This window comes from Rhinolophus hipposideros (genome assembly GCF_964194185.1).
Source record: "Rhinolophus hipposideros genome assembly, chromosome: 3".
NCBI classification, from domain to species: Eukaryota; Metazoa; Chordata; class Mammalia; order Chiroptera; family Rhinolophidae; genus Rhinolophus; species Rhinolophus hipposideros.
In genome coordinates, this window is record NC_138049.1 from 69028124 (window position 1) to 69305532 (window position 277409).

The 277409-nt window shown below is 36.4% G+C and overlaps 3 protein-coding genes across 14 annotated transcripts; 2 read left to right on the forward strand and 1 right to left on the reverse strand.

Moving 5' to 3' along the window:
- Positions 1-6164: 6164 nt before the first annotated feature.
- On the reverse strand, positions 6165-241426 carry BCKDHB (branched chain keto acid dehydrogenase E1 subunit beta). 12 transcript variants are annotated; one of them, XR_013992525.1, is made up of 13 exons: positions 241101-241426; positions 229722-229799; positions 227944-228012; positions 199797-199930; positions 199427-199582; positions 197065-197173; positions 176045-176142; positions 174109-174219; positions 114331-114417; positions 55775-55923; positions 42560-42697; positions 42375-42473; positions 38429-38737 (listed from the first exon to the last, which is right to left on the reverse strand). XR_013992525.1 is itself a non-coding variant. In XM_081037742.1 (11 exons), exons 1-10 carry the CDS (start codon positions 241294-241296, stop codon positions 55783-55785), a joined length of 1179 nt encoding a protein of 392 aa, XP_080893868.1. In that variant the 5' UTR covers positions 241297-241426; the 3' UTR covers positions 6165-8092; positions 55775-55782. The 12 variants fall into 12 exon arrangements, 9 of the variants coding, with proteins under 9 accessions (XP_080893868.1, XP_080893864.1, XP_080893867.1 ...); XR_013992523.1 differs by lacking the exons at positions 38429-38737; positions 42560-42697 and adding an exon at positions 33673-34006; XR_013992524.1 differs by lacking the exon at positions 42560-42697.
- Positions 145029-146950, forward strand: LOC308492636 (large ribosomal subunit protein eL19). The gene has a single exon (XM_081037795.1). It carries the CDS (start codon positions 145159-145161, stop codon positions 145747-145749), a length of 591 nt encoding a protein of 196 aa, XP_080893921.1. The 5' UTR covers positions 145029-145158; the 3' UTR covers positions 145750-146950.
- Positions 241427-249905: 8479 nt separating the features above from the next.
- Positions 249906-250412, forward strand: LOC308493187 (large ribosomal subunit protein uL23-like; the record flags this gene model as incomplete). Its single annotated transcript, XM_081039066.1, has 1 exon — positions 249906-250412. The coding sequence occupies one exon, from the start codon at positions 249906-249908 to the stop codon at positions 250374-250376; it is 471 nt and encodes a 156-aa protein (XP_080895192.1). The 3' UTR covers positions 250377-250412.
- Between the last annotated feature and the right edge of the window lie 26997 nt (positions 250413-277409).

Consider the following 277409-nt stretch of genomic DNA (forward strand, 5'->3'; position numbering starts at 1 on the left):
TACTTATAATCAATGCTTGATGGAGGCAGATTAACAGACAGGTAGAATCCAGAAGGGCACCTATCTAAAGCTAGGGTGGTGGGTAGCAAACCAGAGAAGGTTCTTGAAAGAGCTGAGCTTTAAAAGATATAGAATTTGTCCACATAAAGTAGGGAAGGTAGGACATCTCTAGGGGAGGGAGTGAATCCCAGGGAGTCCTGGGCAGAGTGTTCCAGGTACAGAAAACAGCTAGAGGGGTCTGAGACTTCCTAACTGTGTGGGTTTGGACACATCACTTGATCAATCTGAGTCTCATTGTTCCCATCTTTAAAGTGGGGAAATAGTACGGTGGTGTAGGGAAGATGTGAACATGAATGAGATACTATACGAGTATGACCAACGTTATAGCATATAATTGGTGTTTAAAGGTAGTAGTTGTTTTTCTGTCAAGCATTGAAAATAGCCCAACCACTTTCTACTATTTGTGAAGAGGAACCTGAAACAAACAGCAAGATCTGAGATAAAATTTAAACATTTTTAAAAAATATATTGAAAATCAGAAAATAAGAAGCTCAAAATTCGCACAGCTTTTGATTAAAAATAATTCCTCTCTATTTTTGAAAATCCTCTTTTGCTTGCTTCATTGAGGCACATTTTCCTCTCATCTATTGGTTTCCCCCACGTCTACATCATAGGGACTACGACTTGTGTTTGAGCTTGGTTGAGGTCTACCAAGTCATAAGAATCAAACATCTTTTTCATTGCTAAAGAAAAATACATTGCCAAACCCAAACACAGCTTGAATTCAGATGAAGTATCCTTTAAATTTGGAGCTGTTTTTCAATTTGGCTAAAAAGACTAGTATCCCCTCAAAATTCAATACTTACCAACCAAAGAGAAATATCCAGCAAAGCAAGTCTCTTTTCACTTCACACATAAAGACAATGCAAAATGACTTTTTAATAACAAAACCATAATTCATACCAGATCATTCAAAATATGTTTGCACATATTTAAATCTTACAGATAAATCTAATTTAGAAAAATATGTGATTCTCAGTTCCTCACTTACTCATCCTTCTTTTTTGTTTTAATTGTGGGTGTGTGTCATTCTGAGCCCTCTGAACAGTCCTGTAGAACTCAGAAAGTTTGGCTATGCTACATGTTTGATAAGTTCCATTTCTCATGCAATGGCAGGAAGATGGAGACCTGAGAACATGTTCATGGTGACTTGTTCCCAACAAATCACAGTCTGGAGAGGACTCTGGCAGAACTATAGACAAATAATCTCAATGTTCATTTGGAAGAAGAAAACTATGGAAATATCAAGTCCTCTTGGCAGTCTGTAGCCACTGACAATCTTGATTTGATTCCCACAAACTCATGAAACATCAGCTCCAAAATTCTGGATTCCACATGAGTTCCAAAAAGCCATGGATATGGAGTTAAATATTTCCCCAGCTTTGAAAACCATGGGGCACATAATGTCTTCAAGAACAGTGAAAGATTTCTCGTTTGTTCCCTTCAAAGGGCACAACGGAGACTCCTGAAATTCTGGGCATGGACTTTGAGAGTGCAATTTTGGGCTACTGTAGCCTCAGTTCAGTTGTTAACTATCTCTTTAGCGCTCTCATGTCTAGAATGTGAGTGGAGGGTACGCTAGCTATAGAAAGCTCCCCAGAGAGCCTTATCAGATGCTTAGTTACTCCAAAATAAGACAAAATCTTTGCATCAGGCTCTTCTCCTTGAGTTAATTCTAAAACATATCTATTAAGTGCGTACCATGTACCAAATAGTTAAGAAGGCATTAGGGATACAATGTTGAAAAGATAAAGCTCCTAAACTCAAATAGCTCTGGAGGAGATAGATTAATAAATAGGCATTGAATATATGTATGTATATATATGTGTGTATATATATATATATATATAATATATATATATATATATATATATGTGGTGTAGTATATATAATATACATACTATATATACCAGGGGTGCCAAAAAATGTATACACACAATTTGTATTCATCTTTTGTTATCAGAATATATTGAGTATTACAATTTTAATATAGTTTTTTTCTTTCTTAAAATGTATACATTTTTTTTGGCACCCTCTATGTATTCTATACATATAGTAAGTGCCATGAAATGTAGATGAATCAGGTATTATAGAGGTATTAAGAAGGAGCATCTAACTCAGATATAGAATTGGAAAGAGGTTCAGGGAAAGCTTCCCGGATGAAATGCTCTCTCAGCTGAAAAAATGGGTGGGTGTGAGCCAGACAGATAAGGAAAGATTATTCTAAGCAGAGGGGGAAACGTATGCAAAGGCCCAGAGGAAAGACAGAAAATGGCCCATTCAGTAACTTCAAGCACTTCAATATGGCTGTAGTGTACAGTACAAGAGGAGTAACGTCCAGAGCTGAAGCTAGAGAGGTTAACAAATAAAGAGAGTCAGAGCATACATGATATTTTATGCTAATGTTTATAAGTTTGAACTTTATCATAACTATGATGGTAAATTTTTTGAAGGGTTCTACTCAGGCAAGAGAAATGATCAAATGTCCTCTTTGTAGCACTTTATAAAACTCCAGAGCATGTAGGAAGGAGTCAGGGAAAACCAGGTAGGAATCACAGGCTGTGATCCTGTGATTCCTAACTCAGCGATAGGAACCTGACCTGAGACGCTGGCAATGAATGTGGACAGAAATAGATAAACATGAGGAAGAGTAACTGTAGGCACAGCAGATCTTGAAGACTGATTATCTGTGAGAAATAATGGAGGCAGAGGAGTCAAAGATAGCATCTAGGTTTTTTTAATTAGGCAACTAGGTGATAGTGTTCGTTGAGAAAAGAAAAATAGGAGATGCAGGGCAGAAAATAATAAGTTCAGTTTGGACATGCTAAGAAAGAACATTCAAGTGAAAAAAATCGTAGTAAGGAGATGGCAATACAGATTTCAATCTTAGGAAATATTGGTTTTAGATTCTGCACCCAATGTGTGTACTAGGTGATGTCATAAAAGAATGATATTAAAGGGATTGTGTGTGTAGTATGAGATGTAACAAGATCATAACGAATATTAAAGGACCAATTATCAAGGGATCGACCAAGAAAGAAGAGCCATTACCAAGTAGAGTAAAGAATCTCCCTGAGAATGAAGAATCACAGAAGCCAAAGAAGAGTATTTCACAGAGGAGAGTCCAATCAGCAATGTCAAATATTATAGAGTGGTCAAGTAAGATAAAGCCTGAGAAGGGTCCATATGACTCAGTGTAATTTCAAGCCAAGAAGATGGGTCTTGGTCTAAAAGTAGTATCTCAGCAGAGTTTTGATTCTCTGTACTAGAATTTACCAACTTTTTACAATAGCAACCAATTCTTTATATTTCTTCTTATTCACAGATGAAATATACCACTACGCCACAGAGCTCCCTTCAGCTTCAATGTATTGAGGATAAACCTGAAAACTAAACTTTTCCTAAACAAAAAAAGGGCTTAGAGTACTTTTTTTCTTTTTTTTTCTCCCTCTATCAAGTAGTAAGCGAATATTTGGGCAGTCTTTACTCAGGGATGTAATACATTTATCCTGTTTCGTGTGGGATATTCCAGACAGTTTTCTTGCTAAGTGTCCTTGAAGTGAAGGTCAAATAGAGTTTATGGGAAATATAAATTAAGCAAGTGCTTCTATATTAGCATTTGATTTCTTCCAGAAATATTTTTAATTTAGAAAACTTCTCTCCAAGTTTGCTTTTAAAAGATATTAAGGGCATTTATTATTTGTTAAAATATGTGATCTTTGGTTTAGATTGTATAAGACATACTGTTATTTGTGATATCTCAATTAAAGAAATAAAATATAATTTTCCCAGAAAGTTCAAAGCTTCTTGCTATAAATATCTCCTTATCATTTAGTTAATTTTGAAGACTTAAAATGTGTAAGCAGTGAGCGTATTTCTTACATCTAACACGGAAGCCATTTGGGTAAAATCAATACTCTGTGAGAACTTAGTATGGAACAGCCCTCAAAAACTGTGGGAGCACATGAAAAACATATCTTCTGCCAATTTTTTTTAAACTTAAATCCCAGTTCTATTGACAGTACATGATCTTTATCTATTTGGGATGGTTTGGGAAATGGCTTATGGATCCAAGTTATCACAATGAATTGAAATCACTCAGATCACCAAGTAATTCCATGCAGTTACATAAACTTGAAATTCAGCCTTTGAAAGAATAGGAACACTAGTTACATATTTGGAAATAAAAGTGATGGAACAATTCTGTCTTCCACCAAGTCCTCATGTAGCCAGCTTTCCACGAGGTAAAGCATTAACAATAGGCCAATAAGAGTACACCAAACACTTCTATTTAGTTTAGCTTTGTTTTTCATGAGAGTTTGGTAATTTTTCCCTTTTCTCTGAGAGTGAACTACTCAGGAATTTAGGCCAACATTAGGAACAAATCAAAATATGGGTATCAGCCTTAACTGTCCCATCCTTCAAAGCCTGAATTTAATAAAACACCACTAATAATAAATTATTGTTTATTGGGTGTTTATTGATCATATCAGCTACCTACTTAGGCATTTGACATTAATAATCTCATTTAATTCTAACCACAACTCTATGAGGGGATTTCTATTGATAAGTGAAGCACTGAGGCTTAAAGGGGTTAAGTGACGTCACACTTATTCACTCAGCTAACATGTGGCCTTGCCAGGATTCAATCTCTGACTCCAGAGCCCAAGATTTTAACCACTGTATACACTGCCTGCATTCACTGAGCCTCTGCTGCCTCTTCCATCCACTAAACAACAGCTGGAAAATGTAGATGTCCATTCACGTATACAAATTCATTTAAAATACTCTGTTGTGTGCCCAGGTGCCTACAAATACTTATTCTTCAAAACTTCATCCTGGCTATTTGCTTGACCCAGGAGGTGAAATTAGGTTATTGCAGGCTGATTTATTATGCATTTTTTCCTATCCAAGAATAAGAGACACTTTCCTTTGATGGTGTAAAAAGTGTGTGGGAAAAATTAATATGACTGGCAAAACAGCCCTTCCTTCAACATACTTGGCTTTTCCATGGGAGTGTGCCCCATTCATTTTTTCAGCCTAGTTTCTAAAGCTGTGTTCAACCCAACCCTAAATTGGGCTCTGGAACAGTCACAAAAGAGGATGGTCGCTGGACCCCCCCCCCTTAATGAAGATAACAGCTTACCTGGGAAGATAATTAACTTACATGAAATCAATGTCCCTATACAAGTTCCAGATAATGTACTTCAAACTACATATAAGTGCCAAGGATACCAGAGGAGGGGGAAAGTGATCATATTTCCAGATATACAAGCCCTTCATTTCTCATTGGAAGACACAGATGAAAGGGGATACATTCGCCTTTGATTTCCTGACCACTGGCACTTTCATGTCTTTGGAGTATCTGAGGGTTCCGTATATAGGGAAACCGCAAGAGAGTCTCACAAATAGAAAGAGTAAGAAGCAACAGGTAGAAAGGGGGTACGGAGCTATGTCTAATGCTCTGACAGATGTGACAGATCCCAGTCTTCAGCCTCGTGGTAAAGTTTCATGCTTTTCTGCAGGATTCTACACAATTGCACATCAGTTCAAGCAACTGCATTAGCACAGGATTTCTGAGTTGTTCCAAAGAGAGAATGAGGGAGCCAATAGCTACAACTGGCAGCCAGGAAAAGGAAAATGTGCTCTGAACACTCAGTGAGTCACCCGAACAGACAGGAGGGAGTGTGTGCCAGAGCTCACACTCTCAGCAGGGTCAGGATTTGCATAGGAGGTGAGTTCTGGGGAGTCAGTCAGTAGCTGTGGGTGAATGGGTGGGGAAGATTTTTCCCACTGGTGCCAGCACTAATTCCCATGGTTCTGAGGGTCAAGGGGCTTGCTTCCAAGAAGGCATAAGGCTGAAGTCCAGCAGAGGTAGCTGGTCACTGAAGGCTCCACCCACATGTCCCAAACTCACACCAGGTGTACCATATTCACACACTTGTGGTTGCAAGCCACATTCCAGCTGAGGTTACTTCTTCCTGGCTTATTTCCTCCTGTGGTTTAAAATGCCACCAAATGTATCCATATGCTTATGTTTGCTCTCTAGCTACTTATTTGAAAGAGGAGTGTGTTGGATAAATTTACAATACAAGTTGTGTCCAGTAAATCTGTTTATGATGACTAAGTCTAATTGAATTATTCTCAGGGATAATTAAAACAGTTTACTGTGGCCAACATAGAAAAAAAATAGGAAAGTGTACAGCCTGTCAACACAGAATAACAAATCTATCCTTTCCCTCCTGGGAAGGCAGGTGAATTGTGATAGAAGAAGCACTTGTCCTAAGAAGTGAAGAATTCTTTTCTTTCCAACACACAGATGAGAAAATAATGCATTTGCATTGCAGCTTTCACACTTTTAAGCATAAGAATTCCCCCAGGGAACTTAATAAGGCAGTAAGAATCTTCATAGATTCTGAGTCAATAAGATTCTGTATTTTTAACAAGTACCCAAAGTGATTTTGATAAAAGTCTGAGAACCCACTTGGAAAAATGCTGTTTTACAATATATGGGGACACAAGATTGGTGTAAAGCTGATAACGTAAAGTCTCTAGGAGATAAAAAATGTGTGATATTCAGACAAATTGGAAATGACAATGAGAGTAACTAATTATGAGAAAGAGGCTATAAATCTCCCATGATTTATAGAAATCATAGGAGAGCGCCTGAACTTCAGTGAGGATGTGAGACTATTTTATGTTTCAGTAAATGGAGTAACCCCAGCTGAAAAGAACCTAAGATGTCCTTCAATCTCTATCTACCATTTACCTCCCACCTCCTCTATACATATAATCCTGGTCTTTAAGGATATTACTCTTGGGAGTAAGATATATCCACAATTTTAAATGCAAGATGGCCTTTTATTATGAGATAAATGGGGATGGGTGGGAGGTAGTGAGAGCTCTAGTATATGTGTAGGTAATAGAAGAAATGAGAGGTAAGACACCTTCCGGTCTGAGCAAGAGTAATTAGGAAGGATTCATGGACAACATGAGGTCTGAACTCAATCCTGAAAAACAATTAGGATCAGGATGGTCTTTTGAAATTGAGGGGATAATGTATGAGCAAGGCAGGAATGCTCAAACCACAAAGGAGGGACATTACAAGGACCATTTGCACTCAAACGAGAAAGGACAAGCCAGGGCCAGATTGCAGAACGAATTTCAAATGCCTCTGAAAAATATGGAAAGATTTAAATCAACCTTGAAGGCCCTGGCTAGACAAAGCTGGAGAAGTGCAAAGTGGGGCTGCTGACACAGTGTGTGGTCTTGCAAACAAATCCACATACACACTCCAAGGGTCTTCAGGGTCTTAAACCCTCAGGGCTCTTTGGGGGAAAAAATTGTCATGCCTCCAAGGTCTTGCATTCAAGGTATTACAAACAATACTCAGGCCTGTCCAGATCTCTATGGAAGATGAGAGGCTGCGAGGTCTGCAGTTTCTACTTCTATTATTTAAGAGACTTACCAACACTCAGCCTATTATCCCACAAATGTTTCATGCCAGAGATTCCCACAACCTCATTGCTTTAGTAAACTAAGTGTAGATTCTCAAGAGTGAAGTGGGTCATGTTTGTGAACAGCAGTGCCCTCCAGCTCTGCAAATTCATGTACCACAGCAGGGTGTGGCCAATACTTCTCTCTGTTGGGCCACCAAGGAAATAGTGTGACTAACTGCAGTTTGAAAAAACAATAATCCAGAAATACCCTTTGTGGAGGACTGAGAGCAAAACCTCTCAAGAGATAGAGCATACTTCCAGTCTCCTCATGGTGTTCGGCGTCTGGGAAGCCAGGAGCTCATTAACAGGGAGGGTTTCTTCTTCTTGAATTCTCCTCTGTGCTTGCAGAACTGTTCTTTCTCCTTCCAATGCTGACAGTGTTGGCCTCTAGGACATCCCATTCACACAATTCTGATTCCAAGGCCTTTCCAAAGTTAAAGGGAAACATGTCAGGTAGAGTGTATGAAGCAAATTCCTTTAGGAGTCTATGCCGCAGAAATTCATGTTCATCTTAGAGAAGCCCAAATCCTCACCTAAAAGAGTTCAACGGGAAGAAAAGATGAAATGCTAAGCAGAACATTTCTCAGACTTCTGCTTGTGGGAAAACAAGGCAGTGGTGTGGAGCAGAGAGTGAAGAGCCAGTTGATCCTTACAGTATTGAAAGGAGAATGGAAATGTTAACAAAGAGGAATAGGAGGAGTTCAGAGCCTCTGACTCTCTAGGCAAATCAGGAAGAATCAGAAGATTTTAGGAAACACTTTAATACCCTAATGTCTTTGACACTTTGGAGGAACTTGTACCATCCCTGAGGCGGCGGGTATCCTTGGGCTGCCTCATTGCACCACTCCATGCTACTTCTTTTTTTACTGTCATATCCCATCAAACCCACCAACCCAGTGTCCATTTCCTCAGGACCTTGCATCTTTCTTCAATTAAGGTGTTCCGTATTTCCAGTGGGCCCAGACACATATGTCCTCATTGTGTTGATTATTAACACCATTCACTAAATATATCTAATTCTTCCCCCTGGATGATAAAGCATGAAAAAAAAAAAAAACCTGCAACAACATGGACGGACCTAGAGGGTATCATGCTAAGTGAAATAAGTCAGACTGAGAAAGACAAACACCATATAATCTCACTTATATGTGGAATCTAAAGAACAAAATAAACAAACGAAACAGAAACAGACTCATAAATACAGAGAACAAACTGACGATTCAGATGGGAGAGGAGTTGGGGGGCTGGGTAAGAAAAGTGAAAGGATTAAGTACAAATTAGTAGTTACAAAAAGTCATGGTGATGTAAAGTACAGTGTGGGGAATATAGTCAATATTATTGTAAAAACTATGTACAGTGGTAGGCGAGTACTAGATTTATCAGGGTGGTCACTTCATAAATTATGTAAATGTCTAATCACTATGCTGTATACCTGAAACTAATATAATTTTGAATATCAACTATAATTTTTAAAAAATAGTCATGGGGATGTACAGAATAGGGAATATAGTCACTAATATTGTAATAACTATGTTCTGTGTCAGATCGGTATTAGACTTATTGGGGTTACCATTTTGTGAGGTATATAAATGCCTAATCACAATGTTGTTTATACACCTGAAACTAGAAGAAGAAGAAGAAGGAGGAGGAGGAGGAGGAGGAGGAGGAGGAGGAGGAGGAAGAGGAGGAGGAGGAGGAGGGTGAGGAGGAGAAGGAGGAGAAAAAGAAAGAAATAAACCTGTTATTTTCATCCACCAAAATTTTGGGAGTTGTTACTGCACCATAACTTGGCCTGTCCAGACAAATATACATATGTAATATAACAGTGATTTTTCTAAAAAGAGGAACAAAATGCATGAGATTTACATGTATCAATACCTATAGGTGCATGTTTGTGTGTATGTCTGTGTGTGTGTCCTGTGGGAAAAGGAATGCACTTTGAGATAAAATAAGACAGAGCACTTGTAGTCGCACAACAGCCTAGCCAAGTGTCCCTCCATGTCTTTCCTTAAGGAAAGAAGAGTCTGTGTGATTGTGCCTTTCTGGGACTCTGTTCCATCCTTGTGTTTACACCTTATGTCTCTCTGTCTGATCCCCAAAAGATGGTTTGCAGCCAAAGACGGGTAAGATATCTCACGGGAGATACAACCTAAGCCAGGCGGAATCGAGTGGGGACCCCCCAATAAGCTGCCTTAAACAAATATGGGAAAGGGCTTTGCCTCCCCTTCTCCCTGCTTGGGAAAGTCTGTTGCCGGTTCTGACTTTTCCCTAACAGCTGTCAATTAGAAATATAATGAGGAGAACGAAGACCAGTTATCTCTAATATCTGAGAGGCTTGACTCTGAGAAGATATTTACCTTAAGTAAGATATAATGGGACCTTGTACCTCGGCTATTTAGAGACTAAGATAAATTGGCTTGGGATGTTTATGAGTCTCACAGACCGTGCCATAAAACACTGTTGCTCCCTTCCATACTAGTCAATAAAAGCCTCCAGTTGGCTTTGTTCAGGGCTCCAGTCCTCTGAGACTGAGAGACCCCTGGCCTTCTGAGAGATTTAACGGCATTAAGTCTCTGTTTCTTTCTTAAAAACTTAACCCAAACCGCCCCTTCTCGCCTCCTCACTGCCCTTGTTGCGCTGGACGCGACAAGCACTGACAGTAAAAGAGAGAGTTTGTTGTGTGCTAAGGGGTATTAAGTTGTACAAAATATTTGTCTCTAAATCATTCCAAATAGCTCTGGTTCCTGAGTTTCATTTGTACTTGATTTAGTTATTCTTATGAGTTCCTTTGCTGTTGACTGTCCCTGTATCACTGCCTTCAGAGTACTTCATGCCCACCACTATCTACAACTTTCTACTTCTAATCTGTTTCTTAGAATTCTGAGTAAGTTAAGAGTAATCGGATTTTGAATGAGGGACCAAAGGATACCTCTGTGAATAAGTTAATGTATCATGCATGAACATTCTGAAATAATAAAATTAACTTATCATAATTCTTTATAGTACATTAAGCACTTTTACATTTTTGACCACTTTCAATTCTTACATCTCCGGCATCTATTTTGACTGTTTAGAAAGTATGTTTGCATCATGCCATACTCATGGCTCTCTTTCTATTGTGAAGGTTACCAGATAATGACAATCTGTGACAGATTGTAATCTTTTCCCCCACCTATTTACACCACCCCCTTCCCTGCAAACAAAGTTTAATTCTCTGAATTTGCCATGTGGTTTGCAGTGTCCTCTATTGGAGAAATATACATCCTTACCCCATTGAAATGGGGCTTGACTATATGACATGCTTTCACCAATGGACTGTGAGCAGATGTGGTATAAACCAAATCTCGAAGATTCAACAGACTTTATCATTTTCCTCAAAATCTAGCACTGGTTCAATTCCACAACCAGATTGCACCAAATAGTGACTATTCCTGCAGGCTGGGTTCCAGAAGGAAAAGAAACATGGAGTGGAGCTGAGCAGCTGCCCAGCAGCCATAGCCAATTTGCAGCCAAAACTGTACTATGAACAAGGAGTAAATATGTGTGTTCCAATCCACTGAGATTTGGGGATTGTTTGTTATCACAGCAAAAGCTGATTAATATACATTCTAAGCAGGCTATTACTAAAGAATAATATGCTTAACTTTTAAAGTACTTTTTCATTTCACTTTAGAAAGAGCTGGAATTAATGGAAGGAGCAGGGCCTTTGGTATCAAGTAGGCCACTTTATGAGCTGCTTCACCATAGCCAGTATGAAACACCCTCGCAACATTTTTCTTTCTTCAGCTATTTCTGTCAGAGACAACTTTTCCCTTAGATCCCACTCAGATTCTTATTAACCAACTTGAACTCAAAAAGACTATTGACATCACTAGTTTGAAATATATTATTATATTAAAATCCACTAGTTCATTGTAATAACCAAAAAAAGGAAAGCCAAAAATAAACTCATTAGTCACCATTGAGATAGATTTGGCACCAACTTCTTATTGGAAACTAATGGGAAAAATAAAATGCTTAAATATTTCAATATGAACTATATGAACTGTTTTTCAGTAAAAAAACAAATAGTACTGGTTGGTGAGGGAACATTCTTCCTTACAGAAGAATTCCGGATAATAAATACTGAATAAATGACTATTTATTAATATTATACAATCACACTTTTACAACCCCTAACAACATCATGGTTTCAGAAAATGATTATCAAGAGATTGTCAGACCATTTTGTGAAAGATTGATGGGGAGCTGGATATTTGAAGGATGAAAATCATTACTGTATGGATTGATGGCTAGTTATAAAAGGGAATACAACTTTACACTGGAGAGGTCAGGCTGTCCATGTCATCATCTCTAAAAGTGAGACAACCAGACATGATGACCCCCTTGATGTGATGTAAAGTTCACATAACATCTATGAAGGATTTTTGTCAGGATAATGAACCTGAGCCTAATCAAGCCTTTAGATATAGCTAGGTTTATAGAAAATATGGATAACAGAGAACAGTAGGTTCCATTTGATATAGTCTTATCTTGTTTTTCTGTATTAATATTATTTTTATTTATTTGTTTATTTTTATTATCCATCTGTGACATATAAGCTCCAACAGCACAGGGACCTTGTGTAGCCAATTTATCACTCTATTCCCCAGGGTCTATTGCCATATTTGACACATATTCGGCATTCAGTACAAATGTATTAAACATACAAATGAATGAACAAGTAATTTTAACCTTGTCAAACTTGTTTTCAGATCTGTGAAAAGATAGGTCAGAAAAATGACTCTCACCTGGACTTTTAATGGACAGCCAACGACACCCAGAAAAACCTGGTTTTTATTCTTAAACACTGCAATAATATTCACCCAAATTTACAAGCTTCGTCACCCCTACCCAACCCTCCCACCGGGACCTGCTCATGCCTGCGTGGGAAGTGTTACGCCTGCTGATACCAGGCAGACTGCCTCTCTATATGGAGTTGGAGCTCCACATTCCAGGAGCCCAGCTGAGTGTGACCCACAGGGCCACACAGCTCTCCTGAGTGGAGCAGGTTTATTGTCCTTGCACCAATATACTGCTTCTGAGGGCCAGGCTGTAAAGTCGTGTATGTGTGCACGCATGCACACACACACACACACACACACACACACACACACACACAGTTTCAAATCTGAGCAACTGAGTCAACTTTTCACGTAGTTGTGCAGTAATGATCCATCTAAATTGCCTTAATCTGCATAGACAGAAAGTAGTCCTTTAACTTACACAGGATTTGGGGGAAATTAGTCAGTTTACTTTCTTTGATAGAGTCACTTTTTATTGTAGTAATTCCAAAGAGTCTTTTCACTCCTAGTGCCTCCTTGACTCTTTGGTGCAACCACAGCCAATAAGCCTTGAAGTAACTGAAATTCTACATAATTCAGTTTTCCAAACAAATCTCGTCCTCTGGCTCCCTGTGCACCTTACACTCCAGTTATTCTGACTACTCTGTTTCCTGAACATTCTTCTGAGCATTTCCTTCTCCAAAGCCTTGCCCCCAATGGTGGAATATGGTGGCCGGACCCTAGTATTTTCCAACCTTTGTCTTTGTTCTTTGTTATTTCATTCTCACAATGCCTCCCTGTAACCAAAAAAGTTAAGATACTGTTTTCTTTCTCTAGGCCATATCTTTCATCTTCCAAACTCCATTCTCATGGTAAAGCTTAAACAATGGTCAAAGTTATCTCCTCTACACAATCAGGGAAAAAGCTATGATATCCATCAGCCTCAGTCTTTGATGTTAGATGAGAAAAGAATTTAAAAACTCCTTATTCTCTCATACATATTACCTGTTGGCAAAATCTTATGTTGAATGTCCAAAGCTGAATATTAACTTTGATTCTTTCTGTAACGATCTATATTTCAAAATGCTATCTTATTATAATTTCATGCTCTCACCCACAGCTGTGTATCTAAGACATGTTATGTGCACATGTTCTTGCTTTTACTCCACTGTCCCTTTCCATAATTGAAGATAATCCTAGTCATCCTTTTAGACTCTTTTAAATGCCACCTCCTCTGTGAAACCACTGACAACTTAGAGGCATTTTTCTGCCTTTACTTAGGAATCCAAAGTATTTTGATAGTATTATTTATAGTACTTTCACATTATAAGTATTTGATTAATACTCTCTTTCCCTAAGAGAGAAATCTACAGTTTATATAACTTCCCCTTCCTAAATTCATGTAGGGATCCATGGATATATGTTGAACGAAGGCCTGGTAGCATGATTGCTTTTTCTAAGAATATATTTTACTTTTAATATTTGACTCTACTGGATGCTTTGGCAGAACAGTCCAGAACCACTTATGCCAGGCACTGGCGTTTTCCAGAGTAGTCTGTGGAATAACCTTTGGATGTAAGCTTCATTTTAGGGTTTTAATTATTTTAACATACACATATTATTATTAGATGAGAAAAGGAAGATTTGGGTATTATTTTATTTTACTTAGTGGTTAAGAGTATTTAAAATAATATTTGATATAACTGACCTTGAATTTCTAAACTTCTGACTCTTACTGTCTCAGAAGTTGAGACCTATCCAAGTGTTCACATTATAGCTGGCCCTGGATAAAATATTTAAAACTGCCACAAAGTTGAGTTAAAAAAAAAAAAATCCCTAAGCAGTTAAAACCATAGTACAAAGTGTTGTGCTTTAATTTTTGTTTCTGGAAATGAAGTTTCAAAGCATTATCATTAATCCTAGAGAACACTCATTTATCTGTTTTTTGAAAACCTAACCAGGGATGAGTATCCACCTCCCTTTTTGCAAGGGAGACACACTTTCAGTAAGACACATTTAAGTAAAGCCACACTTAGAGGGCTTGCCTGCTTATTGACCTGGTGTTGTATTCAACTCTCCTTGGAACAACAATCTCCCAGCTTCAGTTATACTCGTACATTCAGACTAAATGCTCACAGCCCAGAGGCTTTCTCCATTATTCCCAAATTTACCAACAGAGAAGCTGCAGTGTTGTCACAGAAAAGGCCAAAATTGCTTGAAGAGTTCCAGTGTAAGTCATATTTTCCATTTTTATTTTCATTTCATTCTGACCCGGAGTCTTCCTTTTAGATAGACTAATGTCTTTGAAGCCGTGGTTTCGAAATATTACATCCCACCACAGCATTAGCATCTGACACTCTTAAAAAGCTCCTATGGTACATAAATTTTCACCAAACACTTTAAATATTTGTGGTTCTTAATGTTATGCTATATTTGAGTAAAGGAGCCATGGGACATATTTAAAAATCAAAGAATAGAGAAATATATAGAATGGAAAAGTGATAGTTCCCCTTTGCATTCCAATCTATGCCACAAATCCCCTTTGCCTTGCCAAAAGTAACCTTGATGCATTGCTTTCCTATATTTTTCCTGTGCGACTCACAAATGTATTTATTCATGTGGATGCAGCTTTTTACACTTTGGATGATAACAGGGTGAAGCTCATTATATATGGGTCAACATCTGGATTCTATTATATGTTGGATACTGTACACAATGAAGGAGCACAAAGGCAAATCGCATTCTTATCTCAGCCTTGATATCGTTCTCTGATCACATAGCACTCAGAAACACACACATACACACGTATTTTTACCTAAGTGGTGTCATAATATGCACACTGTTCTGTGACACATTTATCTTACTATGTCCTAGTCATCTTCCCATGTCAAAACATAGGATCATTCCTCATTACTTCTGGAAGGCAGGTTTGAAAAAGTGGAATCCAAAGGTGATGTACGTTTTTGTTTCTGATAGATTCCACCAAATAGCTTCCAAAACATCATAACAACCGCATTCCATTTTTTTTTTTTGTATAGAATTCCAAGATTCCTCACACCCCTCATCAACACTGGATAATAAAAGATAAATCTTTATATTATGTATGTATGAAAAACTAAATTTATGAAAAAAGTACATTGGTGTTTGTATCTCCAATTAGAGAAGAAACATTTTCAAAGTGTATTTGTTTCTTAAATTTTAAAACCACACATAAAGTTTACATAACCAACACACATCATTTCCTGATTAAATGGAATTATAACGGTGTTAGTTATATTAACAGATGAGCTCCTCTAATACAAAACTTACAAAATACAGAAATTTCTTTCTTTCTCATGTAACAAAACTGAATTGAGTAATTTAGATGTAGGACAGATCTGCTACATGTGGTCATTCAGAGACCAGCTTCCTACCACCTTATTGCTTCTCTATCTCCTGGAACACAAAAGAAGCTCCATACCTACCACATCCAGTGAGAGTCCGGAAGAGTTTTGTCCGATGTTTTAATTTCCAGACCCAGCCACATCACTTCTGCTTATATTCTGTTAACAAAAACTTGGCCATCTAACTATAAGGGAGGTTGTGGTCTAGCTAAGAGGCGTGGACTCCACCATAATCCTATTTTCATGGCAGAAGGGGAGAACAGATTTGGTGGTATCATGAGTCTTGCTACACTTACTAAACCCCTCATATCATAGTAATGATTCAAGTAACTGAACTAAGTTAAGGAGACAGCATTTCCCAAAGTCAAATCCAAGAGAAGACAGAACTGCTATATTGAAAAGGCAATATTTTTACCTACATATGCTTTAAATTACATAGAAATTTCTTCAAATGATATTTTTAAGAACTGTTTACTGCTACTACTTGGTCCATCCTAGGCCATCTAAAGAACTAATTATTTCTCCTTATCTGAAGAAACGTCCTATAAAAACTTCAATGACTTAGAACAAAGCTCCCAGGATGCTCCACTTGTCACAGCTTTTTCTTCAATTTGTGGCAGTTTTGTCTCATGACTGTTCAATTTAGCTTATCACTTTTCAAAAAACTAAACAAAAATTAATTTGTAATAACATATTGAAAGTATATACAAATAAACCTCAGAAGAATTTGGTATCTAGAATAAAATTCACCAAATGTATGCTCTACAGCAAGAAGCCAATTCAAATGCTAAGCCTGAGACAGAGAATAGAGGAAGCCATAATCCCCTCTAGTTGGATTTAAGCCAGCACTAGAGGACATGCCTAACTCCTGTCTTGCTGGCACAATGAACACATTTAACTAAAGGCATACAAAAGGGCCTTTATTATTTTCTGGAAGATGATAAGACCGGCTGAATAGTTTAATGTCTTTTTTGGCAGGGAGAGATGGAGTCAGGGAACTTTGGCAATGCAAAGGGAGCAATAAAAAGGCCATGTTAAAAGGGCACTTTGGAAATATAGTAATGACAGTAATATAAGATGCATGTTGTGATCAAGATTTACTGCTGGACATGTTACCATAGCATATGATGTGCTGTCACTCTCTACTGAGCCCAGCAGCTTGCTGTTAGAGGAGAAGGGAGTCCATAATTAAATACGAAAAAAGGTAACTTCAGGACTTCAGCTTGCAGCCTACTTCATTCTGACCTCATAAATAAGGTATTCTGTGGAATGTATGCATGAGCCAAAGCCTGTATAAGAGGTGATACAATGACTAAGTACTCAACATAAAACAGAGGAGCAGGTAGTTTACCATTAACTTAACCAGATGGCTTCTTTAAGCACATCATAAATAATAAGTGAATGTTATATAAAAAAAAAAAATCAAAGGAAGAGAATGGATGTACAGTTCTTCGCACGTGCAATTTACAAGATTGCTAATGTTTCAAAGAAATGTTGCTCATTTTTCTGGAAAGGGTCTCACCTCAATCCTGTGCCCCTTTTAGATTATACTGATTAGTTTCATCCATGCTCATAAACATCCCATATGTCAATGTTTGTTACCTAAAGATGTATTTTATTTCTGTTTTTAGCTTGGTACATTTTCCTTTCCCAAAATGTGTCTCTTGGACTTCCCTTCATTAGTAATTATTCTCCTCTTAGTTGAATGTCAGTCACCCACGGCCAAGGACTCATTAGCTGCTTAATGGAAAGGACTATATGTAAAGAAAACTGTGCCTAGGCCAACTGCCTGCTCAAGAGCCTGCCTTTAATTTTCTTCCCATCTCAACCCCAATATTTCTTTAGGAGACCGATGATAGGATTCAGAGTGGATTCTTTGTTTGATGGCTTTTTAATAGGGAGACAGTTCCAAGAGAGAAAGGATTGAGATGGCCAATCTCATGCACACGTGTGACCCAAGTTAAATTACAGTCCAGATGGCTGGTGGTGAAAGACAACACATTAACCTGTGGTGACATCTGTTCATCTGACACACCCTTTCTTGAACTAGAAAGGTCTGTTTCCTTTGAAATATTTATGGCACTGAAACTAAAGGTCATTCAATTCTTGTCTTTAACTTCACATGATGATTAAAACTTACACTTAAACTAATGAAATCACTTTCAAAACTAGAGGGTAAACACACAAAGATGTGTCCTTTCTGCCATGAGAGAAATAAAGGAAATGTACATAGAGGGTCCTGAAAGATAAATCTTCATCCAATTTTTATGGGAGTTTTATTCAAATACCCAAATGAGAGTTTCTATGGAGCCTCTTCAATTAATCCATAGAAACCAAATTGAACACAATGCCTTATTCTATTATGTATGTGTCCTTTTGACTGTCAAACTCTGGAGCACTTGAAACAAGTGTGCAAGTAAAATTGAAAGAGGTTAATATCGCAAGAGCACCTGCCACTAATAAAGGTCCTCTGTGCTATGATTCTCAGAGACATGGTAATGGCCAATTTAATAAAAATAATTTTGTAATTGTTTTACCTGACACTTTAGATTTATCTTTTTTTAATTTAAAAGAAAAAAATAAAGCATAAAAGGAATTTGTCATTTAAAAATAAAGTTAGCAACTTAGACTTGGGTTTCTTTTCTGTTTTCTGCTTTTTACAATATTCACTCACCTGTAGGTTTAATGTCTTTTTCCATCAATCCATTGAAATTGCTGTCAACATGTATGTTAATGATTCCTTTGTTATTAAATCCAAGTGACATTTCTCAGTCTTTAACCCACTTTACCTCTTACTCATACATCCAAACAATATTTACCAAATATCTACTAAGTGCCAGGCACTGCATTAAATGGCAGGCATAAATGTTGAAGTGGAATTTTGGGGGTATAGAAGAGTTTAACATTAAACAGTTACAGAAATAGCAATTTGAATATAATAAACTAATAAAAGAACAAATACAGTATGCACTAATGGCATACAATTTGGAAAGTATAATTTAATCAGAGTTGTCAATGTTAGGAACTTTTCCCTTAAAATGACTTTTAAGTTGAAATTTAAAGTTTTATTTATTTATTCAAAAATAGATGTGCACAACTATGTATCTTACTTATCTTCCATTCAGTCAATCAAAAACAACAACTAACAAATATATTCACAGATACCACACAATGATACTTAATATTTGATAATCCTGGATGAGAAAAGAGACTTCAGTGTCTTCTGAATCATCAAAGTTGAATCATACATGGCTAATACAGTTTTAATGCTTAGTGTATTTTAACGTTCAAAACTTTTGAAAAAGAATGCAGACTATATATTTACATTATTACTAGACCACCCTATGTCTTAACCAGGTTGTATAGCAGTATAGTGAAGTACAATATGTTTTTTTGTTTAAGAGTTGTTAATATATGTGTATAGATGTGAGTGTATGTGTGTATGTATATGTGATGTGTGTGTGTGTGTGTGTGTACCATATAATTGAAGCTACATGTATAAAGAATTCAGAATAGGAAAACATTCAGAGGTCTCAAATAATTTCTATCTACAATCTGATGTGTTACTCCCTGATAATAACAATGATCTCAAAAATAGCAATTCCAAACACTTACTGAGTGTCTACTGTATGTCAGGCACTGTGCTAGGAAATTTATGCATATTACTTTTTAATCTCCACTGCAATCCTATATAGTGTACCTGTTAGCTTTTACTGCATAACAAACTATCCTAAAACAGTGGGGTCGTGTAGTGACTTAAAACAACAGACATCAATTTAACTCAATTCTGCAGGCTGACAACTTAGACTGGGCTCAAGTATGCATTTCTCCTGGTCTGAGCCCCGCTCAGTAGATCTTAGCTGGGCTCACTTAAATCAGTAAGCTGAGGCTAGAATATAGCACAGTACTTGATACATAATAGGCTGGTAGGTAGGCTGGGGCTGACTAGTTTAAATGACCTTGACTAGCAGGACTGAGGTAAGTCCTGCTTCTTTGCACTCAGCCTCTCATTCTTCAGCATGCCAGCTCAGGCCTATACACTTGGCAGGCACAGGTTTCAAGAAAGAGGGTAGAAACCTGCCAAAGTCCTTAAGATCCAGGCTCAGAATTCACACATCACTGCTACCACAGTATATACACCAAAGTGAGTCACAAGGCCAACACAGATTTAATGGGTAAAGGAAAAGAGTCTACCTCTTGACAGGAGAGGCTACATGTTCACATTGCAAGATCATGAAAAAAAAGGTGGAAGAACTTGTGGCCGTTTTGCAATCTACCACAATGAGGTAGGTGTTATTTCTCCCTATTTTATAGATGACAAAATTAGGCTGGAATATAGCACTGTGTAGCACAAAGCAGACAGTCAATAAATATTATAAAAATAAAAGAATGAAGTCATGAATAAATCGATAATTAAATCAATGCATGTTTAAATAGAGCTATGATTCAGACCTGGATTGTCTGTTTCCATAGCTTGATTCTTTCTCATCACTCTATACTGCCTCCCAAATAAAAAATCAAGTGAGAAACAAAAGGAAGAATGACATGACAAATTTTACTAGAATTAGACTGTGCCCAGCTGGAGACTCCTGTTGTTAGCCATGAGACACTACATATGAAGCAACAGCTTTAAAATATTGGATAACAACACAGGACTGTGATTCCTAAGAGGAGAGAAACACATGAGGAAAACTCTACAAGTGCTCCAACTTCTTGCCTAGAAGTTTCCAGGCTGTAGTGCAGAATGAGAAAAACTAAACAGAGCTGGCAGTCTCCCTAAGTTTGAGATTAAAGTTCAAGAAGGCCAAGGTAGCTAGAATTTGTAGAAAGAGTACTGGAGAGGAAACACTGAAAAGTGGTTTTTTCCCTGGCATTGGGTAGTTTCTTCTTTTTCATTCATAGGTCTGTACTCAGCCCGAGACTCAAGGGTATTTTTCTACAGATCTTTGGAACTTTCCCTCTGTGCAGCTGTTTCCTGAAATGGGTTTGATTGTTCTGGGGCTTCCTGAAGTCCAGAGAAGCCTCTTTGTCTCAAGCTAATTTAGCCCCACTACTAAGGCAACACCCTTTTGAGTACTCTACTCATTTTTCTGTGTATTATGGGATCTCTCTACTCTGGCTGGTAGGAATATTAACTATTCCCAGCTCTACTTGAATTCTACAAATTGGCAGCCTACTGCTCGTTTCAAGAAACTTAACTGGAACCCAGAACAAAACCAACACTAATTGAAAAACAAAACAAAACAGGATCTGACAAAAAGAATCCCAATATCAAAATCCCAATGAAAAATGACCAGCATGCAAGAATCAGGAAAATATCTACCCCATCATCAAAACAAGAAAAAAAAATCAATCAACAAAAATAGACCCATACATGACAGAAGTGATGAAATTATGAAGACTTTAAAATATCTATCATAAATATTATAAATATGTTACATGTATTGAAGAAATGGAGAAAAATACTACAATGATAAAGAGAGAAATGAAAGATATAAAAAAGACCCAAATGGAACTTCGTGAGATGAAAAAAGCAATATTTGAAATTGAAAAAATATATATATATTAGATATGATTAACAATAGATTACACAAGGCAAAAGAAAAGATCAGTGAATCCAAAACATAGGACTAAAAACTATTCAAAATAAAGTACAGAGAGGTAAAAAGAATAAAAGATACTTACCCTCCCCCACAAACACACAAAAAAGAATAGAGTATCAAGTTATCTAGCACATGTGCAGCTGTAATCTCAGATATGAAAAGGTAAGGGGAAGAGAGCAAATTTTAAAAAAATAATGGCTGAAATATTTCCAAATCTGATAAAACCTATTAACCCAGGTATCCAAGAAACTTAATGAATCCAAAGCAAAAGAAAGAAAAAGAAAACCACACAACTGTAAAGATTTCAAATTTTTCATGCAGTAACATAAAGCAATTAGAAAATCAATAGAATACAGAAAGCATGAACACAATCAACTAACTTGAACTGATATTTATATAATGCTCTCCCCAACAACAACAGAAGATATAATTCTTTTTTCAGGTGCACAGAAAACATTTACCAAATAGAGTATATTCTAGGCAATAAAATCTCAATAAATTAAGAAAGAAAAAAAAGAATTCTTATAAAATATATTCTCTGACCACAAGATATTTAAACTAGAAGTTAAAAACAGAAAGATATTTGGAAAATCCCCCAATCTTTGGAAATTTAAAACAAACAAACAAATAAACATTCTTCTAAATAACCCAAGGATCAAAGAAGACATCCCATGGAAAATTTAAAAGCATTTTGAACTAAATGAAAATTAAAATACAACATACTAAATAGTGAAAGACAGCTAAAGCAATGCTTGGAGGAAAATTTATAGCCTTTTATGATTATATAATTATGTTTTTATAATTTAAAAAGCTTAGGTCAAATCAATGACCTAAGCTTTTCCTTTAAGCTAGAAGACTAGCAAATTAAACCCAAATTAAAGAGAAGGAAGCAAATAATAAAGGTAAGATCAGAGGGAAACAGAAAAACAATAGAGAAAATAAATGAAACTAAACTAGTTTTTAAAAATGATTGCGCCCAGCCAAGAAGGCAAAATGAATTCAACAGATTATAGAATGAAGTATCAAATCACTTTCGTACAAACATTATCACTAATTACAGAGAAATCCTCAATATCTGGCAGACAACAAACTTACTGTTTTTCCATGTTACTAGGAAAAAAGTGTTTTTCCTGTTTTCCAGAAAATCTGGCACTAATTTAAGTAGCCTCTTTATTTTGCCTGATTTCAAAGTGGGGTGATTATGCATGTAGATGCTGCACTAAAATTATATTCTGTTAAATTATAACCTAGGAATAAAATAGGAGCCTGTACCAGACCCAGGTCACCAGTTAATCTTTGTTAGGAAGATCTGAAATGAAACAGAAAAGTAGGGTTTTTTTCTTAGATATAGAGTTGAAGAAAACATTTCCCTCAGCCTCTAAGTGTGCAAAGAAATCCTCTTGCTTTGAAAAACAGTTACATTTGTCTCATTTGGTTTCCAAACCAAGAGAAAGGGATTTCAACTCACAACCCTCTCCCTTTTTCCACTTATAATATGCAGTATTGCGGACATTTTTCCAGAAAAAATTACTGGAATGTGAACACCTGGAGAGTAATTGCAAGAACCTTGCAGAAGAGCATGTTAAAATGATTAGCTTTCTTAGGTTTCATTGTCATCAGCTGCTGTGGTAGCAAAGTGTCCAAAACTGTTGGTGACTTCTTAGGAATAAAATAACCTATCCACACAGACTATTTAAGTCCTTCCACTTACTACTGCTTTTGAAATGCCTATTTTAGTTTCTGACACTCCAGATGTAATCCCTTCACTGACCACACAATGGTTTACTCTGAAAAATGCTGTAAAGAGAAAATTCTTTGAATCCATATTTCCTCACTTGATATGACCAAGATGTTACAATATCACTGACATGTGACAGTTGCATCTGTAACAAGTCATAACCAGAGGAAACTCGGGCAGCTCAGTGGTTGCACAATTTACACTCAACCATTGGCGGAATTAAGGATTTTGGTCTTGAATTCCAGTGTGGCCTAAGGAATGTTAGTAGCCTCTTTTTTCCAAAGCTGTGGTACACATACAACCCAGTTAAGTCCTTATACAGAGCTTAGTCATGATTGCCTGTATATTTGGAGAATATTTTGTGTGTGGCAAATAAATGTAAATTCATCCTTGTTTGGCTTCTTCCAAGCTGTAAGTCATCAAATTCTCCATCAGTGAGTTGTTCCACTTCTTCAGTCTGGGAAAAGTCTTTTCCAGACAGTCATCTGAAATTTCGATCATTCCTCTTCTTTGCAGAAGTACAATTTAATTAGCCATAAAACACCACAGCGGGGTCTGTCCAGCTTCACTCAGAAGCTTAAAAACCAGGAAGATGAGGACAAGCTTTCCTTGAACTCATTTTCACTTTCCACCCCAGAGCCTATGGCTCTCTATACTAGAGACCCAGCCATGACATCAGCTTCTGAGTCCTCCTGATAACGTGAGAAATGCTCCCCAAATACACGTTCCTAAAGATCCTAATTGTTTCCAATAGCCCACTATCTTCATTGGACTTACTAGAAAGAGCCATATCACTTTCAATGATGATACCTCCCTGTCTGAAGGAGACTGGTGGAAGTCACAATGGAGTTTCCAGAACAAACCTTTCATACCAGCAATCAGGAAAAAAGAGACGCTCAATACTTAAAATATGGTGTTCTGGTAAATATAATCAATATTTACAGCTTGTAGATCTGTTACTCACTTACTTGCTCGCTCTGTGTAAATCTCTCCATATCTCAGGGCCTCACATCTCTAAGATCTTTCTGGCTCGCAAAGTCTATGATTCCAATGATATAAAAATTCAAGGAGTAGGGTAAGGAGAGAATTTAATTGTTTTTATTTATTTTATTTTTTAATTGGTAAACTTGACATACCATAAAATATGCCACGTTAATCATTTTAAGTGCATATTTCAATAGTATTAAGTACTCTATTGTGTAACTATCACCATCATCCACCTCCAGAACTTTTTTCATCTTCCAAAACTAACTACTCTGTATTCATTAAATAAGTCTCCATTTCTATTTACTCCTAGCCCCTTGAAACCAGCATTCTATTTTCTGTCTTTATGAATTTGATTACTCTAAGTATCTCATGTTAGCAAAATAATACAGTATTTGTCCTTTCTTCATGGTTTATTTTACTTAGCATAATATCAAGTTTCATCCATATTGTAGCATGTGTGAGAAATCTCTTCCTTTTAAAAGCTAAATGACATCCCATTTTATATAAATATTGTATTTTGTTTATCATCTATTGGTGAAAACTTAGGTTGTAAGAGAATTTATTTTTTAGTTAGCTGCTATAGTGTTAATTTACTTCCAGATTAGGTTCTTAGCTACATATCAAAATCACTTAGTATTTTTTTTTATTGGAGAGTTCATTGAGTTATAAAGATGAAATAGTTGTTTTTTGCTTTGTTTTTTAAATATTTTATTAAATTTATTGAGGTGACATTGATTAGTAAATGTATATAGGTTTCCAGTATAAACTTCTATAATTCATCATCTATATAGTGTACCACCCAAAGTCAATTCTCCTTTCATCACCATATATTTGACCTCCTTTCCCCTCTTCTTCTTCTCTGCCCTACCCCTCTGGTATCCGCTAAATTGTTGTCTGTGTCTATGAGTTTTTATTGTTTGTTTGTTTGTTGCTTTCAGTTTTCTATCCCACATGAGTGAAATCATATGGTTCTTGACTTTTTCTGTCTGACTTACTTCACTTAGCTTGATAATCTCAAGATTAATCCATGTTGTCACAAATAGCAGTAAACCGGGGGCCAAATGAGTCCAGGGCTCGTGCTGCCTGTGCCGCTCAGCCAATAGACTAACACAGGAGTTGGGCTATAGAATAAGTGTTTATTATGAGAGCACTGGTGGTCTGAGAAGGCAGCGATTAACACCTCCCAAAACTGCCTTAACATTCTCAGACCTACCTGGGGGTATTTAAGGGAAAGTCAGGGCATTCTCCCAGAGACTGCATGAAGATCCTGGAGGTCTGCTCTTTTTTCCTGATGCCCACCTTTGTCATCATGTCTTTTTGGTAGTGCCAGCAATCCTGGAACGGTGAGGGGAGTAACCTGGGGAGATGCTGCACGATACAGTTTGTGATTAGCAAGCATCTACATGATGATACTGTAAGATAAGGAGCCGGAATGGGGGCAGGGCATCCTGGAGGCATTCTGAGCACAGGGGGCCCAGCTGGGCCCTGCGTCAGCAGTACTTCATCTTTTCTTATGGCTGAGTGTTATTCCATTGTACATAGGTACCACCTCTTCTTTATCCAATTATCTAATGAAGGACACTTTGTTTCCTTGTCTGGGCCACCATGACTAATGCTGCAATAAACATAGGGGTACATACATCTTTATAAATAAATGTTCTCAGATATTTGGGGTAGATAACCAGAAGAGGGATTGCTGGATCATATGGTAATTCTATTCTTAATTTTTTGAGGAACCTCCAAAATGGTTTCCATAGTGGCTGTACCAGTTTACATTCCCATCAACAGTGCATAAGGGTTCCCTTTTCTCACGTCCTTCTGAACACTTGTTATCTCTTCTTTTTTATGATGGCCATTGTAACATGTATGAGGTAAATTCTCATTGGGTTTTGATTTATATTTCCCTAACAGCTAGGTTGAGCATCTTTTCATATATTTGTTGGCCGCTTGTATGTCTTCTTGGGAGAAGTGTCTCTTCAGATCCTCTGCCTATTTTTTAATTGGATTATTTGGGGTTTCTTTGTTATTGGGTTGTATGAGTTATATATTTTGGATATTAGCCTCTTATTGGAGGTATTGTTTGCAAATATCTACGTGCTGGGAGAATATTTACTGTACTTTTTTGGTTCATGGTATTAAGGAGCCAAATCATGGGAATAATATAGAATTGTAACTTGCTGCATCAAAGCAGCTCTATATGGATGTGACCAGATACGAAAAACCTTCCAATAACTAAGGATTCTAGAAAGAAATTCCTCCATAAAAATAAGTGTAGAGTTAGCATAGCCAAGTAAAAATCACACAGTCTGTTTTTTGACAATCCTCACTTTGTAAAATATATTATGTTTTAAAGAATAAGTAAAGCGACAAAAATTAACATGGAACTGATAAACATGAAAACACAAGGGAAAGAGAACATCATACCAAGACTCAGACAATATTCAGAGAAAATGAGAGACGCCTGGCCATTCTCCAAAGGATGTCAAAGATACAAGTTTTACAAAAGAAAGGCAAAAAACAAGCATAATGAATAAACAGGCCGTGAATATTAGTTAAGATAATACTTACTGCTATGGCAAATAAAGACTTCCCATTTCAGTGGATCAAGAAAATTAAAGTTCATTTCTCTAGAAAATGAAGTCCAAAACATATGTCCCTGATTAACCAATGGTTCTCCATTAACTGGTAATTCAGAGAACCAGGATCTTTCTACCATGTGGCTCCATCATCTTCAACCCATGGATTTTAAGTTTGTCATGGGATGAGAAATAGCATGGGAAATTGCACGTGGAAATTTTTATGGACCAGGTCTGAAAGTGGTTTGGGTCAATTCTTCACATATTATTTTGGTAAAATCCAATCATATGGATATACCTAAGTTAGAGAGGGGCCAAGAAATGTTATCTAGTGGATGTCCAGGAGAAAGGCGAAGTGGTTAGGTAAACAGCTAGTCAATCTCTAGCACCATGACGACAAAAAGCCTGCAGAATGAAATGTACATATAACAACCTCAGGAGAATAGGGGACTGGGTGAGATAAAGAAGGATGAGATGGAAATAAAAGAAATCAATGAGAGAAATAAAACCCAGTTCAGGAAGCAAAGCACCAAACTGAAATGGCAGGATATGGAACAAAATTATGATGCCTTCCCAGAACACAAAAGAAAAAGAAAAGTATCTGAAAATAATACAAGAATATGGTGGATATGGAAAGCAGAGAAATGAGAACAGAGATTTTAATCTCAGACTTGGAGATACTACAAAAGAAGAAACCAGAATAAAGAACAGATGGGAAGTAACAAAGACATAATTGAAAGAAATTTTTCAACCCAAACTGCAGCTATGAATAGCCAACCACAGTCCAGGTAAATGTAATGAAAGGAAACCCATGTTAAACTCATTATGAAAGAATTTTGGAATTAGCAGGATAAGAAGGAAAAACAAAAAAAGAAAGAAATCTACAAGCATACATATGAGCAAATAAAAAAATACAATAGATAATAAACAAAGCAAGAAAAACCAATTGGCATGATATTTTTTTATCTGCAATTTGGTATGGAAGGAGACAATGTTGCAACATCTTTTGATTCTGAGGGAAGGAGACTTGAAAGAATTCTAATTGAAGAGGCAATGTATCACGCATGTACTAAGATAATAGAAAGAAAGTTTCAGATATGCTAGAGCTCAGAAAAAAATTTGACTCAAGTACTCATTTAAAAAGAGAAAAGAAATGGAGAACAAAAAAGTTTTCATTCACTTGTATATGCTAATTAAATGGGAATAAATCAAATTAAAAACTTCAAGACGGGGGGGTCTTATGGTTAAAAAATAGTGTTGAAAAATGTTAAAACACATGAACATAGTCTAAAGTTTTATAAAATGTGTTTATCAAATTGAATGCAAGTGTTCAAAATAATTACAAAATTAAAAAATACTATAAAATAATGTAGTTACACTAATCTGGCTTATGTTACCAGAAACTAGGAAATTATTATAGGAATGAGAGGTGGGAAGAGAAAGAGTAAAATCATGCAATATTCTTTCAAATGCACCTTTCAGCCTTGATGTTACAAAGAATGTTTGAGTACTATAGGTTACAAGGATGCATTTAAAGTTTCAAGTTAATCATAAGTATAATTACAAACAGGATAAGAATTCTGGCTCAAAGGGAATCTGGGTGGCAATCCCCAATCATCATCTCTCAATTTCTCATTAAATAGCTGCTGAAAACAAATAGATGAAAATTGTCAATAGTATTTAAAATAAAGACTGAGAGACATGCACAATCTGTGAGGAATTAGCATTAGCTAAAAGGCAGTTGGTAAAGCTGTAATTTCTGACACACTCTACCTTTGCTTCATGAAACAAAATTCTTAAAAATGAGTTTCGTGTCTCTGCCACCATCCATCCATGTACTCAGAGTCCCAAGACCTATAACAATCTGGACACTGCAAATATCCAGGACACACTGAGAGATGCTCTCTCTAGAGCAAGGTATCCTTTGCCTGACTTCAGATACTGCAAACTCCTGGAAAACAATCAGGCACAAAGTAAAAGAAAATTTCTGGGTGCAGTACAGTTTGGAGATGAGCAATCCCCCTAAACTGAGTAGTCCCTATTTATCACGTATTTGAGGTACAGTGCATTCCTACAATATAATTTTTCAGATATTGTTATCAGCTCCAATGAGCAAGAAATTAATTAGTGGAGAAAGGAGGAAGGAAGGAAGGAAGGAAGGAAGGAAGGAAGGAAGGAAGGAAGGAAGGAAGGGAAGATGGAAGGAAGGAAGGAAAGATGGAAGGAAGGAAAGAAGAGGGAAGGAAGGAAAGAAAGAAGGAAGGAAGGAAAGTAGGAGGAAAAAAGGGAGGGAGGAAAACTAATCTAGAACAGTGCAGAGATAAACTCCATAAAAGCAAGCAATATAGAAACTAGTGACTAATTCAGCAGTTGTGGAGATTAACTTGCTCTAAAGTTATAAACTTGAACAGTGATGAAAAGAAAATGAGATGACTGAGTAACCCAATGGGTGTCACGAAGTCACACAATGCGGAAGGAGGAAGGCTAAGAAGAAAGTAACAGCAAAGAGCCCATGGTAAAGAACAGCAGAAGAAAAAGGACAGACATATTTGGGACGTCAAGGTCGATTGAAAATATATTTACCTTTGTTTTCTCTTGACCTCCCAGTCAAATGATTTAAAGGTATTTGAAACACACACACAAATGAAACTCGAAAGGACAAAGGGAACAAGAGAAGATAAGACTATACAAGAGATGTGACCAAAAATGTGAAAGCTGAAAAGCAGATAGAAGAGAGAAGTACCTGACACTGTAAGGGTGCTGGTATACAAGCCAGGTGGCACAAAAGACACAAGAAAGTCCTTCAGGGAACTTTCAGAGGGTAAATTCAGAGAATGTTGATTAAAAGTATGTAAAGGAAGAAGTAGATCCCTAGATCTCCTCCCAAACTATGTGAAGCCTGGCAAATATCCACTCCTATCTGGCCAAGGTGCACTTTATGTATTACCCCTGTTAACTTCTTGGGAAAAAATTACCTGTAAATATCTTCCAATTGATTAAAAGAATAAAATAAAAATTTCATGAATGATAACATTGTGATATAAAAGTATTGGCAGATAAAATATGATTTTCTAAATAATTGTTCAAATACTATATTCTTACTCAACTAAATACAGAAAAATAATCCTCTAGATAGAATATGTATAAAGAAAAAGTAACATTGTCTCTACAATAAGCCCGTATCAATTTTTTAAGATTTGGATTTAAATATAGCTGACACACAATATAATATTACTTTCAGTATACGCCATGATTATTCAACATTTACATACCTAAAGAAGTCATCACCATGGTAAGTCCAGCAACCATCTGACACTGTACCATGCTATCACAGTATTATTGACTATATTCCCTATGTTGTACATTACATCCCCATGACTTATTTGTTTTACAACTAGAAATTTGAACTTCTTATTCCCCTTCAACTTTTCCCCCTTTTTAACTTTTCAATTACAGTTGACATTCATTATTTTATATTAATTTTAGGTGTTAGCATATGGTTTGACATTTATATAATTTAAGAAGTGATCCACCTGACCAGCCTAGTACCCACCTGGCACTATACAGAGTTATTACCATATTACTGACTGTATTCCCTATGCTTTACTTTATATCCCCATGACTATTTTGCAGCTCCCAATTTGTACTTAATGCCTTCACCTTTTTCACCCTGTCCTCCAACCCCTCTTCCATCTATCATCCAGATAAATCTAGTAGCCATCTGACACCATGCATAGTTATTACAATATTATTGACTATATTCCTTATGCTACATTTCCATGACTACTATGTAACAACCAATTTGTACTTTTTAATCCCTTCTGCTTCATCACCCACTCCCACCCCTCTCCCATTTGGCAATTATCAAAATGTTCTCTGTATCTGGAAGTTTGTTTCTGTTTTGTTTGCTATGCTTTAGATTCCACATATAAGCAAAATCACATGGCATCCATCTTTCTCTGTCTGATATACTCCACTCAGCACAATACCCTCCAGGTCCATCCATGCCACCACAGATGGCAAAAACCCATTCCCTTCCACAGATGAGCAATATTCCATTGTATGTACGTACCACCTTCTCTTTATCCATTCTTCCAGCAATGGACACCCAAGCTGCCTCCACATCTTGGCCATCGTAAACAATGCTGCAATGAACATGTGGGTGCAAACATCCCCTAAAAGTAGCATTTTGGGTTTCTTTGGATAAATACCTAGAAGTATTTCCTAGGTTAATGTAATAACCTAAAGTACCTAGGTTACCTCGGTTAAAGTAATACCTAGGTTATCCAACCTAGAAGTTGGATTATTGGGTTTTTTGTTTGTCTCTTGTTATAGCCTTTGTTTTAAAGTCTGTTTTGTGGTGTAAGTATTGCTATCCTAGCTAGCTTTTTCGTTTGTTTCCATTTTCATGAAATATTTTTTTCCCATCCCTTTACTTTCAGTTTATGTGTGTCTTTCCATCTGAAGTGAGTCTTTTGTAGGCAGCATATGTAAGGGCCTTGTATCCATTGAGCCACCATATCTTTTGTTTGGAACACTTAATCCATTTATATTTAAAGTAATTGTTGATAGACATGTAGTTATTGACATTTCACTATTCATATTTTTTATCTTTTTTTTTCTGCCTTAAAGAAGTCCCCCTAAGATTCCTTGTAATACTGTTTTGATGGTGATGAACTCCTTGAACTTTTCTTGTCTGGGAAGTTCTTTATCTGTCCTTCAATTCTAAGTGATAGCATTGCTGGGTAGAGTGATCTTAGTTGTAGGTCCTTGCTTTTCATTACTTTGAATTACTTCTGGCCTGAAAATTTTCTGTTGAGAAATCAGCTAACAGTCTTATAGAAGCTCCTTTGTCAGTAACTAACTGCATTTCTCTTGCTGCTTTTAGGATTCTCTCTTTGTCTTTAACCTTTGACGTTTTAATTATGATGTGACTTATTGTAGGCCTGTTTGGGCTCATCTTGTTTGGGACTCTGCAATTCCTGAAACCCATATTATTTTATAACCTTTGAATTTTGAACCATGAAGGTACTACTTAGCCAAAAAATCATTAGAAATTTTTTAAAAGAAACAAGAAACAATGAATATTTTGAAAAAAGAATCTTCACCTCACATCATAAACACAAATTTTAGATGAATTGAATATTTAAATGTAAAATTTGAAACTATGAAACACTCTAAAGTTAGAGGTAAATTAATCTTATTATTTACAAGGTCATTTGAACAATATGGTTATTTGAAGAATGAAGTATTTATATAAACTTATAAATTGGTTATATTAAAAAATTAAGTTTTCTATGCACCTAAAACCAAATTGTTTGCAAATTGAAAAGCAAACTAGGAAAACATTTATAAAAGTTATGGAAATATTCTAATATTCTTATTATATGTCAGGAACTCATAAATTGGTAAGATAAATATCTATCATTCTTTTAAAAGACTTGGTGAAGGAAAAGAAAAAAAAACAATTCACTAAAAAAAAACTTATGGAAAATACTTGACCACATTTTAACATAAAGATATGCCTAAGTAAAAAGAAGTCCCTCTAGGAGTCCTTGTAACACTGGTTTGGTGGTGATGTCATTTTCAGCCTGTCAGGTTAGTGTAGATTATAAAATAGTGTTGTGAAATGGGTACTCTCATATACTGCTGATGAGATCATAGAGCAATTTGTCAATATCTGCTTACAGTACTTTAAAGGGTACTCTTTAGGCTGTTTTCTTTAAGTAATAAACCCTACACACCACTAGTTTAAATAGGAAATTTTTCTTACCTAGCCAGAAGCCAAAGATGAGGTAGACTCTAAATTGGTTACAATCAGTATCTCAAACACAATATGAAGCACCCAAATTCTTTTCATCTCCCTGCTCTTGTGTTCCCAGTATGTTGAGTCAGCCCTAAGGCTGTAATGGTCAAAAGATGGCTCCGCCTTTTCAAACCTAAGGGCCACAGGAGGAAAAGGGATTGTCTTTAATAGGAGTGACGAAATTTTCTCTAAAAAAAAATCCTAGATTTCTGCCCCTCATATTTCATTATCCAGAAATGGGTCTTATAAAATCAACATCCTAAAGCAAGTGCTGACAAAAGGGAATGGGATTATCACAATTGGTTTAGACCAGTGAGGATGGAGGATGGGATCTCATTCCTCTGAAGCACAAGTCTATGTGGAGGAGAAGGATAGGAAGGGGATGAATGGTGGGCATATGTGTTGGGTAGGCTTGTAACGTCTCCTGACGGTGACCTGCATTTTGGTCTTCATTCCTGGGGCTCCATCACATTATCCAGTCTTTCCAGGAGGGCAAACTCTGCACCATTTTCTCATTCCAGGCCCCAAACAGAATCTAGGGACATAGGTCCTAATAGTTAATTGGCTTAGGAGAGGCAAATAGCTAGGAATGGAGAAGGGAGAAGAAGGGAGTTCAAATCACCATGCTTCTAAATTCCCCCTCTACCAGTAGTGTATATCACTTTTTTGTAACTAATGTGATAGATTATGTTATTTTCTCCAAATTACATTCAGCCTTTTTCTTTGAGAGGATTAAACATTTCTGCCCATTGCATTTGACCTGCGGTCTTCTCTGTAAGGCAGGACTATACTTCTCCAACCCACTGGCTCAGGCCTGGCCATCTGATAACCTTTGGCCAATAAAACATGAGGTAAAGTGATGATGTACCTTTGCAACAGAAGTTGTAGGAGCCAACACACTTTTGCACTGCTCTTTTCCCCCTTGTACCAGACCAAAATAGGAACTGTTCCCCCTGCTTGAGCCCAAAATGGAAAAGATATGGAACAGAATTAAGGTTGTTCCTCAGCCTGCAAGTACATGAGAGAGAAATAATGGCTAGTCATTATAGGCCACTGTGATTCCAGTGCTTCTGTGTCCTAGAAAAAGCTGACTGATACAGTAAACATAAATGGGAAAATAATAACCGACTAAAATGGATTATGATATCAAAGAAAAGAATTTAACAGACATAAGAGGAAAATAGACAACACAAATTTATGAACAAAGAAAGTATAATATTTATTTGGCTTTATAAATAAGAATCTTTTGACTACAATTCATAGATTGGCACAGGTTCTTTGAATTTTTTTAAAGAGTCATTTCCAATTGAACTGTTTTTGTTTTTGTGTTTTATAATTTTCAAGATAGGGGAGACTTCCAGGGCAGTGGTGGAGAGGAGGGAGAATTAGGGAGGATATAATCCCCTGGAGAGTGGGATGGACACTGGGTAGAAACAGGTGGTGCAGATCAGGGCAACAGGATGAGGGCTGAACTGGAACATCTACGGAGACGCTACGCACACCCCAGGCATAAACACCTCACTGATGTCACCTGAAAGTGATTTACATAGGGATTTTCAGTGAAATGCGTGCATAGATGTTAGTAATACAAAAAATATATATTTCAAATCTAATGCAGATAACCCCTGGCTCCATACAGTTAGAATCATAAGCTCTCTAGATGAGAAGGGATTTCAAATGCCATTTGTTATCTAAATGCTATTTTAATAAATTTCTTCCTTACACAGCTTTAGCAGAATCAAAATTGATAAGCCACAATTTATGGCTTGATATTTTCAGAACCCTAAATATTATAAAATAATACTATGTCTTCTAAATCTTATTAAACAAATTTGACAGTTGAAAGGAATTTAGGAGGTACTTTTTAGCCTAGAATCCATGATGATCAAAAATGCATCATTATTCATATGCCTATGTTACTGTTACCTCAAAATATTCATTTTTCTGAAGGTAGGATTTATTTATTTTATTGCTGTTTTATAACAGTGCTAGATACATAAAAAGTTCAATTAGTTTTTTAATTGATTGATATCTTGCTTTATTGACTCTGATGTTGCAGAATGAAATGTCACAGAACTGTTCAGACTTTAAAGACTAGTATAAAATTGTTTTGGGTACTTCCAAATTAGAGGATTGCTATAATGTACCATAAATAAAATACATCTTAGCCTAGAAGTCAATTAAAAATCTCACTTTCAAATTTCACAAATAACTAGCACTTTAATTTCTGTCAGAAATACAGATTTGGATGGAGAGGCTGATGCTGGATTCTAAGTTAGCTTCATAGTTCTTGTGCCTAACAGATCTGTGGGCCACTTTTGGAAAACACATGTTATTTTGGCATTTCTTTGGATTTATTATAAAAGTAGCACACTATTTCCAGTTCCTGGGCCATCTGAAATAAGTAAAAATTCTATGCTGGTGTTGCAGGCAGTTAATGACTGGATGAGCCCCAGCTTTTCACATGCCAAACCTAAAGCAAAGATGGCTAGAAACTGACTTGAAGAGTCCCATAATAACAGAAACTGACTTGAATCTCACTTAAATATAAACCAAATACCATAAAGAGGTCTGAAATAATCCAAACTTCCTTTTTTATTAGTTCTGTTTGTCTTTTTTTGGTGGTGGTGGTGGTGGTGGTGGTGTTTTCAGTACCCTTGAAACTTTCCTGGGTTCTAGTCTCAACTGAAAGTGCCAGAAAAACAACACAAAATACTGTGATTGTATTTATGGCCTACCCAGAAGTGGGAAGAAGCACTGGAAATATCAAGACACCATAATTAAAGTCCATCCAATTACAATTCTTTCAACAAAGAATACAAATAACAAGTCAGTAGCCAATGTGGCTTTGAAAGGGACTGAGTCTGAGGCCCACTATGCTTATAAATAAGCACATCTATATAAAAATCGGAAGTAGAAAAGAAGAAATGAAACTGCTTATTTGGGACTGACTGAAAGGCAAAGTGTGAGCATATGTAAGTGATATCTGCTCCAAATCCCAGTATCCATTTTAACTATTAATATTGATGCCATTCCTGCTAAAAATTTTCAGTTAAAAGTTCAGTAAAAATGGATGGTTAAACTTCATATTAATTCCTTGCTGCTATGCAATGTCTTGAAGATACATTGTAAGAATAATTTTAAAAGTAGAAAAGAAATAAAAATATGGATCATCTACTACCTGAACAACCAACTTCTGAATGATTGAGACTGAATCTTACAATTCGTACAGATTTTCAATACAAGCAATAAATCAGTATATGTTGGACAACTACCACATTATTAGCATTCTGTAGACTGCAGAACAAGTGACTTAAAATTTTGGTTCCAGTAACTGAACCAGGGACGATCAGCTTTAGGAGGAAAATGATGGATTTTATTTTACACATGTTATGTGTTGAGTTGTATTCGGCAGGCACTTGGATATTGAGAGCCTGGGGTAAAGCTGGGAGCTAGAAACGGGTGTTAATTGACTGTAAGGTGAGTATAATCTAGAAAGAGAAGATGATGACAGAACTACACATGATACTTATATTAGGTGGACTGGGTAAAACAGAGAAACCAGAGTACAGGACCAGCTCTATGGGTGTGTGACCTGTGCAGTCTCACAAGACTCCATGTTCAAAGGCCTCCAAGACTAGTGAAATACTCCATTGTTACAGCCTTGAAGTTCTTCAAAATTTTATTTCTGAACTTGTATTTTGTAACTAATGTTGGATGGATCAATGGAGCATGTATGTGAGTAGAGGAAATATGCTCAATACGCATGTCCACCATGCCTTGCCTCCCTATACACAGATAGCGTCCATGATGTCTCCTGAGCACAGAATTCCAGTGCCCACAATGTGTGGGAGTTCAGCAAGATTCAAAGTGAACACAAGGTAAGCGTGTTCCATCTTCAACTCAGTCAGAGGGGTTGCGGAAGCCTGAAAGTCCTGAAAGGCCATGATTTCTGTTCAAACCAGTATTCGCAGGTTTAAAAGAAATCAATGGCATTCAAAGAAACATGAAATGACTAAAAACCCTCTTGTATCCTTTCTTATGTTACTTCCCTGTATTAGCCAACCACTTATACTGAAAATGATGACAGAACAAAATGGAAAGATAAGGCAACCGACAGTTCCTTTTCCTTTCAGTCCTTCCTTACTCATCAGTAGCTGATGGTAGAGTGTTGGTAGGATGTGTGCATATCAAGACGTGGCTTTCTTTTTTCCCCAAAACTATTCTTTTTTTATTATTATTAGTTTCAGGTGTACAAGACAATGTAATAATTAGACATTTATCATTTATACCCCTCACAAAATAATAACCCCCCTCCCCCAATCTACTACCCCTCTGATATCACATACAGCTGTTACATTTCCACTGTCTCTATTCCTAATTCTGTACTCCACTTCTTGTGACCATATATATATAATTATAGTTTACATTCATTATTATTCAGCTTCACCTTCAGGTGACAGAGCAATGATCAGGCATCTACATCTTCCCTGAAGTGGTCTCCCTAATAAGACAAGTGTCCATTGGATACCCTACAAAATCTTTACAACATTATTGATTATATTCCCCAAACTGACTTTCGTATCCCCGTGGCAATCTTGTTGTTACCAATTGTGCTTTCTAATCCCGTCACCTTCTCCCTCATCCCCACCCCCCGATCTAGCAACCCTCAGTTTTTCCTCTATTTCTCTGAGACTGTTTCTGATTAGTTCATTCATTTACTCTTTTCTTTAGATTCCACATATAAGTAAGATCATATGGTATTTGTCTTTCTCTGTCTGACTTATTTCACTTAGCATAATGTTCTCTAGGTCCATCTATATCGTTGCAAACAGTAAGATTTCATTCTTCTTTATGGCTGAATAATACTCCACTATATAAATGTACCACAGTTTCTTAATTCAGTCATCTACCGATGGGCATTTCGGTTGTTTCCATGTCTTGGCTATTGTGTATAGTGCTGCAATAAACATAGGGGTGCATAAATTTTTTCAAATTAGTGTTTTGGATTTCTCTGGATAGATACCTAGGAGTGGAATTGTTAAATCATAAGGTAGTTCCATTTCCAGTTTTTTGAGATACCTCCATACTGATTTCCATAGTGGCTGCACCAATCTGCAATCCCACCAACAGTGCATGAGGGATCCCTTTTCTCCACATCCGCGCCAGCACTTGTTCTTTGTTGATTTATTGATGATAGCCATTTTGACTAGAGTGAGGTAGTATCTCAATGTGGGTTTTATTTGCATTTCTCTAATGATTAGTGAGGTTGAGTATTTTTTCATATGTCCGTTTGCCATCTGTATGTCCTCTTTAGAAAAATGTCTCTTCGTGTCCTCTGCCCAATTTTTCAATTTTTGGAGTTGAGTTGAATGAGTTTTTTAAATAAACTTTGGATATTAATCCCTTATCAGATATATCATTGAAAAATATCTTCTCCTATTGAGTAGGATCCCTTTTTGTTTTATTGATGGTTTCCTTTGATGTGAAAAAACTTTTTAGTTTGACGTAATCCCATGTTTATTTTTTCTCTTCCCTTGCCCGAGAGGATATATCAGTAAAAATATTACTCCATGTAATGTCTATAAACTTGCTTCTTATATTTTCTTCTAGATGTTTTGTGGTTTCAGATCTTACATTTAAATCTTTAATCCATTTTGAATTTATTCTTAAGACATGACATTTAAAAAGTCTGTTTTGTGCAGAGATTCCACTATTCTGGTAAGAATGAAATACATGTTTGTATGAGCCAAAAAAACTGACTGTGTAATTTCAGTAATCCTACATATAAACTAAATGCTCTTATATTTGCATATAAAATTGTTGTGCAATATAAAGGTAAAATTTATACTATCAATTTAAAATTTTAATTTCACTTTACTTAGAATGACATTAAGTAGCAAAAAGAAAAACAGCACCACAAGTGAAGAGAGAAACTGGAAGACAAAGGAAAAACCTTGATATTTTAGTATCTTTAATGGTACTTTTCCTGCTTTTTGAACAAGGGAGTCCGCATTTTCATTTTGCACTGGGCCCGATGTGAGAGGATCAGTAGGATGAAGGAGAACCAAGATAATCAGAGACATGAAAGTCTGACAGAACTTCTGGTTATTTGCTCAAATACAGCCATGGAAATGTTCTCGTGCTCTGGGTGGGGAGGAGACAAGACTTTTCATGTCTACCCTCCCAGCAGGCATAGGTCCAGGGCTCCTGGGAGATGGCTCACCTCTGAAATCTGCCTTTCTTCCCTCCTGTCCCCAGGCTAGGGATTGAGAATAGACATTGAACATGGAGGTTAACTTGGTAAACTTTGAGAGAGAAATGTGGGGCAATTAGCAGAATTGAAAGCCAGATTTCAAAGGATTTAGCAGTCAGCAAAGAGAACATGATTGCAGCAAGAATACATTACACCTCAGAAAGAGTACTGGAAATCTAGATGGATGGATGGATAAATAGATAAGCTGACTTATGTACCTTCCTTTCCACTCTATAGATTAGGCACTATATTATGAAATGGAAAAATGGGAGATGTTTATAACAAAATATATGAAAAAAAGGAGCAACACTGAAAAGATTGTGTAAGACATTCTGTGTAGAACAAAATATCACTTTGAGGTCAAAGGACACTGGGTTATAAGTTAAAATTGGACTTTCATACATAGGTAACTTCATTTTTTCCTTTTTAAAAATATTTTCCTCTCACCACTAAAGGAAAATGGTGCTATGTCTATGAGCAGCATGCTAGAGTTACTCTACACAGTAGGCTATCTTTGGTTTTCCCTCCCACTTACAGGTATGGGCTATGGTACACTAAGCATCCAGACCTTTTCCTCAAGATAGAACTGTTTCCCATGATAAGCATCTGCCTGTTGTTGCCTAGAGATGGGAATTCAATCTGTGCCTTTGAAAGATGTTTCTCTCAATATGAAGCCAACTGGCTCACTTGGGACTTGGCTCTATAACGTCTGCCTCATTAACACCTAATGAGTAGAGCTCAATGCCAAACAGGGAAATTCCTGCTTTGATTATTGCAGGTTCAAGGTTATGTCATTGGTCTAGAAACTGAAAATGGCTTGCAGAGAATTGAAACACTCAGTACTTATAAAAAATACAAACTGCATAGACCATAAGACTATTTTGAGTGATTATATCTAAAGACTAATACCAATTGTAGTGAGATCGTTTGCTTTTCAAATATTTCCAAAAGTGTCATATTCTAGCCTCCTTCTCAGAATGAATTCCTGGCCCCAATGTTGCTTTCAACAGGTTCAATTATTATACAGAGAAAGCCAAAATAGGAGCAAATCTATCTTTCCATGAATTGCCAACACTTGTTCCTGTTATCATGAGTCTGTTTTAACAGTGTGAACAAGTCTGGGTTTTAATTTCAGCTGAGAGCCCCAGAATTTGAAGCTCCTGACAAAAGATTGGGTTCACTCACTTGGATGTAAGTTGCTGTAACAAAGAGGCTTGAAGAAAAAGTGAGGGAAAAGAGTCTCTCCTAACCTCCGAAATAAACTGACAAATCCCTTTTACTTGTAGAATAATACTTGTCTGAAAATTACTTTGAACACTCAGAGAGCAGGGCTGTCCTCTCACCACCGTTTCATGGCTCAGGCCCACCCACCACTCATCAAGACAGAAATAAACCCAGATCTCCTTCATCCCACTATCCATCAAACGCTTTCCTCAGGCTCAACAACAATGCCTAATCCAAGTGTCTGTGCATCTCTGCAAGCCTTGTTTGTAGCTGCCAGTAGTCCATTTCAGAGCCCTGGTCATTTGCACTGTGTCTTGAGGATGCTACCCTGTTTCCCCAAAAATAAGACCTAGCTGGATAATCAGCTCTAACACATCTTTTGAATCAAAAATTAATGTAAGACCCCTTCTTATTTTACTATAAGACCAGGTCTATAATATAATGTAATTAATATATAATATAATATAATAATATAATATAATATAATATAATATAATAATATAATATAATATAATATATTACTGGGTCTTATATTAATTTTTGTTCCAAAAGACGCTTTAGAGCTGATTGTCCGGCTAGGTCTTATTTTGGGGGAAACATGGTAGGAAGTTTTTCTTCTTTCCTTAGTTGGTCTTATTCATTTCAGGTTTGGTGTTAATTGCATGTTTGAATTCACAGTAAAAATACAAATATCTAGGTGATGAACACCCTCTAAATGCACACGACATATACACATGACTTAAGTAAGAAGCTTCAAACATCACTGGAGGACTATTATTAGTCATCCCAAACTTAGTCAGGAAGAAAGGGTATGGTGGGCTGGTTGGAAATATTTGTGAATTATCTGTAACTTTTACCTCAGTTAAAGTACTTTACAAAGTACTTTACTGCTCCAAATGTCTGTGCGCCAATGGCATAAGCAACAGGGATTCTGTTGTCCATAGTGAGTCCCCATACTCAGTATGGAGCTGTAAGACTATAAGCAAGCCTAGGGTTGTCCAAATGTTACTCACCTACAAGTCACTACACAACTGCACAACTGCCATATAGTAACATAATCTTTGTATTCTTACTCTCTTCCTATTTTTATGTAGACCTTCTCAGGTCTTAGAGAGTTAAGTTTATCTATTTTAAAAGAAAACTTCAAATGACTGCTGTACTCCTTCTGCTTAATGGGATTGTATGTTCTGGGGAGCGTGAACTTGATCCTACATTTCTTTTGTAATCTCCTTGACCCACAGCCCTGTGTTATGCTCATAATAACATAGTTTGTTCAACGATGCTCAAAAATTAGGTCAGCTTTTCTAACCTCATGGAGTTTAGTACATGAATAATTTTCTACACACAAAGCAGAGAAAATTCAAAATATTAATTTCCATGAGTGATGGAAAGGGAATGGAGAAAACAGTGCATACAAAACTCATAGGGCTTCAGACATTGATATTCTGCACAATCTTATATTTGAAGAGACAAGAAAATAAATGTATCCTAAAGATAGGCTCTTGAAAAAAAAAAGTTTCTGGTAATCAAAAACATATTAGCCCTTGGAATTATATGGTAGCCTCAGCCTTTTTAGCAATGCTTATGTCAATATGCTCAATCAGATTCTCACCAAAGAAAAGGCGAAGTGGAAAAGGCAGATAGAAGCAGAAATAAAAGTGGCCTTTTGAAACTACTTTTGTCTTCACTGTTTGTGCTCAGATTTGAAGAGCATTCACTATTTTCTTTGCTAAAAATTTTCCAAGCATCATCAAACTGAGAACTTGGGGCATCTTGTCTGGTTTTGGGTAGAGAGTAATTACCATCTGCACCCTACAAATGTGGGTAAGCTTGCACTGAAATAAACTATCCAAATCCATGATGAGCATCAAAATTGTAGGCATAAGGAGCAAAGCGGAAAATTGTAGTATGACAAAATAGCTACATTTAATTATGTAAAATTACATAGAATTTTCATCTTCTTGAGAGGTGCTTTATTTAAACATACATCCAAAGGCACATCTTTGGTTAATGTAACTTTCATTTCAAGTCAGGGAGTTGACAGAACATTTATTAAGTTTAAAATTCAAGCAGGCTGCAATTTTTTTAAGTTTTAGGGCCACTTGTTTGAGAAAGTATCCTTTAAAACTGTGAGGCCAACGATCTCCTTTTTTCACATCAAGTCTTACATGTGACCCCTCCCCCTCCATGAAGGCTTTTCTGCTCTCTTCCACAAGATAAATACCCATTTTAAGTTCCAGACTCTACTAAAAATGCTCTCCTAGGGAGCATTCCAAGAGATGATGTTCTTTTTTTTACTATTATTAAAAATTATAGGGTAAAAGGGATCAAATAGATGATGGTCTTCTAAAGGCTTGGCAGGTTCTATGACAGTTGTTTTTTTTTTTTTTTTCCTATGACAGTTTTTGATTGCCCTTACCTTTGGGACACCCCAGAGAAGCTACAACAGTGACCCAGCACTATTCCAGCACTATTCCCAGGAGGGTCACTCTGGACAGCTTGCTGGCTGGCTGGAGGACTAAAAAAAAAAAAAAAATCAATGATATCAACCTCTGACTACACTGGAAATCACTAGGCATCATCATGCCCATTATTTATCCTGACCTCTATGGCTCCATTTGGTGGAAAGCATCATTGCAACTTCTATGCAACCAGTTCTATCTTCACTATGGGAGATTGATTGAATCAGGCACTAGGGGCTCAAGAGTTCACTGAGTCAAAATGAGATCCGACTTCTCTGACCTAAGGGATTGAAGGTAAGAGAGGAAATTACCAAAGACAGCATTAAAGCAAGATTGAGTGGACCGTCATAAAGAAGAAACAGAAAGTTTCAGTACTTGGCACTTGAAGCCTGAGGAGATAAGGGCTGTTCTCCTGGCACATAACTGTCATTTAATAAATGTGGGTCCCTCCAAGTCCTGTCATGCCTTACCATCTCCCATCACCATTTTAAAAGTTCAAAATCAGCTGTAAGAAAAGGTTGGGTATTTTGTTAACTTGTCTGAGAACACAGCTAACTTTAGAGCTGACAATTGGACAGCATTCTTTTCATTCTGAGGTGAAATTTTCTTGACAAGTGTTCAGAAAAAGTGTACAGACCTCTAGTTAGACCAGTCTATGAACAACAAACGGGTACGTCTCCTCTCCTTCCTGAGTGGCATTAAAACGATAATGAAGAAAAATTTTTAAAAGTATAAATGCCAATGACAAAGAAACAGAAGAAGGGACACGAGTGCATTGTCAAAAAGATGAAACAAGTGAGAGGAAATGTGCCAGAGGAGGAAGCCCCAATCGATGGGAGGAAGGACAGTGGACAAGAACCATCCAACAGGAAGTGGCGGTGCCAAGGCCCTTGGAGGGTCTCGATGTGGCAGACGGCAGGACTGAGCAAGGGGAAGAAAACTGGAGGTTTTGTTCCCTCACCCTCAGGAGAACAAAAAGTTGTCTACCTCTCCCATGGAGACTAGAGGTTTAGCGCCTAGGGAAATTGAGAGAGGGAGCCTTTCAGATCAGGAAAACCTGATTCAGAGCAAAAATAAAATGATGCACAAGGTGGAAATCACAGAATTTAATGTTACACCCAGACCCCAGATCTAAGCAGCACTTAATAAATTAGGCTGCCACCCTTTTGGTGGGAGATTAGAATACTTTTCTTGAGAAAAAGCCTCAGAGGAAGTCCTTTTCTATACCAACAATGGTGGGCCCTCTCAAAGCAATAGCTCTTTGCCTAATCATCCAGAAATGAAGGCCACTGCTTGTCATGCCACACAAACACAACCAGATGTCACCCAGTTAGCTTTTAAAAAAAATAGTTTATTGAGGTGATATTCACAAAATTAAAACTTACCATTTTAACGTGAACAATTCAGTAGTATTTAGTACATTTATAATGTTGTGCAACTATCACTTCTACCTAGTTCTAAAACATTTCCATCATTTCAAAGAAAAACCCCTCAACCATTTCTCCCCTTTCTCCCTTTCCCCCAGCCCTTGGCAACACCAATCTACATCCTGTCTCCATGGATCGATCCATTTTGGATGTTTCATATAACTGGGTCATACAATATGTGACCTTTTAGGTCTGACGTCTTTCACTCCACATAAGGTTTTGAAGGTTCATCATGTTGCAGCATATCTCAACATTCATTTTTATGGTTGACTAATATTCCATTGCATGAATATACCACAATACAAATCAGCTGTTGATGCTTCAGTCTTGGGGAAAAAAACATTTGGCAACCACCATATATAAAACAAAAGAGAAAAACAAAATAAACAGAAAAATGAAAACTGTAGGAAACAAACCAGGCTAGCTTGGTCCCTTGGCTTGAAATAGGGTTTGGTCAATGGGAAGTACTGACAGGTCATTGGGGGGTAGGAGGAGAAACCAGGACATGTACCTTTCTTTCCCCTCATGCTGTTTCAGTAGCTGTTGCTTCTTTGTGGCCACATCTCTTGTCAGGTAGCCCCTCCTCCATGGCTGTAAATCTGACCAGGCTTCAGGACCATTCCTTCACCCCTGCTCCTTTGCACAAGAGGTAGCAATGACTTCCCACAGTTGTTGGTTCCTAGGTGCTTTACCCTCCCTTCCTGGTTCCCTACATCTACCCATACCTTTGCCTTTTATTAAACTCTAACCAATTAAAACATTTGAATGTGACATCTCTTTTCTGCTGTGACCCTAATAAACTTATAAGTCTTAACAGAAAGGGTCAAATTTTTATAAAGGCATTAGTATAGTACTGTAAAAGGTGAATTGTTTCTTTTTAAATCTTCCATTCTCAGATTACCTAACAAATCATTTGTGGTGTGTGTGTGTGTGTCTCTGTGTGTGTGTGTGTGTGTGTGTGAGAGAGAGAGAGAGAGAGAGAGAGAGAGAGAGAGAGAGAGAGAGAGAGGGAGAGAGAGAGGAAAGGGGAGAGGGGAGAGAGGGTATGGGGGAAGAAAATAGAGTTTAAGAGGGAGAAAGAAAAAACATATTTATTTCAGTTCTTGCAATAATCAGACAGACAAAAAGAGTCTTTAGTACTGGTACATAGGGACTGTGTTTTAAAGAATAGGAAGGTTATGCAATGCTTAATACTTGCTAACAATTTAGTAAAGAATATATGCAGTACTTTATTACTTTGTATAAAAAACACTCTAAAAATAAATTCTCTTTTATTATGATATATCTTATGGTCCCCTCTCTAACACTGCTGTAATGTTCTCTATTCCTGTGTAAGAAAAATCTTAATAATAGTTGTAATCATAATATACATACATTTCACATCCTGATTTTTCCAATTAATAGTATATAATGAGCATGCTTCCATGTTGCTACATAACTTTCATAATCATTGCTTACAAATTCTACTTTGTATCTAATCATATAAATGTACGGTATATCACAAACTACTGCTGTTCCATTTTCTCCTAGGCAATTTTCCCATAATCTACATGAAAATTGTTACTCAACACACAATAACATTAAAAAAATTTGATAGCCCTGAGATCTTTCCTTAAAACACTAAACCAAGTTAGGACTAAAGTCTTGCTCTAAAATTTACATTGGCCTGCAGGATTGGCAGGTGAGTCAGCCAATGGTCTGTGTGTACTGAGAAATAGAGGAGCCTTGCGGAAAAGGCATGTCAGAGAAGAGGGAGCTGGGGGCTTAGACCAATAACAATGCTTGAGCCCCGAGAGGGACAGGGGTTCTAAATATAACAGTCGGTGTGTTACCAATGAACAGCCGCATGACCTGTTTCACCAAATATCCAAGAGATATTGGGGGCACACAGCCACATTATTTGGGAACCCATGGATCTCAACGGGAGATAGAGGTTTTCCTGCTCCCAAGGAGAACACAGAGCACTGTCACTGCTCCAGGGACCCAATGGTGAACAGCATCAATAGCATCCACACCTATACTTAGTCCCTGTGGGGAGCTTTAAGGGTTGCAGGGCAGTAAGTGCCAGCTGCTGATGGCCTCTGTGGAAGCAGCATCTCCAAAGTGCCTTCCACAGCTGCTGGTAGCAGACATTTCTGTAGGTTGCTGGAGCACCATGGACTCCATGTGGGTCAAAGGACTGTTCAAAAGCAACCATCCAGCAATTCCCCCAAAATAATATGGAAACCCTATGAGGCTGTCTAGCAATTGGGATAAATTAAACACAAAATGACAACAACAACAAATGACTTGTTACTATTAATAGGGCTTTTAATTTTTCCTCTGTGTAAAAGTAACCGAGGAACGATAAATTGTACATTACAATTTTCATGTTAGGTGGAGGGCACAGACATCCACAACATTGTTTTCTTTGAAATATTTCACATAAAACATGAAATAAGGGTGAAAGCAAACATATGCTTCAACAGAAGGAGGGTAAGCATGGGGAATTTACACAAAGTAGTCCCAAAGGAAAATTTGCTATTAGACTGACAAGAAGTATATTAAACTTCTTTGAAAAAGAAAACTCCCAAGGGCTCTTTTTCAACTACATGGGGAAGTTTAACAACAGTTGTAAGGGCTCATGAATTCAGTAAAGAAATTTATATGAATACATTTCCAAACAGGAAGGCTTCTAAAAGACAGATGTAATGGAACTGCTCCTTTTCCTGCCCTAGGAGAAGGTTTCCAGCATTCAACTTTCAGGCTCAAAGACTGAATTCATTTCTTTTATGGCTAAGACACTTGATATTAACACAACAATGTCTGCAGCTAATCTGCATGTCCTAGATAAGGAAAAAAAAATCAAAGGTTCAGGTCAAAATGGCAGGGTAGGTAAACACTGTGCTGGCCTACTCCCATGATATTAAAATCATAACTGAATTATAGAACAATCAGTCTAAAGAACCATCTGAAGACTAGCTGAACAGAAGTCCTATAACTAAGGATATGAAGGAGCAGCCACATCAAGACTGGTAGGAGGGGGAAACGCGAAAATAGCTGAAAGACGTTAAACTGTCATTAACTGCAGATGACAGGACACTGTATTCAGAGAACCCTAAAGATTAAACCAAAAAACTATAAGCAATGATAAATGAATTCAGTAAAGTAGCAGGATACAAAATTAATATTCAGAAATCAGTTGCATTTTTATACACCAATAGCAAACTGTCAGAAAGAGAAGTGAAAATAATCCCATTTACGATTATATATATATAAAATATAAAATAAAATAAAAACACCTGGGAATAAATGTAACCAAGGAGGTTAAAGAACTGCTCAGAAAATTATAAGACACTGAAGAAAGAAATTGAAGAAGACCCAAATAAATGGAAGCCTATAACATGCTCATGGATAGGAAGAATTAACATTGTTAAAATGTCCATTCTACTCAAAGCAATCTAAGTATTCAATGCAATCGCTATCAAAATACCAATGGCATTTTTCACAGAATTAGAACAAATAATCCTAATATGTATATGGAATCACATAAGGTACCAAACAGGCACAGCAATCTTGAGAAAGAAGAACAAAGTTGGAGGTATCACGTTATCAAACTATACTATAAGGGTATCAAAACAGTACAGTACTGGCATGAAGACAGACACATCGATCAATGGAATAGAATAGAGAGCCCAGAAGTAAACCCACTCTATATGGTCAGTTAATCTATGACAAAGGAGCTAAGAATATACAATGGGGTAAAGGTAATCAATCATCCAATAAACGGTGCTAGGATAACTGGACAGATATATGCAAAAAAATGAAACTAGACCACCTTCTTTCATCATATACAAGAATAAACTCAAAATGAATTAAAGACCCGAAACCATAAAACTCCTAAAAGAAAACATAGCCAATAAACTCTCTGACATCACTCGTAGTAATATTTTTTCTGATATATCTCCTTGGGCAAGGGGAACAAAAGGAAAATATAAACAAATGGGACTACATCAAACTAAAAAGGTTTCACGCAGCAAAGGAAATCATCAACAAAATAAAAAGACAACCTACTGAATGGGAGCAGATATTTGCCAATGATACATGTGATAAGAGGTTAACAGCAAAAATTTATAAAGAACTCACATAGCACCCAAAAAAAACCCAAACAATCCAATTAAAAAATGGGCAGATGACCTGAATAGACATTTCTCCAAAGAGGACATACACATGGTTGACAGATATATGAAAAGATGCTCAATGTCACCAATTATCAGAGAAATACAAATTAAAACCACAATGAGATATCACCTCACACCTGACAGAATGGCTATCATCAAAAAAATCAACAAACAACAAGGGCTGATGCAAGGATGTGGAGAAAAGGGAACCCTCGTGCACTGTTGGTAGGATTGCAAATTGGTGTAGCCACTATGGAAAACAGTATGGAGGTTTCTCAAAAAATTAAAAATAGAACTATCATATGACCCAGCAATTCCATTTTTGTGTTTTCATCCATAGAAATCCAAAACACTAATTCAAAAAGATATATGCACCCCTATGTGCACTGCAGTGTTATGTACAATAGCCAAGATACAGAAGCAACCTCAGTGTGCCCATCAATAGATGACTGGATAAACAAGATGTGGTACATATACAATAGAATATTACTCAGCCATAAAAAAGAATGAAATCTTACCATTTGTGACAACATGGATGGACCTAGAGGTATTACGCTAAGTGAAATAAGTCAGAATGAAAAGACAAATACCATATAATTTCACTTATATATGGAATCCAAAGAACAAAAAAAAACAATCAAACAAAACAGAAACAAACTCACAGATACAGAGAACAAACTGATGGTTGCCAGACAGGAGGGGTGTTGGGTAGCTGGGTGAAAAAGGTGAAGGAACTAAGAAGTACAAATTGGTAGTTACAAAATAATCATGGGGATGCAAAGCATAGGGAATACAGTCAATAATATTGTAATATCTAGGTACGGAGAACTAGACTTATGTAGGAGATCACTTTGTAAATTATATAAATGTCTAACCATTATGCTGTAAACCTGAAACTAATATAAAATAATACTGAATATCAACTGTAATTGGGGAAAAAAAATTGATAATAAAAAAACCATACAAAAATCAAACACAATACATAGACCAGTTGCAAAAGTGAAGGGTTTTCCCCAAGTATATTTTAATAAAAACATGTGGACTTTCTTTTTTCAATCTGAATATATTCCAAAGCATTCAGAATAATTGAATTAGGGTGCTTTGGACTGCTTGGACTGCAAGCAACAGAAATCACACTTGAACAAAGAAAAAGGTAGTTTATTGGAAGGATCTGGGGTAATTCCAAAACAGAATGAAAGGAAGAATGGAACAGTTGGCAGAAGTGGAGCTGGCCTTGGGGTGACTGACTCCAGAGAGGGGAACCTGTACAGGAAAGATTCCATCTTGCACTGCAGCTTTCCTACTACACTGGTTCAATTCTTTTTCAGATTAAGATGGCCTTCCTCCAAAGGGAAGATGGCCATAAATACTTTCAAAATAACATATTCCCAGATGTATTTATTTGAAAAATCCTAAAGAAGGGATCTGATTGGCCCAATTTTGGTCACCTCCCATCCCTTAACCAGTCATTGTGGCCAAGGAGCTAGTGTCCTACCTCTGGCCCAGTCTTAAGTCTGCAGATTCTACCAATCAGAAGAAAAGGAAAATAGCACATAGGGGCCACTGGGAGGGTGAATTTGAGCCAGGCTGACTCTCCATTTGTGATTATTAAAAACAGAGATTAAGAAAATAAAGAAAAATTACAATCTTATCACCCTGGAATGAACACTTTTGATTGAGCATTCTATTTTGGTTTGTCCATTTGCATCTGCATACATTTTAATGTACAATTACTGTCATAGAACCACTTAAAAAATACATAGTTTTGAAATCTATCTGAAGAAACAAGCTTAAAAATACAGAAACAATGCTCATCTCTTGGGGACCCTTGGGGTCCAGCTCTCCATAGGGTATTGAATTTCTGTTCCTGAATTTCCTTAAGAAATAAAATACAAACCATGACTCTGGTGGTATAAAATATCAAATACTATCAAAAGATCACTTTAAATGTCTACATTACCCAAAGTGGGCTCTACTTAAGTTCTTTTCAGGTACCAGATCTGATTCAAGTATAGGTCTGCTTTTCCTTTCTTTTGTTTGTTCAGCAACATATACAAAGTCTCTGTAGACCTTTCTATTCTAGGCTCTGCAGAATTGGAAGGAAACAAACACACCAAACCCCCTGGCTTCTGCGGAATCAGTAAAACACTGTGGATGGAGGAAAAACAATTCCAGGATTATAAGTATGCAGATCATCCAAATGATCCAGATAACATTTTAAAAATAATTATTCTAACTCTTTATAGACACTGTATCATATGAAAATTCATAGTAAATAAAATATTTAGAGTAGCCAAGTAAGCCTCAGCAAGAAATGAAAGGAAGTTTAGCAAAACAAGACCTTGGTAACTATTTTCTTAAAATGATAGAATAAAATATCCTAATAATAAAGACCTGTGCTTATCAATACTTTGGATAAATGATTAGGTTCTGCTAAATAATTTCCTCCCCTCAAACAAAGGACCGCAATGGTTTTAGCCAATGCAAACACAGCTATTACATGGCCTTTATTTTCTAGTATCATGAGTGCATAAAAATGTAGCTCCAACCTTACAGGACACAGACATTATACAATTAAAAAAAACTTTCATTTTTATGAAAAACTACTTTTGATCTTACAGTTTTATTCTTCTCATTTGGAACTTTATGCTTTTAACTTTATTATTTTTTCATACTTCTTGTGCTTCATCCTCTTTATACTTACATTCTTGCATTTTCAGTTTCTTTCTGAAATATTTAGTCTATGAATTTTAACTCTGAGTAAAATACTGGCAGAAGCACATCGATGATCTCATGTTCTAAATACTTTGTAATTGTTTTACATTTCCTCCTTGGTTCCACAGTTACTTAGGTTTATCTCTAAATAATTGAAATACTTGTCATTAATTTGGGATGTGGTCAGAAAACATGACGCCTTTTAATACTCTTTGAGGAACTTACTGTTATTTTTCTTTGTGCCTTAGTATATGATCAATTTTTTAAACTGCTGTATATACTTTAAAAGGTGATATAGTCTCTGTTTATGGAGGCATAAAGTTTAAAATATATTTCTATTGACCTAACCCTATTACTTATTGTCTACTTCATCTATCAAATTGAAAGGTGACACAGCCTTCTTCTCAACTGTTCTCCTGTATTTATAAGTATTTACATTTTAATATTATGCATTTATAACAAAGAATTTAATTGTCATAACTTCACTGTGATATATTCCCTTTGTCAGATGTGGAACATTTGCTTTATTAATACGTAAAAAGTACATTTAAGACAATATTTTAGATGTATCTTTTTATTTAACTTGTTTTCATTCTTGCTTTCAGTCCTTTCCAATTACGATTTCCTCATCCTTGTTCTAATTTTCTCATTTTCCTGACAAATATCTCTAATTACTATATTCAGGTAGGTATCAAATATCAGCGTTTCTAAATATTTGCCTGCATGTGAATATTTTCTATTTCTTTCCAAACTGGATGGCCTTGGAGAGCATATCATAGTCTCCAAACCTCACGTCTCTATGGAAATTCCAACATGTGGGCTTTGGGTTCCTGTTCCTGATCCCTCAGCCAAGACTTTCTGCTAAAAGTATGCTGTGTGCCTAGCTGGTTAAAACCCATCATTTGTCTTCTCAGGTGTACTTGGAACAGGTAAAAGTTTGAGAACAAGTCTTTTTTAATTGAGTATCCGTTGGCAACGCTGAGGCTATGTTTTGTTTCACCAGCTACCTGACTTTCTCTTCTGAGGTTGCCGACTAGACCTGGGCTGGGGCCATCTCTGTGGCTAGTGCAGGAGGGAACTGGGGTTGGCAGACCCTTCTGAGCCACATGTGGTGGGGAGAGAGAGTTCTCTACACAAAAGGCAGTGCTGTTACTAGAAGGTGGGGGCAGAAATGCCAGGCAGCCAGAAACCACAAGTGTCTACTACAGACAAACTGATGGGAAAGGGATTTCACTAAACCAAATGGGACGCCTATGGAACTTCCCGGGATTCTCACCAAGAGTTTTTAGATTATGTGACTTAAACCTAAGGGATTGGATTGAGGTAATTTCTGGATCTTGTGCCTCATTTGGTTTTCTAATGTATACAGGTCTGTTTCTTTAGCTTGGATAATATCTATCAGTTGTATAGAACATGGATGTCATTTTTTGTTCGAATGGAATTGGGTAATTTTAACTATAAAAGAATATATTCACTTATCTATTCATTCATGTTGTCACAGGGAGCAGACTTATGCTGAGGCTGAGTAGTGGGGTGATTTTGAATTTGGTATTCGTGTAACATCTGAGTGTCTTATTATTATTTTCTTATTTTCACAATATGGAACATTTGTTTCATGTAAATAAACGTATTTAAGACAATTACTTAGATGCAGATGTATATCTTGTACGATAGATTGAGTTTAATATTAACTGTAAGTCATTTGTTTTGGAGAGGAAGGGTATTTACTGGTGGGGGCTGCAGGGCTAGCTGGAGGAGGGAAAATGCTTTCAGACCCAAGCGCTTAGTGCAAAGATTATCCTCAGAATTGTCCCCATGTTGGCTATTTCAAAAACAAAGTTAAAATAAAATTCAAATAGCTAAGGGAAAATTCTTACAATACCAAATGAGTATAAAAAAATAGTATTAAAGAGTTATAATGGCAATATAACTTAAAATAAGTAACTTCAACTAAACTTATATCAGCTAAAAAAATAAGTTCAACTAAAACAAATATGTTCAACTAGAACCCACTCTAGGCCAAGATGTGGTTGACTACCACACATTTTCTGCTCTGTTGGGCTGATCGTGCAAGTGCAGAGCTCCCAGCAACGATGCCTGGAGCCTTGGTGGAGAACCAAGACCAAAGCCAAAGTCCATACAGAGTGTTGGCGTCTTAAACTCAGAAAGTCCTGTACTGTAAGCCAGCTGGATTCCCTAAATCTTTTCCAAACTTGCTGCTGACAAGTACATCTTTCCCCATCCTATACTATACAGGTGTTGCTATTTGGAAACCAAGGATAGGGCTTTATTTTTATCCCGAACACATGCTTTGGTTCTTTATTTCAGCCCACTGCCATCGAGAATCTGTGATAAAGTGTCTTTCTTTTATGTCCAAGTTTACAAATGTCACTTCCTATATCATCCTCTAAATACCTGATTAAAAAAAATAGGACACAACTTTTTAACTTGTAGTTTTAATGCAATATATACACACTTACCATCCTAAGAAAATGTGTCCATTTTTCTCAGTATTTATAGAGAAAGGAAAATATCGTTTGACCCTGTTTCTCTGCTTTTAGGAGTGAATCTTTCTGCTGGAACTGGCAAGAAGAAACTCTTCTGGAATCTGTGGCATGGAAGAGGGTCTAACAGCACCACCTCTGAGGGCAGGGCCAGGACGAGGGGTGCTGCAAGGGGACTCCTTAGGCTGTCTAGGCCTGTTTAAACTATGGCAAAGGGTGGAAGAGGCAAAATAAGAAACAAGAGGCCCTGGCAGTTTCCTCAACAAGGAGGCTTCCTCCTGTCAGAGCCTTCCTCCTATCAGAGCCTTTTGTTGCTGCTAATAGTTTTCTTTTTAACTATGTAATAATATAAAGAACATGGAAAAAAAATATTTGCTTTGTCACATCATGGCAAAGAAAAAATGCAACTATAGCAAAAGCTTGGCACCTTTATAACTAAAGATAGGATCATGCTGTCCATCTCCCCAAATTAGGAGAGAGGCAGCAAGGATGATCCTGCCTACCACACTGGGGAAAAAAACTGCGAATGTCCATCAGTACCACTTGATGAAAGAAGAGGGAAGAAAGATGAAAAACATTCCAGAGGTTTTATCAACATACAACCACCTTTGACATAAACAACTAAACCAAATACTATAAAGTTGAAAATTCAGTATTTTTAAACATTTCATTTTTACTCAGATCTAATCAACAAGTTAATCTATTACTCTGCAACAAAAATTCTTTTTACTAATGAAAAAAAAAGGACACACAACCTGAAGACAATCTGATTTTGCTTTATTGAATATTATCCCACACCCAATATTTACAAATGTAATTAAGTGGAATTTATAAGACTATTATATGGAACATTTTAAAAAGTTAATCTGAAACACTCTTAATGGAAATCATCAATTCATGAGTTAATACAACAGCTAATTTATAATTTTTCAGACAATATTCATCATGATTCATTTCATAAAAATTATATTTTCAAGAAGAGATAAGTCTGAGGAAATATACAAAATTCAGAAAAATATTTCCGTATCTAGTCATAATCTTCCAGCTTTTCTGTAAAAGAGATCAATAACGATTATGGACATTCTGGCCATCATGCATTAAATATAGATTTTTCTCATGACTACTTTCTTTAATGCCATATTAAACGTTTAGTATAGAAAACCTCTTTTCATGATAAGTTTAAATATTTATTTATGTTTAAAAAGAATGCATATCCAAATTTAAAACCAGCACCTAAACTTTGCTTTAAAAATAACAACAAGGCATATAGCCACACGTTGTTAACCTCGATCCCCCATTATGGATGATCCATGGAAGGGGACGAGATGGACAACAAAATGAGGCAACCCCCCAACCAGTCCTAACAGCGACTTATTGTAGAAGACAGTTACTTTCATAGACATGAAGAGGACATAAGAAATACAGTATTTACCTCTGCATGTCTGAGAAAATACCAGTCACATGTGGACTAATGGCCCTAACTAACATCTGTAACAATATCCTCAGAATAGAACTACAAAAAGTGTGGGGCTCATAGTGGAAGAAAGTGGGGGTGGGTGGGTGGGCATTATTTTCTCTCTCTGCACAAATTTAAAGGTCTGTCTTTCTCTGGTTTTATGTGAGCCAGATCTTCTATCCATACACAGAATTAAGGAATATAGCACTTCTTATCTTTAAAGAAGTACAGCTGTGTTATTATTCTCTCTTTTCCTTTGAAAGACCATGGCTTTTCAAAATGTATTATTATGTTTTTTGGACAACCTAGATAATAACATGTAAAGCAATTAATCCTATCCATGCATTTTGAACCATTTCAAAAATGCCAAAAATAAAATCAGTGTGTCAGTAATAGCAACTTCTATAGCATTAAAATCCTGAAAAATAACTTAATAGTTTTTAATGGAATTCATTGTTGCTAGACTAACACTGCTGAAGGGCATAGCAGCACAACTTAGAAATAGGAATGAATAAATACAATTTATTATCCACAATTTAAAACTATTCACTTGCCAAAAAGATTCTGGAAATGGTGGTGGTGCTGGATATCTTTTTTAAGTAAAAATTTTCCTTATCCACAATTAATAGGTTTCCTGTTCAACAAACCTATTTTTCAGATACTATAAAGGCCAATTTCAGAATGTTATAGGTCACCATATAGTTGAAATCACTGGCATCTAAATTAATGGTGCTTAAAGGATCTCTTGAAATAACAAATATTATCCCTATCTAGGAGGAGTTTGAATGTACAGAAATGATGGGTGTATTTGCAATCAAACCACGGCAGAATGCATCCTCATCTAGTGCGTATTCAGTGTTAACAAATGCATGCGTCTGTTTTAGAAATTATAGCAATCAGAGAATACATATGCTTAACATGTTTCTATTAAACAAAAATATATTATAAATTTAAATGTTTTTCGGAAACCTACATTTTGTTCTGAAAGTTGCCATTTTCCAAAATACAACACACTGATGATTGTTGTTCCTTGAGTAACAGAACATTATTGTTAGGAACACACACTAGCTTTCTCAAAACGCAGTGCAGACTTACCTATGTGGTCAATAGTTGATCATTTTTCGAAGGGCATCATAGCACTTCCATTTGTCTGGGATGTAGAATGGCTCAAAAATGTGAGGAAACGGTGTATCATACCCACATACTCTTGATATAGGGGCCTCCAGGTTCAGAAAGCATTCTTCCTGCAGGAAGAGTACAGATGGTTAACTTCAAGATGTCTGTTTTTTTTTTTTTTTTTCACTGAGATTAAATAGTTCAACTTGACATACAATTGCATCTCAGGGCATTAAAATAATTAAGTATATTATAATGTGAGAAAATCAGGTTAAAAAAAGCAGGTAACAAACAGTATGCTTGGTGTGATCCCAGTTTTATTTAAAATATTTTCACATATGTATGTATGCACATTTCATGCCCACATACATATGTATCTATTGTTTAAGCCAAATTGGGATTATGCCAAACATGCTGACCTACAAATATAAATGGAAGGCATGATAAAATCATAACAAAATGTTCACAGTAAGCTCAGCAGCTTGAAATTACTGAGGGTACATGTTTTCTTTAGTTTTCTGTATTTTATATACCATAAGCATGTATTGCTTTTATAAAAATTTTTATAATTACTCTACGCAGCCAGACGAGTGTACCAGCTATGTAATTGTGTCCTGATTTCTCTCATAACCAGGCTATTTTTAGATGCCTTTGGTTCCATGGCCAGTGATTCCCCAAGCCCACTGATCTCTGCCTGACTAATCTGTACAAATCTCTCAAGTATCACCTTAGGAGTCACCTCTGCAGGCAGTCTTTCTTGACACCTCACCAACCCTGCACCACCCAGGACAAAGAAAGGGCTTCTGTCCTGAGCACCCACAACACTGCACTCAGCACACTCCACTGTAGTTGCCCAATTATCTGTCTCCCCTGAGAGACTAGGAACTCCACGAGGCTGGTGAAGGCTAGAGAACTGGTGTAAACATGTAAAATCTCAATTGCAGAAAAATCCTGTAGTAAGTTGTTTTCAGGTGGGGGAAGAAATTTTATTCAGGTGACAATTTCAATTTTGAAAATTAAATTTTTAAAGAGTTGATTTTTTTAAAAATCTAGAAAGAGAGATATGTGATTAAACTATTCATAGAAAGATGATATTAGTTTTCTCATTTACAGCTATTACCTGAAACAAAAACTTCTGGATTTTTTTATATACCCATGTTATGCATTCCCTTGCTTCATAAACAACTTGAAGAGGTTCACATTTTCTTAAATAGTTTACTAATTGTATTTTTAAATTTTCATTTGAATGGAAATGTTCACTTGAAAAAAACTTGATGCCTGATGTTCAGTCCCTATGCTCTGTGCATATATCTTCTAGTAACAAGAATATTGGGGCAGAAAGGGCCCAGGAATAGGACAGATTAGCTCCAAAGGGCACCATCTGGCCATTTATGCACCTCTCTCTGCCCCCAATAACCACTGTGACTTACAATATCTAACACCAAATAAGTGTTGGTTTTCCTACCAACAGGAAATCTTCATTAACAACTTGAGAATCTTGAATACATAAGATTTAAAGAGTCACCTAACAATTCCACTAGTAATAATCTCAAAAGATTGAGTGGATTGCAACAAATAATTTTAAAGGAGTCAATTTGAGATTAACTCAGTTTTATTACTTTAGTTGACACGGGCTTCCCTAAATACTGCATTCTTCATAAACAAGCCAACCATGGACACTACAAAATATACAATATCAAGGGCAAAATATTTCACTAAGTACCTTTGATTTTGCACTTGTTACAAAATATTTTTTCTTTAGAATTAGTACCCTAGAAAGCTGGCCTATAACAAAATGATCTGTCAGTGTGAAAATCACTCCTTTTAGCATGAATATTAAAATTATCAAACTAGTTTTCCCCCCAAATAGCAATGTTTCTAATTCCTCAAGAAAAAGAATCACTATAGGAATACATCTATATGTTAGCATGAGCATAGAAAAAGGTCTGCAAGGTCACACTTGAACTGTAAACAGTGGTCGCCCTTTGAGGCTGGAAGTGGCAACGAGGTGGGGAAGGACTCCACTTCATATTTCATAAATATTGTTGGAGTTTTTATGACACAGTATTAGTTTTATAATTAAATGGCACTGAAATAAAAGAGTAAAGTGAAGAATTATCTTTTTATATGAATAAAGGTTCCTATTTTATGTTACAAAAATTTGTGATTTTATTTTCCTTAATTTTGAAACAATTATATAAATTAAGGGGAATTATATGATTATATTGTACTGTACATAAGTATATAAAATGTATTGTAAAAATCAGGGAAGATAATTCAAGGATGTAGAAGACTATGATTCAATTTTATAATGCTATACCCTGACCAATTGAAACAGTTTGAAATTTTAACACTTTGCTAACAAGTATATTAAAGAGACAAATTATTCCTTCCACAACTTGTGTTACAAACTTCTTTTAAAGAAATTAGAAATAGATGTTTGGGTCAAGCAGCTGTATAGAGTTACTTCCCACTGAACTGCTTCATGTACAAACGATTTATGTGTGAGTATGTTTCTTTGGGCAACCATCCAAACAGGGCATTCTAGTTCTCCGTCAGTTTTCTTCATAGAGAAGCCATGTATACACACACACACACACACACACACACACACACACACACGTAGAAAAAGAAATACTTGAATCTCACGGGGATGTTTATTGATCAATGTACCATATTAATTCTCCACAAAGTATATCTGTTGCTTCTTTATATACCATATTATGACCCCATAACTATAGCAACCATATGCTCTAAATTTCCAAAACAATCCGGATTAATCATATCTACTTTTCCATTAATCACATTTTTCTTTGTATTCCATAAGCACACTCATATTTTAAAAACTATGTTTAATGATTTTTGATTCAGAAATAGTAATCCACATAAAATTAGGAAGAAACAATTACCTCGCCCACAGGGTTATTGTGTGGATTACAGGTAGCCTCCAACACAGGGGTTAAGATGTCTCTCTTTCTGGAGAGCTTGACATGGAACAATGACAGATAGGACTGTGCTTTGTGGTTCCAAAACAGATTGTAGTGTGACATGTATAAACAGGGGTAACAGAAGAGAACCCAGACAGGTGCTAAGAGAAACTTTTCTCCAGCTATTCGTGGACCAAAGATTCACTCTAGGCCCAGTGAAAAGGACTGAAAGTGAACCCTAAACCAATTATGTAGCAACGCCTACATATGTTTTGTTGCGGTATGTGCTTTCACACAATCAGGTACTTAGTGACAAGCAGATATTCCTTCTACAAGACCCTTGTGTGAAATTCTATATATGGGATTTGAATTTACTTCTAGACATGTCTTTTTGTAACTATGGGAATTTTCTTTCTAAAATATGTTAATAAGAATAGTAACAAGTACTTATGATATAGCAGGCACAGTGCTATATAAATGAGTTGTATTTCATCTCATTTAATCATTTTAACAAATCCATGAGGTAGGCATTATATTCCACTTCACAGTTGAGGAAACCAAGGTAAAGGAACTTGTCCAAGGTCAAATAGCTATATACATAGCTACATACAGGTTTGAAGTAAGGTTCAAACCTGATTACAAAACCCATGTTTTCAGTCACTCTTTTGCAGTTTTGAGGCACTACTGTTGAGGATATTAACAACAACAACAAAAATAAATAAATATAATAGGAATAAAAAAGAATGATGAAATGGAAGGCAGGGGATGAAGGTTTTACAACAAAACCTTGAGAGGCATAACAGGCTAAGTTCTGTCCAGGAAGCCCCTTTCATATATACAAGGAAGGTAGAGGCTAAGACATGTGAAGAAACTGAAAGTACACACTTGAGCATGAAAGTAACACCAGAGCAATGAACAGATGGTCCTAGGTATCAGGAACCTCTTAGGCTATCTAAATGATTCAAATGAGCATAACTCAAATTATTTATACATTAGCAATCTGGCTTGCTATGCATATTATAACCAGAAAAGGAAACAGATGATGTGAAATTACAATTCCAAGTCATAAAAATCAGACACAGGCAAAACAAATTATTTGCCTATTTTTTGTAACAAAACAAAACAAACTTAGTAGTATCTTATTGAAATTGCAGGTCACAGAGATTCTATAAATTTTCTAGCAGGTAAAAGAGGGCAAGAAAAAATAAAATGATCCATTATTGTTTTAAAATAAATAAAATATTGATAGTTTTTTTTTCAAAATTGATTAATTGTACTGTAATTATTCCTATTTTGGTGAATGTAGATTACATGTTATATGTATGTGTGTGTAAATGTATACGTATTAGGGCTTCTGTGGGATCACTCAAGATCTCTCAACACTTAACCCCATTTCCCCATTAAAGTTTTAAGTGCATCAATGATAGATTCTTCTGTCACCATGTCACAGGAATTACATCACTGAGATCAGTCTCAGGCATTCCACACTGTGGTTTCAGTCATTCTCAACAAATCTTTTTGTTGTTTTTAAGGCAAAGCCCCCAAATATAATTGAAGCAGCATGGAATTTGGAATACTGTCTGAAGGGAATCTATGTTCTACTGTGATTTAACCTCTACAAGCTTTCAATTCTGCTATCTTATCTTCCTGTCGTTTTGTAACACTATTGTGTTACCTTGCCTATTTACCTCTCTAGATTGTGCATTACCATATGAAGTATACCTAGTGCCATGCCTGACACATCATAGTGCTCAATAACTGCTAGGTTTTTGTTTTCCTCTTAAGGTTTTCCAAGTTATAATAAACACAAGGGATTTGAAATGATAGACCAAATCGTCATTAAGGACAAGATTCTGGTACAAAAAAAAAGTCAACACGGATAAATAATAATAATATCCCTTATAGCACAGGGCCTGAACAACTACCATTTGCCGGACACTTACTCAGCCTTGTAAGAAAATAGCAAAATGAAGCGCAGTTTGAGGAAGGAGGGTGGAGACCACTGAGGTTATGAAGGCCGCACTCTGGCCTCAAGGAAAGGCAGGGCTGGGTGCTGCCCCCTGGTGGGGAGCAGGGAGCCTGGCAACTCACTGCCAGTTCCTGGGATTGGAAAGACAGTTTGTATGGTTAGATAGTAAAGAGTTCAGTATATGGTTTTAAAAATTTCCACTGAAAAGAACACAATTTCCATGCAGTGCTACTACAGAAAAGTAGCCTGCCAGTCAGCTACCGGAAAGGTTACAAGTAAGAGAGCCTGGTAGATAACTGAAAATAATCAAGGCATACAAACTTCAGAAAACAGCGGAGAATAAAGAACAGCCTAAGATACTATTTGATTTATTTGTAAAGCAATCATTTTGGTTTTGTTTTTTTCAATTCAAGGCAATTCCAGGCTCAGATTTTTTTCTAAGAATAATTTTGGGATAATTTTTATTCAGGTCTTCTAGTGACAAAATGTTGACTATCGCCCACTGTGCAAGAATACGTATCATCTTGAGTTGAAAAGTTATGAAGTTTAAAGTGAGATAAGAAAAATTTAGGTCTTTTATATATGTTCCTACTTTCTTATAGCTGATATTGGCTGATGAAATCCCTTTCATTTTCCTGAAGAACTATGCAACGAATTTTTCTAAACATTGAATGGAAAGTCAGAAAAGCAGGACAGTAATGAGAAGCACATCACAAGTCAAAATTGACATACATTGCCTATACCATCATCTGATGAATCAAGATTTTATGTTCCTCCTTGGAACAATGAAAAAAAATCACTCCACAACTTACTTTCAAAATAATAATACAAAAAAAATTGACTTTTAAATTATTTTTCAAACAAAATACTCCAAGTTATATCACATAATTATTATCACGCCACCATAACACATTTAAACTATGAGAATATATTTTGCTTCAGGGGTAGTAACTTAAGCTATAAATGTAATAAGCACTGAGCAAGACATACAGATGAGTTATCATTTCTTCTCTAGGAGAAAACATTAGGAAAAAGTTTTAAATTATTTCGGAACGTAGTTTTTTAATTTTTTAATTAAAATGTATTGGGGTGACAATGGTTAGTAAAATTGCATAGGTTTCAAGAGAACAGTTCTGTAATACATCATCTATATATCACTTTGTGTTGAATGTACTTAGTTTTAAACCTGAATTCTAATACCATTTGGTCCTTGTCAATTATTATTAAGAATAAAACAATGGAGATTTTGCTTCTAAATACAATTAGTTGTCTAGAGGTCATAAGGAGCAGTGCAAGAGTTAAATTTTAAAAATATGAGAAAAACTAAACTAATGTACCAAAATGATGTATATTTGATAGCTTTAAAGTGTAGGAACGTAGAAAGTTATTTTTGATTATAAGTTGATTAGTCCTTGTTATTTATGTCAGGTTAGACTTCCCCCAGTTTCCAAATATTATCAGAGAATATTTGTTTTAAATTTGTTTTAAATCTGCCATGAACACTTGCCTGTAACTAAAACATGAGTTTGGGCACATGAGAAAAAATGATTCTGGTGTCTTAAATCATACTTTCTCGGCAAATGAATCACAGAAATCTGTGAAAGCACTACGCCAGCAACGCCAAAATTGATTTCATCCCTGAATTAAGTAAATACAACCTTACTAATGTAAAATAAACAATGTTTCATTTAAGCTAATAAATAGTATGTACCATATTTTTTAAACAGAGCTTTGTGTGTGTGTATGTGTGTATATACAAATTTTCTACATAGCACAGGTCTACGAAATTAATTCTTCAGACAACAGAGTCCCTAATCCACCCCCAAATTAACAGGAGGCTCCCCTAAACATTAGTGCTATTTTTTTTCCAATATCATGTATACAAGATGCATTCAACAAACATTTTTTGCTGTGAGGTCTCTCACTTTTAAAATGCAGTTGAAACAATATAACTAAATAAAAGAGTATATGAATAATTTAATTTTATCCAGATTTGCATAATACCTGAAACATTACAGTCAAACCCAACTATTTCAGCAAAGCTTCCATGTAAAGTGATAATCTTGACTAAATTAAAAGCTGCGATCTCTATTAATTAATTTCATTGGAAAGTCTTCAGTGTCAGCTGACTTTTAAAAAAAATTCCATTTCTTCTTCTTTAATGCAAATTACTGGCAATTTGGTACAATTTTTGTTTTCTAAGATTTTTTTCAGCTAGTTAAAGAATGAAACTGAATTCTAAATTAGTATTTTCATATAAATTCCAACTCCATTTTTGAAATGGAATTTTATTTTCTGAAGTTAGAAATACTATTTCTGATCTAAATAGGTTTCCCTAGATACAGTCTAGCTATCTAAAACAAAGTTGGAGCATGATATTAAAATATGCATAGAAATAATTCATGGCTCAAATTCATAGTCATGTCAGAATATAAACATTAATGTAAAATCATCTATGAATCTCGATATGGCAACTGTTGAAACTTAAATAGAACAAATTTCAATTATCAAAATTTAACATTAAAAGTCAAGAGTTTATTACATAATATAAATTACTTTTGTCTCAAAATTATAGTTTTGTAAATTTCACTATTTTTAAAATCATAAATAGGTGAAAGCAAGTCACTACTCATTTCTACAATTTATAATCTTGTCTAAAATAACTTTTTAAGAAAGTACAGAGTGCTCATTATGGCCCAGGGACTATACTAAATAGTTTATAAATATTAACTAATCTTAATTCTCATAAAAACGAAATAGCAATCACAAAGGTAAAACTAGCACCCCATCCAAACCACTTTGGTTTTCCAGGTAAAATCTGTAAGAGTCTGGTTCTGCTTTCAAAATTTCCTCTAGATACAGTCTTGACCTATGACCCAAAGCTGCCTCACCATTTTCACCTGAATAGCACTGTAAGAAACTATGGCTTAAACAAATCATTTCCTCGTTAAATCTTTCTGCAAAACATTCTGTTTATTTGCTGCAATCTGTCTCCAATGACGTTCTGAGGTTTTGAAAGTTCAAAGTGAAAAGTTTAAATTCGTTTTGAGTTACTCAATGTGCAAATTTTGACATTTGAAATGTACTGTGGCTACACTGCTTTTGTTAAAACAATTTATATTCGATAGAGAAAGAAGAAACAGCAATGCTCTCAAATTTCCACAGCCACTGAAGCTTCTCAAATTTTATAGTTCAAAAGTCTTCCTATAGAAGAAAGCGTCAACGGCACCAAAGTTTGCGAGTGGAATTTCTTTAGAATGTGGATGCGTAATGATAAACATAAGCGACTTGCAGCCCTGGCTCATCTCATGAACAAATCACTCTCTGTAAGGTAGGATTTTTGCTTGGTTTGGCACCAGGAAATTTAAAATACTGATGTAGAGCAACTTTTGATTATCCTACAAAGCATTCATTTTTTTCTGCTTGTTTTTCCACAAAATTCTTTATCTAAGCATTCTAATACACTGCTAAATGGTGCTCGGAAGGCAGAAATCAATTCTGACAAAAGCGACCTGATGATTCCTTTGTCTGATGACATAGAAAATATATTCTTTTAGAATTTGGGGGACTGAACCTGCATGAAAAAAGTTTCTGTTAGGATCTGTCACTCTCCCAATTTTGCAACCTGTTTTTTAAGTTTCAAGACTAATTACAAAACGAAACTACTTGAATAGACTGATTTCCCCCTACCTGGCACCATCTTTCTAAACAGTTTGAAAAGCTGGATTAAAAAAAAAAAAAATGGCTAAAATATTTGTTATTTTACAAATGGCATTCTTTTGTTATAATATAAAGGAGTTTTATTGCTTTTTCCTTCTCTTTAAAAATGTTAGATTTGTAGTTGATGTTGTAGTTTATGTTTAAAAGAATATTAAAACAACTTGCTAAATATAAAAAAGGCAAGGAAAAGGGAAAAATCAACTTTATCTACATAATGCCAGAAGAGATGTGTCTATAGTTTTACTGAAATTAAACACACTTTATTTTAAGGTTAATCTTGGGTATCATAGCAACACAATCTTTAAACTTGGTTTTGCTAAACGAATAAGTAAGACCAAGTTGTTTTTCAGCAGTTTAATTCTGGTCAATAGATCACTACAATTTTACTAAGAAAAGCACAGCAGAAATAAATTTTCCAGGCTATTATCAATTATTAGGGAGATATGGTCAATAACTTGTTAATTGGATCCCAATAGTAGTATAGCAGCACTTCCAAAGTTTAATAACTGAACAAATTAACAATGCAAACAAGTTTCAGGCAGGAATCTCTGACCTGAGTAAGAAAAGGCTTATAAATGCTCTCATTATTTAGGAGGATGACTTTTGCTAACATGATGCATTTGACCTATTCATGAAAACAAACTGACCAATTGTAATTATTGTCTTATCCAATTAAAATAAAATGCAGAATCCCAAATATGTTTTCCTCTTTACTGCACTTACATATCTATGTTTCTACTTCTGAGGTTGCTTAATATTTCCAACAAAGAAGTTTTTCAGGTTCAATGTCTATGCATTTGCATATACATATTTTTCATGTTAGAATTTCAAGAATGGAGAGCTCTTTGAGAATTAGAGGGTGAAATACACATGCTTCATTTCTTCCTCCCAATATTGGATAAACTGTATACTGATAAGAGGAACCCAAATCTGCATGTATTCTCACAAAGTCTGTATTGCATGCTCAGTGTGGACAAATTTCTAATAAGCCTGCTAAACATACAGATACACTAGTGAGTGGGTGGGTTAGTGACGGGGACCTAGTTCTACATACTTTTATAGTTAAGTATAAAAATATAATATCAGAATTGCCCAAAGGTAGTGTAGAATAATAAATTCAGATGAATTAAATTTATACAGCTCGCATAAAATGGTAATGTTCCCATAATTTATTTAGATGGACCAGAGCATTTACTTACTATTTTTAATCTACTTACTTGAGGCTGAATTAATTATATTAAGTCAATCAGGTCCCACAATTAGGAATCAGAGGCTAACACACACAGCACTGACTCCCCAAAGAAATCACAAGGGTGTCCCTATATGTCATACTCGCCTATCACACGTAATGATGCACAGAAGCAAACAGGGACACAAACAAACAATCCTGTGTTTAATCAACACATCCTGGCCAGTATCGTGAGAAATAACATGGCAGCTTACAGGAAAAGAAAGGTATTTTTCCATATGCCTATCTGTTCAGGAAAAGGAATATGTACATGCATAGAGAGAACAGAAAATCCAGACATTCACTAAATAGTAACCAAAGAGATGTTCTTATTTAGTAATAAACAAGCATAATTATTTGTATAGTCTCACTTAATCCTTTCAACAACTCTATGTGGTAGCACAAGTGAGGAGCTGAGATTGGTGAAGTTTAAGTGACGGACCAAAAGAACACAGGTACTTGCAGTTTTGTTGGAATTTACCAGATCTTTTAGTTAAGCTTGGGTGCACTGAGAAAGATCTAAAATTTCAAAGTGGACCAAAGAGTTTTTCTAGGTTACAAGGTAATATTTGTATCTAGTGCTCTCATCGTACCTGTGAAACAAAAACTAGTGGAATTGTCTACTTGTTTTTGTCAAGCCCGATCAAGATATTTTTCCAACTTTAATAAAAACGTTTTTAAAATCTGGCATATCATTGGTTTTCTTGTTTACCTTATAGGCTAGACTAGAAATAGCTTGCAGGCTCTACAAAAACTAGGGGTAGGAGGGGGGATTTGGATTTGTGTGCTAAATTTGGCCCATGGGCCAGAATTTGCTAACCCTTGCCTTAGAACAATCATATAAAAAATGACTTATTATTCTCATTTCAAAAGGGATGGACTAGGAGAACTTAAAGTAACATTGCTCTGACTATAGTTTTAGAATTAGCTATCCCTTTCTCTGTTGTGCAGGTTTCTAGGAGAGGCTGAGGTAAAAACTGCAAAAAAAGCGGGGGTTGGGGGGGATTAGCTGTTTACTGCCTTTTTGGGATGTGTTACTGGGGAGTATAGATCGGTCTTTTTAATTAGAGTTACAGTAGGTTAAGCTTGGATTTACGTTTTGTTTCTTTTAGGGACTTTCTGGGGAGAAGATGTGTAAATGAGGGGAAGGGTGGACATGAGTGGACTTTGTTTCTAGTTCATTACCAACAGCTTGCTTGAGTGTAGGTCCTGAGCTGCCATTTTGAGTTCTGAAGCTGTGAATTCTCGAGAAAAACTGGACATTAAACCTATGGTAGGCTGTAAGCGTAAGTTTCATCTACCAAGAGTAAAAAACAACACAAAACAAAAACAAAAACAAAAGCAAAATACAACAAGAAACTATTAAAGTGCTTCATTAAGAAATTAAATTTGCTTCCTTTCATTTATTTCCTTATCTATGATAGAATCTAGATAAACTTAGGTAGCTAAGCAATTTGAAAAGAACGTGACAGCTTTTTGATAAATTAGAAAAATATTTTTTCCTAGCCTTAATTTAAATGGGAAAATGAAACTTAATCCTCTCCTCATGGTAAATACTTTATCACTATTCTCCACAGTTAACTCACGTTATAAAACTCTAAAACTATAAAAGAAAACTTCTAGAGTATTTAAAGAAATGTCTTTTGCGAATAAAATTAAATTCTTTTTTGCAATTAAAACAACAGACTACAGATGCGACACTGTTATTAAATTAATCTTAAACTAAAAGGTAAATTTAAGTGTAGCACGCGATCTCTCTGTCACAGACTGTACTTGCCAGCTTCCCTTAGAGGTTATTGGCAGTCTCCACAGCTAGCACGGGGGTGTTTATTAAATAGCCGTGGGCTCTCATGTTGTAGGTGTAAAGCTAGTTGTACACACATGAGTGTCATCAAGTGGACACGGCTGTGTGAGGATGGGCCCATCCCTGTGCATAGAAGCAGACAGGTCCCAATTGCCTGGGACAAGCCTGTCAGTCATCCCTGGGAAAGTATCACTTTTAAAAGCTCGATTAAAAAATTATATGTGTGTGTAATATATCTGGGTTACAATGCATTAGAATTTCATCATTTTCAATTCCTAGTTCTCTACATGAGCATGCTTATATTTGACATAACAAATCACCAACCCACAAGGATTTTCCTTAGATTTCCTCAAATACTAATTATACACAAATCTAATTAAGTTTGCATGACTCACTTTAGCAGTAGTTACTTCAGTTACCTCGGAATTGCCAAAAGGGGTCTGAAGTGTCTATTCTCCCTCCAAAATAATCAGGCTGCGTGCCAAACTGATAACCATTAAACACAGCTGCAGAGCAAATGTGTGGTCTTGGTCCTGTAAATACAGTGTTCACACATCAAGCTGCCCTGTGAGCAACTACAGATTCAGAACTACTGATTTCAGGTTTATGTTACTATTTTATACATGACTATGAAGTCACTTGCTTTACCCAGCATGGCCTGTGCAGATTTCTATAACGCCATGAGTTTCTTCACCTGAGAACACTCATTGAAACTGAAAATTCCAAATATTGATAAATACATTTCGATCAGCATCGTGTTGAATTGGTTTTCAAACTCTATAGCTCACATGAAGAAGAGTACAGGTTGCTTTGTGTGTTTGAGAACATATTTATGGGATAATTAACATGCAATATATTTAACCTAATTCCTGAAGACAATCACATATCCTGTGTTTATTATAAATGCTTTTCTTTTCATTATAGAAGATAAGTGTGTAAAAAAAAGAAAACCTGTGGACAAATCTGAGCTACAGAAATTACACTATTTTATTTTATTTCAGTAACTCAAATAATTTCCATAAAAGGAAATTCTTTTCAGAGGGGCTCTCCAAATGGGGTGGGTTGCCGGATGCTTAAGGCCAAGACCGCATTCCCTCCAGGCTGTTAGATCGCTATGGCAACTCCCCTTTCCCTATGAGTAAGCAACAGCTATGAACACTAAAATCTGGAAGAAGAGAAAAAAAAAGGTTTCCTTTTCTGTGGCGATAATAATAGTTTCAAGACTGAAACATACCACTTTTTGTGCAAGACAAACTATATCTTTGCTAACTGAATTATTTCACGAGAATTCAACTTTATAATAAATGCAAAATTAGTGAAATCAGCCACTGTACTCCAGTTTCAAAACGAGTATCATTTGTGACATAAGTAATCTAAGGATGTTACAGCTGGAGTGGGTTATGGGTCTAGGCAGAAGAAGAAATTTGATCTCTAGGGAGCGACGACGTATCAGAAGCGAAACAGATAACAAGAAAGCAACATATGCTTCCATGCAACTCTTGGAGTTTCTTAAAAGCAGCACACATTTTCAACAGTTATATTTCTTATCTGTGGTTGTTTCCGATATATAGTATCAGTGTACAGGGTAATTCATTGCTAACCAAATTGACTGCATTTATTAAATTAAATACATCTCCCTCCTACTGAAGGCAGTAATTATTTGGCAGTATTGTTTTCACTGTCTTAAGTATTAATAGGTATATCTTTAAATTGTATCTCATTTTAGGTGTGCAAAACCAACATTGCAAAGTGTCATGCACATTGGTTTTCATAGCCTATTGTAGTAGAGGAAAAATGCCTGATGCAGACTTAATATCAGTAAATATTTGTTAATGAAACAACTCCAGTTTTGACTTATATTCTCGTTCACTCTAGGGCATTAATGGCCTTAGTCACTGATGATGCACAAAATAAGCAAGACAGGAAGTAGGATGTAGGGATTTTTACTCCTTAGCAATTTACTGCAGGCTGTCTTACTCGTCTGCCAGATGCCATACCACTGCCATTGTAATCATGTTCCCCCCCTAATTAAAAGTTTTGCCTGGCTCCCCAAAACTTATGCTTTATTTACCCCTATTTCCCTCACAGCCCAGGACAGACATACACAGGCCCACCTCCATTGCAAAGCTTATTATTTATAATACCACCTTTACAAAAAAAACCTCTCTCTTCTCAAACACTGATTTTGCTATCCCTTGCTATCCTCACAAAGTCCACTTTTCAAATTCAGCTCAAATGCCAGGAAGCTTTCAGGACCTTGAGGTTGATTTTTTTTTAATTCATTTATTCAGTCATTTGTCAATCAAATATTTCAGAACCCAGGATGTCCCTACTATCACAGAGTTTTACTAGCTAGGGGGGTATATGTATAAGGAAGTCCTAGAAAGTGAGTAGAGGCTTACAGTAGACATAGTAGCAGGGAGTTCTAAGTTGTACAGAGTGCTCAGGGAAGGGTTTTCAGAGGAGGTGGCATTTGAAAACCTTGAGGAAGCAGCTCTGCCAAGAACCTCGAAGGAGGATTCCCACCAGATGACAAAATAAGCACAAAGGCATGGAGGCAGAAAAGAACCTGGTGTAATCAGCGATGGAGAAAAAGCCCATGGGAGTACAGCAGCACAGGGAGGAGGGGGTGCATGCACACCAAAGGCGCAACAACAGAGCAACAGAAAAGGAGGGGACAACCAGATCGCCAGGTGGCTGGCTAACAGACCAGCCCTGGCAGGAAGACAGTGACAGACGGTTTTCATATTTTACATATCTGTATGTCACAGAGAACATGCAAGAGTGGCTATGGAGATTTACAAGATTCTCCAGGTAAACTCAGAGTTCATTTATAGGAAGTAAGAAATATCATTAGAGATGAATAATAGGATTGCTGATAGTCTGAATGAGACACAAAAAATATACAGCGATGAGGGTAGTAAGACCAAGTACATGATATGAGCAGTTGTTTTTCTGTGTAGTTTGGGGGAAATTATCATTTCATTCAGTACAAATGTTTTAAGGATCAACACTGAAATGCCCACATCTGAGGAAGTTAGAAAAATAAAAATAAGGGGCTTAAAATTGGAAGTACTTTACTACAGTTTGTGACTAACTGGAATTCTTTCTTGGCTAGTATTCAAATACCTTTTCTCTTCTAGTAATCTATTTATTACCATTCCAGTGTTTTGATAATAATAATACCAATTTCCCATTTACTCACACTACCAATTTCCTCTTTTAATTTCTTATCACTGCATCATTGGTTTCTCATAATTATGTAAAGAAAAAGAGCTCAAAATTGAGTAACCTAGCAACGTGCACAAAGATCATATTTTTATAAATGGTGTCTATTGTTCATTTGGCAAGGAGTAGGAATCTACTGCAGACAAAAACAAATTTTCATATGCTGTACCTAGGGGCAGCAGAGAAAAACGTGTCCCACTCATTCATGTCCTGTCTGTGTTGTCAGTCACCAAGGCTAATTATAATACAGCAAATTCTAAGCTGGTCCTATAATAATTCTGCGACCTAGCAACTTGGGGGTGATTGTGAGGTGATCTTAAAATGACAGTAAAATATAACCAGAAAATTTTCTATGTACCTAGTTATACAAAGTTCAGAAGGATATATTTGTATTTGCTTAGCATTCATTTTAATTCTGATTTGTAAAAACTGAGACTGTGTGAAAATCCGTGAAAAACTGAGACTGTGTGAAAATCCTTGGAAATGTCTTTGGTTATTAACTAGAATCTCAATGTACAGGCTAATTTCGTATGAAGTTTAAGTAAATTCCAATTATATTTTCAAGTTGTGAAAAAATGTTTCCTTTATGAAATAGTAAAGAATGACAAAACATCTTGCTTTCTTTGTGTTTCAGACTCATACTGTACTAGAAAGTAGACAACTTGGGTCCTTGTCCTGAATCTGTTATCAGCTAGGTTAGAGACAAGACAGTGAGGCTCTAGCTTTTCTACTCAATCATCCATACTGCCAGTGTACACAGATCAGCGTGATAATAAAGGAAATCAAACTCCAGTTGCTGAAAGAGTAAAATGTCCTTCCTGACTCCTTTTAATAGAAGTCATCTAAGCAGACAATGTCTGGCACACAGCAGACACTCAGTTAGTAAAGGCTGACCTGAAAAATTCCAGTTTTCATTTATCTTCACATTTCCCAGGCTAAGAGGAAGGCAAGGGCTTGTGAGTCCTTAGCCCTTCAATACTGATAACAATAGGAGCCAGCAGATTTTGAACAAAAAGAATTTCAGTCCTGAATTCTTGACAAAGCTTACACTCACTATGTCAATGTCAAACAACTATAGTGTACACCTGAAACTGACATAATGTTGCGTTAGCTATATTTTTAATAAAAATCTTTAAAAAACAAAATAAAATGACTTAATAAATATGATATGGTTAACAGATGGCTTGGTACACAGTAAATGCTGAATAAACATGGCAATTAGAAACAATTTAGAATGAAAAACAATACTCTATTGTCCCTGGATGTGTGATTGTTTATAATCAGCTGCAGTTTTCAGTTGTGTTGTTGAATTCTAGCAATATTTGAAATTATTTAAAATGTAAAATATCTTAGTAGTAAGACATACAGTGTGTGTTAATCATGGGAAGTTAATAAAATAAGTCATGTCCTTAACCATTAAAAAAATAATATGTCAGATGACTATTTTAAGACACAAATGTCAAAAAATTACAATAAAATATGGATGGCCACAGAGCCAAAAGAAACTAAACTAACAATAAGGAAAAAAAAGAAAGAAAGGAGGGAAGGAAAACAAAACAAAGAAACTCCAAGGACCTTAAGAAGCCACAAAAGCTTTTTGTTTAAGATTAATTCTGAATAAATACTAAAGGAGACTAACTTCACAGTGATGGGATAAAAAAAAAATACATGACAGTTGGCCATATTGGTGAAAATAATCTTATTACCATAAAAAAAAAAAAAAAAAAGAATGGGGAAAGAATCCCAAAGGAGAGTGTCAGAATCTCTTTAATAAGGAGAGAAGGTGGAAAAACACTATTTCTTTTGTAATGAAAACCCAGAAAGTTTGACCCCCGGGAGTTAAAGGGTAAGAACCATCTTCTCAAGGGAAGATCAGAATTTGTAAACTACATATCTGACAGATCATGTATCACTGCATATATAAATAATTCTCAAAATTCAACAGTTAAAAAAAGAAATAATCTAATTTAAAAGTAGGCAAAAGCCTGAAACAGACATTTCACCAACAGGGAATTAGATGACAAATAAGAACATGAAAAGATGTTCAACACCATTAGGTATTAGGAAAATTAAAATTAAAACCACAATGAGATATCACGACATACCTATTCGAACAGAAAAATAACAATAGTAACAACACCAAACTCTGGAGAAGGTGTGGAGAACTCACATTTATCGGTGGTGGGAATGTAAAGTGGTACAGCCACTCTGGAAAATAGTATGGCAGTTTCTCATAAAACTAAACATATATTTGCCATATGACCCAGCAATTACACTCTTGGGCATTTATACATATCCCACAGAAATGAAAACATACCCACACAAAAATGTGTACACAAATACAACAGCTTTTTCATAATAAAAACTGAAAACAATTCAAATGTCCTTCAATGGGAGAATGGTTAAAAATCTGTGGTACAGTCATACATATCATGAAAATCTAATTAGCCATAAAAAGGAACAAGCTAATGACATACACAACAACCTACATGTCATTAGCTTGGCATTATGCTTGGTGGAGAAAGTCTCAGAAAGTAACTTACTGTGTGATTCCATTTATATAAGCATTCTTGAAATGACAAAACTATAGAGACAGAGAAAAGCTTAGTGGTTGCCAGTGGATGGATATGGGGGAGGGTGCAAATATATAAGGGTGTCATGAAGAAACAGTCTGTACCTTGATTGTGGCATTGCCTATACAAAACTAGACATGGGATAAAATTGCATAGGCTTACACACACACAAATATGCAAATGTAAATATATGTTAAATAGTGAAAAGGTTTGTAGTCCAGTTAACAGTTACCGATGTCAATTTCCTGGTGTTGATATTGCACTCAAGTTATATAAAATGACATCAAGGAGGAAAGCTTGGTGAAGGGTATACAGGACTGTAAGTACTATTTTTGCAACTACCTGAGTGCCTAATATTTTAAATTTTTTAAAAGTTAAAAAAAATACTTTGCTACTGTGCATCTTTCCATAACAAAGGCGATATAGATATAAGGAGTTAGAAAGTCCTAGAATTGAGGTAATAACCAGGCTCTAGTGTAGGCTCTGTTAGTAAGCATCTCTATGACTCTAGACAAGCTTACTTAGTCTTATGAATTTTACTTTTGCTGATTTGTGCAAATGGTAGGCCTATCTCACAGGCTTCTAAAAATTAAAAGTTAATTTTAGTGAAATCCAGTACATGCCTGACATACAGTGGATATTAGTTTCCTTGTTTCTTAATCTTAAATTTATTACACTACAATGAAAAAGACCAACACAGAGCAACACAGCAGATCAAATACCAAAACAAGGGTCTAAAACACAAATGTAAGGGCACTGCAGAGAGGACGCTAAAGAACACAGGACTTCTGGCCTTAGTCAAGCAGGAGCATTGAGGTTCTGCTGCAGTTACTCTTTTCTGCAATATTTATTCCCAAATTTAAAGATAGGTTTAGATTTATAGAAAAACTGTGAAGAGAGAAGTACGAGAGTTCTCATATATCCCATGCCCAATTTCTACTATGATAAACAACTCACATTAGTACGGTAACTTTATTACAATTAACAAACTAATAGGGATACACTATTATTAACAAAAGTCCATCCTTTAGTCACATTTCTTCAGTTTTCCCCTAACGTCCTTTTTCAATTCCAGGAACCTCTCCAGGATCCCATATTGCATTAAGTCCTCTTGTTTCCTTAGGCTCTCCTTGGCTGTGACAGTTTCTTAGACTTGCATTGTTTTTAATGACCCTGACAGTTTTAATGGCTACTGGTCAGGTATTCTGTAGAATGGGATTTGTCTGATGATTTTCTTATGACTGGACTGGAGTTAATAGGGTTTTTTTCTTTTCAAGTACTTATAATACCAAACTTTAATTCTAAATCGAACAGAGGTAATTGAAGTCTGACAATCTAAACTTCCAGCAATTAGCAAGCGGGTTTTCTGTTCACTCTCCTGTTAAAAACTGCTTTGTTTTTTCTTAAGGGCATTATCATCACCATTAAATAGATGAATTCTAACATATGTCAATTACAACTATACACAAAACAGTTCTAAAACTGATAATTATGAGCTTTATCTTAGTCTTCAGACCTCTCAGGAATAACCTTTATGTATGTATATATTTATGTATGTATGTATTTATTTATTTTTAGATGGTAAGGGTGTGATTTTTTTTATTAGTTTCAGATGTACTAAGCAACGTAATAGTTAGACATTTACACCCCTCACAAAGTGATAAACATCCCCAACCTACTATCCCTCTGACATCATATATAGCTGTTAAAATACAATTGACTATATTCACTATTCTGTACTCCACATTTCGCAACTACACACACACACACACACACACACACACAAAATATATATATATATATATATATATATATTTTGTGTGTGTGTGTGTACATATTGGCACTGGGGGTGCCAATATGTGTACACATTTTGAGATGTTATCTATGCTCAAGTAGTAGTTCGCCGTAATCAGAAGTGTCTGGACACGGATGGTAACTACTCTGAACACCTCTTGTAATTGCAGAAGTCAAACGTGACTTGTATTCATCTTTTTATACATACATATATATATATATACACACACAATAAAATTATAGTTGACATTCAATATTATTCTCCCTCAGCGTCAGGCGTACAGTACAGTGGTCAGGCATTCACACAGCCCATGAAGGATTCCCCCTGATAAGTCCGGTTCCCATCTGGTACCCTACCATGAACAACCTTCTTTTATTTCAACTGCTAATTACATTCTGCAGGAGGCTCTGAGAGTCCTTTAAAGCTCATTAGCATTTGTCCCATTTTCTAGACAAAGAGCTTTCAGACTCTTAAAATGATATACCCAGGAAGTACATTTTTCTATAAAACAGTAACCAGAGGAAAGACAGCAATGCATTTGCCAGAAAATCTCCAGAACTACAATGATAGAAGGCTAGATTCTGACCCTAATGCAATGTTGTGAAGTAATGAGAGTCTTCACACACACAAAAATAGTGAGACATACAGATTGCTATACATTCAGTATTTAAGTGAAGAAAAGATTTTGATATATCAAATTATTATTTTATATGTATCATATTATATTCTAAAGCACCACAGAAAAATGACTTTTCCCTGAAATACTGGATGCTCAATGAAATGCTAGCACTATAGTATTTTCTGTATGTATGTCATTCAAAATGTCCCCATAAAAAAAGTATCAATAATTAGCATATATAAAATAATTCATTGTATTGAATCACTATGACATCTATCATGTAATAGACAGTACTGGCTATCTATGCAGCATTCATTCTCACTTTCTCCTTTTAATAGTGCCTAGATTTTCCTTTAGGTATCCACTTTTCTTCTTCTACCTTTCCCCAAAGTATTTTGAGGGAAGCTGACACTTCTCCCAGTTCAAGGGTGGGCTTCCACAGACTTAGTAAATTGGCATGTTCCATTCTCCTGACTTCAGTCACTGGCTCAGGAAATACAACCTTTATGGTCTAATCAGGGTGAATATAGACCTCTTGCTTGGAAATGCTAAAGCCATATAGCCACCATGAGGTAAGTCAGTTCTGAGAGCAAGCATCTGATACCCAGACCCCTACCACCTGACTTAAGAAGGAAAAGGACAAGGTGACCACAGGCAGGGGGAGAGGATAGAAAGAGAAGGATGGGGAGAGAAGGGGAAGAGACAGGTGTACAAAATTACACAGAAGCTTTAGTGAACTGCAAGTTTATGCTTGACCCTTAAATTGTTGATTTGCAGCTGTATGGGAGTGACCGGGACTCATTGCTATTTATGCTAACACATACTGAGGGTGCCAAAAAAACTAAACACATTTTAACAGATGCTATCTATGCTCAAGCAATCAGAAGTGTCTGCATGCTGATGGCAACCACTTGGAGCACCTCTTGTAATTGCACAAGTCAAACGTGATTTTTATTCATCTTTTGTTATCGGCATACAGCATTAAAGCTTTTCCCTTTCCTAAAATGTATATACATTTTTTGGCACTCTCTGTATATGCTAATATGTTGTTACAGATATGAGTGTGCTATATATCTTCTGCTATAGTTCCTTGAGTTACTGTCTCATCTGTCTTCTTCCTGTCACAATGAAACTTTACCAAAATGGCAGTCTACACTTCCTGTCTTGGTTCTCCCCCCAACCCACTCCCAGTCATTCCTGGAATGACATGAATCTAAGTGTGCCTTACAACACTCTTTAGAGTAAGGCTCCCACTTGATTGCACATCAAAATCATCTAAAGAGCTTTAAAAACAGATATTCTGCAATTGGATAAAGACATTGTGGTACATATATAATGGAATATTACTCGGCTATAAAAAAGAAAAAAAGAATGAAATCTTACCACTTGTGACAACATGGATGAGCCTGCAAGGCATTACACTAAGTGAAATAAGTCGGACAGAGAAGGACAAATACCACATGATCTTACTTATATGTGGAATCTGAAAAACAAAATAAATGAACAAAAAACCCAGAAACAGGCTCACAGATGCAGGGAACAAGCTCATGGTTGCCAGATCGGAGACAGGTTCGGGGGATGGGGTGAAAAGGGGAAGGGATTAAGAAGTACAAATTGGTTATTACACAGTAGTCATGGGGATGTAAAGTAAAGCATAGGGAATATAGTGAATAATATGGTAATAACTATGTATAGTGGCAGATGGGTACTAGTCAGGGAGACCACTTTGTAAATTACATGTCTAACCACAACACTGTACACCTGAAACTAATATAAAATAATATTGAATGTCAACTGTAATGGAAAAATTTAAAAAGGGGGGTGGAGGAGAAGGGGAATAAGAAGTGCAAATTTCCAGTTACAAAACAAATAAGTCATGGGGATGTAATGTACAGCTTAGGGAATACAGTCAATAATATTATATGTTTTACAGTGTCAGATGGTTGCTGAACTTATCATGGTGATCACTTCTTTAGGTTGCATAACTGTGGTATACACCTGAAACTAATATAATATTGTATATTAGCTATATTTTAATAAAAATCTTTAAAAATTAAAAACAATAAAATTTAAATAGATAAATAAATAAATAAATAAATAAATAAATAAATATAGATGTTTTGGTCACACCCTCCACCATCACCCCACCCAAAGACTCATGTATTTATTCTAGGGTATGGTCAGGACATCAGGATTTTTTAAAACCCTAGGCAATCCTAATGTACAACCAGGATTGAGAACCAATGTACTGATGAAAAGCTTCTACAAATGACCTCTGAATCACTAAAGCCAATGAATTTTTCTCAGCTGCCTTTACCTTAAGCTGAACTGGTAGGGAAAATAGTCACCGAATAAGAAAAATAATATTTTTTCTCTCTAATAGTCCCCTAATGTTGAGAAAGAGGAGTAAAATCAGTGTGCAGAACAGAGCACTAAGAATATGCAAATGAGTTATGATGGCCAAAGTGTGAAAATTTTAATGGAAATAAACACTGTTTGTTAATGTATATGTTAGGGAAATACTGAAGGAAAAAGGAGAAATTGCTATATATGAAATTTGTCAACAAATTCCTCTCTATTAAAAGAACAGTTTGGAATGGGGCTAATACACTGGAGTGTAAACCCACTTATTAAACTCTAATTTTTAAAAAGCTCTCTAATGTGTTTTAATGCCTTAAAATTTGTGTTGGGAGGTGGTGTGTGTGTTAAAGGAAACAAATCCAAGGTAACAGAATTTATCACCTTTCTGTGCAGTTTCAGAGATAAAAATGACCATTGTAAAACAGATAAAAGGTCAATTTGCATTATGTGTTCACAAGCAACACAATACTTCAAAAAGCATAAACAAAATTAGTGGAAAACAAATTAAAAAGGTGGGTTGCTGTAACTGAAATGACACTAATAATATTATTACAAATAAGTAGCTAATATCTACTGAGCATATACTCAGTGCCCATGTGAAGATTTGACTCACATTATCTCACTGATCCTCATGAACCTTATGAGAAGGAAGAATCTCCATTATCCCCATTTTAGAGATGAGGAAACTGAGGTTTATAGAGTCAGCTACTAGTCCAGTCTGCATGTGGCAAAAACAGTATCTGAAATCAACTCTGTCCAACTCCAGAGCCTAATTTCTTACTTGTTATGCTCTTTTATAAATGGTTACTGATTCATCAAAATTACTTTAAAATAAAAAAAAACCCACAGACACATTAGGTTGTATTAAAAAACAAACAACAACAAAAAATACCAGACAAATTTACAAAAAACATTCTGGGCAATGACAGGACAGCTAAAACTGAAGACAAAGGCAAGTTTAACTTGAGATGTAAAATCCAGAGCCAGTCAAGTCACCCTGGAGATTCTCCATCAATGTTTACTGGTGATGATGGAGAAATTATAATTTTGAACTATTTTTAATTTATGCTATTTTTGCAACTTTAAAGTCCTCCCCTTCAGAAAATATTTCCCACTAACTCTGCTTTTCATTTCCACACAACCACAAGTCACTAAGCCAAAGTCTCCTCTAACTGAAGGTAGCTAAGCAGATCCCAATTCCTAAGGAATCTGTTTTCTTTTAGAACACACACACACACCACAAGCTGGCTTCCATGAACTTGAAAATGTGAAATTTACAGTAAGGAAAGGAGAAATAATGGCAGTGTTCTACGTAAGTGTTTATCTCTTACCCGCTAAATAATATACATATATGTGCTCCCCATAGTGATCCAGATTGGAGCACCTCTCCTCGTAGATGAATGCTCCCTGGAGCCAGGTACAATATTCCATTCATCACTGTTTCTCTACTGCCCAGCACATGTGGGAGACTCCAAGAAAATATCTGCTGAGCGTACGTAATGTTTGATAGTCACCAAAATAGTACAATATACATGTAAGATGAGAAAATACATTTGATTTCATAACATTTTTTCCTACTGGAAATCTCAGATTTAATTATTTATATTTTACAAAATGTAGCTGGGAGGAGAGAAGAACAGAAAATCAGAAAGGGAACATTTTATGTTTTGATTACTGTTTGAATACTTTATTGCTCCCAATAAAATGTTAGATAACAGGCATTAGTTTACTGGTTCATACTAGGTAAGATGCATTAAAGATGATAAGGTAAAGAACTATTCTTCATTTAAGTGCAATCCCTTTTTTAAAATTTAGGCAAACTTGGGTTCTCTGAAAGTTTCTGAGCATTCAGTAGGTTATAGTCATGTTAAAGAAAAATACAAACATTTTAGGTTTAAAAGAGCTGCTAAGACTCAGGCACAGAGCCCTCATCAGGAAAACACATTAGGGATTTAACACCATCCTCGTCACCACATGGTCGGCACGGTATTTATGTCTGTGTACGTTAAATTGATATGACATTCCACGTGCATCCTGTCAAATAATCCTCCCTGACCAGGGGTATGAACACAGAAACAGAGTTTTCCAGGAAAGGTTATTCAACAGAATTGGGAAAGATCCCAAGTTATAAGTCAGATGATGAGTGGTCTACCGAGTTCTACGCTCCTTCCCACCCAGAAACTGAAGGGTGTGAAATGTGTGCTCCCCTCACTCCACTGCTGACACTTTGCACCCATGGCAGACATCACCAACTGATCATGGCACTGTTTCTTTCTGAGCTCAGTATCCTTTTCAATGCCCACTCTAGGAATCTCCTTCCAACAGTGACAGGAGTTACATGTGAGGTAAAAACGGTCAGCCCTAGATAAGCTATACTGTCTAATTCGTTATCTGTTAGTCTCATCACTTCCATAATGTAAGTTTGTTTAGGTCAGGATAGATTCCATCCTGGGCATACTGTCTGTCTCTGTATTTTCATTAGATTTTTACTAATTTCATACTTTAGGAAGGGGGTACATCAGAGGTATGATGAGAAAATATCTTATTTTTGTGAGATTATTGAAGGTTTAATTTAATCAGTTGGCAAAAAATATCTCTGAGAAGGACTTACATTTCTGTTTGCATTTCAAAAATGTGGTCAATATTGCATATGTGTAAAAGTTACAAGAAAATTTTGTTTAGGTACATTATAAACCAAGAAGCTGGAAGAAAATAACCTGAGGAAATATTTACTACTATTCAAATATGATATTGCAACTAATAAAACACATTTGAAAATGTAAACATACTTGATCAAATTTGGTAGAAAAAAGAACTTAATATTATTTATAAATGGTTTTATAAAAGTTGAATTCATGCTTTCTCTATTTAACAAACATGCTCACTTTGATATGACCCAGATTTCATTTTGCTCATTTGACATTAAGTAGAAAGTGCTCATTTTTAGTACATTTTAAATTTAGCTATATATACACTTAGCAATTTGAACAATATTTACTATTTCATTAAAGATTCATAAGCAAATATGAGGCTGACAATTGAAATCGTGAACTTTCCACCGTGTGCTAACATTGGCAATAGTGTACAAACGGCTCAATAAGGATTCGTAACCTCGGTATATCAGTGTCTCACAGCTGTGTTTGTGCCAATGTGAAGCAGTGTCTTGCTGAGTGGTGTTCATTATTATTGTTGCCTGTTTTTGCATGCCATCGTGAGAATTTCAGAGCTTGAATTAGAGCACGAACAAAAATTAATTTCTTGTTAAACTTGTCAACTGTGGAAGTGAAATCAGGGACATGTTAGTCCGAGTTTATAGAAATAATGCCATGAAGAAAATGGCAGTGACATGCAAAAGAATGAAACTGGACTGCTATCTGTCACCATGTACGAAAATCAATTCAAAATGAATCAAAGACTTAAGCATAAGATCTGAAACAATAAACTGCATAGAAGAAAATATAGATATTAAACTTATGGACCTTGGGTTCAAAGAGCGTTTTATGAATTTGTCTCCAAAGGCAAGGGAAGTAAAAGCTAAAATAAATGAATGGGACTATATGAAACTTAAATGCTTCTGCACAGCAAAAGAAACCACCAACAAAATAAAGAGGCAACCAAATGAATGGGAGAAGATTTTTGCAAACACTGCCTCCAATAAGGGGTTAATATCCAAAATATACAAGGAACTCTTAAAGCTCAACAACGAAAAAACAAACAACCCAATTGAAAAATGGGCAGAGGACCTGAAGAGACATTTCTCCAAAGAGGACTTACAAATGGCAAATAGACATGAAAAAATGTTCAACATCGCTAATCATCAGAGAAATGCAAATAAAAACCACAATGAGATATCACTTCACCCCAGTTAGAGAGGCCACCATCAACAAGACAAATAATAAGTGTTGGAGAGGCTATGGAGAATAAAGAACACTCATACACTGTTGGTGGGAATGCAGAGTGGTGTAACCACTATGGAAGGCAGTGTGGAGGTTCCTCAAAAAATTATGAATGGAATTACCACATGACCCAGCAATCCCATTTATCCATAAAGACATGTGTGCTCCAGTGTTCACTGCAGCTTTGTTTACGGTGGCCAAGACATGGAAACAACCAAAATGTCCTTCGATAGATGAATGGATAAAGAAGTTGTGGTATATATACACAATAGAATACTATTTGGGGGTAAGAAAAGATGAAATAGTACCATTTGTGACAACATAAATGGATCTTAGCATTAGATTATAATGCTAAGCGAAATAAGTCAGACAGAAAAAGTAGACAACCATAGGATTTCACTGATATGTCGTATATAAAACTGAAAACAACAAAGGAACAACACAAACAAATGAAGAAATAAAAACTTATAGACATAGACAATACGTCTATGAGGGTAAGGGGGGAGGGCCTATAGAAGAGGGTAAACGGGTAAACGTGGTCTAATACATGGTGATGGAAAGAGAACTGACTCTGGGTGGTGAACACACAATGTGATATATATATATAATGCATTACAGATTTGTACACCTGAAATCTATGTAACTTTACCAACAATTGTGACCCCAATAAATTTTAATTAAAAAAAACGGCAGTGTACAAACGGATTAAATGTTTTTTCTGAGGGGAAAGAACGCATCACTGATAAAGAGAGGTCAAGGAGGCCAGTAACGAGCAGAACGAACCAAACATTGCAAAAATTTGTCAAATTGTGCATCAAAATCCTCAGCTGACTGTGAGAAGCATAGCAGACCAAATAAACATTGATAGAGAAACAATTAGGAAAGTCTTTTGGTTTTTCCCCCTTCCTCCGCCTCCCCCCGCCATTCCAGTTCAAGCCATGGTTTCTCCGCCTAGCTCCCTGGCCCCTGCTGGTATTCCTCCCCCTGGCTGAGGCAGTAAGTCTCTGGTCATTGATCAGCCGCTCACGCTGGCTGCCGGCCACTCACGTGGACCGCCGGCCACTCCCGGTAGACCAGCTTCAGGGAGAGCTGTTGTTCACAATCTTAGTTGTAGAGAGCGCAGCTCACTGGCCCATGTGGGAATTAAACCGGTATCATCGGCGTTAGGAGTATGGTGCTTCCCCAACCACCTGAGCCACCGGGCCGGCCCAGTTAGGAAAATCTTAACTGAAAATCTTGGCATGAGAAAGGTGTGTGCAAAAATGGTCCCAAAGGAGCTCACAGAAGAACAAAAGCAAGAGAGAATCAAAGTTTGCCAAGACCTTTGGGAGAGGGAAGATGATGTTTTGGGCCATGTTATTACTGAGGATGAAACATAGGTGTACTAATACAACCCTGAAGCAAAGTGTCGAAGTGCACATTAGAAGGCAGCCAATTCTCCATGACCAAAAAAGTTCCATCAGTTCAAATCAAGAGTAAAAACAATGTGGCTAACCTTTTTTGATATCAGAGGGATTATTCATTACAAATTTGTACCAACTGAACAATTAAACAAGTTTACTATTTGTAAGTTCTGAAAAGGCTGCATGAAAAACGAAAGACGGAAATGATCTGAAGTTTTCAGCAACAATTCATGGCTCTTGCATCCTGACAATGCCCCAGCTCACATGGCACTGTCAGAGAGTTTTTAGCCAGTAAACAAATACTATATTGGAACACCCTCCCTACTCACGTGACCTGGCCCCCAATGACTTCTTACTTTACTCAAAGATAAAGGAAATACTGAAAAGAAGACATTTTGATGACATTCAGGACATAAAGGGTAATACAGTGACAGCTCTAATGGCCATTCCAGAAAAAGAGTTCCAAAATTGCTTTGAAGGGTGGACTAGGCACTGACATTGGTGCATAGCTTCCCAAGGAGAGGACTTTGAAAGTGACAGTAGCGATATTCAGCAATAAGGTATGTAGCACTTTTTCCTTTTTTTTTCTTTTTTTTAAAATTTATTTATTGGGGTGACAATTGTTAATGAAATTACATAATTTCAGGTGTACAATTCTGTATTACATAATCTATAAATCCCATTGTGTGTTCACCACCCAGAGTCAGTTCTCCTTCCATCACCATATATTTGATCCCCCTTACCCTCATCTCCCTCCCCCCACCCCTCTTACCCTCTGGTAACCACTAAACTATTGTCTGTGTCTATGAGTTTTTGTTTCTCATTTGTTTGTCTTGTTCTTTTGTTGTTTTTGGTTTATATACCACATATCAGTGAAATCATAGGGTTCTCTGCTTTTTCTGTCTGACTTATTTCGCTTAGCATTATACTCTCAAGATCCATCCATGTTGTCACAAATGTTCCTATATCATCTTTCCTTAACGCCGAATAGTATTCCATTGTGTATATATACCACAACTTCTTTATCCATTCATCTATCGAAGGACATTTTGGTTGTTTCCATGTCTTGGCCACCGTAAATAAAGCTGCAATGAACATTGGAGCACACATGTCTTTATGGATAAATGATTTTAAATTCTTTGGGGTAGATACCCAGGAGAGGGATTGCTGGGTCATATGGTAATTTTATTTGTAATTTCTTGAGGAACCTCCACGCTGCCTTCCATAGCGGCTGCACCAGTCTGCATTCCCACCAACAGTGTATGAGGGTTCCTTTTTCTCCACAGCCTCTCCAACACTTGTTGTAGCACTTTGTCTAGGATGAGTTTGTGAACCTGATTGTCAGAACTCATATACCATTTGGCTGTAAACCCAACATCAAAAAAAAACCTGATTCTACAAATTTGTCTAGTAATATTTTAAAAGAAGCTAGGTTGAAGGTCACTTTTATTTAAAATCATAGTTGTATAGTTTAATCAGAGTAAAAAATTACTTGTTTTAAATTATCATTCTTCATATTATCTCACCAAATTTACAAACAATACATAACTTAGAGAAAATTGAGATCATCTTCCTATTATAAATGAAGCGTTACAAATTGTCTTGTAGGAAATTGACAGTTCCTAAACCTAAATAAACACATTCCCTCATCTAGAAGTTGTATCCTCATGGCTTCACTATACACCCACTTATGCAATATGACCAGAAGACTACAAGGTTCCTTCGACAACTAGAAGCAACTCCAGAACCTTAAATAAGAGAAAGGTTGGCTAAACCAAGGCATTTGTTCCACGTAATGATGGCATAAAAGTGATGATTAATTCAAGACAGATCATGATGATAAATGGTGACAGTGATATAGTTCAATATTATTGTATGTTTTCTGTATGCTGTATGCCATTCTAAAAACTTAACATTGTTAACTCATTCAAACCTCACAACAATTCAGGGAGTTGGGCACCACTAAAGATAAAACTGAGGATAAAGAGGTAAGAAATTTGTGCAAGACCACACTCTTGGTAAGACGTCAGCCAGTACGCTGATTCCTACTGGTTCCTTCTACAAGCAAGGAGTGAGAAAGAAGAAAAATGCAGGTGTGACATGTAATTCTTTTCCACATAAAATATTCCGTAAGCACAGCTCTTTCCATAAAGCCTGAGTGAAGGCAGAAGACTTCTCTGGTGAGCATACTCATGCTATCTCCTGCTCAGCTGCTGTCGCCTTTGGACAACTTTCCCTGAATCCCTCAGGGACATCTGAGGGCTTCCCTTTCCTGTACTCCCATTATAACACACACACACACACACACACACACACACAAATATACACATCTATACACACATTTATACCCTGCACATAGCAATGATCGTACTGTGTGTCTGTCTCCCTATCAAACTATCAGCCTGAGGGGAAGGGCCATGTCTTTTTATTTGATTATCATTACATCTTGCACATTTAAATGATTAACTGATTGAATTTTTTGTCTGGTTTATGGAGTCCCAAACAGTTCTTTATAGAGAAAAGCTGCAATGAGAAGGAGTAGCGGGGCATGGGCTGGTGGATTGTTGCCTAAACACCGATAACTGGTGGGATTCTACAGCTATTTTTATAAAGTACAATGTATGCCCTGACATGGGAATTGAGGAAAGTTGCACGAAGAACACTGGCAGATTGAGGACTCAGTGGATCAAACATTGCAAAACAAGTCCGAGAACTGCTGGAGAAAAGCAGAGGGAGAGACAGCCCCAAATCCAGTCTATGCAATTGAAAGGAAGTAGTCAGGCTGAAAAGCCCTGGTCTGGAGCCAGATTCACTGGGTTTTATGCTTTTAAAATGACTGTATCCAAGGCCCACTGTGCTGAAGAAGATGGATGGGTGGTCTCCTCCAAGACCCCAGAATAATAGAAAAAATAAATCACTAAAAAAAGAGAAGGAAGGAAAAATTGCGGTAGAAAAAATAATTGCCCTGAAAAATGTCCCTGTCCTAATCCCCAGAAATTGTGAATATGTTACCTTACATGGATAAAGGGACATTGCAGAAGTGATTAAGATTAATGACCTTAAGATGGGAAAATTACCCAAGATTATCCATGTGAGGCCAATCCTATTTCGTGAAACCTTAAATTTGGAAACTTTCCCCAGCTGTGGTCAGTGAAAAGGAGATGTGACTATGGAAGAGGCAGAGAAATGCAACATTGCTGGCTATGAAGACTGAGGAAGGGCCATGAATCAAGTAAGCTGCTTCTGGAAGCTGGAAAAGTTCAGGAAGATCCCTGAGAGAATCCTCTAGAAAGGGACTCAGCCCTGTCGACACCTTTATTTTAGCCCAGTGAGACATGTGTCAGACACCAGACCTACAGAACTGTAAAATAATAAATGTACGTTGTTTTAAGCCACTAAGTTTGTGGCAATTTGTTATGGCAGCAATAGAAAATTAATACAAGGATCCTTAAAATTCTAGATCAACTCTGCCCTTTGAAGCTGGAGGGGAAAAACTGAAGTGTGTGTGTGTCTGTGTCTGTGTGTGTTTCTCCTGTTTACCACTCCCCAGCAGAGAAGAAGGCGACATCTGACCCTGATAGCTCAATGACGCTAAACAAAATGGAAGGACAAATTTTTTAAAGAATTAGAGCAAGCCCAGAGAGAATACCTAACATGAAAGGTTGATACAGTAAATCTTGTTCATCTTTGGAGAAATGCTGCCCTAATTCTAAAGCCCACCACAAGATTCTCTTCTGGAAATCCTGATTTGAGCCAACTTATAATGTATAAAATCAAACAGAATAAAAGTCACAGTGTTCAGTGCTACTAAATGGTTTCTGCCGTCCCCTGCAAGCCAAGGTCAGAGTGTGTGCATGAGACAAGGAGGCAGTCTATAAAGCATTCTGTAACAAAGCCCCTGCCCAAGCGGCAGGGGAACAATAGCTAGCCACTGAGGGATTAGCACAAATACGATCTCTTTCCTCTCATTTCTGCCAATACTTCTAAGCAAAGAAAGCAGAAGTCATAAGATCAAAGTTAGTGGTATGAAGTACTGTATTTTCAGAACACGTTGTGGGAAGCATCTTGATTTCATAATTCTCTCCATTAATTAAGAGCGAAGTTAAATTCAATGAAGAATGGACATCAGAAACACATCCGCTTATGTTGTTACCCATTCTACAGTCATAAGATATGAAACTAGTGGCTGTTGGGACAGAAAGTTCTGATGGTAAGGAGTACATTTTTACTTTAAATTAGACTAACGACCATGTATGAGGTGTGATCGAAAAATACGGTGAATGTCTAAATTTTAAAAAAATGTATTACAGTAAGACACATTGCCATTTATCCTCCTCAAAATACTCCCCCTTGCTTCAAATACACTTATCCCATGGTCCTTGCCACTTTCTGAAGCAGTTCTGGGAGTCCTCTTTCGTGAGTGTCTTTACTTCATCCTCCATAATGACAATGCTCCACGTCATATGTCGCTTCTGGTTTACGGCAATTCTGTCAAATAAAAACATTACGGTGTGTCCTCATCCACCTTATTCACCAGATCTGGCACAGTGTGACTTCTAGGCCTTCCCCCAAGCCAAAATGACCATGAAAGGAAAATGTTTTGAATCGATTCAGGATACTGAGGCAGCCACAACAGCACAACTAAAGACACTCACAAAAGAGGACTTCCAGAACTGCTTCAGAAAGTGGCAAGAATAATAGGATGCGTGTGTTTGAAGCGAGGGGGAGTATTTTGAGGGGGATTAATGGCAATGTCTCTTTTACTGTAATGCTTTTTAAAATTTAAACATTCACCATATTTTTTATCACGCCTCATATATAGAAAAAAGACTGATGCAAAATGAAAAAAAAATTTGTGTATGAGTTTCACTGAATATTTTGTTGTATAATGATACAAAACTGTAATTACTTTTCATATACAAATTAAATCATTATGATTCAAGGAAAATCTAAGAATCAAATATAGCTTCCATTCTGCAAATGATTGGATTCTCAGTGAAAAAATAGCTCATTGAGGTATGTAAATATATTAACATATGTTTTATGATTTAACTGTCAAACTAAATTATCCTAAACTTGAGACTATACTGCCTAACCACGTCTACCAGTTATTCTCACTGTTTCAAAATCTTGAAATTACAGAACATGAATGAAACCTCAGAAGTCACCCCAGTTCAACAACTTGCCTGAGAGGAATGATATCCCTGACTGATATTTTCATTTTTTTAAAAAGCTCCAGTTGGTTGCATTTTTCCTTATAGAATCTTCTACAGACGAGTTTGTGCTATAACTTGTGCAAATAGAAAAAAAAGAGAGATAGAGAGAGAGAATGAAGTGGTCAATTATTCTGCACCTGCTTTAGGTCAGCTATTGTGTGGTAGGAATAGGCAGTACATAGACAAACTAAATGGTCAACAATAGAAGAAAGTTTAAACTATTGGCATATGATGGAATTCCTTATGGCCATTAATATTTTTGAACATAATTAAGGATATGAGACAATATTCATGATATAATCCTAAATGGGCAAAAAGCAGGAAAAAAACACATACACACAAAGCATAATCCCTAACGTGTAAAAATAAAATGATATACATATACACATAGGTGCACAGGGACAAATATGGTAATAGCTACTGCTTCGTGAACCTTATAATTTTAGTGTAACCTTTTCTGTTTTTCCAATTTTGCTCATCTTACTCTATTTTATGTTATAATTAATATGTATATTTATTTTATCTCTCATTAGCCTGTTAGCATTTTGGGGCCAGGGACCATCCCTTAGTTGCAATTGTAGAGCTCTTTGCTATATTTGGCATTCAAACATTTTTGCTAAACTAAATTGAATGACGTATAAGATGGTCTATGATTCTACTTTGGGAATAGTTTCTATATCTTTAAAGTGTTTTTTTTGAAGTCACATTTACTGTGTTATGTAGTCCAAAACACATCTGGATACAATTCTATTTGACTAGATTATCTATGATTTCAGTATTTTTTTTCTCTTTAAGTGGGTCTATATCCTAATTTAAAAAAAAAAAAATTCTACTCCATTGTGAACTGTGCCCTTCATATTCTGCTGGAAGAATGAGACAAAGAGAACTAACAAACATCAATTTGGACATTTACATCATGTTCTGTATTAAAATAAAATAGGCCTAATATGAACACAAATAGTTTTTAAAATTTTAAATTATATATTTTGTAGTTCTGTTACTCTTTCATGTATAATGCTGATATTTTTCATTCAAAGACAGTTTTGTAGTCATTAATGGACATTTCTGAAGACTTAAGTTTCAATTTACTGAAAATTTAAAAGAGGTATGTCCCTTCATGGGGGATATATGTGCAGAAAATGTAAAAGAAAATCATTAGCACTGTGAAGCACAAAACACTACAGAAAGGGGGCAAGGACACTTAATATTGACAGAGTCCAATTTTAGAATATGGAAAAAAGAGAAAATAAACCATTTGCTGCATTCCTATTATGCATCTGGCAATGCAGTAGGCACTTTGTATATATTATCTCATGGAATCCCTACATGTTAGATTGGTTATCCCCATTTTACAGATAAGGAAATAGAGATTTATAAAGGAAAATAAATTTCCCAAGATAACAAAGCTATTACATAGTAGATTCTAACCCCAGTCTGTCTAATTAAACGAAGCCTTTTTCTCCCGTGCCATTATACCTCGGGAAAGATAAGTTGGTGATGAAGATTAGTTGAAGGACTGAGGAGCAAGTCTCAAAATAAGTTGCTAGTTATGTAGCTTAAATAACAAGGAGACTTGAAGACAAGGTTCTGCTTCAAGGGCAAAGAATAAGTTTCATGATCAGATCTCAGACGGGCTGCAGCGTGGCCTGATGAGGATGCATCTGGAGACTAACTTTCACCTCACTCAGTTTCACGGTAAACACCATTCAGGAATGTGTCATGATTTACTCGTACCAGGTAGACTTGGAGCTAGTCTCCAGAAGGAGAATCTCCAGTAGGCATGGAGCCAGCTCCCAGGAGGAAGGTAGAGTCAGGACAAAGGGAGAACTCATGCCAGCTATCAATCCACAGCTGCATGACTCCATGGGAAAATGCAAAGCTATACTTCCATGGGAGAGCATGCTGTGTCACCACCTGATTTATTTGTTTCCATAAGTTTCTGTATCATTTTCCATTAATGAAACTAAATTCTTTATCTGTGTCTGATGGTGTCTTTCCATCAACACATAAGCCTGTTGCCACAACATTGCAAAGGTTATTAAATAGCTTAGCCCTTTGAATGGAATTCCACTCATATCAGTCCTGGCAGGCTTATCTGCTCACATGCTGAGGGCATTTTACTCATTCTTTAGCTCTCAGAGAAAATCCTACATTCTTCATGAGTCTTCTGATTTTCTTAGGTTAATTCAGGAAACTTTTCTCCATGTTTCAATTGTATTGTACACAGATTCCCATTATACTGATATCTTAGTAATCACGTTGTTCATTCACAAATGTCTCTCTGCACTAAAATGATATTTCTGACCTGATAGTTCTTGAAACCCCAGCCTATCGTACTGTAGGTACTCAGTATTCCTTTGGTAAATAAACCTGGTCCTTGTTTTTATCATTTAAAGTATATATTGTTTGATACCAGCAATTTAACATTGTATTAAACCTAATGCAAAGTATTTTCAAAAGATGACACACAGATGAAAGCATTTTTAGAAAATAACAGTATAAAGAAATTTAAATTTACTAACAATTGTCACCCCAATAAAATTAATAAAAAAAAAAAGAAATAAAAACAGTAAAAGATTGTATATAAAACATTGAACTCCAGTAGAAATTATAAAATTGGACCTGATGCTTCTTTAAGAGAAGATACCTTACTGGTTCAATTTCTTTCACAGTCTAGGAAAATTTGAGTTTTCCTCTTTTTCTTGGGTCAACTTTAGTAATTTTAATTTTTCTAGGAAAGGCAGAACTACACAATTAATTGACATTTACAAAATTAAATTAAGATGTTTGGGGTGACATTAGAGAACAAAAATTTATAGCAAACCCACTAAATGAAATCCAGAAATCCAAAATCCCAAATGCGTCAATCGTAAAAGATATCAACAATCTTTACCCCACCAAAAGATAACAATGACAACCCAGATCTGCCAAAAACTCCTTATGAATGAAGAAACTATGAAAATATCAGAGTAATGCTAACATGTAAACTTTCTTATACTCTCTTTTCACAATTGCAACTTACGACTATTTGATCTTATTAGGATGGTAACTACTTTTGAATTAATCACTTATAGTTACCATAGCTTTCCTTGTCTCCAGCAAATTATAGACTATTTTCTAAATTTTCTAATTTTTTTTGTGTTCATATAAATCAATCTTTAGTTTGGTTCCATTTTTTACTATTCCCCAATTAAATTACTATTCCAACTTAAGGAAAATGTTGGTCAAATTCCCTGAAACTACCACACTAAATAAAATCATGCCTCAGTCTTAAATAAAACAGAGTACTAGGTTTTCCATAAATGTCAATCAGAAATAAGATCATGAATCCATAATGTGTGTGTGTGTGATCAGCTTTAGCAACACATCATTTCTTTCTTTAAATTTTTGAAAAGAGAGGTGCGGTAGAGCAAATAGATCTTGACTTGAGGAAACTTATGACTTAAAAATTTAGGCAGCACGGCTTCACGTCACCTCCAACTAACTCTCTCTACATTCAAAGTTTCACACTACAGAACTGGTCTGCTACCTTCAAGACTCATTTAGAATTTAAAAGAAAAAAATATGATTTGTTGTTTTCTAAAACAGTATAAGAAATTTCAGTATAAAACTTATATTTTCTAAAATCCTTCTAAAAGTACTCAAGTTAACATTTTTAAACAACTATAGCTGTCTTTAAAAGGAGTGGCATCAGGAAGGAAGAGCCAAAGATGGCAGAGCACAGAAACGCTGTGCTTGCTCCTCTCATGACCACATTAAAATTACAACTAAATGATAGAAGAATGAACCTGAAGAACCATCTGAAGTCTAGCTGAACAGAATTCCTATAACTAGGGATATAAAGCAGAAGCCACGTTGAGACTGGTAGGAGTGGGGGAGACACAGAATGGGCCAGACCCACACCTGAGTGTGGCAGTTGAGAATCAGATGAGCCATAAGGGAGCCAGTAGGCAGCAGCAGGTCTCAGGGTATCCTAGGCTTTTTGAAGAGCTACCCCAGGCCCAGTACTGGTGGCAGACATCCTCGGCTGGCAGCATGATCAAGACGTGGAGATGTAGCAGATCTACCTAATACATACAAACAAACACAGAGTGGCACCCAAAATGAGGAAACAAAGAAATATGTCCCAAATGAAAAAAACAGGACAAAACTACAGAGAAAGAACTAAACAAAATGCAGGCAAGCATCCTAACAGACACAGAGTTCAAAACTATGGTTATAAGAGTGCTCAGGGAACTTAGTGAGAACTTCAACAAAAAGATAACAATCATAAAAAAAGACACAGAAACCATAAAAAAAGAACCAGTCAGAAATTAAGAAAACAATCACTGAAATGAAGAATGTATCAGAAGGAATCATCAGAAAACTAATGAAGCAGAGAATAGAATCCATGATTTGGAAGACAAGGCAGCAGAAAACACGCAATCAGAAGAGCAGAAAGACAAAAAAATTGTTTTAAAGGAGGATACTTTAAGAGACCTCTGGGACAACATCAAGCATAACAACATTCATATCATAGGGTACCAGAAGGAGAAGTGAGAAAGCAAGGGATTGAGAACCTATTTGAAGAAAAAAATGCCTGAAAACTTTTTTAACTTGGAGAAGGAAATAGACATATAAGTCCAAAAAGTGCAGAGTCCCAAACACAATGAACTCAAACAGGCCCACACTAAGATACATTATAATTAAATAGCAAAGGTTAAAGAGAGAATCTTAAAAGCAGTAAGAGAAAGGCAACTATTTACTTACAAGGGAGCTCCTATAAGATTCTTAGTAGAGTTCTCAACAAAACATTGCAGACAAGGAGGGACTGGAACAAGATATTCAAAGTGATGAAAAGCAAGGACCTACAATCAAGATTACCCTATACAACAAAGCTATCATTCAGAATTGAAGGAGAGATAAACAGCTTCCCTGACAAGAAAAGCTAAAGGAGTTCATCACCACCAAACAAGTGTTACAAGAAATGTTAAACACACTTCTGATAAGAAACCAGTAGGGGAAGAACATAAATATGAATAATAAAATGGCGATAACTATGTACCTGTCAATATTCACTTTAAATGTAAATGGAGTAAGTACTCCAGTCAAAAGATAAGATAGCTGAATGGGTAAGAAATCAAGACCCATATGTATGCTGCCTATAAGAGCCATTTTGGATCAAAAGACTCACATAGACTGAAAGTAAAGGAATGGAAAAAGATATTTCTTGTGAATGGAAATAAAAAAAATAAAAGTGAGGTAACAATACTTATATCAGATAAAATAGAATTTAAAACAAAGGCTACAGTAAGAGACAAAGAGGGATATTACATAACAATAAAGAGATCAATCCAACAAAAGGATATCATGCTTGTAAACATCTATGCACCCAACATAGGAGCACCTAAATATACAAAGCAAATATTGATGGACATAAAGGGAGAGATTGATAGTAATACAATAATAATAGGGGACCTTAACACCCCATTGACAACTATAGACAGACCTTCTATAAATCAAAATAATCAAAAAAATCAAAAAAATCAAAAAACGGAAAAAGTGACAAAATCCAGCATTCATTTATGATGAAATCTCTCAGAAAAGTGGGAATAGAGGGAATATACCTCAAAATAATAAAGGCCATATATGACAAACCCACAGCTAACATAATACTCAATGAGGAAAAGCTAAAAGTATTCTCCTTAAAGTCAGGAACACGACAAGGATGTCCACTTTCACCACTTTTATTCAACATAATATTGGAAGTCCTAGCCACAGCAATCAGAAAAGAAAAAGAAATGAAAAGCATCCAAATGGGAAAGAAGTAAAACTGTCATTATTTGCAGATGACATGATACTACATACAGAGAACCCTAAAGATTCCACCAAAAAACTTAAAACTGACAGATGAATTCAGTAAATTAGCAGGATATAAAATTAATATTCAGAAATCAGTTGTATTTTTATACACTAATAACTGTCAGAAAGAGAAATTAAGAAAACATTCCCACTTACAATTTCATCAAAAAAAAAAAAAACCTAGGAATAAATTTAACCAATGAAATAAAAGACCTGTACTCAGAAAACCAGAAGACACTGAAGAAAGTGAAGAAGATACAAAAAAATGGAGGCATATACCGTGCTCAAGGATAGGAAGAATTAACATCGTTAAAATGTCCATAGTACAAAAGCAATCTATACATTTAATGCAATCCCTATCAAAATATCAATGGCATTTTTCACAGAACTGGAACCAAAAAAATCCTAAAATGTATATGGTACCACAAAAACCTGAATAGCCATAGCAATCTAGAGAAAGAAAAACAAAATTGAAGGTATCATGCTACCTGATATCAAACTATACTACAAGGCTATGGTAATCAACACAGCATGGTACTGGCCTAAAAACAGACACATAGACCAATAAAATAGAACAGAGAGGCCAGAAATAAACTCATGTCTATATAATCATTTAATCTATGATAAGGGAGTTAAGAATATAGGATGGGGTAAAGACAGTTTGTTCAATAAATGATGTTGGGAAAACTGGACAGATACACGCAGAAAAAATGAAACAGGACCACTTTCTTACACTATGTACAAGAATAAATTCAAAATGGATTCAAGACTTAAATGTAAGACCCGAAACTATAAAACTCCACAAAGAAAACACAGACATTAAACTCTCTGACGTTGCTCTTGGTAATTTTATTTTTTCCTGATCCATCTCCTTAGGCAAGGGAAGCAAAAAGAAAAAACAAATAAACAAATGGGACTACTTCAAACTAAAAAGTTTTGCACCGTAAAGGAAACCATCAACAAAATGAAAAGAGAGTCTTCTGAATGAGAGAAGATATTTGCCAATGATATATCCGATAAGAGGTTAATAACCAAAATATATAAAGAACTCATACAACTCAACACCAAAAAGACAAACAATCCAATTAAAACACAGGCAGAGGACCTGAGTAGACATTTCTCCAAAGAGGACATGCACATGGCTAATTAGATATATGAAAAGATGCTCAACATCACTAATCATCAGAGAAATGCAAATTAAATCCACAATGATACCACCTCACACTTGTTAGAATTGCTATCATTGATAAATCAAAAAACAATAAGGGCTGACGAGAAGGTGGAGAAAAAAGAACACTCATGCACTGTTGGTGGGATTGCAAATTGGCGCACCCACTATGGAGGTTCCTCAAAAAGTTAAAAATAGAACCACTGTATTACTCAGAAATTGCACTTTTGGGTATTTATCTGAAGAAATTCAAACAACTAATTCAAAACGATATATGCACCCCTATGTTCCTTGCAGCACTATTTACAATAGGCAAGATGTGGAAGTAACCCAAGTGCCTGTCAATAGAAGGCAAGATAAAGAAGAATCGGAATATTACTTGGCCATAAAACAGAATGAAATCTTACCAATTGCTACAACACGGATGGACCTAGAGGGTGTTATGCTAAGTCAGACTGAGAAAGACAAATACCATATGATTTCACTTATATGTGGAATCCAAAGAACAAAATAAAGGAACAAACAAAACAAAAACAGACTCATTGATACAGAGCAAACCCAGAGGGGAGGAGTTTGGGAGACTGGGTGAAAAATCTGAAGGGATTAAGAAATGAAAATCCGTAGTTACAAAACAGTCACAGGATGTAAAATACAGCATAGAGAATACAGTCAGTAATGTTGCAATAACTATGTACAATGCCACATGGGTACTGGACTAATCAAAGGGATCACTGCATAAATTATATAAATGTCTAACCACTATGTCTACACCTGAAACTAATATAAAATAATATTGAATGTCAATTGCAACTGATAAAAATATATATTTTTTTAAAGTGGCATATGTTTAAGATCAACATAAACTTAGTCATTGGTCACACTATGCTCCCAAACTTCTACCAAGCAACTAAGAAGTCCCAAGAATGATACTTAAATGGCCTACAAAATAATTACATTTTGAAGACATATGGAAGAAACAGTAAATGTCTAGAAGGTTGTAAGTGAGGAAAGGATTATTGAGGGGTTGGGGTAAGATCTTGAACTGGAAGTAATGAGAAAAAATAGTAAAGAAAGAATATAAAACAGTCTCAAAAACATTCACAGATGGTGTTAAACTGCATCCAATTTTTCCTGAGCTGTTAGGAAGTCATGTCCAATTTTCACACTCTGACATTTTAGATGTTCCTGCAATCTCCATCATCATAGCATAGGTTGCAAACAGGGTTGACAGATTTCCCAGCCTAGGCAAACAAAGTAATCTAAGAGCCATTATTTCCACACTTTCTTCTCTCCACTGAAATAAGTTCAATTAATAGAAAATATAAAGCTGGTATAATAACAAGAAGATTAGGGCAACGGGAAATTAAAACTAAAGCTGAAAGTGAAACAGACCTGAACTAAGGGTCTTACTACGTTCTTCCATGCCTAGAGGGAAAGTACCAGCTTCAGGATGTAACAGCATCCTTTCCTGAGGTCTCAAGTTGTAAGCTCTGCCTAACCAGCAAGCAATAACCAATCTCTAGACCTGCAAATTACCAACCCCAAAATACTACAGTGCCCAAATAAAGTGAGATGCAATTCCCCTAAAGGTTTTATGAACACCTAAATCTATTCAACAATTAATTTAAATTAAAATAATCTCTAGTAAAACTAAAAACCAGGCATATCATGAGTCCAGAGAAATCAGTACTAGAAACTACGTGTCACAGAATAGTCAGCTTTGCTTTCTAGATGCTCTTATTTTTCACCGAGAACTTTAAACTGAGTCAACTAATAATTTTTTTTTAAATCTATATTCCTTTCCAAAGTATATCATCACAATGAATCTTATGTCTAGTAGCTTTTTGTTCATATTTGTTGACAATGTAAACAATTTTTTTAAAAAGAGGTATACAATTGACTTGCTATAGATTTCATTTCTTTTATAATATATTTAATGTTGATTTTTAAATTACTACTTTTCCATTCTTCCAGAGCATAGTAAAATAAAAGTTTTAAAGGATGGTAAGATACAAAAAAAGATTCTTTCAGTTATGTTTCTACTTTTTAGGTCAGGATCTGGTCATCTGGTTATAAACCAAGGCTATTAGCCAAAGTTGGGAAACAGCATTACAAATGGAACATCAAATTGAAGATCAAAACCTTCACTCTCAAAATTCACAGTATGCAGACATATCATCTAACGATTAGTTCTTTGAAGAACCGTAAACGAACAAAGTTTACTTGCCAAATTTCTCCTATTAGTAATATGGAAGTTTATTGGTATTTGCAAACTTAGATTATATACAACCTTTCAAAATTATATAAAATATAATCTAGATCGTAAAGAACTTACATAACTAATAATTCCAGTGGCCCCAATTATTCTTAAACATTCTTACAAATAACTAAGAGAAGTGTTCTTCAACTTTTACTAGAGATACAGTATCTGTTTTTCTATCAGAGACAAATTTTAGGTAAGTTTAGTCTGGTGTCTGATGGCCAAGGTTCAAATCTACTATCTACTTTCTGTGTGATCTTGATCAAGTTGTTAAACGTCTCTGTGCCTCAGTTCCTTCATCTGTAAACTGAAGATGAAAATGGTTCCTATTTTATAGTATCATTCTTTTTTTATAGTTTTATGTTACTAGTACTATAAATTAAATAATGCAGATAAAGAGCTTAAAATGGTATCTGGTATAATAAATGGTAGCTATATGTCCTTTACTATATTTTCGCTTTTCATGTTCTCCATTTTCCTTAAACAGAAAACATACAAATCAATGACAAATGGTTAAAAAAAATGAGATACAGGGGGAAAAAAAACGCTTTAGAAATAAATGTATCCCTTTCAAATTAATTACCTAGTTTAGACTTCAATGGCCCAATATCACCTGTAATTGAATTCCTTGATTACTTTGGTACATTTTTAAAACCTTAAAATGTATAAGATTTTCTAAAAGTTACTGAAAACCTTAAAACATTCTTAGAACAATCCTTTTAGGATATGCTGTTTCTATTAATATTTTCTTGGAGATTCACCTAAGTGAACCTGTTAGTAGTATAATAAAAAGCAAAGACAAAATAGAGACTAGCTCTAAGGAACTAAAATGTGGGCATGATAATGAAAACATAGGTCTATGGCATCATTTTAGGAATTGGTACATTTTCCTATACAAAAACAAAGAAATGGGTGATGGACGTTAGGTAGACTTAGTGACAAAATCATAATGCAAAAGCCAATTAACAACATCAATTGATGAGAAAAGTGATGTGATATGAATAAAAGAAGATAAACAAAATTACGGAATAAAAGACTGACATTTCTCAGGAAGGATGTGGATTTTTGAAGAGTTTCTATTTCTATTACATAAGACAAGGGAGGGTCAGGAGAGGGGGCAAGGGAAGAGGAGAGAGACAGCACTCTTAATATTCTCATTTTTTGTGGACTAATTCTTTGAAAACGAGATTTCAGCACAGCAGAGTTGACTCTGTACCATCTTTTATTAACTTGCTCTAGGCCTTGCTAATTCTTATGCAGACACCTATGTCTGTCCTACTTGTATGCTTGTGTGGGCACACTCATGGGCATGTAAAGAAGTTTCCAGGGGATCAAGCGAGTTCAGAGCAGAGGACGTGGGAAGTTGGACTGGACATTCTTTAAGATTCTTTTTTTTTAAAAAAAAATCATGTTTTGTCCTAATTTTTAGTTTCTTTTGTCTTTCTGTCATCTATTTTTACTAGACGTAGTCAGTTATAACTCATAATCGGACTTAGCTAGTTTTAAAAATCCGTTTTCTTTTCCATCTGTCTGCTAGATTTATTACAGTAGCATCACCTCCACACTAGAGAATCTTGACATAGGATTATATAAATCCCACGAACTGAAGCCATAAGTTACAACAGAATTCTCCTTTGAGTTCAGGTAACATCATGTGAAGACTTTTCCCTGTATAATTTTTATTTCCTAGTTTTAATAAAGTTCTGTCTACATTTCTTGCAGTGTACACTGGAAATTCTACTTCTTTTTTTAGTATCACCATCCCATTCACACTAACACTCATATTTGTGAATATAAGTAGTGCTGCTACTCCGCAGATCTGAGTGTTCAAATAAAATGCTGCTTCGTTCCATATGTTCACATTGCAATATTTGTTTCACAGTACAGCTCATATTTCACTTTATTGCAGAATTCTGTTTCAGCTCAACTTCACATATTTTCCTTTATCCCTTTGCCCTGTAACTGAAGAAAACAACAAATCCAAAATATAGTTTAAAGCTAAACAAATATAAAGGCACAATTAATAATAGAATTGGTTGTTGTTTTCAAAGTCTGACTAGCTAGAAAATTCAAATTGGTTTACACTGACATATAACATACATAGTGCTAGCTAGCTGTATTTACAAAACGCTTCTATCACCTACTTCACAACATATTGGCTTTGCCAAAAAAGTCAGTATTTCAAACACCTAGTCTTCAACATGTTTCATGCTGATGATATCACGATTACAGAACTAAACATTTTGCAAAATAAAAAGGTATGTAATAAGTTTTTGGCATTCAGAAGAGATCATTTACAAAACTCAAAAATAAGTCCTCTCTGTCTCTATGACAAGCTTCCTACTCAAGTACTAAGAAACAGGAATTTGTTAAAATAGAAACAACTTTTTTTTAGCAGTTGGGCCACCAGAAATGTCTCATTTTCCTCCTCTGTACCAATTCACCTCTCCTTAGCTTGACATGAAAGCTGAAACTCTGTGGTCATGTACTGTACATATCTGAACATTTTTTCTTTAGATAAATGTATCCTAAAATAGATATTGGCTCTATTTGACATAGAGATGATCAAAGGCCATGAAAACCAATGCAAATATAAAATTACACTTAAAAAATGCTTCAATTGCATAGAGCATGAAAAGATAAGTCTTATTATGTGGTTTAAAACACAATGCATAAAGTTATTGACAGGATGCAGGGCAGGAGATTCTTCAGTAACAAACTGTAAAGGTAAGAGTAAGTTTTGATTTAATTGCCAATATAGAGTTAACCATTGACATTAACATTTTTCCCATCCAACTGGCAGATCAATCAGTCTTAAGTGGGATGGACAAGAATGGTCTTGGGACATCACCAGAAAAACACAACAAAATGCTAACCAGAAGTTACAAAGAAAGGGAGAAAAAAGGGAGGTTTGGTATGAACTCAACGCACCTTTGAATTCAAAGGAGTCTATTTCCAACTGGAAAAATATTAAGGATTGTGTGAGAGAAAGTGGGACACGTCTAGGACATAATAAAAAAAAAAAAACTTTCACTAATAAAAATCTTCCCCACTAACAATGGACTTTAGATTTTATCTATGAAATAGTCATCAATTTGAAAATGTTATAGACAGTAGAGACTGTTGGGTTCACAGTTGTAAGGCAAAAGACTTTCAACAAACTAGTATTCACCTGATAAATCCACCTATCGTGCCCAACATCTCAAGGGAAGTACCTGTTTATATCACATGAAATTCTATCCTCTCAGAAAACATATTAAGGCTAAGTGTCCCCAAGGCAAACAAATTAATTAGCTGGTAGCAAGTAAACCAAGCTTTGGTCCTTAAGTAACCTTTTTAATAGAGGTTAACACAATGAAGTTAACAACATGCTAGGGATAACTCTGTTTTAGATTATTAACTAAATGTTTCTTCACCAATGAAAAAATATTTTGTCCCAATTTTAAGTAACAAGACAAGTAGTAAGAAAAGTCACGCAAAATGAACTTTTCAGGTATTTAGCAAGTTTCTTTAAGTAGCATTACCAGCATTTCAAAATGGGACTTTTTTTTTTTTAAGGATATTTGTTCTGAAGGAAAAATATGAAAAGCAGGCTTACTCTTCAGAGAAATCATTTAAAAATATTTTATGGACCTTCCACTTGCTTTTTTTTCTTCATTCCAGATGTTGAGAAGTATATCTTTCTTAATTATGTGTCATAATGATCCCCCTTTTCAACTTTAGTAAATATCCTTTTATAGCACGATTAAAACTACTGTTAGCTATGATAGTCTTGGAAGACATTAACAACACAGAAGTTTCATATATAACACCGTATTCTAGTATACAATTTTTAAACACTAGCAGTAAAAAAGTGAATTCATATATTCTTCAGAAGGACATACACATACCCTTCTTACTAATAGATGACCCACTTTAAAAATCTTTGTCAAGTGGTGTTAAGTAATTCCATCATTTTTTTAAATATCATCTTTGATCAACCACGTGAAAAGGAAAGTATTTGCCTACATCCAATCTCACTTCTTCACCTGCTTCCAATATAACAAGGCACTTCTAATTCTTACCTACTAGGACGGAAAAGGCTTTCATAAGCAAAACTACCTAAAATAACGCTTACTTAGTCTGTCTGTGGTGAGAGAAGAATTATAGCTTTGTTGCAAAGATCAAGGCTAGCACAGACAAAACTGTCAAGAAAAGCAAAGGGAAGGGAAAAAAAAAGGGAAGGAGGCAAAAAGGAAGGAAGGAGGAAAAAAGATACTGTGGTTCCCTGAAGGGCCAAGAAGGTATCCAAGTGGCATGCCCACTAATAGGAGGACTTGGCTTCTTCCAGGTTGACTCAGTGTAAACACAGGTTAGTCCAGGTTCTAGTTTTGTAAAATACAAGAGTTTTATTAAAATGAATACTGTGTTTAACTTATTAGGTAAATTGATAGATGCATACAAAATAAAACACTCCATCATATTTTATCAACGATTGTATAGTACTTCTTTATTTTACTGTACCTGAACTATGTTTTTGGAACTGCCACAGGAAAGCTGGTTTCAATAAACTAAACTATAGGGTTGTGTCATGTTGGAATATTATTCACAAAATGCATTCAAGTTGGTCTCTATGCACACTTAGGTAGAAATCCAAGCCCAGAAAAGTTCATGGTTTGAAAAACAACGCATCCATTTATTGACAGAATGCAGAGGCAGGAGATGCTTCAGTAACAAACTGTAAAGGTAAGAGTAAGTTTTGATATCTTTAACTGCCAATATAGAGTTAACCATTGATATTTTTTAAAGACTAGTAGAATATAAAAGAGAGAAATGGTACTAGAACACTAAAAATACAAAATCTCAGGGAAAACCAAGACTCAGTCTGTTTCAGAAAGCATTTAACAATGCAGGCATGGTGAGTATTTTATACTATTTGTATTCTAAGATGGGAATTTAAAATTGATCCAGGAAAGAAACGTAGCTATGAAAAGGGCAAACAAATTCTTTCAAAAGACAGAAAATATTCAGGACTTGTTTTAAACAATGACACAACTATAATTGTGGATGATAGAAATGTGGATTTTGAAATGTTAGTCATCTTAAGGCACTTCTTAAAACATAAATATTTAGACGCTCTTAAAAAAATAGTCATAAATTATACTTTTCACCTAAATAGTTCTGATGAAGATAAATAGTCTCCTGGTGCCATCTGCAATATAGAACTAGCGTAAGAGCAAATATCATTATATGATCCTCTAAAGGACTGAAACAGAAAAGTAAAGTATCTTTCCTCAAATGAATCAAGAATTAAAATAAAGCGCCTTATTTAATATAACTTGAAAAAACTAAAATATTCAACACTTCCCTAATCAACTGCAAATTTTCAGATATTTCGGCAAATTAACACATCTTGAACACTTTCATTAATATTAAAAGATTTGAAAAAAATAAAAACAATTATAAACCGGATGATTTCTGCTCATAGCTTTCATTTTCAACTGCTTGTTTTTTCAGTAAGTGCTGATTGTAACCTGTCTTACTTTTCACAAGTATTTAGATTCAAACTGAGCAGAAAAGTCATTGAAATAGTTAATCTCTATTTTAATGTCTATTTTAAACTCAACTATGTTTGGGTGATCTGTGAACTCATTCATGAAAAGCGATGATGGTCCTGTAACAAAACAAACTAATTTGAGCTATAAATTTAAGTACTCTAAATTATCAAAATAAAATGAGCTTTCAACAACAGCAACTTTACCCACCAAAATGCATGACAAACTAGCTAAGAAATTTAATTCCGTATCCAGGAGGCCAGCCCAGCCCCTAACTGATTGTGAATACAACTCTGACAAAACATACCTCACATTTTATTACAAATTTAATATGCTTCTTCATATTTGCCTAAAATGTTGCACAAAGTGGCCAAGAAAATTGGCCAGGGCATGGATACATGCTCTGTCTCTTACTTATAAAATTTTAAATAACTTTATTATAGTTTGAAAAATTTGAAGACAAGGTTATCCATTTTAAAATATATATTTTTACATACGAGAAACTATTTCACATCAAATAAGGAAATGAAATATTTTAAATCATGTATACTAATTTTCTTTAAAACCACAAATAGGTGTTCAAGAATTACTGCTTTGAAAGGAAACTACAACTCTTCAGGTGGTAAAATACAATTTAAAGTTACCAAATAACAGAAATCACTGTAACAGGGTAAAGAAAGTAATGCTTTCATTTAGAGAGTCTATTTTACTCATTCAATAGTCTATTCATTCTATGAAACTTCACTATCTTTTTTAAACCTCATAAGTGTCTTTTTTAACCTCATTTGACAATTATGGGGCGGAGGGGGGAAGCACCACCAGATTATTCAAAAAAATAATTCTTTGGCAAAGGATATGAAGCAGAAATGTGAAGGATATAATATCAGTGCCCGTTATTGAAGTAACTTTAGGTTTACAAGGACAAAACAAATCTTTTTTTTTTTTTGTCAACAAATTGGAGTGGTGGAGTGGGCAGCAATTCAGTCTATCAGGTTTTATGACTAGGAATTTCTATAAACAACATAAATGAGCAGGAATATCCCTCTCCTTCAAAGAAATGGCTAACAACAGTGATGCTTGGGGTCCAACAATTGATTTAAATTATTCAGCGCCTTCTTAGTGACAGGCATGGATCTAGGCACTAAGGTTGCAGGCGTGAACAAGTCAGGCATGAAGGTCATGAAGTTTGCCTTCCACTGGGGGAAGGACACTAACCAAACAAAAAAGACACCTGCAGACATTTCAAGGGCTATGAAGATATTTCGAGAGAGGAATGTGATGGAAAAAGACTCTGGGGTGCAGGACCTACTGTAGATGAGACATCAGGAGAGCCTGAGGAGGCACTGTTTATTTCAGGACTGAGGTTGCTGCGGAATCTACATACTCCTGCAAAGAACTTCTATCTTGTGATAAAGGAGTACACTTTTATAGCATAACCTTTCAGCTGAGCACACTTCCTTTCAAACATTCCAGCAGAGTTCGTTTTTCCCATTCAATTGGCAGATCAGTAAGTGGGGTGCACAGAAGTGGTCTTGGGACATCATCAAAAAAACACAACAAAATGCAAACCAGAAGTTACAAAGAAAGGGAGAGAAAAAGGGAGGTTTGGTATGAATGCATGTTTGAATGCAAAGGGGACTACTTCCGGCTGGAAAAATATTAAGGACTGTGTGAGAGAAACTGGGGCACTTTATCATTGCCCAGAGAGATGGAATGTGGATGATCTTTTTAATGACTGGCTTCCGTCCAGAAAGATTTCAGAAAGAATGCTGGCCATGCATTATAAAGCTAATACCCAATGAAGGGAGGTAACATAAGCACGGGATCATTACATGCGAGTAATGTTAGTCTCAGTATCACTGACCAATTAACACAGGAAACTTAAATAATATGAACATCCCAATATAATGCTGCTTTCACTTTGATAATGAGAGCAATGAATCAAAAATGTACCATGCATGTGCGGGACAGAACTAACCTGCACAATAACCAAATCCATGCAGTGGGGTTTCACTGGTTTTAAAACCAACCCACATCACAAATTTGCGTATGTAACCATCCCTATGAATGACAATTCCCCAAAACTCACATGTACATGATTAAGAAACCATGTCAAAATAAAACATGAAATTTTAAAAATCATTTCTACGAGCAAAATGGGCTCTCTTATTTGAAAGAACTTAGGAAGACTTGCCGTGCCCTGTGAGAAATTTAGCTTTTCATTACTATAAAGTATGCTGTATGTACATAGAAAATAAAGAATTGAGAAGAAAATATAAATCTACAGTTTTATTTTGAAGTTTTTTTCCTCTACCTCGACATACGTATTTGTGTGTGTGTTTCCTTTTTACAAAATTGAGCAAGTAAAACACTTGCTCCACAGTGAGCTTTTCACTTAATAGTATATGCATGCAAATATCATATTATCAACTATTCTTTTATGATTTTAATAAATCCACATTCATAACTTATTCAACTGTATTCCTGTTGTCATTAATATCATTTCAAATATATTCCTATCAAACCATCAGCACTGAAAGGAATGCTTTTATACATTTTTGTGTGTAACTCCAAAGTGACAACTGCTAGAATTCCTGCGTCAGAGAAAGTCTTGATACACATTCCAAAACTGATTCCTGGAAGAATAAATCAATTTCTACATTCACCCTACACCATCATATCAACACTAAATATAATTCATTCTTAGGAGATAACACTCTTATGGATAACAAATGATATTAATATTTCATTTTCAAAATTCACATTTTTAGCCATAATAAGTGGCATACGGTATCATGTTTACTGGCCAATAATAATTCTAAAAAAAAAAAATCTGTGTCTGACCTTTTAAATTAAGGAGTTATTTCCTTATTGATATTTAAGAATGTTTGATGTAATATACATATTAATCTTTCATCGTGTGTTCCAACACCTTCCGTTATTCTCCTATCAATTGTACTTGTTTTTGTCACCCAAATTTTTTTCATGATATGCAGATATATTAACCTGTGACAATAAAACTAATCCTATTGCTTTTTTATTTTGTGCTAAAAATGTCTTACTCATCACAATATCAATTATTTCCTAAATTTTTCTTTCAGATTTTTGTAGTTGGGTTTTCTTTCTTTCCTCCCTCCCTCCCTCCCTCCCTCCCTCCCTCCCTCCCTCCCTCCCTCCCTCCCTCCCTCCCTTCCTTCCTTCCTTTTTTTTTTTCAGTTCCTTTAGAGTTTATTAGAGCAATAGAAAGCAAAGGGCAGATTTGAGAGATATTTAAAACCCCACTGCTAGATGGGCTTGAAGCATTGGGGTTGGATTGAGATGGGGAGGAAATGGTAAGGGACAGGGAGAAGCTAAGGAGGCTGCTGGGGAGGGATTCCAATTGAGAAAATGGCATTCCATGCTGAGCAAATACCATTTAGAGATTGAACCCTTTACTAACTACTTTATTCTTCTCCTTTCCTTAAACATCGTGTTTCTTGAAATAGTAGTTTATCTTCCTTATTTCAAATCTTCACCATTCATTCACTCACCAGCCCAAACACAATGTGGCTCCCAAGCTTTCATCAATTCCTCTGCTTTCATCAAAGTCACCAGTGTCTTTCAATTGTTGTGTTCAAGGTATAACCATCAATCTTTAGCTGACAAACTCTGGAGGATTTAATATCGTTGGCAGTATACTCCATGGTAAAACTCTACCTACTTGTCTTCGGTAATGGCTTGCTCCTACACTCTTTCTTCTCTGTGGCCACTTCTTCTCACTCTCCTTTACATCTCTTCTTCTTCTCTTTCTCTTAAATATGAATATACCTAGGTACTTCTTCAGAAACTTCCGATCTAAAGACTATCCGTTTCCTGTGTGAGAATACCAGCCCCCATGACCTCAGTCATCACCACAAGATGATGATTCCTTAATCTTTTCCTACACCTTAGATTCTCTCCTGAGCTGCAAGACACATTTTCATCCCCATTTCAAATATTACAAGTCTAAACTGAATTCATCATCTTCTATAAAATATGTGCATATGCCTGTTTTCTAATATTCCCCCAGCTTAGTGAAACTGCACCTCCATTCAAAAATCATCCAACCTAGAAACCAATCTAAGCCTTATTCTTGACTCCTGCCCATCTCTCTCATCTGCTTCAGTCCCTGCCCCATTCCCATCTAATCAGTCAGCAAGTATTTCTTTCAGATTCTCCCTCTCACTCTCTCTAAAATTCACCTTTCTCTCCAGCCCCATTCCCGTGTCCTCAGTTTAGAACACCCTTAAGTCTCTTACTTGATTTACTCATATAGTTTCTTAATTAGTCTCTTGACTTCTTGCCTCACCCCTCCCAATGCACTCTCAACATAAGTGCCAGAGTTTTTTCTAAATTATAAATCTTTTGATGTTAATCTCATGCTTAAAATCCTTTAATGACACCCATTTGCCTTATAATAATATAGTTTATGATAATAATTGTGAACTTTTTTTTTTAGTTCCTACTGCTTCCTATTTGCCAGAAACTTTATAAAGTGTATTTGAAATACATTCTATGGAAGAATCTGAATTTATATCTCTGTGAGCTGGCTCTACTCTGTCATGTCTATTTCCTCCACATAACACATGCAAAATAATTCCTCAGTATTACATATAAGATTCTTTAGGATTTAATTCCTACTGACTTGCTGACCCTTACTTTGTGCTGCAAGCTTCATGTGCTACTCTCCAATTGTACCAAAACCACCTTAATCCTTAGAATATCAAATCTTTTTCCTGTCTCCTTATTCCTATTGTTCTTTCTAACTGGAATCCCCACCCACCTTCACTCCCAGGGTCATACTCATCCTCTAAGAGTTGACTCAGCTGTCACATCTGGGATAGATGATAAGTACTTTATAATTCCATAATCTTCTGAATACTTCTCTATCCTAGCATGTGCCATAGTATACTCATCTGTTTAGCATCTACTTCTTCTACTAAACATTTAAGTGTGTCTAAAACAACAATTTTATTTCTTGAATAAAATGACCAAATTAAAGATGTGCCCAGAGCACTCAATAAAGGTTGGTTGCAAAATTAACTAACTCTCAGGAAATGGGCAATGGGTCAGTGCGATCAACCTATTGGAGTCAAAAAGGGAAGTGAGCACTAATACTGGACACACTGGTTTGGGCAGATAAGGATCTTGAATACCGACATAAAGATCTATTTCTATAGCCAAAGACAATCTACTAAAGGTTTTCAAAAGAAAATTAACAAAAATTTGATGTGTGTTTTAAGAAAATAATGAAGAGTAATGTGATAAAACATGAGAAACTAAAGAAGACAATTTAAAAGGTCCAGAAAAAGTTGAGAAATAGAGTTCATTTTGATACAAGCTGACTTCTAGACACTGGCAGATTTCCATGTGCCTTATCTACCTTTTGTTTCATGTTAAAATCCTTCCACATAAACCATTTTATCATACACATTTTTTATCACTACCAAATTAACATGAAATTGAAATTTTGAATCTAACACTCAAGAGCCAACCTTGAAAGTTTTCAATTTGAAAATTTCAAGAATAGCCATGCAAATGGTAGAGCCTGCCCAAGAAAAAATGGGGAGAATTAGAGGACTGATGGTGGAACCTTGGCCACATTTACACTAATAAGAAAAGGAGAAAGAGACATTGATGGAGATAAGGTGTGGTCAGGGCAAAAAGGAGGACCAAAGGTGTATACCATGGGTTTACCTACAGTGATGTAGCAGCCCCATCCATGATGCGTCCCTGCAAGATTTAGTCTTTGGTTCCTATCAACGGCTGTGGAAACTGCTTAGTGAGCATTCAATAGGCGTTAGGGCAAGAGGCCATTTTAAAAAGGCCATCCTATAACTGAACACTCTACATTAAACTGCTGTTTCTGATGCTCTGCCTTCATCTAAATAGAGTTTAGTATAGAAGTACATTTTTCCTAATTGCAATATCTGTTGTTGTTGGCAAATATTATGCAACATGGGTTTAAAAAAAAAGTAAGATGATAAAATTGCACAAAACTAGTCATCAAATTGCTACTGGGGTAGTTTGATGACTCTTACTTTATAAGCATAGTAACTTTAATGAAACATATTTCCATGATGTTAAAAAACTCAAGACCACTTAGAACCTTTTTCCCCTCTTCTTCAGATTGATGCTTTAATAGAGTGCTTGTAAATACAGTAGTAATAATAAGTTCATCAGAAAAAAATCCTTCTGTATAATCCTAACATGAAACAGTAAGAAAAGCAAAATTCCTTTACTTTAACTTATAAAAGTTCCCTTTTACACAATGATTTGTGTAAACCCTATAAAAATCCTCTCAAACTATTACAATATGATTACCTTAAAAATTGTATGTCGGTATGCACAACTTCTGAGTTCTTATTCTAGGAAAAGGGACCGCACAGAAAGGATGGAACAATGGTATGGAAACTTACCATTCTCTCCAATTGGACTCTTTATTACAGACTTATTGGTTCCATGTGTTAAAAAAAAAAAAGAAATTCAAACCTTTAAGCCAACCCCAGTCCCTAAAATTTTTGGAACTCTTATTAAATATTAAATCCAGAAGAAAAAAAAAAAACACCATTTTTTTTATTATCACAAGCCTATCAGAGTCAAGATTTATTTCATCATTATGGGAATGTGTTCGAAATTAATAAAGGTTGGTTTCTAAAAGGCTTAAAGTATGCTGTTAAAAGCTGCTAAAATACCACAAATTACTTGATCTCAATATTTAAATAAATAATGCCTATTTTGAATATTTTGTTCTGAAACATATAATATAAATTCATTTGGGGGAATACTGAAATGGTTGAGGTTAACACTTTTTTTGCACGGTAAAGATTTATTTTTAAAGCTGTGGTTATATAAAGCCGAGGACTACAAACATCACATAAAATTAATTCATATAATTTTCTGAAACAAAATCTTTGCTCAAACTATACAATGAGGTCAATGAATTACCTAAACTCTGTTGTCTTTGTACTTTTCTACAAATCGGGCTACACAATGGGAATGCGTAACTCCCTAAAAGAAGTACATCTCCAAGTTTTGGTGTGTGTGTCAAATGAAAGAAGGAAAAAGTTCCCTCGCCCCAAAGTGAGAACAGATGGGAATGTAAAATTAGATGGGAAAAGACAGGGAAGCTTTGGATGACTGACCAAGAAATCTCCCCGAGGGGAGCCAAATATACCAGACCTCAGCTTGTTCTGCTTCCCAGTTAACTTCCAAATTAAATCCAATAGGAATGCAAAGCAGTCCTTAGATTCGATATATTAGTTTTGATTTTTGTAAGCATTTATATAAAAAGTGAAGAAACTATGGATAAATATAAGTTAAAAAATTAATATTCAATCAATATAGTGTGCTAAACACTTTTGTGAGTTTAACATTACTTCAAACTTAATGTTCGCACTGAAATTTTTAAAAATAATTAATGGCTTTATAAACAAAAGGCAACAGGCATGAACAAACTTGCATACACTGAACTCTTTGTATGATGAAAGAACTGTCTGGCATAAATTGAAAGTTTATGTAAATAAAATATGAATATGTTTCATAGTCATTCTTTTCATATTTTATCTATATAACTAAAAATAATCTTAATGGTAATGACAGCAGCAATTCCTACACATAGCAAAAAAGTACCTTTTTTTGATACCCAGTTTTATATAGCATGATACAATTTTTCTATCTAAAAATACCAACTATAATCTTAAAAGAATACTCTTTTTAGTGCTATATTCTCTTCAATATTTTTTATTTTTAATATGGGTGATACTTTAGAATTTGAGGAAAACAGAAAATGATGCGTTCAGATTTGAATGTATTTAAAAACAGTAGTTTATTTTTAATAATCATTCGCTTAAAATATTGTAAGGTTAAGAGCAATTTTGTAAGATTAACCATGAACTTTTAAAAAGCTACCAGATTATCTTCACAACATAGTGCTTATGGAGTGAGCTGATTATTTTGTGCATGCTCTCTTTCACATAAAATTTATATTCGTTGATAAAAAGAGAATAACTCTTTGTTTTTCAATAAATTGTTCTAATCAATAGTGTTCAAAATTATAGATCATTCTCATCCACAATTTCAAACTTCTTTTCCAAGGCAATAATGAAAAGTTCTGTGTACCTTTTCCCTGCCATCCCAAAAAATTGGCTTTCAATGTCTTAACCCTGTTTTATCTTTTTTAACATCACTAAGTATACACAACAAAAGTAAATATAGAAGAAATATGACTCCTTCCAAGTGGTGAAAGCAACTGCATCTCACACTTAAGTGATTTCAGTTTAAACAACCCAAGGCCCTGATAATTTCATACGGCCTTCACTTTTAATAGGGAATGAGGCCTTTCAAAGAAGATGCTTAATAAATACTACATTGCATTTAGTTGAATATGTGCATGAAATAATTACTGAAAAGTAGATTTTATTGTTCAGCATACTCTAAGTCATATGCAATCACTATTACTAAAAAAGAAGAAAATCTCTCAAGGTGTCTAGCTTTCTCTCTCTCTCTCTCTCTCTCTCTCTCTCTCTCTCTCTCTCTCTCTAATCTCTCTTATGAATACATAAAAGCCACAACAGGCAAGCTTTTGGGGATACTATGTTGATTATATTTTATTAAAATTCATTTTCAACACTTTCCATCTATGCAAATAAAATTTGAATCAAGCAAAAACTATTAACATTTTCAACTGCATCCTCATATTAATAAACCAAATTCTAATTCCCCAAAAAATATCAAATGCAGATCCCTCTACAAATTTACACTCTTGCCTTCATTCATTTTCTTGTTAGTTGGTTGAATGATTTTAACATGTAAAACAGAACATTTTATAATGAGGCCAAAACTGCTCGATATTCTTCTGCTGGGTGGGGAAGGAGGCTTTGAATACAGAAGGCACATGCACACACACAACGTTTACTCAATATTCCTGTCCAAGTCTCAGATCTTCCACTGTCTTTTTAAACTGGGTAAGCCGCAAGCACTTAGGATGACAAAAATTTACTATGAAAGGAATATGATTTGCTTAGGTCAGGATTTCTCAGACAGCAGACACCTGAGGATCTCTGGCCATATTCTTAGGTGTCTGAAAGTGGTATAAAGTGTCTTCTTCTGGTGTCTTCATATTATGATATAAATATAATTATATTCTAGATAATCTCACTCACAACTTTTAGCACCTATTATTACAATTTCAGGATCTGATTTTGATACAGTGTACAGTGTTTATGATCTTGTTGGTAGTAGCTTGTGGTGACTATGTTTAACTCATCATATGGTGTTCCTCAAACTAGAATTCATAAGATGTATTCTTGGGACAAGAGAGATATTTTTCTGTCAACACCAGCTACGTATGAATCAAGATCAACAGACACTAGGTTAGACAATTTTTCTAATTCTTCCCCACTCCAAAAAATGTTACATTCTATTGTAGCTTACTAATAATTTATGGAGATCAAATTTAGAGAGCACACTTAGAGAAAGCAAACTTCACAAGAGAAGTTACATATGTTCTATTTGTTTTGCTTTTAGATTTAAATGCAAATTAAACTTCTGAGATAAGAATAGGATGGCATTCAGTGGGCAAAGTGAAAAAAGGCTGTCAGATAACCATTAAGTTAACAGTTCTATTAGCCACAGTCACTACCGTTTCAAATGGTTTAATGGACTACATATTAACTAGGAGTCAGAAAATCCCAGTTTCTTTTTCCAGTCTTGCCTCTGAATTGAAATAGCATCTTGGTGTTAAAATGATTCTTGCAACCCCTACTTTTTACAAAGTTAGTACATTATGCTACTCAATGAATAAAATGCACAATAAATGCCAAGTACACGTTATATGATGATAAGCAGTATGTTTCCAATTTTAATTTATATAATAGGAAAACAACCAATCTACAAAACTAAATTTGCTTTACTTAATTTCATCAGTGACAATATATAACATGTAAAAATAACAGTATAAATTTTGTTTCTGAATATAATTATAGATTATTTTAATCTAGTTTTATGAACATTTATAAACATAATTTGCTTATCTAACTTAAAAATATTTAGAGTTTTGTCAATCAGAACTTAAAGATATTTTATTGGTAGAAATCATTGTTTACTGGTTAAATGTTTAAAAATAAAAGCTTATCATTACTCATATATCATAATCATATCAAGTTTTTGAACCATATATTCTTAAAGGAATTCGCGACTTATATGTATTTTAATAATAGAGTCATCTTAACACCAGCAAAGAGAAGTAAAATGCTTGCAAACTGCAAAGACATTCTGAATTTAAAATGCATATCCTTTACACTTAAAATGTATTTAATTTTTAATTTTAAAAATTAGGGAAATGAAACATTTAAATCATCTTATTCATATCTGTGATATAAATGTGAATATCAGTTTTAAGTAAAAATTCTCCATAAAGAGGTGTAATTTTTCCTGATATGCAGCATCTTAACTCAACACTTTTAAAAAAGAAACATGTTTTTAAACCACTTATAAAGTGTTACCAATAGCATAATAAAAAAATTACTAATTAAACTGATAAGCTGTTGATTTTAAAATTTATTAAATTTAAATAATGGACTTTTTATAGATTCATTTTTTTTGTAAGGTGAAGGCAGAAAATCTAAGATCAATTTTATAATCAATATATTTCATCATAAGCTTAAGTTTTATCAAGAGAGAAATATCACATTCAGATTTAAAAGTGTTCTGCTATCCTAGCAAACAAAACTGACATTAGTTTATTAAACTCATTTGACACTTTCTCCTTCTTACAAAGGAATTTTCAACTTCATTATTTTAAAATTTCTTTGCTGGATGATGTAATTACACCATAAACTATAATTAAACCATCAAATGACAAATGTGCATTTCCAAACAGTGCATACTTTTACATATTGTGATAAGTAATTTCTTCTTGGAATACATACGCAATTGCACAAATGTTAAAATTCGTGCCAAAACGTTACTCTACCTGAACTGTAGAGCTGATCTCCGACGCAAAGCCACCCGTCAAAGGAGCCTCATGACTGATTAGCAGTCGCCCTGTTTTGATTACAGACTGAAAAAGAAAAGGAAAACCTGGTGTTGCAGAGAATATTTTCAAGTATGTGATGGTAGTTTTAATTAATAAAAATAAATTATTTTATTTCAATAAATAATGAAAAATTAGTAATTCAATTTTAAGTTACAATTCCCTTTCAACTGAACATTCATTTGATTTTTGCCATTAAAAGTTTTTCAATAGTTTATAATCCTAATACAAAACAAAAATGAGATTTGTAATTCTATGTGTGTCATTAAATATGCATTCCATTATAAAATATTTTGTATTATAAACCAAATTACTATATTTCACATTTTCATTTCTCAATATCATTTTTTTCTTCATATTACTTTAAGAATAAAAGGGCATTTTTGTTCACTTGGGGGTATATTTGCATATAAATAAATAATCTGAGAAAATACTGCTTTGTGGAAAAGGAAAACACAAAAATAGTATGTAAATGCTGTAGCAAAGAAAAGGCTCAAGCTACTAAATATTCAAGGAGACTTAGAAGGAAAAATTCATTGTGAAAGTAAAAGGCTTATATCCCTCTTCGTCCACGTGCATTAAAATCTGGTTAACAACCACAACCCCATTTTAATGTAGAAAATCTGACAAATAATGATGTATTCTGAATCCTGACTCAGTGTGGTTGTTCACACTGTGCATGATGTATTCTGTACAATAATAAAAAAGGATAGCTATGCTATCATAGAAGGAGGCCAGCTCTGTAAGGTAAAAAGCATTAAAATCAACAGCAAGTAATAACTTGAAATACTTTGAACAATTACCATATTACCAAAGAGAAGTGGTAATTTCTCCTCTACATGTCTAATAACTTGATATCACCTTCCTTAAATTCTAAATTACTATTTTATAAATATGAGATAAAATCTTCCAAGCAGAAATATCTACATAGATTAAAATTTTTCCTTCATCGGAGGAAACTAGAGTTTAGAATTTTAAAAGTATGCAGCAGTTTAAACTAGCAGATGTTAAACTCCAAGATATGGCCAGTAGCTATGACAAAAATAAGTTATTGTATCTACTAAGTAAATAGTGACTGAAAAACATAAAATTTTATGAACACCTTAATGAACATCATCCCTATCCCCAGTGAAATGCTAGCCTTGGGATACTGGTATTTGGACATTATCACTATGATTAATTATGTCATTTATGACAGTCACAAATTAAATTTCAATGTAGCTGGTTAGAAATATAAAGAGACAATAATATTCTACAATCACGAATAAACAAATATATTCTCAAAGTGTTCTCTGAAAAAACAGATTTGACCATCCCACCTTTCTTATAGTTCTGAATCCCAGACCTCTGCCAACGTTAAAGCATATAAGGATGAGGTAGGTAAAATCCACCTCAGCTTAGATAGTGCATCTTAATTTTCTAAGACACAGAAATGGGAAACTTCTCTAAAAATGCTGCTTTTACCTTAAAACTCCACACAACAGAACTGGTACTTTTTATCTGAGTTTAGGCCTATGCAAGATCAAATGACAGCCTTGCGCTGGTTCCTGAAGGCCAATAAGCAACCTAGGCAGACAGCCTGGGCTTCCCATAGCCTGCACAGTGTGGTGGGGAAAATAAGCCCAGACATGCCCAGGAGAAAAGCTTCCGACCCTTGGGATTCATGCAACATGTAAGCAGATGAAATTGAGAGACGTTCTGAATGTCTTTCAGCAGGAAAAAGTCTAAATAAATCAACATGCTTCCATACAGTCAAATACTATGCAGCCATGGAAAAGACTGAGGCCATGAAATGATGTCCATGATAAGTTAATCGCTAAAATAAGCAAGCTGCTGAACAATATAACCTCATTTTTTGTGGAAAACCAATCACCACAGCAGTGGGACACCAATAAGTATAGCTATATATAATGAGCTGACGTGTATACATAGTCTGGAAGGATTCATTCCAAACCATCAAAACGTATTTATCCTGAGGAATGACGGCGAAGACACTGTAGAAAAGGGACTTTTGTTTTTCACTTTATATAAAAAATATTATTGAAAGTATTCTCAATAAGTCTAAAGTAAATAAAAATAAAGGGAAAGCATTTCAATTAATGCTGAAAGTAACAAATACATATTATGTTGCAGTCATTTCCTCAAAAAACATAACAATGTTTTTTATGGTATCTTAGGACTAACTTCAGTTACAAGGGAATCCTGAGGTCCCAAACTCCATCAGTAAATAGTCACATTAAAAACACAGGAGTCAGCCTTCCCATGCCAGTCTCCGTATGATCTTGTGCATGTCACGACCATATCCAGCTCATCTCTTGACCGTCAAGCTCTTGGATCCCAGGCAACATAGGAAATAAGCTGCTGGTACCTATCAGAGAACGTAAAGTTCTTCAACACCTAGTGTGTGTTATACAAGCATATGTTCTTGAAACAGGAGTTATGCGCTGACAGTTATGGAAATTTTTAAAACACCAGAAGCTAGAGGGCAGACACAATGAAAATTAGAAACACTGTTGAGTTTATGGAAATTGTCAAGGTACGGTATACAGCCCAGTGAGAGAGAGAGAGAGAGAGAGAGAGAGAGAGAGAGAGAGGCAAGAGGAGAGGAGTCAGAAATACTGATCATAATCATAAACAACTGATTTCATAGGAGTTGCTATGTACTAGGCTTTGAGTTAAGCATTTTACATTGATTACTTCAGTTAACTTTTAAAGTACCTAAGTTTCATTTTTGCTTCTTAATATCCTGATATCTGAAAAGTATTAAAAATGTATAAAATAAAATTGCATCAAAATCCTGGAAAATGCCAAAATTTAGAAGTAACACTGATATTGTCAAAGTCATACTCTCAAATAATTAGCATATAACATAAAAAGATCGAGTCTATGAATACAGTTCAATGATTTTTAAGTTATACTATAAATTAAACTTGATGTGTGTTTTTTAATCATTCAATTTTAATTTATTAAAATTTCTGAAGATAGCTTCTTTTCTATACTATTTTGGAAATTAACACAGTTAATATTATGCTAATGAGCTCGTTACAAATCTATAAAATTGAACAGATTGTTACTCTTTCTATTCTTTGTGATTCGAGTAGATATTCCAATTAAAGTATATATTTTTGTCAACTCTAACAGGCAATTGATTTTCATACATCAAGGCACAGTGATATATACCCGCCAGGAAATTTTACGAGCCAAATTTCGCATTTTGACATACGAGTACTTAGATAGTATAAATTAATATGGTGCCTTTCACTGGAGACAGCTGCTAACCTTTTTAAAATAAATAACTATAGATATAAACACTAATAATACTTTACAATTTATGTTTCAATTTTAATGTTTTAAGTTTTCTTCTGAGATAAATGTATTTCACCACTTGAAAAAACTTTAAGTGTTTAAGCAACTTTTCAATATGGAAGTTGAACTTATCAAAGCCAGGAAAGATCACATAAGGCTGAATTTTCCAGTATCTACTTCTTCAACTTCTTGCCATTCCAACCTGCTCCAGGGCCCTGGCCTTCAGCAAATGGAGCACCAGTGAGTTAGAGGAGACAAACGGCAGCAGGGAAACCTGTGCCAATCAAAGACCAGGACTGTGAATAACTGTTTTCTGTGTCCTTTACCACAAAAGGGCTTTCTTTCCTACAGGGGCTCAAGAGGATGTGTCAGGAAAACTTTAAAAAACAATTCTGAAAGGCTAGGAGTGAGGCAGAAACACCCTGTGGCTGCTAAGTCAGTTAGCACTGGTCTGCCCTGGATCTCTCCCAGGGAATCTCACTTTCTCACTGTGGCAGTGAGTCGTCCCCTCCCCAGATAAACAACAGCATCCTATTACAAGAGGAGGTATCAAAATCTCAACACTCAACACAGGATGACATGGCCAACAGACAGACAGACCGCCATATTCCTGTTCCGATGGAACCCCGAAAATACTTTGTTCCTGGTTTGGCCACTTTATGACTGTTACCCATTGTCCATCTTCTACCCAGACATCATTACTAATGTCTGTCACTTCAAGTTATCTAGGCAGGACACATAGCACAATGCTCAGAAGATAGCAGACACTCAAGAAATTTAATTAGTTAAACATCTATTAAATGAATTTTACTAGATTAAGCATGTCCTTGTTTAACTTATTGAAGCTATTGCTTTCTTGGCAAACTCCATTTTTAAAATCCTGCAAAACTATACTTCAGCACATCCCCAAACAATTTAAATATGAAATAATAGACTCCGAATTGAGGATATTTTAATGTAGCTTTAACGGTAAGAAGTCTGTGGTAATAGCAGAGTTGCTAAGTTATACTCCATTAAAATGACTGCACAGATTTTGGCTGCCCAAACATTAGACATATGGTTTAGTAAATGTAGCCTTTAAACATTTTACACAATCCAACCAGGAAAACTGTTAAGCTGTCATTCCAGGAGAAAACAATCCAGACAGGCAGACCATTAAGCTTGCATATGCCTGAAAGTGCAACAATGACATACAAAAAGTAAAATATAGAGACATAGATACATTATATATATGTATATATATATACTATACATATTATATATACTTATGTATTACATATATTATATATATTTTATAATATATATGTATGTATATTTTTTACTCCTACTCAAAATCAAGATTTTTCTCCCCTACAGAGCAATTCAACACCAAGTTCAGACACCTTTTCTGACCGCTGATAAGTAGAAAAGTAACACTTTGGACAGGCAATTTATAGCTCTTTTAACATTTTCTATCTAAATAATAAGGCTAATAAAGAGCAAAAGAAACATCAAAGTTGGCCTTTACATTTCCTTTTGAAATCACATCTGCTTAGAAATACATGCAAGCAGAAGAGTAAACTCATATATCTGTGTTTTATTAATCAAAAACATATAAATATTTATTTACACAATTTAGAATCATTAAAGGTATGATTTTAATTAGCTTCAAATATCACTACAAGTGAATTAAATTTTTGAAACTTTTTTGTTCTTGTTTAATAGCCAAATGCATTTGAAAAATTAATCAGAAAAACCTCACAATCACAGGCCAACAAAAGTATTAATATATGCCTAGCAACTATTATCAATCACCACAATCTTCACACACAATCAGACCATAAGCTGATATTCCACTGGAGAAATCCAATTGCTAAAAGAGAAAAAAACAGTCACTCCAGAGAAAGTTCGGAAAAGTCCATTTTGGCAAGGATATTACTGATGGAGTTACAAATATGTTTGGTATTATAGGAAAATGGTGTAAACTGAGAAAAACGAAATCCTCAGAGCTCTACCACCCATCTGGAAAAAGTAGGCAAGGGGACAAGCCCAGCATAAAGAGAACAGAATCAAGTCAACAGGAAAAGAATGAGCAAATCATACTGATGAAGGCACGAAATGTTTGGGAAATTTTCATGCATCCTAATTGGTTCATTCTTGCATGAATTATTTGTACAATCAAAGCTGAAACATTGCAGAAACTAGTAAAAACAGTTTTGCAAAAATCAGAAGTGGACATCTTTCTGAAAGCGACTTCAAAACATGTCAGATGAATGTGTTTCTGTCAATCAACCTAACCTTTCCAGCTGGTTTCCTCATAGTCTCTCCAAGGTTCCAGTCTTGTCAGGACAATTGTTACTCAGTGAATATGACTCATGCTTTCCTGCCTCTGATTTCCTTCCCCAAATCGGGTGGCATTCTATCCCTCCCCCAAGACTCATCTCATACAATCCTTCCTGCACAGTCCCCCCAACTAGCTAGGCTTTCCCTTATTTTAAACCTTTTTCTTTCTTTTCTTATCCATTATATACATCCTAGAGATCATTTCCTAATAAAATTTGAGGTAGCCGACAATGCAAAGATACTGTATGAATTCCAAAACCAGGATTACACAAGCCAAGTACCAGGTTCAAGGCAAGACTCACCGCTGTACCTCTGGTGAAAAACACTACTAATTTACTTTATAGGATAGCCCTGTGGACATCTCTCTTATTATCCCTTCCATCCGCACTCAAAATCACAAATGTTGAATACAGCAGGGACTTTGTGTTATTTGTGTCTCCTGTAGAACATAGGTTATGACATATATGCATTAAAATGAGCAAATTATGCTCATTTTATTATTTTGGGACAAATGTATACATTATTAGAACATAAACAGTTTGAAAAGGACCTAAATGTCTTGCTTCTTTGTTTTGGAGGGTATTCTTTTTCATAGGGTAGGTGTGTGTATGTCCACGCTATCTCCTCCAGCAGACTCTAAATCATTCAAGAGCACAAAATTATTGAGTATTCCTTACCTAACCACAATACCTAATATATAATTGTGGATGGTCAATAAACGTTCTTAAAAGCATATAGACACAGTAATTTAAATGACTCACTGATAAGCCTCCAATTTTGTGATGCCTTTGATCTCTTAAGAAGGACTGATAATGCTATAAAAGACACTGAAAGGGAAGTCCTAAAAACCAAGCTCTAATCATTGTTCTAATTCTGACAAAGAACTCCCCTGGGCCAGTGTTTTCTACCTATTATTTCCTACTCCAGATAGTTTCTAGAATAAGGAGTTAGCAGTACAAAACGTGTTTCCAATTTTATGTACATCTTTTTTAGTGCATGATTGTTAACAAATACACAAACACAAAAAACAGCCTTTCCTTGGTACTGAACATAAGTTTCCTTTCCTACTGACAAAAGGATATGTCACTATGATGATAAAAGTATTGTACAGGACTGGTGGACATTTATTAGATGTATAGTTAAACAGGGGTGAGTATATAAATAAACGTCTTAAAAGTTTTTTTCCCCACCTTTTCCATTAGCTTATACATCACACAAAGTATAATAAACACCTCTAGTAGTTCAATATAACTTGTTTGTGTGCCAAAACAATTTTTCAAAGATTGAAGTGGCCACTTCTCAAGTTGTTTTTGTATCTTCATTCTTACTATTGCCCAATGATTTTTCATCAGGATTTAAAATACTTCCAAAAACTTGTACCCAGTCTGTGCTTCAACTCTATCAATTACTTTGTATGAAAAGAAAAAATTATAGCATGTTACTTGGATAGTAATACTGTTGACTTCCATGTTGTAGAATTTCAGAAAATAGTTAACATGAACCACTATTAAAACACTAAGCTGTACTTTTGAAACACAACTGAAGTGTTGTATCTTCTATATCTTCTATTCTTAGAGCCATCTTGAGCTCTTCCAAGCATCTTCTTTGTGGTTTACCTTGGCAGGAAGCAGGCAGAAGTATCACATAACTAAAACTTTACTGTAAATATGCTTACATTCTCCAAATAATTGAAAAGGTAGGAGTACAATAGCTACTACACACTACTTGGGAAATCTAGAACCTGACCCAACAGTAAAGACCTTTGGTAGTACCATTCCACTACATTTATTATTCATTAATTCAGGCAATTTACCTTCATCTATGTAATATTGTTTTGTTAACATGGTATTATATACATATTGTGTGTTGGGGGAAGGGGTTGATAATTCACAGATAACTCATACCTAGTTTAGCCTCTTGGTTATAATTATGGGCTGACTAAAAATCCCATAGTTATGTTGTTTGTTTTACCATTTTAACCATTTTTAAGTGTACGTTTTTGTGGCATTAAAGACTTTTACATTGTTGTACAACTATCTCCACCATTCATCCATCTCCAGAACTGTTTCATTTGTCCCCAACTGAAACTCTATACATTAAACAGTAACTCCCCACAGACCCTGGCAACCATCATTACACTTCCTGTCTCTCTGAAAGACTACTCTAGGAACCTCATATAAGTGGAATCATCAGTATTTGTCCTTTTGTGACTGGCTTATTTCACTTAGCATAATGTCTTCAAGGGTCACCCATGTTGTAGCATGTATCAAATTTCCCTCCTTAAATTTGAATAATATTCCATTATATGCATATTCTACATCTTGTTTATCCATTCATTTCTCGGACACTTGGGTTCACATTTGTACCCAGAAGTGAAATTGCTGATTACATGGTAATACTATGATTTTTTTGTTTGTTCTTTTGTTTTTCATGACATATCCATAATGTTTCACAGTAGTTGCACCACTTTATACTCCCTCCACCAATGCACAGGGGTTCTAATTTCTCTACATCCTCACCAACACTTGTTTTTCTCTGCTTGATAGTAGACATCCCAATGGGTGTAGAGTAGTAGCTTGTGGTTTTGATTTGCATTTCCCTAATGATTAATCATGAATCGTTTTTTATTCTTTTCTTTTCAATTTTTTAATCAGGCAGGCCTGTTTGATTTTTGTTCTTGATACAGGTAGTGTTTTAAGAGTGCTTAATGCATCTAATTTATTAAACTGATCACTTTCAGAACTGGAAATAAAATATTTTCAGAATATGATATTGTATATGGAAAAAGACATAATCAAACTCAATGGTCACCATTTCCTCTTTCCTAAAAAAGCTTCACATCTGGTTTCCTTGCCGTCCTCCATTCCGAAACAGATGCAAGGACATTTTTTCCTAAGATCACTAATGTCACACAGATCCTTTGTCAAATAGCTTATCTAAGACAGCACTCTTCTCCTGAGAAATCTTCAACAGTAAATCAGCTCACCAGCATCACAAAGATAACTTATAAACAGTAACATCAGCTGTGGTCTCCTGCCCAAGGAAACAATGGAGTCTAGTTACACACTTTAGAACCTTCTGAGCCTCATAGCTTTGCTCTATAATCGGCCAATAATCAGGAGATAGAATGATGCAAATAAAGTTTGGAACATTGTTACAAATAAGAAAATATACCTTCCTCATCTTATTTGAGTACTATATGCTATTTCCCAATTAACTTTTAATGTTGTATAAATTCCAAAGGTCATTGGTTCATATCTAAAACAATTTCTTGAGCCACTCACATGTGCCGACACTGTGGGGAAACAAGGATGAGTTTAAAGGCTTATAATATGGGTTCCCACATGTTCTCAGGCAAAATGTATTTTATAAAAAAAGAAGTAATTTAAGGATTGTTAAGGCAGAATACTAGAATTAAAAATCAAGTTATATTTGTTAAAAACAAAGACTTTTTTAAATAACTTTAAATTTTAACTCCTGAGGCCTTTTCTAAAATAACATTGAAAAGATGAATTTTTCACTTCTTAAAACAAACAAAACTTACTAATATTCCCTTATTTTCTAATCATACGTCTCCATTTGGCAAATTTTTCTCAAGCGTTGACAACAGAGGGAAATACTATGTCTGGCCATTGTAAGAGTTCTAAAGGATAGAAGCTGACATCATCCTCTGTATTCCCAGCACAACGTGAATAACAAGGGACCTTAACCAAAACCAAGATTGTCAGCAGTTACATTTTACACTGCTGTTTTAAGCACATACCAAGGGTACAATTTTCCCCAAAGCCAGCTGGTTGTCTTCCAAGGTAATACCTCTCTAAGGAATGATCAGAAGTATAAACACTGCTACAGTTCTACATCGCCATGGATAAATGCTTTTATTTTCTGAAACGTGGTCCAGTTCTGTTGGAGTAAATGGATTTTGAAGTCCATTATGAAACAAAAATCATGTGTAGTTCATAATACATGGGCAAAGCTTAAAATCTTTTGGGTCTTTTTGGGGTATAACTAAAAAAAATTAAAAAATAAAAACAGCATAATAAAACTCAAAGAATAGTTCGGCAAAAGTTACACATATATTTTGGATCACATATAACTAAGCACAGAAAGAAAGTACACACATTTCTTACTCTCATTAAAACCAACATGATAGGGAGAAATTATTTATGATAGGTGGTATCAGAAAAAAAATTCCTTTGGTAGAAATAGTAGTATTTGTCTACACAAAACTCACTGATTATTTGATAGAGAAGACGAGAGGCATAGAGGCACAAGGTCAAGAACTACAGTATCAAAATTCATTCCTAATGGAATGAATATTAGTGAGAACTTAAGATGCAATATTAGTTGTCCAGAAATATAGTGCAATATTTAAAAATCAACTTATATTTATAGTCAAACTCTATTTTATTCGTGGGGGGGAAAAACTGAAATTTTATTTCCTTGTAACCCACAAAAATTTTAATAACCCATTCTTGTTTGATTTATAATTCTCTGTTCTGCAACCTTTTTTATTGACAAGTATGAATGGAGTAAGATGACTGTGGTCATTGTACCACAGTAAGTGACACAGACTATACTACCTTAGATTGTAAATGATAAAAATCATTTTTTTCACGAGTGATCCTAGAAGATTTTGTGCTTGTTGACTTACTTTATCATAATAAGTTGATCATTTTGCTATATCCTTTATGAACAAAATGATTATTATAAAAGAAAATATATTACTAAGAAATGAAAATGTTCCTTCGCTCTAATAATTTTTAAAAATAAGCAAAAAGTAAGAATAAAATACATCATCCACTAAAGTCACAAGTAATTTAAATTTTGGCAAGGGTAGAGTAAAATTTTTCTTACATTGTCTATGCCATGATAAACTGACATAAGTCTTCTGAGAAATATTTTGGGCATGTATGTATCAAAAACTACTAAAAGTTCCAATTCCTAGAATAAGCAATCTCAATTCTAAGACTTATTCACAGAGAAGGATCCAAAAGATGTAAAATACTGTACTTCTGGTTTAAAATCATTGTGTGTATGTGTGTGTGTATGTGTGTGTGTGTGTGTGTGTGTGTGTGTGTGTGTATGTGTGTACTGTGTCAAAAAAGTTCGCCCAAAAAATTGAGAAACACTGTTTTAGAACCAGACCCTTAACAGTAAAGACTTAAATACCGTATTTGGCTCATGGGCAAATTTCATTTAAAAGGGCAAAGCATTTTTAAAATATTACATTTAAATGCCTTCCACAGTCACCATATATTGTATACTGTCTAAAACCATGGGTTTCAATAATTTTCTTTAATCTGCCTAACTGTTACTTTTCTCTGAGTCTGTGATCTCTAGTTCAGGGTGGCAGAAAGCAGGTAGAGGACTGGCAGTGGAGGAGAAGCTCTTCTCTGTCCTGAATGGTCAGGCTCAGAACTGCACAGCCTACCCTGGGCAACATCAGAAAGAGCAGAAAGGAAAAGGAAGAAGAAAAAGAGGTTTCTCTTCTCAGTCTGACAGCAAATTAAAGTATGAGGCACAGAAATCAGAGACTGCCTAGGAATAGCTTTCTTCTTAACCAGGGACACAGAACAAATGCCTCAGCACCCCGAGAAGTAATGTGAAAAACTGAGGCAATAACAAGTTGTGGGTAATGTGGACGCCAGGGAACACAGTCCCTCACTAAGGTGGGCAAACGTTTTTTGGTTTTGTTTTCAAATATTGTGAAAGCCAAGCAAAATATGTCTTCAGGCCAGATTCTGCCCAAGAGTATGCAACTTACGCTTTAAGGAAACATCTTTCTGGTGAAACAATACTTTTTTTCAAATGTCAAGATGTCCTTTCTGCCACGTTATCTTTACCCACAAAATTATACACTGAATTAAGCAGCTTTCCATTCTGGCCTTTCCAAACATTTTGCGGATATTTACCAATATAAACATCCATTATGTTGAATGTTACATTTAGCAGAGCAGTCTCAGTGTTTCAAAAAAAGGCACTTGAACCATTTCTTCACGTGTTTGTAAAAACCAGAAAAACAGTAAGCTATCCAAGACAATGTGTAACTTTAAATTTTCAGTAGTTCTGCTCTATGTTCCAAAATGACATCATAAGAGGACAATTACAGCATTTGAAATTTTAAATGTACAGGAAAAAAAGTAACCTACAGCTCTGAAACTCTTCCTCAAAATGCACTTGGTAACACTGCCCTCCTGAAGCATTCAGTGTCCTCCAAATCCTTACCAGGAAGCCTCCACTGTGTTCATATGCTAGTGAAAGTAAGTCAGTTTGCCATTATTTTTAGTCCTTCATAGGAGAAATATTGTACCAAGAATGTCTGCAATTGATGAGATGCAATTTATTAATGGAAGAAGTTTTAATAATTTTACCAGAAATACAATTTTCTACAAAATTCTTTTATATGAAAGGACATCTGTAGAATTTTTTAATCACTCCCATCCACCCCACACACACACAAGCACACGCACACACACCACCATCACCATCACCAGTTTTTAAAAATGGAAATTGCTAATTTTGGCCATCAGCATTGGGAGCTCAGCCAGGCCAAGCGCAGTGGGAGTGATGGCCAAAGCCAGTGTGTCTGTTTTAGCCACAAGGAACAGGTATGAAGAGGACGTACAGACACCATGGCCAACGCCTTCAAGCAGAGGAAGAGATGGAAGGTGACACAATAAAAACAATCAGGTTTATTTCAGGACCCACAAAGAAAATGGACTGGGAAATCCAAAGATATAAATAATGAGGATACGACTATGACGTTCTCCTCCAGGATATGGGCTCAAGATGAAGGGTATTTGTTTCACCATCACTACTGCCACCTTCTCAGAGGTACCAGTCCCCCCTCACCCCTCACTTGGGACATCTTAACTAGATTCAAAATAATGCTCAGATTTGGTTTTGGCTTTCACTAATCGTAAATTCATTTTTTATTAAGTATATCTATATCTATCTATCTATCTATCATCTATCTATCTATCTATCTATCTATCTATCTATCTATCTATATGTTTTAAATCTATTATACACTACCCCTTTGGTACTGATAGGAATTAATGTTATGATTATTTCCAGTAAATTAAGGGAAACATACTAAGGTTTTGTTATTTGACTATCCATGGTCCTAAAGAACTTACAAGCAATCACTCACAAACCTCTGTCTTAAAGAAAAATAATTATTTCTCACATCTATAAAAACGTATGACCTATAAAATATGTATGCTAATTATGTACACACCTTCTTCCATACTTTTTAATCTACACTATTTGGCATTCATGTATTAAACCACAGCTTCCAACAAAACCAGGAAACCTCCATGAGAGTGGAATATTAACATAAACTCAACGTTACTGCTCCTCGGCCCCACAGCCTCATGATGCCAGAGCATATCACTTTACATTGGGACAGCCAAGCATAATTCTAAAATTGGAGCATGGCTGGCTCTGCATGACAGACACCATAATATTGTAGCCAGAGCAGTGAGTTGTCCTGCTCACTGAACAAGACAGTGGGGAAGAAGGGGTGGCTGGGAAAAAGACATTCGAGACATAACTCTACAAATTTTCAGTACGCTTTAGCTCCTAAGAGTTCAGTATCCAATCTGAAAATTGTCAAAGATCAGTTCTTTAACTAAAATTAAGTAGTGAGATTAGTAATATTAATAATCATGCCTGTGCTACCTTCAAAACTGAACTCTTTCAGCACCACTTTTTTATTATTAAATTTATTGGGGTGACAATGGTTAATAAAGTGATATAGGTTCCAAGTGTACAATTCTATAATACAGAATCTGTATATTGTATTGTGTGTTCATCATCCAAAGTCAAATCTTCTTCCATCACCATATAGTTGACCCCCTTGACCCTTTTCTACCTCCCCCTCACCTGGCTGGTAACCACCATACTATTGTCTGAGTCCATGAGTTTTTGTATGTCTTGTTTGTTTGTTTGTTGCTTTCACTTTTATATCCAACATATGAGTGAAATCATACGGTTCCTGACTTTTTCCATCTGATTTATTTCTCCTACTATGATATTCTCAAGATCCATCCATGTTGTCACAAATGGCAGTATTTCATCTTTTCTTAGGGCTGGCTAATATTCCATTGTGCATATGTACCACATCTTCTTTATCCAATCATCTATTCAAGGACACTTCAGTTGTTTCCTTGTCTTGTCCACCATGAATAATGCTGCAATGAACATAGGGGTACATACCGTATATCTTTATGAATAAATGGTTTCAAATTTGGGGGGATAGATGCCCAGAAGGATTGCTCAGTCATATAGTAATTCTATACTTAATTTTTTGAGGATTCTCCTCGATAAGGTTTTCCATAATGGCTGTGCCACTTTACATTCCCACCAGCAGTGTGTGAGGGCTCCCTTTTCTCCATATCCTCTGTAACACTCGTTACTTCTTGTCTTATTGATAATAGCAATTCTAACAGGTGTGAGGTGGTATCTCATTGTGGTTTTGATTTGCATTTCCCTAATAGCTATTGAAGTTAAGCATCTTTTCATATATCCGTTGGCCATTTATATGGGTTTTTTTGGGAGAAGTATCTGTTCAGATCCTCTGCCAATTTTTTAATAGAACTGTTTTGTTATTGTTGAGTTCTTTATATATTTTGGATATTAACCCCTTATCGGAGGTGTTGTTTGCAAATATCTTCTCCCATTCAGTTGGTCGTCTTTTTGTTTTGTTGATGGTTTCTTTTGCTTTGCAGAAACTTTTTAGTTGGATATTGTCCCTTTCACTTATTTGTTCTTCTTCCCCTAGTTCCTTAAGATGTAATATTAGGTTGACTATTTGGGATTTTTCTTGTTTCTTGAGAGAAACCTGTAATGATATAAACTTCCCCCTTATTACCGCCTTTGCTGTATCCCAAAAGTTTGATGTGTCATATTGTCATTCTCATTTGTTTCTATGTATCTTTTGATCACTCCTTTTATTTCTTCTCTAACCCAGTCATTCTTTAGTAGCACTGTTGTTCAATCTCCACATATTTGTGGCTTTTCCTGCTTTCTTTTTGCAGTTGATCTCCAATTTCAATGCATTTAGGTCAGAGAATATGCTCGGTATGATTTCTATCTTCTTAAATTTGTAGAGGCTATTTTTATGTCCCAACATACGGTCTGTCCTTGAAAATGTTTCATGTACATTAGAGAATAATGTATAATCTGGTGTTGTGGGATGAAAGACTCTGTAAACGCTGATTATGTCCATTTGGTCTAATTCGGCCCCGCTTTTAAAAACCACAAGATAAGAAGTCAACCAGAAAATAATTTCAGGGAGCTAGCATCTATTTTCAAATAACCATTTTTATATAAAGAACTCTAAAGAAAAGTCCAATTCTCAAATAGTGGTCCTTAACATAAGTTCCCATCTTTAAAGTACATATATTTAGTTTTGAAATTGAGACAATATAAGTAGTGAAATACATATAGGTGGCCGTAGAAGGCAGAAAGCGTCAGATTAAAAACAAAATCTAGCTTCTCTATTCACTAATTGTGCGGCTTAAGGTATGTAAATTAACTTCTCTGAGCCTAGGTTTTCATCTATAAAACAGGGATAATACTGTCTACTTCCAAGGTTGCTGTGAGAACGATTAATTCCACACATGACATGCCTGGCATGTAGAAGGCACTCACTAAATGGTAGCTGCTACAATTATTATCATCACGATCACCATCACCACCAAATTATCCTATCATAAACTTAAAGATTGGGAAATTGGTCTTAAAAGGAACGATGGCCCTAGCAAATGTGAGCAATGCAAATTTTGATTGTCAAATAAAAATTATTATTTCTAATCTAATTTGACCTCATTTGAATTAAGTGATTTCTAAGTTAACCTTTGTTCTCTAGCAGACTCCAAGCCCTCACTGAGTACAGAGTGTATAACTACAGGCCCCCCATCACCATCATATTTCAGCAAAGAACAACAGAGGCGAGCCTGATGGGGTCCTGGGAGGGGTGATTCACCAGAAAGAGGAGAGTTTGCTTTGCCAGGGCCCATCATTCAAGCCTGTACTTTGCAAATTGCACTCACAGAGTGCAATGTTTCCCTTGCCCAATGTTTCCCAACTTGAATAACGTTCCAATAAACTCCCTTTATAAGAAAAATTCTCCAAATTCATTTATAAACTTAAATTATTTTTAGGATACTTAATTGTGCACAAATCAAAATACAAACTCTTTATGCATATAGCTCTTATATAACCATAAACCAAAGAAATTTCAAAGAACACATAAAAAACAAAAGCAATAAAATTTATATCAATAATATTAATTCAACGTAACTTGCTGAGTCTCAGTCCCTGAGGGAGAATCAAAACAAGCAAATAACAGCAGAACTATTCATATTTCCTTAACTACTGTGTTTTCATATATATAGTATATTACTCATGTTTGTTATGCTCCAGGGGCCAAGAGAGAAACGTTACCAAGAACATGGACAAGATCTAACCTAATAGAGGTTAAAGATCTTGCTCCATGTAATACTGGGCATTCTCCATTCCTAGTGCCCTGACCGTAAGACGTCCCACCCTAGCACATCTTATAGCAATGGCCTTATATTGAGAAAAAAGACACATGAAAATCAAGTAAACCATACTTAAGAGGCATAATGACATCCACTCTAACTCCAGCTTGGGAGAAACTTCTGGGCAGGACTTTGGAAGAGAATTACAACCCAAAGAGTCACAGCCTAAAGATGAAGACTATGATGTACGTCTTCCTGTGTTAACTTGTGCTTGCTTCATTAATAGAATGTACTAGTGCTGCTAAACTGCTGCTCGTTCTGCTAACTCTCGTCATCATGAAATAAATATTCATACTACCCAGCATTGTCTATTCTCCTCATTGCTGCTTAGGAGATAACCCCCAAGCCAGGAACTTTGGGCTGGAAAAAGCAGATCCTCACTGTCCTGGTGCTTGGGTGAGGTTCAGAGCCATTTAGGCAGCCTGCCTCAATGAAACCCGCCAAAAAGCAAGGTGGAACACGCTGTCAACATGCTCAAGACGTGGGAAAGGGAGCGTCAGCAATCAGGGTTTACTGCTCCAGAACGTTTCTTTCTACACATCTACAGGCTAGATGAAAAGATGTTTACAGGGTTGACATTTTTAAGGAACGATAACATTTTGTTGAAGATTTTCTCTGGAATCCCTCAAAACAAAGAAGGAAGGTGTCTTAACCCATTGTGTGTCTTCTATTTGTAATCACAGTTCTACTGGTTTTCTCTGAGTTAAACAAATGCAAAAGTCCCTTTAAGCTGCAAAAGCCCCTGGAAATATGAAACCTTAGCTCAGTTTGGTGCCCTTTTCTCCTTCGGCACCGGCACTATGAAAAGCGGACCAGAAGCCGGTGAACACAGAACCTGACACTGATGACTGAATGCTGCTGGACTTTTAGGCAGAAACTGTGCGCCACCGGTCATTCCGTACGGTTTTGTTTCAGGCAAACAATAAAAAGGGAAAAGGATGTAAACAAATTAATGTGGAAGACAGACATATTATAGAGCCAGAATATTAAGTGGAAAATTTGGGATACGTAATAGGGAATATTCAAAGGCAAAATTTAAATTCTTAAAATGTGCATTATTGTTATACATAATTCATTCTCTCACTTAAAGGTTTTATCATAAAAACAGAAAAAAAGTGTATGAATTATCTCACACAATATATTTACGCTATTACATTACATATATTATATACATATACATACATACAGATGTATAATATATATGTGTACATATGTGTGTATATATTTTGGGGGTAGGCATGCAGGTGTGTGTGGACAGAGGGAGAAAGATATTAAAGAAAAGAGAAGCTAGGATTTTAAAACAAAAGGAGTCAATCTGTCCAATGTAAGAATTTAAGCCCCATGACGGGAAGGATTTGGTTTCTTACTGCCGTACCTCAGTGCTTCAGTGCATAGTAGCTGCTCAATAAACTCATTTGTTGAAAGATACACATTATTTTTTTTCTTTTTAAAAGAAGTCTCATAAATAACATTAAAGAAACTATAATGAGCAAATGTATTCTCCACTCTCCAGCTTTACTGCGATATAATTTACATACAACATAGTATAAGTTTAAGGTAAATAGATTATGATTTTATATATATATGTTGTGATTACCACAAGGTTAGTTAACACATCCGTCACCTACTTAACATAGTTACAATTGTGCGTGTGTGTGTGTCGTGAGAACTTTTAAGATTTATTCTCTTAGCAATTTTCAAGTATACAGTATATTAACTATAGTCATGCTGCACATTATATCCTCAGAACTTTTTCCTCTTTTAAATGGCAGTTTGTACCTTCACAATTGCCTTAGACCTTCACTTGTACCTTAGACCTTCACAATTGCCACCACATCCTATACTCAGCCACCAATCCCTGACAACCACCAATCCATTCTCTATTTCTGTGAGTGAGATCATAGAGTGTTTGTCTTTCTTTCTCTATGTGAAATATACTCTTAATGTAGGTATTCACATTTGTAAGCAATCGTAGAAACTATAAAATGTAATCAGGAAACTACCAGATCTTAGAGTAAAACCATCCACCATACATTTGTATGTTTTCCGATACAAAATCGGAAACATCCTCTTCTGTTATCCAGTAATTATCTAATTAGAAGTCTCTGTTTAGAACCATACTGCTGCCTATATATATGTATGTATGTGTATGTATTTATATATATGTGTGTGTGTGTGTGTGTATGTGTATGCACATACACACACGTGCACACACATACCATGAGATTACATTTATCATGACTAAATCCTCAACAGTTATAGCTCCTGCCTGAAAAGCTAAGCCAACAGAAGATGTCAATCACAGCATATTTAATTTAAAAAGCATGACTGAAGCCTAAAATAAGGAGCCACCTAACTTCACAGAGAAAAGTGCTATTCAGTTGAACCTAGGAAGAATTATCATGAGACTGTTTCCCTTCCAAATAAAAAGTGTTTCCCTAATTCTGTGAACTGTTCTAGCAATCGAACCCAAGGAGGGGGTCATGGGAACCTCCACTTTATAACCAAGTCAGACAGACGTTGTGAGTAACGTGGGAACTTATTACTTGAGATTGGCATCTGAATTGGGGTGGGGGAAATCTTGTGGGACTGAGTCTTTCACCTGTGGAATCTGATACTATCTACCCGGAGATAATGTCAGAACTGAGTTACATTGTAGTACACCCAGCTGGTGTCAGGGAGAATTGCTTGGTGGGGGGAAACCCCTTGTATTTGGTGAGCAGAAGTGTCAGAAGTGCTGAGTCTACATTGTGAAGGATTACAAACCATCATATTTAAGTGGCTTGGGTTTAAGCTGTGTGATAGATAGTAGGTTAATTGTCCAATTATATATATATTTTTTTTAATTAAATTTATTGGGGTGACAATTGTTAGTAAATTTACATAGATTTCAGGTGTACAATTCTGTATTACATCGTCTATAAATCCCATTGTGTCAATTATATTTTTTAATGTTTAATATTTATCTGTTATTTTCCACGTTATTTTTTTAGTATCTTAAATTTATATATAATTCTTCTCTGCAAATTTTTCAATATTAAGAATTAGGTTAGGATTATTTTAAACATATTTTCATGGATAAGTAACCATCTAAGATGGTGGTCATATTATTGCCCTAGTTTTATGCAAATCACATAGATTTATTTTGGCTCAAGTTCATTCGATGCTTTTAAAAAACAATTGAAATTTTTTCTGTTTCTATTCAGAAAATTTAAGTTAAGAAAATTTGTTATGACCAGTAAGAAAATAAATTATGACCAATAACCTTGTCAAAATGTGGTTTTACAACTGGCATGTCAGTGAGTGGAGAATTAAGGTACTTTCCTAATTTTTCTATAACCATGTTTAATTCGGTTCATAACACAGTCTTATTCATCGAATGCTAATAACAAAAATAATCTGAATGATCTCAGTAATAACATTGTTTGGACTTGAATGTCTCCAGAAACCATTCAATTTGTCACCTCATTTGATATAAACAAAAATAAGTCCCAGTGTTGTATGAAGGAAATGTTGGAAATTTTATTTTAAAATGCAACTTCAGCATGCCCTTTTGGACTTGGGCAACTGAGATCAACCTCTAGTTCTGCTGCTTACTAGTTATGTGAACGTGGGAAATTTTCTTAACCTGAGCCTCAGCTTCTTCGTCTATAAAATGGGGTGATAACACCTGCCTATGAGTATTGTTCAGATGCTTAAATGAAATAATGCACAGAAAGCTCTTCACATAATGCCTAGCCGTACAGGAAGCATTCTACTACAATGTTAGCTATCATTATGGCATAAAATTGAATTTTTGTTCTATGTTAATTCACTTTCTCTATACATTAGCTTTTAAAATTTTTACTGCATCTCCACTGACTTTTATTTAGCAGCCGCAATAACAATAGAAAATCTGGGCACAGCTTATGTTGAAAGTATTTTTGTGGGTTAGATTTGAGGCTTAATAACTTAACTCCCTATCGTTACCTTAAAAAATTACATCTGAGGGAACCAACCATCTGTTGATATTGGTTGCTGTAAACACTATAAACAAACAGAAATATATAAAAGAAAAAGATGGTCTTTAAGACACTAAGAGTGAGGGATATAAATGATGAACGTCTAAGTATTACCTTGTCTTGTACACCTGAAACTAATAAAATAAAATAAAAATTAAAAAAAAAGAGTAGTTTTCCATGAGAACAGAGAATGTGAGTGATACTTGAAAACTGACGCCTGGAATGAGAGTTGTTGTCTCTTAATTATACATAATCTCTTGGTTTATACAATAAACATATGGCAGAAGGAGAAAAATATAAACACAGAGAGGACACATGATGATTCACCCCCCTACAGGAACAGATTGCTTGGAAATTACGAGCATTTGGTTACAAATATCATCTTAATAGAATTTTGCCTTTGTCACATATCCCTATGACAGGATGGGTGTTCTGGAGACATTTTAAATAAGTTTATACTACCCCTTAACCTTGAATAGGACTCATTAATACATAATTAAGTTGCAAAATATCAATTAAGCTATTTATTCTATTTGGACATACTTCCCTGAAAATGATAGGATTATTTGTAACAGACTTCACAATTGCCATGGCTATTTAAACCTAGCAGGTGAGTCAAACTCAAATTAGTTGATAGATCTATTTTTAACAAAAAGAGACCTAGGTTTTGAAATAGCAAAATAAAACAGAATTTCAGAGCTCAGAAATAAAAGACCATCAATTTCAACAGTTTTGAATATGAGAAATCCAGTGTCCTCCCCACAACGAGATTGTAACAAAAAGGAAATCCCGTGTCCACAAAGTTAAATGACTTAATCAAGGACACTACCTAGTTACTGGTGAAGCCAAAATAAAAATCCCAATCTCAAAGCTTCCACAATCAGAACACTACTTCTTAAATAGTTATCACATAATTCCTGAGCAAATAGACCATCTATACAGTCACTATTTAAACTATAAAAACTGCTGCTCAACTTACTAAGCACTTCACGTAATGATCACATTAATTCCTCACAACTCTGAGTAGGCTTTACAGATGAGGAGTCATGGCCGGGCAAGCAGCCCACATCCACACAGGGAGCCAGCAATTACGGTTGGATAAGCATCCTCTACCCACTATACCATGGACTCTCAGGAGGTGAGACGCACAGTTACCACACTATGTTCACTCCATCTTCCCTGTACTGTATAAGACTAGATGAACCCAAACCCAGTTCTGCCTCAAATGATAAAATACAGTTGCTGGTTCCAAAGTGGCCTTCGTCATTCCAATCAGATGACAGCAGAAGTAGTACACAGAGAAGGTCCTCGTCTCCCTCCGCTGTCCAGATACCACTCTTCCTGTCTTCAGTATGGAAGACAATGTAAAGACCCCTAACCCTTTTCTCCTCTTTCCTCCCATTTCTATTTACCAAGGGCTATGATCAGATTGTGATCAGATTTTCCCTTCCTGCATTTGGTAGAACAAGAATAAGATTGAGATGGAAGTCAACAGCCACAATTCTAGGAGGCCTATTGAAATATGCAATAGCCACAATTTTATGAGAGCTTATGAAGAAATCTGGAAGGTCTGTGAAGAGAAGTGATGCCACTGTGATCAAAGTTGCTAGCCTCAGCTCTCTCCCCAACCGGGGTGTCAAGAGTACTACGCTGTGAGGAAGGGGGCCAGTCGACAGAAACAGAGGCAAACAAGCAAGATACTAAATACTCTGAAGCTATTCCCTAGGCCACTCACTACACTGTAACATGGAAGTAAGTGTGGGATGTGAAGAAAGAAAAGTGAAAAAAAGGACATAAACCCTGCCCTCACAGAACTTACACTCTAATAAATTAATAGCATTATTTCAGACCAACACATGTACACGTTAAGTGCTTGCAATTAGCATACCTTATACATGTTTCTGTAAACTTGAATAACTAATTCTAAGAGGAGTGTTTCAAGCTATAAATTAATTCAGCTACCATTACAGGTAGTTTATTCAGTTACTTTCTTATATTCTTTTTTTTTAATGAACTATAAAAGAATGTACTCTTAAAAATATTAAATACTAGGTCTTGTGTTTAATATGCTTACATTGAAATTATTAATGTTATAACAAAGTCATGTTTGCTTCACTTGAACCCCACCGTCTTACCTCCATCCTTAAGAGTGTTCTCAGGTAACTCTTTAGATGGTCTGCCCTAGAATGTCAGGTACATAAGGAACTGACAGCAATTCCTGTGAAATGGCTGTGTCATACAACAGGCCATTTCACTGTTTAGAGTACAGCATCCCTTTCATTTATATGTGACACACACAGACAGGAAACAAGATTTGATTTGAAACTATGTGCAGTAGATACTTTAAAATTAAAAAGAAAAAACTATGAAATTACTTAATCAATCCTCCAGGATGAGTAAACTACTTCCTAAATGGGAATCAGGACAATTGCAGAAGCAAATGTATTCTTCAGCTATTTTGGAACAAAAAAGCTAATATAGCTCCTCCCAAAATGCTTTATATAAACAGAGAAGAACTTGCTCCGGTGACATTACTATATAGGCCATGGGACACTTAGCAATGTCTGTAGACAGTTTTGGTTGCCACAGCTGGAGTGGGAGGGGTAGAGAATGGAATGGCACCACCATCTGGTCGAGACCAGACTTGCTACAATACATCCTGCAATGCACATGACAGCCCCCACAACAAAGAATTATCAAATAAAATGTAAATAGTGAGAAGGTTGAGACGCTGTAGTCTAAGACTGTCACTGATTTTCAAAACTGTCATTTCCAGAAAGCCTACCAATGACACTCAGCACATAAATACCTCAGCATCACTACAGCTATTTGAGGGGTCCTCCCCCACAGGATATCTGTTTATAAAAGAATAACCGTGGTAGTTATTCTGTGCAACTTGTCTCTATTTTCTTTCTTTCTTTATTTTTTATTAGTTTCAGGTGTACAAAGCAACGTAATAGACATTTACATCCCTCACAAAGTGATAACCACCCCTTAATCTACTACGCCTCTAACATCACATGTACTTGTTACAAAACCACCAACTACCTTCACTATGTTGTATGAGCGTGTGCGCGCGTACAACACACACAGAGGGTGCCAAAAACATGTATACACATTTTAGGTAAGGAAAAAACTGTATTAAAATTGTAATACTCAATATATAAAAATAACAAAAGATAAATACAAATCATGTGTGTACATTTTTTGGCAGCCCTTTTTGTGTCTTTGGGCTTGTCAATTATAAATTAATTCATATTCAACATTTAGATAAAGTGCCAATTAGGTGCAAAATACAGTGATAGTACTGGGAAGGGGGATGAGCCCAGGGTGCCCAGGCTTCCCTCTTGAGTACCAGTCATAGATAGCTAGATAGCTAGATAGCTAGACAGCTAGACAGCGAGACAGCTAGACAGCTAGACAGCGAGACAGCTAGACAGCGAGACAGACAGACAGACAGACAGATAGATAAACTTATAGTAAACATTCAGCATTATTCTCCCTCAGCGTCAGGCGCACAGCACAGTGGTCAGGCATCTGCACCGTCCATGAAGTGGTCTCCCTGGTAAGTCCAGTGCCCGTCTGGCACCTTACATGATCTTTACATTATTGATTACGTTCCCCATACTGTATTTCATATCCCTGTGACTATACTCGTATTGTGACTACTAATTTGCACTTTCTATTTTCTTTAATTCACTCCCATGGTTTCGATCACAGTCTTTATGCTAATGATTCCAGGATCTGCCACTTGAAGTCCGACCCTCTCCCAAGGATCCCACCCTGGATACCTCAAGCTTTCTCCATATCCAAAGCTAACAGCAATCTCTCATCACCCCTAACTCTGCTCCAATCCTCCCCTCCTTCTCTGCTCCATCGCTTGTATTCCCAGGCTTGGTGAATGGCACCACCATTGACTGGTACTCAAGACGGTACCTTGGGCTCATCCCCCTTCCCAGTACTATCACTATATTTTGCACATAATTGGCACTTTATCTAAATGTTGAATATGAATTAATTTATAATTGATAGCCTGAAGACAAGAAAAAAAACATGCAGTGGAGAATGTAGTTCAGTATAAAAACCACATTTGGAAGTGTATCCCATGTTTACAAAACAGAGTCACAGGCCCCAAAAGAACCAAAGAAACCCCAGGACATCACTTAAACAGTGAAAAAGACGCTGAGATGACAGAAGTCACTGATCAGCTAGGGTGCTGACTCTGAGAAAAGATTACTTTCTTTAAAAATCAAGCTTTATAGGCATGAATAGCCCAAAGCATTGAAAATAAAAATGTATAAAGGAAAAACAAAGTAGGGGAGTTAGTGAAAATTAATAACAGTAGCCTAACATGTGCATAGAGTTGAAGTTTGCAATGATCAAATATTTTATCTCACTTTACTCTTAGGAAAACTTTAAGTAGGGCTTATAATTACTGGGCAATGATACTTGGGACTCCCACTGATAAAACACACACGTTTTTAACAGCAATTTAGAAAGAGTTATGGATCATTCTGAATGCTAAGAAGCAGAAAGCATCAAAGCTACTGTGACACATCCAGTGTTCAGGTGGCCCTCATCACCCCACAGACTTCCTCTAACACAGCCTGAACAGCAATTCACAATGGTGATTATCCAAGGAGCTGCTATTTCAGGAAATGAACAGGGGTCACTTCAAGAACCATTTCTATTTATCTTATGTCTCTAACAATAGAATTTGGTCAGCTGCTGACATCCTTCCATAGAGTCTCCAAAAGTACAAATGATGTGCTTTATTTTCATAAGTGAGTCATTCTGTCGTTTGAGAGATAAGATTCCGGAAGGTTTAAGAAATGGTAGTCAAGTGAATCAGAGAGGAGTCAGAATTTAAACTTTGACCAACAGTTTACCCTCTACATCTAACAGTAGCTCACCTGTAATACATCTTTGATAAACTAACAATTCTGTTTATAAATATGCATGGCTACCAGCCTGCCTCATTATCACAGTTAGAGCTGTAAATGTTTGAGTACCCCTCTCGTGTGGTATAACAACTCAGGTCTAGGCAATAAGATTTATCAGGATAGTATTTCTGAAATATTATCTGATTTGTTTTTCATTCTTACTGAGACAGCTTCTGCTTTGGGGGACAGGCACATACAGCCAAGAACAAAGACTTTGTTGTTCAGTTCTAACTTTCCAAATAGAATTTTTAAAATGAGATCAGCAGAAGCAATTGTCTTGAAAACCCACACTCTCTATTGCAAGAGCTTGAGAGAGAAATGGTACGTTTTGATGTTCCAAAAGCATTTGGCTTGGAACATTTAGAATTGAGAGTTTATATGAAAGTTACTCAGAGTATGGCAATAGCACAATATGATATTAGAGCAGTTTTCCTGGCATTGGGAAAAGACACAAAAGTCTGATTGGCTGGTAGAAAGAGGTAAGGACCAAAGTGTCTAACTAAAATTTAGACACTGTCTGGGTCCTTGAAAATATATGTATGCAAGTGTGTGTGGAAGTGGATGAACAGGACATGGGGTAGTAAGGTGGTAAAAAATTCTGATAGCCTGAGTGTATCCACAAATATTAGGGGCTTGTGCCTAGCTTCCTATCTAAACCCCTCTGAGAGAACCATTTAGATAGGTCCTCCATGTTAGTGCTTGGTAGATGCCATAGAGCAGCAAAGTTTGCCAGGGTAGAATGGAATTGAGAGCTCTGAGCTTCCCTGTCCTTCTGGCTCCAGTGGAATGTCAAAGTGACCCCAAAACACTTCACAGTCCCTTCAAGGGAGATCTGGTAGAACTTTTCTTGCATTAATGGAGATAGGGGAAGGGGATACTAAGCATGGAGCACTATGGGGTCACCCAATGTATCAGCATGCAGTCATCACAATTTTATGTTAAAAAAACAAATAAAAAAACAACCATAAGATGCCTCAGCTTTTGACACCGTGATAGGGAATAACAAGAAGACAAAGGCCAAAACCTAAGAGGGTAAGACACAAAGGAAAACCCGGGAAGGCCCAGGGGACAATGGATTAGATGGACACCTTTCTTCTCCCAATGCTTCCCCTACACTGAGACTCCATCTGAAGTTATACTGTGGTGTGAGTGAGGGTAGGGATGGGGGAAGAACTACAGAATGGGAATAACAGTCCTAAGAATTACTACGAATTTTGTGGACTGCGTTATATCTTGCATTTGACTGAATATTTATCCCCAAGTGCTACAGATGTTCACTTGAGGCAGCAATATTATATGCTTCCTCACTACCAATAGAAAAGGTTCCAGAGCTAACCGGAGTCCAGTTACAAAGGAATAAAGTCACATTCCCACACATCCACAAATGCATAGATTTTATTTTGCTGAACAGTTTAATTTTCACAACTTAGAGAATGACAATTTATTGTAATATCAAGATTATCTTAAAGCATGATTCCCACATGTTGGCCTTAAAATGTCTTCCTTTGTCTCTTTCATTTTCAATAATGCTTACTTCTCATTTAGTTCATTAGAATGGACAGCAAGCAGAAGAGTAGGGCCATGACATGAAAGCGCTGCTCATTTTTCACAGCATTTTTTTAACCCAACCCAGAAGTCAATACTTTATCCAATAGTACGGAGAACTCTACACTAAGGAATAGTAATTTGCTATTCCAAGCCTCCCAATTCTATTATACTCAACTAGACTCTATAATTAACAGCACAAATGAAAAAAGTATCAGAACTTAAAATGACCTCCATCATGTTCTTAACCAAGTGTCGAAATGGTGGCCACGTGCAGTGAGTGGTAGGCTTAGCAAGGAAGGACGCTAAAAATGCTACAAATGAGTGTGTCTCAGCCTCCGGCTTTGTCTACCTTTTGTTTCCTGGACTATGGAGGAACTTTTTCTCCTTTCCTACAGAAAACCATTCTTAAATTTAACTCCAGAAAACTATCCCCCTAAAATTGTTGTTTTTTCCACCTCTGTGTCCCTAGAACTACCTTTCGATAAACATTTTCTTAGTATTATCAGAAAACACTGAAATTGTTGGGTCACTTACCTGTCTTTCCCATGAAGATAGTATGAGCATCTTTAAATTCCTAATCTCAGTGGACTTTCTGTGTTAAAGTGGCAAGCACAGTTCTAAGTACTTTATTTACATTAAAAGTCAGTTCATCCTCAAAATAATCACAGGGGATAAGGACTACTATGATCATCTCCATTTCAGAGGTGAGGAAATGTATGTGCAGAAAGGTAGAATAATAGTACTCAGGATCAAACTTGGGCTGTCTGGCTTAAGAGTAGATGCTCAATAAAAGTTTGTCAAACGAACTGAACCCAAGCTGGAAAAACTGTGATTCAGAAATCCAAAGTTTCTTTCTTCCAGATACTGTCTTTGGTCAGCACATTTTAAATCAATAGTCCATGAGAATCCAATTAAAGAAACACTGTATCTTTTGTTTAAATAATTTGTCTCTTGTATTACAGATGTCTTTCTTCCAGTGCCATACTCCTTCACTTTTTCCAAGATATCATTATTTTCTTGAGCCAAAAATCATAATAATATAATGACTTTTGTCAGCTTCCACAAGGCTAGCTTTTTGGTAGAGAAGAAACTAATTCTTTCCATGAACTGTTAAAAGACATTATCTGTTACTATTATAGTAGACGCACACCATAAAGTATAAACCACACAAACAAAACGCCTGTTACCCATTTACTCCTCAGAACAAAGAAATCTGTTCTCCATTAGATAATAACAAAACAAAAAGATTTATGCCTAATTCTTTTAATGGTAATTTTAATGGAGCTATTTTTTTTATAATTATGTTGGAGCCTTTTAGGATTTGATTTATGAGCAACACTTCTTAGAATCTCTATGGGTTATTACTTCAAAAGGAAGCTTAATTTTCTAACTTTTTTGAAATTACTCATTGCCTAGCTATTACTTCTACTATAACACACACCTTTAGTTATGCTATTTTATGGTTTAAGATAAATAACTACATACACACACATACAATAACCTCAAAACTCTACCCTTTCCTCTCCAACCTCCCCCTCCTTCACTTCCATCTGTCATCAAACGCCTTCCCCAAATATCAGTATTTGACATGTGCTTCCCAATTACAGTTTCCCCAACATAAACAGCCAGTAGCTTCTGTTATTTTATAGATTCAGGTTTATAAGACCAGGCATCAGGAATGTGCATTTTTTATAGATATTTCATTTATATTTAGAGCTTGTCACAGTTCACTGGGGGGAAAAAAGTGAGTTGTTCATTCATCCCTATATGAGTCTATTAAAATAGGCAAATATAAAGATATCCTTCCTAATTCTGATTCCCTCTACTTATACTGATACCCATTTAACTGATACCCATCTATATTAAAAAATATAGATACTTGAGGACTTTTCTCACTAAATCCCAGCTGTTAACAAACAATGCTCAATTTAGCCTAGTTTTTTCCAGACATGAGCTAAAAAAAGTTCTTTTTGTGCACGCTGAATCTTCCTACAACAGACATATATGGATTCAACTCCTATCACCTCATCAAGGTGCAAAGTTTGTCATGAATCACAGGGCTTCCAAGTCCTTGCTCCTTTCCGACTGGGATATTTCTCCATTGGGATTATATCCACTGACATGCCAGCCTTCGTGCTGGTGCTGCAGAACAAAATGCAACAGCTTTTGCCTGGGAATGAGCAGGCTCAGCTTATTCTCCGAATATCCCTGTGTTTCTATTTGGGTCTCAGCGCTAGGTCATGCGCCCTTTTGCTATGGCTCTTTGTATTTTATCCTGTTAGCCAGTATTTAGTGACTAGATCCTGCCCAGTAGTCTGTGACAGGTGTGGCACCAGCGGCCTGATGTTGCATGCCTGAGTTCTTTCCCCTTAACCCTCGATCAATAAATATTAGTAGAACCCTTTGCCTGATAAGGAGATGCCAATCTCTACCACCTGCCAAACCATTCTCTACTCTGACTCCGAGCTGAATCCTCAGCCTACAGATGTACATATACCCCTGTTTGACTTGGGTCTCTGGACACCTACCCAAATGGCACACTTAATCTGTTCTCTTCCATTTACTATGCGACCCCATTTCTAGTGACCTATCTCTGGACATCACACAGAGTCTTCAAGTCTACCATTACTATCTCCTAGATGTCATGGGGGGTTACTCAGTCCCCGCTCGCCTCGTTACTAATCACCACACAACTCTGTTTTCCATAAGCTCTGCTTTCGGAATAAGTAGTCATGTTTTATAGCCCCGGGTGACCAGTAAGTAGTGTAAGCAAGTAATATACCGTCCAAACTAAGACAGTTTTGAGAAAAAAGAGGATTTTATTAATTATTCTGGAACAACAATTATGCTGGGCAAACTGGGATGTGTAGTCATTCTACAAAGGACAGAGCCATCGGTGAGCCCTTAAAAAAAGCAAAAAGCCCATTTATAGGCTGGCTAGCAACCTGTGATCTGTGAGGCTGATTAAAAAGATGATTGGATCAACATCTCAGTTTGCAACTTAAAATAAGATGTATAGGAAAACTACGAGTTGATAGCAGGTACTATAGTTCAAAGGTGGAATCAGAGCTGAAGAAACCAGGATGATTAAGAAGCCGGTAAGTGGAAAATGAAGAATCAAATGAAAGCCAGGAAGAATCAATACTTGACTGACAAAGAGCCCTCAGACCCGGTTGGACTCTCCAGACTCCTATTTGATCCACAAAACTCAGTTCCTGATTTTCCCTCCACAGAGCATATCCTTACAGTCACCTTACTTCAATCCATAGCAACTCCACCCTTCTAATAGCTCTGGTTAAAAATTTTGTGCCATTCTGGACTCCTCTTTCCCATTCCCTATATCCCATCTGTCAGCAAATCCTATTGTCTCTGCCTTTAATAACAAAAAAAAGAAAGAAAAAAAAAACACACAAGAAAAGAAAGCCACCCAGAATCTGACTTCTCTCACCACCTCTGCTGTTGTTACCCACCGTGGTCCAAGCCACCATCATCTCTCTTCCAAACTGCTACAATAGTCTCCTAATTGGTCTCCCTGACTCTGCTCAGTATATTCCAACACAGCAACATGATCAGGACTTTTGCAATATATTACGTCATTTCACTCCACAATAGCCCTCCTTTCACTCAGAGTAGCAGCCGGAGTACTAACACTCCACTCTCCAACCCCTCCCCCCTCACCTCTGACTACGCTTGCTGTCACTGTTAGTGCTTCAGCCACACAAACCTCCTTGGGCTTCCTAAGTATACTCAGCACAGTTCTACCTTCTGGCCTTTGTAGTGACTTTTCCCTCTGTGTGGCACTTTCTTTCCCCCACCGTGACATTTTGAGATGCCTCTACATGCTACCTCCACATGCTGACATCAACATCCAGGTGTGTATAGTCAATAGAGAAACAATTTCCATTCTAAAAGGTGGTCAATAGTCACCTGCTGTTTACTGAATGATTCTTTTTTTTTTTAAGTTGGTTTTATAAAATCATACCAGACAACATAGAACTTGAAAAATATATTTGCTCTATAATATACTTTAATTAGATATAAAATGGTTTCTACAAAAGAATTTCCTGCTTTCCTGTCCCTGCTGCGGCTGCAGCCATGAGTATGCTCAGGCTTCAGAAGAGGCTTGCCTCCAGTGTCCTCCGCTGTGGCAAAAAGAAGGTCTGGTTGGACCCCAATGAAACCAATGAAATCGCCAATGCCAACTCCCGCCAGCAGATTCGGAAGCTGATCAAAGATGGGCTGATCATCCGGAAGCCTGTGACTGTGCATTCCCGAGCTCGATGCCGAAAAAACACTTTGGCCCGTAGGAAAGGCAGGCATATGGGCATAGGTAAGCGTAAGGGTACTGCCAATGCTCGAATGCCTGAGAAGGTAACCTGGATGAGAAGGATGAGAATTCTTCGCCGACTGCTCAGAAGATACCGTGAATCTAAGAAGATTGACCGCCACATGTATCACAGCCTGTACCTGAAAGTGAAGGGTAACGTGTTCAAAAACAAGCGGATTCTCATGGAACACATCCACAAGCTGAAGGCAGACAAGGCTCGCAAGAAGCTTCTTGCTGACCAGGCTGAGGCCCGTAGGTCTAAGACCAAGGAAGCACGCAAGCGCCGTGAAGAGCGACTCCAGGCCAAGAAGGAGGAAATCATCAAGACTCTGTCCAAGGAAGAAGAGACCAAGAAATAAAGCTCCATCTCTTTTACCTGTACATAGTGGCCTGTACTTAAACTCAGCTTTTCTAGCCATTGTCCAGTATATGGATCGATCATTCAATAAAATAGCTTTCATCTGCCTAAAAAAAAAAAAAAAAGAATTTCCTTTCTTTTCTCCCATTCTTCTTTCTATTTTACTCCTTCCTTTCCTTATAGCAGTCTCCTCTAATTGATGGAGATGAGAGGAACCTTTTCCCCTGACGCACACAATAAAAAGCAACATATTCTGAGAACTTTGGCTTACTAATGATCTTGGTGTTCAATTTCTGATCTGGGCTGGGAAGTTGAAAGGTTGTGTCACAGTTAAGCATATGAGTTTTGGAGTCTGAGAGCCCTGAGTTGAAGTCCTGACCATGCTAATTTACTGGCCAATGTGAACATGAGCAAGCTACTCAACCCCTCACCTGTCAAATGGGGACAAACGGTACAGGTTTCCCCCAATATTTGAAAGGAGAGCGTTCCTAAGAAACCTTTCATAAGCAGAAATGGCACAAAGTGAAGAAGCAATTACCATTAATTTATATGGAGAAAAGTTGCTTCTTCCAAGATCTGAAAAATAACCTACCAAATTATACCAAATGTTTAATTACCCTTTTACGCTAAGTGTAACCCCTTTACAAGGTGTTACTAGGCTTTTCAGATACCTTAGACACATCTTGCTCACAGCTGCAGGAGATAAATTGAGATAAAGCACAGATCTCACGCAGTTCAAAGCTATTGGGGGGGTGGGGGGTGGGGCTAGATGCTGAGGTGTTGGGTGTAGTCCCCCGGGAAGGAGCGTGGCGGCGCCACTCTTTGGATTTCTTTCAGTTAGCCAAAACAGGTACTAGTAAAACCAAAGTGGCATAACGTGAACTTTTGAAAAGTAAGGGATAACTGGAATTACCCTAGAGAGGTACTATGAAGACTAAATAAGGTAATAAGTATAAGGTGCTTAACGAAATGCCTGACAAGTAATAAACACTAAGGAAACTTTAGCAACAATTATCAATAAATTTCAGGAATGATTTTCCATGAGCTTGATATTATGAATAACTGTGACAGGTATTATTTTCTATAACCACTAGGATTAATGAGCACGTTTCACTAGACATCACCTACATAGATCTCTTCTAGGTGGGGTGGTATGTAAATAACAGTAAATTAAAACAGAATCTTTTCTGTCCCAAGTTGTTAGAATCACTGAATTGTAGGTTTAAAAGGAACTTTATACCTGGTCACCTAATTTAATTATTCAATCAGCCAAATACTTGATTATCCTCAGTAACGTTGCTTCCAGTCCATTTTTGAGCATTCTGGTAAGGAAAAGCTCATTATTTTCTTAGGCAGACCATCTATAATCCTGTTGCTCTAAGTCATCTACAAAGTGTTCCTAAATTTATCTGCCCAAACTATTAAAAAAAAAAAAAAAGCTAAACTCTCCACCAACTTCTACCTTCAAATATTTGAAAAACACTTCAGTTCCCTTATAAAACATTCTCAAAACGAAATGTCTTCAATGTATTCTAAACTAACATGGCTTGAATTTTCTCTCCTCTGTTCTCTTCCAAACCCATTTCTATGCATCTAAATTCCTCTTAAAGCAAACCTATATGAAAAAAATAATTATTATTTTTCTTCGTGTTGAAAGTTGACCTGAGAAAAGCATAGATTTTTCTGCAAAATAGATTTTCCAAGAAGTGATATCTTATCTATTACAATAGGGAATATCTATTTTAATCTCTCTCTTTTTCTAGGTATAGACTCACTTGCAGATAAACGAAAGAGCACAGACTACTGATTATAAGCACACACTCTGGAGCTGGACTAACTGGGTTCAAAGCCTGGCTCAATTCTTGAGGTGAGTTGGAGCTAGTTACTTAATCTGTCCATACCTCAGTATTTTCACCGTAGCTACCTAATGCTGATGTGGTAAGAAATAAATGAGTTAGTAAATGTAAAATGCTTGAAACAGCCATAAAGTGAGGGCTTTAGCTTTTTTTCCCATAGAAATAACAGAATACATAAGACCAGGAGACCTAAAATTATTTATATTCATAGATGAAATCTTTATTTTTCCAGTTAAACTGAGACGTATAGTTCAAATTAAAATTAAGTGACTACGTATATATATTCTGAACAGTGGACTTTGACTTTACACTTTAAAATCAGTTCAACACTAACTGATCACCTAAAATTCTGTGACCTGTTAAAGCACAAAATTGTATAAAGCAGTCCTTTCAAACAGTCCTTGGTTAAGCTGGTAATATGCATGTAAACAAATTATCACAATATGGATAATATATCAGTTGTAAGGATAAAGTGCTGTGGGAACACAGCAACACATTAAAGATATGAGGCAATAATTCACAGCCTAATTTTTATTGAAAACAACAGAACACCTAAATGGCTGGAGAACAATTGTTTTTAATATTTTGAATAATCTATTCCTAATAAATTAGTTTTACATTGCACATCCAAACTTGAAGGGCTGCAAAACCAGTGTTTCCACATGGACCACTGGTTAGTTGCCTGGCTGACCAGCATAGCCTGATTTTACTAGCAATTGGCTAACACCCAGGTTGCACTGATAAACAGAACCATTCCCACCTACATGGCATGACTGATCAGTTGTTCCCAATGCCAGTGCTCACAGAAGCATCAATACCCAACAGTTTCACTGCTCCATAGAGCAAACAGCCTAACTGTTCTGTTGCCTTCTGATGCTGTAAAAAGCTCAAAGATGACAACATTGATATTGTTCATGAAGCAGGATGTGAGTCTAACTTATCCTACCCACTACTCTGTAAACAACTGCAAGGAGTATTGATAGAACTCAGTTTTATTCCACGTAATTACTTTTATAGAACCCAGTAACTGCCATTGGCCTTTGGACAGAATTAATGTGGCAATAAACTGTGAAGAAATATTACAAATCAAAAACATAGGCTTTGGTATCAGATTAACCTAGATTCAGAAACCAGCTCAGACACTAATTCAAAAAAACTCTTGTCTACTTTGTAGAAGACATTATCCTAGAAACTGGCTTTTATATTTTCAGGGATTAAGCACAGGTTAGTTCCTCACCTTGTCCAAGCAAATGCTTCCTCAAAAGTAAAATGGAGATAACAGCAACTGGCCCTTAAGGTTTTGAAGATTAAAAGAGGAGCAAAAATAATGTGCTTTAGCCAATGTGAAGTACTATCGTGTTTCCCCGAAAATAAGACCTACCCTGAAAATATGCCCCAGTTAAGATCGTCAGCCAGACGGATGCATTTAGTACGTTATACGATGTTCCAGAAGAAGATCATATGACTGCATTTGAATAAATGTAGACTGCTGTACATGGAAAATAAAAGATATCCCTTGAAAACACGCCCTAATGCATCTTTTGGAGCAAAAATTCATATAAGACCCGGTCTTATTTTCGGGGAAACACGGTAGCTATCACTGTTATTGCTGTTGCAATAATCTGCTCTGAAAACTAAAGAATATCAATTTAAAATATCACTTATTATCAAGTTACTAATCTATCCATAACTTTCACCCCAGCTCTGAATTTACATACAAATAGAAACTCCTACCCCTCTAAACTGAGGCACACTGTTCATCTCTGATCACAGCCAAAAGCAAAAAGCTAAATCCTCAACTACCAATATCTAAATTGCCACAGTGTTCGTTTAAAGCTATTTTCTTGATTTCCTCATGGGATAATAAATAGACGCAAATCTGTGGTGACTGACAGTGTGTCCTCTATACAACTGTTTTATTTATGTTCTGTTTCACTTACTAGAGTTTAGTATTTCAGGAAATCAAAGGTATAACTCCTTTTAGAGGCCTCTGAATAAAACCAGATGTACATTTAGAATATCATGAAAAAGGACACGGTCTAACACATAGAGACCTGACAGCAGTATTCCATTTCATTGGATATTTGACAAACAAAGCAGATAAAATACAGAGATTAAGAACTACAGATATGGTATTTACCTAAAGAAATTCTAAAGAATCCCTCTGAGCTAAGGAAGACTAATTAAGATGACAGATCACAGCAATAAACACTGGGTTCTGAAAATAGCCGGAAACTACCAATCCAGAGAGAAATAATCCAGTCAGGTAAAAACAATAATAACACCTCCAAGGTATAAGAGAATGCAAATGTTTAGAAAAAAAAGTGACTAATTTTGATTCCCAGTTAATGACACCAAGTACTTTCATTGTATAATTACAGAATTCCATTTTGTAAAAGTCATTCTAATTTGATTTGGAAAAGGCCACTGCTCTGGATACAGCTAGGTTTATAAACACTATAAGCCGTCTTAATGGATTAGAGTGGAAATCAGAACCTTTGAAAAGAAAATGGAATCAAATTTTTATTTGTTACTGAAATTAGGACATTTCAGGCTTGCTATGACAATGAGATAAGAGCAAAGATTATGCCAAAATGGAAACAATGATTAAGTCCAAGAAAGTATTTAGCACTTGGAAAAAAAAAAAAAAGCTATTACCATTGGATATATTAGTTGGGGATTGGGTGATCAGGAGAAGGGAAGGAAGGATTTCAAAAACAAAAGACAGTAGCAAAGCATTAAATGAAAATATAAAACATTAAATTATTCTACCTATGGTATTGTTATATAAAACTGTGCAAATTACACATTCACAAGATGACGTGAAAAATGATAATAATGACTTGATTAAGGGATGAATTCCTGGGCAATTTTTGTCTTGGATTTCTGTTGTTTTTTTAATGTGCTTGCCATAAAGAGAAAGCAAATACATTTATATACAGTATGTAGACATGTGTGTGTATATATATATATATATATATATATATATATATATATATACACACACACACACATGCATGTTACAGAGAGAATAGAAATATGTATGTATATCACAGAAAAACAGGAATCCTACTGGAGCACTATAGTAAATTGTATGATGAAAGAACAGACCTTTGGGGAAATCCTGACAAACAAACATCTAGAGCTATAAAAACAGATATACTTCAGGAATCAGAATTAGTTTATTAATTGTAAGAAATGCCTATTTTTATCTCTATTACTGACAGTTCTATGAACTGACAGTTCAATAGTCAGTCACCATTATGCTGTAAAATCTCTGGTTAATACAAGGGTATAAATCACCTTCATGTATTAATAGTGTGTTAATTATCAATTTAAAGCTATGCCTTTGAAATGCAGTAAGTTATTATTCCAGTTACATTTATTTCTAGTTAAGTGTCCCAATATTTGGGTGTATATTATGGATAAGCACTGTGCTAGGCACTACAAAATACTGTGTGTTATTTTTCTTCCTGAGGTACAGATGCCACAAAAAGTGTCATGTCACTGATTTGCAATTAAATAAAAATTTTAGCTGAACTAAATTAGTGTTTACTTTGTATTACTCTGAAGGTTTTTAAGATTCTTAAAGTGACCTTGAAAATAGCTCTAGAGTTTTGTCCCAATTATAAATTTACTTTTCTCTGACATTTTGTTTGCTTTGATTAATGACTCTCTCATTAGTCTGTAATTTCTGTGAAGGCAGGAACCATGTTTATTCTGCTTCCCACTGTATCCTTAATGGCCAGGTACCTAGAACACAGCAGGTTCACAATACATATTTGTTGAGTAAACACATAAGTTATTTACATTATGTATTTAAACGGTAATATCTTAGATTATAAATTTAATAAAGAGCATGGAATGTTCACATAAAGTATCATCTTCCACTGCTCCAGAATTCTCAGTTATACAGAACACAATTGATGGTAGAAGGAAAAAAATGAATATTTTCTAGCCAAAAGAATGTCTATATTCTCAAGCTCACTCACATTGGTCTTACAAATGTCCTCTCCCATCAGGCCTATGGGATCTCAATTTGACATAATACCAACTCTAGCTCTATGTTTCCTAATTAGGAGAGATAAAAAGAGGGAGAAAGAAATATAGTTGAGAAAAAGATATGGCCTCAGCAAAGGAGAAAACCGGTATGAAAAGCATTTTACTCATACTTCAGTGAATTTCTGGACTTTAACATTCAGAGCACTAGGCAGAATTCACACAGTGTCAACACCCAGCCCAGACATTCTGGATGCTTTGTTCTAATTAAGCTGTCAGATTCCTCTGGACTGCACCAGTCCTAAATCAGCAGCTAAGCGAGGGAATGGAGGCATTGTTGGCCTAGTGGATACAACACCAAAGACTGATATGTGAAAGAAATAATTGATTAGCTGGACTTCATCAAAATTAAAAACTTCTGCTCTGCAAAAGACTGCATCAAGAGAATGATAAGACAAGCCACAGCTGAAGAGAATCTTTGCAAACAATAGATCTGATAAAGAACTGTTATCCAAAATATACAAAGAACACTTGAAACACAACAGTAAGAAAAGAATGCAATTAAAAAATGGGCCAAAGATCTTAATAGACACCTCAGCAAAGAAGACATACAAAGGCAAATAAGCATATAAAAAGAAGCTCCATATCATATGTCATCAGGGAAATGCAAATGAAAACAATAACACATCACTACACACCTCTTGGAATGGCCAAAATCCAGAAACTGACAACACCAAATGTTGATGAGGACGTGGAGCAACAGGAACTCATTCATTGCTGGTAGGAATGCAAAATGGTACAGCCACTTTGGAAGACAGTTTGGCAGTTTCTTACAAAACTAAACAAACTCTTATCATATGACCCAACACTTATGCTCCTTGGAATTTACACAAAGAAGTTGAAAACTTATGTCCACACAAAAACCTGCACACACATGTTTATAGCAGCATTATTCATAACTGTCAAAAATTTAGAAGCAAACAAGATGGTCAATGGATAAATAAATTTTGGTATATCCAGAAAATGGAATATTAGTTGGTGCTAACAAGAAATGAACTATCAAGCCATGAAAAGACAACACATATAACTAAGTGAAAGAAAACAATCCAAAAAGGCTACATACTGTATGATTCCAACTATATGACACTCTGGGAAAGATAAAACTATGGAGACAGTAACACGTTCAGTGATTGCCAGGGGTTGTGCAGGTAAGGAGAAATGAACAAGCTAAGCACAGAGGATTTTTAGGGCAGTGAAGATACTCTATATGATACATCCACATAGCTGTTTTCATGCTGTAAAATCAGAGTTGAGTAATCAAGATTGAGACCATATGGCACACAAAGTTGAAAATATTTACTATCGAGCCCTTTGCAGAAAAGGTTTCCTAACCCCTAACCTATATGCTAATTGCTAACTATAGGTTGTTAACATGGATTTGCAGTATGTTTTAATTTCAGCTAAGAGAAAATCCCCTTCACTATTCTTTCTTGGCTATGTTGGGCACTCATTTTTCTTTAGGCAGTAAAAACTTTAAAACTCCATTAGGATTGAAATTGGGGTAGTATTAAATGGTGTTTATGTGATATTGCTTTGCCATCCAAGAACACAGTATGTACAAGTCTTGTTTTAAAGACCTCCATAAGATTTTATTGTCTGCATACATTTACTCTCTTTCCTGTAAAATCTATTCCTAAGTATTTTATAGCATATTTGTTTTGATTACAAGTAGGATCGTTTGGTCATTTTCCATTTCTGGCTATTTATTGTTAGTATAGGGGAAATCTATTGATTTTTTTTAACATTCATTGTAAATCAAGTTTCCTTTCTCAATTCTTTTATTAATTCTCAATTATTTAAAGTCTCCTGGGTTTCACAAGGGTACAAAGATGTCCTCTAAAATACAAATAATTTTATTTTTTTATTTTCTATATAACAATTTTTGAAATTTCTAGTCTTGTATCATTATTTAGATCCTCCAGAATCATGATGATTCATAATGGTAAGAGCAGGCACCCCTATTTTGTCCCTGAGCTGGCTGCTGGTTACTTCGACAACCTCATCCAAGCCTCATTGCTGTTACTCTAACAGGCCAAGCATATTCATGCTTAGGCCCTTTGCACATGTGATTAATGCTGCCTACTCATCCTCCTCAGATACAGGCATATCTCATTTTATTACACTTCTCTTTATTGCACTTCACAGATGTTGCTTTTTTTTTTTTTTTTTTTTTACAAATTGAAGGCAAGACCTTCCATCAGCAAAACGATTGCAACTTGCTTTATTGTGGTGGTCTGGAACCACCTTGGAATATCTCTAACGTATACCTATATTTACATAGCTTTCTTCTTTGCTTATGTCAAGTATCTGCTCAAAAGAATCCACCTGAGAGTAGTCATCCCTGATCAATCATGTAACATAGCATCTCCTTTCACGTTGCAATCCATTTAAACTTCACCGTTCTCCATAAAATTTGTCATGACCTGACCTAAACATATTGTCTCCCCAATAGAACCTAAACTCTAAGAGAACAAAATATTGACTGTTCTGTTTGCTGCTATATCCTCCATTTCTAGAACACTTGTGAAGTGCTAGAAGATGCTTAATGAATATCTGTCCAAGGAATAAATTGAAAAAATACATAATTTCAATAGGCCTTCAGCATATCCTAGCTTGGTAGGATGTCTTCCATGGTGTCTTAGTGAAGATTCCTTGACGTGGGACTAGTGGGCAGGCACCAGGCTTCCCTGAGGAGTTCTCAGGCTTCCAGGTAGCTTGGAGGTCCAGGTACTCGTACTAGGTCTCTCCACTGCTAGAATTTCCCCCTCCCATCCTGCAGAGAGGAGAATAAAGTTCTGAAGCCTTCTGAGAATCCAGGCTGATCGCGCTCTGAGTCAAGAGTACACCTCAAATCTCTGCACACATGCCTGTTCTGGTTTGGACCTGACTTTAAGAGCAGTGGAGGCACCAAAGGTCAGTAGTGGCAGATACAAAGCCCTCCACCCCAAAACCAAAAAAAACCCACAAAACCCAGGTAAAAGCACTGTGTGTGCAAAGAAATCACTGCTTCAGGACAAGTCCTCTAGCTGTCTCCTACCAAACCCCCAAGTTCCTTCTCCCAGAAATTCTGACGCTGACAGTTTAAGTGGTTCAGAAGAAGCTCAGAGGCACAAGTTTAGATGCCACCTTTCCAGAATCCCTCCAGAATTGGATTTCACTCTACTATATGTAAAATACAGTTTAATTTACAAACTTAGATCAATTACTTAACATTCAGGAAAATGAAGCACACCAAAGTGCACCACCTGCTTAAATGCTTTTGAATGTTGGAAACAAAGACTCTGTAATAGCTCAGATAGACTGTTAGTTCACTGAAAATTTTAGGTTTTACCAATCAATGCATTTTCTAAGTAATTCCAGAAAAAAAATAAAAAAATTTAAATGTATATTTAAATCACATATTCTCAGCTGAAAATGGGAAAGGAGTTTGCTTATTTCTCACAACATCTTTCTCATCGATCTAGGCATTCCCCAAATTTTCCTGTAGGAGGTCACTTTAAATTTATTCTTCTACTATTGAACATTACATCTGGCTGTGGAAAATGTCTTACATACTTTATTTATTATACGTTATTTGGAAGGCTGTTGATGTTTGTTCAGAAAGCACCCCCATGTCATTCCGAAGAGCCCAATCACCACATATGGTGGTTGGAAAAAGCAATCACTGTGTCATCCCACAATCAGAAGAAAGAATATTTCCAATCCCCTGCAGTGGTTTCCTTTAATCGCTCACGAGAACAAAAAGCCACAGAACTACAATGAGTCACAGACTTACTCTGAATAGACAGCAATGCTACCTACCATTAGTAGAATGATTTATAGTCTTCAAAACTTTCTCACATCATACTTTAGCCTGTTACCTCAAGTACAACACTTTGAGCTATAAACAAAGGATCCCCTTTAAGGAGTTTTGCGGTCGTACACCTAACAGCAGGTTGCATTATTAACTGCAGATCGCAGCTCAGGTTCCTGAAGCCTACAGGTTTATAGAGCACCCAAATAGGAGAACTGGAGTGTTAATGAGCTAATAGGATTTCAAAGGCATAATAGAAATAAACTTCCAGAATACAAAAACTGAAATTAAACTTATGTACACTAAAACCCAAATACTTTTTCAGAATGGGCATAATTCATCCACTGTTTTTTGTGTGTTTTTTTCAAAATTAAATTAAAAAGTGAGAGCCCTAAAGATATGAAATAATCCTGATGCAATTTAAAATTTTGGTTAAGAACATAATGTTGAAAGGTCACATGAATGTCCACGAGACTCCCTGAAGAGACTTAAAGGGTTTAAGTGATGAAACAATCCCTCAGTGTCCTGGGAAGTTCTTTAATGCTACAATACAATGTACATGGACAACATAAATAACTACATAGCTTTTCCTCAAGAGATTGAAATTATTTATACAAATTAGACCAGACTTACATCTTTTATTTAACACAGACAATCTGGAATACATATTGAACCAATTTAGGGCATTTTTGTTTAATTTATCCTAGTAATCTGAAAAGTCACCCTATCTGTATTAACTAAAGTACCCAGATAGGTGTTAACTCACTCAAGAAACTCTTATTACATTTTCTTTAATTGTTGTTAACTTTTTTAACGACTGAGGAGAAAAAGAACGGCTCAGTTTTACAAAGTAGAAAAAAAAACAGAGAAGAGGCTGACTCACTTGCCCAAGGTCATCCAGCAATAGGCCAACACCAGGGCCTGAGATCCATCCCTCTCCCTCCCACAGAGCTTTGTATACTAAACAGACCACACAGTTGACCTTACATGGGAGGGTGGGGGGCTACAAAAGCCCAGGCAGTATGCTTCCTGGCAGCAAAAGACAAAAAGATTATATCAGGTTATCTTTACAAAAGACTAAAGGTAGGCAACTGCTGTAGAAAAAAACTGACAGCTCCAGCTGGAAGCCTTTCTCACCCATTCTCCAAAACAAGTAAGCCAAGCAAATCAACTTCTTACTATATTTTTCTGGTGAGTGACTATGGGGAGAAACTTGGTAAAATCAAGAAAAGGAGACTATTCATGATTCACACCCTACATTTACTTATCAAAGGACCTAACATACCATCCATGTACTCCTACTATCTTCATTTTGATTAACGGGCCAAGAAGGGATGCAAATTGATCGTACTTTTGTTGCCCTGGTTTGATAAGATGACCAGAGGCTTCAATCCAACAAGACCATACATGTTCTTTCTCAAGATTAATAGTTATGGAAGTTTCAATAAGTCTCCCTCCCCAAAGGGTGGAACTGTTACAGACCACAATTTACTTGACAGATTTTGGTTTTTAATATCCTTTCCCTGTAACACAAGAACCCTCTCATTGAATGTCTTTATATGCAACATATTATTGGACTAAATATCTCACAACAGCCACACATATTAAAAATTACCTTGTGGAAAAAATAATACTGTACAGAGAAATGTTGTTATCATAGTCATTAAAGAATTGGGGACAGCCAGATGGCTCAATTCTTGGTTAGAGTGCAAGCTCTTAACAACAACGTTAGTGGATCGATTCCCACATGAGCCAGTTAACTGCACCCTTCACAACTAGATTGAAAACAATGGCTTGGGTGGACAGTTGGCTTAGTTGTTACAGCGCGGTGCTCATAACATCAATGTTGCCAGTTCGATTCCCACATGGGCCAGTGAGCTGCGCCCTCCACTAGATTGGAAACGATTTGACTTGGAGCTGAGCTGCACCCCCCACAACTAGATTGAAAAACAACGACTTCACTTGGAGCTGATGGGTCCTGGAAAAACACAGTTCCCCAATATTCCTCAATAAAACAATTAAAAAACAAGAATTACCTTAAAATAAATGCCACAAAAACTCTCACTGCCATAATTTGGCAAAATCTATTAGCTACTCAACCGAAATTTGCAGGAAGGTCAACAGGAGTTTAAATAATTTAATTTTAGGATTAAGAGTAAACAATATTCCATTTACAAAAATGGCACTGATAAATGGCTGAGATAATCTAACAAAACACAGTTAACATTATCCTAGTTAAAAAAAAATGGGTGAGTATTTGGCAATTGGCAAAATAGGGCTAATAACAATATTGATTAAGGTTTTTAAAAAAGTTTGTAACAACCTAAATTGTATTGCTCCAAATGGTGACTCTATAAAGAATAAGTAAACATGAGGGCAAATATGGAGAAAAATACAGCACTGTATGTTGACTTGTAGGGAAGATGTCAATGAAATTTTTGTGAACTACAAGTTTTTGATAAAAGATGCAGTCTTTCATGGATGCAAAACATCCTTAGAAGTTCATTCGGAGATTGGTCAAAGATAAAAGTATCTAAATGCCCTTCTAAGAGAATAATATTCACTCAAGTATTATTCCCAATATTATACACTCTGCTATGCCCTATATTTTATAGTTGGTTATTTCAAAGCTATTTTTTAAAACAGCCATTTAATTTTATTTTTGTAAGGACACCACACTCCCAACATGTTTTCTATTTGTTTTTAACTATAACATTCCTGACATATGTATGTCTGCTTAACATATCCAATGATGTGGAATTCACCACTATTCCAGGTATTCCAGAACAGAAACATGAAACACATAAATGGCCTGGGTCATGAGAGAGGTCAGACCTCAGGAAGAAACAAGTCCTCTTGTTTCTAAACATTCAGCTAGACAGACAGTATCTCAAGTATAATTTTTAATTCATTTGAAGTGAAAACGGTCATTGGACGTTGACAGTATGTCCGGAGAATGGCAGTAAGTACAATGAGGAATCCGGAAACCAGAAGATTTAAATAACAGTTGAAAGAGATGGATGGAACATTTAGCCTAGAGATGAGAAGACTACAAGGAGGGTTGGAAGCTGTCCAAATATTTGAAGACAAGTAGAAGTAGGTACAAACATGGTCTTACAAAAGAGAAGAATAAGAATCAATAGGTAGAAGTTGGAGAAAAGCAAAATTTCAGCTGAAAACTTTCTAACAACTAGACTTGCGTGACGAGCTGACTTATTTAAAAGGAAGAATCTAATAGCTTGATGCCTGTCAGGGTGTTACAATGCAGTGCGCAGGGAGCTGAACTGGGTGGCTTCCAAAATTTGCTCACTTTTGGCTACTTCTCTATTTCCCTCCAGGATCTTGAGCAAAACAACCAATCTCTGCTTCTCAAGTTGTAAAACTGAGGTAATACAGTAGCATTTTAATTTGATGGTGATATAAGAGGGGAGGAAGATATATTTCTTGTAGAGATAATGAAGCATTAAGCAGCCCTACACCTGTGATAGACATCAACTGACATGATTAAAGTGCATAAATAAGGGATGGAATGGTGAAGATCGTTATAATGCACACAGTGGAAGAACAACCCGGAGAGAATTTTTAGAGCCACTGGGGAGGAAAGAGCTTGAAAGTCCCATGAGCAACACCCTAAAGGGAACCGCTGTGACCTGAAAGCAGAGGTGCCGTTTACCCATGTGTCTAACTCCCAAAAGCAGCTTAGCCACTGGAAAATCTGGCTCTAATTCCTAGTTGTGAAAGCTTTGCAACTGCCAGATTTTTCAGTCACATGGAAATTGAGCTTGTCAGGCTTCCTTAAAATTCCATTCTTCAAAAATAAGCCTCTCATCCCTAGAGAGACTAATTAAAAACAAAAACCCCTAATTCCAACCTTTTACCCTTTTGGTCAGAAATATTAATGAGAAACTAGATAAAAGGCTACTTAATAAATTAGTCAACACCCACTCCACCCTTTGGTACCACCCACCCAACCTCCCCTGGAGGAGTGTAACCACACTGAGAGACAAGCAAAATGTCTGAAGCAATTCACACCAAGAAGATGAATAGTTTCAAGCCCCAGCGCAGAGACTTGTAGTGCTGTTACTACACATGGTATCTGTCACACCTCAATAGCTCAATCTACAAAAATGGAGGATTAAACTTCCCTCTCTTTTTTTCTCCCCACCAATCCGTGTACAGTTTGGAAAATGTCAAAGAGATTTAACACAAAATAATATCAGTTCCATGATTAAAAGAACTGAAGAACAATAAGAGCCAAGAGAAAAGGGTCATTTTATTAGTTTCCACATGTGACATGAGAAATCAGAAATAGGAAAGTGCCCTAACAAAAGATCACTACATAACATTATTAGTAATGTGAATCTAACCAAAGGGAAATTAATGATTAGAAGCAAAGCACCAGTACCCTGCAGCATTTACAAAGAAACTCAGCACGAACTCACTTATCTAGCACTGTAGGGGCTGAGTTATTCAACATATTTGAGAGTTCACCCCCCCCCCATACCTTTAAGCAATAATATTGCATTTCAAACCCAGTATATAGAACAGAAATTAACCTATTCATGATGACAGAGAGAATTTGGAACATCAATTATAACACCATGGGATTAAGGTAGATGTTTACTTTGTTTCTACATTAAATGACTACAAACGGCTGTGATTTGAAAAGAAATATTCCTATGTACTTTTTTATTGCTTTTTTTCTTTTCCCACAGAGAGCCTTGATCTCAGGCTATCAATATATCAGCTTTAGTCTTGCCAACATCCTTATCTCTGTCAATATAACTTTTCCCCATCTTCTAATGTCTTGCTTCTAAATCTAACGTGAGCTACACCGCTAAGTAAAGAAGTTTGTTAGAATTCTAGCATGTAAAGTAAAAGTTGAAGAAATATGATTAAGGGCTTCACAGCCTTGTCTACAAAATTAGTGTTTGTTTTAATGCATGGTTTTCTTGCAACCATCTCAAGCTACTTAGAAGTCTTTTTCTATCTACTTCAATATTCTTAGCCACATCCTGGAAAAATGAGATTCTAAGAAACCTAATCTCTCACAAGTACAAAGTTCATACACCATGGGACAAGAAATAAATTTTTCTTTCATACCCACTATATGCTGCTCTGCATACTAGAATTTGTGAAAGATACAGAGACAAAAGAGTCTAGTGGGAGAACCATATGAGGACAGTAAAAACTATAACACAAAGGGAAACCTTCTATTAGAGAGTCGGATGTAAAGTACCCTGAGAACACGAGAAAATGTCTCCAGTGCAGGCTTAAAAGACAATGGGAAAACAGGTCAGGAAAAGCTTCCTGGAGGGGAGTATTTGTAAAGTGAGTGTTGAAAGACTAAAGAGATCTCAGGTTTATCAAGGGGAAGAACTAGCATGTGCCAAGGCACTGCAGTAACAGGATGTTTATAGGAAACTACAAACAATACTGTGTAGCTGGACAATCACATTCTGTGTGGAGATAATGGCAGAAAATTACATAAGATGGCACACCAGGGTCAGATAATGGAGAGCCAAATATATAATAACAATATTTTACCTTTTGTCTTGAGGGCAACCCAAAAGCACCAACAGGACTGAGTTGTAATACAAGCAGTTCTTCAGTTTAGAAAAATTACCCTGGCAAGAAGGAAGGGCTTCAAAGAAGCAAGAGGACACCATGCTTTAGAGAGGAATCATTATGGCTTGAGTAAGATAATGAGAATGGAAAGGAACAAATGGTTCTAGAGGTACTGCACGTGGTCCAGTGTATGTGAAAGTGGGCTTAAACCCGGGGAGAGAGAGACGAGAAGATAGCAGCAACTGTGGAAAGTTAGAAAGATAAATAATTGCCAGAGGTGTTAGAAAACAAAGTCACTATAAAACCTGACTAGTGGATGTTTGTTCTACTTACAAAACTGGAGAAACAATTTACCATTTGAAAAAAAAGATAAAGCTAGCAAAAAAAAAAAAAAAAGTTTAAAGACACAAGATATTTTACCAGAAATATGAAAGAGAACTCCTGTATAAAATATAAAAGGTAAAGGGATAACTTCTCATAATATCTGTATTATTTTATTACATTATTTAATATTGAGATATTATTATATATTCCAAAATGCTAAAGCATAGTTTTGCTTTATTCCACACAATCTTTGATATAAAAGAGACTGTTTAGGATACCCTCCTCATTCTTTTTCTAGCATCTCTGCCAGATGATCAAGTTGTTCCCATTAATGAGGATCTCATGACCACAAAAGGTAACATTTCATTTTTTGATAGTTCTAACTGATTTAAAGTCCCTTTACAGATAAAGCTGATATGCAGTCTTTTTCCTTTGACATAAAATCTCTTCCCTGCAACTGCCACCAAGTATTTCCAAATACTGTACTCAGGAGTTTCATATCATAAATCTGTTTTAATATCTACAAGGCAATTCTTAAAGCAACTTTAAAAAATAAAAATAAATCAAGAGGTTAATTTCTTCTACATGATAACCAATAACCAGATCTTTTGGTTCTTGCAATGACCATTGTTTAGCTGTCAGTCAGGGGGGCCATATTAACCACATGCAGGTATCTCGCCAGTGATGGTTGTTTTACTATGTCTTTATTGGCTTTAGGATAGAGGATCCATTATAACTGCCAGTTGAGTGACATGTTTTTCTTGATTTACTGTCCAGAGATAACATTAATTTTGCTGCCCAATAATGATTTATGACTGTCATCTAAAATTTGGTAAACTCTATTGGAAGGATTTATTATTTTACAAAGCTAACTTTCTCTTCTTTCCCATCTCCAATTCTGAATTCTGGTTATTGGCAATAGAAGTATAAGAGATATTCAGGCTGTAAGTGCCAAATCTATTCACTCAAAAACACTAACCTCTGCAGAAAATTTCTGATGCCTTTCTCAGTAAGCCAGAAATCAATATAATGAAGTTGATACTTTCCATTTTCAACTTAACAATTCAATCAGTTCAAGATTGGGCTTAAATATTACATTCATGTTTGTTATCGTTGTTGTCATTCCACATTGTTCCGTGGTTCTAGCCAAATGAGAAAAAAAGTATACAAAGTAGAAGAGATAAAATTACTTGCAGAATAAGATTACCAACCTAGAAATCTGAAAAAAATCAACTAAGAAATTATTGAAATTAATAAGATTTTGGTGAAATAACAATACAGAGACTGAAATACACATACTATGCTTCCTGATAAAAACTGAAAAAAAACATAATAGAGAAGCTTTCCAACTCAAGATGATGGACTGAATCTATTGCTTTTGTCTCCCCTGTTCTCCCAAGACAGGAAATGAATACAAAAGGGAAAAAACCTAGAACAGCCAAAACAACAAAGTTGGGAAGAGGTAGTGATTATTAGACAAAAGAGACTGAAACAAGTCTCTTGTGGATATGTGATGAAAATGTAGACTAAGTAGAGGAAGCTAAAGCCTGGACACAGAAGGGGTGGGGGTGCGGTCAGGGTGGGAGAGGCGGGTGCCAGGCGAAGAAGCAAATCTTCCCAGAGACCCCAGATGCACTCATCTGCAAGTCTAGAAAGTGGATGTAAGAATTGGGAATGAAAAAAAGGAAATTAAAGAAAGCAGCTGGACTAATTGCCTCACTTCCCCCAATGAAACACATCTATGCAACCCTGACCCCAGAGACAACCCAGGCATAGAAGCTAGTTGCTCATAAAACCATTCAAACTTCCTACAATGATAGGCCTATTCCATGAGGGATGATGTCTAAGAGGCAAGCCTCGCTTATCTACACACCTAAGGGCACCCCCTCCTGCCTAAGGACAGATCTCTCATTCCCTCGCCCTAAAGCAAAGTCTCACCCTTAAGCACAGAACTACTCAACTTTTCCCATAGAAGAGATGCCTGCTGCTGAGCAAGGAGACCTACAGGAAAATTGCACAGTCAGCTATCCTAAATAATCAACAAAAAGAAAAAATATTACAAAAGGAACAAACTAATGAAGAACTAGATAATTTATAAAACAGAACTTTAAAAACTATTGTATTATTTTATAATATATACAATTTATATTATGTTAGTATATAATATACTAGTATGTATAGTATATATACTGCAAAACCAGGGTGTTATACTAATAGAAAAGACAAGAAAATATTACTGATTATAACCCAAATGCTACAGTGTTAAATGGTTTTAAGTGGTCTGCCTAACCTATTTTTTCCGTAAACCCTGTTATTTTTTGTATTTGTATAGAATCCAGGCCTTTGCAGAAATGAATAAATTGTGCTATCGCCAAAATACCTGTACAGTGGATTACTCAGAGAAACGGAAGTAGCTATTAGAAGACCAAAACAGAGATATGGTTAAAAGTGGCTGTGTTTAGGGAGTGAGCCTAGGGACAGGGACAGAAAAGGTTGCTTTGCTTTATAAGCTCTGCTAAACTATATGTGTTGTTGACATGTTAATGTATTACTTTAATTTTTTAAATCTCTTTTACTGCCACACATGGAAAAGGAAAAAGATAAGGGGTCGGGAGAGGAAAACCTCTAATAATAATACTATTCACGATAGCAACAAAAATACAAAAAATATTGAAAACTAAACCTAAGATGTAGAACAGCTTTGTAAGAAACTACATAATTTAATTAAAGGTATAAAAGAAAATGTAAACAGTGGAGAGAAAACCCAAGTTCTCGGAAGAAAAAGCAATAAAAATGGGTGACAGGGAGTGTATGTGTTTGGGTTGATTATCCATGACTCCTAAGAGTGGCTTAAATTTTGCAGTGGATAAATTAGAGGTAAATGGTATACTTCTTAATTTTGTTTTTAAAAAATCTTTGTAGACCCATTTCAATAAACTTTTAAGTTAAATTATAACAGCTAGATACTGCAAAAACCAGGGTGTTGTAATAGAAAAGGCAAGAAAATATTACTGATTATAGCATAAACGCTACAGTTTTGTAAATGTAAGTACCAGTTTTATGGGAAAGTAAGTTAAATGATCATCAAAGTGAATGAACAAAAGTGAAGAACAGAAAGTCAACAAATGTAGATTTCTTGCATTATACCTAAAATGTTATACTAAGAACACAATGTACCTATGATCTTTTTTCACTGTGAAATGAGGTAATGGATTTCTTTCTTTTCACTGATGTTCCTAATAGCAAAAGCAAATAGTTTAACAAAATGAAAATCTTGAGTAAAACTCAAATAGTATGTGTACAAGGGGGGACATGAAAAAGAATTAGAAATAGAAAAACATAATTATATAACTTAATCTTGCTTTCTCCAGTTCCATGCAGAAGGAAAAAAAATATAATGCCAAATGAAATGAGCTATGGTAGTATGATTTACAAAGTATATAGAGTATTTAAGAATATCATACTTTTTAAAGTGTTACACAGGTGGGCAAATGTGCAAGAACTAAATGTTATAAAATATGTTGCAAGCTCAAATTGAGAATTTCATCAGCAAAACTCAAAAGAATTTTTAAAGCATAAAGTTAGTTAACTGTAAAATAACTATTCTAACATGAGGCCCTGCTGTACAATGAAAATATCAGAGTTCAAAAATTTAAGATCTGAGACTAAACTGCAGTTCTGCCATTTATTAGCTGGGAAACTGAAGGAAGTTCTTAATCTTTCTGAGACTCAGTTTCCTCATCTTTACAATGGAAGTAATAATTCTGAACATAAAGGACAACAAAAAGGATTAAATCTGTCATAACATACACAGTTATAACAGAAAGCTGAGCACAAAACAAACTAAAAAGTACTGCCCCTCCCTGTAAATACATTTCTATTGCCAACATCTTTTATACTTACAATGTCCAGTTACATTCAAATCACATCATAAATCACAGTTATTTTATCACATCTGAAAAATGCTTACAAATTCTGTTCAAACTCTGCTTGAAATACAGCTTTTCAATAAAAGCAACAAAATAATAAAAAAGCAAAATTTCTGGAAACCAGTGATCTGTGTGGAGCCCAGCTCTGTGAGCTGTGTGGCGTGGAGCAAGTTAACACTACCTTCTCTAAACCTCAGTTATCTCACCTAAAAAATAATAACATTGATGTCTAATTAAAAGAACAGGTGGGAATACTAAAGGAGATACTCATAAAACATGTCATTTTAACTTTTATCCTTTTACCAGCCCATACAAAGATTTGCTATGTAAAAAAAATACCAAAATTAGAACAGAACCCACTGTTTTAATGTTCTTTAAAACATATCAAAAACATAAGTCATACCAAAAATAGACCAGGTGGCAGGTGTGATACTCTCAGTATATTTTTTTCCTACAGGAATTATCAGTTTATCCTTTAATTTCTTTAAGAGAAAAACAAATTATTACATATTACACAATATTTTTTAAATACAATAAGATCATTCAAAAAACATTTATGAGTATCTTCCATTTATTAGACATCTTCAAAACCCTTAGGGATACGGCAATAAACGAAATACACACGCAACTCAGAGGAATAGGCCAAGGACCACCATACAGGGCAATAAATATAGTAGTCACATCCCACATACACCACCCAAGAATCTAGAACTTGTTCCAACTAGTACAACAACTAACTAGTTGTGGTCATAACAAAGACAACCCTCTGGGAACAATGACTGGGCAAAGGTGAAACCAAGTTCCAAACTGTTGGCCTTTCTAGTTTGGAACAGAACAACTGTTCTTATCAGACTGGATGACCTTGCCCTACCTCCTGCTGTCTGCAAATTCAACCAGCATCCAAAAGAATTCCAAACTAAAACTGAGACTTATTTTCATTGCTACAAAAAAAAAAAAAATTTAATTTTACCCTGGATAATATTAAGTCTAAAAAGATTTTTGTAATCATTTCTTAAATAGGATTTCAATGTTAGAAGATTATTATAATCATGAATGAAATACAATTTTTAATATGTAATTAAAATTATTTATAGTCTACCATTAGAAAAATAAACTACTCTCAATGATTAAACACATGTTAAATCAGTAATAATTTTAAGACCAAATATCCTTGTGTTATCAAAGAGACATAATTTTTATTTGGCCATATTCTTACATTACATGCTTTTATTAAAAGCTGAGAGAAAAAAGAGCAGAGAGAAGATTCCTAATTTGTTTTCAGTCCAACAGATCATCAGTTATTCTGACATATACATTAAAGAAAACATTTGAGTTACATTGCAATATATGCTCTAGAATAAAAGTAATTTCATATTATTTATTCAGCACTATAACTTAAAATATGTTTAATTTACAATGACACAGCCAGGCCCCAGGATGGAAACCCGGTAATGTTAACCATGAAACCTGGCTTAAGAGAGGCCTCTAGTGGTTATCTCTAGTTACTATCTCCGTTTCTCACCACCAACCTCCACCCTCTGGTAAAATAAAGCTCTTGTTTTCATTCTCTCCCCTCTCCCTCATAAATTAAAAGCCTCAATCAAAATAGTATTCTATCACTGAATTATTCAATTAAGTCCAAGAAATCAACTAAAACATATATGTAACCGGTAGTACTAACCCATTACGGATTCTCTAAAGATCAATTTTCCAACATCCCCCATAAAACCAATTTAGAGACATTCAGTAAAATACAGACCTTAAACATTACCTTGCTGGTGGTAGCAATCTTAATAAAAATGAAATCTATGGTAGTCTAAAAAAAAAAACCTATGAAAATAAAAAACAAACTAAATGTCCACAAAATTAGAATTAAAGTTATAAAATATAATACATGTATTTTTAGGTTATTCTTCAGTGGTACTCTGGGTCTTCAAAATACGTTTTGCACTACTCGTATTCACAAACACTTAACACTAATTAATACCAGGTGCAAATGCCAAGACTAAGCAAACTTGGTTCTTTATACATAAATTACCCACATTCATGACCAAGGTGTAACTCCTTTCCAGTTGTACTCCTACAATATCCCATTCCTTTTTTTATTGAAGGCCTCTCTTTTCCCAGAACCACCCCACACCCACCCCACCAGTCTTAGAAACTGCTTTCCTTACCTTTACGCAGGGTCCCACAGAAGTCTTTTGAAGCAAGAATGGAAATAGCCCAGGTGAAAGGGTAGGAGGGAAGGATGTTAAATCTAGAAACACAGAGTACTTGCTCCCAACTATCGTCACTCCCTCATGTCGCAGATGACTTACTCCCTGCTTCTGTCCCACTGAGTACTGCTGAGGCCTTGCCCTGCTCCAGTGATAGCCCAGCCCCAAACTACTCTAAGACTATACACACCTCAATATGTAGCCAAAGAACAACCCTTTGCAACTATGGACACATCATCTTTTGCTACATAATTGAGGTTTACAGAGAAAGGAGAGGGAAAGGCAGCAAGGGAGAGAGAAGATTGGAGGGAGTGAAGATCCTTTCTATACCATTTCCTTTGTTAAAAATTAAAAAAACAAAAACAAAAAATACCAAGTACTTCAGAAAAAGTAAATTACTTGAGGGCTGGGGGGACTTTGAGACAATATCTTGTACCACAGTGTGCTTGAACAGATAAAAACCCTGATCAGAAGTACTACATAATAGCTGTAATAGATGGAAAAGTCACAGGTTACCCCTGGGACTGGCAGGAAGGCCAAAGGTAACAGGCCCAGGCTGATCTATTCCTTCTGAATTCCATGACAATGACCCACCTGCAATGCAGACAAGGAAATGAGAGGAGAAACGTTCCGAAAGCCCCAAATTGATATCATAAGGTTTGAAGGGTAAAGCATGTGTTCTTGATTCATGAGAAAACATAACAGATCTTCCTTGGCCAATGTACATGTCTCAGTTATAAAATGTGGTTATCCGGATTCCCAGCACAGTTGGTGATAATGTGACAGTAGAAAATAAGATAAAATTTAAATTTAAAGAGGCTTAAAACCACAAAAAAATGCACAGTAATGTACCAGTGAAGTAAGTAAACAGCCATATACCCTGATAAATGTAATTAATACAGTATATTAATTGATTTTCATTTGGGTTATTTTTAAGATAAAATTATATACATTATATTTCCCTTGAGAAAATATAAGTGAAAACGTTCTGTAAATACTGACATAGAAAAGGTTAAGAAGTTTTAAAAGCTGTTATACAGAATAGTAACTCTCATCTTCAAAGAAAATGTCATTATCATAAGAACCCATTTCTCAAAAATTATCACCATCTGAGGTTTACTGTAGTCAATTTCACTTTGCTTTTTAGAATAAATTGGCCCTATTCTAATAAGAATGCAAATGAATTTTATAAACTATTATGAAAAAGGAAAAACTGTTAAGAAAAATAAAAACACAAGGTCAAACTAAAAACACAAGGTCAAACTAAAAATAAATCCAAGTTGGATTTATTCATAGAGTAATATTCTACAGTTACTTTTTAAACCTTTATATAAGCACCAAGAATAAGGAAAAGCACCACATCCTCATCAATTCTTGGTATTTGGGGTATTTTTCATTTAAGCCACAATGATGTCTTTAGTAGTATCACCCTGTGGTTTTAATTTACATGTCCTGATAGCCAAAGAAATTGAGCATTTTTTCATATTTTTATTGGTCATTTGGATATCTTCCTTTGTGAAGTGTCTTTTCAAAACTTTTGCCCATAATTCTATTGGGGTGTCCTTTCTCTTTAATTGTATTTAAATTTCTGAATATAAATTTTGATGAATTTCCCCAAATTTGTGGATTGTCTATTTACTCTTATTGGGGCTTCTTGATGAAAAATTTTAATTTTAATGAAGCTCAATTTTATCAGCCTATTTTAAACGTTTCCAGGGTTTTGTTTGTTCTATTTAAAAAATCTTTGCTGCCCAAGATCATAGAGCTATTCACCTGTGCTATTCCCAAGAGCTTTGTCATTTTTTTTCTTTGACAATTAGAATTGGAATTCCATCTGGAATTGACATTTGTGTGATACTTTCTATGGTACCCAACTAAACCAGCATCATTTATGGAAAACACCTCTTCCTCTCTGAACTGCTGTCGCCTTTGTCCTGAATCAGAAGACCAACAATCTGTTTCTGGACTCCTTTTTCTGTTCCATTGGTCTATTTTTCTATCTTTACACCAATACAATTGTAATTACTACAGCCTTATAACAGATCTCAACATTTGATAATTAAGTCCTCTAGCTTTATTGTTCAAAATTGCCATGGCTATCCTTGGCCATAAAATCAATTACCATGATATGTGCTTCAGTTAGTTTGGATCTTCTTAATTTCTCTGAATAATATTTTGTGATTTTCTGCACTCAGTTCTTTTACATGCATCAAGTTTTTCCCTAGATATTTGATTTGTCAATGCTTTTTAAAATGTTATCAATTTTTTAAATTCATTTTCTATTTGTCTTTTGCTGGTATATAAAAATATAAAAGGTTATTATATATCGACCTTGTTTCCAGGGACCTTGGTAATTTCGCTTTTAGTGAAAGCTTTCTGGTCATCAATTCTTTCAACTTCTACTTGCCTAAACTATTTTTTATTTTAGCTTAATTTTAAAAAGATATTTTCATTGGGTATAGAATTCTAGGTTGGTATCTTCAGCAATTTAAGATGTCATTCCATTGTGTACAGGGGTGTTGTTTTCTTTGAATATATCCTTCTTAGAGGTTCACAAAGCCTCTTGAATACATGGGTGGGTGTTTCAAAACTTTCATGAGGAATAGAAATTTAGATATTGTTTCTGACCAATTCATTCTCTCTTATTCTAAAAATCAGATTCTGTATAGGTCAGGTCTTTTGACCAGAAGCTTTTATCTGTTTTAGTCTACTTCTTTTTTTCCCCATGTGCTTCAGTTTGGACATTTTCTGTAACTTGCCTTCTAATTCATAAGTACTATCACATATTGAGTCCAATATGTTTGTAAACACATCCACTGAGTTCTTGTTGTCAAATTTTTTTTTGGTTCTATAATGTTTATTTGATACAAACACACACACCAATTCTCTAGGCAATTCACTTTCTTAGCTCTTTTATTCCTTTTTTATCTATGTTCCTAAACATAATAATCACAAAGTCTTTTTTAACACCAATATCTGGATCATTTGTGCTTCTGCTTTCTATTACTTATGTTTTCTCTTGGTTTTTGATCAAATGATCCTGCCTCTTCATGTATTCGGTAATGTTTTATTGACTGTTAGTTCATAGAGATTCCAGATGATGAGAGGAATGACTCCTTGTTCTGTTGGGCAGATAGAGCAGAAGGTAAATTACATTAACTCAAAACGAACTATAAGGGATGGAGACTATATTGCAGGTTTGGGAAGATTTGATCTACTTCTGGTTTGCCTCTAATCAAAAGACCTGACTCCATAGCTTCAATTGAGAGTATGATTGGTCTTTTTCACCTCTGCCTCAAGTGATGGCTTAGCTTGTCAGGCATTTTCTGCTTAGCTCCTGCCATACACATCTTAAGAATTTGGCAAATACTTTAAAAGGGAGACCGATTATGTGTTTAAGACCTCTCAAATTTTCAATTCTGTCATTACAGCCCCATGAAACATGGATTCTATACACTATGGATTCTCAGCTTCTAGTTGAAACTAAATTGGCAGCCTCCCATCCCCAAGCAAAAAGCAGCCCAAGATCATCAGTGTCAAATTACCACTCATCTCAGGCTTTCAATTCTCATTGCTGATGTTCTGAAGCCACTGTACTCCACCCACAACCCCAGACCCCCACATAGGTCTCTGTCTCCTAAGAACCTCAAAACATAAGAATTTCTATTCTGGTATTCAGAGGCTTCTGGAACTTCAATCTCAGGTTCAGAATTGAAACTCCCCTGAGCAGAATTTAAAAAAAAACAAAAAAAAAAAAACGTGCTTTCTCTGTCCCCGAGTAAATTTTCAGGCTTTTAACTTCCAAACAATGCTTCAAAGCAAAATGCATGACTATGTTTTAAAAACATAGTTAAACTCAGATTAAATTAACAATTTCTCAATTGTCCTAGGATCATTTTACTATGCATAGTAAGTATATGCTCAATAAATGATTTTTACCTTAATAAGCTTTTCTTGAGTAGATGTCCTAAAAGATGAATTTTGGTGTTGAGTTTAACATATAAGGAATAAAGCTGAGATATACAATTTTGTCATAAAGACAAAAAAAAAAACAACCCATAAAACACAGCACTAACTGAAAAAGATAATAAACAAGGTTTGATTACTACAGAATTCATAAAGATGAAGAATGAAAGCTCAGCTCTAGTTAAAGAAAAAGTATATCATTTTTAATATGAGTGTTTGGCTGTAGGGCTTTCTTCTTTGAAATCCTCCCCAAATTCTAGAAAAGATGCTAAGTATCAAAAACTTTTCTCTTTTGATACATGAAAAGAAAACAAGAGATACACCATGATCAGCAATGAAGAGAGTCACAGATAGACCCAAAGTAATCAAGATATGATTACCTGGCTTTTCACTGGTATAACTGCAGGGTCAACAACCAGAAAAATGACATGATAAAAGCATCCCAACACAAAACTAAAATAATGATGCTAACAAGCCAGAAATTTGCTGCATCACTTTCTCAGTCAGTAGAGGTCTCTTAATCTCCTCTTTCATGTTCTCCAGTAGTATAGAGCCCTACGGAAAAGGGATCTATATTCCAGGATCATACAAAGATGCAACCAGTAGATTTAATAATGGGGGAGGGGCTCTACCCAAGCATATTTATATAGTAGACACAAATATAAAGAATTTTCCCTTTTTTCTTCTTCCACCTCTTCTCACTTTGCTTTCATGGTCATCAACTTGAAGTGTTACTATATTTGTGCTTTACCATAAGCTGCTACAAATTCTTTTTGGATGTATAAAGTACATAAATATGTAAATAAGGTTCTAAAACTATTTGTCCTGACCATATATCAGTACACCACACTCACTATGACAAAACACCATATCTCTATGCAGTAGTACCAGTCACATTATAAACTCCAAAATGAATGGGGGATACGTGTTGCAAATAAGAAGTCTGCTCTTGGGCAAAGGATATCAACTCCAGTTTAACCATAAATAGGGACATTTGGCTATTTCAAAGAAACCCAGTGTCTGACTTTATTTGAAAATGCCTGCAGTTAGGAATAAATGATACTAAATACTGCTCTTAATTATAGAAATTACAAATACAAGGACTTAGAATATTGTTGAAACCATTTGTAATCATGTCAAATGTTTAGATGGTGTCAAGTGTGTCTATAGAACATTTACTGTAACAAATCTTAAATCTTTCACTAAATTATAAGACAACCTTCACCTAAAACCACGCTGCCACACATTTAGAGTAGTAATAACTGCAGATTAGCTTCATATAAGTAAGCTAAGAAACAGCCTGTAAAGCTATGAGAATGCCAAAGCTCTTAAAAATAGTAAATGTAAAATACCTAAGGTCTTAGGACTCATTTGCTACAGCAATAAATCAAGAAAAAAAATAACAGATAAAACGTTACCTAAACTTTAGTAGATAAAACCATCACCAAAAAAGAGCTTAACCTTACTTATACACCAATATGAGAGTAGATGTGCTTTATAATAGACATTAATATGAAAGAAATCGGTTATAGCCCAGTAAATAAGAACTAAACTATATTCTTCTTTTTTTTAATTAAAGTTTATTGGGGTGACAATTGTTAGTAAAGTTACATAGATTTCAGGTGTACAATTCTGTAATACATCATCTATATATCACATTGTGTGTTTACCACCCAGAGTCAGTTCTCTTTCAGTCACCATATATTGGATCCCTTTTACCCTCATCTCCCACCCCCGGCCCCCCTTACCCTCTGGCAACTACTAAACTATTGTCTGTGTCTATGAGTGTTTGTTTCTTCAGTTGTTTGTCTTGTTCTTTTGTTGTTTTCAGTTTTATATACCACATATCAGTGAAACCATATGGTTCTCTACTTTTTCTGTCTGACTTATTTCACTTAGCATTATACTCTCAAAATCCATCCATGTTGTCGCAAATGGCACTATTTCATCTTTTCTTAAGGCCGAATAGTATTCCATAAACTATACTCTTGAGAGGGGGCTATGCGAATCCTATTAATAGCAAAGAAAAAGATCAATCTAATAAGGCTAAAATTAATAGGAAAACTTATAAAACTATAAATCAGAAACTTAGAAAACTTAGAAACTTAGAAAACTACAGAATCTCACAACATAATAGTCAAACTATGATCCGCAGTATAAAGACTATATAAAGTTTTTGTTGTTGTTGTTGTTTTAATAATCCATCTCTTTCAGAGAAGAACAAATGAAATTTCAGCCAAATCATTTATCTGACTATATTAAATCTAGCTTATCAAACCATAATAAATCAGAAATTAAAAACACAGATGGACTCCTTGTGGAGTGGTGTTTTTAACTTCTGATTTAAAGTGGTGTTTATTTGCACCACTACAACTCAACCCAAGCTGGCCATGTGAAGGACACAGTTTTGTAATATACTAACCATAGAGAACTACGGGAAGAACAAAACGCAGAGATTTGTTTGCTTGAGCATTAAGCTTATTATATAGTATAAATTTCTTTCATCGTATAAATCTAAAAATTTTTAAATCAGTAGAAATTTAAAAATGCCCACAAAGCTCAAAATTTCAAAACAATTCTTTGCAAATATCCAACAAATTTCACCCAAGATTTTAAAGAAATGACACTCTATCAATACTATATCCATACCTTGCAAACTGTATCGACATCCCAAGGTAGTATAGTCCTCAGATCAATGACTTCACAAGACACTCCAAGCTTTTCATTAGCCATGGAAGCCACTTCTCGGATCACGTGAACCTGAAATAAAGGGAAAGATATGCAGAGAATGACAACGGAGATACAGGTCTAAAACATTAGTTGAATTTTAATTGATCTTCACAGAGAATTAATAAACTTGTTTTAGACATGTTGAACCCCATATTCCACCAAAATAATCACATATAGATATCTAGAAAACAGTTGGAAGGAGATTCTTAGAAAAAGTGAGAACAATCATACTGATTCCAAAGAGATCAGCACACAGAGGTAAATAATGTCACAGGAGTAGGTGGAGTTTCTAAGAAAAGCACGTAGAGGGAAAACCCACAGGGCAGAAATCATGAAACTCTGTAGATGACCAACACTGAAGAGGAAACCAGATGAAGAGAACCTCACTAGAAACGAAGGAAGGAAGGAAGGAAGGAAGGAAGGAAGAAAAGGAGGGAGGAGAAGAGTTAAAAAAAAAAAAAAAAAAAACAGAAAGAAAATCAGGAGACAACATATTCCAGAAACTAAAGAAGAGTTTTATAGAGAGAGTAGCCAGTGTCATAAACCATAGCAATATGGCATAGAGTTGGATTTAACAATCAGAAGGTTAGTGATATTAGCAGAAACAGTTTTAGTGAATTACTGGAAATAAGAATTTACATGATACAAGTTCATAAGGAAGTTAAGGAATTAAATACTGGTGGTAGGAATTGTTCAATTTTAGTGATAAAAGAAAGGAGAGAGATATACTGGTTATTAAGAGAAAAGCAGGGTGGAAAAGAGACATACTCCTTTTCAATAAAAGGGACATGGGAGGAAGAAACTGAAGATGCAGGAGAGAGAGGGACTAATTGATTTATCACAGTCCTGGAGAAAGTAAATGAAATATAATCTGAAATAGATTTGGAGAGGTAGCTATGATAACCAGACACCTCTCCTTCGAAGAAAAGGAAAACAGGAAATGACTTGAAGAAGTGATAGGTATATAGGAAAAACGGGGAATGGAAGTTAGTCTCTAATACACTGTAACTTCCCTATTAAAAAGAGAGACAGGGCAGCCAATTAGCTCAGTTGGTTAGCGATCAAGCTAGTAACCCCCAAAACAGAGGCAAAGACACACGCTGAGAGTGACAGAGATATGAATAAAACAGTTTCCCCACTAGAGGTGAGAAACCACAAGGACTGTAGCTCTCCAAGCCAAAAATCAAGTGGAGAGGAGAGAAAGAGGTTGTGGTGTTGCAAATGATTTGCATTACCTTCTATTATAATATAGCATATTCAATTTTCTTAAATAAGCAAGTATTTCCTTTACAGGAGGAAAATAAACATAACTGAAAACTTCTTTAAAAGAAGAGAAAGAAGTGTAAGAGATAGTAGTCTATGGACAGAGAAAGAGTCCTTAGCTTAAACGCTTGGAGATACAGCAATGCTTGGAGTCAAGTGCTGGGGAAAGTGGAAGTAGATAGGTAGTGAGCTTTACTGGAAAAGAAAAAGGTATGGCATTCTGAGGCTGGACCACTGGATGGGTCCACCTGGTCAGCAAAGTAATCACAAAAAAATGGCAGTAGACGAGATAAAAAAGAAAATACCAAGTCAAGTGCAGCAACAAGTAGTAAGGATATGCAAAATGTGCTTCAAAATAAACCGTTTTTAATGAATTCATTTTTGTAAACTCAACATATTTTTAATGGCTTCACCATTTGCATACATATTTTTATGACTGAATAAGTAAAAATCGGTACCAGATATAGATGTAGTACCAAACAAGACTTAAATTTGAGGAAAACATCATTTTTCATTCTTCACAGTACCAGGATTAAAAATAAGATCTTCCAAGGACAACCTGAATATTACCAGGTGGTATAACGGTACTGACCTGAGTACCCCAGGCAACCAGAGTAACGTCACTCCCTTCCTGTATGACCTCAGCCTGGGACAGGGGGATGTTGTATGGTTCTACAGGAACCTGTTCCACTGAATACAAAACAGAGGGGGAAATGAAAGGTTAATTATTTTCTCTCATGTGACATATGTGCATAAAAGAATATAAGAACCTCATTGTGGCAAAACTTTATTTATTCTTCCCCTAAATTTCAAGTTACTTATAACAGAAATAGCATTTACTATACAGCTTAATGACTACTCCACAGAAGACAAAGGACAATATAAAGTTTTAAAAGTTTAATATATCTACTAAAACTGTATTGGACTGAATTAAGTTCCCAGACAAGTTTTCTATCAAGGAGCAAATTTATGAGGGTTTGCAGGGTGAGGGGATTGTAGGGTCAAATATTTAAGTATATATTTGGACTTTGCATTCATGCATACTTTGTCAACCACAGCAGCTGAACAAACCTGAATTTTCAAAGCTGAATCCTGCAGAACTCATAGAGATAAACTGAATAAGCTCTACCAGGCCAAAAGGAAGAAAAAGCCAATAGTATCCCAGAGAAAACCAATTAATGATTTATCTGCCCAACCAAGTACAAGCAATATAGAGTTGATTGGATTTTAAGAGGAAATCATAAGGCGAATTTTTAAATGAGATTAAGTAGGATGGAAGTTGATGGAATTGTCTGGTTATGCTGGGATGCCTTCATGAATTCCCATACGAGAGCATTAGAGTAGAACTGGTGGGGAAAAAAATGTTGTTTCCTTTGTTCATTTTCCACATGGTCTTCTTATTATTGTTATGTATGTGCGTGTGTGTGTGTGTGTGTGTGTGTATACACTTTTTTTTTTCATTTGAAGAGCACAAAAGAGTACAATAAAAAGTTCCATCTGCTCCCCAGTCAGCCCTTCCAATTCCATTGGCCGGAAGTAATCAATGCTAACAATTTCCTGGATGTCTGCAGTAGACAGCTCTCATTCTTTCTGGTATACAGATTTCTTAATCCTCTTCCTACATTTGGGAAATGCCCCCACCTTATGAGTTAAGGCCCTGTGTCCACTACAAAAATGTCCACAAAGTCACTTTTCCAGCTTCCCTTGCAGCTAGGGCACAAACATGGACTCTGCCAATCAAATGCACACATGCTAGACTGAATTGGAAGCTGATGACACAAAAGAGCAGCAAACGTCCAGAATTTATTCCAGAGCACTGGTAACAGCAGAGGCAGATCCAGCGTCCAGGCTCAGTGCATCAGTGATTCAGCCTGCAGTTTCATGTCCACTGAGCTCCTGGGGAATCTTTGCAGAACTGGTTATGCGGTGGAGTTTTGGGCACTACTTCTAGATATATGGCCTTTAAGCCTACTTCTTAGACACCACCTCATAAATTTGCTCCTTGATAGAAAACTTGTCTGGGAACTTAATTCAGTCCAATACAGTTGGACTGATCTGTGAACCATTTATTATCTTTCAATAAGTCTTTTCTGCTTGTATTGGACAGGCTTGATCTCACCTGCTTGAAAATTAACAACACTTAGGGACGGCCAGATGGCTCAGTTGGTTAGAGTGCAAGCTCTCAACAACAAGGTTGCCTGTTCAATTCCCACATGGGATGGTGGGCTGCACCCCCTGCAACTAAGATTGAAAACGGCAACTGAACTTGAGGAGCTGAGCTGTGCCCTCCACAGCAAGATTAAAGGACAACTTGGAGCTGATGGGCCCTGGAAAAACACACTGTTCCCCAATATTCCCCAATAAAAATAAAATTAAATATATATATATATATATATATATATATATATATATATATATATATATATTTAAAAAAAAAAGAAAATTAAGAACCCTGATTGATACAGCATCTTTTCAGATATTTTCAATATATAAATATGCATATGCATAGACATATGTAATGTTTTCCTTGTTACAAATAGAATCACATTGTACACACTCTTAAGAACTTTGTGCAGTCTGCCTTTTTATTCCCCCCACTTAGTAACATATCTGGTCCATGTCTTCATGTGAAGAATAGTTTTTGCATCATATTTATAAGTTAATATTATTAAATTTAATGGTACTGTTATCGGTGATGTGGTGGAAAATTTTATTCCTTGTATTTTTGTATATTTCCAATCCAATAACATTTCTATAACCAGTGCCACAGAGAGATTAAAAACTTTTTAAATCATCACTATGCTTAAATAAAATAAATAAAATGGTTAATCTATAAAACTATTTTTTGTGAGTAAATCTCACAAAGCAAATGACAATTAAGCTGACAAACCTGAGAGATAAGCTGTGTTAGAAAACTTACAAGCATTTTTTAAAAGTTTTTGTGTAGCACACAATTATGTTGAGTCATATACTTTCACTGTCTAAACCAGGGGTGGGTATCCTACACGTGAAATTTTTTATAAACAATATTTTATTGGGACATGGCCACATCCATTCATTTACAGCAGCAGAGCTGAGTAGCTGCAAGAGACAGCATGGCCTACAAACCTAGAATAATTACAATCTGTCCCTTTACAGAAAAAGTTTGCCAATCTTAATTCTAAACAATGCTTTCAGAGATTAATTTTGGCACATTTATTGATGGCTTAAGTATTAGATTAACAGGTGGGTAGATGGATGGATGGATGGATGGATGGATGAATGGATGGATGGATGGATGGATGGATGGACGGATGGACGGACGGATGGACCGATGGACGGACGGATGGATCGATGGATGGACAGACGAAGGAACAGGAAGACAGGCACATTCAACTGGAGTAGAATATAAAGGGAAGCAACAACCTGGTTAAAAGGAATGAGGAGGCTTCACTACCAACGAGGTGGTAAACTACATAGCAGTTCTCAGTTGCTAAACCAAAGAGAGGGTCAAGAACAACACTGATGACATCTGACAAACACGCCAAAGGTAGCACATAGGTTCTTTGCCATCATCAAGTCTTTCCCTGGCAGCAAGATCTGCATGCCAATAGGCAAGGCTTGAAGCCAGTACACACTCTGTCTTCTGGTGAGTCAGTGGCCACCATTCAAGAGTCCTGTCTTTCTTGCCTTGTAAATCAGTTACCAGCTGGTGATTAGTAAATCCCTGGAACACAAAACTCTATGAGCTGGCACACCAAAAGAAATAGGTTGGCACCTTGGCCCACCTCCTTTGAAAAGTTGCCAGTCACTGACTGACTTCTTCATTGTATTAAATTACCTAGAATAGTTAAGACCTTGTTACTTTAACAATCAAAGAACAACATGGCAAACAAGGCTTAATTCTCCATCAAAAAAAAATCATGCAGAGAATTAGATTGAAGAAGAGTCTTATAGAAAAAACAACGCAAAAATCTAAGATTTGCATAAATTTAATCCTGAGAAGAGAATAAGAATACAATTTTAAATATTCTCACTTAAACTTTCACGTAGAGAGAATGCTATAATTCTCTGGTACTATTTATTTACATTAATTTGAAAGATATTTATTCCAAGAGAAGGTTATTATTTCAAATCAGCATTCTTGCTTTCTACCTCATGGCTATGTGCTTTTTGAAAGAGAGCAGGTAAGAGGAGATAAGAGCTTGACATTTCAGGAATGGAAGAGCTCCCTATACAGTCATATTACAGATTACTATTTTCGCAGCAATGGGATTAACTGACCACTACATTTTACCACATGCTGATTACATGCTAATCTATGCAATAATAAGCAGTTCACAGAGAAAGCTTTCAGCATCAAATGTATGTTGACAAAAATGTGACTTGAAAAATAAGAAATCTTTCTAAGGCCAAGACAAAAAAGATGCACTTTTTTGCTCACTTATCAGACAAGATAGTTTTTAGTGGATAGAGTTTTTAGTAAGTACCATATATATGCTTCCTCTGTAATTGCAAATGCACTTACATTCATATTACATATATACTTACAGACTCATAACATACTAGTTCATGCTTGGTCTCATTTTATTTCCCATCCTCCTCTTTTTTCCTTCTAATTTTCTTCTAATTTGCTGTATTGTTTAAGTCATCTTAAACACATTTTTAAAATAAGCCCGAGTATATAAACATATATATATATATACTATTATACACAGTTATTCACTTAATATTTATTGCATAACCAATATATGCAGATATCATGCAAGATGCTACAATGTGAAATTGAAAGAGGAAGTCCCTAACCTTGATAAGCACGGTTACAAAAGTGGGAGTTACAAAAATGGCAAGAGATGATCAGCAATAAAAACATGACCTAGCAATGGGGATAAACTGCTCTAGTACAGAGGGAAGTAACAACCTGGTTAAAAAGGGTTGAGGAGGTTCACCACCTAGAAGGACACGACTGAAGGGGTCTTAGAGACAAAAAGAAAATAAAAAGGGTACCCATGTAGAAAGAAAAGGTCCATACAAAGAAATGGTGGTGTGAAATTGTGTGTGTGTGTGTGTGTGTGTGTACACATCCACAAACACACATAAACACAGATTTACATGATGTTTCTGGTAAAAGTGAATACTGAAACCTTTAAATTATATTCCCAAATCCCTAGAAAGAACTTTCCAATTCCTTCTGATTTCATATATTAATAACTCATGTAGAAAGCATCTGCAAGAGAACTCACTCTTAATGACGCAAATTCCCCTGTGAGGCACTATATTACCATTACATAGATAATAGGGTCATTTCTCTGCACTGACACTCATCTACAGTAATGCTAGTTTCCTCACAAATGTGAAACTCGGTAGGGCTTTATTCATGCGCATTATATATGATGCAGTGATAAAACGGGAATGTTCTTTTTAAAAAGAAAGAGTGTATTTCTAAAATATACAACACTTCATGCTGCCTCATTACTAAGAGCACAAAGTCTCCGTGCCTGAGAAAGCCCATCTTGTTTGTCAGAATTTACAGTGTAATGGGGAGACACATCCACCCAAGCAAGAGCCCAGTCCCAGCCCTGTCTCTGCATCACTTTATCTAATTAATTTGGTCATCTCTGACAGAGCATTATGCTTCCTGTCTGCTCCACTATCCCACCTGTAAACTGTGGAAAGCAGCACGTGTCGATCTGCCACATCAGAGGGACACAATGAAAACATACTAAGTTAAATCACTGTAGACATCCTTTCTGTTCTTAGAAGACAGCTTTACAACTTAAAATAATTCAATGATACAGTCATTAAGACTATAAAAGGAAGTTTTCATTGTAGGAACAGTTATTCTTACTCCTATTATTATTATTTGCCGAATAAAACTGATAGTTAACTGTAAACCAGTATCTCTACTATATTATAATTATTATTTTTCTGAATAATCTCCTTTCAAACTTGAAGTTATTAATCATGGTCATACTTTTTTGATAATTTTCACTTCTATACCAACAATTACTTTTAACACTTATGTGAAAAAGTACATAAATAAGAAAACTAAGTACAATTTCTTCTAATAATTGTTTTTAAATTATTCCCCAAACATAGCTGTACTCAATCTCCACTCTCCTCTTCACCTCAAATTACCGCAAATTTAAAGTGTAGATCAGAAAAATCATATCAACATACTGTTAACAATATTGTAATATTTATTTGTCTATAATACCTGTCATAATAGTTGTTATAATATTAATATATTACTGTCTAATTAGAAGACAAAATTAATTTTCAATAAGTAAAAAAATGTACTGAATTTTGATACTATTTAACCCATGGTGATTACAGGGAGCATGTGTAGACGGCATAAACTGGTATATGAAGTCTGAATACCCCAAGGGAGATTAACCAGAGAGGTCTTCTGGGATTGACATTGGGTGAGGGTCACGACCATATAATAACCTAGGCCTTCACATCATAAGCATGTCAAGGTTTTACTGAGAATTAGGGCCAAAGGACTGCAGACATGTGAGAAAGTACATGAACTGGAACAAACAGAGAAAACCACAAAAAAAGATAGAGCCTGAAGAAAAGATGTAAGCAGATGCACAAAGGCAAAAAAGTTGGCATTCCAACCAGTGGGACGTCATATATGAATAATGGAAAAGTTGAAACAAGTCAGCTGAGACCACCACCGTGTGTCATCTTATAATATGCATAAAAAGGGCAGAGCATCTCTTCTATGGTATTCTTGCCAAAATATATACATAACCTTAATTTAATAATAAAGAAACATCAAACAAATTGAGGGACATTCACAAAAGAGTGGAACAAATGTGGAGATAATGACAGACAAAAAAGACAAAGGAACTTTCTGACTCAACATAAAGGAGACTAGGGAAACATACCAAGTAGAGATTCTAGATTGGATTCTCATCCAGACAAAGGACATTAGTGGGACTACTAACAAAATGTGCGTTCAGCGTGTAGAGGAGTTAACAGTATTGTATCCCAGTTAATGTACAGCTGTGGTTATGTATGAAGTTAACATCTGGGGAAGCTGGGGGGAAACAGGGGTTACATTAGAGTGCTTTGTACCATTTTTGCAAACTTTCAACTTGAGCTTATTTCTAAATGAAAAGATTAACAAAATTTTTTGATATAAAATTTTGTAAAAAGAAGCTCACCCACCTTAGCAAGTCTCCCACAGATTTTGGAAAAATAAGGTGTGATGTGATGGGGAAGTATATCAAATTATGAACATCACTGAAAATCAACTATGGGAAACAGAGCTTAATACAGGCATGACAGAGGCACTAGATTGATACCTTCTTGTAAAACAAGGTCTGTTTTTTGAAATACTAGTACATATAAAGAAAATTAGGATATTAATAAGGAAGCTATCCAACTGTAAAAGTGTAGCCACATTTAGTGTTTTATTTGTGACCTCATCTACCTAGATGAACACAATAGAGTTCTGACTATACAGACGTGAAGATGGGGAGATATAAATTCAATATCTGTGCATACCCATCAGCTTTTTGCTGGAGACCCTTGATCACTAAAGAAAAACAAAAAACCAAACTGTCTAAATAAAAACACAACATCAAGTCAGAATCAGCAAATATCTTGCATGCAACCAGGAGATTTCTCACACTGAAATACATTTAGATAAAAACTAAAACAAAAACATTTGAAAACAAAAACATTTGAATCTTAAAATCATTAGTGTTACTATTTCAGAAGGTCATGTTTTGTTTAGTTTTTTATCACTGAAATATCACTGGAAAATAAGAAAACACACCTATTGTTTTTAACTGAATAGCAATACTGATTTGAAACAGAAAGTACTAGACCCATTTCAACTCAAATGCATTGTAATTCTTTTTCTTTGATAATTCATTTGACAACCCTACATATCTAGTTCTTTTGCATAACCAGACAAATTAGGTTTTCAAAATAATTTGCAAATATATATCACAAAAGCAATGGTATGTTAAATCAACCATCGGATTACACACACAACTTCAAAATTAACTTCATTACATTCTCCTATCTCATTTAATGTAACAAAAAAGGCATTTATGAGACTAAGTATCATTAATTAATACACTTCAGTATATTTAATATATATACTAAAATTTAACCACATTTATAATATATTGTTCAATCTTTTTAATTACTCTTAGTATTTTTTTCATGTACTCTCTAGTGTGCAGCATTTAGTAATTTAGCAAAAGTTCTCCAACAATTTTACCAGCAAGTGTCCATCTTTCATGTCTAATACATTAGAATTGCTCTAGTAAATATGTTCCAATGTATTTCCTATAGCAAGGAATACACACACACACACACACACACACATATATATGTATATATATACATATATATATACATATATACATATATATGTATTTTTAACTGAATAGCAATACTGATTGTATTATATATGTATATGTATGTATATATATAGCATTCCTGTAGATTCTAACATGGTAAATTGGCAAACTGGCAAAGAAAATAAAAACAATTGAATGCTGAATCAAAGGGTACTATTTTAAAGCCATTCTCCATCAGCACATGGAGAGTTTAAAATGAAAAAAAGAAAATTACGTAACAAAAAGAATTATGTTAAAAAAAAGAATTATGTTGAAATAGAATATTAATTTTCACTGTCAATTACCATTATTTTATGAACCACTAAGAAAAAAACAACTGCCAATTAAACTTGCATACTGTTTATGTGTTTTATTCTTATTGAAAGAAAAATGTTTAATTAGACATGGGTTTTATTCTATCACCCTTATACATACACAAAAACAAAATATAAGCAAACTAAGTTGGTTACAGTATTCCTAAAAATCTGACATTCAGAATCTAATTTTTCTCACTCACCTTGACTTATAATTGTCAGTTTCTTCTCAGAATTCATTTCCTTTGTCACCAAAAACATTAGTGATGCAGCACTTTTTAAAAGGATCCATAAAGAAATTAAAAGATTAGGGCTGGGCTCTCAAGCTAGCTTACTATTTAGGAACAACCTACTTTTGACTCCTGCTTCCAAAGATTGTTAAATTATTGTTATTCTCCACTTGCTCTGACCTTCCACCCATCACAACCATTTGGAACATCATTGTTAAAAGAGTAGCTCCCTGGAATTTTAAGCTTATATTTAACTTAATAACGGTCCCAAAGTTCAACAGTAGTGAGGCTGGTCATTCACGTTTGCCAAAGAGAAGCTATAAAATGCTTCCTTTAAATGAAAAGGTTTGTGTGTAGGTGTGGGGGAGAGGTAGTACTCTATTTAGGGTTCGTTACTATCCATGGCACCAGGCACTCACTGGGAGTCTTGAAATGTATCCCCCCAGATAAGGGGGGGACTACTATATATATATATATATATATATATATATATATATATATATATATATATATATATATATATTTAGCACTATATATATATATTTAGCACTATATATATATATACACATATATATACTATAGCACTATACTATATAGCTATATACTATATATATACTATAGCACTATACTATATACTATATATATACTACATACTATATATATACTATATACTATATATAGTAATATACTATAGCATTATATAAAGTACATAGTAATATACTTTAGCACTATACTATATATATATAGTAATATATAGTAATATATATATAGTAATTAAACCTTATATATATAGTTGGTTAACTATATCACTGACAACAATGTCTAAAGGTAAGGTTTAATTGGAAATTTTATATTTTATTTGTCTAGATATAGAACTGCTTATTAAAAATAAGTCAATCTTTGACTTTCAAACAACTGATTTTGTACACATTTTGAGAAAAACATTAGGAACTGCCTGTAATAAAAAAGTAGAAGACTCTGGCTTGACTTAACATGATACAATATACATCCAAATATGCTAGACTATGTTGTAAATCCTGAACAATCTTTGTACGAGTCTCTGAGGGACTAAAAAGATCCCACAGTGGACCTCATATTACCATAGACCAAGCAATTTTCTTGCTCTCCGTCTTTCTAAATCTGAATTGCCCAACCAACAGATACGAGATAGCAAAAACAATTCCTCCCTCTTCTGAAAAACATTTTTGACCGACTATTCCTGAAACTGGCTGAACATTGGCTGACCTCTCTTGCTAAAGCTCTATAAAATCCTTCCCTGTCTCTCTCTCCTAAATTAAAACACTCCTGAGTTGTGCACATGGCTGAACATTCTAAATAAAGCATCATGCTAAAAGATGTGATTATTAGAACAAATAATTGAAGATTTTTAAATAGAAACATCTTTTAATACACTACTAACATTTATAAAGCATTTACTATATTTATTAAGCATTTATTATGTGTCAAACATTATCTAACTCTATTATATATAATATATATTAACATATTTAATCAAATGATACCATGGAGAAAACTTTATGTTAAATTCATATATCCAGAAAAAATATATTATACAAAGACATAAGTGACCAACATTTACTCAAGAATGGGTAATAGATCAACAACCATAAAAGATTGAAAAACAAGTCAAAGTTCTGTCCCAAAAGGCACCAGAACCAGACAATTTTATAAGTAAATTGTATAAAACCTTATAGAACAGATAATTTCTACCATGTTTCCCCAAAAATAAGACCTAGCCAGACCATCATTTCTAATGCATCTTTTGGAGCAAAAACTAATGTAAGACCAGGTCTTATGTTACTATATATCTGATCTTACATTAATTATTGCTCCAAAAGATGCATTAGAGCTGAGTCCAGCTCTAATGGTCTTATTTTCGGGGAAACACGGTAGTTATCGAATCAGGTCTAAAGCACAGAAAAAGAAAGCAACCCAATTCATTCTGTAAGACTAGCATAACTCTGATTCTGAGACCAGACCAGGATGATAAAGGAAGGACAAAGTATAAACCAATTTTACAGATAAATATATATTCATGTTCATATATGTAAGGAGAAAAAACTGTAGTCCAATTTTATTTACGAACATAAAGGTCTTTTTAAAAATCTTTTTAAAATTCTGGGCCAGCCCGGTGGCTCAGGTGGTTAGAGCTCCATGCTCCTAACTCCAAAGGCTGCCGGTTCGATTCCCACATGGGCCAGTGGGCTCTCAACCACAAGGTTGCCAGTTCAACTACTCCTTGAGTCCGGCAAGGGATGGTGGGCTGTGCCCCCTGCAACTAAGACTGAAAGGACAGCAACTTAACTTGGAAAAAGTCCTGGAAGTACACACTGTTCCCCAATAAAGTCCTGTTCCCCTTCCCCAATAAAACCTTAAATTTAAAAAAAAAAAAAAAATCTTTTAAAAATTCTAATTGAATCCAGCAGTATGCTGAAATAATAATGAATCATGGTCAAGTAGAATTTATCCCAGAAATAGAAGAATCACTCAACATTAGGAAATATGATAATAAAATTCACCTCATCAAGAGGTCAAAGAAGAAAAACCATATAATCATCTCATCAGATACCTAAAAATAATTCAATAAAATTCAATAACTTGGGTGAAGTGGGAGGAAGGCACCTATGCTGAGTAAAAAACAAAGAGAAATTACCTTAACTTGATAAAGAGTACCGACCAGGGTCCAAGTTAAGAAAAGATGAGACATTTCTAATAAAGAAAAGAGATTAAAATGTCTCATCAATTCTTGGAAAAAGAAAGCTGTAACTATCATTAGCTATAGAGAGTAAGATTTTCCACCTAGAACATCTAAGATAATTAACTGAAATGTTAGAAACCTGCATAAGGTTTCCAAATGCAATATTAACAAACAAAATTAAAAGCTTTTCTGTATACCAGTAATAACCAATTAGAACTATGTAATGGAAAAAATATCCTATCCACAATGGCAAAATAAAACCAAGGAGCATCTAGTAATAACCTTAACAACAAATGTGCCAAACCTAATGGAAATACCTACACAATTTATTTATGGACATAAAAGTTCGAATAAATGGAGTTCTTGGAAACAAAGACTCATTACTGTGAAGACACGAAAACAAAAACAAAAAATCTTTAAAAACCACCGTGTGTGTATGTGTGTTTCCGCGCATATACACACACACACAGACACAGACACACACAGACACACACACACACACACACACACACATTTTTTAACAAATAGGTTAAATGCTGCTCTCAATCACAATGGGCACAGATATAATGGTGACATTTCCCAGACGTAACATTAAACTCTTGAGAGTCAGTTGTTTCAAGGTAGACTTCCAATAAACATACTAGAAAAGACACTTTGAGAGAATACATAAATTGTTTAAAAAATACAAGAACAGGCAAAATTCTGATACACAAAAGAAAAATACAAGAATTTTTTTCTTCGTATTCCTAAGTAAAATGTCTACAAACATTTCCAGCTTTCATTTTTAGTTTTCAGGCTATAGTTATATATTGAGTGTTGTCTCCCCATAGTACCTGCATTAATAATACCCTATCCTTCCAGTTTTTCACTAACTGCTCTTTAGAGACTTATGGTATCTGGCTTCATCAATCATTTATTACTCAGCGCTTGATCAAAGAATATACAAGGCTTACAGAAAACCAGAACGGAATTAAGAAATATAGGTTCTATACTTTACACTATAAGAAACACAGGCTTATAAGTTTTTCCTTCCACATGCACAAATATATCTAAACAGGGATGTTTACTTCAACCTTGTTTGGAATAGGCAGAATTTAGAAACAACTCAAACTTCCATAACAGGGGAAAGGATAAATTACGGCATACCCCAAAAAACTTTATGAGCTAAAGATCAGTTAAATCTTTGTGAATTTACTGAAATATATCCAAAATAAATTGATAAGAAAAGCATGTTACAGAACAGTTATAACATACTAATTTTTATTATTTGTATATATGTTCTATAAATTCACATGTTTGTATAAATGTAAACGCATGGAAAGAGATTTGCAAAGTTACAAAACAATGTTTATAGTATGCTCTTATATCTCAGTTTATATATAAATGCGTTCCACACATTCATATATGGATATAAATGCAAATGCATAGAAAAAGCTCTAAGGAGTTGAATTGAGAAAAGGAACTTTCACTTTTCATTCTGTAGCTCTATGGTGCTTGAACTTTCTTCAAAGAGTGCATATGATTCATGACATTAAATTTTATTAAAAGCAAAAAAATAAATCATGTAGTATAAGCTTAGTCATTGAGAATATATCCAGTTAAATTAGGACAACGATCAAAAATCGACATCTAATGTCCAAAATTAGTCTGAAAGTGAATGTGAATAATAAAGAATATGCCAGCGCATAAGAAAAATTCCAGAGTTCTACTGCACAAATATTTCAATTTATTACATCAATCACAGAAGATAAACAAATTCAAAGGTAATTTTGTAGTTCAAGATTATTGAAAACCTTTTGATTTTTCTTGCTACTCAATACTAGATCGGCCCTTCTCATCACAAAATAAAATAATTAACTGCATTCCCTGCTTGTTTTAGGTTTACAATAAATTGAACTCCACATGGTTTAGAAGTCTACATGAACAATTTATTAGGAAAAACAAATATGAAATAAAAAATGTGAACTGTAAAAGGTCATTTGTAATTAAATAAATGAAAACTGAAATAAATTGACGGTAACAATATATGTTTAAAAGTATAGATAAAAGTCTGGCAGGATATCCAACAAAAAGTCAACAGTAGTTAGAGGATAAAGGTATGAGCTCCTTTTGTCTTCTCTTTTGTACTTTTCAGGAGTTTCAGTAAGCATATATGAAAGTCTGAAAAATAGCCACAATCCTTTAACCCTCTGGGTAGCCAAACTCTTTGCAACGTGACTTTGTAGCTGTTCCCATGAAGATGGAGTCTATTTGCCCACCTCTTGAACTTAGGCTGACCTTGTGAGACTTGCTTTGGCCAACACACTACAACATATGTGATGTGTGCCAGGTGCTTCCAGAGCCTTTCGTGCTCCTATTTGCCCCCTTGAAACTGCTTCCACCACGTGAACAAGAGCGAGCTAGCCTGCTGCAGGATGAGACAAGCAGACCACAGGCTTGTGAGCTGCCTCCACTAAGCTCAGCAAATCCAAGCCACACCTGACTTGCAAGTGACGGTCTATGAGGGAGCCCAGATGAAACCTGAACTGCCCAGATGAGCTCAGCCTAAATTTCTGACCTGCATATGAGCTATATAAAAATGTTGTTGACTTAAGCTAACAAATTTTAAGAGTGCCTTGTTAAGCATTAATAGTTTGCTAATACAACACACATGCATTACCTTTATAAAAAGAAAAAATAAGTCTTTTAAAGAAAACAACATAAGGCACTGTTAACCACTAATTACATTATTTACACCAAAATACTAAAACCTTATTTTCAGGTATATATGTTTTTAATTGAAAAAAATTAAATTAACACAATAGTGCAATGGAACTACTTCTTTACAGTTAAAGATCCAAGTTAACGTTTAGCAAACCTTATCACTGTACTCATGTATATGGATAAAATAATTGATGTGTGGCTAGATTTATTCTTTTATTACACAGCAAAGACTAATGATAGAACTACCTTATCCCTGGAAAGAAGAATCACATCCCTGGAAAGAAGAATCACATCAACCATCATAGAAACTAAGACCTTTCCCTGTGCCAGTTTACATGCTTAGTGCCTCTATTCGTTCTTTCATTTCATCTTTAAATCAACTTGATGAGCTAGACATTATTACTGTCCTCATTGTACAGGCAAGAAAACTGAAACACAGACAGGTTAAGTAGCTTGCCAAAGGTCACCCAGCTAGTAAGTAGTAGAGCCAATACTTCTGGCCAGAATCCACACTCTTAACCGCTTTATTAGACTGGCCCAAGGCAGAAGAGATGCCTACAGGAAAAAGAGAAACCTGACTGGCCACGTAATGTGTCCATACATGGTGAAAATAGATAATATTAAGGAGATTAGGGACTATCTTAGTAATAGGAACATGAGAAATTAAGCAAATGAAAGAGAAAACGCATTCAGGTTCAGAAAACACAGTTGCAGGCCACAGAGGAAATGAAAGAATGCTTTTTTTTTTTTTTTTTTTTTTTTTTTGCTCAGTTGTGAATCATACTGATGTAACTGCAATGGAACCACTAAATGATGTTCTGACCAAAAATTACACAACTCTATGAAGATATTAGAGAAAATTGGGATCTGTTGAGGGGGAAGGATGGCACATGCTGGGGAAAAGTGGGCATAAAATAACTAAATTCAAGAAAAAAGTTAAAATAATGCCTAAAATATCAAAAACAGTATAAGCATATTATTTACAAATATGATAAATTACCAAAAGAAACTATTAAAAGAATTGGAAAAGATTACATATGGGGAGAGAAGCATGGACTTAGTGAAGGCTGAGGTAAAAAACTGCCATTTTTTGTTACAAGTATATTATTTGGCTTCTTAAATTCTGTACAAGTGTTATTTCAAATTAAAAATTAATTCAAAAATCTAACAAATGAATTAAATTCTCTCTAATTACTGGACCGAATTTAATTCTGGTCAGGGAGTGTGCCTAGTATTAAATGTACTAGCCTGCATAAAAATAATCTGCTTAATGATGCCAACCAAAACAAATTTAAAATGCAAAATACAAATTCCTCTCTTTTGTGTACACTGATATTGGTCAAAAATATCTTCAAAGTCTTCTACACTCAAAAGCTACTTAAAACAGTTTGCTTCTCTTTATAATGTATGAATTCATGCATAATTAGTGTATTTGTTAAACAAAAATCCTCAGTATCATTATGACCTATTTTTGCCTGAAAGGATAATTTGAATCCTGGAAATAAAGCAGTACAAAGCTTTTAGCCTTACTTTTTTTTTCACTAGAAGAACCATAGATGAAAGCCATGTTTACTCCAATATCACTAATGTCATCAATCATTCAATTAAATAAAACCAAAAAGTTCAGCAGACATACAAGAACAGCTTCTCCACAAGATGCCTATATCTGATAATGTCTCACTGACTCACTCTTTTTGAATCACAACTATTTTGTACCTTTTTGACACTGGCTGGATTCTTCTTCCCTGTCTGCCTTTTGTAAACATTCCTCTGCCATTTTTAAAGTTATTTGTATTAAAATGTCACAATTACAACAAATAAGCCAGAAATATTAGTTATATTCCTTCTAAATTTAGAAGACACAAACTTTGTATCTATTGTATATTCAAAATAAGTAGAAACAAAATTCAAGAAAATTGCTGCCTAAAGAACATATTACCTATTATTACTTTCATCTTTATGGTTTACAAAGTTAATGGCCGAACTGAAGGAGTTATTTGTGTACATTTTAGACCAGACACCTGGATAGTCACCACAAGACAGATGTTTGAAAACAGAACAGTATATGGGGACCAGGTCCAAAAATTAGAGGGTCAGGGAGGTCAAGAGGAGCTGTGAAAGGGACAATACTGGGCAGTCTGGCGGTCACCAAACAGTTTCATCCTCTCCCCCTCAAAATGCAGGAAGACTACATTTCTTAGCAGTCTTTGCCTTTTGTTGGGGACATGATACTAGGTCCCTCAAAGACCACATGGAACGAGGCTCCCAAACCCCATCTGTGACCACACTTGTGACACGTGTAGTTTTTAGGACTTTCAAAGAAGCAAATTAATCCTATGCCAATGGAGAAGTTAATACAATACATATTCAAACATTGGACTATACACTATAAGGGAAGTGCTGGCTTAATGCATGGCTATTAATATTAGATATTTCCATTCAATTAAAAAGATCATTTTAATTGTGGGAAAATAAAATCGCATATTTCTTGGTATGAAACTAGGACTCTGGAGGAAATTGTTTCATTAATGTTCTCCTTTTAGTAATGTTTAAATGGGATACAAAATAGGGTAATGTTAGAAAGAGAGAAGTCTTTGGGGTCAGAGCATCTTCGTTTAAACCTAACTCTATCACTTACTCTTCTGTGAGCAAGTTTCTTAAACTCTCTAACCTTCAGTGTCAGGCTAACATCATCTATAGAGCTTTTGTGAAGATTAAATGGAACCAGCTGTGTAATAAATGCCCATACCTGGCCTAGTGACAGAGTGACTGGGTGTGAATCCTGGCTGTGTGCTTCGAGAAAGTATTCCCTAATGCTCAGGTTCCTGTAAAATGATGATAATGACAGAATTATTCTGCTGAGGGTGTTGTGAGGATTAAATGAAATAGTCCATATGTCTACGCAACATAGCACTGTGTCTAGTACATAAGTGTTCAAAAAGCACTTAAAGACGAGGCAGATACATACATGGATTATCTCAATCCTCTCAATAACCTTATGAAGTATTGTGTATAAATAGAAAGGGTTCCTACTGCAGCCATTAGGACAAATGTAGCATTTGTATGTTATGAAAGGCTGCAGTTTATTGTGCTAATCAAACTAGGGAATTTCATCTTAAAAGAGAAGGTCTCTAACCAAGATGATGTATTATATCAATCAAGATTATCTATTAAAGTCAATAGGGGACTGAAAGTTAAACGAGGTTAAAACTAAAATGTAATTAGTGAGTTTTCCCCAGATCCTTCTATTTAATCAAAGGAAAAAAAAAAGGAATGGGAGTAACTCAAGGAACTTTAAGAACTAACCTAATGAAATGGTGAGGATTTTCACTTTTGATTTCTATTTCTCTCCCCCCCCCTCCAATTTCCAGTGAACATATCTGCTTAGCCCTACAATGTTCTACTAGAGACTATCACTCACTAAGTGACAAGATTTGTCCCCAGTCTCATGTTATCCCATGCAAACCACACATAAAAGGTGCAGCTCTGTCTCCACATATAAAATCCCAGAGAAGAAGTCAAAATAGCTGGGCTTGAGCCACACATCCACCACCTGAGATCATGGAGGTCAGATATGATGAGTGGCAGCGCTTTCAGAACCACATGGAGTGGGCTAAGAGCAGTGGCCATGGGAAGAATATGTCCTACAGAAAATGAGAAACCAATACATGCTAAAAGATTAACTAATGAGAGAAAAAGCTGTGCACTACAACTACAAGCTAAAGCTTTGAATCACTATTTACCTCTCTAACTGAATCAATCTTAAACAGGATTCAGTGAAATAAACTACATATATAGATAAAAATTATACATTAAGGGAAATTCTTTGAGTTAGCAAGTTAACTTTTGTAGATGCCTAATACTATAGTTTCCAAAGGAACTCTTTACCTAGTATCCTTTAAATACTTTATTTCAGGAATTAAGGAGAGAACACTCCTCTAAATTTGAGAAAAGAACATCTTACCTTAATGATGCTGCAGGAGGATAAAGCGGGTAATAGTTGATAAGTAATAGTTGATACTTTCCTAAAATATTTCCTACTGCATCAATCTAATTCCAATGGTGCAGAGCAGGAAAAAATATGCCAGGGAATTACTTTTCTGTCAGCAAAACTCTATTAACGAACATTAATAGAAAACACACTCTGTTGCTTAAACATATGTATTTAGACCTCATTCTTCCTCCATACTCGACATCTCGCTCATATTTTAGTTCTCTTTATTTCTCTAGACTACATTTTGGTAATTTCTTTGACTTTATCTTCCAGTTTACTAATTCTCTCTTTATCTGTTTTAATTTCTGGTTAAACTCTCAGAGATTTTTATTTTCTTTCACTTATTATATTTTTATTTTATAGACATTCTGTTCTGTTCTTCAAATTTGCTTGTCTCCTGCTTGGATTCTCAAGTGTCTCTTTTTTCAATATGAAACCTACTTGTATTTGTATTCTCTATATGACAGTTTTAATATCTGAACTCTTAATGGGTTTGCACCTGCCTTTCCTTGTTCCTGCTCAGAAAGACTATTTTCTCCTTGGACTTTATCTGTGGGACTATTCTGAGGCCTGGGTTGAAGTGACTCCAGCGAGGATTTGCTTCCTTCTGACAGCTCTCTTGGGGTGCCACCAACCCAGAATCACTGTAAGTTATCTACCTAAACGTTTTCAGTCCACACTAGAGCACATATTTAAATCAAAATCTTGTATAAAGGTCATTTTGTGATCAAAATTCTCAGAGGAGATTTTTATTTTCTCTCCACCAGCATTGAGTCAATACAGTTAATTTTCCTTCCTGTCACCTCTGATCTCACACTACGGATACAGTCTGTGGAGTGCCAGCTTTAAGCAAGGGCTCATCGTAGCTTCTCTACCTAAAGTGGGCCCTGGATTTTATCTCCTGTCCCCAATGTTCCATGGAGTCATTAACGCAGAAGCTCAGTGTCTCCAGGACCTGGCAAATACCTCTAGAGACACTTAGGCATTCGCTTAATTCCCAGGGTTCTGAGTTTCACATTTCAGGACTCCAGACTTCTAAGTCGCACGCCAGCTCAGCATATATAATAAATACATCCCCATGCCCCCCACACCCACTCACTTATTTCAGAGTATCTAAACTACCACTCTTCCATTATTACCAGACAAGGACATCTTATTCTATACTACTTAGTCTTGACACCTCCCTCCTCTTTTCCCTGATTAAATACATTGAGACACCAAGTATTTCATGTAATCTAAGAAATTTCTAACCTTCTCCTAATTTAGGCCCTGACCATTTCTTAGACTGGCTGTTACAACCCCCTAGCCCCGTCTCCTAATGACCAATCTTTTCCTCACACTAAGGTTTGAAGGTAGTAAGAAAAAGACCTCAGTTCCAAACTGTCCTTTGGATTCTAATCCACGCTAGGTTGTAGTTTATCCTTACTACCCCCCAACACTAGTAGTAGTTCCCCCACTACTTCATGTCCATCTTCCCTTCCTAACAGTGTGATTATTCTATAGACTTGAGGGTACAGCTCCAAACACAGATCTAAAACTTTTCATAGACTGTTTAGCTTCTACAGTTGCATTTATTATAGGCAAAATGTCCATAATACATTCCTTACTGTGTTGTCTAGTGGTTTGCATCTCTGATCAAACCCTGACTGATACAGCAGTATCTAGAGACCTGTCTCATGCCTTTAAAGAGCTGCAGTACAATCCATCAGATGGATGTAGCGTAGTTTATTCAACAAACCCAACTCCCCTACTGATGGACAAAATGGCACTTCAGTGAACAGTAACATTTTTTTTCAAGCTTTTTCAGTATATCCCTGAAATAGATTCTTTGAGGCAGACTATGGATCTAAGAGTAAATAATCACATTATTTCTAACATTTCTATTTCCTGCTTAAAATTTATTACTTTTTTTGGAGAACATGAAAGCAACTGTGGCAGTCAGAGATTGGTAGGTGTCCATGTCCACCTCCCATCATTGTGTAACAATAACATTTTCAGTTGGGCACTAAGCTAAAGACTACTTTTTTCAGTCTCCCTTGTGGCTAGGTGTGGCCCTGTGATTAAGTTCTGACCAGTGGGATGGAGGTAGATTCAATACGTGCAATTTCCAAGTCATTCTTTAAAGAGAAGGCGAATTCCATTCCTCTTTCCTCCTTCCCCCTTCCTGGTGGCTGAAATCTTTATGTGATGTTCCATTTAGTTAAGATTACTGGATAATTAATCTAAGTGGGCTATTACATAATGAACAAAACTCCCAACTATTTTTCCAAAGAATTATCAGCCTATTATTTATAATGTAATATAGACCTATATTTATTACTCTATGAACCTTCACAATATGAACTCTTTTAACTCTAAATGTAAGAGTCCACATCTTTAGTCCACTGTTTTAACTATTCCCAAGGTACACTGGCAATTCAAGAAGAAAGTAGGAAAAAAGATCAATTAAATTATTATTTATGGATACCAAAATTCTTTCTATTGCCACAACTTAGAAACCACCAGGCTACTCTAGTTTTTTTAAATTAATCTAAAGCACCTTCCTTTATTTTTCCATTTGATTCCATCGATACAGAAATGTCTTTCACAGGTTACTTCAGATAACTCAATATAAATGCTCCATTTCTTTTTACATCATTCCAAACAACTGGAGGCTTGGAGTTTACTCTGCCAGTGTCAAGTACATCGGAGAGATTAACAGAGTTCAAGAAGAGTGGGCCGCATCGAAGCAGCAACTGAAGAATCAGCGTCAGAACATTCAGAGTCCCCCTCCCCACCCAAAAAAGCAGAAACCAGAATATGGTCAGCTGTAAGGTACTAAGACCTGAGGCTAAGTCTAAGAAAACCATGGGTTAAAAGCATCCTTAACCAATAATAAAATAAATGGAGATAAGCAACTTCAGTCATTGCTTCCAAATTGACTTCTTCACTATCAAAAGTATTCTAATTTAGATCAAGACCTAGACAGACACATTAGCTAAAAGGGCATTTGCTATTACATAGTACAATGAGCCCATTCACTTTTTCATTCAACCCACATTTACTAAACTTCTGCTACTTAGAGGAACATAGTCCCTATATTCTTGGTACTTCACAATGCTTCTTGATTTTCACAATCTAAATGGATTTTCCCTAAACTTAACATAAAATATACACCTGAGAACAAACAAAATATAGAACAAATCAGAATTTTTTTTCCTACAAGATAAATATATATCAAACTTATAGGGGAAAAAGTTAATTTTTTGATCTGTGAAAAATAAAAACATAAAGATATTCACAAATATAAAATAAAGAAAGCCTTTACCTGCTGCCCTGTAAAGTATTTTAGGTTCAAAAAATATACAAGGATTTTTATCCTCTATGCATGACAAAAGAAGTCCTTTGGCCTGGAAAGGGCTTCTGGGTACAACCACCTGCAAAAACAGATTTTTTTAAAGACAATTTTAGTAAAGGTGTATCCCAGTAAACTCACTTACAAGACGGGTTGATATTTAAATAACCTATTGTTACTAATTACAAATAGCAATCTGACATTTTAGCCTAATTACCATTTATTATAAAAAATTTACATACGGTCCCAAAAACTTCTAATTGTTCAATATTTATCAGAAGCCTACCATATCCTGGTGACTAAGGCTGGTCTTCTCTTAAGGACCTAAATGTCTGTTTCGTGCGTGCGCGCGCGTATGTATGTGTGTGTGTGTGTGTGTGAGTGTGTGTGTGTGTATAAAAGGAATCCACAAAGAACAGTCATCAAAACAAAAAGTTGCCAATATCTGCCTATATTTACGTACAAAATAAAGAAATCTTTTCTACTAATATTCTATTACTACTTTCAAAGACTATGCAACTCCTTTCTCCAATTTTAACATTCTCCCACTTGGGGAAACATGGTCTTCATTCCCACGTGGAAAAGTAATCCATGATCCAGCCACTATAATGTCCAGTTATTGCAAAACTAAAAGAAAAGTGGGGATACTGCACACTTCCTGGTGACAGGAAAGGGTTCCATGACCTTCTTGAGAATGAGGTTAATAATGAGGAAGATGATGATAATGACAGCAGATAGCACATGTATTAACGGGGCCAAGAATTCTAAGTGGATTAATTCATCTACTGTTCATAGCAACCCCACGAGGTAGCTATTATTATTTTCCCCAAATTACAAAGGCAGACTAACAGAGAGCACATAGCTGGCCCAAGATTACATCACTTGATCAGGAATTCACGCCCAGTTCTGACTCCACAGCTCAAGCTCTTACTTTCTACATTATTTTGCCTCAAATCACAAACCTGTGTCTAATTTTTAATAACTGTTAAATTATTACATAGTAATTACATAGAAATAATTACCATTAAAATAAACCTGAATTTATCACAAAGGCTTACATAAGGTTCCTTGAGGCAAGTTATATTTGACTTTCAAAATCATTTTTATAACATTTATATCAAAGGATTTTTATTTCAAAAAATAAAATAGCAGCACAAATCTCACTATTTCATTTTCTGTAAATAGACGGCTAAACACATTGCTCACTACAACACACAGTGTCTTTACCTTATGTTACTACTTTAGTTTCTCTTCATCTGCTTTCTTCATGTATTTACATGTATTTATTTTTAGCATTTAGTATTTATTTTTAGTATACATACTATATGCACATTTTAATTTGGGATTTTAAAAAAGAAAGGGGTTGAGGGAGAGAAAGTAGGGGATTGAGAGAAAAGATCTGTTCTTAAAAATACTGGATAACATCATAAACATTAAATGTAAATCAGTGCTCAGCTCAAGCACAAAAAAACCCACTGCCTCAAATGTGGCTTCTATCCCAAACTACCACTTCAAGCTTATATTGAAAAATGATGCGACTTCTACTTTACTAAGAAAAATTCTATGTCTTTGCTCTGGTAGAAAAAACAAATAAAACAAAAACACACGTTCACAACCAGTTCATTCTGTCACAAAAACAGACACACAGCCCTGGGTAGACAGACATATCTATGAGCTGCTATAATGATTCCCTAGAAAGCTCTTCAGTAAGTACAACTAGAAAAGATGATAGTGTAAAAAATTAAGACTTAAAATATGCAAAATGTTTTTATTAAAAGACCTAACCTACTATGGAAACCTAAGATTATTGTGGAAGGCTGTAAGAGAAAGATGCTTCAAAATTAATTGGTTGGGCATACCTTGTCTGCACTGAACAGCACACCTAGGCAATGAAGGCTTCTCTTAGTTTATTTAAAAAGTAAGAAACAGACTAAAAGCAAATGTCTTATCCTTCCTAGTAGGAGGTAAATATGAATTAAATAGTAGATTATTAATTTACCCAGAATCAATTAAGTTAGAAAGACCCACTATAAAGAAACATAGAGCCTTGAAAGAGAGGAAAGATAAACCAACTATGTTCTCGGTCTTATTCTTTGAAGTCTCTGCAATTAATATCAGGGTCAAGCCAGATACTATTTCAAACAACAATAGTGTATAAACCTCAGCAATGGATTAGTGAATATAAAAAGAATACTAAAATCTCTTTTAAAAAGAATTAAGTTTACATAAATTCCAAAAATCCTGCTTGCTTTCCTCTAGATAAGCATTAGTTAACAGAATGAACCAAAACGGAAACATCAAATGCTGATCAAATGAAGTACATAAATGAGGATACCTTGATTCCTGGGCAGTGGGCAAAAAAAGCTTCAGGACTCTGCGAATGATAGAGCGCCCCATGGCCGACACAGCCCCAAGGGGACCGGATGGTGAGGCTTCCACAGTTGAAAAGATCCCCAGAGCGATAGCGATACTTGGCGGCCTCATTAACAATCTGGGGGAAAGGGGAGAGAAAGGACATGTCACAATGAGTCCTTTATTTCCATTCATTTTCTGAAACCATTTTATTAGATCTTTAAAGAACTTATAATGCACTAGTTCAAAAGGTAACAAAAGGATAAGGGAGTAGGAGAGTGGAGGCAAAACTTCAATACTTCATGGATTTAACCTTAAAAATGTTCAATTATAGTAAAATGCAATCCTCCTACCTGATCAAAAGCAGGATAAATATAATCTGCAAACTGAATTTCTGCAATGGCGGTAGCACCAGTGACTGCAATTCCAATCCCAAATCCAACAATTCCTTGTTCACACAATGGGGTATTAAAAACTCTATCTTTTCCTAAAAAAGAAAATAAATTTATCTTAATATAACAAATGCGAGTAACATAATGCACAATACAACCGAAAAGTCAATGAGTTAATAATGGTGAGATGGAGAGAAAAGAAGCATAGAACAGGTGATAGATATTAAAAATAACTAAAATGATGGCTAGTTTAAATGCAAACAGTAATTATATTAACTATAAGTAATCTAAATGTTCCAATTAATAGAAAGATTGTCACACTGAGATAAGAGAAAGCAAAACCCAACTACTTAAAATAAAAAAATAAAAATAACAGAAAAGTTGTAAGGAAAAAGAAGAAACAATATATACAATGATAAATCAATCCAAATAAAGTTGATATTGCTATTTTAATAGCAGACAAAGTAGATCTTATGGGAAAAGACAAAACTGGAGATAAAGAAGAAAAATGTGTACTTTCAAAGGGTTCAATTTTCAAGGAAGACAAAAGTTATAAATTTATACTCATCTAATAACAAAGGCTCCAAATAAATAGAAAAATATTAACAGAATTAAAAGGAAAAATGGATAAATTCCCAAGGTAGTGGGAGACTTTAATATACCCATCTCAGTAACTGACACATAAAGCATATACCAAAATAAAAAAGTAAAAACTATATAGATTTGAACATTATTAACAAACATAACTGACATACACAGGACACTGCATGCAATAGCTAAGAATACAAATACTTTTCAAGTAAACAGAGAACACTCATATTAATTGACCATAGACTAGGTTATAAATCCAATCTCAACAAATTTTGAAGAATTAAAATCATACAGGATATATTATCTGACTATGGTGGAATTAAGCTAGAAGTCAATAACAAAAAGATAATTAGAAAATCCTTGTGGGGACAGAGTCCCAGAGAGCAGTTTCCAGGCTCTCGGCCTCACGTGAAAGGTGAGAGCTCAGGTAGTAGATGGCCGTCAGCTGTGGCTAATTGACCCTCAGCTGTTACCAGTTAGCCAATTAGCCACTGATATAACTGGCGCGGCTGCGCTAGTGAGTCAAGAGTCAGCCAGGAGTTGAGAGTCCAGTCGAGTCGGTTGGTTGGCAGGCAGAGAAGCGGACAGCAGGTTGCAGGTCGTGTGACTCCAGCCTCCAGTGAGCCTATAGTGGTATGACTCCCCTACCTATGGCTCCGTGGGTGTTCGTTTTTGGCCTAGCCATATCCTGTGTTCTTATGCGGGGAGCGGGAGCAGGGACCCCGCAGGCCGCCCCTCACAACAATCCTTATGTTAGAAAAATATTTTAAATATATGTCTAAGTAACCTATGACTCAAAAAAGAAATTATAATGGAAATTAGAAAGCTTTTGAACTGAATGATATGAAAACTCTACATATCACAACTTATTGAGGTTCCTTCCAACTTCAGTGATGGCAGAATAGCTTTTTTCAGACAAACCCTCTGAACAAAACATAACAAACAATACTTAAAAGCATTGGGGACGCGAAAAGTAGGCCTAAACTGAAAGAGAGCTGACCCTTGAAAGAAATGAAGTGCTGTGGATGAGCATGACGTTTATAAAGCTTGTCCCCCAAGGGGATTCCCCAGTCTCTGACATGGGACAGCTAGAATTCAGACAGACTCAGTCTTCTTGGCTGGAGGTGTCAGAGAAAGGAATCTGGGGCTGCCAGTGGCTAGCAATTGAAGGACTAAGTCCCTAAAAGTAGAGCACTATATGGGAGTACCCCAAAATCTGTGCATAAACTATGCTCAGATCTTCAGTTGACCCCTGTGCCTGCAGGAGACTCCAAGAGCCCAGCAGGTAAAAGCTGGAAGCTCAAAGAGCTGAGCAGAGATTTCAGCTCTACCCACTACTAAGAAGATAGAATTTGGAGTTTGAAACTCTTCAAACTAAAGGAGCTTGATACACAGTTAGGCTTTCTATTGAAACCACAAATTACAATATTACCATGTTTCCCTGAAAATAAGATCTAGCCAGAAAATAAGCCCTAGCATGATTTTTCAAAATGACATCCCCTGAACATAAGCCCTAATGCATCATTTGGAGCAAAAATTATAAGACCCAGTCTTATTTTCGGGAAAACATGGTTTTAGCGTGCAACTCAATTCCCCTCTAAAATGTCACCACTTCTCAGCCAACATCAGTATTTCATGAAAAATTCTAATTTCAGGGACCTGGGTGAACACAAGCAATGGCCACAGTCTGGCCACATGACCAAAAGTTTGAGAACAAATCTGGGATTCATATTTCAGTTCCATAATCCAAGGATACCAGTTCTTGGTGCATAGAATTCACTCTCAGCTCAATCAGTCCTTTCAAATATGAACCACAAACAAGGCAGGTGCTAGGAAATGCCAGCTAGACACATCCTGTAGTTTGCACTCTAAAAGCAGCTGCAAAAACTTAAAGCATGATTCATACTCATCATGATCCATGACTATCTTCTGACTGTGTCTTCTAACTCTCATCAGTTCCCTAATTGACTGCAAGTAGCTTGATAATTTCAGAAAAACTACGATTCCATTGAACTAAGAACAATTCACTGGTAGAAAATGAACACATATTCCATTTCCACCTGTGGAATCCACATCCATGGAATACGTGAACCACCTGAACCAGAGAAGCAGTGTTCTTATTTATTCCTTGCTGCTTCAGGTTCCCTGGATTCAGATATTTTCCATCTCAGTAAATATAGCCTTTTTTGTTGCTAGAAGGCAGAAAAGTTGAGTTACTCAGAATTCTTACTCCAAAATACGCTTAGTTTGTGGAAACAGCTTAACAACTCTCTTCAAGTTTCAATGACCTAGCAAAAAAGTGCTTCAATATGAATTAAATATTAAAAATCTGTTTCTTTTTTCTCCTGAACAGGTAATGATTGAGGGGAAGAGTACACATAAAAAATGTACAATACTGCTAAATTCCTCTGCTATAATGCAATTAACCTGATATAAAGTTCATACACACAGTATCCCAATGGGTAAATAACACATACAGTGATTGCACTATTAGCCAAGAAAGATGGGGGTTTAAGTGCCATCTCCACAAATTACCAAGGCTCAATTTCTATCTGTAACAGAAGAATCATGATAATGAAAAGACTAAAAATTCATACACTTATTCAAACATTTATAAAGTTCCTAATATTGCATAGATACTATTCTAGATGCAGAGGATAGAGTAGCAAACAAAACAGAAAAAAATTGCCATCCTCCTGGAGCTTACATTGTAGTGAGGGGAAATAGACAATAAAAATGAAATAAATGAGTAGAATGTAGAATGTGTTATATTATGACAAGTGTTATGAAGAATAGTAAAGCAGGGAGTAGGTGATTAGGGGGATTTTTAAATAGGAAGATGGCAAAAGCCCCACTGAGAGGTGACATTTACAAGAAAAGGGCTCCTTTTCGGCAAGGACCACCATCTTACAGTAATTCACCAAAATGACCAACACAGAGGGAAAGAGGAGAGGCCCCCACTCTGTGTTCTCTAAGCCTTTTAGAAAACATAGAGTTGTGCCTTTGGCCACATACATGCAAATCTACAAGAAAGGTGATACTGCAGACATCAAGGGAATGCGCACTGTTCAAAAAGAAATCCCCACACACATTAGTTACCATGGCAAAACTGGAAGGGTCTACAGTGTTACACAGCATGCGGTTGGCTCTGTTGTAAACAAACAAGTTAAGGGCAAAATTCTTGCCAAGAAAATTAATGTACATATTGAGCATATTAAGAACTCTAAGAGCCGAGATAGCTTCCTGAAATGGGTGAAGGAAAATGATCAAAAAAAGAAGGAAGCCAAAGAGAAAGGTCTCTGTGTTCAACTGAAAGGTCAGCCTGCCCCACCCAGAGAAGCACCCTTTGTGAGAACCAATGGGAAGGCGCCTGAGTTGCTGGAACCCATTACCTATGGATTCATGGCATGATAGGTGTAAAACAAATAAAAGACCTCTGTACTGTTAAAAAAAAAAAAAAAAAAAAAAAAAGAGTTGAAGGAAATGAGGAAGTGTACCATGCAAACATCCAAGGGAATATACATTCCAGGCAAAGGGACAAGCTGGTGCAAAGTTTCTGAGGTATGAGCATGTTTAGCACATCAGAGGAAAGGCAAAAAGTCCACAGTATCTGGTCTGAAGTAAGAGAGATACAGGCAAGAGATGAAGTTAAAGAGTTGAGAAAATGAGATGGGAAGGTGGCACAGATCAGGCAGGGCCTTGTAGGTTATTGTAAGCACTCTGCTCTTTACAGTGAAAATGAATCAGTCAGTAGGTGAATAAGACAGGAAACCATAAAGCAAAGTCAAACCATTCTCTGAAATTGCATTTTGACAGTGTCCCTCTGGCTGGTATTTGGTGAATAGCCTATAAATAGGCACGGGTGACCACAGCAAGACTGATTACAGGATATTGCAATAATCCTGGTAAAAGATGATGAAACATAATAGCAGAAAAGATGTGAGACTTTGCTATAGTCTAAAGATAGAGTCAAAAGGATTTGGTGATGAAATGGATGTAGAGTGTGAGTCAGAGAAATGCTAACAATGATTCAAAGGTTTTTGCCCTGAGCAACTTGAAGGAGAGAGTAGCCATTACCTAAGAAAGGGAAAGCCACAAAGATGCATGTTGAGACATCAGGAGATCAGTTTTGGAGATGCTAAGTTTGAGATGCCTTTAGACATTAACATAAAGCTATTTATATGACTGTTGAATTTAAAGTCTTAAGCAAAAGAATGGCATTAAAAAACACGGGACTGGATGAGATTACCAAGTACATTTAAACGGGTACATAGAGCAGTGATCCAATGTTACAAAGACAAGGGGTGAGAAATAAATCATCAAAGTTGAGAAGGGGAAAAAAAAGCCAAAGAGTTTGGAGGAAAACTAAGAGATTGTGTTGGCCTAGAAGCCACATGAAGAAAGTGTTTCTAAGAGGAGTGATAAATTTGTGTTGTATGCTGCCAACAGAAAAGTGAGATGAGGACTGAAAATTTTATAACTGGTGACTTTTACATAACAGTGTCTGCAAAGTAGAAAGGAGGGAGAAAACAAAAGCCTAATTCAAGAGAGACTGGGAGAAGAGAAATAGAAGACCATGAGTAATGACAATTATTTGTAGAAATTTTGCTGTAAAAGCAAAAGCAAAGAAAGGTGCAACAATGAGCTGGAGAGGAATATGGAACAGAGAGATCGGTCTTCCTTTTTTTTTTTTTTTTACAATGGAAGAAATAACAGTATACTTGTAGGTTGACAGGAATGATCATTCAAGAAGGGGAAACTGATGATTTTGAGAAAATTAATGAAATAGAGAGAAGGAAGAATAACTAGAAGCATGTCTTTGAAGGGTGACAGAAGAGGACGGAGTCTAGTGTGAAGAGGTTGACAGAACACTTGCATTCATTCAGAGTGCAGGAGGAAGGAGTCCGGGCACTAAAATGCTGGTACATGCATATATGCGGGGGTGAGAGCTTGTCAAAAGTCACTATTAGTTGCATCTATCTTCTTAATAAAATATTAAACAAGATTATTAGCTAAGAGTAAAAAGGGAGGAGGCAGTGTTGAGGAGAGAAAAGAAAGTATGAAAAAGTGAATGGCGCAGGAACATGCAGAATGATGGTAGACAGCATGAGTGGGCCCTGGAGATTACCAGTCTTGAACTTAAAGTGAGACCAGTTGGCACGATGTTTTGCTCTAGCAACTTTCAGCTCAAGCAGTTAAGATTTAGACAGGGAGATGGATTTAACTAGAGGATTTTGCCAAGCAAATAACATGGAATATACATTGGATATAAAGAGAAGAAAGGTCATCAGGGAGAGGTAGTGACAGAGCAGTGGAATTCAAGGATTTTAAGAATCAAAAAGATCAAAAGGTTGTTGGGGTGGAGGTACTGGAAGCAGTGAGCTGGAGAGCTTCTGATGGAGGTCAGCGTCCGGGATGCTTCCGAACAAGCTTATGGAGGGACTGTAATTACTGACAATGATGAAATCTGGGGTATGGGTGTAAAAGTGAGAAGCTGAGGGAGGATGGAGGACACGATCACTAGAGAAGAGAAGCATCAGACACTGAGAAACCAGAATACGGAGAAGACCATCCACATGGATACTGACAGAAGTACTGCAGAGACGATAGTGAGCCAGCCTTGGAACACAGAGGATTCGCCTCGGGTCAAAAGACGACAAGGAAGGACAGTGCTAGTGCTCAGTATTGAACGATTTATTGAAAGTACTCAATAAGTATTTATTTTGAAAGGATAAATTAGATAGTGAAAGCCAGGTTTCTTTTGATTACAAGTCAACTTTATGTCTTTCTTTACTTTCTGAGAAAACTGAACTCAGCGTTTTGATATCTGGCACCAAATTTCTCAAATTCAGTACTATTAAGTGGTATCATGTGATTCCATAATTCCACACACACCACATCCTTTAGCTCAGTTGGTATATAAAATGGATATCCCTGAAATGCATGACAATTTAAAACTTTCATCCAAATGAAAAAATCTAAAATCAACTGCAATTCATACCTTTCAAAGGCAGCTGAAGTCTATAATGACACCATAAGTTTCTGAGGCTCAGAGAAAGTTGCAAGAAAAAGGAGACAATATCACAGTGCTGCAAATCAAGCTCAACGAATGCTTCAGTGGTTAGGGGCTTTAAGTTTATGTGAAAGAAAAACCTATGCCTACTCTGAAACTATGCCTACTCTAGTTCTTCAATGCCCAACAGTTTTGACAGGATCAGAAAAAAGTAAACGCTGTCTGAAATACTTCTTTCTAAACATTAAATAACTGAAAATTTAGCATTTCAGAAGAACTTTTTGCTATTGACAATACAAGTAATTAGAAGAAAAGATATTCATACCATATCCCATTTTCTTATATTGTGCTACCTTTACTTAAATTTTAGGGTATATCTTTGTATAACTCCATGATCTCCTGAGTCAATGAAAATGTGTAGAATGCAAGGTGGTTGATTGTTTAAATAATTAACTTACAAATTTCTCATTTGTTGAAAAACAAGCACAGGCACACCACCACTTTCTGATGGTTGGCCAATGAGGAATTTGATAAAGATGAAAAGCATTTTAAAGTCAAAAAAAGCAAAAATATAAAGTTAATCCAGAAGATTGCTTCTGCCTCTTAAATAAGAAACGGAAAAGAATATTCCATTTAGTAGATAAATGGGACAAAAATACATTTAGAGAATATGCAAACAATATTTTTAATATTAGGTAGGATGACTGTACCATTTATCTTCCAAACGAAACTATGTCTGGGAGTGTTAAGGAACTAAAAATAATTAACAGATGCTAATTGATCTCAACAGTCCTAGACTGAGAAGTCCCCAGGAAGACAGTACTGTCCTGGGTAAAGTAAGAAACATAGTCACTCTATTACAATAACATCAGGTACACATGAAGACAGTAATAAGGGAAATAGAAACCAAATTTTCACCTTAGCCATAACTAATCTACCATATAATAGCATACTAAATTACGATATCCCATGATCTAAAGCTAGAAAATGAAAAAGTGAGTTGACTAAGCCCCCACTATCCCGGTAGTGGTCAGAGTGCTGCCTAGGGCGGGAACTATGATGTATGCAGCCCAGCAGCTCCCCCACCTGTGAAGAACGCGTTGCCCTGGTTGCTGAGAATGCTGTTCGCGAATGGACATCAGCTGTCAGCCCCTTCAGGGACTACCTCACCTTCAGCAAACTTCCTAGCTCAAGGTCCTGCTTCGTAGCCACCACCCAATGATTTATCAGTGAGAGTACAAAGGCCTGGTCATTTCAGCCCAACTAGTATGAACAACTAACTCAAAAAGGTCCTTATGACTCCAGAGATCCACAGGGTGGGCCAAGCCTGTTCTAGGGCCCGCATCACTTCTGCACATCTCTCTCTGTCCAATTCTGCTTTCACTTGAAAACAGTACTATATTTATGGTGTCAGAAGATGCCAGGTTCTAAAGTTTCCAGATTTCTAAAGTTTACCTATATTTACTATTATCGTACAACCGCATTCTCCAAAGTGTAACCTCTAGGCAACGATAGCTAGAAAGGGCTGTTTTGCAAGATGCTACCTCTATGATTCTGAATATTCCTGGGGAAAAGATCTGGGTTATAATGGGTAAGAGAGGAAAAGTGAAAAAGATAAAAATCAATGCGGAGCAAACGTATGTGCCTAGTAAATATTTATTTAATGGATGGATGGATGGATGAAATGCCAAAGGCCCCCTGTAATCAGTGCATCTACAATTCTGGGTCCAAATCCAACAATGTCCACAGATCCAGTTGAGCTCAAATCCGTTCCAAGGATTCAACGACTGTATTACAATTTGTAAGCTCCTCTACCGAGCGCACAGCCTGCTCCCTTTTACCTTCGGATACTCAGTAGCACCTAGCACAATGTCCGGAACTCAGTCATCATTCAGTAGTTTTACTTGAATGAACAAGGTTAAAAGGCCCATCGTGCTTGGGTTTAAAAAGCATTAAAGTCTGTGACAATCAGGATGTGGTAATGTCCCTCCAAGTACCCAGGACACATACATATGACAGCAAGGAAGACAGAAGTTTAGTTGAAATAAATATGTACTAAATAATATATACAGCGAAAATATAGTGTAATGAGCAATGGTTTCCTGCTAAAGGACAGCACCAATGTAGCTTTAAGTCTGATTTTTTCCGGGGTTTTGTTTGTTTGTCTGTATTAAAGTATTATTATCGGGATAGTGGTTAAAAAAAAATAAAAAGGAGAAAGGGTTCGAGATATACTATAGAATCAAAGAGATTGAATAGTTTGTTAGTTGAGAGGCACATAGGAGCAGAGCACCCCAAGGGGTGGCACTGAGAGGTACTGGGGCCCGCAGGTGGTCTTCAAGACTCCCATCAGCTGGAAGAGCCCAATCACACTGCACCTTGCCCACCCTCACCCTCCATCCATCCCCACTAGAAGATGCCAATGCCACTTGGACACTCCACAATAAGTTCTCTCTCAATCTTAAGTTGGCGGAGGGGACAAAACAAAAGTCGGTTATGGTGGCCTGGCTGTGACAAGCAACTGTAAACTATGAACCAAAACCTTATTCCATGAGCAAGACTGTGAAGAGGCAGAGCTGTAGGCTAACATGTACTTTTGTTTCTGAGCATGATCAATGTGACTTAAGGAGATAAAATTCCCAATTGTAAAGTCACCCTGTCTTGAATGAAACTGAATTTAAACAAATGTAACCTGAACGGTTGGCTTCTAGGAAATATGTACTATACAATTATTTAAGCTTAAGTTAGACTCTTAAGTGAGTCTCGAAAGAAAAAAAGAATCCATTTCAATCAAATTGACATCTACTATGTCTTAAAAAAGAGAAATACAGTTTTGTCTTCGGAAAAAGAATGAACTATTTGGCTCTTCTACTTTTTATTAAAATCAAATTGACAAGGTTATTGATGTGACTGTACACATTTCTTAAGTGAAGCTATCTAAAACTTAAGAGATTAGAGTTGGAATTTAGAGAAATGCACACTAAAGACGTAATTTTTCAAACAAATGTACACATAGCTGATACTGAAATAAGATCCCCAAAAAGGAATACAAAAAGTGTTTCTGAATAAACCTGTAATGACTTCACTTTTCTTAAATATAACCAAAGCTGTCTTTCCAGAAAGTCAAAAGAAATATATCATCATCCTCATGCTACCAGCTGGAATTTAAGGGCAAGCCATCTAATTTTTTTTTTAATCTTCCTTCATTTATATGGAAATGAGATGTTTCCTAAAACATATCTGTACCCAGTACCTACGTCACCACCAAAGCTCCAAATACACAAATTCCTCCAGCTGATTCCTGACTATAAGTGAAAACAGCATGCTAACATCATCTAAAACCCATGTGCGTCATTCACCAAGGAGGATATTACCAAGCTGTCAATTTAAATTAACCTGCCTAGCTTTATAAATAGCCTAAACTTCCCTATCTAAATAGGTTGATGCCCTTTTCTCAGAAGCAAAGGGAACAACATGACAAAGAAGCATGAAAAATAAATGAGCTTTCCCCTTTGTAAACAGGGGAAAGTTGACATTAAACCAATTCTAAGACCAAATTGGAGAGCTATTAATAAAATAAAGCTCAAGAGAATGAAGAATGAGTTTTAACCAGAAAATAAATAACATACTCGAACTGTATCTGCTGTCTTTAAAATATCTGGGAGTCTCACTGCTATACAAACAAATTCAAGGTCCACATACATGCAAAGGAAAACAAAAAAACCATAACTACAATCCATAACATGGTCCCAGAATACAGTCTAAAACCACCAAGTGATTGATGCTCAGCCAAAAGGAAAACAAGTTAGTTTTGAAAATCCAATTATATCATTCACTTCTAAATCTGAAATGTCTTATAATTTTATAATTTATAGCATAATAATTTCTTAGACTAGCACTAGATATTTCTTCCTCTAAAATCAATTTTACACATCACTTCTACAATCGAATTACTTGTGTAGAGCATTTTTCTAGTTCACACTCCAATGATTAGATAAAAACATGTCTGTGTGTTTACTATGTTTCTCTGAAAATAAGACCTAGCCGGACGATCAGCTCTAATGTGTCTTTTGGAGCAAAAATTAAAAGTAAAATACCTAGTAAAGACCTAGTCTTTTACTATACATTTTAAGCTCTTACATTTCACTATAATGTAAGACAGGGTATAATATAATATAATATAATATCATATAATATAATTAATATAATACAATTAATATATATGATGTGATGTGATGTGATGTGATGTGATATGATATGATATGATATAATACAAGGTCTTATATTAATTTTTGCTCCAAAAGATGCATTAGAGCTGATGGTCCGGCTACATCTTATTTTCGGGGAAACATGGTATGTGTACTTATAAACATGTGTCATTGAGGCAAGGCTTAACAAGCTTGCCATAAACAGCATAAATAACAGTGACATCTCACAGTAAGGACAGTATTCAGGTCACTGAAATAGCTAGGACTCAATCAAAAACAAAGAAGTTAAATAAAAAAACTTTCTAAACAATCAAAGATACAACAAAGTTGACAGACTATACTTAAACGAGGTCTCTCAAACCCTCACAGCAGCATTAGAAAATTCCAGTAGAAATCATTCACTGATATATAGTACTCTTATTGTACCAGTTAAACGAATCATCGCTTTATTTGAATTAAATCATGACAACTAGCTTCCTATTCTTCCATGCATTCAACTACTTTCTATGTTTGGCACTATCATGGGCATCATGGGAGATATGAACATGAATTTTATATATAAGTAGAATATGGAACAAAATAATATAAATGAGTTATAGATGTAGCACTAGATGGAAATAGACAAGAACAATTGAGAAATTACTTCCAGGTAGCAAAGTCTGTAAAGAAGACATGCTGGATCTAGAAGTACCAGTTGGATTTGAAGAAGAGGGAGGAATTTCTGAGGGGTAGCAACTGTAAGAAAGTAAAAGGGGCACGGGAGCTTTTGTGCAACTGGTGAGTAGTGTGCACGCAGCCAAGACTATGTGGTTAAAAACTAAAGTCAGAACGAAAGCTGAAGCCAGTTCACTTAAGATCTTAAATGCTAAGCTAAGAAAACTGGACTTTACTATTAAACATGGGGAAGGTTTTAAGCAAAGTGCTGTGATTGGAGCTGTACTATGGGAAAAGTAATCTCCTAGCTGTGTGTAATGTGAACTAGAGTAGGAAGATGTGAGAACAAAGACTCTTATGACAAATATTATAATCATTCAGGTCAAAAGTATTGAGGGCATGAACTATGATAGTGATAGTTAGGACAGCAGTGAGAGCAACCCCAAGGGAAATCCAACAGAACTTGACAATTCTGAAGTTTTAAATCTGAGTTGTTTTGAGGACACATAGGTAGGAAGACACAGCTTGAAAATCCCCATGCGTAACAAAAAGCAAGTAAGATGGTTTCTACATTGATGTAAAACTAATACACAAATATGCACAAGGATGAGTTTCACTTGAAATATAGAAAAATTTTTTAAATGTTAGATCAATTTTTAAGCAAATGGTCAGAGGAAAGCCAAAAAGGATCATAATACGTAACACGATGAAATGAAACCCTTTGGTTTGGTCCAACCCAGGTGGCCAGCTAAAATATCGCAATGGTACAGCGTACAATCCAGTGTTTCAAAATTAAAGAAATCTAAGAGTATATTCTATGTGCTATTATAGGACAATCACATCTCCTAGAAGCTTTAGTTGTCTAATCTATTTGACAATACTTTTCTATGAAAATTGCTTGTATTTAGGTCAGCAAGTCACCCATGGCTGCCTAGTTGCATACCTAATGGAACATTTTCAGTTTATTTTTCATTCAATATTTAACCCCTGACAATAGCCCTAGATCCATTCCTCTCCATTTGCCTCAATTTCCAAAGAATCAGAAGTGCTTATCAATTCTCCCTGAGTGGATTCTTCAGCCCCTTCCTGAGTCCAGTTTCCCTCCACTGCCATATAGTTTAAATTCTCATTACTTTTCAGATAGACACAGCGGTTCTCAAATGGTGGTCCTTGGACCACCAGCAGCAGCAGCATCTGCAAACTTGTTAGAAGTAAAAACTCTTGGACCCCCCTGATACCTACTGAATCAGAAACTCTCGGGGTGGAGCTCAGTGATCTCTGGGCAAGCCTTCCAGGTGATTCTGACGCATGAGAAAGGTTAAGAACCTCTGGGACTCAGTCACCATCTGGTCTCCTTGCCTTTAGTCTCACAGCTCCCTCATGCTGTAGCCAGAGAGGTATGGTCTAAATTACCAATTTCATGATGTCATTCGCCACCTTCTATAACAGTATTCAAAATACTATATAAACCCATTTTATTATTTTATTTTTTAAATTGTTTTATTTATTTTAAGTGTGTTTTTCCAAGAACCAATAGCTCCAAGTCAAGTAATGGTTTCAATCTAGTTGTGCAGGGTGCAGTTCACAGTGGCCCACACGGGATCTAACCAGCAATCTTGCCGTTAAGAGCACCGTGCTCTAACCAACTGAGTTAACGAGCCGCCCCTTGTACAGGAGCCCATTTTAAACAGAAAAAAAAATTAAAACTTTTAATGGACGTCAACTGTTAAATTATTGTATTTGTTATTTGAATTTGTACAAACAGAAAACAGTTTTATGAAACTAGCAATAATTCCTTACATTTATCAAGCATACATATCAGTATAACAATTTTTTTCCAAAGAGAACACAACCAACACATTAAACATTAGAAATCAGGTTTTTCTAAAACTTAATCGCAATGTCAGGTTTAATCACAGAAAGATGAATGAGGTCTTAGGCCTGGTTTTAGTTTGAAACCTAGAGAAAGTTATCTTCTCTGTGCCTTATTTTCTACATCTGCAAAAATGGGATAACAGAACTAATTTCACAGGATTGTGAGGATTCTGTAAAGTTCCTATCTGAGTGTTGGGCATGTATAAAACAATGTAAGAGTTTGCTGCTATTATCATCATCATCGTTACTAATATTACTAATGTAGCAAATATATATGTGTGAGTGTAGTACTGACTGCTAATTATCCCCCATTATTCATTCTCTCATTATTCTACAGTAACAGAAATCCAGAGTTTCAGCTGAGCAAATAGCCACACAGAATAAAGACTACATTTCTCTGCCTCTCTTACCTCTAGATGGGTTAATAACTGCCCTCTCCATGGAGAATTAACCTCCAGTATTCTGCCAGATGGTGAAAGAAAGCTGGAAATCTGAGGGCTTCTTTAAGACTTTAAACCAATTCTCCTTATTCTAGAGCCCCACCCCTCTTCACCCCTATTCCCAGAGGCACTTGATGTTGCCAATTCCCGAGCCTTTGGGTAATTGTGACGTAAACTAGGCTGACTCTTGGCTGCCCCACTGCCAATAGGATTTTTCCAATCCTATTAAGCCCTTCATCTTCCAGCTTCCAACATTTTGTTCATGTTGTCTATAGTTCCATTCTCCCCATCCTTGTGGATTTAGACCCTTACAAGAGAAGATCCCTTGACATTTTAGTGCATACCTATGTTCAATTGTCTCTTTTTCCACAAGTTTCAGATGCTGTTTTCATCAAAACTCTCAATGCACAATTTAGTTCACCCTGTCATTTAAATTCTGGCTTACATAAAAGAAGCAAAGTTATTGGTCACTCCTGACATAGTTTTATTTTGTTATTTCATCATTGTACTGTTATTTTACTTACCATATGCTTTGGTCTATCAAGTGTATTGAGATTTCCTTAAAGGCAAGGACCACATCTTAAATGTTTTAATACCTTCTAGAGCAGTTCTCAAACTTGGTTGCATATGAATCACCTGAGGGGGAAAAGGGGCCTTTTAAAACTCCAACACCCTGGCCACACACCAGATCAGTAACTCAGAACCCCTCGAGTGAGACCTAAGCATCAGTATTGCAACATACAGTCAAGGCCGAGAAGCAGTGCTATGAAGTGAATCGTGATGTCTCTACATAGAGACCTATTTCAAACACTTACCCCACATATGCGTGCGCACACACACACACACACACACGCACACACAACTGAAAGGCAACTATCTTCCTAGGATGGCATCTCCAGCAAATTCTTAGGCCTAATAAATTGGTCTCTAACCAGGAAAATAACCTGAGTAATCCCAGGACATACTAAAGTGCCTTAGCCCAAGACAAAGTCTGGGGACATTTTTTCTACTTTTCAGATGACGCTTTAGTATTAATTATCCACTTCCTGTGTCCACTGGTCAATGTGGGAATGGTAACAGTCAATGCCAGCCTTTCTCTATTGAGTACACTTCAGCCCATGGCTGCCTTCATTACCCCTTCATTACTTGTGAGCCAATTGGCTTAGCAATCATATGCTTGAATGGACCCAGAGCTATTTTCAGTGGCAACCTTCCAGTTCCACAGAAACTATAAAACTGACCCACACAGAAACTGATGGACTTGCCAGGCAGCAGAAGCTCTAGAATATGTAATGTAGGAGGAGCTTAGGGGAAGCATTCTAATTGGAGACTAAAGCCAGATGGTTTGTCTGAATCTTACATTTTCATGACTCGCCTGCTGTTTTTACTTAGATATTCTATATGCATGAGGTGGTTTGAGGGAATTGATGAAGAGTAAGGTCACCTTGAGCATCCCTGATACCACAATATTAGCAAAGGCAGACAGCAGAGATCCATATGTCACTGTACCATCAGAAGAGGCCTCTCCATTTCCTTGCGGGGGGCTGTTCGCCAGAGGATGGACATCAGTTACAGCTGCACACACAGTGATGGTGAGAAAAGGACAGGCAAGGCAAAACAGTAATGAATTTCTAAAGCCTCCACAAAAGGGACCCACTAGAGAAAAATAGAGTCCATGTTGTCTGGAAGGGAGAAAATACATCACATGCTAACAGCTGGACCTAATCCTTTCCCTTTTAGCAGAAATTAGGGAAGAAAGGCTCAAGCTGTTGAACAAAGACCCACTAGAGACCACCAATAAAACAAATACCAGAAGGGGGCCTACAAAAATAAAAGTGAGCAAGAAAATCCTGATATGTTAGTCTCTTCTCCCCCTGAAAGTCATGGACCTACCTACAACTCTTAAAAAGAACGACATCTGTTCTCTGATCCTGTAATTCCTTGGAACATGGAGATTATTCTGAGAGACATGGGATGTGCGGTGGAAATAAGTGACAGCAGTAGCACTATACGAGTATGAGAAAATTTAAAGAGTGAAAGATTGTGCAGTAACTTGGCTGTTGTTACCTTAGGGAAATGAATATTGACAGCCAAGGAACACCTAGCCTAGGAAACAAATTTTACTGAAATTTTACTTTACTGAAATCGTTAACAGGCACTAAAGCTGAGGGTGATCTGTCTTCTGCCCCATGCCTGAAGAAAGAAATAGTGTGAACTAGATATGAGGGCGAATAAAGGTAATTTGGCAAGAACTAAATGAGGGGAATACTTCATTGAGACCATTTGGCTCAAATTCTGCTCCCATGTATCTGAGAGTAATCAGGAAAGGCTGGATAGGTTAGAGGCACAAAACAAATCCTGGTTCCCCTCCTGATTCACTTTCAGAACACTGTGAGATGAATAAAGCAATGTAAGAGAACACCACTAGAGCAAATAATTGTATACCACAATATCTAATTTTTCTCTTCTTATATGAAGAGTTAAACATTTGACCAGAGTTCTAACCATCATATATATATATCAAAGTACCTTTATATATATATGTATATATATATGGTACCTTGATATATATATATAAATAAGTAAAAGCTAAATGGTCCTTGGGCAGAAACTCCACAGAATCTTTATTTAACAAAAGAAAGGGTGCCTTTTTCAGGCAAATGACTGAGTTAAGGGTAATTTAGGATTTTGTTGAAAATGCTGTAGAACTCTTTTCTCTTTCATGTCTACCCTATTGATATTTAATTTAGATTTCAATAGATGTAATGGTTTTATGCCATTTAATATGTTCCTTGATTTAAGAATTAACGTGTTCGTAAAGTGATATAAAAGTTTCCTTTTGAGTTTTAAAGAATCTCCACTTTTTCAAGAATGAAATGCTCAACTTCAGTGTCTACTGGATCTCAATTAATTAAGAATGTAATACTGTGTTTGTGTGTTTTCCCTTTTGGCTTAGAACCAAGTGTCTTTGTGCTGGACTCCAAGCTGGCAGACACCAAAAGAGGAAAAGATGAGGGTTAAACGAACAGCCTGCCCAGAAATTGAGATGAGGAGAAATCCTTTATTACCGACGATGCTTGAGTGTCTGGGAGCCAAAACTACAGAAAAAGAATCTTTTGGCTAATTTAAGGTTGGCCAGATGCCACCACTTCTGGGTGACAGCCAGAGGACCTGAGGGATGGGTTGGGGGGACTGGCAGGACGCCACCAGAGAAGGTCAAGCACTTCATTGCTAAAGCTGCTTTGGGTGTAGCTGCTCACTAGGAAACTGAAAAGGTTTTGTCCAACAAGCTTCCCAAGCGATTCCTTAGCACATGACATGTGCCAACCTTTACCTAACAGATCCCTCATCCCCTCTGCCAATCAAAGCAACTGAGAAATCTCATCTACACTAAATGGGAACAGAAAGCAAAACACTGTGCTCCAATCCTCTAAGACTTTAACTTTACATAGCAGATCTCGCTTAACAAATATCTGGCAAATGACATTAATGCTGTTCTCCAAGCGGGGCTGTTTTTACTGGCTACTCCCAATCTGACTGGAAAAGTCATCTTTCCTGGTAAATGCAATTATTATGTGACTTTATAACTGTATTGAAGGTGCTACCCAGTGGAATCCCAAGTCAGAATCAGAGCACAGAATGTCCAGCTTGTAATCACCTACACATTCAGATCCAAACCTTCTAAGGCTGGTAAGTGTTTTCAGGTAAGTGACAACTTCAGCCCAATACCCGAGCACAATGTCAACATGAACCTGCCATCAGCATGCCATGGCCAGGCATGCAACTTCTAGAAGGAACAGCATTCTCACTTATAATTTAATAGACTTTGTGACCTATTTTCTCAAGATGAACAAAATACAGAATGGGAGAATCCAAGAATTCAGATATTGAGCAATCTGAACTGTCTATATAAAACTGTTATACTGATCCCCTTTCAGCCCTGATAATTTTTAGAGTTTAAAAAGAAAAATCTTACAATACAAAATTATATTTGAATCAAACAAGCAACTCTGAATACATTTAAATAAAAAACAGAAAAAGGAAGGAATCACTGGCTTTAATGTGTAAAAAATTGTAAAGTGAGCTGTCCAAAATAAAACAATTAAATATGTCTAATGCATTCTAATTCAAGAAATACTAAATACTGAAGGAAAAAGAAAAAGTTTGTGTTCTTCCCTGTTAAATTTACCAGGCTGAAAAAGAATTTTCTTAAGATTCGGCACACCAGATTTGGGAAACCAACTTAGCAACATCATAGTACCTAATATTAAATGGATGTGTGATATATGTGTATGTCATACTTCACAGTGAAAATGTAAAACAAAAAATCTTTTACTCTCTCTTAATATATATAGTTTTTAATATGGTTTCATTTTTCTAATTCTTAATTGTGATGTTTAAAAATATATATGGAAATAAGTCAGACAGAAAAAGTCAAGAACTATATGATTTCACTGATATGTGGGATATAAAACTGAAAACAAAGAAACAAGACAAACAAGTGAAGAAACAAAAACTCATAGACACAGACAATAGTTTAGTGGTTACCAGACGGTAAGCGGGGAGAGGAGTGGTAGATGAGGGTAAAGGGAATCAAATATATGGTGATGGAAGGAGAACTGACTCTGGGTGGTGAACACACAATGGGATTTATAGATGATGTAATACAGAATTGTACACTTAAAATCCATGTAACTTTACTAACAATTGTCACCCCAATAAACTTTAATTTAAAAAAAGACATATGAATCAATTTTATAGTTTCTGACTACAATGACCTATAACACATTTTTCCTGGTCTACTTTAGTCCTACCCTATCTGCTAAAACCCTGTAGGTGCTCACATTTGATAATTCTAAAAGCCTGCCATTGTCAAATAAGATTGAGAAAAACTGGCTTAAGGGCATTATACTCTGACGCTTAAAATGTCAGAGAGAACACCTGTTGGCAGCTCTAACATGTATTGTTTAATAAACTAAGGGAAAAACTAGTCAAAGCAGCAGCTGCTACCTGAAAACAACTTCATACTAATCAAAAAATGTCTTCACAAAAGAATCACAAAAAGAGAATTTTTTTTTTATAAATGTAATATGGGTTACTAATGACTAACTTCTTCCTATTCCGTGAATAATCAAAACCCTTGAGCTTTATTAAAATTCCCGATATAGTCCTTATGTTTTTATATAAATGATTTGCTCATTTATAAGAAGGAAAAACAACGTAGTTCAAAGAGCCCAGCACTGTGTTTTAGGAAGCTTGAGCCTAGAGTCTGGCTTATCCACTTGCCATGGGGCAACTTGGTAACATCTAACCCCTCAGAACTTCAGTCTCTGTATCACGTGGTAAAGGACAAGATCAAGATTTCTCAATCCTGGCGCTACTGACATTTTGGGCCAGATAATTCTTTGGTGGGAGAGGGCTGACTTGTGCATCATAGGTCAGCATCCTTAACCTGCACCCACTATGTGTCATTGGCAACCCTCAGTTGTAACAACCAAAAATGTCACTAGACATGGCCAAATGTCTCCAGGAGGGCAAAAATCACCCCCAGTTGAGAAGCACTGGACTAGATATATATCCTCAATTTCTCTCCAGCTCTGATATCCCATAAAATATATTAAATAATCTTATTTCCTTAACTGTTACTTGTTAAGCCACTGGTCAACACACCAACTATGAGGATACTCATTTTGACTTTTAGAGAAATTGAAATACAGTAACCATTTACACCGATTCTAATTTTAGTAGGTTCTAAAATCTTTTTTTTCCCCTATTTTTGGAGTAAAATTTACAAAAGGACTATCAAAGCAATATATAAGGGAAACTAACGTAAATAAAGTAGGTCACTATTTTCGTCCCACTTTCTAAGGTAACTCTTTCAATCGGATAGAAAGGAAGAGATTTAAAAAAGGGCACGATAATAATGGACCTTACATGTACCGTGTTTCCCCGAAAACAAGACCTAGCCAGACAATCAGCTCTAACGAGTCTTTTGGAGCAAAAATTAATATAAGACCGGTTATTTTATTATATTATATAAGACCCGGTCTTATAATAAAATAAGACCGGGTCCACGGCTGTTTGTAAAGACCGGGTCTTATACTATGTCATGTCATGTCATATCATATCATATTATATAAGACCCGGTCTTATAGTAAAATAAGACCGGGTCTTATATTAATTTTTGCTCCATAAGACACATTAGAGTTGATTGTCCGGCTAGGTCTTATTTTCAGGGTAACACAGTAGTTCCACTATGTGCACTTTTAGAAAACAGAGGGGCCTTGTAATACCAGGAGCAATTTCAAGTGCCTGACTTTGAGAAAGAAAACACTTAAAGCTACTAGCAACCCTTTAAAAACATTTTTTAATAAGCATATTAGAAGAAAGTTTACACCATATTCGTAAGACCTTTCTCACAATTCATGGAACAGTTATCTTACAAACCACATCTGGTATTCAGTATGCTCTGAAGTCAAATGTATACACTTCAACTGGGGGAATAAACGAACTGTTCTATTTCCCCAAAGAACTGTCACTAACTGATAAAAGTTTTTTTCTTCAGTAAAATTCGTTCCACCTGCTCAGAGATCATACCCCACCCCACAGATTGCCATTCTTCAGTGGAACTCAGACACTAAGTCCAAGAGTATGATGATCACCCAAGGAACCCTTGCTTTGCAGCAGGAACATACACAGAAAGTCACTTTCTGTTGCTGCTGTTTCGTAATTCATGTGAAAGTATAAGAGCCTTACCAGAGGATTTTGCTTACAGCTCCCACATTTAAAAATTACACTGGAAAAGGGACTTCATAAGAAAAAATGAGGTGCCTAAGGTTTCCCATGGTTCTACTTACAAAATCTCAAAATGTAAAGGAAATCAAAGCATAAAGCCAATGTGTTCCACTTGTTAAAAATAAATAAAAGCACAAAGATTACCTAAACGTGCGTCTGTGAGGACCATCTGGTCCTTTCCTTTCACTTTACTGGTGAGAACAATGAGATCGAGAGTCGACTCCCAAATACTGGCATATTATACATGAAAACTCGCTTTCTCCGCCCGTCCTAGTTTCCCTTCCTGAATTCAGTGTAGTAAAGTATCTGGTTATATAATTTCTATGATGTTTACATAAGACGTGGTTATATTCATTTTCCCAAGTTGCTACGACAGGCCGCAGTTGCGGTGTAGAGGAATGAATACAGTAATGGAAAAACATCAATCCCAGGAAAAGGCAGATATTTAGGCCTGTAGGCTAATTCAGCAAGTCCTCCGCTGTTCCTTTTCTCACCTAAGTTTCCTCCAATGAGTGGACCAAAATACAGTGTTATGAACCACTGCCCAGCAACATTCAAATCTGTACAGTGTAGTTTTAAATAAAAACAGCTCCTGATCCTGACATAACCAAAGTCTTACTTGACTAAAACACACACATGCTCTATCATACTGAGGATGACAATAATGAGGACAGGTTTAGTGTATGACTCGTGGAATCTGTCTCATAACATAAATGAAAGAATGTGTGATATGGAATATAAAAATCACACATCCCCTAAAAATCAACTACCTTTCATTGCCCTCTTCTATTCCAGGGCTTCTGTAGTTCCAATTGTTACTCCTGATTAAGGGATCTCCTTGCCTAAAAAATTTAAAGCTGCTATTTGGTATACAATGTGTTAATGAGGGGAAACTACTGTATTTTCAAAGTACTCTTATTATTTTGCTCTATCAAAGGACAAGGAAGGAGAAAAGCAGTTTCGTGGTGCTAAACCCACACTCATCTGGATTATCTGGAATACAAAAGAACTCAATCTCCCTTTTTTATAGCATTGCCCCTAATTATGAATTTCTTCCTTGTTTTTTATATTAAGTAGTATTCGGCTTTACAATATTATATCAGTAACCCCCAATCCTTCATTTTAAATTCTGATGGAATTTAAAATGCTTCTCCGCAGTTCCATTGTATTGATACAATGCCAAAAGGGACAGTCTCATTTCAAAGTGTAGGCTGCCACCTACTGACTGACTGCGATCCCTTCCCTCTCAGCATAGCTCTCCCCAGAAAGCTAACCAATCCTTCACAAAAGGTTGTCTTTGCTATGCCATTTTACGCAATGTGTTCAACTATAGCAATACAATCTTTTAATTAATGATTTTAACTTCAAAGAAAAGAACATTAAGTAGACATGTTTCCGTATAGCTATATTCAAAAGAACAGAGAATTATTTTTAAAAGGTATATGCTATTTTTTAAATAGGCAATAAGTTCTATTTTAATACATTTCTCTTCACCATTTCCTTTATTCTTCACTCCTGAAAACTGAAGTTCACTCCCTCCCATTACAGACAGTAGTGGTGATTTAATTGTTCCTATTGATCAACCTGGAATTATTCAAAATTTGAATTCATAGTCCTAAAGTAGTAAAAATTCACAGCAGCTGCTGACTGTAAAGCTAAGACCCGTTAATTAACTCATCCCCCAGTCAGGACATAAGTCTGCAGGTGTTCTCTAAGAGTAATGAACTTTTGCAAGTGAGCTAGTTTTTCGGTTTTAACCTTTTTTTAAGAACATCAGACCCACAAAAAATCATTAAAGGGGGATGGATAAGGAAATCCCCTTTCTGAGACCATAGGCCATTGTCTTGGTGAGACAGTGAAGGGTAAATTCACTCAACAACATTTACTTAAAAAAGTACTGCCTGACTATTAAAAGGCAGGGATGCACAGTAGATTTCAATACCTGTTGCCTTGAGAAGTCATCTGGTGCACAGACATGGTGGAAAGGCAATTACAATATAACTGTGAAATCTGAACAATGGTGAAGCAGTGCCTGGGTAAGTTTCAGGAGGAGCATTGTAGAGGAAACTTCTGAAGGTGAAATAATTTCCTAGTTAATCAGATAGGAGAGAAAGATCCAAATGGCATGTACAAAGGAAGCAAGATGAAAAAATGGGAGCGGGGGTCTTCGGGAAGTGAATATTTAGTAAAGAAAAGTAAATGCGGTCAGGTACGTAGGTGGGGGGCAGATCGCAAAGTCTTTTGTATACCCTACCAAGAAATGTGTGTTTCAGAATGATCACAATGGCAAGATACCGTGTTTCCCTGAAAATAAGACCGGGTCTAATATTAATTTTTGTTCCAAAAGACGCATCAGGGCTTATGCTCAGGGGATGTCATCCTGGAAAATCATGCTAGGGCTTATTTTCCGGTTAGGTCTTATTTTTGGGGAAACACAGCAGCAGGGAACAGGTCAGAGGGAAGGTGATTACCCAAAAAAAAAAAAAAAAGATGATAAAGCTGTCCAAGCAGAAATGATTAAGAATCTAAAGTGAGACCCAAGAGCAGCAAGAATGGAAAAAACAAGTCATATTAGAGACAAACTATGAAGATAAAATTGTAGGACTCAATTGGATGTGGGGAATGAGAGAAAAGGAAGAGACTAGGATCTCCCCAGTTTCTGGCTTAGGTTACCAAATGGATGGTGGTAGGTTCACCAAGATAGAAAATGTAACGGGAAGCATGGATCTGCTGGGCAGCTATAATGAATTCGGCTGAATTTGAAAATATAAGTGTGGAAATGCTGACTTTGAAGTGACTGGAACATTAAGGTGAAGGTATATTGAGTATACAGATCGGAAGCTCAGGCCAGAGGTCTAGACAGGAGACAGAAATTCGGAAGTCACTGATGTGTGAGCAGTAGGTGACATGGATGAAATGCCCCCGACAGAATGGGTACAGTCAGCAGCAGAAGAGCACCATGGATGAGAACCTGAATGAGACAACCAACAGAAGACTCACTAGCTTAAATAAGCACATGGTATTCTAAGCATCGGCTCAGGCAAGATGGAACAGTGAGGGCTAGGAATTGCTCAGCAGCATAGCTACACCAGATAAAGACAAGGCAATAAAGCTGGGAAAAACAGAAGGTATCAGGAAAAGAAGACCAACTATGGGATGGCTTGACTCCATAAAAGAAGCCACAGGCTTGAGTCTCCAGGAGCTGAGCAGGGCTGCTGAGGACAGGACACTGGACATCACTCATTCACAGAATCACCAGGTGTCGGAGCGGACTCGTTGGCACATAGCACACAAGTTACAAAACTATAATTCAACTTCTGGCTTCCACTTCCACAGGTTAAGGAACTTGGAAATTCCCACTTTGTCCTTACAACAAATCAAAAGCTAAACAGACCGAAAAATTTTCTTAGAGCCATAAGAGAGGGGAGGACAAAGAGCAAACCACTACCCCCAAGACTGGAGAGACAGACCCAGGAATACAGGGAATCTCAACTTAAAGGAGCAGAGACCCAGGAGCTGAAACCACTGCAGGAACCAGTGCCAGGGAAGAAAACCTGAACTAAAATGACGAATTGCTAGAGGCTCCGTGTGGACAAGCCTGAGAGTTAAACACTCCAGGGGACTCAATCATAGTGGGACCCCACAAATTCGTGTGCAGGCGTTCAACTAGGCTCCCATAGGAAACATCAGAGAAAAACACTTCTCAGCAGGGGAAACAGACGAGCACTTGAAATACTTAAATACGCCAGAGCACACCCTTCTTAAAGTCTGCCCTCAGGTGAAACTTGTTAACCAGAGCCTAGCCTGCTGGGTATTCTCAGAGCTAACTGACTTGGGGGAAGGGCAATAGCCAACTCCAGCCCACTCTAGCTATCCTGTCCCATCTCAGGGGGAAGAAAAATTTGAGAAACACTTGTGAATTTCACAGTCCAGAGGCACAGGCTCCCCAAAAGGCTGAGACCTAATCATAGGACTGTAGAAAGCCTCCCCCCCACACACCTCACCACCCCATCCCTAACCGCCTATTTTCAGCAGTTCCTTTTACCCAGTGCATCATGTCTGGCTATGAAGAAAACGTTACAAGGAATAACAAAACACAATTTGAGGAGACACAGTGTTCAGACTGAGTCCGAGGTGTTCCCAGATTTGGGCCTGAGAAGCTGCAAGTGCAAAGAACATACCAGGAGGCTGAGGGAGAGACATAGCCTCAATAGAGGCTTACGGACCAGGGAGAGTCTCTGGTGGCAGCCAGAGGGGTAGTGATCCGCCCACAAGCAGGGAAGAAGCAAGGTTATATAGGCACAGCAAAACAAAGAGCATTGCACGGGAGACATCGTCTGGAAGGCTACTGTCACGCACACAGTGTCCCAAGAGGGCGGGACACCTTGGCTGCCTGCTCATCTGACTGTGCGCCAGGTCCCTCCACAGAGCAAGTGCCAGAAACACACAGTGTAAGGATATTGGAACTATCAGACCAGGAATTTAAAACAACTGTAACTAATATGCTAAAGGCTCGAATGGATAAAGGAGACATCATGCAAGAACAGAAGGGCAATGTAAGCAGAGGTGAAGATCCTAAGAAAAAACCAGAAAGTATAATTCTATGTTTTAAATATTAGGTAATATTTACAAATATATTCAAATATAGTCTAGAAGTGTCTATACCCAGATATGTATAGGGGTTTTCTCTAGGTTAGCTCTGGAAGTACAGGCAATTTTTCATTTCCTTCCTTATGCTTTTCTATATTTTCCAAATGTTCTACAATGTATATGCATTACTTTTGAAATCAAATGTATAAGGTTTTCACATTAAAAAAAAAAAAGATCTAAAGTTTATAGGAGTCTAAATTAGCTGGAACTAATTGAGATAGTTTGAGGTAGTTGAAATTGGCCCAACTATCTCAAACTCTAAATGGCTATTAGAAATAGACAGCTAGTGGGGAAAAAAACTGATGGTTGCTAGACGGTAGGGGTGATGGGGGAGCATGTGAAGGGATCAGAAAGCACAAATTAGTAGTTAGAACACTGTCACAGGGATATGAAAGAGAGTTTGAGGAATATAATCAATAATGCTGTAAAGATTACGCAGGGTGGCAGATGGGCACTTGTCTTATTAGGGAGACCACTTCACGGACTGTGGAGATGCCTGACCACTACACTATACACTTGAAGCTGAAGTTGAACAATATTGAATGTCAACTATAATTAAATATATAGAGAGAAAGACTCAAGAGATGTGAGTATAGCATAGGGAATATAGTCAACGGAATTGTAACAGCTATATACATTGTCAGATGGGAAGTAGATGGGGGATGTTATCACTTTGTGAGGGGTGTAAACTATTACATTGCTTTGTACATCAGAAGGGAGGGGAGGGAAGGAGAGCGGAGGGAAGAGGAGAGGAGAGGCGTGGAGACGCGAGGCGAGGAGAGAAAAAATAGACAGCTAGGCAAAAACAAAGGGGAAGGACCCAAGAAATCAACCTGCTATAAAAGAAAGGGAAAAGAACTACCTGGGAATTCCTGTTAAGTGAGGTGGAACACACTATGGTTTCTTGGATTCAGAGGACAGTGGAACAAGAAGAAAAAGAAAAAAAAAATCTTAAAGATCCTCATCACTTACTCTGCTAGTACACAGGAACTTTACAGGGCAGTGTCAAAGGTAAGAAAGGGAGATATCAATACCTCCCCCTAAATATAACTGTTTTGCCAGATTAGATAAGACTGAGAGAAGAAATAAATGGTCAAAAGCATCCTCAAAGCAGCCCTCAAAATAAGGGGTTGCAACATTCCTTACTTAGAAAATCAGGAGTGAGAATGCTGGGATGGGCCAAAATGCATTCTGATAGTTTTAAGTCTGAGTTAAATGAAATGAGTGAAAGCATGAGGCAGAAATTGATCACAAGCCATCAGCTTGAATGAAACATGTAGAAAGAGAATATGGGGGCGGCCTGTTAGCTCAGTCGGCTAGAGCACAGTGCTCTTAACAACAAGGTTGCCAGTTCGATCCCCACATGGGCCACTGTGAGCTGCGCCCTCCACAACTAGATTGAAACAGCTACTTGACTTGGAGCTGATGGGTCTTGGAAAAACACACTTAAATAAATAAAAGTTTCTTAAAAAAAGAAATTCCTCTTTAAAAAAAAAAAAGGGGAATGTGATCATTTTATGTGTCAACATGGCTTGACAGCGGTACTCAGTTGTTTAGTCAAATGACAGTCTAGATATTGCTGTGAAGGTATTTTTTTACATATGATTAACATTTAAATCAGTACACTTTCAGTAAAGAGGATTATCCCCTTCATAATGTGTATGGGCCTCATCTAATCACTTGCTTAAGAGAAAAGACAGGTTTCCCACACAACAAGAAATTCAGCTTCAAGACTGTAATATAAAAACCCTGTCTGGGTTTCCAGCCTACTGACTGGACCTACAGATTTCAGACTTGTCAGCCCCACAATAGTGTGAGTCAATTCCTTAAAAAAACAAATCTATTATTCATTCCCTCTTTCTGTCTCTTTATAGGTATACGTATATATATACAAACACACACACAAATAGACAGTGAACAAAAAAGGGGGTTTCTATGGAAAGTAACCTCACAGGGTGATCTGATCATAAATCTCTAACTGGGCAGGTCATGGTGGGCAGTCAGCCCCAGGTCTATAACTTCTTTAGCAAAAGGTTTATCTTTGCCTTAAGCAAGCCCAGTCCATTGTTTCATGCATCTAGATTAGCACACCTTTGAAATACCCTTTCAGAGACCCCAAGAGAGCACATAATCTTGTCAATTACTCTGTAATCTCATCCTCCACATTGCTTCCTCCCACCTTCATGTACTCTTTCTTACATTCCCTCCTTAATTTCAAATGCAAAAGAAGCTGCAAACTGTTATTCTCAGAAGCATTTATCTCAATCTGTTGAGATCTTGCTTCCAGGTGTATTCTCTTTTTGGCTCAAATAAATTTTTATGAACATTCTCTACAGGTTTGGACGTTTCTTATATCATGAAGATATAGATACATATAATATATATATATATATATGCATATATATATATATGTATATATATACACACACACACAGAAGTACATAGATATACAGATACATCCTAATGCTTCTACTTCTCTGGAGAACCCTGACTAATATAGCTAATAAAAGATGAAGCCTATTAACAGAGACAAATAGGACAGAATCTTGAACTAGAAGCAATGGAATTAAAATTGGCTAAGGCAGGCAGCAATAAGATATCAAAGATTATTGGACATACGAATGACATGATAAACAACACATTTAATGAAGATTATTTTGGATAATACATGTACTATGAACTAGATCAGAGGGATACTACAGTTAGAGCACATTTGGAGAAAGGTAGGCCAAAGAATTGTGTGGGTGGCTACGGAAATGAAAAGGAACCCATTTGTACAATAAGGATATGGCCAACAATGTAACAGGCATATTTTGTATTGTCAAGATCTCTAAGTAAAACTGCTACAGGAATACTATTCATATATAAAGATATTCACTTACCATATTTGTCTCGCAAGCCAACAGTACATCTAAAGACTCCACCAAAGGCAACATCTTCACCAAATATTACTGAAAAACAATGTTTAAGAAAAAAATTTTATTTAGCAATCCCTAAATGATAGTAATAATGAGAAATAAGTAAGTTAAATGTTTCTATTTTAAATCAGAAAACAGAAATGGACCATAGATCCAAATCAAAGTTTCTCAATTCTGATATTGACATTGTGTACTGGATAATTCTTTTGGTGCAGCAGCCTGTCCTGTGTATTGTAGATATACAGCAGTATATCACATCTCTGACCTCTACCCTGTGGACGACAGTTGTCCCCCCTACACACAGTTGTGAGAGTCCAAAGTGTCTCCAGACATAAAGAGGTAGGGGGATTAACATCGCCCCCTTTTAGAAAGAACCACTGATCCAGAATCTAATCTTGTTTTACCATGAAGAATGAGGCCAGAGGATTAGTAAAGTAACTCGCCAAGTCAAAAAGCAAGAGGCAGAACCATGACTCACACTCCAAGCTCCTGAGTCCCTGGCCAATGGTTTTGGGGGATTTTTATACGTGGTATATTATACAACGAGAGTCAGCAACTGGAAGAGCTGAAAGGAAAACGTGCCGAGCTGAGAGAACAGTCACAAATAGTTAAGTGACTTAGAATGTGTGAAACAGAAAGAAGGCAAGCATGATGGGACAGTCAGCAAGGAAAAGAACAGTATAGGTACAAATTGCGAGGAGCTCTGAAGTAAGACAAAGAAAATAAAACAATGGGAATTCATAGTGCTAACTTCTAGTTACATTAATGCACCTAACCAGCTCTATGGATCCAAGGAAAGTAATTCGCCCTTCTCTACTCATCTAGAGCAATCATCCTCAGACAGCATTCAAAGCAAAGCAGGGTCTAATTATCCATTAGTCTAGCTCTCACTTCCTCTTAAAAGATAACTTGTTTTTCACTAGATCTGAAACTAGGGATTCTCAAGTAGAAACCCAAGATATTATATATATAACATGGGTGCCAAAAAATGTATACAAGTGGACACTTTGGTCAATGTTGCTCAAGCAGTAAGAAGTGTCTGGACACTGATGGTAACTACTTTGAGCACCTCTTATAATTACAGAAGTCAAATGTGATTTGTATTCATCTTATGTTATTGGTATATATTGACTATTACAATTTTAATACAGTTTTCCTTTCTTAAAATATGTATACATTTTTTGGTACCGTCTGTATGTAGCACATATGATGTGTTTTCTAAATTTGCTGTATGTTTATAAATGTATATATGAAGTAAAGCCAATCAAATTTAGAATACAGCAGGACAGCTGTTTTTATATCAATAATTTAATTGGTAAAATAAAGGTTAAATTACTTATCAAGTTATTCCCCCAAAAAATGTTACAAGTTGACAATGAATCCTAAAGGGAAGTACAGAATCAAATCTTGATTTTATAAATACAAAGCTGCATGAAGTAGTATTTTCCATGTTTTCTATATGCTAGGAGTACACAGTAAGTAATAATCCAGAAGATATTAATATCAGAACCACACATACTAACATGATGATGTTAGATATACGTGAGAACTAACTTGCAATGAGTGGATCAAAAAACAAAAATGTGTTAATAATTTAATTATGTAACCATAATCATTTGGTCAGGTCTTTTATGCATTTGAGGTAGATATAATGTTAACCACTGAGCTCCAGACAAGTATATCCAACAAATCTTCCATGATGAAGTAACACACCACCCCAATCAAGCACAAAGGAAGTTTACCTGCAGTAGGATCTTTGGCCAGTGAGTTATCCAAGGCACTTGTTACTGCTTGGAAAAGATTCATTTTCTGAGTTTGCCCTGCGAAAATAATTTTTTTTTTAAAGGAACATTTCATACATTACAAAATATATAAAAATAACCCATTTCTTAACAGTTGATTACAACTTGATTAATCAAGGTACAAAAGATAGAATATGTGAATTTATTGGATTATGTACAATGATGATGGCTCTGTGGAAGATACGAAAGCAACACAGACTTCAAGAGTTTTGTTGATGAGGCAAAATTTACATATGTTAAACAATTTTAAAAAGAGTACAAAAAACAAGGAATATAATCAAATGACCAAATGTATATAGACAATAAATAAAAGCTTTAGAAAATCAGAAAAGGGAACCATCCCGAGTAAGAGTGGTCTAGGAAGATCCCCTAAAGGGGTGTTAGAAACATAAGCTATAAAAAATGCACATGACGGGTGGAATGTGTTAAATATGCCAATGAAAGCAAATGGTCATGGGCCATAAAACAATGAGGAAGGCAACCACAAACTTTAGTACCCAGAACTGCTGGTATTTGGAGAATATTAGAATGCCATGCCTAACTAAGCACATCAGACTTGTTCTTCCTATTATCTTACTGCTCCAGTCAGAATCTCTGCAAGCCAACCTCTGTCTCCCTACATGGGTTACTGGGCGGGTTAAATGGAACAGTATGTGTAAGCTCTGAGAACAACACCTACCACAGTGAGTGTTGAATAAATATTAGCTATTCATTGTTAGATTCTGCACTTTGTCTGTGTCCTTCATCTTGACCTGGGCATTATTCTAAAGGGAATACAGCTTTATTTGATAAAGTTCCAGATGTTGAAATTCAGAAACATCATGACTTTAAAAGTATGATTGAAGCCTCAATGCTACCCAGTGCCTGCAGTCATCCTAGAGCTTTAGGTCAACTCCTCTCCAAAAGCACTGTTCAGAACGGAGAAAGGCTTCTGCCTGGATCTTCTCTGACCCACAGACACAGTCTTCACCCCAGTCCTGGTCTATACGCACTGGTGCTCGCTTTACCCCATAGCCACGCTGACATCAAATCCCTTCAACACCTGCCGCTTACCCTGACCACTGCCCTATCTAACCTCTGTGCTGCTCAGTAGCCTGGGGTGTCGCAAAGCCAAGGGCTAATTCCCAGGGCAGGTCACAACAGCTGCTGCTATTGCCTTTGACCTACTGGCGGTGAGACAGCGGTCGCTCTTTTCTCCTGGAGACCCATCTTCTTCCTAGGACTCCATGGCAAACTCTGACCTTTGACATCTTTAATCTTCCATTATCTACTGACAACCGGACTACTGATTCTCTGTCTGCTCTGGCTTCAGACGTCTCTCTGGACCCATAACACTGCTGAATGCCTAGGCTTCAGGTCTTGGCAATCCCCTCTCAGATCTGCCCTGCTGTCTTCTGTGCGCAGAATAAAGGCCTATTTCTACTCTTATTTCTGGTGGGGATCACAGGAATTTATTCAAGCAAATCACTTATGTTAGATCACTTATGTCAAAAGAAACATAATCACACATGTTCATGATCACGTCATAATTTATTTTTCTTTAGGCTACGGCTATATCACTTAATAGACATTTTCCTTAAATTCTTCTCGTCTATAAAAACTCTGTAAATTGTTTATTGGTGGCCAACATCAGATGTCATAGTTTAGGGTAGACCTTTTTCCCAACCACCATGACATTCATAGTCTTTCTCTTATTTCATATATTTCCTAAAGTAAGATTTTTGTCTATTAGGATTTTAATCCTAATAGAACCTAGGGAGAAGGAAAGAACCTAGTCAAGAACCTAGGCAGAAGGAAAATGCCTTAACTTCTAATCTGGTATTTATGTCAGGTCTGCTGACCATTAGAATTAAACCTAAATGTCCCCGAGATATCTTATTTCACTACTGCTCAACAAATGTTCTGTAGACTTTAATAATAAAAATTATACAAAGTTAATCTGAAAAGTATTACCTGATAACCATAAAGAATTTACTCATATTGAAAATAATTTACAAGGAAGGGCATTTAAAGGTCATATTTCCATGTGAGTGTATAAACTTTGACTCCTGAACACTTGTTTTCAAATAGATTCAAAATTTTAGGGTTCTGGATTAACTGTTATTCTATTAGATGCTTTTAAAAGTTTTAAATGACAATTTTTAATACAGTAACATCTACTTTTGATTCTTTTTAAAGTTGCAGTATGACTTGTGGATTGGTCAGGAATAAATCACAAGTTATTCACAAGTAAGATCATTTTAAATATTTAATTTCCTTAAAATTACTTATTCTCCTGTAGGTTATACCAAAGACCATAGATAAAATATGCCTGTATTCCCTCACGATAAGATAAACACAATTATAGCACGTCTAACCAAAGCTGTGCCATTGGTAAGACCTGAAAAAAGAAAAAGTGGTCTATGAAAACCACTCAAAAATTATTAAACACAGCTGCCAAATCATACAATTACCAGTGTTAATAAACAGTTTTCTTTTTTTATTTGTAAAAAAAAAAAAATATATATATATATATATTTTTTTTTTTAATTTATTAGTTTCAGGTGTACAAGAGAAGGTAATACTTAGACGTTCATCATTTATATCCCTTACACTGTGAACCCCCCTCCCCCTATCCACTATCCCTCCGACCTCACACCGAGCCATCACATTATATATATAAAATTATAGTTGGCATTCATTATTGTTTAGCTTCTGGTGTACAATGCCGTGATCAGGTATCCACAGTATCCCTGAGGTGGTCTCCCAAATGGGACGCATGTCCATCGGATACCCAACAAAATCTTTACAACATTATTGAATACGTTCCCCAAATTAATTTTCAAAAACCCTGAGGCCATCTTGTGGTTACCAGCTGCTTCCTAATCCCCTCACCTTTCCCCTTATCCTCCCCCCCGCCCGCCCATCTAACAACTCTCGGTTTTTTCCTTTTTGTCCCCAAAACTGTTTCTGATTAGTTCATTCACTTATTCTTTTCTTTAGATTCCGTATATAAGTGAGATAATATGGTACTTGTCTTTCTCTACCTGACTTATTTCACTTAACATAATGTTCTCTAGATCCATCCATGTTGTTGCAAATGATAAGATTTATTTCTTCTTTATGGCTGCGTAATACTCCATTGTATAAATGTACCACAACGGCTGCTAACTTTCAAAACCAGACTGACAACTCTTCTTTTCAAGATTAAAAGTTGTAATAAAACAAACATAAAAATATATACACAACAGTGCAATTACCCAAATCAAGGACACAAGCTAATGGGTACCCACTGGTAAAACAACTTTATGGTTGGAATTCAGCTGCTCACTTGAAACTGTCCTAAGTAGAGCATCATGAATAACTAGGTCGTCATCACTGCTGAAAAAATAAAGTGGATGTTGTTAAAATAAGGGACACAATAGAACATAGTACCAAGAGGGCAGGGATTCTTATCTGCTTTTGATCAGCGCTATATGCTTGGTGGTTACGTCAGACATGTACTGTAGTAGGCACTCAATAAATATTTGTTGAATAAATGGCTCAACAAATAAATACATGCAACTATTTCATTAAAGATAAAAAAAATACACAAAGCAATTTGTTAATCAACCCAGAGAAAGCAATGGGGTAGGAAAAAAGAGCTACCAATGTCACAATTCAAAGACAGACTTAGACTGCAGGCGAAATGGGACAGGGAGAGGGGATATTGCAATAACAGTCTGATGGAGTTCACTTATTTTGAATAACTATTCAGTAGGCAGTCATGTTGAAGGGAAAGAGAAGCCTTCCAGAGCACTTGAGACAAAAGGGGTAAATGGGTCCCAAAGAGCAGTCTCCAGAAATAAATAAGGACCACAGTAGGACATGTCAAAAGTAAGTGTCTTTGTAGTTAAAATACACAGCTATGATATGGAAAATTAGGGTCTACTTTCCGAAAACAAGTTTCTGCCAACACTTCTAGCACTGAGCCCCCTCTCAGCTGTCTAGTCCTTGCTACAGACCTGTGTATCACATATAGCATTTCCTCATCGTATTCCTAAGGAACCATAGCATTTAGCACAATGCCTAACACATACATTACAATCAGAATATGCCTGTGGAAGCGTGATGATGATGAATGAATTCAGGGGCTTAATCTGGCATTGTGAAATGGAACTACCTATTTTCCCCCCAAAAAAACCTCCTCCACCCCTCCAGACACCCTATTCTCCAGGAATCCCTTTCCGTGTACCATGTATGAATTCTCTATCCCACTCTAATCCCTATTAAAGAGTGTCCCAACCTCAACTTTATAAAGCAAGCTTCAAGGAGAGTCAAAATATCAGGGACAGAACATTTTATATTAAAATGTAAATAAAGAATTGATAAACATAAATGCCTTTTTAAGGTGCCAGTATATACTGCATATCCATGAACAGGAAGAAAGTAAACAGTGCTAGGGCGGAGGTAGAATGTGGGAGTCACCAAAATAGGAGGTCCTAAGAAAGCCTGAAAGTTGAAGAGACTGTGGCTAGGGTCCCTGGTTCCCCCCGTCAGGGCACTGGGTAACATTGGTCAAGATATGACAAGCGATATGTACTTCCCTTCCTTTTTCTGGCTCCTTCTCTACTCCATCTCCAAACGGTTTTTAAACCCATCTACACGCTTGTGATTCCCAAATGGGTATCTGCAAACCAGATCTCTCCTCAGAGCTCCTGACTTTTGTATCCAACAGTCAGCCATGCCTTACTTCGGTGTCTTGGACTTTTTTAATTCAACAAGCACAAAACTGAACTCTTGAAGTCTATGCCCAAGATGCTACTTTCACATCTTAGCAAACAGCACTCCCCTCCACGCAGGTGTCCAAGATGGAAAGCAAGGAGGCAGCCTTGAATGTCTTCCTTTTATTCACTACTTGCATCCAATCCATCACATCCTACTTCAAAACATATTACTTCCAAAATATAGCTTAAAATCCGGCACTACCATCTCCCATTTCCAGAATTCATCATGTCTTTCCAGTTCCAGAAAACTGCCTTAGTCAGCTCAGGTTACTATAACAAAATACCATAGATTTGGTGCCTTCAACAACAGACATTTATTTCCCATTGTTCTTTGTAGAGGTTGGGAATTCCAGGACCAAAGTGAGTTCCTGCTGAGGGCCCTCTTCCTGGTTTGCAGGAGATCATTTTCTTGCTGTATCCTCATATTGTAGGGAAAGAGATAATCTCTCTGGGGTCTCTTCTTAGAAGGGCTCTAATCCCATTCATGAGGGTTCCACCCTCATGACCTAATTACCTCTCGATAGAGGTGGGCACGGCCCCCCAGCGGCCCCTGTCTAAGGAGAGCTTCTGACTATGTGGCTATATTTCTTCCTACAGCCTGCTTGGAAAGTGATTCAATGATGTCATAACATCAGTTCTCCTTCTATTCTTATCAATAAGTTTCAGCATAAAGGTTTTCTCCCCGGGGAGACACATACCACAATTATTAAGACAGCATGGGACTTTTGATTCCAGCTGCTGGCAGGCACGGGTGATTGGTTTGAATCAGATTTCTGGTATGATGTATGAGACGCACAGACAGTGGAGAAAACAATGCTACTTCCTGTGTATACATCAAAAAAAGCCACAAGGTGGCCCAATTCAGGGTTCTCAGTCTTTGAGGTTGTGAGACCATTGGCCCCTATTGTACAAATTCCTTGATTTCTGTTTCTTTTTTAACCCTTTGCCGCCCCTCCTCATTCTCTCACTGCCCATATTACGCTGGATGCGACAAGCAAAGATACTTAACTGTTGACATTCAGCTTGCTCCTCTCTAAAACAGGGATAGTATCGAATGTGTAGGGCAATTGTGAGAATTCAGTGAGGTAGTTACTATCAAATGTTTACCACGTATTGACCATCTGTGCTATGCTGCTTCTCTTCCATTTCCCCTAGTTAGGGAGACCAATTCCAGTATAACAGGCACCAGTAATCATAAAGATTATCTCTTTGAGTCCCCCTCTGAGGCAATACAGATGAAGAAAGCTTCTGAAGACTGACAAACTTGGGCAACGTCACAATGAAAAGATGGAAAGTGAGGTTCAGATTTCGGCATGTCCAACTAAAGAACCCCACCCAACTCTTAGCTTCTTTCCGATATTGCCTCTAGAATGTTGTAATCTTCCACAACGATGGCAAAAATGGGATTAGGAAAACAATGCATCAAGTTCCCAGATTATAAATTAAATAGAGAAGAAACTTGAAGTTGGTTAAATCACAATGAAAGAGAAGGACTGCAGTGTCTACTCAAATGAGATGCCAAAGCAGCAGCCAATTTGGGGAAAGCCAAGTTTGAGGTAGAGTTAAGAGGGAGCCAAGCGTTATGGGCAGAAACTGAAGTGTGTACGAAAGACGCAAAGGCAGAACAGCAGAGTGTTAAGAAGAATGGCCTCTCGAAGCCAGACTGAGCCAGACCACTTAAAAAGGAAGCTTGGCTCCACTTCTTACAAGTGGGATGACCCAGGGAAGTTGAAATGTCGAAAGATAGAATTTTAACCTCTTTGTGTCTCTTACTTCATCTGTAAAACATGGATCATAATAAAATGTCTATCACAGCACTGTTATTATATATGACGATTAAATGAACTGATACATTTAAGGCACTCAGAATAGTGTCTGGCACATGATGGACACTGATAAGTATGGATCATTATTATCATTCTGTGGGGTACAACAGAAAGGTTTGGGTGAGCAGTAATAAAGTGAGTGAGAACAAGGAAATACAGAGTTGGAAGAGAAAAGAGGAAGGATACACATTTGAGACAATTCTCAGTAAGATTGGGGAAAAGCGACATGGAGAGAACTATCTAGTCTCAAGGGTTTCCCAACTTTGACATAGTTGTTTTGGTGCCAGAGTAGCACTCAGACTAGCCTTCCTCATAGTGCTTTATTCCACAACATTTCCATGCTATAGGCTGAACGTCTATGTCCCCCCAAATTCATATGTTGAAACTAATCCCTAATGCACGGTGTTAGGAGGTGGGGCCTTTGGGAGGTGATTAGGTCATGAGGGCATAGCACTCATGAATGGGATTAGAACCCTTGTAAAAGAGACCTCAGAGAGCTCTCTCACCCCTTCCACAATGTGAGTACACAGTGAGAGGAGAGCAGTCTGAGAACAAGGGAGCTCACCACACACGAATCTGCCAATGCCTTGATCTTCCAGACTGCGAAAAACAAATTTGTTGTTTGTAAGCCACCCAGTCTATAGTATTCTTGTTATAGCAGCCTAAACAGACTAAGACATCAAGTCAACAAATCAAAAATCTAAGTCATCCCCAACCTCCCTCCGAAAACGTGCTTCTCCTCCAGCATTCCTCATTTGTATCAGAGATACCACTTCTCTCATCATCATCCTTTTAGCCTCCAGGCTAAAAATGTCAAGTCACCTTTCATACCCCTTTCCCTCACCCCCCAGTGCCAAATCTGGTCAATTCCTCCAAAACATACAACAATTCCCACTGGCACTCTCCAAGTTCAAACAATGATATCCTCTAATGTGGACAATTACAATATCCTTCTGACTGATTTCTCTGCTACCTTACCTTCTCCTCAATGATCCACTCTATAAACTTTCCTAATCATGTAACATGAGCACATCTCAAGTCACTTTCTTGCCTAAAAACATTCAATGGCCCTCCACAGTCCAAAGAACAGTCTAAACTTAAATGTAATTCATCCAGCACATGTAGGTTATACTGGAGATATTCAATCTTTGCTCACCTCCAACTTTTATTCTGGCTTCCGAGGCCTCCATCGGCCTTTCCAAACTTATTTCCTACCCCTCATCCTTTTCCTCCAAACTCATTATTTTCCATTCCTCATATGAAGCCCCTGCTTTCTAACCTCACTACTCATGTTCTGTTCCCTGCAAACTGTAATACCGAAAAGAAGACTCTTCAGTCTACCCCACCTTTGGTCTTTGGCAGCCACCTATTTCCCCCTACTCAGCATATCCCAACCACAATGGCCTTCTCAGTCACACAGCACAGGCTCCCTCCGCTTCAGGGCACCTGCCTTGTCTGGCCTTGTTTCTTCCTGGAAAACTGTTCCACCCTGATCTTTGTAGGGGTGATTCCTTTGTCATTCCTCACAATGGGGCTTAAATGTCACCTCCTCAGAGTGGACCCTAACCACCACTCTATTTTTAACTAGTCCTTTTCATGTGTCAAAATAACCAAAATAAAAGAATGAAACTACTCTGTAGCACCTATGAAAGGCAGAAAGCTAATATCATCATTAATATCTTTAATACAAAAAACGGTAGTACAAAACTATAGTTGACCCTTGAACTGCATGGGTCCACTTAGACGTCAATTCTTTTCAATAAATACAGCCAGCCTTTTGTATCCTCCGGTTTTGCATTCTTGGATTCAACCAACCGCAGACAGAAAACATTGTTTTTGTATTTCCAACCATGGATCCAAAATGTTGTTAAATAGTGTGTGTGCGCACATACAATTCTGACACTAATTCCAATGTGGGTGTGTTTTTAAGCAATTCTGTGATACCAGCTGGGTGTCCTACAATTCAACTCAATTCTATGACTAGCTACCTAGCGGTTACATCAGATTCCAGAGTTTAAGTGCTCAGTCCCACAAAACTGCCCCCTACCCCCAATTCAGATGACAATTGCAAGTTCACGTTGTCACCTGTGCTTCTGCTTAACCAGCTAAAGATCAGAGTTTCCCACAACCCCCTTCTTGGGTTCAATTAATTTGCTAAACCAGCTCCCAGAACTCAGAGAAACATTTTACTTACTAGATTGAGGGATATAACTCAGGCACAGCCAGATAGAAGAGATGCATAGGGCAAGGTATTGTGTGAGGGGGTGAGGAGCTTCCATGCTCTCTGAGCACACCATTCTCCCAGAATCTGCACCTGTTCACCAACCCAGAAGCTCTCTGAGTCCTGTCCTTTTGGGTTTTTATGGAAGCTTCATTAAATAAGCATGATAATTAAACCATGGGCCAGTGGTAATTTATTCAATCTCCAGTCCCTCTCCCCTCCTCAGAGGTCAGGGAGATGGAATTAAAAGTTCCAGCCTTCTAATCATAGGGTTGGTTCTTCCATAGACCAAGCTCCCATCCTTAAGTGATTTAGGAACTTTCAAAAATCAACATTAACATAACAAAAGATACTTATTGCTCCCTTCACAGGAAATTTCAAGGGTTTTAGGAGCTCTGCCAGACTTGGAACAAAAACCAAATATGTATATTTTTATTATGAATCACATCACAGTACACCTGTGATTTTAGCATAACACCCATGGGAGTATAAACTGGTAATTTGAACTAAGCATTAAAAATCCATTGAAGTGTTCATATCTTTGAGTCAGAAATATCATCCCTGGAACTTTAACCTAAAGAAATAATCTCAGATACATAAAATATATGAAATGTTTCTATCTGCATTATTTGTAGATAGAAACATTGTTGTAACACTGCAAAAGTGTAACAACTAAAGCATAACGGCAATTAAAGTTTCCATTTATTGCTGAGTGCTTCTTAGTTGTCAGAGACTGTGTTAAGTACGTTATCCTTATTTAGTCCTCATAACAATCTTCTGAAGTAGGTCTTATTATTAATTCCTTATTTATAAAGAAATTGAGACTTAAAGAGGATAAGTGATGAGTCCAAAGTTACAGAAGTAGGGCCAAGACAGAACCTAGGACAATCGGATTCTAGGGCAAGATTTTAACCACTCAATTATAAGTGTTTCTACTCCACAGAACGTGTCTTCTAAAGTAGGTTATAAAAAATATGTAACAGTATGGGAAAATGTTTCTCATTAAGTAATGCAGATTACATTTGTATTAAAACTACAAATATTTAACTCCACTAATTTTATTAGTAGAATAATTTAATTCCACTAAACTAGAAAGAAATACCTGAAAGGATACACCTCAAAATGTTAGCAATATTTACAGTAATGGGTGGAGAGATTACTTGCTTTTTTTTTATTTTTTCTAATGTCCAAATTATCTATGATGTTTTTATTTCTATAATAAGAATAAACATTAAAGCATGATTATTATTGTACTCAAATTTTAGCAATTTAACAATTACATAAGGGGGTTAATAAGGCCTACACTCAATTTCTCAAGTACTGGGCTAAAGTTTCTTTGCTCTGAAGACAGAATTCGGGTTCGTGGCGAGAAAAAATTGCTACTATTCACTATTTATGGTATCTACTGTTTCACAAAACTGGGACACCTCTTTGCAAATTTTTTCTACATGCATTTTACCACGTTGTTTAGAATGGAAGCTCTGGAATCTGAATAATTCCAAAGTTGAAGCTACCACTAACTTATCCATGTAACCTTGGACAAACTATCTCAAGACTTCAGTTAACCTAACTGAAAAACGGAAATGAAAACACTGTTGACATCTTTAAGTTTGTGTTAAGCATTAAATGAGATGAGAATGTCAATTTCTGAGCACAGTGCCTGCCCCAGGTAAGCACTCAATAAATATTCATTCTTATTATTCACAAGTAAACACAAACTTCAGCTCTAGCATGTTAAGAATTTATTAGACAAGGAAAAGGCAACCGTTTTCTTATTGTTTCCAATGTTCTGATGATGGCACCGGATCTTTTGGAGATTACATGAAACTCGCAGAAAAAAACTGTAAAAGTCATACAACTGTCATACTCTGAGGTGTGTTACATGTCCTCCTTACCGTTAGAAGCACGAGGTGGCTTCCTCCTCCCTTCACCTACATCGATTACACCTCCTGGGCTAAGTGGCAACCTACCCCAGCACAAGCTCAGTACGAGGCTTAGATAGGAAGCCTGGGCTCTCCCATCTCTCGGAAGAACCTATTCCGTGACCTTGGGAAAATCAATTCAGTTACTTACTTCCTCCGTTTTCTCTTACCTGCCAAAGGAGGGGGGAAAATATTTCATTTACATACCGCTGCCAGTAGTTAGTGGCCCACCCCTAGGCAAGCTGGGACACCACCCCCTAAAGCCAGGGTTGGGAAAACAAGGATGGAGAAAGTGAGGCGTTCCCTAGGAACCACCCCTCCACCTCCAGCCCTTCCAAAACGCAGTGTGTCCTCTCACCCATCTCGAGGGTGCCAAGGGGCTGCCTCTCAAGGGTTGAACCGTCACCAAACCAGAGCGAGGAGGGAACCACAGTCAGACCCTAAGGTAGGACGAGGCTCCAGAGAGCAGGGCAGGGATTCTGCCGGGATGCACGATCCGCCTGTCTGCCCCCACCCCGGACCTAGAGGGTGGCATTCCTTGAGCGTGCCCGCCCGCCAGGGAGTCTGAGTTGCAGCGGGAGCAGAAAAGGCAGGTCCTCGCTCACCGTACTCCAGGGGCTCCGGGTCAGGCTGGAAAGTGAAGTGAGCCACCTGCCGCCTCTGGGCCGCATCCCTGCGGGCAGAGGTGGGCTGCAGGAAGCCCCGCAGCAGCCCCGCACCACGCAGCCGACGCCAGTGTCCCTCGGCCCCGGCAGCACGGAGCCGCACCAGCCAGCCAGCAGTCGCCACCGCAGCAGCCATCCCTCCTCGCCGCCGGGGTCTCCAAGCTGCGCCGCCGCACACAGCCTTCGGGGAGGGCGGAACACCGAGGCGGCTGCCTCATTGGCTGGGCCGCGGGGGCGGTCCCGTGAAACAGGACCGTGCGAGTTCCGAAGTCGGGGGTGGGGAAGGCGACCAGAAAGGCCTAGCGGGGGTTGCCCGTGGTGCGCATGCGGAGGAGGCTCCGGGGCGGGGCCGAGTGGGCAGGTGCGCTCCAATGGGGTTGATCCCCGAGGGGGCGCCTCCCCGAAGGCGGCGGGGCGTGGCCGGGGCCCGACGCGGTTCTGCAGCGCTCCCCGCCGTCCCTGGGTCTGTTCTTTTCTAATGTCACTTACGTTGTCAACGCCGACGGCTTTTTCCTGTTAAGACTTATATTGTCTTTTGACATGTCACCCTTTTTGTATCCCCTCCTGTTCTTCTATATGTCCTATAAGGAAGGGAGGGAACAGCTGTTGATGGGCATTGCTTGTCGGTTTCGAGTTTCAGAAAACTTGGGGAATCCCTGCTCAGATCTTCTGCTCTTTATTCAAATCCTCCTTGAATGATTAATAAGTCTGCACGGATTTTGATTGATTTTGCTCTGAATTTAAATGAGAGTGAAAGAGGAAAACTTAACGCTTTAACCTGCAAATCTCCTTATTAGGAATTGGGTGCATTTTTGCCCAGCTGCGGTGAAAATGATTTGACAGGTTTACTCTAATTAGCTTAGGGAAACCTTGAGAATTTGAGTCATTAAATTTACATTTAAAGTAATCCACTTTGTAAATTTCTTTTTAAAAATCCAAATGTTTCAAAGGATACCTTCTTTGTCCATGAATTTACAAATCAGAGTAAAATGTGAAAGGACAAGTGTGAAGTGTTTCCATCAGATGAAGGTAGGAGGGTGGGAAAGGACAGGCTCAAAATTTTGCAGGTCTTCATATGCTGATCTAAGAAGTTTGAACCTCTGACAGTAGGCCGTCAGGAACAACAATGAACACCAACAGATTTGTCGGCCCAGCAAGTCATTTTTTTTTTTTTTGAGATTTTCCTCTATTCCCCACCACATAATCTACCTGGTAACCATGAAAATGTCTATGCTTTGAAGTGGGACCCACCTTGGCCACATTTCATTAATACTAAGTTGGGTAACTGTCATTTTCTGGGAATTTTGGAAGTGTAATTTAGAAAGACAGGCAACGTTGCTGTTCATTCTTCAAAATGACTCCTGGCTCACTTACTGTCACTCACCTTCACTACCTGTACAACCTGTACCTCTTTAGGCTCAGCTCACTTTTGAACTCTTACATAACAATATATTTTGTAGTATTTTATCCTTACATGCTGTTACCTGCTCCCATTCAAACTCCACCAGAGGCAGACAAGTAGCAAGTAGCAAAGTAGCAAAGGAAGGCAAGTAGCAAAGGAATTTTGAATTTTATAATAAGTTTTAAAGCTAATGGCAGATATGGTAATTGGAGAAGAGTTCGAGTTTTAAAGACGGGTTTCTGAGTATTAATCCTCAAGAACCTGAATGACTTAGTGTGGGGACAGAGCCCCAGAAAGCGGTTTCCAGGCTCTCGGCCTCACATAGAAAGGTGCTGGCTCGGGTAGTAAATGGCCATCAACTGTGATCAGATGGCCATCAGCTGTGGCTAGTTGGCCGTCAGCTGTAACCAGTGAGCCATTGGGCACTAATATAACTTCCATGGCTACACTAGCAGAAAAATGGGGGCTAGCAAGAAGATGGTGACTGAGCTGGCAAGCGCGGATTGCAGTTAGGAGGCGGGTTGGGGACAGTGTGGATCCAGCCTCCAGTGAGACTATAGTGCCGCCAACAAGCATATAGTAGTATGACTCCCCCATCTATGGCTCCGTGGGTGTTCCTTTTTGGCCTCATCATATCCTGCGTTCTTATGTGGGGAGCGGGACCAGAGACCCCGCATGCTGTCCCGCAAGACACTTAGGGTATAAAATTTATGACTAAAATAAAAGATCAAAAAGAGCATGCTTATTTAAGAGCCAGGTTTTCCCACCTTCTATAGGGGTAGAGCCATAGAACACAAAGAACTGTAGGTGTCTTTCTTTGTAGATGAGCCTGGAAGAGTATCACAGGGTCCTCAAACTCACCACCATGGCATAGCATTTGGAACAGCAAAATGTTTCTTTCACATGCCAAAAGAGATGCAGATATGGCATCAGGACCCAGGAAACTTGAGGAGGCCCAGCAGTCAGAATGATAAGGGACTTGTATCTGGAATACATTTTTGAAAAACCCTTAAACTTAACAATAAAAAGATAAATTACCCAGTTACCAAATAGGCAAAGACTCCCATTCATTGGTGGTGGTAATGCAAAATGGTACACACTATCTTCCACCTTAGAAGACAGTTTAGCGGTTTCTTGTAAAATTAAACACTCTTACTATATGATTCAACAACCTACTCCTTACTATTTACCTAAAGGAGTTAAAAACTTATGCCCACACGAACACCAGCTCACAAATGTTTATCACAGCTTTATTCATAATTGCCAAAATTTGCCAAAATTTGTCCTCTTTCAGCAGGTGATTTGATAAACTGTGTTACATCCAGACAATGGAATACTATTTGATGTTAAAAAGAAATGATACAAAGTTATGAAAGAAATTTAATGGAGGAAGCTTAAATGCATATTACTAAGTGAAACAAGTCAATCTGAGAAAGCTACGTACTGTATGATTCCAACTATGAGATGTGATCAAAAAATACAATCAATGTTTAAATTTTCAAAAATGTATTACAGTAAAAGATATATTTTCATTAATCCCCCTCAAAATACCCCCCCTTGCTTTGAACACATTCATCCCATTGTTCTTGCCACTTTCTGAAGCAGTTCTGGAAGTCGTCTTACATGAGTGTCTTTAGTTGTGCTGTTGTGGCTGCCTTGATGTCCTTAATAGATTCAAAACGTTTTCCTTTCATGGTCATTTTGAATTCGGGGAAGAGCCAGAAGTTGCACGGTGCCAGATCTGGTGAATAACGTGGATGAGGACACACTGAATGTTTTTATTTGACGGAAACTGCCATACCAGAATCAATATGTGACTTGGAGCGTTGTCATGATGGAGGATGAAGTAAAGAAAGACACTCATAAAAAAGGACTTCCAGAACTGCTTCAGAAAGTGGCAAGAATGACGGGATACGTGTGTTTGAAGTGAGAGGGAGTGTTTTGAGGGGGATTAATGGCAATATGTTTTTACTGTAATAATCTTTTTAAAATTTAAACATTCACCCTATTTGTTGATCACACCCCACGTATGACATTTTGGAAAAGCAAAAACTATAGGACAGTAAAAAGATTGTTGTTTTTCAGGAGTTGGGGTGGGGAGAGGTATGAATAGACATAGCACAAAGGATTTTTAGGGCAGTGAAACTATTCTGTATGATACTGCAATGAAACATGCATGGCATTGTACAGTTGTCAAAGCCCACAGTCTGTAAAACACCAAGAACAAACCCTGATGTAAACTATGGACTTTGAGTGACAATGATGTGTGGGTTTACTGATCATAACGAAAAGTACTACACTAGAATGGAATGTTAATAGTGGGAAGTCTGTGTTCCCGTGAGGGCAAGGGGCATACAGGAACTCTTTGTACTTTCTGCTAATTTTTTCTGTGAATGTAAAACGGCTCTTAAAATAACTCTATTTTTTTAAAACGGGCAAAGGTTTTGAGTAGACATTTCTCCAAAGAAAATATACAAGTGGCCAATAAACATATGAAAAGATGTTTAACATTATTACTCATTAGAGAAATGCAAATCAAAACCACAGTGAGATGCCACTTCACATCCACCAGGAAAGCTGAAATAAGACATCTATAACAAGTGTTGGTTAAGATATGGAGCAATCGGGACGCTTATACATTGCTGATGGGAATGTAAAATGGTGCAGCTGCTGTAGAAAATAACATATCATTCCTCAAAATGTTAAGCTGATTTATCACATGACCCAGAAATTCCACTCCTAAGTATACACTCAAGAGAAATGAAAACACACAAAAACCTGTACACAAATAAATATTCATAGAGCAGCATTGTTCATAGTAGCCAAAAATGGAAACAATCCAAATATCCATCAACTGATATGGATAAACGAGACATAGTATATCACTACAATGGAATATTACTTGGCAATTAAAAATAAATGAGGCACTGTTACATGGATGAACCTCGAAAACATTATGCTAAGTGAAAGAAGGCAGTTACAAAAAAACACGTAAATTCCATTTATATGAAATGTCCAGAATAGACAAATTAATGGAAACAGAAAATAGATTAGTGGTTGTCAGGGGCTGCAGTAAAGGGGTAATGGGGAGTGACTGCTATTGGGTAAAGAGTTTTTTGGGGGCCGTGATAAAAACGTTCTAAAATTAAAGAACGTGATGGCTGCACAACTTTGTGAATATATATATTTTTAAAAAACCACTGAATTTTACACTAAAAGGGTGAATTTAGTGCCATAAAAATTGTATCTCAGCAAAGCTGTTGTTTAAAAATCAAGTTATAGAAAAATGAGAATATTACATTGGTACACCTAAATACGTAGATTCGGAGGTTTACCCCCCTACAGCACGTGTTTGACAATATATATGCTAGTTCATAGACTACTTGAAATTGGTTTCAGTTCAGGCCTGGGGATACTTAGATGGAAGAACTCCATGACTTTTCTTGCTTTGCCGATTACCACATGGAATGATCCTATTGGGATCATTCTGAAAAGAAAGTCCAAGATATAGTCACAGCCAGTGTATTTGTTCCCTAGGGCTGCTGTAACAAAGTAGCACGAAATGCATAGAGAAATGTATTGTCCCACAGTTCTGGGTGCTAGGAGTCCAAGATGAAGGTGCTGGCAGAGTCGTGCTCCTTCTGAAACCTATACGGGAATCCTTCCTTGCCTTTTCCTATCTTCTAGTGGTTTGCGGTCAATCTTTGGTATTCCTTGGCTTACAGCCTTAACCCAATCTCTCCCTGTGTCATCACATGATGTTCTCCTTGTTCTTCCATTCTTATCTCTGGTATCTTCACATGGCTTTCTTCTTATAGAGACACCCGTGTTGTTGGATGAGGACACCACCTAATCCTGTATAATTTTCTCTTAACTAATTACATCTGTAACCATTGTATTTCCAAATAAAGTCACATTCTAAGGTACTAGGTGTTAAGTACTCAGTGTTAGGTTTAACATTTTTTGGGGTGGGGACACAATTCAACCCATAACAGACAAAGACTTGGTGGCAGAATAGAAGCTGAATGATGGATGCTGTTTTAGCCTCAATGAACTTTCTGGAGATTCTTGTGCCGTTAAAGAGTTTTTATAAATTGTTTAATAGATTTTTTTCCAATATGACATCCTATGATTTTAGGAAGAGATAAAGAAATGAGACATTTTGTCTACATAAGATTTTAAAAGTGATATGTTAGTTTTTTTTAAAATGTTTGATGGGCTCCCTTGTAGAAAAAGGATTAAATTTGCTATTTGGTTCCAGAATGAAGAACAAGAAACAGAAGAAGCAAATTCCAACTCAATATAAAGAACTTATCAAGTAGACTGTGAAATAATGAATTCTCTTTTATTGGAGATAGTCGAGCACAGAATGGATGAACACTGTCAGAGGAGACTCTTGAGAGGATTTATGCTTCCTTTAGGAATTGTTTAGGGTCTTTCTAATTTTTAGAATCTGATTCTGCTACTCACTAGTGTGTATTGAGAGCTTTGCATTTGCCAGACACTATGTTTCAATGAACATTGTTTGAAGCCAATCTATGGCTCTAAGTCATCTGTACCACCCAACGCGTGCATTATCCTTCTTTCCACCCTTCCCAAACATCCAGGGAACTGCTCTCTGGCTTATCTCCTGCAGGGTCTTGAAGTGCCGTGTGATTAGTCTGTTAGGAACCTGAACCATCTGACATAGACAGAAACCCTGTGAGCAGTCAGTGCAGAAAGGGCATCCTTCAAAGTGGCTTGATCTGACATTTGTGTTCAGCCTGTGGAAGGATTTAGATACAAATGATGGCTGAAAATACTGCCCCATTATTTATATCAGCCTGTATGTGTAATGGTTCAGAGAGAGCCACTTAACCTGTAAACAAAAATACATGCCAGCCTCGCAGTAGTGATTTTTTTCTTAATCCCCAGGGTAATGTGTGCGTATTGCCAGGTTTCTATTAGGTTAGTGCAAAGGTAATTGCAGTTTTTGTAATTACTTTTAACCTTTTCAACTGCAATTACTTTTGCATCAACCTAATACAGCCTAAATAAAGTTGTGGCTTACAGAATCATGAGTATTGAGGCCAAAAGAAATTTTGGAGACCCATATCTAAACTTACCTCCATTTTTTTTTCTGTTGTGACTTTTTATCCATTTAATTTATTTCAAAACCTTGAACAACTGGCACTGCTGAAGGCATTAGAGACTTTGTGAGGATGTTGGGAATGCCTGATGGTAACCCATGTGGCAAAGGAGGGAAGAGAAAAGGGGCAGATGAGCAGTGGTCACAAATTGTCACCTTGGCAATTTGTTCTCTGCACCATGTAAAGCCACCCCTAGACATAGGTAAAATACAAGTCAACCTATGTCACATCATGAAGAGAGAGAAAGAGAGAGAGAGAGAGAGAGAGAGAGAGAGAGAGAGAGAGAGAGAGAGAGAGAGAGAGAAACATCATGCACACATTTAACCTGCACACATTAAATAAAATTTTAAGCCCTAGACCAGTGGTACTCAACCTTGACTTCACATTAGAATCACATGGGGAGTTTTCAGAACCTTGGTGTCCAGGCCCCATGTAGTAAACTTAAGCGATACTCACAAGTGCTTCCAGTTGCTCTGCTTCTCAGAGCCCAGGCAGACTGCACTTCCCCACCCACCTGGAATTAGGCATGGCAATATGACTTGCTTTGCCAATGAATGTACGTACAAGTGTAGAGAACTTCTCCTGGGTGGAAGAATTTAAGAGCTGGTGGCCAATTCTTCATGTATTCTTCCTCTGCCTCCATAGCTAGCGACATTCCAGACACTTGAGCAGGCATCCATCTGTTCTTGGAGTGACACTACCTAGAGCATCATCCACCCTTGTTTGACACAGAGCATGAGTGAGAAACAATTTGAAAATGTAAAGTTTTGTGAGTGTGTGTGTGTGTGTGTGTGTGTGTGTGTGTTTTATAGAACATGACTTCCAAGCACAAGCCAACTACTTTACGTGGTGTTCAGCTATTCTAACCTGTTCTAACTCTTCAGGGAAATTCTTAATTGCATGCTTACTAAAAGACAGTACATTTATCTACAAAATGATGCATAAATATGACCACATGTTATTATTGTGGATTTAAATGATTTTCAACCATAATTTTGGCTACTCACAATTTTCACCTTTGATATATTTGTTTTTGGAATCTAAACACCCACAAATGATGCAACTCTCCTCTTTTGAAACAATATGATATTAAAATCAGATAAACACATTATGAGAAAGAAAAACTACATATATTCTTCATAAACACAGAGGCAAAAATACTCTACAAAATTCTAGGAAATATAACAAAGTGACATATTATCTCCAGGGTACACCCTGTGTTAGTGCATCATGAACAAATGGAGTTGAATATGGGAATGCAAGTTTAACATCTGAAAATCAATCAATGCAATTCACCATACCAAAGGACTGAAAAAAAAAGTGATCATTTCGATAGAGGCAAAAAAGCATAGACAATCAAAAGGCAGAGATTGTTAGACTGGATTTTTTTTTTTTTAAAAAAGATACAACTTAATGCTGTCTACAGGAGACACACATCAGATTCAAAGATATTAAAATAAAATTATAGAAAAAGATACACTCTGCAAAGAGCAACTATAAGAAAGGCACAGTGGCTGTACTAATATCAAATAAAATGTACTTTAAAAAACAGTTGCTAGAGATAAATAGACATTCTATAATGATTAAAGGGTCAATTCATTAGAGAGATGTAACAATTATAAACATATATACAACCTTAAAACAGAGCACTAAAACACACAACACAAAACAAAACCTGATGGAAAAGAGGGGAGAAATAGACAATTCAACAACGGCAATTGAAGACTTCACTACCTTACTTTCAGTAATAGACAGAACAACTAGGCAGAAGATTAGCAAGGAAATAGACGACGTGAACATACTATAAACCAACTAAACTTAACAGAGATCTGTGACACTCCACCCAGCAACAGCATACTATATATTCTTCTCAAGTGCAGATGGAACATTCTCCAGGATACACCATGTGTTAGGCCATAAAATATACCTCAATACATTTAAAAGAACAGAGTTAATACAAAGTATGTTCTCTGACCAAAATGGAATGAAAATACAATTCAATAAAAAGTAAATTTGGGATGCTCACAAGTATGTGAAATTAAACAACATATTCCCAAATAATCAATGAGTCAAAAAATTTTTTAAAGGAAAGTACAAAGTACTTTGAGATGAGTGAAAATGAAGATACAATAAATGACAATTTGTGAGATATAGCTAGATCAGTGCTTATAGCAAAATTTATATCTGTAAATGCCTATGTTAAAAAACACGAAGATGGTGCCGAAAGCGAAGAAGGAAGCCCCTGCCCCTCCCAAAGCCGAAGCCAAAGCGAAGGCTTTGAAGGCAAAGAAAGCCGTCCTAAAAGGCGTCCACAGCCACAAAAAAAAGAAGATCCGGACGTCACCCACCTTCCGAAGGCCCAAGACACTGCGGCTCCGGAGGCAGCCTAAATACCCCCGGAAGAGCGCTCCCAGGAGAAACAAGCTTGACCACTATGCTATCATCAAATTCCCCCTAACTACCGAGTCGGCCATGAAGAAGATAGAAGACAACAATACACTTGTGTTCATTGTGGATGTCAAGGCCAACAAGCACCAGATCAAACAGGCTGTGAAGAAGCTCTATGACATTGACGTGGCCAAGGTCAACACCCTGATCAGGCCTGATGGAGAGAAGAAGGCATATGTTCGGCTGGCTCCTGACTACGATGCTTTGGATGTTGCCAACAAAATTGGGATCATCTAAACTGAGTCCAGCTGGCTAATTCTAAATACAAACGTTTTTCACTGTTAAAAAAAAAAAAAAACAAATGCCTATGTCTCAAATCAACTACCTAACCTCCCACTTTCAGACTACAGAGGCAGTGAGAGAAGTAATTGATTTAAATACTAGTTCTTCCATTTCTGGCTGTATGTATGACCTTGGGTGTATCACTTAATGTCTCTGAGTCTTACGGAGAGAACATTAAAACTTACATAGAGGGATGTCATGATGATTAAATCACATAATACATAAAAGTTACTAGTACATAGCAGTTGTTCAATAAATATTTTTAAATTAATTAATTATCTAATTAGTACATATAAAACGTTCACTACAGTGCCTGGCCCAGAAAAATATCTCATAAATATTAGCTCTGATTTTTTTTTTTTTTTTAGCTCACAATTACCGGTTGTAGTAACTTGGTTAAGACACCAGGTGGCATGAGACAATAAAAATTATTGCCACTTTGTAAAGCTCTTCAGATATAATTGTGTAACGATTTGCATATTGCATACATTCCTGAAAGGTTGAGATGCAAATTTCTGAAGCACCGGACAAATTTCAAAATGACTTATTAATTCATATTCTGGTAGCAATTCATTTCAGAATTTTAGTGTATCTGTCTTTGCCTCTTAAAGTAGTAATAGGCCAAGCCCTAAACATTACAGACATTATTTTATTTTATTCTCAACTCTCCTAGGAGGTAGGTATTAACTTTAGTTTCTAGATGAGAAAACAGAAGCTTAGGGCAAAAATGGGGTTCAAAAACTAAGGCTTGACACAAATGTCTTTTAAAATTATGTTACCGGGTCTCCTATGGTCCTTAATTCCTCTAAAGAAGTGTGAATTGAAAAATAGCTAAAGGAACTCTTTTCAAGTAAACAATGAGAAGCAATATGTAAGTTTATTATGCTTTATAAGTTTGCATGTGAACATACAGTATTGAATTTAATAGGCATACTGTAAAGAATTTTAAAATAAAAGCTTATTAATAATGCAAAATATTTATATAATACTCATATCCAAGAATCTTAAAATACTTTATGGTTTAAAAAAATTAATATTAGTAGACAAGCATTGCAATATTTCATTTACAAGTGAAAGAACACAGCATATACAGGGATAGTCATTTCAAAGTCACTTCCTTCAAACTCATCCAGGAATTGGTTTCAGGGTACTCATATGCTTGGTTTCCCCAATCAAAGTAACATTTATTTATTCTCTTTCATTTAGCAAATATTTGTTGAACACTCTGTGGGGCCTACTATAAACCAGACACAGGTAATCTCATCAAAAGTCTTAATCTTTGAAGTAAAAAATTCTGGTGCAGAATAGGTTCTCATCTGGCTTGCCTAACCTCAAGGCTGTCCACCATTCCATAGCCACTATGACTGGTTCTTGCTCAGATGATGTCATAACCCAAATGTGTGGCTCCGGAGTTGTCACCAACATCTGTCACCCTGAGGAAGAAGCATTTCTGGACCTTGAAAAGGTCCTGTCCTGGGACCATGAGATGGGAGGATAGGGATATGGATAGTTACTGCTACTTCCTTGTTTGTACGTGGTTCACCAGCAAAGACCTCTTTGCCAATTTAAAAAATCTTAGTGCACAGAAATGTCCATTCACTGGCAACATATGTAAGCTAGGACAGATATAGACAAGCCATTCCAGAGACCATTATGCAATCCATGTAATATGTAATACAAACTAGAAAGAAATAACACCCTTAAAAAATACAGCAAACTTTCTCAGTGTTCTCCCTGGCTATTGCATCCTTATCAGCTAGACGGTGTGTTAAGACATGGAGTCCATGACTACCAGACCTACCGAGGTGGAGCTGGGGCCTGGGAATTCACATTGCTTTTTTAACAGCTCATTAGGTGACTACGGTGTAAAGTTTGAAAATTAAACTTTGGAGATTTATTTTAGCCAAGAGAATCAAGGGGAGTTATACGAAGGGAGTGGCATTGGAAGGGGGCCTTGAAGATATAGAGAGAGCGTTCTGTTGGTTTCTTTTCCATCTTCGCAATTCTCTCAAACTTTAATAAACTCAAAGGAGGAAATTGTTTTGTTTAAAAATATTATAAAGCATTAGAGAGAAAAAAAAGACATTATCTAGTATGGTAATCTTCAAACTAAGCTCTGCAAAATCTGGTGGCATGCAGGAGGCCAGTCAACTGGAGCTCTGGATCTCCTCGTTTAACCAGAATTTGAAGAAACTGCTTTAAATAAGCTAGACTCCAAAGGGGAGGGGGCGCAGGGCCTGACTCAGAGATGAGATCTTTCATTGTTTCTTTAGTAGGTATTCCTATAAATCCCTTTGTTATGGAAAAATTCTTCTACATATGATCCCAATGATACTCTTGAAGCCTGTATCTCGCACTACACCACATCTCAATAGATTTTTATCTTTGCCTAAAATCTCATTCCACAAAGGAAACTCGCAGCCATAGCAGCTAATTCTCCAGCCTCGTTTCCCTCCTCAACGCAATTAACTCACAGATAACGCTACACATGCAGTGGTGAGAGGGTACATGAGGGCAGCTCAGTTGTCATCCAGGGACTCTGCAGTGTCAGCCCATCTTTACAAGGTCAGCGGGTGGAGTTGTTCTAGACAGGATCTCTTTCTTCAGAATGATAAACATAGAGCTCAGTAGAGATAAGTAAACAAAGAAAATCATTCGGGCAAAAGTGGTGAAGTGGCAGAAAATCTAGCACTTGAAGAAGTGGTGAAGCTAGATCAGTGGTTAACATTTAAAATAATTTTAAGCAGTTTTATAGAAAACACTATAGTTATATTTACAATAATACAGCTTTTAAAATAGATGTATCAATCCGTTAATTCAAACCAAAGGTATATAGCAAGCTACTCCAGGTAAACAAGACAGGAAGATTCTCAAATTGATGACACCTGACCTTGAATTGACATTGGCTTCCCACAAGCAAGCAGTCATAACCCAATGAAGATGTCACACAGCGTCGGTTAAAAGAAATGGGTCGATAAGAACAAGCAAGTGGGGCTAACCATGATGACACACCTCCTCGTATATATTTGGCTTCAGCCCAAATATATCCCTGAACTTGTCATCTTAAATAAAATAAGAAGTGACATACTAACCACTAGCTTCTTCTCACCACTCACCTATCTGGGCTGATACAAAACATTTGATACTATTGACTAAACATCTTTTTCCTCCTTGAGGCTGCCACTTTCTTTTCCCCTACCACTCTGTTATTATCTTCAGAGGTTTTTTCCTTCCTCCATCCTTCTAAATGTTAGTATCCTTCAAAGATCTCGGGCTTCTATTTCTGTCCCTCATAGATCTCACCTCTTTCCACTATCACTCAATGGTAATTGCAACTCTCTTCCTTGAGGGTCTACTGTGTACCAAGGAGTGGTAAGTGCTTTACAAGTATTTTCCCTGGCCTTTAGAGCAATTCTGTTAGTTAGGGACAATTCTTGTCACTGTTCAATGAATAAATTGAAGTTCAGAGGGTTAATTCACTTCCTTATAGATACACATCTGCAAGAGATATAGCCTGGATTCAAACCCCAGTAAACTGGAACTCAATGCCTGACTTTTTCCCACACTGTCCATGCTGATTGTCATCTGAAGGCCCACACTACTTCCAACAGAGTGGGACTGGCAAAGATAGAGCCAGACAGATCAAGGACAGAAAGGAAAGTTTATGTGAGGCATATGTGAGGTGATATATAGTACAAGTGATATTTCAAATCAGTAAGAAAAGGATCGGTTTTCCAAGAAAAGATATTTTGACATGAAAATTTTAATCAAAATTTCAATTTAATTAAGCTTACATTTAAAATTTAAATATATCAACATTCTAGTTGGATTAAAATAACTGTAAATATGTACTTAAATTTTCTATACATATCATATAGGTTTACTTATGTTTTCTGTATTTACTTGTATTTTCTAGGTACATTTTACTGAATGGAGAAGAACTTTCAATAAAAGCTACTGAAGGTGAAAAGCATAAATCAATTAGTGAGAGACTCGGTTACCAAAAACCAAAATTTCCACAGGAAAAGAAATCTCTTAAATCTATAGCTCCAGGCCTATATTTCCTCCTTCCAGCTATCCATACTGCTGTCATCTGATGTGTGTTAATAGTTTGCTATCTTCGCATCACCATCTTTCCATAATCAAGTAGGAGAAAGCTCTTTGAACATTTAACTGCAACTATGACCTCAGGTAGGCCAAACTTTCTAGAACCCAGGTCCTTTTCTAATAAATAAAAAGTGTTGACCTGGAAAATTTCTGAGGTCTTTTCCACTTAAAAATTATGATTCTCTTTGTATAGCCTCTATTCCTTCTGTTGCAGTTTAAGAGAAATAATAAACAACCACCATTTCTTTCCTTGAGTTTAGAACCAATTATGAGATAAAACATGCTAGACAAATGGCAATCAAGGGAATAGCTTTCTTACTGGTAAGGTTTAGTTTGAAAATGTATCTTGAATCCACGGCCACATGAACATGCTAACACTGCCCCCAACATAGAATTAAATTCACCCACTAGTCAAAGACTGAGCTTGACACCACAGTGCCCCACCACTGCATAGCAAAGAAAGAAGAGGAGAGAAAATGAAATTGAGCCACACATGCTCATTTCCTTCCTCACTGCCTCACCAGAGATAGGAGGATAAACTTAGCTGAAGTCCCAGTATACGTAGTCATGAAGAAATGAGAAAATCCTCTCCAACTGCAGTGGGAAATTACTCCTCTCTCTCTAACTCCAATCACATATTCCTCCATGCCTCTTGATAACAGGCCTAGTTCAGAGTGTTTTCTCCCTCAGTTAGGAAAAAAACACAATATTCCCTAAGTTGGTTTTCCCATCTCTGACCTTCCTACCATTTCATTCTGTGCACCACTTCCAGATTAATCTTCCAAAATGACGTCATAACCATGGGATAGATACACAAAATCAGAATGTGAAATCAGGAAACAAGGATTTTAATCCTGGTTCTTTTGTTAATTAGCTACACGACCCTGAGCAAGGCACTTCATTTTCCCTGGTTTAGGGAATCCTCATGCAGAGCATGGCATGGGTTGATTATTCATTCCTATTCTATAATATCAATTCAAGTTTCAAAAACTTTCAGTAAATTTGTCTATACTATAAACCCCTTAGGATGGTATATATGGCCCTATATAATTGACTATGATTTCCAGACTTTATTCCCAGAACTTCCTAGAGGGTCTGGCTTTTCTAGCAAACTAGATCTCTGAAACATTTAGTACTTTATTATTCCTGTGCTGTTCCTTTATCTGTAGAGTACCTCCCTACTCCCAAAACTGCCTCTCCAGAGACTATTCTAGAAGATTCAGCAAAAACAATGCTTGTTTCCCGAGCCTTTTTGGATCTTCCCACATAGAAGTGATCTCACATTCAAATCTAGGTTGGCGCTATATTTGTCATATATCCACCTGTGCAGAGAAATTTATTGCTCAATTAATAGCCATGCCTCACTCCCACTTTCCTTGCAACTACATGGAGCCTTGTAAATAGATCTAGACAATGGACTAATGTGTAAAAGGGATACATCCTATTTCTGGGCCAAGTGACCCTTCAGTTTTCTCTTCTCCTTGTGTGGCAACCTGACATCTATGTGTTTAGATGTTCGTTTCACAAGACCTTGTGAACGAAAGACATGGAGGACAGCTTGATTAAGCAAGTGAGATTTGTTACCACAGCACAGCCCAGCCTGTTCTAATATAACAAACGATAGAAGGCTGAGGGTCACCGGGCCAACTGCTGCTTCCTCAATTGTACACAGAGATATCAATAGTACCATGGTAGTGGGGTATCTATAGGCATAATGAACAATTATAGTAACTTATGAGAATAATAGTTACTATTGGTAATACTGTAGTTTACTATTTTATATTATGCTATATGTAGTATAACATAGTATGTCACTATTTATTATTATATTGCTTATATATACAAAGTGTTCCTTATATTTAAATTTTTTTTTTACCTAAAAATCAGCTTTTTATTTAATGCTTAAAACATAATTGAATTCCTGCCCTAAGCAATAGGGCAGAGACTCAAATAAGAGTTCCAGTCTTTTAGGCATTGCATTCCTTCTCATTGTTTGTTGGATTCCATGATATTTTTCTACTTCCTAGAAACACAAGTGACTTTAAAACAGGCGATGAATAAAACTGAGGTTTAGAGAATTTAGGTAAACTACCGCGGTTCACACAGGCAGAGCAAGGTGCCCCATGGCCTCCAGTATAAAACAGCCTTGCTCAGGAAAGTGGTTTGGGAAGCCTCAGAAATCATACTTTTACCTCCTCTACACATCTTCCTCAAATATCACCCCTTTTCATTTTATTTTAAATTGTTATTACGAAAATTTTCAAGAATACACTCAGACGTACTAAAGCTAATGGTCCAATGAACACCCATTTATCCATGACCTAGATTCAAAAATTTAAAAATACTTACATTTTCTTATATAAGTGTATTGTCATTATCACAGAACAAAATTTTCAATTCCTACACTGATTTTTTAAAGTTTAAATTAATGAAAAAATTGATTTTGATGAAGAAATTATTTTGAAATGACAGAGTAACTCCTTGAAAACCTGGAGATGCCCCTCAAGTCCAGCAAAGCAGAGGTTCCACATGTTCGGTGACCCTGACAGTTTCCAGGCCTTGCAAGTGGTATATCAGTTGCCACATGATGTGAAGCAGTCAGCCAGCCAGTTCTCCTCCAAACAAAAAATGCCTACTCCCCTGATGAAAGGTTATCTCTGCCCCTCTCCAGCAAACCCTCTTCCCTTAGCCAAACGGCAGGATGTTTTTTGTTCCAAAAATACGTTTAGATGAGGGAACCTGGAATGGGACAAGGTGTGAAATGTGTAAGAAGAGACTCAGGGAACCGAGCCATTTCCCAAATCTTTGAAGTGTGTGTGCATGTGTATGTGCATATTGTTAGAAGTTTTGATTTGTATGGAAAAGGAAATAAAACAGCAGGAGATGGTTGAAAAGATTTCACACTCCTGACTGAAGCTGTGAAGATCAGGGAACTTGTTTGGTATTTATGACAGGGTTCCTAGCATACCACCTATAATCTTTGATTTAAAATAGCTAACTCTGAATAAGCTGGGACTTACTGTATAGCCTGGGCAGGTCACTCATCCTTAGGTGCTGGTTTCCTCACCTGGGCGATGGGGACTGAAGCCTACCTCTCATTAGTGTTAGTACAGAGAGGACTAGAGAAAATGTGCACAGTAGATATCATTCTATAGGGACAGGCTGTAGTGGGAATATGCTTCCAAGGACTTCATCTGGTTTCCCCTCTTATCCCTGTCATCCTATTTTGGAGTAGGTGTGATTTCTGCCCACTTCTTTTCTATCTCTGGTCATAAAATTTTAGGAGGGCTGAAACTTAGTCCCGGGTCACCTATAAAGCATGGTAGTGACAAGGAAAAAAGTGTTAGCTGGTCAGGAGCTCCATTTTCACGCAGGGGAGCTTTTCCTTGATCTAGTGCTTAAGACAGGACTAAGTACCAGGCCTGACACACCGTGGTGAAATTTCAAGTGCAAAGTAAAAGCGAAAAGTTGCCCAGAGGAAAAAAAATGCACACTTCCATGTTTCATATATATATATATATAAACTTGTGTGAGGTTAGATTGCTGAAGCTATTGCTTAGTATGGATAAATCACTGAACTGTTTTGTTCTCAGAAAAAAAAATCAATGATGGCTTAATAAGGTTTAGGGTAGGAGAGAAAGGAAGTTAGAATGAATCCCTCTTGCCATCTATAGTGAGAGGTAAGAAACGAGCACAATACTCAGTTATAGAGGTCCACAGGGAATGGAGTGTACTTGAAGCTGAACAGCTTTTTCAATTCTGAATCTCCCTGCTACTCAATTCCCTGAGGTAGGAATAGCCTGATGTATGGCCCAAAAAGTGCTTCTTTGGGCTTTACAAAGACACCAGCTAGTAGTCTTAGGATTTCACAATAATAGTAACAATAAGAACAAATAATAATAGAAAACACTATTATAAGCCAATCAAGTACTGTTTTGCATATGAAAGCTCCTCATAAGCAGTATCTCCTGACAAGGAGTTGTAGTTGAGAGTCCAATTGGAGGTTGGAGAATTTAGAGAAATTTAGAGAAAATGCCTCTTTCACTTTATTCCATCTGGAGACAAGTTGAAATCACTTTCTGACACATAGGTTAAAGCTTGTTCTGTAATGTTGGGGATTAGTGGAATTTTCCTCATGAATCAGGGAGCAATTCAGATTGGGGTAACTTCTTTGATCATTCATAGCTCAGGCACTACTTCCACCTGACTACGTATGCAATATTAAGCTTATGAAAAACAAAAAATGGGGGGATTGTTTTAGGTTTCTAAAAACCTTTTATTTCAAAATGATTTCAGACATATACGGAGTTGCAAAATTCATACAAAAAATTCTCTTATATCCTCCACTTGTCTTTTCAGAACTTGACACTTTTGAAGAGTAAGGACTATTGTTTGAATGATATCCCCTCAGATTGGATTTGATTGATGCTTGCTCATCGTTAAATTCAAGTTATGCATTTTTTTTTGCCAAGAATGCCACAGAAATGATGTTGTATCCTCCTCAGGGAGGTTATCAGAAGGTACATGGTATCTCTGGAATTAAACAATGTATATGTTCTCCAAAAGAAATCATCATTATTCAGAGAAGTTGCTAAAACTTGGATTCAGAAAAGAGATTGTGCTTTGCCCATCTTTGTGACTTAATCCTGACATTCCTGAAGTCAGAATTACCAGTGAAAGTCTGCAGGTGGGAAGTGCTTCAGGTCCCCAGTGATGCAAGATGCTTTTTGTTGTTTACAGAAAGTTCACACTGGAGCTGTCAAACACCTATTTCTGTTATGATTTGTATTATGGGTTATACAGGTCAGAAAACATGAATGACAAAATGCAGCATAGGTAGAAAGGCCCACACAATCTAATCCTTTATCACTCAGGCAAATGTTGGCAACAACTGTTTGGTTTAGTTATGTATTTACTTACTGTGTATTTATTGAGCACCTACTGGGTCCAAGGCCCTGAGCTAGGTCCTAGTGGGACACCAGGTTGTATGAGATACTTCAAAAGGCTCATTCCTAAGGATTAAATAAATATTTTTCTTAAAGAAAATGGTGGAATGAAAAGGCTAAATAATGGAACACACAAACATACACACACACATATACATCCATAAATAAGAAATTCTAAGGCAATTATGAGGTGCTTCTCCATTGGATATTGTTCTTTTGGTAATTCAGTGAACAAATCATTACTTTAGAAAATTTTCATGAAAAACATCAAACTATTATAAATGAAATTAATTTTAAAATCAATTATTAATGACACACAGTATGACACCATTTATGTGAAGTTCTAAAATAGGCAAAATTAATAACGTAAAAAATCAAAACACAGATTGTGGAGGTATAGAAGTATCTATTACTGCAAAACAAATGACCCCAAACTTAACATCTTAAAATAACAAACATTTATTATCAAATAGTTTCTGTGGGTCAGAAATTCAGGAGTGCCATAACCCAATGGTTTTGGGTCAGGGTCTTTCATGAGACTCAAATCAGGACATTGGCCAGAACTGCAATCATCTGAAGGTTTAACCAGGACAGGCTGATTCACTTCTAACATGGCTCACTCACATGGCTGTTGGCAAAAGGCCTTGTTTCCCCACTGACTGTTGGAAGCAGGTGTCAGTTCCTTGGCACGGGAGTTCTCTATAAGATTACTTGAGTATCCTCACAACTTGGCAGCTGGCTTCCCTCAGAACAAATGATCCAAAAGAGGGCAAGATGAAATGTTTGATGTCTTTAAAAATATACTCCATCATTTCCACAGTATCCAGTGGGTTGCCTTGGTCAACCTATGAAATGTGGGAGGAGACTGTACAAGGGTATATGGTGACCTTTGTGGGCCATCTTGGAGGCTAGCTACCCTAGGGGTGGGAGATTGACTGCAAAGAAACTATATGGTGAAATGAAAATACTCTACAGTATGACAAATATGTGGGTTACATGTATGCATACACTTGTCAAGACTGTACAACAAAGATTTGCACATTTCAATCATTTTACATTAAAAATAACTATACAGTTTACATTAAAAATAACTATAAATAATAATAATCAGGAAGAGGTGGAGAGTAAATGGAGGTACAAATGATACAAGCGTGGTAGGATATTGATCATTTTTGAAGCTGGATGGATTGGCACAGGTGAATTAATTAGACTAATTCATGTCTAGTGAATTAATTAGACTAATTAATGTCTAGACTAATTAGACATTAGACATTATATTTTGTCAGTTCAGAGTGTCATTTAGAAAGAATCAGGGAATTAAGAAATTGCACATATATGATATTTACGCAAGGATGCATCAAAATATCTTTAAATTTAAGTTCATGGAAATTTTCTAAAGTGGATCTCACATATCTCTGACTTATTTAGTTGTATATATGAGTGTATATTCATATATGTGTATGGGGGAGGGAGAAATTTCTTGTTGACTCAGGGTCATCATTATGCCTGGTTATTATTGTACTATCCCGTGAGTAATGCTTTTCTTGAGTAAAGGCAGTTGAAGGATAGTATACCCAGCAGAAATTCAAACCTTTTTCTTAGAAGTGGCTTTGTAAATACTAAATGACACCCCAAACACCCCAAAGGCAGTTAACTCTTTAAACAAAAGCATTGTACACAATGACCCCGGACTACTTGGCTTTTCTGAAATCTGTTCTCTTTTTACTATATTGTTTTTGTGTCATCTCTTCCTGTTAAGCTACAAGCTCTCAGCCCTAGAGCAACCATTACCTTCTAGTGCTGCTCCTACTCCACAGAGGACTAGGGAACCAGACATTGGTTCTAGTCAGAGACACAACAGCATCACGCATACCAACATTCACATCATAGTGGTACCCAAAGGAGAAGAGAGACAGCAAGGAATTGAAAACCTATTTGAAGAAATAATGACTGAAAACTTCCCTAACCTGGTGACGAAAATAGACATACAAGTCCAGGAAGTGCAGAGAGTCCCAAATAAGATGACTCCAAAGAGGCCCACATCAAGAGACATCATAATTAAAATGCCAAAGGTTAAAGACAAAGAGAGAATCCTAAAAGCAGTGAAAGAAAGGCAACTACTTACTTACGAGGGTGTTCCCATAAGACTGTCAACTGATTTCTCAGCAGAAACTTTGCAGGCCAAAAGGGATTGGCATGAAATGTTCAAAGTGATCAAAAGCAACGACCTACAACTAAGACTACTCTGTCTAGCAAGGTTATCATTTAAAATTGAAGGAGAGATAAAGAGCTTCCCAGATAAGAAAAAGCTAAAGAAATTCATCATCACGAAGCCAGTATTACAAGAAATGTTAAAGGAACTTCTTTAAGAAGAAGTGTGTGTGGTGGGGGGAGAGAACATAAATATGAATAGTAAAATGGCAATAACTATGTACCTATCAATAATCATTTTAAATGAAAATGGATTAAATGCTCCAATCAAAAGACATAGAGTAGCTAAATGGATAAGAAAAGAAGACCCATACATATGCTGTCTGCAACAGACCCACTTCAGATTGAAAGACACACACAGACTGGGAATAAAGGCATGGTAAAAGACATTTCATGTGAATGGAAACAAAAAAAAAAATCTGGAGTAGCAATACTTATATCAGACAAAATAGACTTTAAAACAAATACTATAATACAAGACAGGAAGGACATTAAATAATGATAAATGGATAGATCCAACAAGAGGATATAACCCTAGTAAACATCTGTGCACTTAAATACCGGGGGTTCCAAAAAAATTTATACAAGGGGATAATTTGGTCAACACTGCTCAAGCAGTGGTTCTCCATAATCAGAAGTGTCTGGATGCTGATGGTAACCACTTTCAGCACCTGTTGTAATTGTAGAAGTCAAACATGACTTGTATTCATCTTTTGTTATCGGTATATATTGAGTATTACGATTTTAATAGTTTTCCTTTCTTAAAATGTGTACACATTTTTTGTCACCCTCTGTATATAAAGCAAATATTGACCTACTTAAAGGGAGAGATTGATGGTAATAGAATCATAATAGGGCACTTTAACACCTCATTGACACCAATGGACAGATCTTCCAGACAGAAAATCAACAAAGAAATGACACACTAAATTAGATGATATTTTTAGAGCATTTCACACCAAAACATCAGTTAGCATATCAACAGGAAAAGCTAAAAGTGTTTTTCCTTAAGATCAGGAACAAGCAAGGATGTCTACTTTCACCACTTTGATTTAACATAGTATTGGAAGTCCTACCCACAGCAATCAGAAAAGAAAAGGAAATAAAAAGCATTCCAGATTGAAAAGGAAGAAGTAAAACTGTCATTATTTGCAGATGACATGATGCTATATAGAGCGAACCACCAAAAAACTATTAGAACTGACAGATGAATTCAGTAAAGTAGCAGGATACAAAATTACTATTCAGTTACATTTTTATACACTGATAACAAGAAATTAAGAAAAAGAAGTTAAGAAAACAATCCCATTTACAACTCCATAAAAAATCTAGGAATAAATTTAATCAGGGAAGAAAAAGACCTGTACTCAGAAAATTATAAGACATTGAACAAGCTACAAATAAATAGAAGCATATACCATGCTCATGGATAGGAAAAATTAACATCATTAAAATGGCCACAGTACCCAAAGCAATCTATAGATTCAATGCAATCCCTACCAAATACCAATGGCATTTTTCACAGAACTAGAATAAATAATTCTAAAATTTACATGGGAATTAAAACTAATTATGTTTATTTATTTGATGAGTTACTTACTTATTTCTTTATTCTTGTGTTTTTAATCATAATTAGAAATATACCTCTAATATGTTATACCTAATCCCCAAAACATCTAGCTTCATTTTGAAAGACATAAATAATATGCACCAAAAAGTAATTTCAGACCTGAAATGTACATTTTCAATGAAGTTCATGTATATTTTATATGAACTAGAAAGACTGAATCTTGAATATTTGGAATATAAGCTCTTAGTCCCCAGAGGGTTATTTGTTGTTTTAAAAAAAGGTTGTTTGTGTTTCTACTTGGACTTTAATTTCTTACTTTACATAGGAACACATTTTTGATTGATTTAAGGTGTTGACAGGTGAATCAGTGTCTCAACATTAAAATGGGTGAAAGCAGTTGTATTATTCACTGTAAAAAAAAAAATCACACTGGTCAAGTACTATCTAGGAAAATCTCTAAGAGATAAAATTTATATTGAGTTTTGTGGTTTATACTTATTTTCTAAAGAAAGAAAATTGTTAATTTTACTGGCAGTCACTCATACTTGAAATAAAAACTGCCAAATTTTTAATACCAAAAAAAAGCGGAGCACAGACCTTACAGTCAAACCGCCTGGGTTCAAATCCCATTTCTGCCACCATTTACTCATTTTTTCACTTGGTCTGTGTGATTTAACCTTTCTGTGTCTCATTTTCTTATACATAAAATGGGTTTCATAATAGTATATAACAGGATTGTTGTCAGGATTAAATAGGCTAATACTTATAAAGTGTGCAACACAATGTTCAGCATTACAGACACATTGTGTTTAAGATAAATCCTGAGGAATTCCTGTTTTGCTGCTTCAAGTGGTTAATAAAGGGCCGTGACACGCGGATACAAATTTACAGAGAGCACACACATATAAAATTTGTTGTTCTAATCACAAAAAACAACCAGGTTAATGTGATATGTAGAGAGAATAGGCTGTATAATCATACACTGTTTTTCTTAAAACTATAAGCAACTCACTTAAGTGATTATAATTAGAATTCCTTCATATACTAAACCTACTTTACAATTTTGCTCATCTAATTTCAATTATTTTCCAATACCATGTTTATCATCTTCATTACAAACACACATTTTCAGTACCAAATAGCCTGAACCCCAATAGCTAGAATTCCTAAGCTTTTCACACTTTCCCTACCTTTCTCTTAATTTAAACTCCCCTGGACCCTCTTCTACATTCCTATCTAGTCAGTCTCTTTGGTTGCACGCTCTTCAGTGTTCTGGAACTTTGTCCTCTCCTCTTCCGCCTCCTGAAAATATCAGTTCTAAAAATAGGAGGGCAAGAAGGTAACTAAAGTTCTAAAGGCACCCAGACAGCACTAGAAACAAGAAAAGCCTTTGATCATGTAAAAGACTCCTTGAATCTAGACCTTCAAGAGTAAATCAACCTGTGCCCATTTAATCTTGCCTTGTAGCTTAAAATTGCAGTGAGGCGATAAGGGATCTTGGTGTCTTGTGTTTTTAATCCTTTAAAACTCTCATTGATTCTATTTCTTCAGGCTGAGAGTAGCCTCGTTTGGCCTATAGTTACAGGTGTAAAAAAAGGTCAAGAGCACGGAAAGAATGGAGTGGGAATCTGTCTGAACCTCTTCCCTTGAGAGTTCTACAAATATCAAGGGCTACTACAATACGATTCCACACACCAGGGCATGCCTACCCTTACAAAATGACCAAACACACCTGCCCTAACTCCCTTAAATGTCTTTCAGAATTGAGAATGAAGGGCTTCAAACCAAAACCTGGGAAAATTAACATGCTAATATGAATAAATTTTGAAATGTAAATGATGGTCTCAGATCTTTGCTTGAACTGACAAAACCTCTAAAACTAGAAAGAATAAGGAAGCTGAGGAGAAAGGGAAGGTTAAACACTGAAGAACAGTAAATAGAAAGCAAAGACTCCAGAGAGAGAAACACTTCCTGGCATCTCACCAGGACTTGGCTCACCTTTATCTGTAAAGACACACCGAGCTACGGTGCAAGGGACACCAACTGGCCAGGTTTACTCAGGTCCAAAGCATTGTCGCGTACTGAGAGGTTTCCCAGGATGTGACAGTGCTAAAACCAGGTCTTTGGCAAGCCAGGGCTGTTGATCAGCCTAACTACACTTCATGCTCAGTGTGGCTCCAAAGGAGGTCATGTAAGCCAGAAATCATTTCAGGCGAAGGGCCCGAGGGCACCCTCCATCATCCAAAGCTATGATTCATGGGGCATTTTAGTTTACTGGAGCTCTTGCCTGCCTTCTTCTTGGTCCTCTCAGTGAATGGACAGCAGGCAACAGACCCACAACCTTTATAAGTACTATTTTAACCTTAAGTGAAAGACAGATTATTCCCAAAATGGATAAGTATTAAGTAAACTGGTTGTAATTAAAGCAATCAGCTCCTCCAAGCTTTAAAGTGCTGTGATTCAATGAATGATCCTCAAATTTTAACACAGATGTTAGAAGTTTTATAAATAACTGAATTCTGTCACTAACTGTGCTTACCATTTACTTGTTGCCCCTTGCCCACATATGCTGAGTTTTTCCTTTCCTTGCATTTTTAAATAATAAAATGATGTGCTACTGTCCATAAGGATCTATTTTAGCTTTTTCTTGTTTTTTTATTGGGGAGTCATATTTACCATGAGTACAATGGTTAAGGATCTAGTATCAGGCTGTACTAGCTTGAACCACTTACTAGCAGATGACCTTGGGTAAACTTGTGACTCAGTTTCTCCATCTGCAAAATGGTCATAGTAATACAGTAGCCCTTATCTCCATGAGGTGTGGTGATGATTGAGATTTAGAATTGCACCTGGCATACAGTATGTGCTCAACACATTTTAGCTATTTCTATGGACAAAAGAATAATTCTGAGATGTCTACATTCAATTTTTCAATTATAGCAGACGGAAAGTGAAAGAGACACGAATAATTAGCCAGTTACCAGTTGTGGGCCAATTAGCAAGACGGCCCACATTCTTGAATGTGTGTTGGAACTTTTTCCATCTCTAGGCTTCTATTAGTCTCCACTAGATCTACTGCTGCTTCCTGCAGATGCATGAGCTTTCAGGATTGTTGTCTGTAACCCATCAAAACTAGTGAATGTTTCTTCCTTGCAGACTGCGCTCCTATCATAGAACTGCCCCCACTTCACATTTTCCCACCCTTTTTATTTGTAGCCAATGTAAATTCTTTCCAAACAACTTAACATCTTTCTTCCCCAAACCATAATGCATAATATATACATAATGCATGTCAACTCCAGGACGGTGGACATGTGGCCTTCTCCACCTCGCCCTGTGGCTCCAGAAACCCTTTCTTTTCAAAAGGCTTTCAACCGTGGAAGTTAAGTTTTTTCTTTAACACTATTTATTCAACTTGGACTTCTCTGTGTGACAAATAATTGCAAAATGGTTGACCAGGAATAGGAGCTAGGGATTTAAAACACTGAACTTGAAGAAATAAATTTTATTGCTTCCCACTAATCAATAATGTTTGGTTTATTACCAAACATTGATCACTATATTGATAGTAACCAGCACAGACACCCACCCATAGCATAGCGCACTGCAATTCAGAATGGCTGGACCCAAGCCACTGGTCAGCCTCAGCTTCTCACTCAAGCAATGTAGTTGTGTCCAAGGATCTAAGCGTGAAAAACAGCCCGATCAAAGAAACACAATGCACTCTCTTGCAGTCCAATTAGAAGTATAGTTTAAAGTGTTGTTTTCAGGATCTTGTCTTTAAACAATCATTAAAGTGACTTTACTTTCACTTTCAAACGAAGCTGTTTCTGAGAGGTAGTTTACATCTGGATTCTTCTTTTGTGTTCCTTCTTCCCATAAATGGTGCTCCCACGCTGCCCAAGCCAGAAACCTACAATTTCCCTTTTCCTTTTCCACTTTTCTCCAATTAAACTGGCCAATTAAAGTGATCATTTTATTGAGTTACTTCTTATCAATTGAATACATCCTCTTCTCGCCTACCTTAATCCACTGTCAGTTTAAGCCCTAACTATCTCACTCCTAGCCTTTAGCAATAATCTATTTGCTTATGTCCCCACGATTCCATTTTTCTCAAAGAATTAAAGAGCCATTTTTTTAAAGTGCAAATAGAGGGAGGGTCATAGCTCTACCTTCTGCTTTAAACCTTTTATGATTCCCAGCTCGTGGCAGAAGGAGCGACTCTTTAGCGTGGTCTACACTGTCCTTCCGGTCTGGCTCTTGCTCCCCACTCTTGCTTCAGTTCCTGCTGTGCCCCCGCCAGCGTTTTGCACATAGGCACTGTCTTATTTATTTTTGAATCCCCAGCACTTATCCCACTCCTAGATTTGAAAAATGTTTGCATAATCAATAAATACCTGCATGCATAATAACACGCATGAACTTAAAAAAACAAGTTTTTGCTCTAGGTTTTCTATAAATAATTCAGATTTATTTCAGATTGTGAGAGTGAAACTTCAAAGTCCAGCTAACGCTCAATTTGGACACATAGGAACTGATCACAGAAACCACATTTTAAACTATATATGTATATATGTGTGTGTTTAAACTATATATGTATATATGTGTGTGTTTAAACTATATATGTATATATGTATTGTTTTAGTGTTGTGGGTGTGTGTGTGTGTGTGTGTGTGTGTGTGTGTATACGCACAGACATATTTTATAGGATGTAAATATTTTACTTCCTAAAACCTACATACTTTTAGTACAATAAACATGTTGATGTTGGCATCTTTTTTGCCAGATTAAAAAAATGATATGTTTTTGATAAAATAGTGACAATTAAAAATTAACTTTTAAAGCAGGCATCTAGAATTTTAGATACGTTTCATCATTAGGAACACTGAGAATAAAGGGGACCAAAGTGAGATCAAAAAGAAAAGCAGGAGGCTTTCATGATTGGCAGCCCCAGGAGTAGAGAAGGCCAAAGGAAGGCATACCTGAACAAGGCATAGCTGTGACTTGGTGTATTATCTTGTTGACCTATGCGTGTGGCAACTCATTGGCCATCATTTCAACCAGCTGCACTCATTTTCATAGCTAAACTGAGCATCTCCTATGTGCCAAGCACTGTACTAGGTCATGGGAAGACCTAGATCACGATAACACAGATCTTGACTTAAGGAGTTCACAGTTTAGCAAGCGAGACAATAAATTAGCCATTAAGTATTATAATATAGTAGCATATTCAAAATGCTATGGAACATAGAGAAGGAGCTTCTGCTTGAGTGATGGGGCAAACGAGCCCAAATAAAGGGAAACTGGAGAGGTGCCCTGAACTAGGCCTTAAGGGGAAATCATGAAGGGGGATCCATCAGAGGACCCAGTGTGAGAATTGGCAAGGAAGTTTGTGAATCGTAGAATGTAAGGTGCCAAATAGGAAGTGCGTGTAGGGTGATGAAGGAAACTAGACAAGTAGGTTGGGGACAGATGATCCAGTGTGAATGTCAATCTAAATAATGAATGGAGGACAGAAGTCACAAATCCATTTCCCTAATTTGATGCTCAGAAACCAGGCCACTCCAGAATGGGTGATTTCATTGGAAGGCCAGTCCTTATCCATGAAGCAATGGAATACTGAACTAGGGTCATTTTGATTTGTTAAGTTTCAAAATCTAGAATCATGCTTTTTATTCAATGTTGTAGATGTTGTCCCCTTATTAACCATAGTTTTCAAAATGCTAATCAAATAATATATAATCCAAACACAGGGATTTTCTAAATGTGCCTAGCCTCATGAGAGATAGCAATTTGATCTGTCCAGGAAAATATGTATTGTTTTAGTGTTGTGGGGTTTCTCTCCCTTTTCAAATTTATGCATTTACCTATACTTCTACCTCTTCTGTAAATGATTTAATATAGTCTATAGTGACTATAGAATAAAAGAAGAATAAAATATAAGTCGGAATAAAGAATTGTGATCAAGCAAAATGGGGAAAAATAGTTCAAGACCAAGGGGAAAAAAGAACACAAATATGCAGATGATAAGAGCAGGTTTCATTCTCTCAGAAGAGCTTCCTGGGAGTTGAAGCAAAAGAGGGTATGCCCCAGTCAGCTATAATTTCTCACTAGGAGAAAGAACACCATGTCAGTTGCTCCAGAGACATGGGTTCTAGACCAGGTCTTCTACTAACTTGTGTGACCTTGGGACAGTAACTGAGCCACTTTGTTTTTCAGTCATCATCCTTGAAATGTATAATAATATCTCACTTAACTTCCTTCAAAAGAATCAAAGTGCTTTGAATAATATACAACGTCATACAAATTTAAGGCATTATTATTTCTGACAGAACCCTGAAAAAATTGCCTTAGAAGTATTTGCTATCTGTCTACAATGATGAAAATCGAGTGACTGTCAGTAGTTAACCCTGCCACCATGATAATCAGGTTGACGTCCACATCAATTCACCAAGTTTGGTAACTCAAACACCAGCATCCCACCAGACTGTCATTGACCTAGCTTCAAATAGTACAATTCCTGGGACACACTATCTGCGTTTGTATAGAAACAGCATCTCTGAGTCATAGGAGCCCAGTCAAAAACATCTCTCAACTCTCCCACTAGAGGTAATCCTCTCTTTTGCTTTTATTATGTTTATTAGGAAACTCAAGTACAGAGAGCTGAGTTCATCCATACTCATGACATTATTGTCCCATTTATGGCACACTGTTACTGATAGCACATGCAAATATCTTCTCTTGATTTTTACATCAATTTATTTCTTTCTCCTCTTTCTCCATTATCTGTCTCTTCCCTCCAAATATGCACCCATTTTAATATTTGACATGTATCATTTTATTTGTGTATTTCCTTATAAAATATTTTCCTGTGTGTACTCATTTTCATTAACATAAATGCTACTGTGCTCTAGATTCCATTGTTTCTTACTTTCTTTGCACTGTTTTGAAGGTCTATACATGGTGGCCCATTGATGTCTATCTCACTGCTGATAGCATTGCCTGCATTTACTTCCCCATTTCCTCTGTGATCGACGCCCAGATGGCCTCCAATTCCTTACCCATAAATGTGCTGACATAAACGTTCTGTAACGTTTCCCTGTGAATATTGTTTAGTCTCATAAGCCTTAACAATTCTAATTATTGAGAAACAATTTAAATGAGACATTCTCCTTGTAATAAAATAGATGAACAATGATCTCTATTGTCTAAGGCAGGAAGAAGGGAGTAAATAGAAGAATTCAAATGGTTGAGTTTAAAATGAAAATAATGTGTTTTAAAGAATAGAAGAATCATCAATATAGATGTGCATGTAGAGAATACAAGAAAGAGTATGGGGAAAACTGGCTGAATTATAGGAATACTCAATTTTCTTTTGGTATTTCTGAGGTACGTGTAGTGGGAAGTAAGGAAGATGAAAGATTGGTAAGATCCATGGTTGACTTCTGAAATTGACTTCTTAAGTATAAATATTGTTTCATTTTATCATATACTTGTCTCACCCACATAATCATGTATCACAACTGACTCATACAATAGCTACATCCCTTCCTTTTCCCTTGCAACTTGGTGCATCAACTGCCAAGATTCCTCTACTTCTGCTTTGGGAACCCAAGACCTACTTGGGCTTTAGTTTCCTTCCCCACTCAAGTAATGATTGGCCTCAGGATATAATAATGTTCCTGTCATGGTTTCTGAGTTTGGAAAACATATTCGGTCTCCTCATCTAGGGACATCTGCTTTGCTAAACATACAGGCAAATGAACACACCAAAAGCAAATCATTGTTTCCTCTACATATCCTTCTACACCTGGATTGCAAAAGAGGACTGATTGCTACTCTGAACAAATTTCAATAGAGGGACGAGTCTGAGTAAGTCAAGGGTTCTGTGGGATGTTAGTGTTTGATTTAAGGTGAACTGAGTGGTGACCAAGGCATTTCGCCTTCTTATTTTCCTTACTTCCACATCTTCTCTACCATTTATTGTGATTTTTCAAATAACAAGCAGAAAATGTGATTTAGAGAGCAAGGCCATTTGTAGATGAGGAAAATAAGATTAATCAAATTGCTCAGGTTATAACATCTATTCTACTATCAAAATTAGAATAAAGATAATCCCCATCTTTCGTATTCTTGCTTTGGTTAATAGCTCACATTCCCATTGTTCAAGTTGCGTCTCTTGGGTAATAGGATATGATTTTTTTTGTAGATCCCCCTGGCAGGAATTCTCTTACTCAACTCCACTTGGCCTGCTCTTGAAAGTGTTTCACATTGCCATCTCCCTCTTTGTCAACTGACCCAAATCTCAATGCAAGCAGAAGGGACAAAGTGGGGGAATAGATGTATCCTAATCATTAAAATCACGTGCTGGGGCAAGAAGCCCATTTGCGTATATTAAAATGCACCAAAGAATAATAAGACTTTGGGTGAGTCTTAGAACACTTCTGGGCCTTCATTTCCTCTTTTGTATAATGAGAATATTAGTGAGATGATGTCTAAATATCTTCTATTTCTCTACTTCCTCCACTGCCCACTGCTGACTGACCTCATTGCATGAATTGTCTTCTTCAGCAATCCCAAATAAATTAAGGAAAAGTTGTGTATCTAGATACACATAGATGGCTATTATATGTGGTGTCATTGAATGTCCACTATGTCTCGGGCATTTTACATTCATTGCTTCATTTGATCCTCAAAATCATGTTGCAAGTTATTATAAACCATATTTTACATAAGAGAAAACAGAAATTTACAGAGGTTCAGCAAGTTGTACGAGAACCTGTAGTTAGTAAGTGATGAAACTTGGAGTCAAGTTAGTCAGCCCCAAAATCCAGTCTTTACATTAAAACATACTGCCAATCACGCAGATGGTGTAAAGTAACATGCAGACTTCAAAGGCCAAAATTGTTCTTCCATCCCAAGTACCACCAACGTATGTTAAAATGTTGGTGATTCTCAGATGGTGTCCTAGAAATTGGGAATATTGAAAAGTTATCATAGGTCTTTACAGGAAGAGATAGAGAAGAAGAGGGAGAGGGAGAGATGCCAAACTGAGTGTATAACACAGTTGAGAGGAGAGGATTCTTATTCTTGCTGGGACTTTCTGGGAGGCTTCACAGAGGTAGTAGGTAGAACTTAAAGGTATGAGACGTAGAGAAATGTCTTTGCCTAAGCAGAATGAGGGCCTGTATATTATTAGGATACTTCCAACTACACATAACAGATGACCTATAAGTTAACATGCCTTAAATATTAAGGAAAGGTTGTTATCTCATAATACGAAGTCCCAGGATAAAATGACTTCAGGATTAATCTCATGCTCTAGAACATCACCAAGGACCCAGGTTTCTCCACCCCCATTGTCTGCTCTCCTAATCCTAGTTTCCTTCATGATTGCAGGAAAGCTATGGCAGTTCATGATATTAAATACAGACATGACCATATCTAGAAGAATAGCTACTGCATCTTTCCATGAATTTATTTTTAAGAACAAGGATTTATTACCCCAGCAGACATCCCTTCATGTTTCATTTGCCAGAATCAAGGTATGTGCCTGTGCCTAAGCCAATCACTGGCAGAACAATGAGACCACCAAGTTGGGCTTAGGCCAGTCAGGATTGATCCGCAGGGCAGGGAACAGAGCCACTCTTCTCTGAGTCCTTGGAAGAGGGGTGTCCACCTCTGTAGAACCAGAGCCCTGCCCAGAGGCAGAATCAGGGAAGTACTGTGTGCAGGCAATTAGCATGGCTACAGTACACACAAATTAGGGAGGTGGCAACGCTCTGGGAACTTGACATAAAGTACGGTTCAGGACAGGATTCGATCAACAGGTAAGCAGAGCAAATTGAGAATTTTTAGGGCTACTTGTTGAAAATGAAAATACAGAAGGTAGAAAGGCACAGATAGAAGAACTTATCTTTGGTCAAGGAGAAATATGCTATATTTCCTTCTCACTAGGAAAATTGGGCTAATTTCAAGGGATTTTAGCATAGTTTCTATTCTGTCTAGATCACTAACTCATTTTTTAATATCCCCTAAAATTTTCTTTAGTTTTTTCTTGTTTTTTCAAATTTCTCTAAACACCTAGTGTATTGCCAGAACTCTTCTTGTTCTTTTACTGTTGGTCATTTCTTTCATGTGTATTGGTTTATTTCTGATCATTGAGCAAATAGTTCCTCCAACCTTAAGAGGAAGAAAGGAAGGGATGAAATGACAGATTTGGAGGTATAGGCCACCAGGTGCAAACTCTAACATATTAATAGAAATAGGCAAAAAGGAAAGCTCAGCCATGACAAGAGGAAGAGATCTTCTCTTCAAAGTCAGAAAAATCTCAAGGCCAATAAGTATAGGAAGAAGTATATTAATGACAGCTAATATTTTGAGTATTTATGCTGTGCCAAGCACTATACTAAACACTTTTCATATGTTAACTCATTCATTTCCCACACTGATCCCACAGATTAGGTACAGGGTCTTCATGTATAAAATGGGGATAAGAACTGAGGCAGGGAACAGTTAAAAAAATATTTCCAAGATCCCACAAGTAGTTGAGTGGTGGGACCAAAATTCAAATTCCAGTAGTTGGCTGAGATACCATTCTCTTTTCATTACTGCCTCTTTATGGGAAGGGATATTGCAAATCAATATTAAAAATAGCTCATATTCATTATGTGTTTACTAAATGTCTGGCATTGTGCTAAATATTTTCAAGCATCATTACATTAACTCTTCAGAGCAATCATGCAAGGTATTACTTGCATTTTGTAGATAGAGAAACCAACACTTAAAGAGATTAAACAATTATGAACAACGTTACACAGTGCATGGCAGAGCCAGGATTCAGATTCTGAATAACTCCAAAGGTAATGCCCTTAATTATGCAAACAATGAAAATGGGTAAACTTTCAGGTAAGGATCTGAATTGTAATTCAAAGACTAGAAGAATAGAAAGGCATGAAAGGCCCAATATATGCCAGTCACTGTGACAGTTGCTTTTATATCATTATTTCAGTTCATCCTAGTTATTAACATTCTTTAAGGATTAAGTCTCTATCTGAAAATTTGGATCGAGTTAGGTATTTCTTATTCTTGTCTAGATAAAATAAAGATTCATTAAGATACAGTCTCTTAAAAATTCACAATTATTTTTTAAAAAGAAGCCAAGGACAGCTGACTCAGAAGTCTGGGATCCTAGCTTCCGTTCTGAAAATAAACAGCAATACATTGTTGGGCAAGTTGTTAACTTTCTGGGCTCAGTTTCAACTAGAAAGTGACACAGATATGCCTGAGTGATATCATTCTAAAAAAGACTGCTTCTTAGGGATTCCTGGAATGTATGATTCATGGAGATAGCAATTCCCTGGCTGCTGGTGGTTCATCAATGTCAAAATCACTCAGCTCACAGTGAGTGAGACACACCAAAGGAATTTTTATATTATCATTATCTCCCTTTCATTCCTACTCACATGACCACCTTACTACTTGGATTCCTACTCATCAACTGGCCTTAGGGTGGCATGCCCCTCCCAGAGGCAGGGTGGCATTTGAATCACTGTTCACTCGGTTTTCCTGCCTATCCTCTTGCTGCTATCTCCTGGTGTCTGACCCCCATTTGCCTTCTTTGATTGTTCTTCTCCAACTCCCTCTACAGATTCAGGCATTCAGCAAGTACTAATCATGTGCTCACAGGGTGCGTTTTACAAAGGCTCTTTCCTTCCCATTCATTTCTTTTAACCAAAAATTCACGTTTTTTAAAAAAATTCAACGTTTGAGTACTTACTGTTTATAGCTGTGTTTCCCAAACATGCTTGATAATGGGAAACACTTAGGTACTTACTCAAACAATGAGTCCTTAGGACCCTCCTGGGAAGATTCCAATCCAAAGACAGGGATTTGAGAATCCCTGTCTTTCACAAATGCACCAGGTATTCTTATTATCAGGCCAATTTTAGAAAGACTGACATAAAGTATAAAGAAGTGTAATGCAGGGTCTCTGGTCCCGCTCCCCGCACAAGAACGCAGGATATGGTAAGACCAACAGGAACACCAACGGAGCCATGGATAGGGGAGTCATACCACTATACTCTCGCTGGCGGCTGGTCGAGACACAAAAGCAAGTATCTGCCAGCACCCCAACGAGGGGTCTTCCCGCACCCCAGTCTCACTGGTGGCCAGGTGAGACACAGGAAGTAGGATCAACATGATCTGCAATGTAATCTGCTTGCTAACCGCACTTGCTAGCCACAATCCGCTGTCTGCTTCTCCGCCAACCATCCAACCCCCCGAACGTAGCCACCGCAGTTATATTAGTGGCTAATGGCTGACGGGTAACAGCTGATGGCCACCCAGCCACAGTGGATGGCCATTTGATTACAGCTGATGGCCACTTAATAACCCAGCCAACACCTTTCCACATGAGGTCGAGAGCCTGGAAACTGCTCTCTGGGACTCTGTCCCCATAAAAAGTAATCAGGCATTGTGATGCGACACTAAGAGGTTTAATATTATAAAACCTTAAGAAGCTTATAATCTATTTGGGGAAACAAGATCCACGTACATAAAATGATGGTTGTCAATACCATAGCGTAAGTCCTAAATGAGTACATTAGGCCATACAAGTGCAGAAGACCAGAATAATTTCAAGAGGAGAAAACTCTGGGCTGAGCTCAGGAATAAGACTTGAGTTATGCTGCTGAAGACACAAAAGATATGAGTAAGTATGGAGAGTGTGGGGAAGGGACCGTGTGGGGAGGGGAGAGTTTGGAATGGCAAAAATGTCAGAGAACAGGGAGTCCGACTAGGGCATAGGAAATGCAGAAGACTAGAAGTCGATAAGATCAAACTCAATCCTATAGCGATGGGGAGCCATTTAAGATGTATGAGCTGAAGAGACAACTAATGAAACATCCTTTTAGTTTCTGAGCTTGGTTATGTTCGTCAGCGGTTCTCAAGTGGAGACCTTGTTAAACTACAATTGTTGGGCTCCACCTGAAGTTTCTGATTCAAAAGATCTGGGAGGAAGCCTGAGAATTTGCATTTTTAGCAAGTTCCCAAGCAATGCTGCTGCTGCTAGTCCAGGAACCACACTTTGAGAACGACTGCTGTACATGATAGATTGGAGAACACAATAAAGGGTGAGGTGGGGAAGGCTGAGTGCCAGGACAAGGGTGGTGATTTAAAAATGAGAATAGGAAGACTTGTGAAAGAAATTGACGTGTGGTTGGAATAGGTACGGGAATAGAAGAAAAAAAGGGAGACAAATTTATTCAGAGTTCAAATCTGTGGACCGGAAAGGCAAGGAAAAAAAAAAAAGAGAGAATGTTGCATGTAGAGTCATCTGTCTTCATCACAAGTTGAATCCTCCTTGCCTTGTTCCACGTTGCCCCTCGTCACAGAAGTTAAGCAGCATGGACCAGCTGGTCAGGACAATATGAATGCAGATTTGCTATGGTGCAAGGAAAATGCTCTAGGCGTACATTGGATAGATTAAGCAATGATTGACAATGTCTTCCAACCTGACCTGACCCATTTAGCAAGCCTGTCCCCCTGGCCGAGCCCTGTAGCTTTGTTTCAAATCGGACTAACACCCAAACCGGAAATTCTTGCTTTGAACCAGAACCACAGCTGTTGTCACTGCCATTCCCACCCACCTTGGGGCAAGTGAACCTTGACTCACTAGAGTACCAGCAGCCAAACTTTTGGGGTGGGCGGCACCTTCAGTACCTCTCGCCCTTACCACAAGGGGGCCCTTTCCAGCCCTGTGGAGGATACAGGCCAACCTGGGTGTGGAAAGGAAGGAGCCTCCAGCCTGGGGTGGGGAGAATATCCAGTTATAACAGTCAGCCCTTGGGGAGTGCCAGCCAGAGAGGGAAGCTGGGGATCCCCCTCAGTGGAGAAGGACAGCACTTCCTGCTGTCCAGCCCTCACCAGGCCCCTAAAGCTGTGGGCACACACAGGCACACTGCTTGTCTTTCGTGTCCTGTCAACACTTCCATGCATTTGCTCTACCATTCATGGTATCAGCAAGAACTAGAAAGTCAATACCAAGACATCTAGACTACAGCCAAAAAAAAAAAGTTTCCCCCCCTCACATCACAGGAAGAGGAGAAACACAGAAATAAGCACCTAGAGGGCAGAAACTTCAGTTTACTTCAT

Coding starts and splice junctions, on each gene's coding strand:
- LOC308492636 (XM_081037795.1), top strand. CDS start 145,159: ATGAGTATGCTCAGGCTTCAGAAGAGGCTTGCCTCCAGTGTCCTCCGC.
- BCKDHB (XM_081037742.1), bottom strand. CDS start 241,296: ATGGCTGCTGCGGTGGCGACTGCTGGCTGGCTGGTGCGGCTCCGTGCT. Junction 199,931..227,943: donor TGGCTTGCGAGACAAATATG/GTAAGTGAATAT, acceptor TTTCTTTTTTAG/GAAAAGATAGAGTTTTTAAT. Junction 197,174..199,426: donor CCCACTGCCCAGGAATCAAG/GTATCCTCATTT, acceptor CTGTTTTTGCAG/GTGGTTGTACCCAGAAGCCC.